Source organism: Saccopteryx bilineata, chromosome 3, assembly GCF_036850765.1.
Source record: "Saccopteryx bilineata isolate mSacBil1 chromosome 3, mSacBil1_pri_phased_curated, whole genome shotgun sequence".
Taxonomy (NCBI): domain Eukaryota; kingdom Metazoa; phylum Chordata; class Mammalia; order Chiroptera; family Emballonuridae; genus Saccopteryx; species Saccopteryx bilineata.
This window is the reverse complement of record NC_089492.1, coordinates 295,126,311-295,379,213: the sequence shown is the minus strand read 5'-3', so window position 1 is coordinate 295,379,213 and position 252,903 is coordinate 295,126,311. Positions and strand designations below refer to the sequence as shown.

At 45.1% G+C, this 252,903-nt stretch overlaps 7 protein-coding genes, 1 long non-coding RNA gene and 3 pseudogenes across 26 annotated transcripts; 6 read left to right on the top strand and 5 right to left on the bottom strand.

The window, feature by feature from the left end:
* Window positions 1-7,945: 7,945 nt before the first annotated feature.
* Window positions 7,946-22,811, bottom strand: LOC136331844 (zinc finger protein 583). 7 transcript variants are annotated; one of them, XM_066270916.1, is made up of 5 exons: window positions 22,673-22,811; window positions 20,660-20,760; window positions 13,360-13,486; window positions 12,225-12,323; window positions 7,946-9,600 (listed from the first exon to the last, which is right to left on the bottom strand). In XM_066270916.1, exons 2-5 carry the CDS (start codon window positions 20,666-20,668, stop codon window positions 8,123-8,125), a joined length of 1,713 nt encoding a protein of 570 aa, XP_066127013.1. In that variant the 5' UTR covers window positions 20,669-20,760; window positions 22,673-22,811; the 3' UTR covers window positions 7,946-8,122. The 7 variants fall into 7 exon arrangements, with proteins under 7 accessions (XP_066127013.1, XP_066127019.1, XP_066127016.1 ...); XM_066270922.1 differs by having other exon boundaries at window positions 12,225-12,320; window positions 13,397-13,486; XM_066270919.1 differs by having other exon boundaries at window positions 22,769-22,810.
* Window positions 22,812-39,464: 16,653 nt separating this feature from the next.
* ZNF582 (zinc finger protein 582) lies at window positions 39,465-50,931 on the top strand. 2 transcript variants are annotated; one of them, XM_066270923.1, is made up of 5 exons: window positions 39,465-39,507; window positions 41,445-41,533; window positions 42,865-42,991; window positions 43,249-43,344; window positions 47,409-50,931. In XM_066270923.1, exons 2-5 carry the CDS (start codon window positions 41,525-41,527, stop codon window positions 48,728-48,730), a joined length of 1,554 nt encoding a protein of 517 aa, XP_066127020.1. In that variant the 5' UTR covers window positions 39,465-39,507; window positions 41,445-41,524; the 3' UTR covers window positions 48,731-50,931. The 2 variants fall into 2 exon arrangements, with proteins under 2 accessions (XP_066127020.1, XP_066127021.1); XM_066270924.1 differs by lacking the exon at window positions 39,465-39,507 and having other exon boundaries at window positions 41,442-41,550.
* Window positions 45,604-46,351, bottom strand: LOC136328802 (solute carrier family 25 member 36 pseudogene; annotated as a pseudogene).
* A 6,658-nt stretch (window positions 50,932-57,589) lies between the features above and the next one.
* Window positions 57,590-57,958, bottom strand: LOC136330112 (protein S100-A4 pseudogene; annotated as a pseudogene).
* A 6,122-nt stretch (window positions 57,959-64,080) lies between these two features.
* LOC136330110 (zinc finger protein 28 homolog) lies at window positions 64,081-74,462 on the top strand (annotated as a pseudogene).
* Window positions 74,463-74,496: 34 nt separating this feature from the next.
* On the top strand, window positions 74,497-94,724 carry ZFP28 (ZFP28 zinc finger protein). 4 transcript variants are annotated; one of them, XM_066270906.1, is made up of 8 exons: window positions 75,034-75,080; window positions 75,991-76,076; window positions 76,220-76,414; window positions 83,276-83,402; window positions 83,524-83,619; window positions 85,364-85,518; window positions 86,661-86,772; window positions 91,231-94,724. In XM_066270906.1, the coding sequence occupies exons 3-8, from the start codon at window positions 76,388-76,390 to the stop codon at window positions 92,934-92,936; spliced, it is 2,223 nt and encodes a 740-aa protein (XP_066127003.1). In that variant the 5' UTR covers window positions 75,034-75,080; window positions 75,991-76,076; window positions 76,220-76,387; the 3' UTR covers window positions 92,937-94,724. The 4 variants fall into 4 exon arrangements, with proteins under 4 accessions (XP_066127000.1, XP_066126999.1, XP_066127003.1 ...); XM_066270907.1 differs by having other exon boundaries at window positions 75,039-75,074; XM_066270903.1 differs by lacking the exon at window positions 76,220-76,414 and having other exon boundaries at window positions 74,497-75,074.
* LOC136331852 (uncharacterized) lies at window positions 90,562-108,271 on the bottom strand. Its single transcript, XR_010730548.1, has 3 exons — window positions 108,053-108,271; window positions 99,285-99,417; window positions 90,562-90,839 (listed from the first exon to the last, which is right to left on the bottom strand). It is a non-coding gene; the product is annotated as an uncharacterized lncRNA (long non-coding RNA).
* Window positions 108,272-108,385: 114 nt separating this feature from the next.
* ZNF470 (zinc finger protein 470) lies at window positions 108,386-141,737 on the top strand. 6 transcript variants are annotated; one of them, XM_066270910.1, is made up of 7 exons: window positions 108,386-108,446; window positions 110,032-110,167; window positions 110,460-110,496; window positions 112,024-112,112; window positions 116,239-116,365; window positions 116,923-117,018; window positions 120,408-125,477. In XM_066270910.1, exons 4-7 carry the CDS (start codon window positions 112,053-112,055, stop codon window positions 122,306-122,308), a joined length of 2,184 nt encoding a protein of 727 aa, XP_066127007.1. In that variant the 5' UTR covers window positions 108,386-108,446; window positions 110,032-110,167; window positions 110,460-110,496; window positions 112,024-112,052; the 3' UTR covers window positions 122,309-125,477. The 6 variants fall into 6 exon arrangements, with proteins under 6 accessions (XP_066127007.1, XP_066127008.1, XP_066127006.1 ...); XM_066270911.1 differs by lacking the exon at window positions 110,460-110,496 and having other exon boundaries at window positions 116,944-117,018; XM_066270909.1 differs by lacking the exon at window positions 110,460-110,496.
* Window positions 141,738-153,573: 11,836 nt separating this feature from the next.
* Window positions 153,574-169,588, top strand: SMIM17 (small integral membrane protein 17). Its single transcript, XM_066270942.1, has 4 exons — window positions 153,574-153,638; window positions 161,445-161,698; window positions 163,356-163,429; window positions 167,920-169,588. The coding sequence occupies exons 2-4, from the start codon at window positions 161,536-161,538 to the stop codon at window positions 168,028-168,030; spliced, it is 348 nt and encodes a 115-aa protein (XP_066127039.1). The 5' UTR covers window positions 153,574-153,638; window positions 161,445-161,535; the 3' UTR covers window positions 168,031-169,588.
* A 2,271-nt stretch (window positions 169,589-171,859) lies between these two features.
* Window positions 171,860-177,860, top strand: LOC136331848 (zinc finger protein 835-like). 3 transcript variants are annotated; one of them, XM_066270934.1, is made up of 2 exons: window positions 171,860-171,934; window positions 176,732-177,860. In XM_066270934.1, the coding sequence occupies exon 2, from the start codon at window positions 176,778-176,780 to the stop codon at window positions 177,849-177,851; it is 1,074 nt and encodes a 357-aa protein (XP_066127031.1). In that variant the 5' UTR covers window positions 171,860-171,934; window positions 176,732-176,777; the 3' UTR covers window positions 177,852-177,860. The 3 variants fall into 3 exon arrangements, with proteins under 3 accessions (XP_066127031.1, XP_066127032.1, XP_066127030.1); XM_066270935.1 differs by lacking the exon at window positions 171,860-171,934 and adding an exon at window positions 174,597-174,942 and having other exon boundaries at window positions 176,738-177,860; XM_066270933.1 differs by lacking the exon at window positions 171,860-171,934 and adding an exon at window positions 174,597-174,942.
* A 4,698-nt stretch (window positions 177,861-182,558) lies between these two features.
* On the bottom strand, window positions 182,559-186,265 carry ZNF835 (zinc finger protein 835). 2 transcript variants are annotated; one of them, XM_066270926.1, is made up of 2 exons: window positions 185,880-186,265; window positions 182,559-184,099 (listed from the first exon to the last, which is right to left on the bottom strand). In XM_066270926.1, the coding sequence occupies exon 2, from the start codon at window positions 184,057-184,059 to the stop codon at window positions 182,566-182,568; it is 1,494 nt and encodes a 497-aa protein (XP_066127023.1). In that variant the 5' UTR covers window positions 184,060-184,099; window positions 185,880-186,265; the 3' UTR covers window positions 182,559-182,565. The 2 variants fall into 2 exon arrangements, with proteins under 2 accessions (XP_066127023.1, XP_066127022.1); XM_066270925.1 differs by having other exon boundaries at window positions 185,899-186,265.
* Between the last annotated feature and the right edge of the window lie 66,638 nt (window positions 186,266-252,903).

The following is a 252,903-nucleotide window of genomic DNA, read 5'->3' as shown; positions in this document are numbered from 1 at the left end:
GTGTGGTATGTATGAAGTGGTATCACGTTCTTATTTCCATGATGCTGGCATATATATATATATATATGTATATGTATATGTATATATATACATACACACACACATATATATATACACACACACACACACTATATATATATATATATAAATTTTATGTGGGTATTTTTCCATTTTGGTAGAAGGAAATTGGATAAGACTGAGTCTACCAGTATTCCATCTGCAAGTGTAGATTTTTAATTTTTTGAACGAATAGAAGTTCTTCCAGATCTAGCTGTGTATCACAGGGCAGTAGTCCAGAAGTGCAGGAAACTTGTTTTAGCCCAGCCGTTCTCAGACATGACTGTGAATTCTAATCACCTTGGGGGCCCACGATTCTAGAATTTGACCAGATTCTCTGGTGTTGCTGGGTGCTGCTGGTCCATGGCCCACATTTCCCTCCCAGATACACCTCTGTTCTGGAATAATTTTTGCTCTGGAATGCAAGAGAAACTTCCTCGCAGGACTCTCCCCATACTTAGGAGCATTTCACTGTAGATCTTGAGGCTTAGAATTTGATGTATCTCAACTTCATCCCAGGTGGAGCTTCCAGATCTGATTCTTATTGTTGCTTTTCCTTGGATTCAGAAAAGAAAGACACAGAGATATCTTGGTGCCACCGCTTATTTAAAGGCCCCTCACACATAGATTCGAATTGGCTGCCTCTGTGGGTCCACCGCTTTTCCATAGAGACCAGGAGAAGAGACGGGGAAAAGGAAGTTTCCTTAGAAGACAACTCTCCTTGTCGATGAGGTCGGTCCCTTGTGAAACAGCCTCATGTTCCTGTTGGCTGTGTCTCCACTTGACACCTTCTGTGAGGGAAGCTTTCTTTGGAAGTCTTTAAGAGGAACCCCTGAGGTCTGCTGGCATGACCAGCAGAGTGAGGCTCAACCATTCCTCGTCACTCAAACCCTGACTCCTTGAGATTAGGGTTCCCTTGTCCAGCATGCAGTCATCCTAGGATTATGGCTAAATCACTGTAACTATCAGCTCCTGAGTCTCCAATCCACTTGACCTGTGGAAATTGAGCTTAGCCTTACTACACGTCCTGAGGCAGCACCCCTAATAGAAGACAGCATTTCTGCAGCAAAAGATAGGAATCAAGCCCTCACGTCAGCTCATGTCTGGTCTTTTCTTTGTAGGAACTGATTCTCAACCTCCCTCCACACAACACCCCCACACACTCCATGGGATTTTGTGAACTGATCAACCCAAGCAATTCAATCCCCTGGACGAAGCTTGTCCACATGACTCAGGCTGGCTAGAGCACTCCTGTGATTGGTCCAGAGCAGGAACCTAGCCTACATGGGAACAAATATTTTCCCAGTAACTGGCATGGAGACTAAGAGAGAGATTGCCTCGCCTTGGCATTTTAAGTTGTTATAAATATATCAGATGTCTTTTGGGGGGGGCGGGGGAGGCTCTCAGCACTGAGTCCAGTTACAGGAGCTAATATGTCCCTTATCCTGAACAATTTGAATTGGTTTTTGTCAGCACCTGGATGCACTTGCTGATTCTCCATTGATCAGTTTTATACATTCTGAGTCTTATGAAATATAAAGATTCAACTCATCCACCGAGTGACATATATTAATTCCTGTTGCAGTTTATTTTGGAATGGAGGTAACTCATCTTTCTTTTTTTCTTTTCATATTTTTTCTAAAGTGAGAAACAGAGAAGCAGAGAGAAGCATGAGCCCAACTGGGATCCACCTGGCATGCCCACCAGGGGTGATGCTCTGCCCATCTGGAGCATTGCTGTGTGGCGGAGGCCATGTCAGCGCCATTGCCATCCTTAGCGCCTGGACCAACTTAGCTTCAATGGAGCCTTGGCCATGGGAGGGGAAGAGAGAGGGGGGGGGTGGGGAAAGGATGGGTGCTTTTCCTGTGTGCCCTGACCAGGAATCAAACCTGGGACTTCCACATGCCAGGCCGATGCTCTACCACTGAGCCAGCCAGCCAGGGCCTAACCCATCTTATTATTCTGTGGACTTCGGACCAAGCTGGTGAGCCCCTTCCTCGTGCAATGAGAATCCCATTGCCCCTTATCCCTGCTTCACTGTCTGGCTGGAAGCCTTTTACATGATGAAGTATTAGATAGATGATATACATAGAGACTACACTGACTTGCGTATCTGTTTTAAAGTTGGAAATAACATAGTGTTCGGTTATTACCACCATGTAATTATTATTCTCTGAAGGAATCCGAGCCCAGCAATGTGTAGAGACCACATTTCCTCCTCTACAGGTCCAAACATGATAATATCAGTACCTACTCAAACAAGACAATTTCTAATATTTCAGTCAAATGGATTTTCCCCTCATATTCTAGTTACTTTCCAAAATCAGGTGTTATTTTACGTGGGCCGGCTTGACACGAGGACCGTGATAGCCGATGTGGCTTCTCTATTTTTCCCAGAACCGGTCATCACCTTTCCTTCTTCCTCAGGACAAACTTGTGTCTTCACCATATTGGTAAAATCCTCAGCTTCCTACTCATTCTGTTTCATGTATCCCATTCCATTCTTCCTGAAGATTTTCTTCTCTGACTCCCTGGATTCCTAGCCCACTGGTAATCTGGTCAGATTGTTGCAGAGTGGTCCTCGCACTGATCCCCAACACCCATCTCCTGGTCGCAGCCACTGCTTATTGAAGCCTTTCCTGCCTATCTCTTCTGTCTGCAACCAAATTTTGCTCAAGCGAACCCTTCAATCATGGACAAGTGCAAATAAAAGGCAGTGAACCGCATATACAGAATATTGATATTTGACCTGATGAGTTCATTGCTTTCGGGTAGAATTCTAAGATTAATGTAAGTTTACATGCTCACTTGGAAGGAACTGTTCTTTTGTACCCTGTCATCTAATATTGCTCATGGGCAGGAAGACCAACACTAGCTTGATTGTTCTTTTTTTAGGAGACATGAACATTTTGGGGGAGCTTTTAGGATGGTCTCATCTTTAATATTCTAGTCTTAAAAGCAATATTTCTGGGTGTGTCTGTTTGATTCTATTGTAGTTGTAGTTTTTGTCAATTCAGCTGGCCTTACGTTTAGTGAGCTACTCCTTTGATTTTGAAAGTCTTAATCATGAATTTGCTACATGCCTCAGATTTTCCCTGATAATTTTTTTTCAGAAACTTTTATTAGGTGTTGGACCTTCTATACTTTTATGTCCCTTTGTGTCTCTCAATTTCTTTCTTTTTATGTACTTGGCAAGTTCCCTTAATTTTCTTTCAAGCCTTCTCTTAGGCTGATTATAGCATTATTTTTTCATTCTTAGGTGTTGTCCTATTTAAATGTACTTTTTTGTACATTTTTTTTACTGTAATTGTTTTAAAATGCAACATCTGTTCAAATCTCAGACTAAGATAAATTTCTGGTTTTATTATATAGCTTTTATTAACTAGCCACTCTGGGGTTAGTTCTGTCTCTTGGTCCTTATTACGCTTACAGTCTTTGTGTGTGTGTGTGTGTGTGTGTGTGTCTGTGTGTATTTTACCAAAGTTAGAAGCAGGGAGGCAGTCAGACAGACTCCCGCATGTATCCGACTGGGATCCACCCGGCATGCCCACCAGGGGGTGATGCTCTGTCCATCTGGTCTGTTGCTCTGTTGTAACCGGAGCCATTCTAGCGCCTGAGGCAGAGGCTATGGAGTCATCCTCAGCGCCCCGAGCCAACTTTGCTCCAATGGAGCCTTGGCTGTGGGAGGGGAAGAGAGAGATAAAGGAGAGGAGGAAGGGTGGAGAAGAAGATGGGCACTTCTCCTGTGTGCCCTGGCTGAGAATCAAACCCAGGACTTCCACACACTGGGCTGACACTCTTCCACTGAGCCAACCGGCCAGGGCCTACGCTTACAGCCTTCCTATGGTGATCCTCAGCCATCTGTTCACATTGAAGAAGATGGTTTGATTATCCTATGACTGGCAGTTGTTCAGATACTCCCACTGTCGACCTGTTTCCCCCCAATGGCAGGGGTCACCGGGGTCTCACTATGCAAGGCAAGGGCTGGAGAGTCCATGAGAGATTCTCCAAACTCCAAAAAGGTTTCTGCTCGGGCTAACAACTCTCATTCTGACTGCCCTAGTTCACTGGTAAGTCCATTCTGTTTTTTCAGTTAAGTTTTAAAAATTATATTACATTCCTGTTTAAAACTTCAGATATTCCTAATGCCAAAACTCCTCATGATCAGAATATACGATCAGAGTCCCCTCCCCAGAAGAAACACGTACCAGTTGGATGTGTCTGTTCAGAACTTTTTCTAAGCAATTACCTATTTATATAAAGGTAGCAGAAATGTATTTTTAAAATATAACACTATGTATTCTGAAATTTTTCATTTTTCTAATCAATGTCTTTTAGTCAAATCCATGTCAATATTCAGCCCATCCTTTTAAACTGCTGCTGGTATTTCTAGCCTTACATATTCTGTTCTTTTGATGGAAGTTTAAACAGTTTCTAGTGTCTTATGTTCTAAACATACTGCCTTCCAAAGGGGCTATAGTGGTTATTAAAACTTCATTGCCTCCAAAGTAGCAATGATAAGATACTCTTTCTCCACAACATTGACAATTTTTGATATTACATAATTTAAATTTGCATCTTAATACTAGCAAGGTTATGGGCCCTGGCTGGTTGGCTCAGCTGTAGAGCGTCGGCCTGGCATGCGGGGGACCCGAGTTCGATTCCCGGCCAGGGCACATAGGAGAAGCGCCCATTTGCTTTTCCACCCCCCCCCTCCTTCCTCTCTGTCTCTCTCTTCCCCTCCCTCAGCCAAGACTCCATTGGAGCAAAGATGGCCCGGGCGCTGGGGATGGCTCCTTGGCCTCTGCCCCAGGCGCTAGAGTGGCTCTGGTCGCAACAGAGCAACGTCCCGGAGGGCCAGAACATCGCCCCCTGGTGAGCAGAGCGTCGCCCCATGGTGGGTGTGCCGGGTGGATCCTGGTCGGGCACATGCAGGAGTCTGTCTGACTGTCTCTCCCCGTTTCCAGCTTCAGAAAAAAAAAAAAAATACTAGCAAGGTTAAATGGATTTATATGTACTGGCCATCAGTATTTCTCCGAATTTTCCATCCTTATCTGTTGTCATTTTTTAAAACTTTCTAATTGAATTTACTGGGGTGACATCGGTTCATAAAACACATAGGTTTCAGGTCTACAGTTCTTTCATACATCTCTGTATATTGTGATCGTCACTCAAGTCTCCTTCCATCACCATTTATCCCCTTTACCCTTTCCTACCTCCTCCTAAGCCCACTTTGCCCATTTTTATACTTTCTTATTTGGACTTTATTGATTTGTCAGTATTTTTACATCTCTCCCTTTGTATTACATTACAAATATGATCTACCTTTCCGTTGCCTCTCTTTTAACTTTGTTTAAAAACATGCTGACTTTTGATATCAACTTTATTCATCTTCTTTTATGGCTTAAGTTTTGTGTTTTTCAAAAGATGGGTCCAACACCAAAATCATAAACATACCCTAGTGTTATTTTCTTCTAGTACTTTTACACTTAGGATGTTACTGTACGGGAAATCATTTCTAGGTTGGTGTGAAGTAAGAGACCTATTCAGTGCACTTATAGAAGACAGGGTGGCAGGGGTGCTAACATAACTTTCACACAGAGAAGCGCCTGACATCCTGATGTTAGTGCTTGACGTCCTGTCATCGTGTCTCCTCAGTTCCCCCAGCCTCTACACAAGCCAGTTCGAAGCCTGACCCTCTCTGAGGATCCTTTGCAAATGGGTTCCCATTCCTGTATCCCCGACCATGCAGACATTTCAGGGAGCAGTTTCTTGTGCTACATTTCATGAATAAATCCTCCCTTTTACAAAATTTGACCCTTGCACCCACAGATGACCCTTGTTCTTTCTTCTCTTTTTTTTTTTGTATGTTACCTTTCATACCAGGATATGAAGGGGAGAGACATCTGTGTGCTGTTTGTCAACTGCCAAGAAAATCTTGGTTTGCCCAGTGAAAATTTGGATACTGCTTGCCTTTCACAAGGTTGTACAGTCTGTACTTCTGTGCTGGCATATAGAAGTATGTCCTTTCATAGGCTTTTGCAATGCATACTTTATTTGGTTTAGCTTGTATTTATTCTGATCCTAGTGAGATTCAGTACTTAGCACACGTTCATCTGTCCACAGTTGCCTCTTCCTACCCTGAACCCATTGAGGAGGAAGTGTCATGTTCTAAGCGATCGTAGGAGCACATCTGTTAAGGATATGAATTTTATGGGTTGATGATTTCCACCAATTCTGATGTAGAAACCTTTTGTTTACACCATCTTTGCCTATATAAATGCTTCTGGATCTCATGTCATGTTTAGGAAAGATTGTTATCTCTCCATGATTTTGTTAGTGTCCTCTAATCACTGTTTTACATTTGTGTAAAAGGATGAGCAGATTGTTTTGTTCAGAGAAGTCCATTTTACCAATTAAGCCACTGGCATGAAATGTCACCTTTATTATATTTTCTTTATATGTATGTCTGTATGAATGTGTATGTTTATGCTTACAGAAACCATCTTTCAAGCTTTAAATCCTTCTAAGAATTTTGTTAGGTAGGAGGAATCTGTAGATTCATCTGTGTAAAACTGAGTCTTCCCCTACAGAAGGATAAATGTCTGTTCAAGTCTTTCTTTCATCCTCTATTAACTTTCATCATTTTCTTTGTACCAGTAGTCATTCCTATATGAGTTAGTTCATGCACTGATTACATTCTCAACAGTCAGCAAGTAACATAAAGTGCAAAACAAGTCAGATAGAGGGAATAGTCTGAACTGTAGTGAACTAGAAAACACACGCCCATCTGAAGGTGTTCATGTTCCTTTTAAACTTGATGCATGCCAAATCAAACATGTTTGTGGGCAGCCAGTTTATAAGTATTGATCTATAGTTTTGATTTCTTTTCCCCTCTAGTTTTGGAATAACAGCTAGGATCTCAACGAATTTTTCTATTTTAAATGACATAAATGTAATACAATGCATTCACCTGGAATTAGGAGCAGGGGTCCAACCTTACACTTTCTTTTTTAGTCTTCTTTGGTTATTTCTCTTTTCAAGTTTTCTTTACATATATATATATGTGTGTGTGTGTGTGTGTGTGTATATATATATATATATATATTTGCCTTTGTTTAAATGTAAACGAAGAATACATCTCAGTCAATTCTACTTAACAACTCGATTTTTAAAATCTGGCTTCTTAGAACCATTGAATATGTAATGAGGTTAGTTTTTCTTACAAAGACCGTCATATCCCTATATGCTCATGCTGAACTATCAATAGAAGCCACCATCGAACTCTTTATTATCATGTACTCTTAACATCAATCCTGCTGTATAGATACCCTGGTCACCCATCTTTAGAACAGTGACCACTGTTCCTAATCAGAAATCTTTACAACCTCTTGAGTCTTGAGGGGCTGCCTTTGTTATTTCTCAGCTGATCACTGTTGAGATGATCGTGTAGTCTTTGTATACCACAGTATCTTTTTACTTATATTAACATTTACTAAGTGAACACTTTATGCTAGGCACTGTGCTGAGCACTTGACATACATTATCTCATTTAATGCTCACATTAACTTTTGAGGTAGTACCATTGCTGTTCCTATACTATAAATAAAACTGAAGCTTACAAAAGACAAAAGGTTTCTCTAAAATTAGTGGGCTAAAAAATTGGCAGAGGAAAGATTAGAAACAAATCTATTTGATGCTGGAATATAAATGCTTAATTATGGATAAGTCTCCAAAGAATGAGATGGATACGGGCATAAGATAGCGCTTTTGTAAGGTAGACTGGCAGGGGATACTAGGGGAGGGTCTATTTAGGCTATTTTAAAGAATGTGTGCTTTAACCTAAGCACGATGGGATGCCATTGAGGGGTTTGAATGAGAGGAGTGATATGATTAAAATTTTTAATACAGGTTTGTCTGCAGTGTGGACAACTAACTGACAAAGTCAGTGGAAAATACAAGCAACCAATTAGAAAGCTATTTCCCAGGGTCCATGTCAAGTAGATTCTTGTGCACTGGACAAGGATGATGCAGTGTAAATGATGAAAGGAGATCCCAGGCATATTTAGGAGATAAAACCTACAGGTCTTGGTAACTGATTGGATCTTGAGGGTAAAGGAGAAGAGAGACTCAAGAATGACCCCATAGTATGAATTCTCTCATGATGGGACAGGTGGGCACGCTGCCTGAAGGATTTCCTACAGTCCTTACATTCGTAGGGTCTCTCTCCAGTGTGGATTCTTTGATGCAGAGTAAGGGAACCACTGTAGCTGAAGGCCTTCCCACACACATGACATTCATAAGGCTTCTCTCCAGTATGAATGCGCTGGTGCTGGGCAAGGCCGGCATTCTGGCTGAATGTCTTCCTACATTCCTTACACACGTAAGGCTTTTCTCCGGTATGACTCCGCTGGTGTTGTGCCAGCGATGAGCTGTTGCTGAAGGCCTTCCCACATTTGATACACTCATAGGGTTTCTCCCCAGTATGCACCCGCTGGTGCTGATCGAGGTAGGCAATCTGGCTGAAGGCCTTCTGACACACTTTGCATTCATAAGGTTTCTCCCCAGTGTGAACTCTCTGGTGTTGAGCAAGGTGTGCGTACTGGCTGAAGGTCTTCCTACACTCCTTACATTCGTAAGGCCTCTCTCCCGTGTGAATTCTCTGATGGACGATGAGGTAACCACGATGGCTGAAGGCCTTCCCACACACGTGACAGACATAAGGTTTCTCTCCTGTGTGGATTCTCTGATGCTGGGCGAGAAATGAACCATTACTGAAGGCCTTTCCACATTCAACACATTCGAACGGTCTCTCTCCAGTGTGCACTCTCTGGTGTTGCGTCAGGTGTGCAATCTGGCTGAAGGCTTTCTTACATTCGTTACACTGATATGGTTTCTCTCCAGTATGAACTCTCTGGTGTTGCGCAAGGTGTGCATTCTGGCTGAAGGCCTTCCTGCATTCTTTACACTCGTAGGGCTTCTCCCCAGTATGGATTCGCTTATGTTGAGCTAAGTTGGCACTCTGGCTGAAGCTTTTCCCACATTCAACACAGGCATAGGGCTTCTCCCCCGTATGAATTCTCTGATGGAGAGTAAGGGATGAACTCTGGTTGAAGACTTTCTCACACTCATTACATTTCAAAAGTTTCTTTTCTACATACACCCTCTTACGTTTCCTTTCAAGGGATTGTTTTTGGTAACGTCTCTTTTGTGGCTCATGCTTATGTGCTCTTTCTCTGCTGGGGAAACTCTGTTTTATAGCAAAGATTGCATCCTGGTGGAAGGTTCCCCAAGATTTGGTATATTCATTCCTTGGATCTTCAGCGAGGATTTCTTTATGGGTGATGAGCAGTTGACTAGAATAGACCTTCTTACTTCCCAGTTTGCTCTTCCACCAGCTCACACTTTTAGAGTCTTCTCTCAGACTGGGGCAATTAGGGCTGTACCTAAGACGGCTTCTTCCCATTGTCACTGTTTTGGAGGATTCTTCATAAATCACTTGCTTTGATGAAAAGTTGCTGTTTTTATATGCATAATCCCAATCTAAAAGATAGTAAGAAAAAAAGAGTCTTTTGTGTTTAGGTAATACAGAGAAGGACTTGTAAAACAAAAATTAGTGAAAAAAATACATAAGAAATCTGAGGATTTAATAGCTGTTAAATGCAGTTTAAAAAGTATGATATTATAAAAAAAAACAACAAGAATTTTAAAAAGCTGATTAAAGATGTAAATTTAAAAAGATCTTCCTGAATATCCTTTTCTGTGAGATATATTCCCACCAAATGTCAATTTTTCAATTGATCCCTAAAGCTGAGAAGCCTTTCAGGTGTCCCCAAACTACGGCCCACGGGCCACAATGCGGCCCCCTGAGGCCATTTATCCGGCCCCCACTGCACTTCTGGAAGGGGCACCTCTTTCATTGGTGGTCAGTGAGAGGACCACTGTATTTGGCAGCCCTCCAATGGTCTGAGGGACAGTGAACTGGCCCCCTGTGTAAAAAGTTTGGAGACCCCAAGTAATTTTGTATCAAATTGCTTGATTTTATTAACCTGCCACTGCTTTCCCCTCTCCATTCCCAAATCGGATCACCTGTTCTGCTCAAGATTTCTCAATAGTTTCTCAGCACTTTTGAAATTCCTATCATTGGTTCACAAAACCAATGTTAGCACATGAACATAAATGTAAAACCTTTAATAACATTGTAGCACATCAAATCCAGGAAAATATAAAAGCATAACCACGATCAAGTATTGTTTATCCCAGGAATGCAAGGTTGGTTTAATAGGTGAAAATCAACGATCACTCCATCAAGAGATTGAAGATGAAAAATCATATGATCATTTCAACAGATGTAGAAAGAGTATTTTACTAAATTTATTTGTAAAAATTCTCAGCAAACCAGGAATAGAAAGGAACTTCTAAAACTGAGAAAGAGCCTTTACACAAACTAACATCAAACTTTCTGGTGAAAGACTGAATACCTGTCCCCTTAAGATTGAGAACAATGCAGGTGTATCTATCTGCTCTTACCAGTCTATTCAGCATTGTAAGGAGGCTCTAGCTATTGTAATAAATCAAGAAAAACAAGGCACAAGGATCAGAAAGGAAGAAATAAAACTGTATTGGCAGGTAATATGATTGTCTATGCAGAAAATGGTCAGAAACCTACAAAACAATGACTAAAATAACTACTAGATGAATCTAGCAAAGTTAAAAGCTATAAAGTTAATATAAAATCAATTTCCATTTTTGCATACAACAAACAAACAAGTGGAAGATGGAGTTCTTAAGAATTTTATTTATAATAGCACAAAAAATTAAGACTCATAAAAAGTTTGTTTTTAGATATTTAAGACCACTACACTGGATACAACAGAATATTGTGAACAGAAAGAAGACTAATAAATGATTAAATAAGCCATATTCATGAACTGGAAAGCTCAATGATGTTAGGATTTCAATTCCCTCCCGAATTGATGTACAGAGTCATCATAATCCCAATCAAAAATTTTAGGTAGAAATTCTCAACTTTGTTCTAAAATTTATATGGAAATGCAAATGATCTAAAACAGCCAAAGTGGTATTACAAATTGAACTCTCTGATATCAAAATTTACTATATAGCTACAGATATCAGACAGTATGTTACTGGTGAAAGGATGGACATACAGATCAATGGAACAGAACCAAGTTCAGAACTTAGACCCATGCATTTATGGTCAGCCAATTTTCAACAAAGGTACTACTAACAAGGCGATATAACAGGGATTGGAAAGTCTTTACAACAAAGGATACTGGAGCAACTGAATATCCAAAAGGGAGAAAAAATGAACCTCAATCTTTATTTCACACAAGGCACAAAAATCAGGTCAATGGATCGTACACCCAAATATAAAATATAAAATTCCTAGAAAGAAACATAAAAGAAAATGTTGATGACCTGGGAGTAAGCAAGAATTTCTTATATAGGGTGCAGAAGCACCAACCAAGACAAATTAATAAATGGACTTCATAAAAATGGAAAACTGTGGATATGGAAAAGACAGCAGTAAACACACACACACACACACACGCGCACGCACGCACAAAACATAAACCACAACTGGCATGCATACATATATCCCAACACACATAAATGACAAAGGACTTGGACTAAGGTAAACATCTATCCCTTACAACTAACTCAATAAGAAGAAAAACAACCCACTCAAACACGGGCAAAAAATTTGAACAAACACTTCACAGAAGATAAATGAATGGCCAAGAAGTTCATGGAAAGATGCTCAACATTATTAGTAAAAAATCATGAATCAAAAAATGAATCAATCCTTTAAGGGAGGTGAGTGACTGAAAAGGAAAAATAGAGGCATTGCTGCGTCCGGATTTTTTCAATGTGATGGAGTGACCCGGACAAAAGTAAAAAGTAAGAACAAGGAGACCCTATGACACCTGGACCCAAAGAACAGGACAGGTTCTCAGAGAAGACAGTGATGGGAGAGAAAATAAGTTGGGAAGCTCATGCTAAAGATGCCTCGGTGTTTGTCCAAGGCCTGTAGCCGTTAAGAAAAGCTACTCAGAAACCATCAGTTACAAGCTGGAACTCTCTCAGAATGGGAGAGCCTTCCTTTCTTGCAATGGCCTTGACCTCCCCAGTTCTCTCTCACTCACCAGAGCTTGTGCCCCCAGTCCTCGCCTTCTCCGCCAGCCACGGCTCTTTTCCTTGCTCCAGCAGTGAGATCACCTCTGGCTTAGACATAGAGACTCCTGCTTATGAGACATAAAGGAGGAATTATTAGCCAGGCCCTCAAATCAGATTGAGTAGCGTGATGATCAGGAGGTAGTGGGGGGGGGGCATTACAGAAGGGAGTCGTGGGAGCAGAAGTGTTCTGAAGAATGAGGAAGAGGAAGGTGCAGACATAGTTGAATGAAGCTGCCTGTTCTACAAATCCCAGCCTGTTTGGGGGGGGAGCACCAGGAAAGAGAAGTTCAGTAAAGTACCATAGTTCCCCACATATAAAATGCTCCCACATATAAGACGCACCTTAATTTTGGGGGCCCAAAATTTGAAAAAGAAATGTATGACATAAAGTTATTGAACTCAGGTTGTTTTCTTCATAAAATTCGTACAACTCCTCATCATTGACAAAACTCCCATCCGTTAGCTTGTCCTCATCTGTGTCTGAGGACAAATCAATGTCTTCAACAACGAGCACAAAAACAAGTGCGGGAAAAGCGGGAAATGCAAGTAAAAAGTCTACAACTGGCCCTGGCCAGTTGGCTCAGTGGTAGAGTGTCAGCCAGGCGTCTGGAAGTCTCAGGTTCAATTCCCAGCCAGGGCACACAGGAGAAGGGCCCATCTGCTTCTCCACCGTTCCCCCTTTCCTTCCTCTGTCTCTCTTCCCTTCCCACAGCCAAGGCTCCATTGGAGCAAAGTTGGCCCGGGTGCTGAGGATGGCTCCATGGCCTCCACCTCAGGTGCTAAAAAGAGCTCAGTTGCTGAGCAACAAAGAAGCGCCCCGGATGGGCAGAGCATCACCCCCTAGTGGGCATGCCGGGTGGATCCCTGTTGGGTACATGCAGGAGTTTGTCTGTTTGCCTCCCCGCTCCTACGTTCGGAAAAATACAAAATATTAAAAAAAAAAATCTACAACCCCTGTATAAGACGTGCCCGGTTTTTAGACCCCCAATTTTTTGTAAAATGGTGCATCTTATACATGGGGAAATACGGTAGGTCAGAGGCTTCCTACACATTATGCTGCAGAGCAGCCCAATGTGCAGATTTGGAATTATGGGGAGACCTCACCCAGGGAGACCAGGTTCCTGTAGTTCTCCAGCATCACCTTTCGGTACAGATTCCTCTGAGCAAGATTCAGCCATTCCCACTCCTCTTGAGAGAAATCTATGGCCACATCCCCAAATGTCACCACATCCTGAAATGACATAAACACACTTGTCCAACCAGTGTTCTTACCCTCCCATGGACGTAGTCTGAAGAGCTAAATCAGCTATGGTTTTGGAGAGAAAGACCATGTATAGTGCCATTTTCTGGAGGTATTTTACATTCTGAGCAACACAGGTCAAGTAATGGCTGGGTGACTCCCCTGTGCTTACTTTTTTTCTTTCTTTCTTTTTTTTCTTTCTTTTTTTCTTTTCTTTGAAGCTGGAAACGGGGAGAGACAGACAAACAGACTCCCGCATGCGCCCGACCGGGATCCACCCGGCACTCCCACCAGGGGTGACGCTCTGCCCACCAGGGGGCGACGCTCTGCCCCTCGAGGGCGTCGCCCTGCCGCGACCAGAGCCACTACAGCGCCTGGAGCAGAGGCCAAGGAGCCATCCCCAGCGCCCGGGCCATCCTCACTCCAATGGAGCCCTGGCTGCGGGAGGGGAAGAGAGAGTCAGAGAGGAAGGAGGGGAGTGGGTGGAGAAGCAAATGGGTGCCCCTCCTATGTGCCCTGGCCGGGAATCGAACCCGGGTCCCCCGCAAGCCAGGCCGACGCTCTACCGCTGAGCCAACCGGCCAGGACCTCCCCTGTGCTTACTTTTGATGTCGCCATGCTAAGTGTACTATTTCAGAGTTAGCCTCTGCTGACAGAGAAGATTTATAGCACAAGAGTGAGCATAACAGCACTCAACAATCAAGTGTAAAATAATACATTGTGCACACTAAATGCGAGAGTGTGTCTCAGTGTGGAAAATCAGGGTAGGTTGCAGCAGTGAAGAAGGACTTCGAGGAAGAGACAGGAATGTGAGTTAAGTCTTCCAAGATGTCGGTGGTCTAAACCTGCATTTTTCCAAACTCTATGGTGGAATATTCCAGATGTACCAGTAAGATGCGTATGTGTGTGTAAATATGTGTGTATGTGTGTGTAAATAATAGTAATACATATACATACACACATATGCACATCCTAATATATACATACACATCCTATCCTATTGATGTTTATAATACTAATTTTCTAAAATTAAGTGCTGTATTTTTTGCTCCATAAGACACACCTGACCATAAGACACACCTAGGGTTTTAAGGAGGAAAATAAGAAAAAAAATATTCTGAACCAAATGGTGTGTTAAAATATTTAATAAAATACCATATTTTTCACTCCATAAGACACACAGGCATTTACCCCTCCACTTTTAGGGGGGAAAAAGTGCATCTTATGGAGTGAAAAATACGGCACATATGTAAGAAAATAGTAAACAAGTTTTGTAGTGATTTTGAAAAAATATAATTAAAACAAATGTACACCATTTACACAGAAGAAGCAGGGTCCACAAAAGGTTATCTAACAGCTTTTGATGACTCCACTGAGTTTCAAAAACACCTGGAAACCTATCATGCTCCCTAAGAGACAAAATAATAGTAATTTTAAACACTGCTAATAAACTCAGTGACTATTTCCAGTGTGATCATGAAGTACATCAGAAATACCTACAGCTCTCAATGGAGGGAAACACCCAATTTCACATGTCCAATGTGCAAGAGAGTTTTTTGAATGTCACTAGATGGCTAGGTCTCAAATACTGCCACTGTATGTTGAATAAGGTTCTTATTCACAATGTGCGACAAGACCTAATCTGCTCCCTAAAAATTCAAAATGGGTATCCTTCCTAACGAGGTACATCTGCTCCGGGTTATCAGGGTTTGCTGTATAGTTTTGGACATGCTTCTTAGGTTTGGCATGTCACAGACCAAGGTCCCGTCTCAGCTGGGCTGATGGGCAGGTGGCACTCAATGGGACATACCTGGACAGGTGAACTGAGTGGTCAGATACTGAAATACCACCGCACAGGTTGGTGAACAGCTACCACACGGACCCTGCGGGCCACCATGCCAGATGTCCCCTCCATCCTGCAGTAGAGGGGGAGGCCTAGCATGCCAGCACCTTTGAGGACCCCAGATGGAGTGAGTTCTGGTGTATTCTTGGCCTTAGTGGTTGTCAAATAGCAACATCACTTCTCCCCTTCCTGTGACTCACAGAGTAATGCTCCTACTGACAATGTGTTTAAGTGCGTCACTGATTTCACACAAAAACCTTTCTCATCAAAAAAATTCATGTCCCTGACCAGTTGGCTCAGCGGTACAGCGTTGGCCTGCTGTGTAGAAGTCCCAGGTTCAATTCCCAGCTGAGGCACACAGGAGAAGCGCCCATCTGCTTCTCCATCCTCCCCTCTCTCCTTCCTCTCTATCTCTCTCCTTTCCTCCCACAGCCAAGGCTCCATTGGAGCAAAGGATGGCTCTGTAGCCTCTGCCTCAGGCGCTAGAGTGGCTCTGGTTGCAACAGAGCGACACCCCGGATGGGCTGAGCATCACCCCCTGGTGGGCATGCCAGGTGGATCCCGGTCAGGCACATGCAGGAGTCTGGACAGGGGCTAATGTTCCTTTTTATTTTTAATTTTTTAAAAAAATTGACTTGATAGAGAGAGAGGAAGGGAGGGAGAGAGAAAGAGAGAGACAGGAAAATCAACCTGTTCCTGTACGTGCCCTGACCGGGGATCAAACTAGCAACCTCTGTGCTTCCAGTCAATTCTCCAACCAACTGAGCTAACCGCCCAGGGCTTAAGTTCTTAAAGACATTTTTTAGCTGCACTAATGGATCCTAGGTTTCAATCATCTTATTCACATTTTTCACTTGGCCAATGAGACTTGGCTACCTTTCAAGTATTTTTATATTTGTTTTTATGTGGTAAAACAGAATTTTCATAAAATTTTGGCATCATAAAAAGAAACTTAGAAAATGATAGTCAGTATTTCTACCTTCAGTGAATTTTTTCCCTTTTTACACATGATTGTAGCCAAAAGGCCAAGAAGTTCCCCCTCCCTTTTTTTAAGTTAAAGAATTGGAAGTCCTCCACATCCCCACACCTACCTATCAGATAACCTTACCTCTTAGAAGTGGCCAAAATTTACAGTTAGTATATGTTTGTTTAAATGTTTCCTTATACAGATGTCTATCATTATCTATACATATTCATTGACTTATAACATCAGTCATGTTGGGTAGATAATATCACACAGTATAAGCATGCCCTATCTTAAGTACTAACCCGTTGATTATTTTCAGTTGTGTGAATCTTAATTTTTCACTCTGATGCTGCAATGTCTCTATTTTCTTTTCTTTTTTTTTTTTTTTTCTGAAGTTAGAAGTGAGGAGGCAGAGAGACAGACTCCTGCATGCGCCCAACCGGGATCCACCCAGCATGCCCACCAGGGGGTGATGCTCTGCCCATCTGGGGCGTTGCTCCGCTGCAATTGGAGCCATTCTAGCATCTGAGGTGGAGGCCATGGAGCCATCCTCAGCACCCGGGCCAACTTTGCTCCAGTGGAGCCTTGGCTGTGGGGGGGGGGGGAGATAGAGAGAAAGGAGAAGAGGAATGGTGGAGAAGCAGATGGGTGCTTCTCCTGTGTGCCCTGGCCAGGAATCAAACCCGGGACTTCCACATGCCAGGCTGATGCTCTACTGCTGAGCCAATCAACCGGGGCTCTAGTTTCTTAAAATAAATTTTTATATGTTTTCCTGCCCATTGAGACTAGGATATCCCCAAATTACATAAGCTCAGAAAAAAAATTAAATTACACTCTTTTAACCCAGCAAGAAGAGGAGCTAACGAAAACCCGGTCTGGCTGGGAATAAAGTACTGACCTGCAGTACTTTACTGCAGAGAAATATTAAATAGGGGTTCTTCAGGTAGAAGAAAGTTGAAAGCAAATGGAAGCATAGAAACAAAGGAAAAAATTAGGTGCCCAAAACAGAAACTATACACCATATATAACATCTACTGACAATAGTTTCTTGGGGTCAATTGCTATAGGGTCTTATCTTGTTCAGGAAGCAGTAAGAGAATTATAGAAGGAAGATTATAGGAGGAAGAAAGAGGATTATTACCTAATGAGTAAAAGATACATATTATCCTAGAGTGTTCATTAAAAGAATAATATATAGGCCTTGCCTATATATTATTTTCAGTTGTGTGAATCTTAATTTTTCACTCTGATGCTGCAATGTCTCTATTTTCTTTTTTTATTATTATTTTTTATTATTTTACTGGTTGGCTCAGTGGTAGAGCGTCGGCCCACTGTGTGGAAGTCCCGGGTTCGATTCCCGGCCAGGGCACACAGGAGAAGGACCCATCTGCTTCTCTACCCTTCCCCCTCTCCTTTCTCTCTATCTCTCTCTTCCCCTCCCACAGCCAAGGCTCCATTGGAGCAAAGTTGGCCCCGGGCCCTGAGGATGGCTTCATGTCCTCCCCCTAAGGGGCTAGAATGGCTCCTGCAGCAACGGAGCAACGCCCTAGATGGGCCAAGTATCGCCCCCTGGTGGGCATGCCGGGTGGATCCCAGTCGGGCATATGCGGGAATCTGTCTCTCTGCCTCCCCACTTCTCACTTTGGAAAAATACAAAACAAATAAAAATAAAAAACAAAAATAAAATGAGGCCCAGGGTAGTTACGGGCTAGATCACTTTATAGGTAGTGGTTTCATTTCCAAGTAAAACAGAAGCCAGTGAAGGTTCTGGGGGAAGGAATGAAATGATGTGCTCCGCCCCAGGGGGCACACCACCGTTCCCTACCACTCTCTTCAAATCGTCACTCACCTACTTTCATCTCTGCTCCTGACCCACCACATACCCTACATCTTCCCACAATGGCAGTGACAGGAATCTGTTGCTTCCCCCCGTTGGTCTCTATTTCCTCATGTATAAAATGAGATTTGGACAAGCTAACCCCCAATCTTCTTCCCGGCTTTATTATTTTATGAGCTTGGACCTGTGCTGTCCAATACACTAGTTCCTGACCACGTGTCGCTATTTAAATATAAATCAATTAGCATTATAAATTCAGTTCCTCAGTCACCCTGGTACAGACAAGTGCTCCACAGCCACGTGGGGCACATTTATTTTAAATGTATTTTTTAACGTTTCTTTATTGATTTTAGTGAGAGAGGAGAGAGGAGAGAGGAGAGAGACAGAGAGAGAGAGAGAGAGAGACAGGAAGATCGGTCTTTCCTATATGTGACTGGAAATTGAACCAGCAGCCTCTGTGCTTTGGGTGATGCTCTAACCAACCAAGCTATCCGGCCAGGACTACGTTTCTATCCTCAATCATTACAGGAAGTTCCACTGGACACTGCTGATTTCTGCTTCTGCCTCATCATCCTCTATACACCCAGTCTCTATATTTTCATCTAGTAGTGTGCATGGTTTTATTTTTCAGATACAACCTACACAAAGTGAGGAAAAAAAATTTTTTTCTAAATGAATAATCCATCCCTTCTCCGCATTATATAAATATAATAAACAAACCAGCCGGTACTAAATTCCATGCAAAAAAAAAGACAGAGTCTGTTTTAATTTACCACTTAGTCCAGTTAATATAGCACTTGGTACAGTTAAATCCTGAACAACTAACTATATGTCTAGTAAATGAGTTTTTTCTATTCTTATGTATACTTCCATTTGTTTCTAGACATTAAATACTGATCTTTCCATTTGTTCCTTCTGGCTCCCATGCCAGACTATTATTTACTGTTATAGATGGAGGTAGCCATTTTTAAATGTGGATTCAGGCCCTGGCCCGTGGCTCAGTGAATAGAGTGTCAGCCTAACATAGGGATGTCCTGGGTTCAATTCCCAGTCTGGACACACAGGAGAAGGGACCATCTACTTCTCCCCACCTCCCTCTCCTCCTTCTCTCCCTCTCCCCTTCCCACAGCCAGTGGCTTGATTGGTTCAAGCATGGCCCTAGGCACTGAGGATAGCTTGGTTAGTCCAAGCATCTCAGCCTCCGGTGCTAAAAATAGCTCAGTACTCAAGCATCGGCCCCAGACGGGGTTGCTTGGTGGATCCCAGTCAGGGTTCATGCAGGAGTCTGTCTCACTATCTTCCCTCCTCTCACTTAAGAAAATAAATAAATAAACAAATAAATGTGGACTCAAGTACTCCCTACTATTATTCTTTTACAAAAATGTTTCCTGCTATTTTTCCATTTTTATTCCACTAAACTTAACTGGATGACCTAGAATACACTAGCTATAGCCAGCTACTTACTGAGGATGTCCCTAAAGCAGGACCTCATTACTCCCATGAAGTTCAACTCCTCAAAGCCCACAGCACACCTGACCAGGCGGTGGTGCAGTGGATAGAGCATCAGACTGGGATGCAGAGGACCCAGGTTCAAAACTCAGAGGTTGCTGGCTTGAGTGTGGGCTCACCAGCTTGAGCGCGGGGTCCTGGCTTGAGCGTGGGATCATACACATGACCCCAAGGTCTCTGGCTTGAGCAAGGGGTCACTTGGTCTGCTGGAGACCCCAGTCAAGGCACTCAATGAACAACTAATGTGCCGCAATGAAGAATTGATGCTTCTCATCTCTCTCCCTTCCTGTCTGTCCCTATCTGTCCTTCTCTCTGTCCCTGTCACACACACACAAAACAAGCCCACAGCACACCTGAAAAAATCCCTGCCCTATCTGCCCCATGTGACACTACTACTCAAGACCCAACACATTCCATTCCTCAGGATCACCCTGAGCAAGAGACCTTGTCGCATACTATGACTAAGCTCTAAGCTGGTGGTCACATCTGAACACACATCCTGACCACCATGAATCAAGTCCCTACCACGGAGGCTCTTATATACCCCCCGGGAGTGCATGTTTGCCTCTTCAGAGATCCTAACCCATAGGAGTCGCTCAACGATTTCTTGAACGAAGACTAAAATGATAAGAAAAAGAGGAAGCTGCCCAACCTGTGGTGGCGCAGTGGATAGAGCGTCCACCTGGAACACTGAGGTCGCTGGTTCAAAACCCTGGGCTTGCCTGGTCAAGGCACATATGGGAGTTGATGCTTCCTGCTCCTCCCCCCCTACCCGCCTTCTCTCTCTCACCTCCTTCTCTCTAAAATGAATAAATAAAAATCTAAAAAAAATGCATTGGCTCACTGGGTTTTTTGGGAACCCCCTTTTTACTGGACTGGAGAACATGGGGACCAGGTCACCAATAGATGGGACTTTGTTTGGCTGGGGAGTTTCAGAAGAAAACCAAAACGTTCCCATAAAACCTCAATCAAGGCATTCTGGGGAAGGGGGAAGAAATGCTTCCTTACCTTGGACATGGCTTTAAAAATTTAAGAATTGATGGTGGCTCTCCTGTCCTCTTCCTTCAGGGCCCTCCGTGGTAGACAGGCAGTACCGGGAGAAAACAGAGCTGCAGAGGGAGACAGAAACCCTGCATCACCCGTCTAGAAACGCCCGTTTCCTTCTCCCCCACCACAGACCTAGGCTAGTGGTATCCCTGCATTGGTCATTCCTGTCTAAATTTACATACAATTCTTTTTCCCAGGTGTTTTTAGATCTCAGGAACCCCATTTGAACTTCCTGTGCATAAGCCCGCTCTTCCCTGATACTTATAAACAGGAACACTATCTACCCTTCAGAACAGCACTACCCAATAAGGATCCCCCCACACACACACCCTTCACACATGATGGCTCATCAGTGAAATTATTCAAGGCTTCACGGTACTAAGTAATTAAGCCCAACTGGAATCCAGGTCCAACTTTTTATTTATTTATTTATTTATTTTTTGTATTTTTCTGAAGTGAGAAGCAGGGAGGCAGAGAGACAGACTCCTGCATGCGCCTAACTGGGATCCACCCGGCATGTCCACCAGGGGGCAATGCTCTGCCCATCTGGGGCTTTGCTCCCTTGCAACCAGAGCTGTTCTAGTGCCTGAGGTGGAGGCCATGGAGCCATCCTCAGCGCTTGGGCCAACTTTGCTCCAATGGAGCCTTGGCTGTAGAAAGGGAAGAGAGAGACAGAGAGGAAGGAGAGGGGGAAGGGTGGAGAAGCAGATGGGCACTTCTCCTGTGTGTTCTGGCTGGGAATCAAACCCCGGGACTTCCACATGCCAGGCCGATGCTCTACCACTGAGCCAACCAGCCAGGGCCTCCAGGTCCAACTTTTAATCTTCCCACCAGATGATGATGATGTTGAAAGGAAACATGTCCCCACTCTTTCTACAAAGACTAGAGATCAGCTACAGAGTGGCGGTCTCAGAGAAAAAGCATCTTTACACTGAGTAGGAATCAGAGGGGTCATGTGGTCTGGAGGGCCCTGGGCCATGGAGTCAGGACAGGGTGCTTCTGGTCCTGGTTTGTGACAGGCGGCACCTGGGAACAGAGCTCTTGACTTTTCTGAGGAATTCCCCAGGGGAGACGTAAATGAGAGACTACCCATGAACAGTCACTGCAATTCCTTCACCTGTTCCTTCTTCTCTGACCCCACTGCGTGGAGAGTCAAGCAGCATCTTCAGTGATAAGGACCACTAGGTTGGGGGATGGAGATGCCCCCAACACCCCAAGCCCGAATCACGAGCTCCGCGACCTCCCTGGGGTTAGGGGACCACTCCGAACCTCAGGAAAATGGCACCTACTACACCCCAGGAGCTATTGGCGTCATCGGGAGATATAGATGATCCTTTGTGATCTACCCGTGGCAGGCATTCTGCCTTTTGTTTTCACAAACAGCACACAGTAGGTCTCCCTTTTTCTGTTCCAGAGGGACTTAGGGGAGAGTGATGTAGAGACCTTCTTCTGCACCAGAGAGGAGGGCCGAGGTCCAGCAGCCCGGTCTAAACGATGTCCAGGGCCCAAGGCTGGGGTGTCCTCCGTGTCTCCTCCTCCTCTCCTTCCCTGTCCCCACCGCTCCCTATGTCTTCTCTGCTTCCTGTGCATGTCTGCTCCCCACCCCCCCAGCACCGGCCCTCCTGCTGGCCCACCGGGGCCACGCTCCTCGCAGCGGGTCACTCAAGGCCACCTGGGGTCCACTGCCACGCTCACAGTGTCACTCTCAGTCCTAAGACCACACAATCAATCATAGCAGACTCACACGATCACACATGCATACACACATACATGCACACACATGCATATACACACATGCACACACATAGAGCTGCGCGGTGGCCCGCTCGCTGTCACAGCTATGGTCACACACACACACACAAAGTGACACGACCTCACACTGTCACACCCGCATGATGACTCCCAATTGGCTCCCACACGCGGTGATAGGTCCCTTCACCCGCCCGCCCGCCGGCCCCCGGACCTCCTCCTCACCGACTCCTCCCTCCGCGCCTCGGGCACAGACAGGGGGCTCAGCATCCCCCGGGGCCGGGGCGGGGACTCGATCCCAGGGCGGACCCGCGGACTCACAAAGGGGCCGAAGCGCTCGTGCGGGCGGGCTGCCGCCCGCCGCAGTGGCCACTGGGAAGTGTAGTCCAGCGTCGGGTACGGCGCAGAGCATGGTGGGACTGCTCGCCGGGTCCTCCATCACGCGGCACGCTAAGGCGGACCGAGGCCCGCCCAGGCCTAGGTGGATTGGTTCTACTGCGCAGGCGCATTTCGCTCGGGTTCCGCCCCACCCCCACCCCCCAAGTCCGGCGCGCGGCAGACGAGCCGTGATGCGCAAGCGCAGTGGGCGGAAACGGCAGCCTAGCCAGGACAAGCAAAGAGAAGAGTCCGCAGACGTACGAGTGGGAAAGATCTTGGGATGTCTCTTTCTTTTTCCTGTTTCTTCTCTCTCCTCAACTGTCTTTCTAAATCATTTATTTATTCAGCGCCTCCGTGTGCCGGGGACACAACTGTGAACCCGTAGCTGACGTTCTAATGCGGGAGACATTCAAGAGAAAAATAAATAAAAAGATACTAATGTATATATTCGGAAGTGATAGGGGTTATAAGAAAAAAACAAAACAGCCGAGTTTATAGATCATTCACTTCTTCCTTCTTTCAGTCATACTCTCTGGTTTCCAATGCACCCGTCTGAAAATATTTGATAAAACTCCTATCTTTCGTTCTAGCGCCGATTTATTCATGTCTCAGTTCTGCCAACTTTGGGTTGTACACTTCAGGGCTTCAACATGACGTTCCAACAAAGGCACCAATGACAAAAAGCATTACATGAGTTGGGAATTTTGATATTGAGAAAATAAAAAGAAAAAAGTAAAGTATTGTTGATAGTAACAAATCGTTGATATAAACAATAGGGTTACAAGCAGAAGGATCAAATAAGTGATCTATCCGTGTGAAAACCATAGAATTTATAGAAAGAATATCTGTGATGAAGCCATCTGTGCAAATACATCTTGGGTGCGTGTGTGTGGATGTGTGTTTACAAGTAGGAACAAAACTGCTACTATTTGCATTAAGACTCAATATGGGAAAAACTATTCGTATCTATGAATAGTTAAAGGAACACAATGCACAAAAATTGTTGGTTTTGTGTCCGACGAATTTCTGCTTATCTTTCCCCTTGCTTTTTCCAAACCACATAGACAAACCTTACGCAAGTTAAAGCATACTAGCAAACTGCCAGGTTTTTGCAGTCTTTTCCACATGTCACAAATGTTTGAAGAGTGAGTATCATTAGCCTGAAGATTTGTGGTAACATGTTTCATTTTCAGCCATTATCGCTTAAAGTTCTACAAAGCTTAGTAATAGTCACGAAGTGAATCAAAATTTACTTTGATTTTCATAAAAACACATTTGTCAATTTCAAATCAGCAGATGACTGCATATCAAAGTGTAATGTAATAATCCAATTACATCATTTTGAGCAGTTAAGATAAAATATGGACGGGACCCATTTATTTTGCTCTCAGTAGTCACAATGAAGATGCAATACTTTTATTTTTTTATGGCATAGTATGGAGCAATTTTAAGTCTATTATCTATTCTGAGTTAATTTTTATAAATAAGACTGAGGTCAAAGTCCTCTTTTTTGGGGGGGGGTGGCGTTGTTGGAGGCGTATGAATGGCTCCAGCACTGTTTGTTGAAAGACTATTCTTCCATTAAATTGCTTTAGTACCTTTGTCAAAAGTCATTTCAGATACCTGACAAGAACTTGTATCCAGAATATGTAAAAGACACTTAAAAGTGACTAATAAAAACAAAATAACAATTTCAAAAATGGCATTTTAATAGAAATTTCTCCAAAGACAAATTAAAAGACACTCAACATCATTAGTCCTAAATTATGACTATACCAGATACCAGTATTTCCTCATTTAAAATTCTAACCTAGGCCCTGGCCAATTGGATCAGCGGTAGAGCGTCGGCCCAGCGTGTGTGGAAGTCCTGGCCAGGACACACACAAGAAACACCCATTTGCTTCTCCATCCTTCCCCCTCTCCTTTCTCTCTCTTTCTTCCCCTTCCTCAGCCAAGGCTCCATTGGAGCAAGTTGGCCCGGGCACTGAGGATGGCTTCATGGCCTCTGCCTCAGGTGCTAGAATGGCTCCAGCCGCAAAGGAGCAACGCCACAGATTGGCAGAACATCGCCCCCTAGTGGACATGCCGGGTGGATCCGTGTAGGGCCAGTGCAAGAGTCTGTCTCTCTGCTTCCCTGCTTCTCACTTCAGAAAAATACAAAAAAAATAAAATTCTAACCTAAAAAAAAAAAAAAGATTCTAGCCTCGACTTTTCCCCTAAAATGATACAGTGCTCCCTCGTCTATCACGGGGGTTAGGTTCCAGAACCCCTCGCAATAGGTGAAATCCATGAAGTTGCAACCTTATATTTATTTTATTATTTATATATTTTAAGGCTTTATAAACCCTCCCCACACTCTTATAAACCTTCCCCACGCTGTTATTAACCTTTCCTACACTTTTTTTTTTTTGTATTTTTCTGAAGCTGGAAACGGGGAGGCAGTCAGACAGACTCCCGCATGCGCCCAACCGGGATCCACCGGGCATGCCCACCAGGGGGCGACACTCTGCTGTTGTTGTGGTTTGGGGGCACAGAGAGAGAGATCAGCAGACGGAATCATTAAGGACTAGCAAAGGACCACCGCTCGCTCAAGCAAATGGCCCTGAGTTCATGCAGTGTCCTAATTTTATTCACAAGACTTCAAAAAGCTTGTTTACTGAGAAATTGGCATAACATCAAGAGTAACCTTTTTTTTTTTCTTTCTATTCTGAAGCTGGAAATGGGGAGAGACAGTCAGACAGACTCCCGCATGCTCCTGACCGGGATCCACCCGGCACGCCCACCAAGGGCGACACTCTGCCCCTCCTGGGCGTCGCTCTGTTGCGACCAGAGCCACTCTAGCGCCTGGGGCAGAAGCCAAGGAGCCATCCCCAGTGCCCGGGCTATCTTTGCTCCAATGGAGCCTCGGCTGCGGGAGGGGAAGAGAGAGACAGAGAGGAAGGAGAGGGGGAGGAGTGGAGAAGCAGATGGGCGCTTCTCCTGTATGCCATGGCCGGGAATTGAAACCAGGACTTCTGCACGCCAGGCCAATGCTCTACCACTGAGCCAACCGGCCAGGGCTCAAGAGTAACTTTTACTTAAAGATACATAGAGTACACCTGCAAGATAGCTTAGTAACAACATAATATCAGAAGGCATTAATTGCTATTGCTTCTATGGATCCCACAACATTCCTCTCCTTATCTTAAGGGATAACCTTGGAAGGTACTGAAATCTTATGAGAATGTTTTACTGAGAAAAGCCCAGCAACTGCCTTCAGTCACATAGACCTGTTTCAGTGACCCACCTTCAAGTCACAAAACAATTTTCTTGGCAAAACATTCTTTTCTTGTTGGCTGTGTTCCCATCCAAGGCCATGCAGTGGGTTATTCCACTACATTTCCCCCTTTTTGTTTATGCTGAATGTTATGAAGCACCACAGAAAACACAGCCTTCTGTCATTCATCCCTTATTTCTCTTGCTTTGATTTGTCGACAGACTACATATAAAAGAAAACATAGAATTAATATTATTATAAAAAGTCCTACAGTGGATTCCCAAAATTCTTTAATATATTCAATAGGATTTAATTGCAATAAATTATCCATTAATCCCTTCAATATAGTTTGACATGTTAGAATTTCTAATTTTCTTTGAAAAGCTTCATGAATATGTCTTTGTAATTTAATGATTTTTTTAGTTACATTATCATGATTTAACAAATGTTTTTTAACATTTTCTTAATGGAAATAAGTATGATTTTAGGAAATAGGGGTAACACAAAAAGTAGTTACATTCTAATCACATCTTAGCTTAATTTGTCTTTGCAGGCTAACAATTTGATCTCTTAACACAATCATAGTCTGTTCTAAATCATTAACTTTAGTATTAATGTTACTATTTATACGTTATTGAGAAGTTCACAGTTGTTCAGAATCTTCATGCCATTTTTGCACAAAGTCCACAGTCTGTCTACTTTGATGTAATGTAACTCCAGATACAGCAGCCGCAGTGGTTACAGCTATTAGTTCCATAATGATGGCGATGATCAGTCCAACCAGTCTCTTGGTTCGCTTCAAGGACTTAATAAGATGTTGTAACAGCATCATGAAAGGGGAACCCTGCTACATCCGATGCATCTGTACTGGAATCTAGACTCCTGTTCAAGTTCTTAAAATGTAAAGACTTTGACTATTTTATTAAAAAGAATAGAAGAGTTAATACATGTACAAAAAGCACACTTATTGCAAGTTATTAAATAATTTTCAGCTGTCTATTTGGTTTCACCTATAACAAATATATAAAGCAATTTAACACAAGCAGATATGAAATGTGTTTCATTTTTCTTAAAGATTAACATAATATAATTAGAAGGATAATTTCTCCAGAGTTTTCCTTTCTACACTGACATATGTTTAAGTGCCATGGCTACTTTCCACAAATGATATTGTATAGGACCAAATTTTATATGAGGAGCTTGAGGTGACATCCTTCCTCTATGCTATATGATAGTATGATTACTTTGATTACCAGCTGTAATTAAACCATTGTTCTTATGCCACCTTAAATCAGCACCCTGCCCTTTAACTTGGGCAGAGCTATGAGGGATTTAATCTATAACGTTTTATGTACAGATGTATTACTTTTAAATCTATATCCTTGTAACAAACGTTGTTTTTTGTTTGTTTGTTTTCATCTCCTTTACTGTTATCTTTGACAATAGAAAGCCAAGCTTGAGCTTCTATGTTTAAACAATGTGGCTCATGTCCTATACATATAGGTAATTCCTTAACTCCTGTTGTATGATTTTCTAATTTTACGCCTTCTTTTGAAGGTGCTAAGAGACCTCTATCATTCAAAGGTCCTAGAAGCCAATTAGAGTCATTAACAAAAATAGGAAAGGCACTATTTTCCTAATGAATAGCTCTACTTAATGGAGGATTAGGAACATATGCCTAATAACTAAAATTTTCAGCTTTACTTACCGGAATTGTTACCAAAGCAATCATTGCTTAAAAACAGGTTAGTAGCATTTTTTTTTTCTAGTAGCTTATAGCATATTTTTACCATTAAAGGTCAGCTTTTTAAGTTGAACCCAACTTGGTATTTTAGCCTTTTCAATACCAAGCACTAGTACCTTTAAGATTCTTCTTTTGAAATTCATTTCTTCCATCTCAGCAATGGGTGGATATGGAAAGAATCTATTGTTCTTATTCATGTTGTTAGTTTAATTCTGCGAGCAGGACTCCAAAGGACTTCACCGGATTCTGCAATGACACAAGCAAACCCTCTTCCCCAATGTTGCACTACACTAGGTACCTATTGATCTAACTCACTTTTATAATGCATTGGTTGCTTTAATTTTAGAACTGTTATTTTTTGTCCAATGTCTGTAGCAGTCAAATTATCTTCTCCTGTATTTAGGAAATTTAAAGTAAATAAAGCTTTGAGTAACATAATTCTAGGGAATAATCTTTCTTCTCCCCCCTTTTGTTTAAGTAACATATTTTTCAGAGTGCAACTACTGTGTTCAATAATTGCTTGTTCTTGTGGATTATATGGAATTCTAGTAGTATGTTTAATATTCTAAAATGCTAAGAATTGTTGAAATTTAGTAGATGTATAGGCAGGACTATTGTGTTTTAATTGCTTTAGGAATGTCTATAACATTAAAAGCTTTAATAGGATGTTGAATGACACAATCAGCCTTTTCTTTAGGCAAAGGTGTGGCCTATCGAAAGGATGAATAAATATTAATAAAACCATACATAAGATAGTTTTTTAAAAGAAGAAATATGAGCAATATCTATTTGCTGCAGGTTATTACTGTGTTGCTCTCTAGAATTCATTCCTCTGGTAATGGAGGAGCATTTATAATACTATACTGAGGACAGTTTCTAACAATATTCCGAGCTTCTCACCAGGTTATTTTAAATTTTTGCATTAAATCTTTTTTATTTGTATGAGTCTTTGTATAAAACTTAGTAGCTATTTTTATTGATCTAATGAGTAATTGATCAACTTCATTATCTATAGTAGACATAGGTCCTGGTAAAGCTGTATGAGAACAAATGTGAGTTATATAGATAGGCAAATTTCATTCCTACAATAAAAGTTGTAACTCTTGAAACAATTTGTGCAATCTAGAATTATTATTTGAAATATGAACAGTTTCTATAAGTTTAATTGTATGTTCTACATATTGTGAATCAGTAACAATATTAATAGGACAGGATGTTTGAATTTTGTCTTTAACTACAATCAAACTACACTGATTTAAGGTTTCAGAAGCATTTTTAAGGATGACTGAAAGTTCAGCATTATTTTTATAAGCTATTAATATGTCATTTATATAATGGATTATTAAAGATTGAGGATATTTTTAACAAATTTTTTCTAAAGGTTGATTTACATCATGTTGATACAGTATCTGACTATTCAACATTGCTTATTTAAGTAATATAAACTTAGTAAGAATAGTTAGTTATGCTTATTGTTATAGACACAACAGCTAGCATTGCTAGAAACAGAGTCAATGATTTTTTTGAAGTCTTAGTCTTAATTTAAAAAAATTTTTTGCCTCCTAGGTAAGTTTATTTAATTGTCAAGTTTCCCTTTTTTCTATTTTCAAATTATGCCGAGGCTTCAATTTTCTGGAAGGTATCTACTAGTCCCGTATCTGTGGAGATAAGAGTAAATCCTCACCCCTACATTTTGTCTACATTGCTGTTGTGAATTAGAAAACTGTCTATTTAAAAAGTTTATCTTGTGTAATATTAATAAGAGGGTTAGCATTAGCATTTTGATTAGCTTGAATACAAGCTTCATTTTCCTAAGTTATAAATTGTAACTCTTTTGCTTTTGAAAGAACAGCCCAAGCTAACATCTCTAAATTTTTTGAAATAAAACATTCAGAGTCTATGAAGGAGGATAGCAGTTCCTGCGTATAAAGACAGTTAGTTTTATACTGGGAGCAAGCCATTTTTAACTCTTTAAGAGCTTTGACAGAAATTTGGTCATAGTGAGTATAAAAAACTCCTTATCAGAAATTTTAGACTGTAATTTATTTATTTATTTTTTAAAATAATTTTATTTTTTTAATGGGGCGACATCAATAAATCAGGATACATATATTCAAAGATAACAAGTCTAGGTTATCTTGTTGTTCAATTATGTTGCATATCCATCACCAAAAGTCAGATTGTCCTCTGTCATCTTCAATGTAGTTTTCTTTGTGCCCCTCCCCCTCCCCCTTTCCCTCTCCCTTTCCCCCTTCCCCCCGTAACCACCACACTCTTATCAATGTCTCTTAGTTTCACTTTTATGTCCCACCTACCTATGGAATAATGCAGTTCCTGGTTTTTTCTGATTTACTTATTTCACTTCGTATAATGTTATCAAGATCCCACCATTTTGCTGTAAATGATCCGATGTCATCATTTCTTATGGCTGAGTAGTATTCCATAGTGTATATGTGCCACATCTTCTTTATCCAGTCATCTATTAATGGGCTTTTTGGTTGTTTCCATGTCCTGGCCACTGTGAACAATGCTGCAATGAACATGGGGCTGCATGTGTCTTTACGTATCAATGTTTCTGAGTTTTTGGGGTATATACCTAGTAGAGGGATTGCTGGGTCATAAGGTAGTTCTATTTTCAGTTTTTTGAGGAACCACCATACTTTCTTCCATAATGGTTGAACTACTTTACATTCCCACCAGCAGTGTATGAGGGTTCCTTTTTCTCCACAGCCCCTCCAACATTTGCTATTACCTGTCTTGTTAATAATAGCTAATCTAACAGGTGTGAGGTGGTATCTCATTGCAGTTTTGATTTGCATTTCTCTAATAACTAAAGAAGATGAGCATCTTTTCATATATCTGTTGGCCATTTGTACTTCTTCCTGGGAGAAGTTAGACTGTAATTTAAAAAGTTGCTCTTTTAATTAATTATAAGATAAGTGTTTTCCTTTATCAGAGGCTAAATGACCCTTGTTATTTTCCTATTGTAAAAGAAATTTTAGAGCTTTGTTAGGGACTTCTCCTAAGCCATGCAGTTTAGTGACTACTGCCTAAGTGGGCTAAAAAGAAAACTAATGTTGCTTAGTAATAAGAGATGCATCAGCTTCTATATCTAAATTCTTTTGTATTGTTCAGTCTATTATAGGGCATCAGAGGAACTAAATTCCCACTTTCCTCGGTGCCTCCTTTTTCAGGATGCTGCCTCACAAGCAGCCAACTGTCTGAAGCAGCTTGTGATAAATTCTTAAAATGACTTAATTTTACTTAATTCCTTAGTTTTACAAATTTGAGTATATTTTACACATTAACAAGACAATTTTCAATACAGAAACACAAGTATAACATAACTTTAATTAATCCTAATATTTGAATTCTTATTTGATTTCAAACTTTGAATATACCTTATAATGTATTAATCAAATTAGCAAGTCTTAAGGATCCATATTCTATTTAATTTAAATTTAAATGAGTGCTCCTTATAATTTCTCATTTTAAAGCAAAAAATATATGGATGAAACTTTTTTCAATATAAAAGAAAGCCAGCATTTTTAATCTTTGTATGTAAACAGAACTCAGGCCTTAAAAATCACATTTTAGACAACATCAAACAAAAACTAAACAGAAATTAGAATCAGACAAACCAGACCAGACAAACCAAAGAAAACCCGGGATTTCAGAGCACAGTCAGACTAGAAAGATGCCTGCCTGATTTTAATCGGGGCATTTTCTGACAGAGGGACTGACGATGGATGAGACTAAACAAAATTTCCCCAAGAAAATTCTCTTGGCAGCTGCTGGGATATTTTCTATAGTCAGATCCAACACATGTCCCCCGTCTCAGTTTCCAGGCAAAGAATAAGAAAGAAACAAAATGATAGCTCAGAGGATTGTAGCTAAAACACCAAAGAAAATTAGTATTTATTTATTTTATTATTACAAAGACTAGAGAATTCTAAGGACTTCATGATTCTTCTATATGTCCTAATTCTAATTGAATTTGTACCAACTGATGTAAAGCTTTAAGCTTTTCTTCCTTGTCTCCAACTCTATGAATTTGCATCCAGGCTTTAAGACAAGCGATCTAATCTGAGCTATAACAGCATCAGTATAACCAGTTTGTTGTCCCACAGCTGCATAAGCGCCAACGCCGATGAGCATTTCAAAAGTAGCTCCTGGGGGATTATTTCTGGCGTTCATGTGAGATATTTGAAGAGCCTCCTCTCTCCACCAAGATTTTAATTGTAAATATTGTCCTGGTTCCAAAACCGTACTAGCAAGTAAATCCCAATCCAAAGGAATGATTAAATGATTATTACAATGGGAATAGATAAGACCTTGAACATGTGAGGACTGAGGTCCATTCGTAGCAACAGATTGTTTGACTAACTTTAAGAAAGTAAATTCAGTTTGGTCAAATTGGATATTATGCCCTCCCCCAGGATCTGAAGCATTAAGAGGAAAAGGCTGTCGAATAATTGGAAACATAGATGCAGAAAAATTACTAGAATTAGATTCTAAATCATCATGATGCATAAGCACCTGTTGCATTTCAGAGATTTCAGGGAATTGAAAAATCCTTCCCCTGCCAGTACCAATTAATTTTTTACCTTGAATTGGAGGAGCCGTAGGCTCACATATATCTTGCTTTTGAACAGGATAAGCAGTATACTGATTTCCATTCTCCTGTTGTTCCAGTGTAAATTGTAGTTTACTTAATAAATGTTTTAGACAGGCAACATCATCCATAGGGGCTTCCTCATTTTTTAAGAAAGAGGGATGAAAGCCTGTGGATGGCTGAATTTCATTATCAGTAACTTCAGAAGCAGAGACAGTATTGTCCAAGTCATTATTCTGTTCATTCTGTGCTGAATCAAATTCTTCAGGCTTATTAAAAATAAGCTCACTCAAGTCTTTAACAGAATCTCCATCTGATTGCAAAGGTCCAAGGGCTGTAGCAATAAGATTATAAGCAGCCCACATTTCAGCATCAAGTGGATCTCCGTGCTGATGAACACAGCGTAAAGATTTTCCTACTTGTTGCCAAACATTCAAATTCAATTGATTACAATGTTCAGGAGTATACCAATAACAGTGTTTCTGAATAGCATTTAAAAGACGTAACAAAACCTTGTCTTTTATCTGAGTCCCAGACCCTTTTTTTTTTTTTTTTTTTTTAGTTTTATTTTTTTTTTTTTTTTTATTTTTCCGAAGCTGGAAATGGGGAGAGACAGTCAGACAGACTCCCGCATGCGCCCGACCGGGATCCACCCGGCACGCCCACCAGGGGCGACGCTCTGCCCACCAGGGGGCGATGCTCTGCCCCTCCGGGGCGTCGCTCTGCCGCGACCAGAGCCACTCTAGCGCCTGGGGCAGAGGCCAAGGAGCCATCCCCAGCGCCCGGGCCATCTTTGCTCCAATGGAGCCTTGGCTGCGGGAGGGGAAGAGAGAGACAGAGAGGAAGGAGGGGGGGGGCTGGAGAAGCAGATGGGCGCTTCTCCTGTGTGCCCTGGCCGGGAATCAAACCCGGGTCCCCCGCACGCCAGGCCAATGCTCTACCACTGAGCCAACCGGCCAGGGCCTGAGTCCCAGACCCTTTTAAAAGGGATGTCGAAACCTGTACATAATTGTCACGTAATGAATGGGAATTTCCCATGACTTTGCTAGTTACCCGAAAGTATCGTGTACACAGCACGTCCAACTTACCCTTTCGGGGTTCCATCTGTTCCCAACCTCTTCTTAAGGCCCCAAGGTAGGCGCCAAATGTTGTTGTGGTTCGGGGCGCAGAAAGAGAGATCAGCAGACGGAATCATCAAGGATTAGCAAAGGACCACTGCTCGCTCAATCAAATGGCCCTGAGTTCATGCAGTGTCCTAATTTTATTCACAAGACTTCAAAAAGCTTTTTACTGAGAAATTGGCATAACATCAAGAGTAACTTTTACTTAAAGATACATAAAGTGCACCTGCAAGATAGCTTAGTAACAACATAATATCAGAAGGCATTAATTGCTATTGCTTCTATGGATCCCACAACATTCCTCTCCTTATCTTAAGGGATAACCTTGGAAGGTACTGAAATCTTATGAGAATGTTTTACTGAGAAAAGCCCAGCAACTGCCTTCAGTCACATAGACCTGTTTCAGTGACCCACCTTCAAGTCACAAAACAATTTTCTTGGCAAAACATTCTTTTCTTGTTGGCTGTGTTCCCATCCAAGGCCATGCAGTGGGTTATTCCACTACACTCTGCCCATCTGGGGCATTGCTCCGCTTGTAACCAGAGCCGTTCCAGCACCCGAGGCAGAGGCCATGGAGCCATCCTCAGCGCCCGGGGCCAACCCCACTCCAATGGAGCCCTGGCTGCAGGAGGGGAAGACAGAGACAGAGAGGAAGGAGAGGGGGAGGGGCAGAGAAGCAGATGGGCGCCTCTCCTGTGTGCCCTGGCCGGGAATCGAACCCAGGACTCCTGCATACCAGGCCGACACTCTATCACTGAGCCAACTGGCCAGGGCCACCTTTCCTGCACTCTTATAAACACTTCCTATGCTCTTAAACCCTTTCTACACTCTTAAACCTATGCAATTTTAACAACATATAAAATTCTATATAGGTACTCACCAGGGAATATACAACTTGAATGATGATTTTTTTTTTTTCTGAAGCTGGAAACGGGGAGAGACAGTCAGACTCCCACATGCACCCGACCGGGATCCACCCGGCACGCCCACCAGGGGCGACGCTCTGCCCACCAGGGGGCGATGCTCTGCCCCTCCGGGGCGTCGCTCTGCCGGAACCAGAGCCACTCTAGCGCCTGGGGCAGAGGCCAAGGAGCCATCCCCAGCGCTCAGGCCATCTTTGCTCCAATGGAGCCTTGGCTGCGGGAGGGGAAGAGAGACAGAGAGGAAGGAGGGGGTGGAGAAGCAAATGGGCGCTTCTCCTATGTGCCCTGGCCGGGAATCGAACCCGGGTCCCCTGCACTCCAGGTCGACGCTCTATCGCTGAGCCAACCGGCCAGGGCCGAATGATGATTTTTTAATTACCGTATTTTTCACTCCATAAGATGCACTTTTCCCCCCAAAGTGGAGGGGGAAATGCCTGTGCATTTTATGGAGCGAATATTCATTTTTTTTAGCTGGTGTGGGTTCCCGAACAACTAGAAGAGTATTTGAACATTAAAGTCTCTTCTCATTTGTTAATAACAGTGGTCATGGTTGTTAATATTGCTCTTGTTAATACTGTTTATATAGTTGAAATATTATTGTAGTATATTTTATTAAATATCTTAACACAACATTTGGTTCAGAATTTTTTTTTCTTATTTTCTTCCTTAAAACCCTAGGTGCGCCCTGGCTGGTTGGTTCAGTGGTAGAGCGTAGGCCTGGCATGCAGGAGTCCCGGGTTCGATTCCCGGCCAGGGCACACAGGAGAGGCACCCATCTGCTTCTCCACCGCTCCCCTTCTCCTTCCTCTCTGTCTCTCTCTTCCCCTCCCGCAGCCAAGGCTCCATTGGAGCAAAGTTGGCCCAGGTGCTGAGGATGGCTCCATGGCCTCTGCCTCAGGCGCTAGAATGGCTCTGGTTGCAACAGAGCAATGCCCCAGATGGGCAGAGCATCACCCCCTGGGCGCATGCGGGAGTCTGTCTGACTGCTTCCCCGTTTCCAACTTCAGAAAAATAAAAAACAAAACAAAAATAAAACTCTAGGTGCATCTTATGGTCACATGTGTCTCATGGAGCAAAAAATAAGGGTTTCTTTTATTGTTTTCAATTTTTTAGGCTAGAAAATGCTTATTTTATCACAAAAAATTAAAATAATATATAAAAATACCTATATACTGCAAAATCCCACAATATAGCGGAAAATCCATGATACAGTGAGACCCACGCAAGGTGAACCATGATATAGCGAGGGACGACTGTACCCCATGTTTCTACTTGAATGTCTAACAGACATTTCAATCTATCATATTCCAAACCAAACACCCAATCTTACCTCCACAAATGTATATATTTTCTCCAGGTCTTCCTATCTCAGTAACTACTGTTTCTGTTCTTTCTTCCAAATATTCAGTTCAGCATCCCCTGGAGTTATCCTTGATGACTGTTCTTTCTCATGCTATTCCACCCAACAAATCAGCAAATCCTCAGTTCCATCTTTAAAATATATAGAGGCCCTAGTCAGATGGCTCAGCAGTAGAGCGTTGGCCTGGCGTGTGGAAATCCAGGGTTTGCTTCCCAGCCAGGGCACACAGGAGAGGTGCCCATCTGCTTCTCCACTCTTCCCCCCTCTCCTTTCTATCTGTCTCTTCCCCTCCCACAGCCAAGGCTCCACTGGAGCAAAGTTGGCCCAGGCGCTGAGGATGGCTCCATGGCCTCTGCCTCAGATGCTAGAATGGCTCCTGTTGAAACAGAGCAATGCCCCAGATGGGCAGAGTATCACCCCCTAGTGGGCATACCGGCTGGATCCCGGCTGGGCACATGTGGGAGTCTGCCTCTCTGCCTTCCTGCTTCTCACTTCTGAAAAAAAAAATTTTTTAACTATATATAGAATTGAACCCCTTCTCACCTGCAGCTCGGCTACTATCCTGTTCCTTCCTATATTAGGCCTGAGGTGGACATTAAGTGGAAGAGGAAGATGACTCTCAGAGCCACTGTCCCTTCTGGGAAACGTAGCCTAGCCCCACAGGTCAGAACAAGCTGAGAAGACAGCCCAGTTTATGGGCCTAAGATATGAGTCTTGTCTGGTCATACTGGCTGGCCACAAACATCCTGTCCTTACTCTTAGACCTCAGGTTACTTGCCTTCATATTCATTATAGTTTTGTATTCCAGCTTAAATCTATTCTCAGTTAGGTCATGGAGATGCCAAATGATCTGTCTACAGGACTGACAGGAAGCCCTGATGTTAATTTAACCTCCTATAATCATTTCTTGAAAACATGTGGCCCAGCACAATCCTGGAGTGGCATGGTGACCTGCTGTGAGCACCATCTACCCTGACACCCCCAGGTCTTCACCCAGAGTCCAGTCTCTCCGTTTGGCTGTTTCCATGGGGACTCATGGCTTCTGTGACATCATGTCTTCTGTCTCTGAAGTACTTTCTCCAACATTCCACTTTGTTCATCCACCACTCAGAAAGCAGAAGCAGCATTACCTCCACAAATTGCAGTCACCTCAGTTTCCCAAACTGTCTTGTGTCAACTAAGCAAAGAGCAGTGCTCTACGTCTTGGTTCCTCCTCTCTGCTTTGAGCTATTGAATATGCCTTCTAAGAGAAAGAGTTGCCTGACCTGTGGTGGTGCAGTGGATAACGCGTCGACCTGGAAATGTTGAGGTTGCCGGTTCGAAACCCTGGGCTTGCCTGGTCAAGGCACATATGGGAGTTGATGCTTCCAGCTCCTCCACCCTTCTCTCTCTGTCTCTCTCTCTCCTTCTCTCTCTCCTCTCTAAAAATGAATAAAGAAAAAAAGAGAAAAAGAGTTGCCATTGCAGGATATTCTTTATTTCCCTTCTCTCAGAGATCACCTTGCACTACCAGTCATATGGAAAAAAACAAACAGGTTTCTTACCCATTATTTAGCCTTTTGTTTAGAGCGGGACAACAAATTTAGCACAATGACACCATCCTAGTTGGGGAATTCTCCCTGCAGATTCTTTTAAGCACGTCCTTGTTTGGCACAAGAAGATAACTGTTACATCCCAGGAGACAGACCACAGCAAACCCAAAGTGAATTTTATAAGTTTTATTGCAAACCTGTGCAGGGACTGCAGGCAACCCACGCAAGGGAACACTGCAGTCCCGAGCTTCTGAAATGGCTCCTTTTTATAGGGTGGCTATCTAGGCTGAGCAAGCAAGCAACGTTTACAAGGGCGGGAGAGGTGCGATTAGCTGACCTTGTTCTTGGCTAAGTCTCTAGGGTAGGGGCTTCCTTGATCTGGGTACATAGAGTTCAGTGGAAAATATTGCTACATTTCTAATGGTTGTTTATCTTTTTTCCTCCAGCCATGTACTGGATGTACTCAGTTTTCATGGCTGGTGGCCTGCACCGCTTGTCCTAAGATGTCACAATAACCCCATCACTTGTCTGTTTCCAAGGGGGGCATTCTGGACATGGCTCCACAACACACTGCACCACTTGGACAGGAAAGGTTTCTTCATGCAGACAGAGTCCAGGCGTAACAGGGCTTGACCAGCCCCTAGGACAGGGGTCCCCCTGATCACAGGGCTCCCCATGCTTACACACACGGTACTTGGAACTGTGGTGGCAATAGATCACTTGGCTGTCACCCCATAACAGGAAACCCGGTGACGTCTCGTTTAAAACATTTCCGGCAATTTTGCATTCCCATTCACAATTATTTCAACGTAGACATGATGTTTAAAGTGGGTTATCAGATGAGCTCTTAGGCTTTTCCTCTGTCCACAGCTCCTGGTACAAGGTCTGCTCCACGGACATGGCTATTTAATAGCAATCATCCTCCTTTAGGGAGGACAGTCCTTTTTCAAGTTCAATCCTCCCTCAAAAAGCATCCTCCTACATGTCTTCCTTTTTGATATTTGAAGACTAACCTGTAAAAGCCCGTAATCGATTGAGTCGATCCATTGCGTGCGATATGACGTCTTTGTATCTAAAGGGGTACCTTTTTCTTACAATTATTATTAAAAATGAATAGGCATGTAAGCATAATGACAATGTAAAATATTACACGTTTTTATTATGCATTGTTCATATTATAGAGTATTCTTGTTGCAATGAATAAAATGTTTCTTTAATTTACGAAATTGGTTTTTTTTTTTCTTTTTTTTTACAGGGACAGAGAGAGAGTCAGAGAGGGGGGATAGGCAGGAACAGAGAAAGAAGAGAAGCCTCAATCATCAGTTTTTCATTGTGATACCTTAGGTGTTCATTGATTGCTTTCTCATATGTGCCTTGACCGCGGGCCTTCAGCAGACCGAGTAACCCCTTGCTTGAGCCAGTAACCTTGAGTCCAGGCTGGTGAGCTTTGCTCAAACCAGATGAGCCCACGCTCAAGCTGGCAACCTCCGGGTCTCGAACCTGGGTCTTTCCGCATCCCAGTCCACTGTGCCACCGCCTGGTCAAGCACGACACTGTTTTCTTCCATTTATTTTTGTCCTGCTTTTCATTGTAAAAAAAAGTCGGTCACCTTATTAACAGACAATTTTTACGACAAACATCCTTGTACTCCATCAAACACAGCGTTGAACCGTCCCAATCAACGACTGGATCAGAATCAAACACGATACAGAATACAATTTTCCAAGAATCACCGCACACGGAGCCACGGCCACGCCCACAACCGCTATCAGAGAGATGATCCCGCACAAACAGCACACGCCTCACATAAACATAGACCCGCACACAGTAACGTGCCTTCGGCTCCCCTGACAGCGCACATGCACGCACGCACGCACGTACATTCAGATCCCGCCCACAAGAAACAACGCGTATCCGAGTGACGGCTCGGCTAGAGCCTTTATACCTCGAGACTACGCTTCCCAGCAGACACGGCGGCGCCCAGCCAATCGCGATGCAGCATCGGCGCGGATTGGTGCGCCTGCGCCATCTTCCGGCTCCAGGCGGCGAGTCCACCGCTACCGAGGCAGAAGCTTACTAGGGGCGGCTGGGGTCGCCGCCGCGGTGGCACCTGGACCCAAGGAGGCGGCAGGTGAGGAACTCCGGAGCTCTCCGGTCACTTCGGCACCTGTGCGGGAACGGGCGCCGCGGCTAGGACGGCCGCGGGGCCTGGGTAAAATTGGAACGTCTCGCCCATAGGGTCGGTCGGCTGTTTCCCGTCCCTGTTCTGGACTACGTTACCCATCGGCCCTCGCGGCGGGCGCCCGCTGGCCCCTCCTGATGTCAAGGTGCTTAAGCCGGGTCCACCGACGTGAAAATGTTTGCGGGTCTTTGCATTCATTCTTACGCGTGCCCTTTATTTTTATTTTTTAATTCAGGGCGAACTCTTCTCTGTGAGATTCACAAAAGACTTGGAAGACCCCAAAAGATTTAGAAGCAGAGACTTATGCTTAGGAACGTTTTCTGTGGTTTTGTTCAGAATGTGTATCTATAGTTGGGAAAGGGTTGAGGCCATCCTGGGCCACTCTTGTAATAAAATATTACAGGTGATACTAAAACAGTGGTCATCGAAAGAAAAAATCCTTTGACACGGTAAACAGGGACTTTCATAATAGTATGGTGACCAACTTTTTTCAACAAGAAGGACAAAAATAAATGGAAGAAAACAGTATCGTAATAAAAGAAACATTTTGTTCATTGCAACAGTAATACAATAGAATGTGATCAATGCATAATAAAAATGTGATATTTTATATTGTCATAAATGCTATTCATGTTTAATAATTGTAAGAAAAACATCCTCATTTACATACAAAGACATCACATCACACGCAATGGATTGACTCTGCATCAATCGAATACGGACATTTACAGAATAGTCTTTCAATATCAAAAAAGAGGACACTTTTCGAGGGAGGACGGAACTTAGAAAAGGACTGTCCTCCCTAAAGGAGCACGCTTGGTCACCTTAATAATATCTGACTTACACATTACTTAACAGTTAAGTATATTAAGAAAAAAAATTCAATATTTGTCACATGTTGGGCACTCTCCGAAACTTCTTTATACACAGCTCTAGAGGTGGTTAAATGACATGACCCTTAACACTTGGCCCTTTTCTATTCCAGTGATTTTTCGGAGGTCTTTGTTTGTTTTGGTCATTTTGTTTTTGTTTTTATTTTGCCCATGTGTCTGTAGGTGGGTGGGTTTGACTTCTTTCGCTGGATGTTGTGGTGCTGCACAGAGGATCCTGTTGTGAATACCATTCATTTTCAGTTGGCCTCAGTCATCTGGCTGGACCCAAGTGGATTTGACCACTTGTGGTCTACTTGTCTACTTGTGGGCTGTTACACACATTTCGGTTCTATTCTCCAGCAAGTATTATTGTGCGCGCAGCTTTGCACACTTAGGTGTCTTCGGGGACCTGTTTATGTGCCAATGATAGAGCACGGTTCCTACCTGTTCCATATACTGTGTGCCCTGCAACCACATACCTTCTGTTGACTCAAGGCACGGTCCACAGAGTAGTGTCTACTGGGCCCTAAGCAGGACCGTGGGGCTCTTTGTGATTTTGGAAGTTGGGGATAGTTCCAGGGAGCTTTCTGAAGATGTTACATTCTGGGCACAGGAAACAGGTCGATGGTCTGGTTTTGGGAAGACTTTATTCTTGGCTGTACTGATCTGAATCAGGCCGCCTCTCCATGCTTCCTCTGGACTGAGGACAGTCTTCCTTGTCCCTGGGACACTGTGGGGAACCAGGTCCAAGGTTCCTCACCTCAGATTGGCATCAGTGACACAGTGGAATTCTTGAGGTATACAAGGGAAATAGGAGAAAAAAGGCCCACGGGCTCCATGTGTCCTTGCAGCAGCCAAAGCTAGGTTTCTTGCAGTTGGGCGAGGGCCACAGTTTGTCCCACTTTCTCTAATTCATTGATAGGTGGGGGCTCATGCTATGGGGACTTGTAACCCTGGCGTTCTAGGGGCTGTGAGGCAAACCTGGTCACTCATGTGTGCTGTTTCCTCCGCCAGCTCTGCTGTCTTGGGACCCTGCCCTTCCCCAAGAGAGGAGCCAGAAGGAGGACCCATCAGCCCATGAAATTCTAAAAGTCATGTCCATCGTGAGTTTTAAAATCATGTAAATATTTTCTTTCCTTGTCCTGAGGCTTTCTTCCCATGCGGTCTCTATCCAAGGATCTGGTTCTCAGAACAGCCAGTTTCTAAAAGATAAAAGGACGGGGTAGCTAGTCCTCTGCCATTGCCCTCTTCTATCAAAAATTGTTAGTTTGGGCCCTGGCCAGCTGGCTCAGTGGTAGAGCATCGGCCCAGCGTGTGAAACTCCCAGGTTCAATTCTTGGTCCGGGCACACAAGAGAAGCACCCATCTGCTTCTCCACCCTTCCCCCTCTCCTTTCTCTCTATCTCTCTCTTTTCCTCCTGTAGCCAAGGCTCCATTGGAGCAAACTTGGCCTGGGCGCTGAGGATGGCTCTATGGCCTCCAATTCAGGTACTAGAAAGGCTCCCTTTGCAACGGAGCAGCACCCCGTTGATGGGCAGAGCATTGCCCCCTGGTGGGCATGCGGGATAGATCCTGGTCGAGCACATGCAGGAGTCTCTCTCTCTGCCTCCCCCATGTCTCACTTCGGAAAATTACAGTAGAAAAAAAATTGTTAGTTTGGATCTGTTTATTCCATAATAGGTCTCACATGGAGAATTTATCATAGTATATGCCAAGGACAGTAAGTCACAGTTGGGAAAACTCCATTTAGTTGCATTTTACTTTTCATCCTAGACCTATGTACTAGAGCTTTGGTTTGAAGTAAAAAGGCATGTTCAAGAGGCCCTGGCTGGTTGGCTCAGCAGTAGAGCATTGGCCCAGGGTGTGGAAGTCCTGGGGTCGATTCCCAGCCAGGGCACACAGGAGAAGCACCCATCTGCTTCTCTACCGCTCCCCCTCTCACTTCTCTCTCTTTGTCTCTCTCTATCTCTATCTTTATCTATTTCTCTCATTTCTTTCTATATCTCTCTTCTCCCCTCCCATAGCCAAGGCTTCACTGGAGCGAGTTGGGCTCAGGGGCTGAGGATGGCTCCATGGCCTCTGCCTCAGGCTATAATAAATGGTTCCCATTGAAACAGAGCAAGGGCCCCAGATGGACACAGCATCACCCTATAGTGGGCTTGCCAGGTGGATCCCTGTCAGGGTGCATGCGGGTGTCTATGTCTCCACCTCCCCTCCTCTCACTAAAATAAAATTAAAAAAAAAAAAAGAATGTTCAGGAGCATTTGATTCACACCCATGCTCTCCTGTCATCTGCTCACCTCAGCAGCCTCCTGCCCCAGCCGTCTTTCTCACCAGAACAACCACTCCTGCAAAGACCTCCTCCATCTCCTCTCCTCCCACCGAGAGACATTTCTGTGACGTGCACGTGTAACACACCTGTGTGTTGTTGCAGGGGTCAGACCTCTTCAGGGATGTGGCTGTAGTCTTCTCCCAGGAAGAATGGGAGTGGCTAGCGCCTGCTCAGAGGGATTTGTACAGAGATGTTATGTTGGAGACCTACAGCAACCTGCTCTCACTGGGTAAGGGCATCCGTCTTGTAGGTGGGAGGTCGCCCCGGGGCATAGATAGCTCTTCCTTTCTTGTCAGTTTCAGGGGACCCTTCTGAGTGGCTCAAGGGCAGCTCCCTGGGGTGAAGTGACATTGGCTCCAGCATGGCTTCTTCCCCTCTCCATTCCGGCCGTGGCCTTTCCATCCTCAATGACCAGGCCCTGGATCTGAATTCTAGGGGCTCTGTATCATAACCGGGTGTCTTGTTTTGTTTTGTTCTCACATCCAGACCTTACTATTTCCAAACCCGATGTGATCTCCTTCCTGGAGCAGGGCAAAGAGCCCTGGAGGGTGGCGGAGGCTGCCACCGGAGGCCTGTGCCCAGGTGAGCAAGGCGTGCGCGGGGAGAGGGAAGCCACCACAGGTCACCGCCCAGCTGGTCGGTGAGGAGGCAGCAAGGCCCTCTGAGGTAGAAAATGTTTCCTCCAAAGTCACCGAACTCGGAGGTCAGGTCCTAGTCATCATCTCTTGTGGCTCTTTATGCTTTTTCTAGATGTCAGACTTGGCCTTGGGCCTCATCCTTCTAGTTGACCTTCCATTTCCCAGGACCTCCTGTTACCATGCTAAATACCATCACTACTTGGGCTGTTCAGTATGGTGCCATGTGTATTTACTTATTTATTCTTTAATTGATTGATTTTAGAGAGAGCGAGGAAAGGTGGGAGGGGGGAGAGAGAGAGAAACAGAAACATTGATTTGTCGTTTGCATGCATTGGTTGACGCTCGGGTGTGCCCTGACCAGGGATCAAACCTGAAGCCTAGGCGTATCCGGATGATGCCCCAGCCATCAGAGCTACTTGGCCAGGACTGAATTGAAATTTAAACAAATTCCAATGAAATACATTTAAAACTTACGTTCCTCAGTTGCAGTGGCCATAATTCAAATGCGGAAGAACCAACTTTCTGGCCTCTGTATTGGACACAGCACATATCTAACATCTCCACCACAGCAGAAAGTCCCATCAGAGGGCTGAGGTGGTTACCATCACCTTCGTGTCTCCCGCACACTACAGGGGCTTGTATCCAGCCTCCTTCCCATCCTGGCCACCAGAGTGTTAACCAGGCACTTCAAACTTAACAAGTCCCACCCTGGCCGGTTGGCTCAGCAGTAGAGCATCAGCCCAGTGGGTGGAAGTCCCGGGTTTGATTCCTTGCCAGGGCACACAGGAGAAGCGTCCATCTGCTTCTCCACCCCTCCCCCTCTCCTTCCTCTCTTTCTCTTCCCCTCCTGTAGCCAAGGCTTCATTGGAGCAAAGTTGGCCCGGGCGCTGAGGATGGCTCCATGGCCTCCGCCTCAGGTGCTAGAATGGCTCTGGTTGAAACAGAGCAATGCCCCAGATGGGCAGAGCATCGCCCCCTGGTGGGCATGCCAGGTGGATCCTGGTCGGGTGCATGCAGGAGTCTGTCTCTCTGCCTCCCCGCTTCACACTAAGGAAAAATATTTTTAAAAATAATGTTAATAATTAGTAATGGCTTAATTTAGGTGCCTGAGTGCTCATGGGATGAACAGCGCTGTACTCTGATTGCCATAGTTCAACAAAACTCGACTGTGTCGAGTGTCTGATAGAAAAAGTGGCAGTTTGGGGAGAGGAGTATTTTTCTCAATTTTATTTTACCATTATACTTGACGTTCAGTAGTATTTTGTACAATATTAGTTTCAGGTGTACATCTTGGCAGTTGAAAGATCATACGCTTTGAGAGGAGTGCTTTTAGTGACATGTCCTCAGAGACAGCAAGGTTTTTACCACACGGCGAAAAGACCGAGGAACGTGTGATCACTTTAATTTCTAAAACCAAACTTCCATTTGGGCGTACTTCTGTGTTCCCAAACCGTGTTCCGTCTGCCGGGCTGAGTTTAACGTTCTGTGGGCTACTGCAGCCAAATGTTGGTAACCGTTGAATAATCAGTGACCAGTTCACTGGTGGCCATAGGCTGTGGCCAATTCCACAGGCTGTGTTTAGAATCTGCCTTACCAGAGTTGTCAGACCACAGCGAAGTCCATAACCATCCTCTTGAACATGTGAAAAATGACCCATATATTGTGCCCTTCTCACATCGTCTCATTCTTACAACTTCCTGTGAACACCCTCTGGTTGTGGCACAAGTTTTTGAGGATGACAGCATCCGTCCCACAAAACCTGATGCTTTTCCCACAGGCTCTTTCTCCTCTTCCAATCATAAAAGTAATCTTAGATTACAGCAGTTTTTTGTGGGGGGTTTTTTGTATTTTTTCTGAAGTTAGAAGCGGGGAGGCAGACAGACAGACTCCTGCACGCGCCTGACTGGGATCCATCCAGCATGCCCACCAGGGGGTGATGCTCTGCCCCTCTGGGCTGTTGCTCCATTGCAACCGGAGCCATTCTAGCACCTGAGGCAGAGGCCATGGAGCCATCCTCAGTGCCCGGGCCAACTTTGCTCCAATGGAGCCTTGGCTGCGGGAGGGGAAGAGAGAGACAGAGAGAAAGAAGAGGGGAAGGGTGAAGAAGCAGATGGGTGCTTCTCCTGTGTGCCCTGGTCGGGAATCAAACCTGGGACTTCCACACACCGGGCCAATGCTCTACCGCTGAGCCATCTGGCAAGGGCTATTCCAGCAGTTTTTGCTAAATACTTTTACAAATAACAATGAATCCTGGTCTCTGATACACCACCATGTGAAGCAGACATTGTCCTGTAAGGTCCTCTTGGGTATCTGTCTGATACTCTTTATGAACACTTTGAGGAGCACCCATTTGCTCCCTTCACCCCATGCCCCATAGTTCCTTGCTGGAACCATTTATCAGCCAAGTGGGCCGGTTGTTGTGGTTGCAATACAATGGGCTACCGCAGCCAAAACATGTACCAGGTGGAATCAGGATCAAATATGCTGTTCAGCTTTTCTTCTGGTTTGAATAAGCAGCAAAGGGTGTTGGTCTGGAAGAGGCCACCCCCATTAAATTGTGGTCTAATCCTCTAAACAAGGAACCTGGCCCTCCTTTTTCTAAGATGACCTTTAAGCAATGGGAGGGTCCAGGAGAGACAGGTTCAGATGACACCACCTCCAGCCATGGTGTTCAGCTAAAGTTCAGAGATAGAAAGTGCATGTCCACCCTCCCAGAAGCACACCCACGCCTTTCCCTTCTCCCTCTTCTTCCCCAATAAGCATGCATCTCCTGTGCTCTACGGGTCCCTGTGAGACTTGCCACCAGGGAAGCAGTGGGTGACAGCAACTTCTTCTGAGCGAATGTTCTGAACCTGTCTCCAGGGGCCCTTTTCTCTGACTTTCCAGTGTGCCAGAGTCACTGGCTCATTTCTGTCACTTTTACTTCCGCCTGTGTCCACACAGCCCAGCATGGCGCATTTCTTTTCTATAACATTTTTAGGGAACCAAATCAGTCCTGCCAGAATTCTCTCCTATTACTTCTTCTGTCCTAACCCTTCTTTGTTTTACTGTCCCCAACTTTCAACATACTCAAAAACTAAACAAGAAAGCATCACCAGACTGGATGGTAGTTGGGTTATTACAACTTCCTGTGTACATGTGAGCATGTGAGAATGGATCCTCATGCACCAGCATGGCCCCCAGCAAACAGATACACCAGTGTGTTCCTCTGGCCGAATGAGGATCCAGACACCATCACTATGAGGGTTTTTTTGGTTGTTTTTTTGTTTTGTTTTTGGGTTTTGTTTTGTTTTTTGTATTTTTCTGAAGTGAGAAGCAGGAAGGCAGAGAGATTCCTGCATGCGTCTGACCAGGATCCACCTGGCATTCCCACCAGGGAGCGATGCTTCTCCCATCTGGGGCATTGCTTCATTGCAACCGGAGCCATTCCAGCACCTGAGGTGGAGGCCATGGAGCTACCCTCAGCGCCCGGGCCAACATATGCTGCAATGGAGCCTTGGCTGCAGGAAGAAAAGAGAGAGACAGAAAGAAAGTAGAGGAGGAAGGGTAGAGAAGCAAATGGGCGCTTCTCCTGTGTGCCCTGGTCAGGAATCGAACCTGGGACTTCCACACGCGGGGCTGAGGCTGTACCGCTGAGCCAACTGGCCAGAGCCGCTCTCAGTTTTTAGAATCCAACTTATTGAGATGATAATCAATATTCAATAAAATGCATTAAACTGTAATATTTTGATGAGTATTGACAAATGTATGTACTTCCATACCACCATCACAGTCAAGATAGTGGGCCTGTCCAAGAACTACTCTTATAAGCTCTGATTACCTCTCTTATCTCATTCACAGTATCTCCTCTTTCTCTGTGGTATTTGTTCATTTTCTAATTGTTTAGCCACGTCCACGATTTATAGGTATTAACTTGGAGTCCAAACTTTCCAATTTTTACTATACAAGTTTCTTTTTCTGGAAAAAGCAAATAACAAACACTTTATTATTATTATTATTCTTTTCCAGTCTTGGAGTCCAGGTACGATACTAAGGTGTTATCTCCAAAGCGGCCCATTTGTGAAGTTCCGTTACCCCGGTGGGCAAAAACGGAAAGCCTCACAAGCTACAGTCTGGGGAGCTCAAGTTGCCAAGGTGATCAGGAATGCCAAAGCCAGTCTGACAGACCACAGGGGAATCCAGGCAGACCTTGGAGGCAAATGATAATCAGTCATGAAGAAATGCCCACTTTCAACCCACAGGCATCCCTTACTTTTTATCAGAAAATCCATCCTGAAGACACACCCTGTGGATATAACGCACGTAGAAGAGACTGCTGGCCCAGGGACTGCCTTCTGAACCCTCAAGGAATTCACACTAATGAGAAACCCTATAAATGTAAGCAGTGTGGGAAGCCCTTTAAGTATGGGTCCCGGCTAGTTCAACATGAGAACATTCATTCCGGCAAGAAACCCTACGAGTGTAAGGAATGCGGGAAGGCCTTCAATTCGGGCTCGAATTTCATACAACACCAGAGAATTCATACTGGCGAGAAACCTTACGAATGTAAGGACTGTGCCAAGGCCTTCAGCCGGAGCTCCCAATTGATCGAACACCAGCGAATTCACACCGGAGAGAAGCCCTACCAATGCAAGGCATGCGGGAAGGCATTCAACCGGATCTCACATCTCAGAGTGCACGATCGGATTCATACGGGCGAGAAGCCATATGCCTGTAAGGAATGTGGGAAGACCTTTAGCCATCGGTCGCAGCTGATCCAACACCAGACCGTTCACACCGGCAAGAAGCTCTACGAATGTCAAGACTGCGGGAAGTCCTTCAATCAGGGCTCAACCCTCATCCGACACCAGAGAATCCACACCGGTGAAAAGCCCTACGGATGTCAGGCCTGTGGGAAGGCGTTTCGGGTCAGCTCCCAACTGAAGCAGCACCAGAGAATTCACACCGGAGAGAAACCCTACCCATGCAAGGTGTGTGGCAGGGCTTTCAAGCGGGTGTCGCATCTCACCGTGCACGACAGGATCCATACGGGTGAGAAACCCTACAGATGTCAGGCCTGTGGCAAGGCCTTCAGCCACTGCTCTCAGCTGTTGCAACACCAGGTCACTCATACTGAAGGAAAGCCCTGTGACTCTAAGGAAGGTGGGAGGACCTTCACTCACGATCCAGGTACTGTTCTGCCTCAAAAAATGCAAAGTAGAGAAACCCAGGTGAACAGGATAAATGTGGAGAAGCCTTCCATCAGCGCTTATCCTTTGTTGATCCTCAGAGAATTTATGTTGGCAAGCAGTCATATGAACGGAGGTAATGGGGAGAGCCCGTTGGCTTAGGCTAATCCCGGCTTCCTTCTTGCTTCTTGTGGAAAGACTTGGAAGAATGTAATGCAAGTCCGAATGCCCTCATTCAGACCTGCCCTTTCTCCCCAGGTCATACATTTTACACCGAAGAAATATTTTGTGGATGGAAACTATGGAAACCATGATTGTCAAAGAAGGAAGGAAGGGTTGGAAAAACTTTGTCTCTTTTTTTTTTCTCCTCTTGTGGGAGAGACAGAGAGAGGGACAGACAGACAGGAAGGGAGAGATGAGAAACATCAATTCTTCATTGTGGTTCCTTAGTTGTTCATTGATTGATTTCTCATATGTGCCTTGACTGGAGGGCTACAGCAGACTGAGTGACCCCTTGCTCAAGCCAGTGACTTTGGGCTCAAGCTGGTGAGCCTTGCACAAACCAGATGAGCTTGCACTCAAGCTGGTGACCTTGGGGTCTCGAAACTGGGTCCTCCGCATGCCAGCCCGACGCTTTATCCACTGCACCACCGCCTGGTCAGGCTCAAACACATTCTTTTTTTTTTAAACTTTTTTTTTTTTTTTTAAGATTTCTTTTTTTTTTTTTTTTTTTTTTATTCATTTTAGAGAGGAGAGAGAAAGGGAGAGACAGAGACAGAGAGGGAGAGAGAGACAGAGAGAGAAGGTAGGGAGGAGCTGGAAGCATCAACTCCCATATGTCAAACACATTCTTGATTCACCTAACCACTGTACAATAATTTTAACACTAGCCAAAGGTTTTACTTTTTTTGAAAAGAAAAAATAAAAACACCAGCCACACAACTCTTAGGTTAACCAGGAAATAAATCACGCAGTTCCATAGATTGCAAATGACAAGGAGAGTGTTTACATTCCAACAGTTACAAGATGTGGCTAACGCTACTCAAAAGAGTTTTTATGGCCTTGAAATGTATGTGTGTCAGCAGGCGCTGATACTCAAATATACTAAACATACTATTCGAGAAGCCAGAAAAGAGAACATCAAACATTCAGATGATGCAAGGGCAAATGAAGACAGAACAGTGACGTAGATGGTCGTTACCTTACAGTCATTTCAGTTTTTATTTATTTCTGATCCAAGAGTAAACTAAATTTAGCAAATGGTTTCTTAATTTTCACATTTTTTGGTTGCTTGGGATTCTGTTTGATAACCACTGTCACAGACAGAACAGGGCTGGTTGCCTACCTAGGAGGCATAGTCAATTATGCCAACCCACTATGATGGTATCTTAGGATCTGAAGATGTCAGGTGGTCATTTTCAGCCTCGGTGGCAGCTCAGGGTGTGGCCTGTATGTTCCCATAGTGGTCAGTATGTTACAAGGAGCTGCCAGGCTTCGGGGAAAGCTTTTCCTCATTCAGGAGAGACAGATACTAGGAAGACTCCCTCCCTCTCCTCTCATGTTCTGCTTTTAAACATTTTCTTATGAGGACATGATGCCTGGAGCTGCTGCAGCCATCTTGGAACCAAGAGGAGAAAGCAAGTCGATCCAGAGCCCTGAGAGCTGAGCCATGAGACCCAATTCTGAAACTTTCTGATGCCTTGTTATGAGAGGAAAATAAACCTGTGTTCCTGAAGTTAATTTTATTAGGATACCTTGTCAACTTGCAGCCATAAGCGTCCTAAATTATAATATTTTGAACTTTGTTATGACTGGTAAATGTGGCCTGAAAATGAATACCTACTTTTTTTTTAATTTGACACTTCTTTATGGCTAAGTTCAAGATGGATTTTTGTATACGTCCCATAACATTGAAAACAAATAGATACTTTTTTTTGTATATAAAATTCTATTTAAGCCTGTGGGTTATAATGATAAAATTCTCCATGTGCTTTAATCATTTGGTATATCACATCAGAATTTCCTAAAATTGAATTTGACCAAGACCATGGGTTTCCAGAGATTTTTATTTTTTAATTTATGTTGTTTGAATATGACTTAAACCCTATTTATGACTCAGACCTTTTATCATTATATAAATCCTCTTGTGCCAGGATTGGCCTGCTGCCTGTTTTATAAATAAAGTTCTATTGGAACACAGCCATGCTCATTTATTTACACATTGTCTACAACTGGCAGAGCTGAATGGCTATGAAGAGGACTGACCACGAAGCCTGTGTTTGCCATCTGGCCCTGAAATTAAGTTTGCCAGTCATGACCTAGTATAATCTTCTTTGTGTCTTATGTTCATACTGTGTAATATTAATAATGATTTACCTATCTTTACCTGCTGTGTTTTTGCCCATCCATTTATTTTCAACGATCATTTTAGTTTTTTTTTTTTTTTTTCTGAAGCTGGAAACGGGGAGAGATAGACAGACTCCCTCATGCGCCCGACTGGGATCCACCCAGCACGCCCACCAGGGAGCGATGCTCTGCCCCTCCGGGGCGTCGCTCTGCCGCGACCAGAGCCACTCTAGCGCTTGGGGCAGAGGCCAAGGAGCCATCCCCAGCGCCCGGGCCATCTTTGCTCCAATGGAGCCTTGGCTGCAGGAGGGGAAGAGAGAGACAGAGAGGAAGGAGGGGGGGTGGAGAAGCAAATGGGCGCTTCTCCTATGTGCCCTGGCCAGGAATCGAACCCTGATCCCCCACACACCAGGCCAACGCTCTACCGCTGAGCCAACCGGCCGGGGCCAGTTATTTCTTTTAAAACATAATATAGCTGATTTTTTTTAACTTAAATTCTGGATTTTTTTTCTATAGGGAATTTCATGGGGTTTTTATGGGGAGTTTTTGTTTGTTTTTTGCATTTTTCTGAAGTGAGAAGCAGGGAGGCAGGCAGGCAGACAGAGTCCCACATGTGCCCAACCTGGATCCACCGGACATGCCCACCAGGGGGCGATGTTCTGGTGCAACAGGAGCCATTCTAGCACCTGAGGTGGAGGCCATGGAGCCATCCTCAGTGCCTGAGCCAATTTTGCTCCAATGGAGCCTTGGCTGGGGGAGGGAAAGAGAGAGAAAGAGAGGAAGGAGAGGGGGAAGCAGATGAGTACTTCTCCTGTGTGCCCTGGCCAGGAATCAAACCTGTAGCTTTCACACACCGGGCTGACACTCTACCACTAAGCCAACTGGCCAGGGCCGGGAATTTCATGGTTTTATTTAGTGTAATAATTCCACTTATTTTTATTTTACATTGTGCATACTATTTATATTATCTTGATCTTTTCCTTTATTTTGGCTGCTTATTCCCTTTTCCTCTTGCTAAACTGGAACTTTCCACTGGGCTTACGGTGGTGGTTATCTTCTCAATCTTAATCATCATCTGGTTCGAACGAAACCTCTAGTACACTTGCTCACCACAATTTATTTTCTTTGCCACCCTCCTCTAAGAAGAGAAACCACCCTTGTTTCCTTTTCCATCCCTTCACTGACCTAGTGAAACTTTTAGTCCAGAGCTTTTTGGTGTTAATTGCTCTCATTTATTTGATTCTCACATTACTTATTGCCAGACCCACTCATGATTTCTGTTTAAATAGACTGAGTAACACTTGTTGCTGGCCACCATTTCCTATCCCTGTTTTCCCATCTTGAGGAACAGTTTTATTTCAAATGCTATTTGGTTAGGCTATTTTATTGAGTATATTTATTTTAACAAACGGTTTATAGGCCCTGGCCAGTTGGCTCAGTGGTAGAACATTGGCCCTGCATGTGGATGTCCTGGGTTCGATTCCTGGTCAGGGCAGACAGGAGAGGTGACCATCTGCTTCCCCACTCCTCCGTATTCTCTCTCTCCTTCCCTCTCTCTCTTCCCTTCCCATGGCCATGGCTCAATTTGTTAAAGTAAGTTGGGCTCAAGTGCTGAGTATGGCTCCGTGGCCTTTGCCTTAGGCACTAAAACAATGGCTCCCTCGCTGAGCAATGGAGCAGTGGCCCCAGATGAGCAGAGCTTCACCCCATAGTGGGCTTGCTGGGTGGATCCTGGTTGGGGTGCATGAGGGAGTCTGTCTGTCTGCTTTCTCTCACTAAAATCTAATTTAAAAAGGAAAACCACAAATGGTATATAACCGGTTTTCTCGGAATTTTGTACCTTCACAAATTATGTTATTGGTTGGTAGAACATTCTTGGATTCTTTTCTAAATAATCTATAAATGTCTCTTCATTGAATTCTGGCCTTCTAGAAGAGGAACCCAAATTTGATCTGATTCTCTTAGGTTATATAGAAATAGATATCTATTTCCTGTTGCTGCTGTAACACATTATCAAAAACCCAGTAGCTTAAAACAGTACATATTTACTCTAGCCTGGTAGCTCAGTTGGTTAGAGTGTCATCCTGATGCAGCAAGGTTGTGGACTTGATCCCCAGTCAGGGTACATGCAAGAAGCAATGAGTGATACTTAATGAGAACAACAAAGTCTCTCTCTCTCTCCCTCTCTCTCCATATATATATCTTCTTCTGTCCCCTTCTCTCTAAAATCAATAAAATTAAAGGGATAAAAATAGCCACTTTGAGACAGCAATCAACTCATAAACTGCCTTAGGAAGTTCAGCCTGGAAGTAGACTCTATGTGTGTAATGAATGTAGAAAAGATTTTCAGTGGAAGAAATCCCCCTCCTCTTTTTCTTTTATTCAGTGAGCGGAGGGGAGGCAAAGACAGACTCCAGCCTGTGCCCTGACTGGGATCCACCCAGCAAGCCCACTAGGGGGTGACGCTCCGCCCATCTGCAGCATTGCTCCGTTGCTCAGTAACCAAGCTCTTCTTAGCACCTGAGGTGCAGGCCATGGAAACATCCTCAGTGCCCAGGGTCAACTCGCTCCAGTCAAGCCATGGCTGCTGGAGGAGAAAAGAGAGAGAGAGAACTGAGGGGTGGGGAGCAGATGGTTGCTTCTCCTGTGTGCCCTGACTGGGATCAAACTCGAAATATCCACTTGTTGGGCTGACGCTCTACCACTAAGCCAACCAGCCAGGGCCAAGAAATCTCTTCATAATTACCAGAAAATTCATCCTGGGTGAGAAATCTTACAAATATAAGCAATGTGGACAGGCTTTTCCATCATCATTCCTATCTTCCTAAACATCAGAGAAGTCAAACTAGGGAAAGACCCTATGAATGTGAATAATATGGAAAGAAAGGCCTTCAGTTCTGTTTCACTCTTAACAGCAGAGAATTCATAGTAGTGAGAAACCCTATGAATATAAGAATATGAGGGCAGGGGAGAGCTATTTGGCTCTTATAGTGTCCAATAAGAACTCATACTTGTGGAGCCTGAGGTGTGGTGGCACAGTGGATAAAGCATTGACTGGGAATGCTGAGGTCTCTGGTTCAAAACCTTGGCCTTTGCTCAGTTAAGGCACATACAATAGGCAATGAACAACTAAAGTAAGCCAACTATGAGTTGGTGTTTCTCACTCTACCCCCCCTTCTCTATAAAGTATTTAAAAATTTTAAAAATAACTCATGGCCCTGGCCGGTTGGCTCAGTGGTAGAGCGTCAACCTGGCATGCAGGAGTCCCAGGTTCGATTTCCGCCCAGGGCACACAGGAGAAGCGCCCATCTGCTTCTCCACCCTTCCCCCTCTCCTTCCTCTCTGTGTCTCTCTCTTCCCCTCCTGCAGCCAAGGCTCCATTGGAGCGAAGTTGGCCCAGGCGCTGAGGATGGCTCTGTGGCCTCTGCCTCAGGTGCTAAAATGGCTCTGGTTGCAACAGAGCAACGCCCCAGATGGGCAGAGCATCACCCCCTGGTGGGCATGCTGGGTGGATCCTGGTTGGGCGCATGCGGGAGTCTGTCTGACTGCCTCCCCGTTTCCAACTTCAGGAAAAAAAAAAAAAAAACTCATACTGGTGGAAAACCCTACCAACATACTGAACTTGGAAAAGTTTTTAGTCACTTACCAATAATCAGTATTAGAGAATTCATACAGGATACAATCCTAGGAATTTAAGGATGGTGGAACGCCCTTCAGAGGGATCATGTAAGTTAACATCAAAGAATCTATACAGGTGAGAAGCTGTATAAATGTAATGAATATGGGAAAGTCTGTGGTCATCTTTCATAGCTGCCTCTGCATCAGAGGATCCATACTGATGAGAGCCAGATCAACGTACTGAATGTGCAGAAGCTTTCAGTCACGTAACACTGGTTACTGTTCAACATCAGAAGATGCATACTGGTGAAAAGCCTCTCGCCCTGGCCAGTTGGCTCAGCAGTAGAGCCTCGGCCCGGTGTGTGGAAGTCCCAGGTTCAATTCCCGGTCAGGGCACACAGGAGAAGCACCCATCTGCTTCTCCACCCTTCCCCCTCTCCTTTCCCTCTATCTCTCCTCCTCCCACAACCAAGGCCACATTGGAGCAAAGTTGGACCGGGCACTGAGGGTGGCTCTATGGCCTCTGCCTCAGGGACTAGAATGGCTCTGGCTGCAATGGAGCAATGGCCCAAATGGGCAGAGTATCACTCCTTGGTGGGCATGCCGGGTGGATCCCGGTCGAGTGTATGTGAGAGTCTGTCTGAATGCCTCCCCACTTCTCACTTTGGAAAAATACAAAAGGAAAAAATATTGCTGAAAATGTGCTGAGAGCACAGTAATCACTGGTGTTGATGTTGTGAACCATCAAAGATAGCATGAAATCAATCAAAGAGAAATTTGAAGAACAGAGACCAAAAAGTAACACCTTTTATGACAGGGGCTGCAGAACAAATCAAGCATATCCTTGCCAATTTCAAAAACAAAAACTACCAGTTCTGTATTGGCGAAAATATGAATCCACATGGCAAGGTGGCCCTGCTAGATGACCAGAGGATGGTGTGACCCCATGTATGTTTCTTTTTTTTATTTATTTATTCATTTTAGAGGGGGGAAAGAGAGAGAGAGAGAGAAGGGGAGGGGGAGGAGCAGAAAGCATCAACTCCCATATGTGCCTTGACCAGACAAGCCCAGGATTTCGAACCAACAACCTCAGGGTTTCAGGTTGACGCTTTATCCACTGCGCCACCACAGGTCAGGCCTGTATGTTTCTTTTTAAGAATGGTTTAGAAAGCCTGGCCTGTGGTGGCGCAGTGGATAAAGCATTGACCTGGAATGCTGAGGTAACCAGTTTGAAGCCTATGGCTTACAGGGTCAAAGCAAGACATTCATTCATTCATTTACACATGTGAAACTCGAATCAAAAGTCCATACCCTTCGGCCCTGGCCGGTTGGCTCAGCGGTAGAGTGTTGGCCTGGCGTGCGGGGGACCCAGGTTCGATTCCCGACCAGGGCACATAGGAGAAGCGCCCATTTGCTTCTCCACCCCCCCTCCTTTCTCTCTGTCTCTCTCTTCCCCTCCCGCAGCCAAGGCTCCATTGGAGCAAAGATGGCCCGGGCGCTGAGGATGGCTCCTTGGCCGCTGCCCCAGGCGCTAGAGTGGCTCTGGTCGCGGCAGACCCCCTGGTGGGCAGAGCGTCGCCCCTGGTGGGCGTGCCGGGTGGATCCCGGTCGGGCGCATGCGGGAGTCTGTCTGACTGTCTCTCCCCGTTTCCAGCTTCAGAAAAAATAAAAAAATAAAATAAAATAAAGTCCATACCCTTCAAGTGGCTACTAGAAGTATTTTAATATTATTTCTTTTTTTCTTTTAATTTTTTTTTTCATTTTTCCGAAGCTGGAAACGGGGAGGCAGTCAGACAGACTCCCGCATGCACCCGACTGGGATCCACCTGGCATACCCACCAGGAGGCAATGTTCTGCCCCTCTGGGGTGTTGCTCTGTTGCATCCAGAGCCACTCTAGCGCCTGAGGCAGAGGCCACAGAGCCATCCCGAGTGCCCAGGCCATCTTTGCTCCAATGGAGCCTCAACTGTGGGAGGGGAAGAGAGAGACAGAGAGGAAGGAGAAGGGGAGGGGTGGAGAAGCAGATGGGCGCTTCTCCTGTGTGCTCCGGCCAGGAATCGAACCCAGGACTTCTGCACGCCAGGCCGACGCTCTACCCCTGAGCCAACCGGCCAGGGCCTAATATTATTTCTTATTAACATCAGAGTTTTAGGCCTTGGCTGGTTGGCTTAGTAGTAGAGCATCAACCCAGTGTGTGAAATTCCCAGATTCAATTCCCAGTCAGGGCACACAGGAGAAGTGCCCATCTGCTTCTCCAGCTCACCCCTTTTGCTTCTCCACCCTTCCCCCTCTCCTTTCTCTCTGTCTCTCTCCTCCCCTCCTGAAGCCATGGCTCGATTGCAGCAAGTTGGCACCCGGCACTAAGGATGGCTTCATGGCCTCTGCCTCAGCTGCTAAGAAAAGCTCAGTTTGTGGTTGGGCAGAGCATCACACCCTAGTGGGCTTGCCGGGTGGATCCTGTTCAGGTGCATGCAGGAGTCTGCTCTTTGCCTCCCCTCCTCTCACTGAATAAAAAAAAAAGAGTTTTTTTAATATGCATAATTAGTGTTAGAAATGATTGTTTTCTAGTGAAACAAGTGATGTTTAGGATATGTAGATTGGTTAAAAGAAAAGAAAAAAGAAAAACAGAAGAAAAAAAAGATGTGGATTGGTTAGAAATATTAATCAGGTCCTGTTTCTCTTTCATGAACATGGTCAGTGCTTCAAGTATCCCCAGTGGCCTACACTGTTCAGAAGATTGCCTACGCTTGGAATGTTTGCCTGGCCATATTTTAGGAAGTTTAAACAGGATCTGGCTGCTTGGCCCTAGTTAAGGGCATATAGTCAATAATATTGTAATTACTATGTATAGTGTCAGATGGGTACTAGACATATTGGGGTGACCACTTTGTAAGGTATATAAATGTCTAATCACTGATCTGATTAGACATGAAACCAACATGATAGTGTACATCAACTGTAATGACAAAATAAAAATGTATTTATTTATTTACTTACTTATTTTAATAACTTACTCATTTACTTACTTAGCACTTCCAAGAATTGTTACTGAACTTGCTCAGCTGTTCCCACTGCCCCCACGGTGGACCCCAGCTGGAAGGCCCCTACCGGCACCTGGGAAGACCTCATTTCTTCCTGGCTGCTTATCTGGGAAGCTCTTGAAGAACTTGTTGCACACCCCAGAGATGCAGGAGAAGACAGAACACTACTGGGAGTCCACCTCATGGTCTTTGTCACCGTCCAAGTTGCTTATTAGCTTCCAGAATGTGGCTTTGTCTGTCCCTTTCCCCAGAAAGCTGGGCAGCTCCCAGGTTAGCAACTCCTTTAGCTCTGACTTATTAAACTTGAACTTGTCACCTTCCTTTCCCAAGCACTTGTGGAAGGTGGATACCCTCACATCCAGGGCCATCTCCAGGGGGTACGCCATGGTATCCATCAGGATCAGTTCGACAGAGGAAGTGCTGAAGAGAGGGGGTTGGCGAGACAGGAAGAGTGAGGAAAACACAAAGATCTGCCCCATTCACACCCTGGCCAGGCCCTACCCATGGCCAGGACACAGGGAGAGTGGGAGACAGCCCTCCCTTCTAAGCCAATGTGGCACCTGCCAGGGCCCCCTGCAGCAGCCTAACCTGGAAATAAATGGGGGAGCCAAAGACCTAAAATAGGAGAGCCCCACTGGCCACTCAATGGGCCCTCAATTTCAAGATGAAATATTTATGGGCTTGAAATATTGTCAACTTAAGTTTAGTGAATAAATATTCTCTGGGCATCTGGTGGATCCTAAGTACCATATTCAGAAGTCCATAAAATAGGGCCCTCAATGAGGTGGGCACCCCCAATGTACACAGCTCAGCCTGAGTTTTGGGGAACTAGAGGAAGGGGCAGTCTGTGACTGGGGTGTGCAGGACATGAAGCAAGTATTTCTACCCAGCAGCTATGAAAAGGGATCCCTGGATGAGATTAAATTAAAATCAGTGGACTTTGCCTGACCAGTGGTGGCACAGTGGATAAAGTGTCAACCTGGAAACGCTGAGGTTGCCAGTTCAAAACCTGGGCTTGCCTGGTCAGGGCACATATGGGAGTTGATACTTCCAGCTCATCCCCCCTTCTCTCTCTCTCTCTCTCCCTTCTCTATAATGAATAAATAAAATCTTTAAAAAAATAAAATCAGTGGACTTTGAGGAAAGCAGATTGCCCTCCCTGTTGTGGGTTGGCCTCACCCAATCAGTTGATGGCCTGGATAGAACAAACATACCTGCCTCCCTAAGAAAGACAGACTCCTCCAGCAGATGGCCTTTGGACTTGAGCTGCAATGTTGGCTCTCCCTGGTTCTACAGCAGACCCACCTTCACTCCAGAATATCAGCTTTACTGTTCTCAATCTTGCTGGCCCACCCTGCAGATTTTGGACTTGCTAGCCTCCATAGTCATGTGTGCCTAGTCCTTATAATAAATTCCTGTGTCTATACATGCTACTGGTTCTGTTTTCCTGGAGAACCCTAATGTAAAAGGCCTGCCTATCTGTGTTTTCAGCCTGACTATGACTTGTGGGCAGGAACTCTATTTTATGGATTTCTGAATATGGGACTTAGGATCCACCAGATGCCCAGAAAATATTTATTCACTAAACTTAAGTTGACAATATTTCAAGCCCATAAATATTTCATCTTTCTGGAATGTTAGGTAGGACACCATCTACCTTGGACATCATTTCTGTAAGGATTTTATAGAAATTATTATGGTTTTAATTTTATTTTTACTTTTTTCCATTACAGTCGACATACAATATTATAACAGTTTCAAGTGCACAACATAATGGTTAAACATTTACATACTTTACAAAGTGATCTCCCAGGCCTGGCTTGGCTAGCTCAGTTGGTTAGAGCAGTGGTCCCCAACCCCCGGGCCACAGACCGGTACCAGTCCGTGGGCCATTTGGTACCGGTCCGCAGAGAAAGAATAAATAATTTGCATTATTTCCATTTTATTTATATTTAAGTCTGAATCATGTTTTATTTTTTATTATTTTGTATTTTTCTGAAGTTGGAAACGGGGAGGCAGTCAAACAGACTCCCGCATGCGCCCAACCGGGATCCACCCGGCATGCCCACCAAAGGGTGATACTCTGCCCATCTGGGGCGTTGCTCTGCTGCAACCAGAGCCATTCTAGCACCTGAGGCAGAGGCCATGGAGCCATCCTCAGCGCCCGGGCCAACTTTGCTCCAGTGGAGCCTAGGCTGCGGAAGGGGAAGAGAGAGACAGAGAGGAAGGAGAGGGGGAGGGGTGGAGAAGCAGATGGGCGCTTCTCCTGTGTGCCCTGGCCAGGAATTGAACCCGGGACTCCTGCACGCCAGGCTGACACTCTACCACTGAGCCAACTGGCCAGGGCCTTGATGTTTTATTTTTTAAAAATGACCAGATTCCCTCTGTTACATTTGTCTAAGACTCACTCTTGACGCTTGTCTCGGTCACATGATGCATTTATCCATCCCACCCTAAAAGCAGGTCCGTGAAAATATTTTCTGACATTAAACTGATCCGTGGCCCAAAAAAGGTTGGGGACCATTGGGTTAGAGAGTCATCCTGAGACAGCAATGTTATGAGTTCAATCCCCGGTCAGGGCACATATGGAAAGCAACCAATGAATGCATGACTAAGTGGAACAATAAATGAATGCTTCTCTCTCTCTCTCTCTCTCTCTCTCTCTCTCTCTCTCTCTTCCTTCCTTTGTCTCTCTAAAAATCATCAATAAATTAAAAAGAAAAGTGATTCCCTCTAATAAGACTAGTACCTACCTGGCACTATACATTATTACAATATAATTGACTATGTTCCCTATGCTGAACTTTAACATCCCTGTGGCTATTTTTATACCTGACAATTTGTGCTTCTTAATCCCTTCACCTTTTCCACCCAGGACTGCCAGCCACCCTCCCATCTGGCGACCACCTATTTGTTATTTGTATCTATGAAACTGTTTGTTTTGTTTATTTATTTTGTTCTTTAGTTTCCACATATAAGTGAAATCTAGGGTATTTTTCTTTATCTGACTGACTTATTTTACTTTGCACAGCACTCTCTAGGTCCATCCATGATGTCACAAATGGAATATTTTGTTCTTTTTTTACGACTTAATAGGGAATTATTGTTTTGTATAAAATGTGTTCTCTGGTTCTTGGGTTGGGGGGAGGCCTTATCTAAGATCCCAGTCTCGGCCATTTCTCTTCCAGGGTCTTAGTGTTCTCCAAGGTCTGCTCCTTAGAGTATTGTCTGAGGCAAGGCTGGTGCCCTTTCATTTAGCCTACTCTGACACCTGACACTAACTGCATGAGTCCGGGGAGCTGCCACCATCGGCAGACATCATCAGCATTTTTGTTTTTGTTTTGTATTTTTCTGAAGTGAGAAGAGGGGAGGCAGAGAGACTGGCTCCCGCATGCATCTGACTGGGATCCACCTGTCATGCCCATCAGGGGGTGATGCTCTGCCCATCTGGGATGTTGCTCTGTTGCTACGGGAGCCATTCTAGCACCTGAGGCAGAATATAAGGGTCCATCCTCAGCACCCGGGCCAACTTTGCTCCAATGGAGCCTTGGCTGCGGGAAGGGGACAGAGAGACAGAGAGGAAGGAGAGGGGGAAGGGTGGAAAAGCAGATGGGCGCTTCTCCTGTGTGCTCTGGCTAGGAATCGAACCTGGGACTTTCACACACCGGGTTGATACTCTGCTGCTGAGCCAGCCAGCCAGGTCTCCATGGGTTTCAATACAGTGAGCTCTTCATTTCTCATACATCCTGAACTTAAGGCTACATATTAAGTAATTTTTTTATTCATCTTTTCACTTTCACTGGCCCAGGAAAGGTGTCAGTTCTCAGGCCACATCTTAATGGGATCTGGCCATGTGTGCTTTTGAAGAAACTAGTTTTATAATAATGTGTAGGTTGGCATCACTATGATTAATCTCATTTTTATTTATTTTATTTATTTATTTTAAACAGATCCTGGGGGGGGTGTAATTTTTTTTTTTTTTTTTTTTTTACAAAGACAGAGAGTGTCAGAGAAGGGGATAGACAGGGATAGACAGACAGGAACGGAGAGATGAGAAGCATCAATCATTAGTTTTTTGTTGCGCATTGCAACACCTTAGTTGTTCATTGATTGCTTTCTCATATATACCTTGATCGCGGGCCTTCAGCAGACTGAGTAACCCCTTGCTTGAGCCAGCGACTTTGAGCTCAAGTCAGTGAGCTTTTGCTCAAACCAGATGAGCCTGTGCTCAAGCTGGCAACCTCGGGGTCTCAAACCTGGGTATTCTGCATCTCAGTCCGATGCTGTATCCACTGCGCCACCGCCTGGTCAGGTTCATCGTTATTTGCCACCACCTAAGTATCTGTCATTCCTTGTCAACTACGTGGTAAGTGTTGATAAAGGGGTAAATGTGTATAAACACTAAGTTCATTTGGTCTCCAAGGCTGAGACTCCTATCTTACCTTTACATCCCTGTAACATACTCAAAGCATACCTGAATACCCTGCATAGTTCAGAAAACTCGAGACTAATGTATAGTGGAAAAGCTGAAAAGTGAGAGAGGATAAGGTTGGAGAAGTAGAAAATCACTGATTACATAAAGGGCTAATGGAGTTTGCATTTTTCTTATTTGTAACGGGAAATCAAAGAAAGATTTAAAGCAGCAGAGTTATATCTGCAAGTGGCACCTAATTTTGGATTAAGAAAGATTAAAGAAACCAAGAAACATACATATATACATATATATATATACATATATATATATATGTTTGACAAAAGAAAAAGGGATATGAGCTGGGTAAAGATTTTTGCAAAATGAGTTATTTGGAGAGTCAAGTCGAAGAGAAGATATCTGGAAAGGCCCTACTAAGTAGTAACATTTCAGCTACCCCCCAGGGCCTGGAGAGCTAGAGAGCTGGAGAGCTAAGAAGCACAAGTGAAGAGGCATCCTTTGAAAATGGCTGAGCCACTTCCTAGAAAGGACCCCCGCATCAGGTCCTCCCACACTCACCTGAGAATGGGCTTCTCATCATCTCAGTCTTCCTCTCCCAAGACTCCTTCCCCAGCTTCAATAAGGAGATCATATATGGCTTAGAGATGCAAAGTCCTGCACGAAAACAAACAAACAAACATAAAAATGAGCCACGTTTAACCCTGGCCAGTTAGCTCAGTGGTAGAGCATCAGCCTGGCATGTGGAAGTCCCAGGTTCAATTTCCAGCCAGAGCACACAGGAGAAGTGCCCATCTGCTTCTCCACCCTCTCTCTTTTCTCTCTATCTCTCTCTTCCCCTCCTGCAGCAAGGCTCCATTGGAGCAAAGTTGGCCCAGGCACTGAGGACGGCTCCATGGCCTCCGCCTCAGACACTAGAATGGCTCCTGTAGCAATGGAGCAACACCCCAGATGGGCAAAACATCGCCCCCTGGTGGGCATGCCAAGTGGATCCCGGCCTGGCGCATGTAGGACTTTGTCTCTCTGCCTCCCTGCTTCTCACTTCAGAAAGAAAAAAACCACACATAAAGATGGTTCACAGGGATACTATATTCTGAGTATGAAAAGATAACTCTGGGATTTCACCTATACCCCAAAGGATATTACAAAGCATAAGATATCTGTTGCCGTTGGGAATTGTAGAGATTTTTGTACATATGTCGGGATAATATTGCTGAAATGATATTTATATTTTAAAATATTTAAGCTGTTATACAAATAAATTAGAAGAAAACAGAAGGTAACTTGGATTACAGTCTGTTGTTAATAAAGATACAAGATGTTATTTTCGCCTGACCTGTGGTGGCGCAGTGGATAAAGTGTCGACCTGGAACGCTGAGGTCGCCGGTTCAAAACCCTGGGCTTGCCTGGTCAAGGCACATATGGGAGTTGATGCTTCCTGCTCCTCCCCCTGTTCTCTCTCTATCTCTCCCTCTCTCTCTCTCCCCTCTCTCTCTAATAAAAATGAATAAATAAATAAAAAAAAATCATTCAAGATGTTATTTTCCTTGCAGACTACTCCACTACCCTATGTTTAATATTCTTAATCATCTATTTCATGTTAACTCTGTGATCTTTCAGTGTCTGTGACCTTCTTGTATATTTTTCAGTTGACATGCTTCTAATAATACATTTTGTGAGATTCATTATTTTTGAATCACCTTTTCCACAGTAACTATTTCCTTTGATTTAGTCCATGAAAGGAAATGTTTGCTTTTTTGATGTCTTGCAGATTGGGAATCTAGGTATGAGACACATAATGATCTCTAAAGACATTCATGTGTGATGACGTGTCAGTGGAGAGCATTACAGCTATGGACTTGAGTGTTTCATTTTTGGAGAAAATTGGAAAGGCAAAGGTTTTCTTGAGAAGCAGATGGTAAATCCAGAGTCACTTCTCAGTCAAGAAACCTGGGCTTGTAAAGAAACCCTTACAAATGATCAGAAATAATTCAAAGCTGGGAAATTGGTCATGTAGATGATGTAGGAGAGAATGTTTATAATCACAAGTCTGATAATAAAAGCTTTTCCAAAAATTCCATGGTAAGAAAACACAAGAGAACCTATAGAGGAAAGACACTTTTCAAATGTAATGAATGTGAAAAATCCTTCCCCTAGAAGGAGAGTAAGTCATCCCTTACTCTCCATCAGAGAATTTATACCAATGAAAAAGCCCTATAAATGTAAGGAATGTGGGAAAGCATCCCACCAGAGTCAACACCTTGCTCAACATCACTGAGTACATCAGGGAGAGAAACTCTTTGAGGGTAAAGAATGTAGGAAAGCCTTTAGCCAAAATGTACACCTTATTCAACTCAAAGAATTCATATTGGAGAAAAACCATGTGAATATAAGGAACGTAGACAAGCCTTCAGCCAGCCTGCACACCTTGCTCAGTATTAGAGAACCCATACCGGGGAGAAGCCCTATGCATGTAAGGAATGTGGCAAGGCCTTCAGCGATGGCTTATCCTTTGCCCAACTTCAAAGATGTCACACTGGCAAAAGACCCTATGAATGTGCTGAATGTGGGAAAACCTTCAGGCAGAACACAACTCTTATTCATCACTGGAGGTACTACCACACTGGAGAGAAACCCTTTGAGTGTGTCCACTGTGGAAAAGCCTTCAGTGACCACATAGGACTTAATCAACACAGGAGAATTCACACTGGAGACACCCTACAAATGTAATGTGTGTGGGAAAACCTTCAGCTACTGCTCATTTCTTATTGTACATCAGAGAATTCACACAGGAGAGAAACTTTATGAATGTGATGTCTGTGATAGAAAGCCTTTAGCCATCATGCCTCACTCACTCAGCATCAAAGAGTCCATTCTAGAGAGAAACCATATGAATGTAAGGAGTGCAAGAGAGGTTGTAGGCAGAGTATACACCTGGCTAGCCATTTGAGGATTCATACTGGTGAAAAACCCTATGAGTGTAAGGAATGTGGGAAAGCTGTCAGCCAGACTACCTGCTGTGGGAGACAGGCTGTAAGCTGGCAAAGTCCTTATAGCCTAAGGTTTAGTTTTAAGACTAAGCCTTTCCCACCTTTTTTAATACTAAGATCTTTTCAACATCCTTCTAATACTAAGATCTTCTCAAAACTAAGCTTTTCCCCATACCCTAGACTGTTGCATGATGGGGGGGTGCTCTCTTATGAGAAATTCCATTTATTCCTCAGATAAGTGGCTTTGCATCAGAGACTTCCTTATGTGTATATTGGCTTAAAGGCTTTCATTTTCTACACTATAAAATAAAGCAGATCAGGGGCTCTCGCTCAGTTCCTGCCATTAGCAGTGCAGAGGCCTCCCGATCCCATCTTCCTTTCTTAATTTCACATCATTCTCTCTCAAGACCTGGAATTACTAGCTGCACTGGTTCATGGCAACCCGCCTCACTCAACATCAGAGAATTCATACTGGAGAGAAGCCTTATGAGTGTAGGGAATGTGGAAAAGTTTTCGACCACCTTGCACAACGTTATAGAACTCATACAGCAGAGAAACCCTATGAGTGTAAGGAATGTGGGAAAGCCTTCGTCCAGACTACCAGCCTCACTCAGCATCAGGGAATTTATACTGGAGAGAAGCTCTATAAATGTACTGAATGCAATAAAGCTTTTAGTGATAGTTCATCCTCTGCTCAGCCTCAGAGACTATATACCAGCCACAGGCCCTATAAGCATGCTGAATGTGAGAAGTAATTTAGGACAAAATCATTCCTTATTTGTCATCAAAGATGTCACACTGGTGAGAAACCTAACGAGTGTAGGGCATGTGGCAAAGCCTTCAGCCATTGTTAGTCACTTACTGTTTATCAGAGAGTTCATTTTGGAGAAAAACCATACACATGTGAGAAATATAGGAAAACATTTAGCCAGGTACTGGTCCACAGAGAAAGAATAAATAACTTACATTATTTCTGTTTTATTTATATGTAAGTCTGAATGATGTTTTTTTTTTTTAAAGGACCAGATTCCCTCTGTTACATCCGTCTAAGACTCACTCTTGACACTTGTCTCGGTCACGTGATACATTTATCCTTCCCACCCTAAAGGCCAGTCCGTGAAAATATTTTCTGACATTAAACCGGTCCATGGCCCAAAAAAGGTTGGGGACCACTGCTGTAGGGGATAAAATGCAGATTTTACTTTATTTCCTGTTGGAGAACTGATTGTCAGATACCATTTAAATAATCCTTTCTCTGAATCCATTCCTCCAAGTTGACATATCAAAAATATCACTTTGCAACAGACTAAATTCATGGGTAAGTGATCTTTATACAAAAACTCCAGATGCGTACCCAGTTACCATTCTACATGAATTTCAGAAACCGATCAATGTAAAAAATATCCTTCAAGGACTGTGACTGCAATTGAGTGAATGTACAGGCATCTGTACAATATTGAAACTTCCATCTAAAATCCTGTGTAGATCTCCATTTATTCAGTTTCTTTTCTTTTTCAATAGAGGAAAATAATTTCCCTTCTCTCTATAACCATGAGTAAATTCATCTATAATTTCATTTTCTTTTGGGGATGACATTACAGTTGAATTGGCCTTATGACAAAATTGAAATATTTCAAATATTGTTTTTCTATACTCTACAACAGCTTACTTATTGGTTTCTTGAAAATTAAGAATTAATCTATGGGCCCTGGTCAGTTAGCTCAGTCGGTTAGAGCATCATCCCAAAATGTCAAGGCTGAGACTTTGATCCTGGGTCAGGACACATACAGGAAGCAACCAATGAATGAACAACTAAATGGAACAACAAACGAATGCTTCTCTCTCTATTTCCCTCTCTCTCTAGAATAAATCAGTACATTAAAAAAAAAAGAATCTAGGCCCTGGCCGGTTTGCTCAGTAGTAGAGCGTCGGCCTGGCGTGCAGAAGTTCCGGGTTCGATTCCCGGCCAGGGCACACAGGAGAAACACCCATCTGCTTTTCCACCTCTCCCCCTCTCCTTCCTCTCTGTCTCTCTCTTCCCCTCCTGCAGCCAAGGCTCCACTGAAGCAAAGATGGCCCGGGCACTGGGGATGGCTCCTCGGCCTCTGCCCCAGGCGCTAGAGTGGCTCTGGATGCAACAGAGCTATGCCCCGGAGGGGCAGAGCATCGCCCCCTGGTGGGCAGAGCGTCGCCCCCTGGTGGGCATGTCGGGTGGATCCCGGTCAGGCGCATGCGGGAGTCTGTCTGACTGTCTCTCCCCGTTTCCGGCTTCAGAAAAATACAGAAAAAAATAAATTAATTAAAAAAAAAAAAAGAATCTATGAACCGACATGAATTTAAATAGGGCTAGACTATTCAAGCTTTATATTTACTTTTAAATATTAGTAATATTGATTTATCTATTTAGCCTGGAACAAGTAGCATCTTATATCATTTATAGCAAATTCTAATTCATTGGTTCTAGTCTTATCCAGAGCTGCAGACAACCTATAACATTGTATGCATCAGGGTCATTGCTAGTGCTGGCCTGATACATGTTCTTTGCAGATTGTATTCCACCAGTAATTTGTTTTCCTTTTAAAATTAGATTGTTATTTTTTTGTCAATCAAAAAGTCTAACCAATTGATTGAGTATTTGAGTGGGTTTTATTCAAAAGATCTCCAGAGAGTCTGGATTTTATTAAAGCTTGATTAGTGGGCAAAATAAAGCCAAGGATGTTAGGCTTCTAATCTTATATTTTGCCAGGAAAGCATTCATTGATAGCAACAATTAGCTGTGGTATAGATTGCTGTCACCTTAAACCAGTAGAAAGAGGATAAGATGGGGCCGTCCAAGGAGTGTATAGGATGCCTGTTCATAACAGAATTGGGTAACATAATGCAAGATAAAAAGTGATTCATATCTTTAAATTTTGCTTTAAGGAGTGAACTACAATACCAACCATTTTTGTTATATAGTTGACTTTCCCTTGTAACACTGTATCTGTGATTGCTAAATACCAGGTGCCAAACTGGCTGAAGGAGAAGCCAGTTTGTGCATTTAAATTCACAGTTTTGATAGGGTTCTTAAATAAAATGTTGGACATTAATTAGGAACAGATTGCATTGTGATTATTGGAATTCAGGATTTGTGAGAGAATTTGGGGATTTTATAACTCTAAACCCCAACAAACTTTAAGAAACTGTTGGGAAGATAAAATATATTATGCTCACTTTGTTAAAGATGGTGCTGCCCATGTGGAAGCCCGTCACCCAGGTGATGATATTAGTTGCCCTTCTTGCTTGGGATGGGCGTGATTATATAAATGTGTGTTGGGTGAGGGCTTTCACACCAAAAGGTTTTATTTATTTATTTATTTATTTATTTATTTATTTTTACACCAAAAGGTTTTAAAAGGAAGAGAGATCACGTTGTTCTGGAGAGTGATTATGTTCTAGGAGGAGAGCAGAGTAAGGCCACATGGAGGAGAGGAGAAGCAGCAAAGATGGAGGAATGCTGAAGGAGAAGCCAGTTTGTGCAGAGTTTGTGTAGAGAGAAGGAGATGAGGAACAGAGATGAATAAAGCTAGTGAGCTAGAAACCTTTGATTCTAGGAAACTCAGATAAGTCAGTGGCTTTGTGAGCACTGAATGAGTGGGTTTTGGAGCCCAGTGTGTGTTTTTACTTGCCTTCCGGGTGCAAGCTAAGACTAAAGGTAATGGCCCACCAGTTTTTGGCTCTGTTGTTTCATTACCATCTGTTCGAATCAAATGCGAACCTGCACTGGCCAGGCGGTTGTGATGGTGGCCATGCTACTGGCCTTACAGAAACCATACTATAAGGCCAGGAGCCGCCATCGTGGCCATTCACATGCAGGTTCCCATTGGATTTGGGCAGACGATAAAGAAATGGCGGAGTCAGAGGATGGGGGGCCATCCTATTTATTGGTGTCTCACCAAGACAGGCAAACCACAAAAGAAGACAAGGGAAAAGCAGAAAACCAGCTCTTCCCATGAAGGGCAAGGGATCAGGGGAGCCCCTGCAATTGTGATAGCAGGAACTGTGTGTCCAAGCTCCTGGTCTGTCCCACTTTATAGTGTAGAAAACCAAAATCCCTTAATCCAATATACAAACAAGGAAGTCTCCGATACAAAGTCACTTACCCAAGGCATAATTGGATTCCTCATGAGAGTGCACCACCCAGATCATACAATCAGTCAAGGATGTGGGGAAAGCTTAGTCCCAAAACCAAACCTCAGGCTACAACAACCTGGCCTGCTTATAGCCTGTCCCCCACACCCATTATAAGTCACAAGCGAGCAAACATATATATCATGTTTACAAACTTATTTGACCAACACATACCCACTAAGTCTTCATTGCCTGAGATAGTTATGGATGAAGGTTAAACAATTACCCATTTAGCCAATGAATATTATGGTTTCATTGATTTAAAAAAAAAAAGAAAAACAATTTTTTTTTCACATTCTGAGTAGTTCATTTTGATGAAGTCAGATTAATCACTACTACCTTTCAGATAGGTTCATAAAAATGTAACCCAAGAAAGAGTTAAACTCTTCAGTTGAGACTTCCCCCTAACTTTTTACGTTTATGGTAAGTGATGAGTAAATATTCTTTATAGTAAAAGACAAAGTTTATTATATTCATTTCCATTCACAGAACTATGTTTGGCAACCTTTTTTTCCCACCCTGAACCGGAAAAAAAGCAGAGTTGAATGGAAATATTTGAGATTTAGAACAATTACATTCTAAATTTTTATTCAGATAAGTGTAAAGCCAGGAGGCAGGGCCAGAGCCACTATCACAGCAGCCTTCTGGTCCATGCAGGTTCGCATTGGATTCGGACAGTCGGTAAAGAAACCATGGAGCCAAAAACTGGTGGGCCATAGTCTTTAATCTAGCTTGCACCCGGCGGGCAAGTAAAAATACACACTGGGCTCCAAAACCCAGTCACATTCAGTGCTCACAAAGCTACTGATTTATCCGAGTTTCCTAGAATCAAAGGTTTCTAGCTCACCAGACTTATTCACCTCTGTTCCCCATCTCCTTTCCTTATCCCAGATACAAACTCTACACAAACTGGCATCTCACTCAGCACTCCACCATCTTGGCTGCTTCTCCTGGCCTCCTCCACATGGCCTCCTCCTGCTGCTGGCTCTACTCTCTCTGCTCTCTCATGCTAACCTCAGGAACCAAGCGACAAACTCCCGCTCCGTTCCTATTTTATAGTGTAGAAATCCAAACCCTTAATCCAATATACATAATAGGGAAGTCTCTAATACAAAGTCACTTCTCTGAGGCCTGATTGGATTGTACCACCCCACATCAAAAAGGGTAGGAAAGGCTTAATCCCAAAACCAAGCCTCAGGGTACAACAATTCAACCTGCCTTTAGCCCACAGAGACAAACATTAATATCATCTGGGCAACGGCCTCCACGTGGGCGGCGTCATCTTTAACAAAGTGAGCATAATACATTTTATCTGCCCAACAATAAGGAAGTTAACTATTCTCAGTTTAGTAAGATTTTTTCCCTTAAATTACAGATGTGTATTGGATTTTATCAAATACTCTTCCTTTATGGAGATGATTGGAGGATTTTTTTTCACTTTTTGTTTATAAAAGTGACTTTCACTACCATATTTCCCACCGTTGCACTCCTATGACTGTGGTAAGGTGTCAAAGAACTGTAAAACTTAGTATTGGCAATGCCATTTTAGAGGAAAAGTCAGGCTTTCTGTCCTGTTCTTTCTTTGGAAAATGAAGGGAGAAGGATATGGAAGTTTCCTGACTTACAAGGATGACTGGGTCATTAAGTTTTAGCTCTCTGAAAGGATTAAGGTTATTTGAAGAACTACCTTTCCCTTTCAATAAGAGACAAAATTTACATATTACCCTACACTGATTTTAACTCTCCCTCCCTTCCTGAAATCTTGAGATTAACATATACCTCTGGCAAAGGAGGGGAGATAGACACTAAAAAGTTTATAAATGTCTTTGATGTGAAAAGCGACATTACTATTGTATTACCTTGAAAGTTTTAATGTTTTTTATAGATCCCCTAGACAAATGTTACAAGTTTGTTAATGATTGTGTCATGCTGTCATGCTCCCCCCAACCAGTATGTGGTCAAGGGTATATAACTAGCCTCAGAGATATATTTGACATTGCATGATTTGGGTCAGCTATACCCCGTGTTAGTCATATGCAGCCAGCTTAATAAATCTCCTCCTAAAAATTCATTTGGACTTGGTTTCTCTATGAACTCGCGGGAGTAAGGTACGGTATTTTATAACATGACATATTCTTGTAAATGAATAAAACTAAGGTGACTGCCTGACCAGGCAGTGGTGCAGTGGATAGAGCGTCGGACTGAAATATTGAAGACCCAGGTTTGAGACTGCGAGGTCGCCAGCTTGAGTACAGGCTCATCTGGTTTGAGCAAAGCTCACCAGCTTGGGCCCAAGGTCACTGGCTAGAGCAAGGGGTTACTCGGTCTACTATAGCCCATGGTCAAGGCACATATGAGAAAGCAATCAATGAACAACTAAGGTGTTGCAACAAAAAACTGATAATTGATGCTTCTCATCTCTCTCCCTTCCCGTCTGTCTGTCCCTATCTATCCCTCTCTCTGACTCTCTCTGTCTCTGTAAAAAATAAAATAAAAAAAGTTAAAAAAAAAACTAAGGTGACCAATCATCCTTCTTTAGGGAGGACAGTCCTTCTTTTGTAAGTTCCATCCTCCCTCAAAAAGTATTCTCTTACATGTCTTCCTTTTTGATATTGGAAGACTAATCTGTAAATATTCGTATTTGATCGATGCAGAGTTGATCCATTTCATGTGATGTGAAATATTAATATTTGTATCTCAATGAGTATTTTTTCTTACAATTATTATTAAAAATTAATAAGCATGTAAGCATAATGACAATATAAAATATTACAAATGTTATTATTCATTGATCATGTTATAGTGTATTATTGTTGCAATGAATAAAATGTTTCTTTTATTTACAATATTGTTTTCTTCAATTTATTTTTGTCCTTTTTATTGTAAAAAAAAGTTGGTTACCTTAATAAAACATCAGCTAACTCCAGATTATGCAGGGGACTTTAAAAGGTCACAAGCGGTTGGTATTTATACCTGGGAGCCTGGGTAGCCCTCTGAGCAGATGATCTATGAATGACACAAAGGAGCCACCAGGATGGAAAAAGTTTGGGGCACATGAATGTTATTGCTTTTTTAAATCCAGGTAATATGGAGAGTTGCAAAGAAATATAAAATTCATAATCCAACCACTAGTGACATTTTGGTCAACGTATTTGTATCCAGAGCTATTATTTCTATAAAAGTGAAATGATACTATGTTACTTTACAATTTTTAAAAAAATTTTAGCATTATGGGTAACTGTTGGTCAAATAAGTTTGTTAATATGGTATATATGTTTGCTCCCTTATAGTTTGCATTGGGTATGTGTGTGGGGGGACAGGCTGTAAGCAGGCAGGGTCATTATAGCCTGAGGCTTAGTTTTAAGACTAAGCCTTTCTCACCCTTTTAATACTAAGATCTTTTCAAAACTAAGCTTTTCCCCACACCCTTGACTGTTGCATGACATGGGGTGGTACACTCCCATGAGGAATCCCCCATTATACCTCAGATAAGTGACTTTGTATCAGAGACTTCCTTGTTTGTATATTGGATTAAAGCTTTTGATTTCTACACTGTAAAATGGGGCAGAGGAGCCCATGCTGGAGGAGAGCAGAGAAAGACCATGTGGAAGAGAGGAGAAGCAGCCAAGATGGCATAGTGCTGAAAAAGAAGCCAGTTGTGTAGAGTTTGTGCAGAGAGAAGGAGATAGGGAACAGAGGTGAATAAAGCTGGTGAAGTAGAAACCTTTGATTCTAGGAAACTCGGATAAGTCAGTGGCTTTGAGAGCCCTGAATGGAAAGGGAAGTGTTTTCCCACTGTGTGTATTTCTTTTTTTTTTTTTTTGTATTTTTCTGAAGTTGGAAATGGGGAGGCAGTCAGACAGACTCCTACATGCGCCCGACCGGGATCCACCTGGCACGCCCACCAGGGGGCGATGCTCTGCCCATTTGGGGCATCGTTCTGTTGCAACCAGAGCCATTCTAGTGCCTGAGGCAGAGGCCATGAAGCCATCCTCAGCGCCAGGGCCTACTTTGCTCCAATGGAGCCTTGGCTGCGGGAGGGGAAGAGAGAGACAGAGAAGAAGGAGAGGGGGAGGAGTGGAGAAGCAGACGGGCACTTCTCCTGTGTGCCCTGGCCGAGAATCGAACCTGGGACTCCTGCACGCCAGGCTGATGCTCTACCACTGAGCCAACCGGCCAGGACTTGTGTGTATTTCTTGCCCAACGGGTGCAAGCTAGGATTAAAGCTAATGGCCCACCAGTACTTGTCTCTGTTGTTTCATTACGTCTGTCCGAATCAAATGGGAACCTGCATGGGCCAGGTGGCTGTGATGGTGACCGTGGCTACTGCCCATACAGTAACATTAGATGAAAGTAATTCTACATTATTATTAAAAAAATAAAATAAAAGAGTGCTCGGACCCAAGTCTGCAAGTTACAGGACCACTGCCTTCGGAGGATGGGTGTGGCTGTGGGGAAGCTGGAGGATGAGGGGAGAAGAGACCCACGCAGGGTCAAAGGTGCGCTTCGGGCACACAAAGGCTCACACACACACACACACACACACATCCCATCAGAGTCACGCTCCCAGCCTTGGCATGGCCCAGTATTACTGTCCGCCAGTCTGTGGACGTTGACACCCAAACTGTTGCAGGAAGCGACCCAATGGAGGATAGACACTCAGATAACTTTATTAGAGGAAAAGAAATTTATTAAAAGCCAGCAGAGCACACGGAGCTAGTAGCTCCAAAGACACATGCTCTCCAAAGTTGATTTCCTTACAGGTGATATACCTTCTACAGAATACAGGTTTTCATGCAAGGTGGGTGCAGAGGGCTCATGATCCCTTTGTCTAGAGGTATATGTCACTCTCATGACTCCAGGGTGAGTTTAGGTGGGTTCAGAGGATTAGTGTTGGAATTTTTAAGGCATGTAAATAGTGTCTCTTGAAGGCTTTTAAGAACAGAAAAGGGGAAGGGGTTTTCAAATAAGTTCTATCTTTTTTGCTCTGTGTAGCAAGTGGCTCCAGGCACCCTTTCAGAGAACTATAAGAAGTAGTTAATCTATGACTAGCTGCCTCAGTTGTCCTTGCAGGCTCCTCTTCCTGGCATTCTTCTTGTTTCATCCTCAGGGAGGAGGGGTAGGGGGCCTGACTTTTCCTCTCTTCCAAGGGTAGACCCACCTGAGGACTACCCTACCTGCCCAGCCCAGCCACCCGTTCTATGTCCCTACGGCCCCGCCCCCTGCCACTAGCCCCGCCCTACCACTAGCCCCGCCCCTGTCTTTAGCTACGACCCTGCCATTAGCCACGCCCCATCCTAGCTCCAACCCTGGCGCCGACTCCCAGAAGCCCATGGGTTCTAGCTGGCTGTTCTATCGCTCGTGGTGGCCTGTGCTCCCCGGTCAGGCCGGGATCGGCCGGCCCCCCTACCCTGCGTCGCTTGTGTATGGCTCCCCGCATGTGTCGCTCACAGACGCAGCGTGAACCCAAAGCGGCCCTGCCCGTCGCCGGCCTCACTCCGCCGGACGCCTTCGCTAAGACTGTAGGACTACGTTTCCCAGAGGATGCCTGCGGCGAAGGACACGCCCACTTCCGGCGGCGCGTTGCCGGCTCTCGGGCGCCCTGCGCGGCGGGGGGCTTGTCGCCCGGCGTCCGAACGGGGTTGGGGACCCGTGTTGTTGGGGGCGGGGAGGGCGCGTGCTCCCGCGGGGACATGCCGGGGGCCGCGAGGGCGGCCAGGAGCGCGGGAGCCCGCGAACTGGGGTGCACGGCGCGGCGAGGCGCCCCCCGTACCAAGCCCGGGCCAAACCGAGGCCGGACAGGGACGACCCCCGCCGTTCAGGGCCGCCGGGGCCGGGGAAGGCCGCGCTCAGGGAATGGGCTCACCGGCCAGGGCCAGCGACGGACGGTGACCCCAGCGGCCAAAAACAGAGGTGCGGGTGAGTGACAGGTGGCCTGACGGAGGGCCGGGGTTCGGGGACACCTTCATCCCCTCAGGGTGGGGGGACCCCAAGCTCTGCACGTGGAACGAGAGTCCGAGCATCACGCGACGGGGCCGGGAGGGACCCGGACTGGTCCAGAGTCCCCCTCTCGGACACCCCCATTTCCCTCCGCTTGGCCGCCCCAGGCGGACTAAAGGCCACCAGCTGGCCTCATCCAGCTGCTGCCCGAGGATTGGGGGCTCTACCGGCGGAACATTTAAAAAAAAACACCAAAACTTAAAGAGTTTAAATAGTTACTGATTGGAGAGCGAGAGAAGGCAGAGAAACGTCGATTTGTTGCACTTATTTATGCATTCATTGGTTGACTTTGTGTGTGTGTGTATGTGTATGTGTGAGTGTGACAGATGAAAGGACAGACAGGAAGGGAGAGATATGAGACGCATCAATTCTTTGTTGCAGCTCCTTAGTTCATTGATTGCTTTCTCATATGTGCCTTGACCAGCGGCGGCGGCTACAGCAGAGCGAGTGACCCCTTGCTTTAGCAATCAACCTTGGGCTTCAAGCCAGCGACCCTTGGGCTCAAGTCAGCGACCATGGGGTCATGCCCATGATCTCACATTCAAGCTGGTGAGCCCTCGCTCAAGTCGTCAACCTTGGGGGCCTGGAACCTGGGACCTCTGTGTCCCAGTCCCAAGCTCTATCCACTGCACCACCATCTGGTCAGGGCATTGATTGATTTTTTATGTCCCCCCTAGCCCCTTGGTATATTGGGATGATGCTCTAACCAACTGAACTGCCCCGCCCCGGCCAGAAACCGTTTCTGACCAAGGTGGATGGAAGACTCAGCAGAAAGGTGACTCAGGATGTAGTGTAGACCTGGTCCCTACTTCCTTTTCCCCATCCCCAGCTCTGCCCACCGGGGACACCGCCCATCTGTGCAGGAAGCAGAAGCAGGAGGCAGTAGGGATGGGAAATGAACCTCACACGTCCCAGGTGAGTTAACATTTCCTGTCTCCTCTCTGAAATGCAGCCTTGCATTTTCAGGGTTGGGTCATGTTTATTTTCTTTTAAAATGTTTCAGGTTATTTTTTTAATTTTATGATTCAATTACAGTTAACCTATCATATTACTTTCAGGTGTGTCGCATAGTGGTTAGACATTGACATAACTCACGAAGTCATCCCCCCAATATTTCAAGTATCGCCTAGCACCATGCATAGCTGTGTGGAACGAAAAAAAATTTTTTTAATAAATCAAGATGTGTCCACGAACTGAACCTGACAAGCTCAGGGAAACTCAACACCATGGCCTTGCAAACTTGGGGAACAACGGTAAACAGAGGATGGTCTAAATCAGTGGTAGTCAACCTGGTCCCTACCACCCACTAGTAGGCGTTCCAGCTTTCATGATAGGTGGTAGCAAAGCAATCAAAGCATAAATAAAAAGATAGATTTAATTATAGTAAGTTGTTTTATAAAGATTTATTCTGCCAAACAGCGAAAATCGGACATAAAGTACTTGGTAAGTAATTATTATTATATGCTTTAACTTACTGTAACTCTGCTTTATAAATTTTATAAAGTAAAGTTACTTCCCTACTTTATAAATCACCATTACTGTGGAACCAGTGGGCGGTTAGAAAATTTTACTACTAACAGAGATACAAAAGTGGGCCGTAGGTATAAAAAGGTTGACTACCCTCGGTCTAAATCAAACTTTTCTAACTAAAAGCAGTTCATGGTGGGTAGTCATGTGCTAGGGAAGAACTTTCTCTAAACAAAGGTCAATGCTTGCTTTTACTCAAGCCTGTCTGCTGTGTATGATCTATGATACCTTTTTTTTTTTTTTTTCATTTTTCTGAAGCTGGAAACAGGGAGAGACAGTCAGACAGACTCCCGCATGCGCCCGACCGGGATCCACCCGGCACGCCCACCAGGGGCGAAGCTCTGCCCACCAGGGGGTGATGCTCTGCCCATCCTGGGCATCGCCATGCTGCGACCAGAGCCACTCTAGCACCTGGGGCAGAGGCCACAGAGCCATCCCCAGCGCCCGGGCCATCTTTTTGCTCCAATGGAGCCTTGGCTGCGGGAGGGGAAGAGAGAGACAGAGAGGGAAAGTGCGGCGGAGGGGTGGAGAAGCAAATGGGCGCTTCTCCTGTGTGCCCTGGCGGGGAATCGAACCCGGGTCCTCCGCACGCTAGGCCGACGCTCTACCGCTGAGCCAACCGGCCAGGGCTTGATCTATGATACTTTTGCATCTATGATAATGTATCTGATACCTGCTTTTGGAATGTAAGGGGTCAGACATCCCACCGGAGCAGAAGCCAATAGACCCCCTCATTGTTATTGTGATGTGAACCATTCACTGTTAACTTCTCATTCCTGTCTGTCAAAGAAATTTCTGCATAGCCACTTGCTTTTTCCCAATCCCAGAGATTTCCCCACTTTGCCTTCTCCTGCCTCCCTGATCTATCACCAATCAATTTCATGCAAGCCCCCTCCCGAAAATAAGTGGGGAAGCCACCATTTTCCGGAGCACTTTCTCAGTCCGTGAGGCTCTGCTTCCCGGCGATTGTCGACAGTTTGGCTCAGAGAAATGCACGAGAAATTCTTACAGGTTTGGAGGTTGTTTTCTGTTGACAGTTGTTACAGTAGTTTTGACTATATTTCCTATGCTGTATTTTACATCCCCATGACTGTTTAGTAACTACCGATGTGTACTTAGCAATGCCTTCACCTTTTTTACCCATTCCCCAATTTCCTCTTCCCATCTGGCAATCATCAATGTGATCTCTGTGTGTAGGAGTCTGTTTCTGTTTGTTCGGGTGTTTTCTTTAGATTCCACTTATAAGTGAAATCGTATGGTATTTGTCATTCTCATTCTGACTTATTTAACTTAGCATAGTACCCTCCAGGTCCATATGTGTTGTCGCAAACGGCAAGATTTCATTCATTCTTTTCTGTGGCCAAGTAATACTTTATTGTTTATAGTAAGGTGACCAATGTTTTTCTACAATGAAAAGGAGGACAAAAATAAATTGAAGTAAACAATATCATAAAGAAAAGAAACATTTTATTCATTGGAACAATAATACATGATCCTATAGTTAATAGGATCAATACTTAATAAAAACAGTTATAATATTTTACATTGTCATTATGCTTACATGCCTATTAATTTTTAATAATAATTATAAGAACAAAGTACTCATTTAGATACAAATACGTCACATCACATGCAATGGATCAATTCCACATCAATTGAATACGGACATTTACAGATGAGACTTCCAATATCCAAAAGGAGGACGTGTAGGACACTTTTCGAGAGAGGATGGAACTTACAAAAGAAGGACCTTCCTCCCTAAAAGAGGATGATTGGTCACCTTATTTATAATATATATACCACAGCTCTTTAATTCACTTGTTTATTCTATTGATTTTTAGAGAGAGAAAAGGAGAGAGAAATATCACCTTGTTCCACTTATTTATGCACTCATTGGTTGGTTCCTATATGTGCCCTGGCTAGGGATCAAACTTCTATAACCTTAATTTATTGGAATGACGTTCTAACCAACTGAGCTACCTAGCCAGGGCCCTGCTCACCTCTTGATGGTCACTTGGGTTTCTTCCATATTTGGGCTATCCTAAATAACGCTGCAGTGAACATGAGGGTACTAAACGTTTTCAGTTTGAGACCTGTTCTAGGAGCGGGTTCCCATCTCCTCCCATTCTGGTGAGTGATGGGCTGTGTGGACCCCTTTCTCTCTGCTTCCTTCTTTATGGGCCAAGTGACTCAGTCCCCACCCTGTGCCCCTTTGTTCGAAGAACTCTGAGGAAGCAGAAAGGTACTCGTTGATGCAAAACAGGACCGCTCTTTGTGCTGTGTCTGGTTTGTTTGGTGCCCACTTTGTGCCGGCCCTGGGAGAAACAGATGGCTGAGCCCCATCCCCTTATTGCTAGTAATCCACAGCCTGTGGTGGATAAGGTACAAGCAAACAGGCTCTGGACTGCAAGTGCTTGGCCTGGCTCTGTGAGATGGGCTGGAAGGAGCTCTTGACTTCTACCCATGGGACTAAGTTAGGGAGTGTTTACTATGAGATGACTTTTTTATATATTTTTTTTTCTGAAGTTAATAGAAGTGGGGAGGCAGTCAGACAGACTCCCGCATGCGCCTGACCGGGATTTACCCAGCATGCCCACCAGGGGGCAATGCTTTGCCCATCTGGGCTGTTGCTCCGCTGCAACCAGAACCATTCTAGCGCCTAAGGTGGAGGCCATGAAGCCATTTTCATTTCCCGGGCCAGCTTTGCTCCAGTGGAGCCTTGGCTGTGGGAGGGGAAGAGAGAGATAGAGAGAAAGGAGAGGGGGAAGGGTGGAGAAGCAGATGGGCGTTTCTCCTGTGTGCCCTGTCCAGGAATCAAACCCGGGACTTCCACACTCCAGGCTGATGTTCTACCACTGAGCCAACCAGCCAGGGCACAGAGGAAACTTTTAATAGAGGCAAGTCACAAGCTGGTCACAGGTGTGGACCGTGGAGCTGGGCTGCTCGAGTTTGGATACTATCTCCAGCCTGTAACCACTGTATAACCTTAAGGCAGCTTCAGTGACTGCATCTCTTCATCTGTGAAAATAAGGGCAGCAGCAGTATCCACTTCCTGGTTCTTATAAGAGTTAAGTTGATGATAGGTAAGGTGTCTGGTACATGGTAAAAACTCAGTGATTTTTTTTTTTTTTTTTTTTTTGGATTTTTCTTAAGTTGGAAATGGAGAGGCAGTCAGACAGACTCCCACATGCACCCGACTGGGATCCACCTGGCATGCCCACCAGGGGGCAATGCTCTGCTCATCTGGGGCATCGCTGTGTTGCAACTAGAGCCATTCAGGTGCCTGAGGCAGAGGCCACAGAGCCATCCTCAGTGCCTGGGCCAACTTTGCTCCAGTGGAGCCTTGGCTGCGGGAGGGGAAGAGAGAAACAGAGAGGAAGGAGAGGGGGAGGGGTGGAGAAGCAGATGGGCGCTACTCCTGTGTGCCCTGGCTGGGAATCGAACCCGGGACTCCTGCACACCAGGCTGACACTCTACCACTGAGCCAACTGGCCAGGGCTAAAAACTCAGTAATTTTTAGCTGTATCTCATGTTATTGTGATTGCTGTAGAAATTTATAGGCATGCCCCTTATGTGACAATTTTCACCCAACGACATGTAATGTAGAACATGATGGGCAAGCTGCCTATGGGATGCATCTGGCCCCCCACTTCTTTTTGTATGTACAGCTCATGAGCTGTAAATGCTTTCTCTTTTTTTTAGTGCTTGAAAATCATTAAAAAGCTCTGGCCAGTTGGCTCAGTGTATAGAGTGTCAGCCTGGCATTTGGATATCCCAGGTTCAAGTCCCGGTCAAGGCACATTAAAGAAGCGACCATCTGCTTCTCTCTGCCTCCCTCTCCTCTTTCTGTCTTCCCCTACTGTAGCCAATGACTAGATTGGTTCAAGCGTTGGCCTCAAGCACTGAGAATAGCTTGGTTGATTCGAACATCGGACCCAGATGGTGGTTGCTGGGTGGATCCTGATCCAGGCACATGCAGGAATTTGTCTATCTCCCCTCCTTTTTCTTAAGAAAGATAGAAAAAATCATTGAAAGAAGAAGAATATTTTATGATGTAAAAATTACTTTACCTCAACGTTTTGGAGCCCAGCCCATTGCTTCCTCTGTGGCTGCATCTGTAAAATGGGCACAGCAATAGTATCAACTGTTGAGGATGTGGGATGAAATACCTTGCATATCAGTATCTGTAATTGTGTTTGGAATATCATAAGGGCTGTGAGCTATGATTGTTACTATTCACAGTTAAAGATATTAAAAAGCACAAGGCATTGGTTGTGTGTGTGGTCTGACACAATGAGAAGGGTGCACGCACACACGCTGTGAGGGTGGGGTTCGAGGGCAGAGAGGAGCCCTTTGCTGTTATAGAAAAAAATCAGATTCACAAGAACTGTGTTTCCAAGTCTAAGAAAATGTCTGAACTTAGGTTCTTTGATTTAGGAGCCCCGAGACAAAGTCTGAGCAACGTTACTGTCAGGATACTGTAAAGATTTTTAAAGCATATTGTCATTGGTAAAGAATGTTTGAAGAACAGTAAATATCTGAAAAGGAAATGCAAGACTTGCCAACTGAGGAACAGTTAGAATTGTAAGACTATAATCTGTAAGAACCCATCTTCTATAATCACGTAGAAATAGCATGCATCTGAGCCCGTCTTTGAACATAATTTTCAGTAGGTGCATTAAAATGTTTTTTTGTTGTTATTACTAAACCACTTTGTTGAGATACGATTGACCTATAAAAAGCTGCATATTTTTAAAGTGTATAAATAACTTAGTGCATTTGAGGATAAGTGTGCACCTCTGAAATTGTCACCACCATCAGCACCGTGAACTTACCCATCACTTCCCATAGCTTTCTCCTACCCGTTATTACTGTTGTTGGTAGTGAGAATATTTAACATAAGCTCTACCCTTTTAGCATGTTTTAAGTGTCCAGCATGCTATATTGTTAGCTCTAAGCACTGTGTTGTGTCGTAAATCTCTAAAACTTACTGCTTTGTACCTGTAAGCCTGTACTCTATGACCATTACCTCTCCCGGGCCCTCTCAGCCACATTCATCCTCTCTTCTGTGAGTTGGACGATTTTTATATTTTATTTCCAACATTTAAGTAAGATTGTGCAGTATTTCTTTTTTTTTTATTTTTTTTGTATTTTTCCGAAGTGAGAAGCGGGAGAGGCAGACTTTTGCATGCGCCCTACCTGGATCCACCCAGCATGCCCACCAAGGGGCGATACTCTGCCCATCTGGGGCTTTGCTCCAGTGGAGCCTTGGCTGTGGGAGGGGAAGAGATAGACACAGAGGGGGAGGGGTGTAGAAGCAGATGGGTGCTTCTCCTGTGTTCCCTGGCTGGTAATCGAACCCAGGACTTCCACATGCCAGGCCGACGCTCCAGTATTTTTTTTCTGACTAGCCTGTTTTATTTAGCGTGCACATTGAAAATTCAGAGTTCTGATTGCTTGAAGATTTCCACTGCTGTGCCTTGCACGGTTTTCAAATTGGAAGGCATTTAGCAAATCGCTGATGTGGCGTGTGGGTCATAACAGAGGAACGCTCTCGCCTGTTACTCCTACCGTGGGTCTTCAGCCCGGCGGCCACCTACTTCCCCTTGCAAAATTGCTGTTGTGATCCCTCCTGCCTTTGTTCTAGACCAGCTCACTCAGGTAAGCAGAGAAGTACCTACGTCTCTTGTACACAGCTCCCTGCACCGTTCCTGGCTCTTTCCTGCAAATACTATATAACCATAGGTGGTTGTTTGTTTAGTTTGTTTTGCTTCAGTGAACACTCAATATCTAGTGAAGACGGAGACAAATAGGGAGCCCAGGAGGCCCAGGAGGGGATTAGTTGTGGCGTGTGTGTTTTCAGGATCATGCCCAGGTTTTATCTCCCTACGCTTGTGCTGCTGGACCAAGTCCCCTCGAAGTGTCCCCATGTTGAAAATGCTCTGGAACCGATTGTGCGTGGAACAGTTCACCTTCGTTAGTGACTGTTTTTGAACTGATGTCAAAACTTGTGCTTTTACTTACACAGATTGGTCAGGTCCCCAAGGTCAGGGGCTGTCTCTGTTTTTTTTCCTTTCCCTGGAGTTTATGACACAGATCACCAGATACTATTCTTTACATGTATATTCTCTTGCTCAACATGGAGAGCAGGTCATTTTTACATCCCTCTGTCGATTTGTGAGGGCTTCTGTGACAAAATGCCACTGACTGGGGGAAACTCAACGGCAGAGATTTCTTTTCTCAAAGTTCAAGATCGCAGTGGCAGCAGGCTTGGTTTCTCCTGAAGTTGTGTGTGGATGTCGCCCCTGTCTTGCTGCCTCCTGTCCCTCTGCTCCCTCATTCCTGATGCTTCCTCCTCTTCTTGTAAGGACACCAGTCAGCTTGGATGAGGGCCCAATCTTATGACTTCATTTAACTGTTGATCACTTCTGTGAAGGCCCTTTCTACAAATGCAGTCACCTTCGGAGGTACTGGAGGTCGGCACTTGAATATATGAACGTGGCGGTCACAGTTTAGTCCATAGCAGCCACCCGGTCATGAGGGGCCTGTGTAGTGGTTTGAACAGGAACGTGGTGTTGTCCTTGCAGAGCTTGGTGGCGTTTGGGGATGTGGCTGTGGACTTCTCCCGGGAGGAGTGGGAGCAGCTGACCTGCGTGCAGAGGAACCTGTACAGAGACGTGATGCTGGAGAACTACAGGAACCTGGTGTCACTGGGTGAGGGTGTCCCCCGCCCTGCCCCGTGTCTGCTGCCCTAACTTGGAAGAGGCACGCCTTTAGCACGGGTCCATCACGGACCCACAGCGTGACCACCTCCTGTTTCTTCTTACGTGCTCAGGACTTTGTTTCTCGAAGCCCGACATGATCTCCTCGTTGGAACAAAGGAAAGAACCCTTTATGGCCACGAGAAAGCGGATAAGAGGCCATTGTCTGGGTGAGTCGGGGAGGACACTGCCCAGTCCCATCTCAGCAACCTCTCACATGCAGGGTCATCTTGGGGTCTTCCCAAGCTCTGTGCCTGGAGGGCAAATTCAGTCCTTTTTTTTTTAATTTTAATTTTTAGTGAGAAGTGGGGAGGCAGACAGATGGACTCCCACATGCGCCCAACCAGGATCCACCAGGCATGCCCACCAGGGGGCAATGCTCTGCCCATCTGGGGCGTTGCTCATTTGCAACCAGAGCCATTCTAGTGCCTGAGGCGGAGGCCATGGAGCTGTCCTCAGCATCTGGGCCAACTCTGCTCCAATGGAGCCTTGGCTGCAGGAGGGGAAGAGAGAGACAGAGAGGAAGGGGAAGGGAGGAGAAGCAGATGGGCGCTTTTCCTGTGTGCCCTGATCAGAAATCGAACCTGGGACTTCTATACGCCGGGCCGATGCTCTACCGCTGAGCCAATTGTCCAGGGCCATCATCTCCATTCTTTAAAAAATCTTTGGCTGACCCTGATGTCATTTTTTACTTATCTTATTTCTTTTTGCGTAAATGACTTTGATTTAGGGACTTTTTTAAACCAGTTTTTGCTGAGTGTCAGCCTTGAGTGTGGCCACCCGGGACTGGTTGGTGAGATGGGTTAAAAAACTCACCATCTCCTCGGGAGACAGCACATGGCTGTACGTGACATAAGTGAAGTAAAACTGCTACCCCATGTGATACATGCAGACAAAGCCTTAAGAGGAAGAAGAAATTCATTCTAGTTTCAGCCCAGGGCGATGAGGTCGCAGCTGTTAGCAGAAACATGAGAAGTAGGTTAGGAGGCGAGTTTGGGTTCGGCCATGACTAATTTGGGGTTCACTTGGACGGCCTGATACAGACAGGCCTTGTGCAGGTGGGTGATTGATTGCTCACGGAAGAAAAGAAGACTGATTCTGATTTGATGGCATCCTCTCACAGATATTACGATGCTCTGTATACCCCTGGGAGATACAGAGATTTCCTCCACAGCGTTATTTCTGTAACAACAGGCTAATCAACTAAGGCAGGGCGTCAAATTACAGACCGCTGTTGAGGTTACTGTAATAGGTTATTTATTGATTTTGGTGAGAGAAGAGAAGGAGAGACAGGAATATCTTTTCCTGTATGTGCCCTGACCAGGGATCGAACCGGCAGCCAGCCTCTGTGCTTTGGTAAGATGCTCTAACGATTAGAGTCTAACCAACTGAGCCATCCGGCTGGGGGGCAGGGCGCACACTTTTAATCACAATGGCTCATGTGAGTCACTATGTGGCACGGGAGAACTTAGCATGGTGTTTTCGTGAACATTTTCCCTTAATCACATTTTTATTAGCATGATAATAAAAAAGGAGGCAGACCAAGCTCGAAAGACATTTTTGCTGGATAAAATGAAGAATCAAAGTGAGCTTTGCTTATACTAAATAAGCTTAAATAAGGGTTCTATACCATTTTCTTCGGTAGCCTCTCCCCCTCTTTCTCCGTATTCGCCTTATGGGATCTCAGAGGGAAGTCTTTGGGAGCTCTCTCCTCCGGTCTTCCTTTGTTTCTTCAGTCTTCTGCGAAAAGCAGGATGTGCACTGGTGGTTAAATGTCAGGTGGGGTGAGTCCGGAAGAAGCTTTCAAAATGATCTGCTCTTCTGAGAGTTTTGGTCCTCCTGCTTACACTTGGGAAGCTTTCTCCATACCAATGACATAATGAAAGCGACATTGACTGTCTCGATGTCTCTCAGACTGGCCGGAGACCAAGAAGTCACCTGCAGAGGCGGACGCCTATGAAGACCCGTTGTCCCAGGCCTGGCTGCTGGAGAGACTCACCAGCTGCCGGCTGCAGTGCGCTGTGCTGGGGCAGCCCTGGGGCTATGAGACTCTGTTTGAGAGGCAGCAGGTGAGTCAGGCCCACTGGGCCTGGAGGGGTGGGGGGACATGTTTGTGGGTCACTTGGCATGAAGGTGGGGTTTGCAGAATTTGCAGCTGGGCATGGCAGAGGCAGAGGAGAGGATTCCCGGGCATAGCGTCCATATTTGCATGGCACAGAGCGGGCAGACGTCGGGCTGCAGGAAGACCGTGGCCAGCATGAAGAAACTCTTGGAGAAAGAGACCATGCCTACAGTTCGTGTGGCAGGAGTTCCCCTGCGAATGCAGGGCCTCCTGCAAACAGACTAGACCAGGTATCCCCAAACTGCGAGCCGTATGCAGCCCTCTGAGGCCATTTATCTGGTCCCCTGCCGCACTTCTGGAAAGGGCACCTCTTTCACTGGTGGTCAGTGAGAGGAGCACTGTATGTGGTGGCCCTCCAACGGTCTGAGGGACAGTGAACTGGCCCCCTGTGTAAAAAGTTTGGGAACCCTGGACTAGACCTTGGAAAGAGTAGGCAGTCATGATTCACATAAGAAAAGCAGGGAAAACTCATTTGTAAGGAGTCAAACATTTGACGTGTAAAGAATAGGAGGAAACATCAAGCCAAGCTGTCAACAGCTTCTTTTTTTTTTTTTTTTTTTTAAATTTTATTTTTTTAGTGAGAAGAGGGGAGGCACAGACAGACTACTGCATGCTCTGTGTCTGGGATCTACCCGGCAAGCCCACTAGGGGGCGATGCTCTGCCCATCTGGGGCCTTGGTCAATTGCTCGGCAACCAAGCTATTTTAGCACCTGAGGTAAGGCCATGGAGCCATCCTCAGCATCTGGGGCCAACTTGCTCTAATCGAGCCATGGCTGCAGGAGGGAGGAAAAGAAAAAAGTGAGAGGAGGGAGGGGGGAGAAGCAGATGGGCACTTTTCCTGTGTGTCCTGACCGAGAAAGAAACGTGGGACTTCCACATGCCGGGCCAACACTACCACTGAGGTAACTGGCCTTTTTTTTTCATAAAGGACTTCATATGAGAGGAAAGCCCTGCAGACTTACCGAATAATGCATATTGAGTATTAGGGAAGCCTTCAGTTGGCATTAGAAAATTCACAGCCTACCCCACCAGAGCCATTGCAGGTTCATAAGTAGGTTTGGTCAAAACATGCGTTTGTGCCATTTCAGGGCTTGGTGACCATCACGAATATGGCTATCGACTTCTCCCAGCAGTTAGACCCTGATCGGAGGCGGTTCTGTAAGAATGTGACATGGGAGAACCATGATCTGGAAGTAGTGGGTAAGGCTGTCCCTCTCCCAGCCTGAATTTATCTTTCCTCAGTTTTGGATTGTGTGTGTCTGGTGGATCTTCTGAAGTGTTGGGCTGAATTTTTGCTCCTGATTTCTTTTTTTCTTTTTTTTTTTTGTTCTTAAGTGAGAAGTGCAGAGGCAGAGACAGACTCCTGCATGCACCTGACTGGGATCCACCCAGTGTGCCCACCAGGGGGTGATGCTCTGCCCATCTGGGGCTGTTGGCCGGTTGCTCAGCCACCAAGTTATATTAGTGCCTAAAGCGAGGCCATGGAGCCATCCTCAGCACCTGGGGCCAACTTGCTCCAACTGAGCCATGGCCGTAGGAGCGGCAGAGAAATAGAAGGGAAAAGGGGAAGGGTAGAGAAGCTGATGGGTGCTTCTCCTGTGTGCCCTGACCAGGAATCAAACTGGGGATGTCCATACAGTGAGCCAACACTCCACCACTGAGACACCTGGACAGGGCCTCCTGACTTCTAAGATAAGAGTTTGCCGTATGTAGAGTTGAAAGTCAGTGTCGTCATTATGCTTGAAGCACTCTCTCTGCTGTCTGTCGGGTACTTCTCACTTTATTTCCTGCTTCTTCCTGTGATAACATTTTTCTCTCAAAGTCGAGGACCTGATTCTCAAGAAGGCCGAGGGCCTGAGCAGACCCGTCTTTTCCAATATGCAGGATGCTGTGTTTCCAGGCCCGATTGGGTTCTTTGTCGGACCAAGGGAAGGAGCCCTGGCTGGTGAGGAGAGAGCTGACGGGAGGCCTCTTCTCGGGAGCGCCGGGAGGCCGGGCTGCGAAGGCCGCCACAGCGTAGCTAAGGCCTTCCGAGAGGCCGAGTTCTTACTGGTGTCCCGGAGAAAACTTGGCCAGGTCATATTGGGCTGGAGAGAGAATTTAGAATCTGCCCTTGGAAGATTATTCTCTTCTTCCCTCCTCCTCCTCACCTTGGGTGGTGACTCACACTCAGTAGCGCTCCCCCAGCTCCTGGCCAGTCGAACATGTATCAGCCACCCACTTCCTTAAGTGACCTTTTTCTGACCCAATGTGCTTTTGAAAGGCTGTCTTAGAAAGGTTCATTTTTCCATGGTCAACCGCCCACTCCCTTCACTGTGCGTCCATTCCTGTGGGAACTACACATTGGCCTCTCTGTTTGGCATTGGCCAGTGGTGGTAGAGAGAGGCCATTTGCACACGTGACTCAAACCATGACTCTGATAAGACATACTCGTGAGTTACTTGCATAAGGTAGAATTTTCAGAAGTTCCAATTTGACGTTGCAGAAGCAGAGGACAGGACCCCAGTTGTGTCCTTGTTGTAGTCGGACAAGGTGGGTGGAGGTTGGACGGCAAGAAGGGGTCTGTGGAGGAGGGTCTCTTCCTCATTTGATGTACAAGGGAGGGAGAGGGATTTCTTTGAAAAATAACTGTTTGGAGAAATGGCAGTCCTATCACCTGTCTGGATGACCGTTTACAAGGTAACTTTGACCCCTTTCAACACATGATAACCATATATTTTTAACATAGTAAGAATTATAGTGTCTATGCAGTCCCACATACAGATGTTTTTCACATGCTGTCCATGTTGCATGTATTTAATTAGGTTACTTCACATTTGTCAGTATGAAAAACATACAACAGGGATCTATCTGTATGTAAGTGAAAACTGTACATTTTGGGATTGTATCCCTGGACTAGATCATTCTTTATTATTTTAAAGGCTGCATTACAATGTATAGATATACCATAATTCACTTAACTAACTATTGAGGACATTGAACATTTACCGTATTTTTCGCTCCATAAGATGCACCTGACCATTAGACGTGCCCAGGGTTTTAAGCAGGAAAATAAGAAAAAAAATATTCTGAACCAAATGGTGTATTAAAATATTTAATAAAATATACCACAATAATATGTCAACCATGTAAACTCAACAGCAGAATTAACCCATTGTTATTAACAAATGAGAAGAGATTTTAATGTTCAAATACTCTTCTAGTTGTCTGGGAACCCGCAGCAGCTAAAAAGAAAAAATGAACATTTGCTCCACAAGACACACGGGCATTTCCCCCTCCACTTTGGGGAAAAAAGTGCATATTCTGGAGCGAAAAATGCAGTAGGTCTCTCCCAGTTTTTACATATAATAAAAATGGTCCAGTTTGTAGATCCCTTTGCATGATGAAAATGTACATATTTTGTAAAGTTTCAGGGATATAGTGTTATAGCATTGGTGAATAATATATTAGAAATCTGTAGACATCCTCACCAATAATAGTATTTGGTTGGTTTTCTTAAAGCTTTTTACCAAGCTGTTAAGTAAAAATTGAGTTTTATTTAATAATTATTTTCCAGAAACTTGTAAGGTGAGAATGTGTGCATTTAAGTCCAGTTAGTGTTCATGTTCTGTTACTGTTGTCTTTATACTCATCACCCACATTTCTCTTTGGTCCCTTTTGATGTCTTTATATAGTATGAATGTAAGTCCTGTTTTGTGAAGGTGATTTCACTTTTTCTTGATTTTGTGTGGCTTGTGAGTTTGCATGATGTTTCTTGCTATACAGTAGTTTAAACCGGTGGTACCTTCATTAATAGAAGCATTTACTCTGTTAACTTTCTTCACTCATAGTTTTTCTTTTCTTTCTTTCTTTTTTTTTTTTACAAGGACAGAGAGAGGGATAGATAGGGACAGACAGATAGGAATGGAGAGAGATGAGAAGCATCAATCATCAGTTTTTCGTTGCGACACCTTAGTTCATTGATTGCTTTCTCATATGTGCCTTGACCGCGGGCCTTCAGCAGACCGAATAACCCCTTGCTTGAGCCAGTGACCTTGGGTCCAAGACCTTGGGTGAGCTTTTTGCTCAAACCAGATGATCCCGCACTCAAGCTGGCAACTTTGGGGTCTCGAAGCTGGGTCCTTCTGCATCCCAGTCCAACGCTCTATCCACTGCACCACCGCTTGGTCAGGCTAGTTTTTCTTTTTATAAATAGATCCATTATTTCCATTTGGACCATGTAACAAATTTGTTTGGTCTTGTTTCTGTTACTTCTTTCCTGCTCTCTTTTGATGTCTTTCCATTTACTTAGGACTTCTTAATTTTATTCAGCAGTGTTCTGTGGTTTTAAGCATCAATCTTGTACCTCCTTCGGTAAATTTATTCCTAATTTCTTCTTGTAATGGAATTGTTTTCATAATTTCCTTTCAAGTTGTTCATTCTTAGTGTATACAAAGAGCAGTGATTTTGTGTGTGGCTCTTGTACCTTGTGATTTTGATGAATTACCTTATTGGCTCTGATACTTTGCTTGTGAGTTCTTTAGGATTTTCTATTAGATGCGAGCCTATCATCTGCAAATGTGGATGCCTTTTGTTTCTATTTCTAATTATCTGCCTGGAACTTTCAGACCAGTGTTGAATAGGATTAGCAAAAGCAGGCATCCTAGTCTGGGGTTGATCCGTGTTTATTTGTCATTTTTAAAAAGACTTTCTCCTTTTCCTTTTTCTTTTTTTACCATCATCTTTTTCCAGATATTGTCTCTCCCCAATACCAGTTTCATCTATATATACTTATTAAATATAACTATATGTGCAGTTTTTGTTATATGCTGATTTAGAAAAAGGATTTCCAACATACTCACTTCTCCTTATAAGCTTAAATTCTGAGATAAGATGTGTACTTTTTCAGTACTATATCTGAACATAATTATACCTAATATTTAAGACTCATCATTATTATAAAAACAGTATCTTCAAAATGGGAAGCTACATTGCAAGACCTTATGATTAATAAATGGCCAGGAAAGAAGTGACGATTTTGTCAAGCAGATAAACAAATGTAAAAATGATTTTATGGGACTACTAAGTTTTGGCCATCAATTGGCAATACAGCTTTTGTTTGAAATTACTCAGATAAAATAGGGTTTACAGAAGCACAATTTTCTGGTAGGATCGGAATAACCAGGCTTTCAGATGCGCCCGATGGAGGTTGTAGAGAACAGCCTGTTTTGTGCTTTGGCACGCTTCTTGGAACAACTTGTGATGACTGCTGTGGCATCCAAAGCAGGCTGGACAGAGAGAGAGAGAGAGAAGTTAAAATCTGTGAATGTCATAGTGTATTTTTTAGGTGGTATGATTGCAGAACATTTTTTTTCAACCGTGTACTCTTCTGATATGTAACCAATTCCATATTCCATATATATATAGATAGATAGATATAGATATATATATATATTTTTTCCCCTACTCACGTCTTCCAAGGTTCCAGTATAAATTCAATCCAGGGTCTATTTTACATACATCATAGGCTGCATGTTTTAGTGACGTAGCTTTGAGAAATGAATAATTTATATGGTTGAACTCACCCTTTTTAGTGAATTCATTAACAATTTTTCTTCTAGCCTATTTTTTTTTCTAGTACACAATAAAGGAAATATTTGTTCTCTTGCTATGTTTCAGGCAAACAATCTGTCCATGAGACCCAGGAATTATTTCCAAAGCAGGATTTATTTCCCGAAGTGGTAACAGACAGAACGTTAAGCGCTCATCTAGAGTGTTCCGCTTTCAGAGGACATGGGGATTCTGAGGGGGTGTGTGGAAAGAAGCTGGTAAGTCAGGTGACGACACGATTCAGGCAAGAGAGAGTCACCCCTAACAAAACCCTCTCTAAGGAAAGGGAGCACACGCATCACAGATCTGCAAGATGCTTCCCTTTGGATGACTCAGAAGAGAGAGTCCATAACCATGACTTGGTTCAGAAGAGTTTCCCTCAGAACACAGTGGTCATAAAACATACAGTAATCTACGCAGGGAGAAAACTTTTCAAATGTCACGAATGTAAGAAAACTTTCACCCAGAGCTCCTCTCTTACCGTTCATCAGAGAATCCACACTGGGGAGAAGCCCTATAAATGTCACGAGTGTGGCAAGGCCTTCAGCGATGGCTCCTCCTTTGCCCGACATCAAAGATGTCATACGGGCAAGAAGCCGTACGAGTGTGCTGACTGTGGGAAAGCCTTCATCCAGAACACCTCTCTTATTCGTCACTGGAGGTACTACCACACCGGGGTGAAACCCTTTGAGTGCGTCCACTGTGGGAAAGCCTTCAGTGATCACATAGGGCTCAATCAGCACAGGAGGATTCACACAGGAGAGAAGCCCTACAAGTGCGACGTATGTGACAAGTCCTTTCGCTACGGCTCCTCCCTTACCGTTCACCAAAGGATCCACACGGGGGAGAAACCCTACGCGTGCAACGTTTGTCGAAAAGCCTTCAGCCACCACGCGTCCCTGACTCAGCATCAACGAGTGCATTCCGGAGAGAAGCCTTTTAAGTGCCGAGAATGTGGGAAAGCCTTTCGGCAGAATATCCACCTCGCCAGCCATCTGAGGATCCACACCGGGGAGAAACCCTTTGAATGTGGGCAGTGTGGAAAATCCTTCAGCATCAGTTCCCAGCTCGCCACCCACCAGAGAATTCATACCGGAGAGAAGCCCTACGAGTGTGAGGTGTGTCGTAAAGCCTTCACCCAGAAGGCGCACCTGGTACAGCATCAGAAAACTCATACGGGGGAGAAACCCTACGAGTGTAAGGAATGTGGGAAAGCCTTCAGCCAGACCACCCACCTCATTCAACATCAGCGAGTGCACACCGGAGAGAGACCCTACAAATGTGTCGAGTGTGGGAAGGCCTTTGGAGATAACTCGTCCTGCACTCAGCATCAGAGGCTGCACACAGGCCAGAGGCCTTACGACTGCATGGAGTGCGGAAAGGCGTTTAAGACAAAGTCATCCCTGATCTGTCACCGCAGAAGTCACACCGGGGAGAAGCCTTACGCATGCGGTGCCTGTGGCAAGGCCTTCAGCCACCGTCAGTCCCTGAGCGTCCACCAGAGAATTCATTCTGGAAAGAAACCGTATGAATGCAAGGAATGCAGGAAGACCTTCGTCCAAATTGGGCACCTGAATCAGCATAAGAGAGTCCACACTGGGGAGAGGTCCTGCAACTATAAGAGAAACAGAAAGGTCCTGAGGCAGAGCACACACTTTGTGCATCCACGAGTTCACACTGGAGAGTCCTCAGCACGCCCCTCTCTGCCTCCCACATCAGGTGGGGATCTGTTCCCCAAATATCTCTGGAGTTCGAGCTCACTTCCATCACTGTAGTTTCAACAGCACTATTTCAGCTAGACTGCTCCGAACGTTTAAAAGGTGGTCTCTCTGCTCTTCTTTTTTTTTTTCTACAGGTTTGTTTTTCATGTAGCAGTCAGGTTGATTTAGGTCTGCCAGTAATTGGTTCACTTATCACGTAAAAACTTGCACTGAGATCCTTGAAACTGCTTGGTTCATGCCTAAGTTGCTCTTAAAACAGTGCCTAGTCCGTACTCAGCATTGAGTAATTTCAGCTCTCTTTAAAACATTATTTTGGGACATGGAAGCATTACCATAGTTAGCTCCAAATAAAAATGAGAGAAACCATGTGAATTTGACGATTGTAAAAAAGTCTTCAGTCATAACGCGTTCCTCATTCAACATCAAACAGTGTGGGAGACCAGGAGAAACCAGATTTTAGATCGGCAACAGGAGTTTAGGGGGTCAAGGCAAGGTTGCCGGTGTTGGTTTAAAACTTGATTTTATCATGTTGAGTTAGTGTTGTGGTTTTCCACACTAACTGAAGAAATGTAAGTAAGGTGAACTTGCTGGTAAGACAATTCAACCTTACTCTGCATCAGACAGCAGTCTTAGAAAGTTTGTAGACAATATGGAGGAGTAGGCCACCTTGGAGCAACCAGAAAAATGCAAGCTATATGTGCATAAAACTGCAGACACGCTACTCAAAAATTAGAAAATGTGGCAATAAATGAGCGATTTACAGTTACTTTGACTCACAAATAAATGCTGTTAAACTTAGAAGGACCCATTAACCTGAGGTACATTGGTCAAGAGTAGGGGTCAACAAACTGACTCCCAGCCAGAGTCTCACTGCCTTTTTTCATATGGCCCATGATCAAAAACATTTTTTAATGTTTAAATGGTTTAACAAGTGAAGAGAGTAATAGCGTGTGACAACATGAATATTTGAAATTTACGTTTCGGCATCTGTAAATAAAGTTTTATTGGCGCACAGCCAGACTCCATGTTTTACATATTGCCTATGGCTTGCACCACCTCAAATACTTACTGTCCTTTTAGAGAAAAAGTGTGCCTACCCTTGCTCCAGCGCAGAGAAGTAATACACAAAAGATTCTAATTATTTGTTCGAGAATACAACTCTCATATTAAACTGTCGAGTGAGTTATAGAGATGAAAGGAAACTATTAAACCATATTGAACAACAGAAAATATGCCCATAAAAAAACATTTCTAGATGAAATAACTGATACCATTAAAATATTTGTAAATTATTTTATCACAACAGAGTCCTTATAGGATATGTTTGAGAGATTTTTTTTTAAAAAAATTACATGAGGAAAAATAATTTAGCAAGCATTGCTGGACATTTTTAACATGTTTCTTTGCATTTGAGATTTTGGTATATAAAATGATTTTTTTTATTTGGGGGGGAAATAATGTTTTCACAGTTCATTATTTACTATTTTAAAAAAGGCACATTTACACCTTCCAGGGAAATAGAATACAGTTGGATTTACTAAGTAGGACATGGAGTTCTAGAACATAAGGAAAAGAGTAAGTTGGCCTACATAAAGATTTAAAACTGCAGCATGGTGAAAGGCACCAAAAGAGGTAAAGATAATGGACAGAAAATATATGTAACTGATTTAGTAACAAAGCGCTATTACACATTCAAAGCAGTGGGGGGGAAATTTGACAGTGCCTATCTATCAACAGGCCTGTCACAGTTGAGACATCAGATGAACCAAGAAAATTTGTGAAGTTCTTAACCTCACTAACCAGAAAATTACAAATTGAGACAAATTTTTATTGCTTTTCAGATGGATCAAAATGTGGAAAATATCCAGTACTGGTGTCAGTGTGGGCAGACGGGCACTTGACCGTCATTAGTTGTGTAAATTTGTCTTGTGTCTTTTTGGAAGGCACTGTGACATGACCTGTCAATGTTAGGAATGTGTGTTTCTCTTGGAAGAGTAAGTCTAGATCTAGGAATTCTATCCTACTGGAATAAATAGATAGGTGTGAGTGGTGTTTCTTGCAGCGTTGTTTTAATTATGACAAAGAGGGTTTCAGAGTCCTGCCAAGCAGCTCGATTAAGCTGTGAATATTCAGTACTGTATTAGTTCAGTCAGTAGAAAGAAGTGAAGCTCATTGGAGTGCTTCAGTGGAGAGTGCTCCATCCATACTATACTGTATTTAATGAAATATGCGATTTGTAGAACCTTATGTGTGAAATAATTTTTGTAGTCATAGAGCCAAAATTAATATTGAATATGTATATATCTTTGCATGTATATATATACCTGCGTGTTTGTGTAATGTTTTTCAGTATATATACGTTGAAATCTGTTTTTGTCTTTAACACACACTTCCTAGTGTTGGCATTTTCACTTTTATTCATTCTATATTGTTCTGCCAGTCACATGGCTCCAATGAAGCAAGTCAGAATTTTCATTCTTTGTTTTGATTTGGAGACACAGGGACAGGAGCACGGTCAATATTCAGCTTTACGGAGGGTCCGAGTGGATGTTTTATTTCAGTCGTTACTCGTTTTGATTGATTTGGGCCCCTTATTGTACCTGCTGTTAACTGTATAGGCTATATCACTCCTGGACTGGAAGTGGTTGTAATGGAATATCCTTTGGCAACAGCCTACCAATGTCTGCCTCTCAGTCCATCACTGATCCATTAAAACAATTTCTGCCTTCTCGCTTCCTAGTTTTGTTCTGTTCTTTAACTCTTTGAGGCACCTAGTATTCTTCCAATATTTTACTTCTAACTCTGAGTGAGAGTCATCACCTTTCAACCAAAGAAAGCTAGCCTGTATAGGAATTGGTACTAGAAGAGTGACTGTCCGGCTATAGAGCATTGTTACTGAATGAGGTAGGTCAAAAGCAAACCTACAGGCCCATTTTGTGCTAGGAAAGGGTGTTCATATACAGTAGTGTTATCAGCCCATTTTGTATTAGGGACTGGACAATTCTTTCCAAGAACTGATGAGTGAAGGCTAGCTCCTAAAGTCATTTGTGATGCTTATTTTATTATTATTGTTATTATTTTAATCTTTCTGAAGTGAGAAGTGGTGAGGCAGAGAGACAGACTCCCACATGCACCCGACCAGGATCCACTCGGCCTGCCCACCAGGGAATGATGCCCTGCCCAGCTAGGGTGTTGCTCCGCTGCAGCTGGAGCCAGTCTAGCACCTGAGGCGGAGGCCACAGAGCCATCCTCAGTGCCCGGGCCCACTTTGCTCCATTGGAGCCTTTGCTGCAGGAGGGGAAGAGAGAGATAGAGAGGAAGAGGGGGAAGGATGGAGAAGCAGATGAGCCCTCCTCCTGTGTGCCCTGGCCAGGAATTGAACCCGGGACGTCACACACCTGGCCAATGCTCTACCGCTGAGCCAACCAGCCAGGGCTGTGATGCTTCTTTATAATGAAATTGGATGATTACAGGTAAAAGCCCTCTTCAAATTCTGACCTTAAATAATACAGTGAAATCAGGGCCTTTTTAATTAGTGCATTAGGAATCATCTTACTGCTTCTAACCATGGGGCTGCAATCGATGGAGGCCAGATGCAACAGAAGGTCCAGTTAGTTGCTCAGCTGTGGTGCTTGACTGAATTCCCAACCCTGTCACTTCTCTTAAGTGAAACTCTAGTCTTGGAAAAGATTTGAATCATGTTATTGGAATGGAGCTGTCACAAAGAGATCATGCATCTTTGAAAACTTTGATTATCAAGCCTTAAGAAACTTCCCAACTAATTCTACTTTCCATGCCTTCATTGTGACAGAAAATTTTTGAGTTTGCTCTTCTAATCCCACCATTATTGCTTTGTTGGCTAACCAAAATCTGAATTTAATGGTGTATAGTTTGAAATAAAGATAAGGAATAGATTAATCTCATTCATAAATACTATCCTTTACTAATTTTGCTATAAAAAATCTAGGGAATGCTTTTGGAAGTGTACTTAGATGGTTAGAATTATTTATAGTTTGCATAATTTATAAGGACAAGAGTATATTATGCTAGATGGACTCATTCATGTACATGCCCCTGACTTTTTTTTTTTTTTGCAGAGACTCCTGTCTGGGCCTAGTAGCCTTTCCTGTTATATTCTTTTTTTTTTTTTTCCTTTTATAAAAATTTACTTTAGAGATAGAGGAAGAGAACAAGACATCGATTTATTGTTCTGCTTATTTTTGCATTCATTGGTTGATTCTTACATGTGCCCTGACTGGGGATTGAACCCACAACCTTAGCATGTCAGGACAATACTCTAACTCCCATCCATCATCTAATTTCTAAGAAGGTTTTTCCTCACTTTTCTTAAAGTCTTCATTGGAATAATCCTTTATATTTGTATAATAAGTATTGGACAAACTCCCAAGCATTCAAGCTAATGCTAAAAGAACTAAGGAGTGGTCTCAGCTTCTATCTATCTCAAGGGAGACAGAGTTTGGAGACTGAGTTCAACTAAGTTCAACTTTTGTTCAACTGAAACAAAAGGAACATGCAGTCTTTCTACAATGTATGAATTACAACATCTATTATGCAATAAAAGTATTAGATATATGAAAAAACACCAGATTTAAAAGAAAAAGCAGCTGAGATCAATCCCGAGACAACCCAGATATTGGCATTAGCAAACCAGAATCTTAAATCCACTATTATAATTATTCTAAAGGATATAAAGGAAAGTGTGGAATTAATGAGTGAGCATATTGGGATTTCAGCCAATGTTTAAAAACATTTTGGAAATAGGATTTCCAAAAATGAGAAATACAATACTTGGATGAAAAAATAATGAATTGGAGGTGGCAGAGGGGTCGGAGTTTAATATAGGTACATTAAAATACAGAGAAGAAAGGATTTAGAGAAAATAGTGCCTCAGTGACTTACGTAATAATACCAAAATGTCAACAAATATAATTAGAATTTTTAAAAGTGATGAAATAGAAAATCTATTTGAATAATGTTCAGTAGTTCCCCAAATATGGATGGTGAGAGACACATATTTCCACATTCAAGAATGTAAAAAAGCCTGGCCAGGCGGTGGTGCAGTGGATAGAACGTCTGACTGGGTTGCAGAGGACCCAGGTTCGAGACCCCGAGGTCGCCAGCTTGAGCGCGGGCTCATCTGGTTTGAGCAAAAGCCCATCAACTTGAACCCAAGGTCGCTGGCTCCAGGAAGGGGTCCAGGGGTTGTCAAACTTTTTATAAAAACTGCCCACTTTTGCAGTGCTGGTCAACCTTGTCTCTACCGTGCAACCAAACAGCGCCGCGATTGGCCCATCATGAAAGCTGGAATGCTCACTAGTGGGTGGTAGGGACCAGGTCTACCAGCACTGCAAAAGTGGGCGGTTTTTATAAAAAGTTTGAAGGCCCACAGTCAAGGCACATATGAGAAAGCAATCAATGAACAACTAAGGTGTTGCAACGTGCAATGAAAAACTAATGATTGATGCTTCTCATCTCTCTCCGTTCCTGTCTGTCCCTGTCTACCCCTCTCTCTGACTTACTCTCTGTCTCTGTAACAAAAAACAAACAAAAAAAGAATGTAAAAAATCCCAAACAGAATAACTACAAAGGAAACCACACCAGGCCACATCATGATACATTTGTTGAAACTCAAAGATAAAAACAAAACCTGTAAAGTAGTGAAATAAAATGACACATTATAGGCAGGAACAATGATATGAATAACGACTAGCTTTTAATCAGAAACACAGGTCAGAGGACAATGGGGTGACACTTTTTTTAAGTGCTGGGAATGAAAAAAAATGTTTCAATCTAGAATTTTATAGCCAGAGAAAATATCTTAAAAAAAAATGGACATGAGATAGACTTACATAAACAAAAGCCATGAATTTCTTGCTAGCAAATCTACACAATCAGAAATGCTAAAGAATTTTCTTAGGCTTGAGGTGAATACTTGGTGACACCCTGGAGCACCAGAGGTGGTAAATATGTGGGTGAAAAATTTAAAACCTAGCATTCTCAATTCTTACAAACTGTTTAAAACGTGATTGTTATAGTCAAAATTATCACATTGTATTGAGTTTATAGTGCATATAAATGTACTATGTATATATATCATAAGTGATAGGTATGTAAGTAGAACTATCTGCAGATTTCTTACACTTAATGAGAAAGAGCACAGTATTAACTTCAAGTACACTGAGAAGATAAGGATGTATACTATAATTCCTTGAACAACCACTTTACATATACTAAAGGTGACATAAATTAAAATATACTAAGTGCAGAGAAATGTAGGTAAAAGACAAAGTGAAGTTCTAAAAAATATTCAGTTCAAAAAAGTCTGAAAAGGACAACAAAGGCAGCTAAAACAGGCAATTAAAAAAGAAAATAGTGCCTGACCTGCAGTGGTGCAGTAGATAAAGCATTGACCTGGAACACTGAGGTTGCTGGTTTGAAACTGTAGGCTTGCCTGGTCTCAAGGCATGAATGGGACTTGAAGCTTTCTGCTCCTCCCCCTTCTCTCTCTCTCTCTCTCTGAAAAAAACAAAAACAAAAACATAGCAAAATGGTTAACTTAAATCCAACCATATCCGTAATTACATTAAATATAAGTGGACTAAATACTCCAATTAATTTAGAAATTGTTGAAATGGATTTTAAGGAATAAGAAATACTAAAAATTAAATCCTGGCCGTTGGCTCAGTGAATAGAGCATGGACTTGGCATGCGATGTCCCAGGTTTGATCTGCAGTCAGGGAAGACAGGAGAAGTGACCATCTGCTTCTCACCTTCTCTTTTCTCCTCTCGCAGCCAGTGGCTCAGTTGGTTCAAGTGTCTGCCCTGGGCGCCAAGGATAGCTTAGTTGATTCGAGCATCAGCCCCAAATGGGGGTTACCAGGTGGTTCCTGGTAAGGGAGCATGGGGGAGTCTATCTCCTCACACTTAAAAAAAACCAAACACGTAACAGTAGATGATCAAACACTACATGAGTGAAATTATGGTAAAAATGAAGTTTTTTGGCTGGTTGGCTCTGGTACAGCGTCGGCCTGGCGTGCAGAAGTCCGGGGTTCAGTTCCTGGCCAGGGCACACAGGAGAAGCGCCCATCTGCTCCACCCCTCCCCCTCTCCTTCCTCTCTGTCTCTCTCTTCCCCTCCCGCAGCCAAGGCTCCACTGGAGCAAAGATGGCCCGGGAGCTGGGGATGGCTCCGTGGCCTCTGCCTCAGGCACTAGAGTGGCTCTGGTTGCAACAGAGCAATGCTCCGGATGGGCAGAGCATTGCCCCCTGGTGGGCATGCCGGGTGGATCCCGGTCGGGCACATGCGGGAGTCTGTCTGACTGCCTCCCCGTTTCCAGCTTCAGAAAAATACAAAAAAAAAACAACCCACAAAAATGAAGTTTTTAATATGTTTACCATGAAATTAGAAAGTATGTAATCCAAGTATGTAAAGGAGTTCAAGAGCCATTGGATATACACAGACAAGAAGAGAAAATCAGTGAAATGTAAAAGGCAGACAATGAACAGAACTTGAAGCTCTGTTTTTGAAAAGGTTTATCAAATATCAAGCTGTTGATTAGAGTAAGAGAGAGATTGTTTTAACGAGCTGAACCACCAAAGGTATAAAACAGATAAATGCAGAGTTGAAAAATAACAAGTTTAGAGAGAATAGAGAGTTAAACAACCAAATATATATCTAAATGAAGGGGATAAATTCTTTGAAAAATATAAAAGTGCATAGGAAATGCAGAGTAAATCAAGGCATGGGTTCAGAAACCACTCATTGTAGGAGAATACTGTTCAGGCTTTAAAGATGAGCTCTACCAGAATGCTAATAAATGTTTCATTCCTGTCTTACAGAAGTTATTCCAAAAAATAAGAGAAAAGTAACCTGTAGCCCAGTTTATTTTGTAAGGTTCATATAACCTTGATTTCACAATAATCCAAGGACAATATATGATAATGACAAGGCCCATTTCACTTAGCAAGATACATGCTTACATTTTAAATAAAGTATGGTCTAACTGTATTCACTAGTCTCTTTAAAAAATTTACAATGTGGCCCTGCCGGGTTGGCTCAGCAGTAGAGCGTCAGCCTGCTGTGTCGAAGTCCTGGGTTTGATTCCTGGTCAGGGCACACAGGAGAAGCACCCATCTGCTTCTCCACCCTTCCCCTCTCTTTCCTCTCTATCTCTCTCTTCCCCTCCCACAGCCAAGGCTCCATTGGAGCAAAGTTGGCCTGGGCACTGAGGATGGCTCCATGGCCTCCACCTCAGGCACTAGAATGGCTCCAGTTGCAACAGAGCAATGCCCCAGATGGGCAGAGCATTGCACCCTGATGGGCATGCGGGGTGGATCCCAGTCGGGTGCATGCAGGAGTCTGTCTCTCTGCCTTCCTGCTTCTCATTTCAGAAAAATAAAAATATAATTACAATATTAATAAAATAAAAAATTGATGTTATGATCAAATACAGTAGTGCTTTTTCACAAAAGACAAGGCTTCAGTAGATGAGCGGATAAAAAAAGCTGTGGTATATTTACACAATGCAATACTCTGTGGCCATAAACAAAGAAAAGAAAAAGAAGGAAATCTTACCTTTTGGAGCAGCATGGATGGACCGGAGATTATTGGGCTAAGTGAAATAAGCCAGTCAGAGAAAGACAAGTATCATGTGATCTCACTAATATATGGAATCTCATGAGTACAGTAAACTGAAGTATAAAATAGAGACAGAGGCATGGACACAGAGAACAGATAGACAATTTGTATATATAGTTATATGTATATATATATTTATGTATATAACATAGACACCACAGTGGTGATAGCCAGAGGGAAAGGGGTGTGGGGGTAGGTGGAGGTGGGAAAAGTGGAGGGAAATGGGGACAAAAGAGACTGCTTGGGCTGATGACTGCATGATGCGATGTGCAAAGGATGTTTATTGAGTTGCACACCTGAACGTGTGCCCCAATTAATTCAATTAAAAATAAATTAATTTGACTGACCAGGCGGTGGCACAGTGGAAAGAGCATCGGACTGGGATGCAGAGGACCCAGGTTCGAGACCCCAAGGTCACCAGCTTGAGCGCGGGCTCATCTGGTTTGAGGAAAAGCCCACCAGCTTGAACCCAAGGTTGCTGGCCCCAGCAAGGGGCTACTCGGTCTGCTGAAGGCCCACGGTCAAGGCACATATGAGAAAGCAATCAATGAACAACTAAGGTGTTGCAACGCACAATGAAAAACTAATAATTGATGCTTCTCATCTCTCTCCGTTCCTGTCTGTCCCTGTCTATCCCTGTCTCTGACTCTCTGTCTCTGTAAAAAAAAATAATAATTTTTTTGAAAGCAAGGATGTCCTAATGTCAGAAAATCTATCAGTCGTTCACATTAATAGAAGAAAAAAATCATGTGGTTACCTTAATGTAGAAAAGCACCCCTTAAACTAACAAGAAAACTTGATACTTAATAGTACAATACAATGCATTATGTAAGTACTAAATGGTACTTCATGCTTTCACTTTGATGGGAAGAATAAGGCAGGTACATCTAGTGTTGTTACTCTCTGATATAGTACTGGAGTTCCAGCCATCTTCTGGAAAGAAAAGGAATAAAATGTAGTGATCAGGAAGAGAATAGATATTACTGTCATTGGTAGAGATGGTATGCACATTTGTCTATAAAAACAAATTACAACCCTGTAAGATGGTTCACAAGATTGACAGTCAACTTATAATCAATATTTTGTTTCTCCCACTGTGCCATCTTTGATTTTAATTGAGAATTTTATATTCTGGTTTTTTTTGTTTGTCCCTCTTAGATGTTTTGTTCCTCTGGCTTCCATCAGAATTTTAACTTTGACTTTCTGTATATTGAAAATAATATGCCTAGGTTTGTGTGTATGTGTATGTGTTTGTCTTGCTTGGTATTCTCTGTGCTTCCTCAATCTGTTGTCTATTGTCTGTCATTAACCTTGGAAACTTCTCAGCCATTAATACTTTAATATTCTTCTTTCTTTTTCTGGTATTCCAGTTATGCATATGTGTTACTGCACAATTCTCAGATATTAGGAGGCATGTTCTTTTCCTCTTTTTATTTCACTTGGGAAGTTTCTATTGACATATCTTCAAACTCACTCATTTTTTCCTCACCTGTGTCCAGTCTGTTAATGAGCTCATCAAAGGCATTGTTTATTTCTGTCATAGTACTTTAAATGTCTAGCATATTTTGATTTTTTAAATTTTTTATTTATTTTTGTGTATGTGTGTGACAGAGACAGAGATAGGGACAGACAGGAAGGGAGAGAGATGAGAAGCATCAATTCTTTGTTGCGGCACCTTAGTTGTTCATTGATTGCTTTCTCTTATCTGCCTTAACGAGGGTACTACAGCTGAGCTAGTGACCCCTTTATCAAGCCAGCGAACTTTGGCTTCAAGTCAGCAACCTCAGGGTTTTGAACCTGGGTCCTCTGCATCCCAGTTCAATGCTCTACCCACTGCACCACCACCTTGGTCAGGCTAGCATATTTTGAATTTTGAAAGTTTCCATCTCTACTTGTATTATTCATCTGTTCTTGCATGTTGTCTACTTTTCCCTTTAGTGGCCTTGATATATTATTAATCACAGTTATTTTAAATTCCTGGTATGAAAATATTAAAATCTCTGCCATATCGGAGTCTGATTCTGATGCTTGCCTTGTCTATTCATACTGTGGTTTTTCTTGGCCATGCCTTGCAATTTTGTTGATAGTTGGCCAAAACATACTAGGTAATAGAAAATAAGATAATTAGCATTTTATTGTGAAGTTTTATGTTAATCTGGCTAGACACTGTGCTGTGTTTAACGTTTTCTTTTCTTTTTTTGTGTGTGTATTTTTCTAAAGTTAGAAGTGGGTAGGTAGTCAGACAGACTCCCCGCATGCACCCTACCGGGATCCACCTGGCATACCCAGTAGGGGGTGATGCTCTGCCCATCTGGGGTGTTGCTCCATTGCAACCAGAGCCACTCTAGCACCTGAGGTGGAGGCCATGGAGCCATCCTCAGTGCCCAGGCCAACTTTGCGCCAATGGAGCCTTGGCTGTGGGAGGGGAAGAGAGAGACAGAGAGAAAGGAGAGGGAGAAGGGTGGAGAAGCAGATGGGCACTACTCCTGTGTGCCCTGGCCAAGAATCAAACTCGGAACTTCCACACACCCAGCTGACACTCTACTGCTGATCCAACCGGCCAGGGCCCTAAGAACTCCTTCTTTTCTTTTCTTTTATTTATTTATTTTTTACAGAGACAGTGAGTCAGAGAGAGGGATAGACAGGGACAGACAGACAAGAACGGAGAGCCTGACCAGGCGGTGGCGCAGTGGATAGAGCGTTGGACTGGGATGCGGAGGACCCAGGTTCGAGACCCCGAGCTCACCAGATTAAGTGCGGGCTCATCTGGTTTGAGCAAGAGCTCACCAGCTTGGACCCAGGGTCTCTGGATGGAGCGAGGGGAGGGGGAGGGTTGCTCAGTCTGCTGTAGCCCCACAGTCAAGGCACATATGAGAAAGCAATCAATGAACAACTAAAGTGTTGCAACGAAAGACTGATGATTGATGCTTCTCATCTCTCTCCATTCCTGTCTGTCTGTCTCTATCTGACTCTCTCTCTGTCTCTGTAAAAAAATAAAAATAAATAAATAAATAAATTAAAAAAAAAAAAAAAAAGAACGGAGAGAGATGAGAAGCATCAATCATTAGTTTTTCATTGCGCGTTGCAACACCTTAGTTGTTCATTGATTGCTTTCTCATATGTGCCTTGACCGGGGGCCTTCAGCAGACCGAGTAACCCCTTGCTGGAGCCAGTGACTTTGGGTTCAAGCTGGTGGGCTTTTGCTCAAACCAGATGAGCCCGCACTCAAGCTGGCAACCTCAGAGTTTCAAACCTGGGTCCTTCTGCATCCCAGTCCGATGCTCTGTCCACTGTGCCACCGCCTGGTCAGGCAAGAACTGCTTCTTTTTTCTTTTTTGTATTTTTTTAAATTTGGAAACAGGGAGGCAGTCAGACAGACTCCTGCATGCGCCCGGCCAGGATCCACCCGGCACGCCCACCAGGGCGCGATGCTCTGCCCACCTGGGGCGTCGCTCTGTTACAGCCAGAGCCATTCTAGCACCTGAGACAGAGGCCACAGAGCCATCCTCAGTGCCCGGGCCAACTTTGCTCCAATGGAGCCTTGGCTGCAGGAGGGGAAGAGAGAGACAGAGAGGAAGGAGAGGGGGAGGGGTGGAGAAGCAGATGGGCGCTTCTCCTGTGTGCCCTGGCCGGGAATCGAACCCAGGACTCCTGCACGCCAGGCCAATGCTGTACCACTGAGCAAACTGGCCAGGGCCTAAGAACTCCTTCTTAAATGAAGTTGTGTTTGTGTGCATCTTGCTGCTTGTTGTAATCTGCTGTTATACTAAAGCCCAGTTGGTATGATAGTCAAGTATTGGGAAAGGGAAGGATTCTATAACCTTGTTACTAAATTTCAGTTTTTCCTTGGACTTGGTTTTTAGTCCTTGGTCTGTGACCTTTAGAAGTGCTTCTTTAGCCCTTATTAACACAGGATGGCAAGAGGGGCTGGAGCTACCCAGTTGGCCCTCCTCCGGGTCCAAAAAGGTTCTAATATGTGGTTTTTCTTGGAGTGCAGGACTTTGTTATGGAAAACACTCACAGCCTTTGTCAAAATGTTTACTTTTCGGCCCTGGCTGGTTGGCTCATGTGGGAGTTGTCTGACTGCCTCCATGCTCTAACTTGGGGAAAAAATACAAAAAAAAAATGTTTACTTTTCCCCTCCCCCTGCCCCAAATAAGAAGGTTCTTCCCTCAACACATATAACTTGATTTAGAACTTGGTAGAGTTCCTGGATGTAAAATTCATGCCTATGTGGGAGCTTCTAGGAGTCTTTCACTCCCAAGTTATTCCACAGGAAACCTCTAACAATTTGCCAAAATTACCCATTAATTTGTTCCAGTTTATAGCTCCAGCAGCATCTGCTTAAGGTAAGTTGATATTTGGTATGATTTTTCTGTATTCCCCTAACTCCAGATTTTTGGGTGGTGATTTCCTTTGTATATTTTCAATTCCCTGATAGATTTTATTTTAACTTTTATGATTTTCACTTTGTTGAATGTTTTTATGTTTGTGAAGATGTGAGTGAAGGTCTCCAAGCCCTTTATAATATGTTAGTTCTAAAACCGAAAGTATCAGTATTGTTTTTATCCAACTCCAATAATGGCCGACAAGTGTTATAAATACTAATAGTTCATTTTTAGTTCCTTAGCAACGACAGATTCACAGCTAGAATTAGCCATGAAGTCTGAAGGACACTGGATCCTGGAAAGCCAGAGTCCAGATGTGGCTTTGAGTGATTGGTTGTGTCTGAGAGAGATCCTTAATTTTTAGGTGATATGTATGTGGTGGCTCAGTCTCTAGCTGTGTCACAATGAGACTGCTAAATTAAGTAATTTTTTATATCATTTTTTTTCTTCATTGGGAAGCAGAGAGGCAGAGAGACAGGCTCCCAAATGCTCCACTACTGGGATCCATGGGCAAGCCCCATGTGGGGCCTTGCTCTGGCTATCTGGGGCTATTGCTCCATTGCTTGGCAACCAAGCTATTTTGGAGCCTCAGGCAAGGCCATGGAGCCATCCTCAGCACCGGGGCCAACTTTGCTCCAATGGAGCCTTGGCTGCAGGTGGTAAAGAGATAGAAAGGAGAGGGGGAATGGTGGAGAAGCAGATCGGTGTTTGTCTTGTGTGCCCTGGCTGGGAATCAAACCCGGGACATCCACATGCCAGGCTGGCACTCTACCACTGAACCAACTGTCCAGAGCCAGCAGAGATAGGATCTTGAAGAACAAGAACAAATTGATAGAATCTTTTAAGGCATCTGCTTTATTGAAGACAACAAGACCAACAAAAACTTGAGAAGGGCCTATATCAGACATAGAGAAACTTCTAATAATCTGGATTGAATACCAGGTACAGAAGTGTACCCTCTCAGCACCATGATGATCATGGCCAAAGCAATATGTTTGTTTTGCGACTTTGAAAGAAGAGGCTGGACCCAACTACAATGTTGAATTTACTGCTAGCTCTGGATGATTTAAACAATTCAAGAACCGTTATTTATTACATAATGTGAAAGTGAATTGTGAAGCCTGCACGTGCTTACATATAAAGGCAGCTGAAGAATTTTTGGAAACTCGAGATAAGCTGACTGTGGAGAAAAATTACTTGCCAGAACAAATATTCAATATAGATGAAACTTCACTATTCTAGAAACGAATGCCTGAAAGGCATTTGACTATATCTTTATGTTTTGATGTGTTTAGATATACAAATATTTAGCATGCTGCTATGATTGCCTGCAATATTCAGTGGTGTAACGTGGTGTACAGTTTAGTAGCATAGGAGCACTAAGCCATACCAGGTGTGTAGTAGGCTATATACCATCTACCATATTTTTGCTCCTAAAGATGCATAGAAAATAAGAAGATCTTATTTTCAGGGGATGTCTTATTTTTCCATGAACCTTAAGAATTCACGCTTAATTGTTGAACAAAAAAAATCAACATGTATTAATACTGTAGTCATGTCGTCACAAACATCACCATAACCGGCCAAACTTTGAATTCCATCCAGAATTTCTCGTTACTCTATTTCTATGTACAACCGTCTACCCGTGTTTCCCCAAAAAGAAGACAGGGTCTTATATTAATTTTTGCTCTTAAAGATGTGCTAGGTCTTATTTTCACAGGAGGCCTTATAATTTCTAAGCTGAAAGAAATTGGAGTAGGTCTTATTTTCGGGAGATGTCTTATTTTCGAGGAAACACGGTTGGTTGGTTTGTGTAAGTGCCTCTCTGATGTTCATACATGAGTATATAGGGTCATTTCTCAGAAGGCTCCCCCCTTGTTAAGCGATACAGGACTAGATGCCCGGTGCTTGTCCAGTTGGTGAGATTACAACTCTGAACAAGACTGAGAAGCTCCTTCCAACAAGCAGGGCCAAAACGGGCACGGGGAGTAGATTTATCAGAGAGGAAGAATTCCAGAAGTCACAAATCACAACAGGCGACACTGAGACCACGCCCCAAAGGCCCCACCCCCAGCCCCGCCTTACTAAGCCCCGCCCCTGTCCCGGGCTTGCCGGGCGCCCTACCCTGGGTGGTGAGAGCTCACGCTCAGTTTTCCGAGCCTGCGCACTGGTAGCCTGGCCACGGTTCCTAGGCTTCGCACTCCGCGGGCGTCATGGAGGCGGCTTGTCCTTTTGGGACCCAGAGTCGGGGCGGAGAGGCCTCTGGGCGGCTCGGTTTCAGACCGGGAGGCACCTTGAGAAGATGGAACGTAGCGCTCACTAGATCAGGAAGGGCACCGTACTCGGGCGGATTGATGGTGGGAGTGGGAATGGGTGGGACTACATTGTCCAGGGGGCCTTGCGGCGCGGAGACGCGCCCACTTCCGGCGGCGCGGCCTTGAAGCATGGGCGTGAGGGAGCGAGTCCGGCGGGCTCTTAAGGAGAAAGCGGGGAGGGGCGGGGAGCGTAGCCGGCGATGGTGCGTGGCGCGTGCGGGGGTGACGGGGCGTGTGTGCGGGTGTGGGATGTGATGGTATGGAGGGCGGTGGCCCGTGTCTCTGCCTCCGGTGAGTGGCAGCGGGCGGTGCAATGAGGGGTGGACGCAGTGGCCAGGAAGAGACCACCCACCCGCCTGAGACCCAGCGTGGGCCCCTTGGAAGCCGGTGGGGGCCACACTCGGGGGCTCGGACGGTGCTGCCCCACTTGGCGGGGCCGGGCCTCGGGACACGGCCGCGGGACCCGAGCTAGTGCCGAAGGAAGAGTGATAGGTGACTGGGAGGAGTGGACCCCCAAGGAGCTGAACTCAGGGAGGGATCTTTTCTTTTTCATTTTTTTGTATTTTTCTGAAGTGAGAAACGGGGAGGTAGGTAGACTCCTGCATGCGCCCTCCGGGGATCCACCCCTGCATGCTCACCAGGGGTCAATCTTCTACCCATCTGGGGCGTTGCTCTGTTGCTTAGCAACTGAGCTCTTGTTAGCGCCTGAGGCGAAACTTTGGAGCCCTCCTCAGCGCAGGGGCCAACTTTGCTCCAATGGAGCCTTGGCTGTGGGAAGGCAAGAGAGAGATAGAGAGAAAGGAGAGGGGGTCAGGGTAGAAAAGCAAATGGGCACTTATGTGTGCCCTGGGCAGAAATGGAACCCAGGACTTTCACATGCTGGGCAGACGCTTTAACACTGAGACAACTGTCCAGGGCCCAGGAAGGGATCTTGACTTGCCTGGTGGTGGCGGCATGTGCCCGGACACTCCTGGGAGACAGCGCAGCCTCTCGGGGAGCGCTGCTGCTCTTCACAGAGGACCCCAGTGTGGATACGTCTCATCCCACATGTCACAATGGGGCAGGACCCGGGAGGCCAGCCTCATCTTGATGGCTTTAGTCAACTTCTGGTTCCTCCTCTTCTCAGTTCTCTGTCCCAACCCCACACCAGCGAGTGTAGGCAGGGGTGGGGGGTGGGGGAGGTGGAAGTGCTGCTCAGTGGTCACCTCTGTTAGAACCAACACAAGGTGGCATGTCAACTGTCACTGAAAGAGTGACAGAAGAACAAGTGCCAGCCCCAGCCGCGGCACAGTGAGGAAAGCATCCTTGCCGTGCGCGTGCGTGGAGGTGGCGGGATTGATTCCCCGTCAGGGCGCGAGAGCCACGCGGTGAGCGCACAACTAAGTGGGCCGGCAAGTTGAAGCGTCTCTCTTTTCTCCATCTCTCTCTCTCTCTCTCTCTCTCTCCCCCTCCCTTCTTTCCCCCCCCCTGAAATCAATGAAAATCTCTTTCTCTTTCCCCTCTCCCTTTTCTCCCCCCTTGAAATCAATGAAAATCTCTCTCTCTCTCTCTCTCTCTCTCACTCCCTTCTCTCTCCCCTTCAAATCAATCTCTCTCTCAAATCAATAGAAAAAGTGGTTTGAAAGCGCTGCTCATAGCCACATTGTCTGCTTCTTCCACTGCATGCTGTCATGGTAGCTAATGGTTACTGCAGTGTGAGTCAGACACAGTTCGGAGACTTTTTGGTGGAGTGTCAACCCCAAACCTCAGAATATTGTGACATGGAAACTGCCTGTCTCCTTCTCACAGATGAGGACTCGGAAACATAGAGAGGACAAGTAATCACTAGGAAGAGGAGCCCAGGATTCAGATCTAGGACACGCTGACTCCACAGTCCCACTCCATGCTGGCTCTCATGTAATAATCCCCATCACAGGAGCTTCAGGTAGGTTTTCTTTTTCAATTTTTAATTTTAATTTATTTATTTGAGACAAACAGGGAGAGAGAGGCAGCAACATCTAGCTGCTCCTGTATGTGCCCTGACCAGGAATCAAACCAGCAACCTCCATGCTCCGGGCCAGTGCTCCAACCAACAGAGCTATCCAGCCAGGGCTTAATAATTTTTAATGATTTTTAGAAAGAGAGGCAGGAAGAGAGAGGGGAGGGAGAAGGGAAGCATTTTTGGTTGCTTCCCGTGTGTGCCCTGACCAGGGATCAAACCTGCGATCTTGTTTCAGGAGGATGCTTTTAACCAACTAACCAGCCTGGGCCAAGGTAGGTTTTTTTTTTAACCACTTTTGACTGTTGACAAAACTGACTCTGAGAAGATAAATAATCTCAAGATTTCATATACAAAAAAACCTCCACAGAGCATTTTTTTTCCTTAAATTTTCTGACCCAATTTCTCTTTATGTAAAGTGGAGCTGATACTATTATGTACTTTATAGTACTGTTAAAAAGATGAAATAAGCCCATTCCTCCATACTTGTGTGCTCCCTGCCACATAGTAAGTGCTCAATAAATGTTCACATTTATCATTGTGATAATGTTTTCAGAAAGCAGTGAAGTTTAGAGGAAAGAAACTAGAACTCTTCCTAATAGAGGAGAGTTGGCTGGGGGTGGGGTTAGGGTGAGGGATTTTTTTTTTTTTAATGAAGTGGGTTTTTAAAAAAAAAATTATTTTGATTACAGCAAGAGAGTAGGGGAGGGTGGAAAGAGAGACAGGAACATCAAGCTGTTCCGGTAAGTGCCCTGACTGGGAATCGAACCGGCAACCTCTGTGCCTTGGGACCATGCTCTAACCAATAGAGCTATCTGGCTGGGACAATAGGAGGGGCTTTTTAAAAATTATTGTCACAAAGCAAAATGTGAACCCAGGTCTGCTGACAGGTTTTGATTTGACGATCTGAAAGTCATGTTGACTCTCTGGGGAAGAGGGCTTTTTCCACATGTCACAGACACTATACGAATCCTAGCTACTTATTAGACGGGATGCATTTTCTCTTATATTCTGGTGTGTGCTTGAGCAAATAGTTTGGGTGATAGAGTCAGACAGACCTAGGCTGGTGACTGGCCTCCATTATTTACAAGCTGTGTAACTTGTGCAGAAGACTTCACTTCCCAGAGATTTATTTTTTTTTTGTATTTTTTCTGAAGTGAAAAGTAGGGAGGCAGACTCCCACATGTGCCTGACCAGAATACACCTGGCATGCCCACCAGGGGGCGATGCTCTGCCCATCTGGGCTGTTGCTCCGCTGCAACTGGAGCCTGAGGTGGTGCTATGAGCCGTCCTCAATGCCCAGGCCAGCTTTGCTCCAATGGAGCCTTGGCTGCAGGAGGGGAAGAGAGAGACAGAGAGAAAGGAGAGGGGGTAGGGTGGAGAAGCAGATGGGTGCTTCTCCTGTGTGCCCCGCCCTGGAATCGAACCCGGGACTTCCGCACACCTGGCCAATGTTCTACTGCTGATTCAACTGGCTAGGGCCCCCAGGGATTTCATGTGTGAAATGTGATAGTATTTCTTATTTTCTTTAAGATTGTGGAAGCTGAATCAGTATTAACGCATGCAACCTACCATATACATCTCTGTTAATGAACGGGTGGCCCTGAGAGATGGAGAGGTGCTCAGCCTGAACCCTCAGGGCAGAGCCCCAGCTGTGAATTACAGGTCTCCCATCCAGTGTCTGGACCCAGTGGCCGTTCAAGGGGAGTAAGAGTGAAAACAGAGGGACCCGAAGGGAACAGTCTCTAGACTCTGATTCTTAGAGTTGCTCAGTCTCTCACTGCTCCCTTCTCCTCTCTCAGCTCTGCCCTCTCAGGGTACAGCCTTTACAATGAGGAGCCAGGAAGAGGAGGAGGCGATGGGAATTGAACTCCTTAGAACCATGTCCCCGGTGAGTTAGCATACCTTCTTTCCTCACAATACAGTCTTGCTTTTCAGGATTTTGGTAACGCTTGTTTCCATCTGAAAATTGTCTGCCTAATAAATAGTTCCACCCCTTGGGCCTGGTGTATTTTCTCCTTTTTTGATGAGTGATGAGGTCACAGGGACAGACTTTCAACAGCTCAGTGTCACCTCAGAGCTTCCTCCTTCCTCTTTCTATTTGTTTTTTCTTCATTCAAGAAATGACCCACCTGAGCCCTTCTCTTGGACTCAGTCCTTTTGTAAGTATCTGACTGCACAGAAATACAGTCCTTGGAGGAAGTTTGAGAGCCACAGTCTGCCTAGTTCTTAAGTCCCCATCCTGGTTCTCAGGGAGCTTGCAATCTGTTGGAGAAATGAAAAGGCAGCAAACATTTATTTATATGACATGATTAATACTGCATGTGGAGGGAAGACTTCCTGTGGAGCAGTGGGAAAGGGTCATTAATAGCCCATCAAAGCACCTTTGGGTGCATTAGAGAAAGGTGCCCCTGCCTGACCAGGCAGTGGCGCAGAGGATAGAGCGTCAGACTGGGACGCAGAGGACCCAGGTTTGAAACCGCAAGGTCGCCAGCTTGAGTGCGGGCTCATCTGGTTTGAGCAAGGCTCACCAGCTTGAGCCCAAGGTCGCTGGCTTGAGCAAGGGGTCACTTGCTCTGCTGTAGCTCCCCCCCACCCCGTCAAGGCACATATGAGAAAGCAGTCAATGAACAACTAAGGTGTTGCAATGAAGACTTGATGCTTCTCATTCTCTCTCCCTTCCTGTCTGTCTGTCCCTCTGTCCCTCTCTCTGTCTCTCTCTGTCTTGGTCACAAAGAAAAAGAAACAGGTGCCCCTTCCTCTGTACTGGTGAAGCTCTGTGACAGGCCACAGTCTAGTGAGAGAAAATTGACTTTACTGTAGCTCCATTTTGCCTCCTTGGGGAGGAGGTTGGGAGGACATGGATCACACAGTAAGTGCTTCCTGAAGGAAATGGAGGAAAGACAACTCAGAACAGTGAAATGGTTTTTAGGTTATATCAAAAACACAACAAGCAGCTTATATCAAGGCCAATTTTTTTTTTACCCAATAAAATACCAAAAAATTAGAAATAGAACTTGTTTTTTAGAGCCCGTGGTTAGGAAATTCAGCCTATGTAACACAACACATGTTGTTTTACATGTGCTTACCTCATATGATCTCTCCTGATACTGCTCAGCAGATCATCAAAAAACAACTTACTAAATGTGCTCCTTCTCTCTCTATCTCTTTCTTTTTTTTTTTTTTTTTTTCTTGAGAGAGACAGACGGGAAGGGAGATAGTTGAGAAGCATCAATTCTTTATTGCAGCTCCTTAGTCTCCTTAGTTGTTCATTGATTGTTTTCTCATGTACCTGAACTGGGGGGCTACAGCAGAGCAAGTGACCCCTGGAAGCCAGCAACCTTGGGCTTCAAGGCAGTGAGTGACCTTTGGGCTCAAGCCAGAGACCATGGGATCAGGTCTAAGATCCCGTGCTCAAGCCGGTGACCCCATGCTCAAGCTGGATGGTCCCGTGCTCAAGCCAGCAACCCTGCACTCAAAACGACAACCTCAGAGTTTCGAACCTGGGTCCTCAGTGTCCCAGGCTATGCTCTATCCACTGCGCCACCACGTAGTCAAGCTAGACCAGGCACGGCCAACATACAGCCCGCAGGCCAGATCCGGCCCCATAATGAGTTTATGCAGCCCGCGATTAAATTTTTAATATTCTCCACTACTTTAAAATCTCAGCTACTCAGAAGTGGAAGCGTCTTTGATTATTGGAAATTGAGATATTTAAGAAGATAGTGATACACGGAAAAGAATTCTGCATGTGACTAATCTAGGGTTAACTTCTAATAATTGGTTGAATGGATTCGTGATACTTCTTTATTTTTTAAAAAAATTCCATTATAAAGATTTACAACTTGTGTACTCGTCTGTACTTGATATGAACTGTTTGATGTTTAGCAGCGATGTGAAACCCACATTTTTTTAGGTGGAGTTTGCCAGTGCGCACCCAGGTCAAACAATTCGTTATTTTTGTGGTCAAGTGTGCTGAATCAAGTGGCATTGAAGCATAGACAGTAGCTGCAGTTGATAACTGAAAACGTGTCCAGGCTGTTTGTAAAACGAAATAATTGTTTTATTTGCGCTATAACCCCCTTCAAGCTCATTCTATTAATTAAATATTGTTTCAGTTGATTGCGATACAGTTTGGATATTTATATAGTATGTAATTATATTTTTATTAAAATAATATTGTATATTTAAATTTTTTTTCACTCACATTTATTCATAAAAAAATTACATAATAAAATTTGTTAAACGAATCGTTTTTGTATTTAAAATATTTTAATTTTAGTATTTCATCCAGCCCGTGAAAAAAGTTTTTCTAATCTGGCCCCGGGGGCAAAAACTGTTGAGCTAGACATTTCTCTTCTAATTCAAATATATTTTTATTTGGAAGTAAAAGAATGTTGCCAGGCATTTTTTCCTTTCATTTTTTTTTTTTTTTTTTTTTTTTTAAGGTTTTCTTTTTTTTTTTTTTTTTAGAGGCAGAGATAGACAGGGACAGACAGACAGGAACAGAGAGAGATGAGAAGCATCAATCATCAGTTTCTCGTTGCGCCTTGCGACTTCTTAGTTGTTCATTGATTGCTTTCTCACACGTGCCTTGACCACGGGCCTTCAGCAGACCGAGTAACCCCCTGCTGGAGCCAGCGACCTTGGGTCCAAGCTGGCGAGCTCTTTGCTCAAGCCAGATGAGCCCGCGTGCGACCTCTGGGGTCTCGAACCTGGGTACTTCCGCATCCCAGTCCGACGCTCTATCCACTGCGCCACCGCCTGGTCAGGCTCCTTTCATTTTTTTAAACACACCTCTTAACATCTTCAGAACACTAAAATTGGCCCTGGCCGGTTGCTTGGTGGATAGAGCGTCCGCCCTGCATATGGACATCCTGGGTTCAATTTTTGGTCAGGGCACCCAGGAGAAGCCACCATCTGCTTCTCCTCCTCCCTCTCCCTCTTCTCTCTCTCTTCCCTTCCCTCAGCCAGTGGCTCAGTTGATTCGAGCATGGCCCCAGGCGCTGGGGATAGCTCGGTTGGTCCAAGGGAGTCAGCTCTAGGCACTAAAAATGGCTTTGTTGATTTGAGCATTGGCCACAGATAGGGGTTGCCAGGTGGATCCCGGTCGGAGTGCATGAAGGAGTCTGCCTCACTATTTCCCTTCCTCTCACCTAAAAAAAAAAGGAACCCCAAGATTTCTTAGTGGATTGGAAGCATGTTCATCAAGTCTGCATCCTTCACACGTTCCCTTGTAGTCCCAGAACTCAGGCTCTTTAATTTCTCCATGTAGAAAGGTTATATAACTACTAACATAGATAAAATAATTTAATACTTGATGATATTATTTTGAATGCAGTCAACTTTTCTTTTTTTTAATTAATTTTTTTTTAGTGAGAAGCAGGGAGGCAGAGAGACAGACTTGCGCATTTGCTCAACCGGGATCCACCCAGCATGCGCACCAGGGTGCCCATCTGGGGCAATGTTCTCTTGTTCAGCAAACGAGCTCTTTTTAGCACCTGAGGCAGAGGCCACAAAGCCATCCTCAGTGCCCAAGGCCAACTCGCTCCAACCAATAGAACCATCGCTATGGGAGGTGGGATTGGAGAGAGAGAAGGGGGGAGGGGGTGAAGAAGCAGATGGTCACTTCTCCTTCTCCTTTGTGCCCTGACTGGGAATTGATTACAGGACATCCACATGCCAGGCTGATGCTCTACCACTGATTCAACTGGCCAAGGCCCACAGTCAAGTTTTTAAATAAATGCTTTTAAATTTCATAGAATTGTAAGTGCTCTAACAGCAGAGAGTATCTTTCATATTTTGTCATTTTCCCTAATATGTACAATATAACTAGGCAAAAACGATTTCCAGTAACTAGCACACAGCTGGATCAGTTAGACCCCCAGTACAGTTACTAATGTACATAGTTGAGTTTTCCCCAAAAGGAGAACAGTATAGTAATCCTTTACCCTAGAGCCAGCTGCGTGGGGACACGAACACTGACTGAGCAAGAGTATACACTTGTGTCGTTTCAGAATTTAGTGACTTTCACAGATGTGGCCATAGACTTTTCCCAAGATGAGTGGGAATGGCTGGATCTTGCTCAAAGAACTTTGTACAAGAAAGTGATGTTGGAGAACTACCAGAACCTGGTGTCTGTGGGTAAGAGGATCAGCCTTCTTCACCTCCCCATGGGATTTCTTTTCACCTCAGTCATCTCTCATACCTTTCTATTTACTTTTTATAAAGTGAGAGGTGGGAAGGCAGAGATAGACTCCCCCATGCACCCTGACTGGCAAGCCCCCTACCGGACAATGCTCTGCCCATCTGGGGCTGCTGCTCTGTTGCTCAGCAACTGAGCTATTTTAGTGCTTGAGGCAAGGCCACACAGAGCCATCCTCAGTGCCTGGGGCCAACTTGTTTAAACTGTTTGAGCCATGGCTACGGGAAGGGAAGAGAAAGAGAGAGAGGAAAGAGACAGAAGGCAGAGGGTGGAGAAGCAGATGGATCACTTCTCCTGTGTGCCCTGACTGGGAATTAAACCCAGGACTTCCACACACCAAGCGGACCCTCTACCACTGAACCAACCGGCCAGGGCCGCTCATACATTTATCAGCATTTTTCTACAATATCCGTCTTCTCTCAATACCATTTGGACTGGGGCATAGTTCTGGAATAGCTAGACCATAGCCAATTTTTTTATCTTTTCTTATATACAGGTCTTTCCCTTTCTAAACCAGATGTGATCTCCTTACTGGAGCAAGATAGAGAGCCCTGGACGATGAATGGAGAGATGCCAGGAGGCCTGTGCCCAGGTAGGTGCAGGATTACTAGTGCTGGGAAAACCATCCTCAAAATGTTTCTTCTAAGACTTGTTGGAAAACACTTCTCAAAATCCCTTCCACTTTCTAACATCTTATTTTAACTCCCATTTTTATTTATTTCTGGAGTTGTTTTTTTTTTTAATCGTTTTCTCTTTTTTAAAACTAACCCCCATTGTTTAAATGCATCTTCTGTTCCTCACTGGTGTGATGTACCACTTGTACCTTTCCTGATTTCCCACAAATCCCAATCTGTTTCCTTTTTTTCTTTCTCTTTTTTTTGAAGAGAGAGTGTTAGGAAGGGAGAGAGAGCGTGAAAAGCATTAATTCGTAGTTGCTTTCAATTTGGTGCCTTGACTGGGGCTGAGTCAGTATCCCCTTGCTCAAGCCAGCAGCCTTGGGTTTTTTATAACATGTGACAGAGACAGATAAGGACAGACAAATGGGAAGGGAGAGATGAGAAGCATCAATTCTTTGTTGCAGTACCTTAGTTGTTCATTAATTGCTTTCTCATATGTGCCTTGACTGGGGGCTATAGCAGACCAAGCGACCACTTGCTCAAACCAGATGAATCCATGCCCTAGCTGACGACCTTGGAGTCTCGAACCTGGGTCCTCTGTGTCCCAGATTGACGCTCTATCCACTGCACCACCGCCTGGTCAGGCTCAAGCTGGCGAGCTTTGGGATCATGTGGACGATCCCCCACTCAAGCCAGGAACTCCATGCGGATGAACCCATGCTCATAGCCAACTACCCTGTGGCTTTGACCAGCAACCTTAGCATTCTGTGTCCATGCTTTATTCACTGTGCCACCACTCATCAGGCAAAACATTTCCTGTTTTGAAAATATGTGTTTATTGGGTTTACAAGTATAGTTCTGTTGTTTTTCTTCTTTGTTGTTATTTCTTCTTCTTTTGTTGTTTATATGTGGTTTTTTCCTCTTTCACACTATCCCAGCCTTTGAATTGTAAAGTGTTTTAGGCCCCAAGTTGTTACTTTCATGTCTGTATGTATTTTTAAATCTGTATTTTAAAATTCACCGACTTGAGACCCCTAATATCATCTTTGATATTCGTATGAAAGATGAGTAAGTTACTCATTAATGTTACCTCCTGTCTCTTGATCATCTTTCACTTTTATTATAGTCATTGGGATTTTGGGCCCAGTTTATTTTTCTTCAAACTTTTTTTTCTTTTATTTACAGAGACAGAGAGAGAGTCAGAGAGAGGGATCGACAGGGACAGACAGACAGGAACGGAGAGATGAGAAGCATTAGTTTTTCATTGTGACATCTTAGTTGTCTATTGATTGCTTTCTCATATGTGCCTTGACTGCGGGCCTTCAGCTGACTTGTTCAAGCCAGCGACCTTGGGCTCAAGCTGATGAGCTGTGCTTAAACCAGATGAGCCCTCGCTCAAGCTGGCGACCTCGGGGTCTCTAACCTGGGTCTTCTGCATCCCAGTCCGACACTCTATCCACTGCGCCACCGCCTGGTCAGGCTCTTCAAACTTAACTATTTATTTTTCCCTGCCTGGCTTGAAAGCTATTTTTCTGGTCTAGAGAAAACTAGTTAACAGCTTGTAGATATACAGTGCAGGGAAATGAGCCTCATGTGAGAGGGTTCCAGTTTGTTCTGTGGCTGGAGTGTGACCCTTTCCTGTTTTCAGTTCTCATATTTCCAAGAAGAGAACTGTTGGTAGGTCACTAATAATCCTAGTGATGTATGTTCATAAATAATGTGAAAAATGAATTAAGAATCAAAGTGAAGCCTGGCCTGTGGTGGCACAGTGGATGGGTTGTTGACCTGGAGTGCTTAGGTCGTTGGTTTGAAACCCTGGGCTTACCTGGTCAAGGCCCATACAACAAGCAACCAGTGAACAACTAAAGTGAAGCAACTAGCCCTGGCTGGTTCGGCAGGTTGGTTAGCATTGTCCAGGTACATAGGGGTTGCCAGTTTGATCCCAGTTCAGGGCACAAACAGGAACAGGTTAATGCTTTATTCACTGTGCCACCACCCATCTCTGTCACCCTTCCTCTCTGTCAAAATCAATAAATAAAATTTAAAGGAAAATAAAAGGAATAAAAAATATAAAGTGAAGCAACTATAACTTGATTCATCTTGCTCCCCCCACTCCCTTCTCTCTCTGTAAAATCAAGTCAATATTAAAATATTTTAAAAAGAAACAAAGAACAATTTGGCCCTGGCCAGTTGGCTTAGCCATAGAGTGTCAGCCCGGCATGTGGAAGTCCCGGGTTCGATTTCCGGCCAGGACACACAGGAGAAGCGACTATCTACTTCTCCACCCCTCCCCCTCTCCTTCCTCTCTGTCTCTCTCTTCCTCTCTCACAGCCATGGGTTGGTTAGAGCAAGTTGGCCTGGGCACTGAAGATGGCTCCATGGCCTCCACCTCAGTCACTAAAATAGCTCTGTTGCGGAGAAGTGAGGCAACAGCCCTAGCTGGGCATAGCCTCACCACATAGGAGGCTTGCTGGGTGGATCCTGGTGTGGCTGCAGGCAGAAATCTCTGCCCAATTCTCTGCCTTCCTGCTTCTCACTTAAGAAAAAAAAAAATCAAATTTAAGATATTAGAAAAAGAGCAAAATAAATCTCAAGGGAAACCTAAATAAGTTATATATTATTATACTGCTAGAACAAAAAGTATGAGTAAATGAATTAGAAAACAGATATGAAATTAAGTCAATAGGTGTTTCTTTAGAATATCAATAAAACATAAACTGTCAAGATTGAGAGAAAACACAAGAAGAGAAAGAAATAATGATAAATAACCAACAATGCAAAAGTACTTAAAAGAATCATATGGATCTATTTTCCTCAACTCTCTCTATAAATAAATTGAAAAATTAGATTAAACAAGTAATATTTTAAGAAATGAGAATTTCAACAGACCAATTACAACTGAAGAAATATAGAAAGTTATCTAAGAACTGACTTCCCCAAGAAAAGCAGCTACTGCAAATAGTTGCACAAATAAATTCTATGAAACCTTTAAGGAAAAATATCAACATTGGTTAAAATATTTTGTGACAGAGAATTAAAAAGAACTTGGAAAAGAATGTGTTAATAAAGACAGCATAACATTTGATACCAAAATCTTACTAAAACAGCATCCAAAAAGGAAATCACAGACAAATCTCAATTGTGACTGTTCACATAAAATCTTACAAGTCATTTTGAAATAATATACCATAGCCAAGGAGGCTTTATTCTAGAAATGTTTTTCATTGCCTAACTTCATCTAAGAACTTTCAAAAAAAATTAACCTCTGTGGGCTTTAGTAACTGTTTGATTCAGCTCATTTTATTTGGGAAGCTTCCATTCTAACATTAAATAAAGGAGACATTTGCTTTTTAATGTCTTTCAGACTTGGAATACGTGTGGATGACGAAAGGATTATCTCCAAACCAGGACATTTATGAAGGAAAATTATCCCAGGTAATGATAACAGAAAGGCTTACAAGCTATGATAACCATCCATGTTCCACTTTAGGGGATAAGTATAAAGGTGAGGACCTCTTTGAAAGGGAGCTGGTAAGTCAGAAGCCACATTTTAGGCAAGAGACAATCAGTCACACAGATGCATTTATTGAGAAGAGAGACCACTCTAACAAATTGAGGACAGTTCTTCGTCTGAATACATTATCTTACATGAAACACATATTTCCCACGGAAGAGAGAATAGACAATTTTGACACAGACAAGGGAAACGTAAAAACCCATTCATTGGTCAGAAAACACAAGCAAGTCCACAGAGAAAAGAAACTTCTGAAATGTCAAGACTGTGAGAAAACTTTCAGCAAAATCTCCACCCTTACTCTTCATCAAAGAATTCATACTGGAGAGAAACCCTACGAGTGTATGGAGTGCGGAAAAAGCTTCAGCCAGAGTGCGCACCTCGCTCAACATCAGAGAATCCACACAGGAGAAAAACCCTTCGCATGTCCTGAATGTGGGAAAGCCTTCACTCAGAATGCTCATCTTATTCAACATCAGAGAGTTCATACCGGAGAAAAGCCATATCAGTGTAAGCAGTGCACGAAAGCCTTCAGTCAGCTTGCACACCTTGCTCAGCACCAGAGGGTGCACACGGGAGAGAAGCCCTATGAATGCACTGAGTGTGGCAAGGCCTTCAGTGATTGTTCATCCCTGGCCCACCATCGAAGAATTCACAGTGGAAAGAGACCTTATGAATGTGTCGACTGTGGGAAAAGCTTCAGGCAGAATGCTTCTCTTCTACGTCATCGGAGATACTTTCACACTGGGGAGAGACCCTTTGACTGCATCGATTGTGGAAAGGCCTTCACAGATCACATAGGACTCATTCAGCATAAAAGAATCCATACCGGAGAGAGACCTTACCGATGTAGTATGTGTGGGAAGGCCTTCAGCCACGGTTCATCCCTGACCGTGCATCAGAGAATTCACACGGGAGAAAAACCCTATGAGTGTGCACTCTGTGAGAAAGCCTTCAGCCACCGCGGCTCTCTTACTCTCCATCAAAGAGTTCATACTGGAGAGAAGCCCTACGAATGTAAGGAGTGTGGGAAGGCGTTTCGGCAGAGCACACACCTCGCTCACCATCAGAGGGTACACACAGGAGAGAAGCCTTATGCATGTAAGGACTGCAGCAAGGCCTTCAGCCAGAATGCACACCTTGTACAGCATCAGAAAATACACACTGGGGAGAAGCCCTATGCATGTATCGAATGCGGAAAGGCCTTCAGTCAAATTGCACACCTTGTTCAGCACCAGAGGGTCCACACCGGCGAGAAGCCTTATGAATGTGTCGAATGTGGGAAGGCCTTCAGTGACGGTTCCTATCTTGTTCAACATCAGAGACTCCACACGGGAAAAAGACCTTACGAGTGCCTCGAATGTGGGAAGGCATTCAGACAGAGGGCATCCCTGATTTGTCATCAGAGGTGTCACACAGGAGAGAGACCTTACGAGTGTACTGTCTGTGGGAAAGCCTTCAGCCATCGTAAGTCCCTGACTCTGCATCAGAGAATTCACACTGGGGAGAAACCGTACGAGTGTCAGGAGTGCAGTAAGGCCTTCAGCCAGATCGCGCATCTTACACTCCATCGGAGAATCCATACTGGGGAAAGGCCCTATGAGTGCAAGGAGTGTGGGAAAGCCTTCAGGCAGGGGGTGCACCTTGCACACCATCAGCGAATTCATACTGGAAAGTCATGCTCAGTTCTTCCCTCCTCCTCACCTCCATACCACCAAGTCCTCGAGGTTCCATCTTCTAAATACCCCTAGAATCCATCCACTTGTTCCCAGTCTACATCCCATTATCACACCTTCCGAGATTTGTGCGGTAGCATCAGAGCCATGTCCCCTCCTGCTCCCCTCAACTGCATAATTTTAGCACGGTAGCCAGCTTCAGCTCTTAAAAATAAAATTCTATTTTCATGTTACATACATTTTAAAGACTAGATTCAATGATCCATTTAAAGGGCTTATTAGCACATAATCCTAGGCATGTCATTAGTGCCCTGAAGGTAGAGGTTACCTTACAGCTGCAAATAAAATGAACCCACTGGTCGGATTAAGAAACCTGCAGATTGTAGAGCAGACAGAGGACTTGACTCTGTATGGATGAAGGAAGAACACATTCAGAACTGAAAGATTCTGTGATAACACCAGTAACATGGTGGCTTCCCTCTGTGTGAAGGGAGTCAAGGCCAATCAGAACAAAAGCATTTGGTTGAATGTAGGACTAGGCAGGACACAGTATTAAGAACAAACTCAAAACAAGCTAGAAAATGCACATAGACTCATAGCCGTGAAATAAACTGAAAGGAGCAGTTTAACACTTTGACCTGCAGAAATGCTCCACGACAAAATCCTGGGATATTTCTGTTGTTCCGGAGCGTAGGATAAATACAGTAGAAAGTTGCTCATCTTGTTCTATGACACTGAAGACTGAAACTCAAACAGAGAAACATATATACTACAATTAGCTTAGAAATGTATACATTAAAACAAACATTTTTTAAAGCTAGATGTGTCTCTATAGAAAGACTCAGGCAAAGATGTTTCTCCCATGTTAAGTATGTAAATTCACTGATGGTCCAATAAAAATTTCAATATATTTTTAAGTTGAGAAGCCAATCAATAGTCAGTTAACATGAATTGAGCACTTATGTGCCAGCATTTTAGGTGCTGTGAGGATACAGCAGGGTGCAGAATGTGCAATGAATTTTGGTCCTCACAGATCAGTTGGGGGAAGACACAAAAAATTGATACACATACTATGTGGTATGTGATGTGCCATGGTGAGAACTCATCTAAAGAAGGAGCTAGAGAATTCTAGGAAGAATGCCTTCCTACCCCCTCAGAACACATGAGAGGAGGGAGAGGAGAGGGAAGAACCAGAGGCACAACCATCAGTTACAAAGGGGATGATGAGGATAGTCACGATACTCCCAAGGTTGATAGTTAGGCTCTGAATGTTGCAGGAAGAGAAAACTGACTGTTTAGCAAGAATCATTTGAGTTGTATTCACAGTTTAGCAATAGTGAGTCAGAGGCTGGTGGAGAGTTCGTTTCTTTGTTTTGTTTTTTCCTGGTTGATTTGTAGAGAGACAGATTGAGGAAGGGGGAATTGAAGCATCCGTGTGTTGTTCCACTTAGCTGTGCATTCTGTGATCGCTGCCCGTGTCTGCCCTGACCAGGGATGAAACCCCTGCGGCCTGGGTTTCAGGTGATGCTCTAACCGACTGAGCTAACTGGCCAGGGCCGGAGGGTATTTTTGTTTCTTTTTTTTTAAACAGCCTCATTGAGATATAATTCATATACCGTTATAGTTCACCCATTTGAAGTATACGAGTCAATGACTATGTTCAGAGTTGTGCAATGGTCACCAGTTAATTTTAGGACATTTTCATAACCCACAAAGAAATCCTCTGTCCTCTGGTGTAGTTCCTCTGAACCCTGGAGTAGTTCTCTTACTTGGAGCACCAGAGCTCTTAGGTTCCGTTGTGACTGCTGCCGGTGGCAGTACAGAGGGCTGGGCGTGTGAGAAGAGCTCTTACCTAAAAGACGTAGCTTTTAAAATTTTATTTATTTATCTATTTATCTATTTATTTATTTATTTATTTATTTGTATTTTTCCAAAGTGATAAGCAGGGAGGCAGAAAGACAGACTCCCACATGTGCCCGACTGGGATCCACCCGGCACGCCCACCAGGGGACGATGCTTTGCCCATCTGAGGCGTTGTTCTGTTGCAACCAGAGCCATTCTAGTGCCTGAGATGGAGGCCATGGAGCCATCCTCAGTGCCTGGGCCACCTTTGCTCCAATGGAGCCTTGGCTGCAGGAGGAGAAGAGAGAGATAGCAAGGAAGGAGAGGGGGAAGGGTAGAGAAGCAGATGGGCGCTTCTCCTGTGTGCCCTGGCTGGAAATCAAACCCGGGACTTCTACACGCCAGGCCAACACTCTACCACTGAGCCAACTGGCCAGGGCCAATAGAAGACACAGCTTTTAGAAAGTGAAGCTTTGGAATTCCCTCTTCATCATAAAGCTAGGAGATAGGCGGGCTTATCCAGAATGTGTGGAGGCTTCGGACTCTCCTTATATATATGTGATAAAAAGGATTCTCCATTGCAGTGGGAGAAATGGAGTGATTAAATGGCAGTGGGACACTTATCTTTCTGGAGAGACATAGATCTACCCCGGCACATTAATGGAGCTCTGAAAGATTAAAGATGTAAACTTCATATAGAAAGGTACAAGACAAACTTAGAATATTTTTATAATCTTGGCTTGAGGCAGACCTTCTTAAGTACTGCACATAGCCCAGGAGCTAGTTTTTATGTGATAAACATCAGAGTCAAAGTTAATAGACAAATGAGAGGCTGAAAGAAAATGTTCGCAACAAATCAAGAATAATCCCGATATTCAAAGTGCCGTTACAAATCAGCAATAGTAACATCTGCAACTCCATAAAAAATGGACAGAGCTAACAGCCAGTTCAAAGAAGAGGAAATAAAAATACTAATAAAAATTATCCAGTATCACTAATATTAAGAAAAATGCAAAATCAAGTGATGACATAACTACTTTTTCTCAATAGATTGATTTTAAATCACAAAAGAGGGGTAATACTCAGTTTTGGTGAATGTGTGAGAAGACAATTCTATTGTCAGTTACATAAGTTGCTGTATGTATGTACTATTTGAATCAATATTCCTCTGAAACCAAAGTGTACAAAGATAGGTAAATATATAATGGCATAAAAAAATTTTTTTTTTTGGTGGCCCGTACAGGGAACGAACCCTAAAAAAATGTTTTAAGTGGTAAACTATTAGGGTAAATGGTAAGTTAATTGTTGTGTATCCATTCAATAGGACTATGCAGTTGAAAAAAAGAAATATAAATGTGTGTATAGGCATAGAAAGATAACTTCTATACTAAATTAATTTTTTCAGACCTGTATTCTATAATTGTGATATGAAAAATAAAACCTAAATTATATATATTTCTGTTTTTCTCTGCCTGTTTTTTCTTGCCTCCTCCTTTTGACTACACCATCTCTTCTTTTCCTTGGAGTAACTGGCCATCCCTGCCATGTGATTCTGATGGGCCTGGTTGATCAGATTCTCTGGATTTTGAAATGCAGTTGAATTTATGTAGTCCAGTGCAACACTCTCAAGGGGGTGATGCTGTTGTTCTTGTGTTTTTTGATTTTGTGCTTTCTAAGGTTGTAATCCCTCAAGCCACCCATTATCGTTACAATACCTCATTTCTGACTCATACTGCTCATTTTCTAGCAATTAAACAAACTTAACCGATACAGAATTGGGTGTGAAGATTGGATAATAGGCAATAGGACCTTCAGAAAATTTGAGATGATAAAGATCAGTTTGGGGATGAAACGGGGCAAGTGAGACTCCTGTTTCTTTTGTAGCCTAGGAAAATAGTAACTAGTGATGTTGGCACTGGGCAAACAACCAAGTAAATTATTCTTAGTTGGAGTCATCTGAGAGGAAGAGAGGTCTAGGGTTCTGGATAAAGACGCTTTTAAGAAGAGGAATGCGCCTGACCAGGCGTTGGCACATTGGATAGGGCATCGGACTGGGATGTGGAGGACCCAGGTTCGAGACCCTGGGGTCGCCAGCTTGAGCACAGGCTCATCTGGTTTGAGTAAGGCTCACTATCTTGAGCCCAAGGTTGCTGGTTTGAGCAAGGGGTCACTCGGTCTGCTGTAGCCCCCCAGTCAAGGCACATATGAAATAGCAATCAATGAACAACTAAGGAGCTGTAATGAAGAATTGATGTTTCCCATCTCTCTCCCTTCCTGTCTGTCTATCCGTCCCTATCTGTCCTACCTCTTGGACTCTATCACAAAAGAAAAGGAGGGGGGAATGCTAGTCCAAAGAGTCTATCTGATGCTGGTATTGAACTGCTCTGGGTGATTTAAAACTCAGTTCATGAACTTCTAGTATCAAGGCAAAAAATTTTGACTAAGGGTTTTTTATACCTGTTGTTGAAAGATGTCTTAAACTGTCTGAAGTCATAATGTTATGATTGCTCAAAACCAAATTGAGAGACTCCTTTTATGGGTTGCTAAAGTGGGATGCTGTTTAAATTCCATATTTAATTATAGAGTGGTTGCTATAGGCTAAATTGTATCCCCCCCCAAAAAATATTTCCTGTGTTGAAGCCCTATGCCACAATGTGACTGTGCTTAGAAATAGCGCCTTTAAGAAAGAAATTAAGGTTAAATGAGGTAATATGGGTAGGTCCCTAATCTGACAGGATGGTATCCTTATAAGAAAAAAGAGACATCAGAGCTACTGAAAGAAGTTGTGGTAAGAACTAAGAAATGTTTCTGGCGTTTTACCCAGAAGGACTGACCTTGATAAGGAAGTAAGACATTGGAGCCATGTGATGAGTTGGAATTAAGTTTTTAGATCACAGAGAGGAACACTTCCACCACCCACTCCAAACATGGCCTTTATACCAAGTGTCTGTGTTCCTTGTATCCAAGGAGCTTGGAACTCAAAAGTGCTTGTACCTCATGGAATGTTCTGGAATACTTCTTATAAAGGCAATTGGTGGTCATCTGTGGGCCGCTGTTCTTGCCACTAAACATGATGAATATGGTACCCAAAGGAGACAGTGATTTAAAAATTGGGACTGGCACCATTGAGGATTTCTTGTTTTGTTTTGTTTTCTTGGAGTTCATAAAATCAATATGTAAACATCAGTTGACACTAGTATTTTAAAAATCTGAGTATTTCCTTCTTTGAACAAAAATGTAGATAGCCTAAAATTGTCACTTCAATGAGTAGAACAAGAAGAACAAGGGTACTGAGCCCTGGCCACTAGCTCCATTGGTTAGAGTGTCATCTCAATAAGCCAATGTTGAGGGTTTGATCTCTGGTCAGGGCACATACAAGAATCCACGAATGCATAAATAAGTGGAACAACAAATCAATATCTTTCCTTCTCTTTCTAGAAATCAATAGATTAAAAAAAATTTTAAACAAGGGTATTGAGAACAAGGCAAAGATGAAGTAACAAAGGAATCTTGATCCAAAATATCTAAGGATCTCCTTCCAAAAAAAGAACCCCACAACTTTAAAATGGCAAGACTAGAATTGAATATACATTTCCCCAAAGAGAACATACAAATGGCCAATAGATACATGAAAAGATGTTCATTCAACATCGTTACTCATCAGGGACTTGCAAAGTAAAGCTACAATGAGCTATCACCTCACCTTACATCTGTCAGAATGGCTATCATCCAAAAAAGAGAGAGAGAGAGAGAGAGAGAGAGAGAGAGAAACAGAACAAAGTATTAGGATGTGAAGAAATGGGAACCTTTGTGCACTGCTGGTGGGAATGTAAAATAATGCATCCACTATGGGAACCATTTTGGTTTCCAAAAATATTTAAAATAGAAATGCCATATGATCTGGCAATTTCTTTCCTAGGTATTGATCCAAGAGAACTGAAGTCAGTATCTCAAATAGGTATTTCCACTTGCTTGTTCACTTCACCATTATTCGTAATAGCCAAGATGTGAAAGCAACTATAAATGTCCACTGAGGGATGAATGGATAAAGAAAATACGGTGTCGGCCCTGGCCGGTTGGCTCAGCGGTAGAGCGTCGGCCTGGTGTGCGGGAGACCCGGGTTCGATTCCCGGCCAGGGCACATAGGAGAAGCGCCCATTTGCTTCTCCACCCCCACCCCCTCCTTCCTCTCTGTCTCTCTCTTCCCCTCCCGCAGCCAAGGCTCCATTGGAGCAAAGATGGCCCAGGCGCTGGGGATGGCTCCTTGGCCTCTGCCCCAGGCACTAGAATGGCTCTGGTCGCGGCAGAGCGATGCCCCGGAGGGGCAGAGCATCGCCCCCTGGTGGGCAGAGCGTCGCCCCTGGTGGGCGTGCCGGGTGGATCCTGGTCGGGCGCATGCGGGAGTCTGTCTGACTGTCTCTCCCCGTTTCCAGCTTCAGGAAAAAAAAAAAAGAAAAAGAAAATACGGTGTCCATATACAACAGACTATACTTTTCAGCCTTAAAAAAAAAAGCAACTTCTGACACATGCAACAACACGGCTGAACCTTGAGTACATTATACTAAATGAAATAAGCCAGACGTATTAGAAAGTTAAATTCTGCATTTATATGAGGAATCCAGTCATATACATAGGAGCACAGAGTAGAATTGTGGTTGCCAGGGTCTGGGGAGAGTGGAAAGTGGGGAGTTATTTGTTCAACAGGTTTAGTTTCAGTTCTGCAAGATGAAGAAATGCTAGAAATCTTCAATGCAAGAGTGTGCCTGTCGTTAACACTACTGTATTGTATGTACACTTAACAATTTGTTAGGAGGGTAGAATAGCTCCAAACTGGAAATATCCCAGATGTGGTACCTGGAAATATCCCAGATGTGGTACCCAAACTGCAGTACATCCCTACCATAAAATAATTCTTGGCAATAAAGTAACAAACTATTCATACAAACAGCATCTTGGATGCATCGCCATAGAATTATGCTCAATGAGAAAAAAAATGACTGTTGTATAACATTTTTTAAATGACAAAATTATGGAAAACAAAAGTAATGATAGGGGTTGAGGAAGGATGGTTGGTGTCTGTAGGAAGAGCCTCCTAGTAGTGCTGAAACTGTTCTGTACCTTGGCAGTGTGTACATTAACTCCATTTGTGGTACTGCAAGATGTCATTTGGGAGAACTATTAATAAAGGGCATGGGGGAATCTCTCTGTATGGTTTCAATATTATTTGTTACACTTGCATGTGAATACATTTATCTCAAAATAATTTTTTTTTTAATTGAGACGCAACCAGATCGGTATCCACCCAGCAAGCCCCCTACAGGGCGGTGCTCTGCCCATCTGGGGCCATGCTCCCTACCGACCTATTTTTAGCACGTGAGGGGAGGCCACAGAGCCATCCTCAGCACCCCTGGCCAACTCTCTCGCACCAATCCAAATAGAGCCATGGCTAGGGGAGGGGAAGAAAGAGGGAGAGAGAGAGAGAGATGGAGGGTGGGGAGGGGTGGAGAAGCAGATGGTAGGTTTTCCTGTGTGCCCTGACCAGGAATTGAACCAGGGATATCCACATGATGCTCTACCACTGAGCCAACCATCCAGGGCCTCAAAATAAAATATTTAATTAAAGAAATCATAATCACCACCAATGCCGCGGCTGTTTGCATTTTTGTGGTCACTCATTCAGCAAATGCTTTTGTACTTGGCTTGGTGGTTTAGATGTAAGAGGGCCCCAGCCTGGAAGTCTCGTTCCCACCCCCGCTCTCTCCTGTGACCTCTCTCTTCTTGTGTCACTGTCCTCATCCGGAAAGTAGCTTTTCATTGAAACACATCAAGTACAGTAGCTGGCCTATAGGAAACTTATGTCGGCCCTGGCTGGTTGGCTCAGTGGAAGAGCATCGCCTGGAGTGTGGAAGTCTCGGGTTCGATTCCCAGCCAGGGCACACAGGAGAAGTGCCCATTTGCTTCTCCACTCTTCCCCCTCTCTTTCCTCTCTTTTCTCCTCCCGCAGCCAGGGCTCCATTGGAGCAAAGTTGGCCCCGGGGCTGAGAATGGCTCCATGGCCTCCGCCTCAGGCGCTAGAATGGCTCTGGTTGCAGAGGAGCAACGCCCTAGATGGGCAGAGCATCGCTTCCTGGTGGGCATGCTGGGTGGATCCCGGTCAGGTGCACACGGGAGTCTGTCTGACTGCCTCCCCGCTTCTAACTTCGGAAAAATACAAAAAAAATAAAAATGAAAAAGAAACTCATGTTACCCAACGTGAATACTTTTCTTTGCCATGACCATCTGCTTCCTTGCATCTCTTCTGGATGCCTTACACATTTTCTACATACATGGATGACTATCAGGTTTGCGACGCTTACCCAAGACCCCTGGCTGGAGTGCAGAAGAATGTCTACAGAGTGGCTTCAGCTTGATTTCCCAGCCTCCATCCACAGCCCCCTCCTTTTCTGGAATTTTTCCTCCCCTCTCTCCTCCTCTCTCCTACCCTCCCTCGCTCCCCTACATTCTCACTCTTCCGCCTCTTCCCACCCTTTTCCTCTCCCTTCTAGGTCTTTCCTCCTCCTTAAATCCCTCTTCCTTCTACCCAGTCCCTCCCTTCTCTCAGCCACCCTCCTCCCCTCCCCATCTTCCCTCCTTTCCTCATCCTCCCTCTAAGGCGACCAACTTTTTTACAATGTAAAGGAGGACAAAAATAAATGGAAGAAAAAAAGAAAGATTGTATTTATTGCAACAATATTACACTATAGTATGATCAGGGCATGATAAAAACATTTGTCATATTTTATATTGTAATTATGCTTACATGCCTATTTTTATAACTAAGAAAAAAGTACTCATTTAGATACAAAGACGTCACATCACACGCAATGGATCGACTCCGCATCCATCCAATACAGACATTTACAGATGAGTCTTCCAATATTAAAAAGGAGGACAGGTAGGAGTACACTTTTCCAGGGAGGATGGAACTTATAAAAAAAGAACTATGGATTGGTCACTTTACTTTGGACCACGGGGGGGGGGGTGTCTGGGAGACGACACAGGCACGCCTTCTGTGTCAATCAGTGCGGCTGCGCGCAGCGGGGAAGCTCCCCCACCCAGGAGATGTCGGTGCGTGGGGCTCTGGGAAATGTAGCTGGCTCGTCTGCGCAGGCGCAGTGCGGCGGGCGGGGGGCCTTGTGTTGCCTTAGGGTCATTGTCCGGACCCAGCCGCGCGGTGAGTCAGGCTCCGGGCAGGGTGGGAGGGGTGGGGAGGGGAGGGGAGAGTTGGGGGGCGGGAGTAGAGGGGGAGGGGGCCCAGGAAGGGGCGTGTGGGCTCCTGGGAGGAGAGAAACGCTGTTGCTGACTTGATGGAATGGGACTGGGGTGAAGATGATGCCTGTGAGTGTGTGTGCGTGCATGTGTGTGTGCGTGTGTGCCTTTATCTCTGTCCATGGCCTCTCTGTAAGGGTGCCGTCCAGGTGTCTACCTGTGTCCAGTCTTTTCCTTTGTACCTGTCGGTCTCTGGGTGTGGGTGTGGGAGCGCGTCTCTCCTGACCTGTCCGCGTCTTCACCTGCCTCTGTGTGTCCACCTGTGTCTCTTTCTCAGGACATTGCTGAGTATTTGTAAGTGTCCGTGTGGGGGTGCGCCCTCCAGAAAGCGTGTGTGAGAGACTGCACGCCCGGACAGGTGAGCCTGTGCTGGCTACCTGTCTTCTTGCCTGGGATCCCCCTCTCCTTCCTGCCCCTGCCCCTGTCCCTGTCTCTGCCCCTCAGAGACCCCCCACCCCCACCCCCACTCCTATTCCATCCTGACCAGGGTTGATTTGTTCAGGAAGTGTGTGTGTATTGGGTGCTCAGGGGACTGTTCTGGGCATTTTATAGGCCTCCCTTCCCAGTCACTCTTGAAGTACAGACCCTCGGAATCCCCATATTACAGATGGGGAAACTGAGGCGCAGAGACTTGAAGTGAATCACCTTCCAACTCGACACCCAGCCCCCACACTTAACTGCCCCACAGTTGGGGAAATCCTTGTTTTCCTTTGTGGCTCATCTAATACAAAATTGCAGGACCGCCCCCCAACGCAGCTGCCGAGAGGATTTCCCCTTAGAAACAGTGGAGGGAAGGAAATGTCAGAAAGCTTGGACATAGGAGGAGCCCCTGGCTGTGGGCATGTCACTTTCAGGACCATTGTGCCTTCATGGCCTCCTTTTAAATAAAATAAAAATTATAGTTGTGATTTCATTGCAATAAGGACAGATAAAATCCAGCTGGATTAGATTCGTTTTCCCTATAATCTTAAAAGATACAAAATATTTTCAATGACTTCGTCAGGTGTCAGGGGCTCTGGGCACACCATGCTTCCTGGATTAATTGGCTGTGGTCGCTTACACGTCTGGCAAAAGGGGCCTGTTGATCTCACAGTGCAGGGGTAAGAGTCAGAAACCGCAAGTCCAGAAAGAATACACTTGTAAAAAGTCTGTTTAAAAAATCAGGAAGTCACTGTACCCAGAGACATACTCAAAGGAATACAAAGGGGGGGGAAAATTAACAACACCCCCTTCCGCCCCACGGTGCCTTCTCCAGAGACTGGGAAACATTGCTGAGAAGCCCAGCCACCCACGGATATGTCTAATTCTGCACCCTGAAAGGGACCTTGGATTTTAGACTGGACCCCTGGTCATCTATCCTCCCATTCTCTTAATGATGGGTACTGATGTTGTCTCCAGGGTTTTTGCATTGGTTGGTGTTTTTGCTTCTAGGAGTGAAATATGTATAGGAGGGAAAAAAAGGCTATCAGCATAAATAATTTCATTTAGCTTCTCTTCCTTCTTAAACTCTAAGGAACCCCAGAACTTACTTAGGTCTAAAACTCCCTATCTCCAGCCTTGAAGTTAATTTTGCCAAATTGCCAAGGAGTCAGGGGTGGGTCGTTTATCCTAGAATGTTTAGAAATGTTTTTGTTAGGCATGTGAAACATTTATCACTACTGTGATATCATCCTCAGAGCTTATGGTCTTAGTGTGTGAAAAATATCTTTTTCTCTAAATGGATCCTGTAGATAAACATTGGAACAAGACAGTAAGATTTAACGAGCTTATTAACAAGATGAATGCATATGTTTTATTGCTTTTGTACCATGTTTCGCTGAGCCCCCCCACCCCCGCCTTCCCATACCCCAATCAGTATGTGATTTTGTCTTTAAAAGCTGGCCCTAACTGTGTTTGGGGCCACACGATTTAAATGACTTCGGTCTCTGTGCGGTTGCTGGTTTTAAAATAAAGACTAATTATTTCGGCTACTTAATTGTGTGACAAAAGGTCTCTTTCTCCCTGTTCCTATACAACAGGAGCAATGGGCAGGCAGAGAGTCCTGGGACCAGGGTTGCTTGGTGCCAGGTTGGTCCACTAACAGCTCAGTTTCCTGAAAGGTTGCAGAGCTCTGTATGGGAGGCCCCAGCTTGGTGCCCTTTGCCAGCACTAGAAGTTGGCTTGTTTATTCTGTTTATTCAATGTGTGAGTGCCTCCCATGTGCCAAAAATTGTCCTGGATACCAGAGACCATCCCGAAAGACCCTCTCAGTTCTGCACCCGAGAGCCCCCCGAGCAGCTACGTCCCACTCTTAGGGCCCCACTTGACTAACAACAGCAGTGATAGTAACACCTGATGTGGACTCCTACTGTGTGCCACATGGCTCCCACTGTGCGCTGCACAGCTCCCGGCTCTGTACATACCTCTGTCCTTTGAGCCTCACAGTAACCCCACAAGATCTGGGGGAGCCCCAGAAGGTAGTGTGGTGTTGGGGTGTTTGGGGCCAGCACTCAGACCCAGGGAAAGGGCAGAGGGTCCTGTTCTTCCCTTCCGACTCTGGACTGGCATTGTGTGCATGCGTGTGCGTGTTGGGGGGGGGCGTGTTGGTATGTGGATGTGACGTGTGCACTTGAGAGACAGCAAGCACATGGACCTGAACGTGCTTGGCCCAGCTCCCATCCCAGTTCATGTCTTCTTGGCCTCGGTTTCCTCATCTATGAAATGGGGTTGGGTGGAAATAGCGCCTGACTCATAGGGTGTGAGGAGGCTTGAATCAGAGATGTTTGTTGAGTGCCTCTCATGCCATATGCACAGATACGTTCATATGCACACGTGTGTGTGTGTGTGTGTGTGTGTGTGTCCCTGTCTGCCTGTCTCCTAGTGGGTGTGTCTCTCTGTCCCATCTACACTGTGGGGAGGGCCTTGCCCTGGTCACTCACTGTGCCTTTCTCTTTCTCTCCTATGTGGACAGCCTGCCTGTCCCCCTTGGTCATTCCCCAATCACCGTGGGCAGTGGACGGATGGCCACCCAGCCACTGACCGACGAGGCCCTGGTGAGTCACATCATCACCCTTTTATATTTCCTTCCTAAGGGTCAGGCTTCCGGACAGGGATGACCCTTGGCCCGCCCACGCCCCCCTCAGGGCCCAGTCCCTCAGTTCGGCCTCCTAGGCATTGTGTCCAGTCTGAGGAGGGAGGGTACTGCGTTGACACTGGCATCTGTCAACCATGGGGGACAGGGCAGCTCAGGAGTGACACGTCCTACCCTGGAGACTCTCAGGAGACACAATTGGGCACCTGGGGAAGTTCTGGGTTAAGCACGTTCCATCAGGTGTGACAAAGGTCCCTGCAGTGGCCCTGGACAGCACCGTGCTAAACAAGTGGCCTTCAAAATTGGGGGGTCGGCACTGAACGTCCAGGGAGCGGGAGGAGAGCACTCATGTGGAGAGGGACTCGTGTGTGTCCCCCGCTCTCGCCCTGATGTTTCATGATGTTTTAGTGGGTGGCTCTGTGTGGTAGTTTTCTTTTCTTTCTTTTTTTTTTTTTACAGAGACAGAGTCAGAGAGAGGGATAGACAGGGACAGACAGACAGGAACGGAGAGAGATGAGAAGTATCAATCATCAGTTTTTCTTTGCGACACCTTAGTTGTTCATTGATTGCTTTCTCATATGTGCCTTGACCGCGGGCCTTCAGCAGACCGAGTAACCCCTTCCTCGAGCCAGTGGTATTTTTCTCTAAACGTCCTTTTATGCAAGAAATATTTCTCGATAAAAAATATGTACACAACTGGACCTAAATTTTTCCCTTGCATTTTGTATGATTTCCTTAGGGGTGATTCCTTGCAAAGGAAGGTTAAGGTGGGTATTTTTAAGGCCTTTCAGAAGTCTTCGTAGTTCTGGGTTGGATCAGTTTATACTCCCCCCCCCCAAGCCTCGGCCTTGCTCAAGGTGTTTATCCTGTTCATAGGATATAAATGACAAATCGTACACACCTTCGGCATGGTAGGTGACAGCTGATGTCACGTGACCTCTTTCTGAGTAGCATTGTTGGTATTATTAGCGAGGTGTGATTGTTTTATTTATTTATATATTTGTATTTTTCTGAAGTGAGAAGCAGGGAGGTAGAGAGACAGACTCCCACATGTGCAGATGGGGGCTTCTCCTGTGTGCCCTGGCTGGGAATCGAACCTGGGACTTCCACACACTGGGCCGACGCTCTACTGCTGAGCTAACCAGGCACGGCCTTTCATTACACCAGCAATGACCCTGTTTCCAAATAAGGTCTTACTCCAAGGTGCTGAGACTTAGGACTTCAATACAGTAATTGAACCCAGAATTCATCCGGTAACATGACTTAGAATCATCCCTGGCACAGAGCGACTGCATAGTGAGTGACGGGTAATGTTACTGCTGTGATGGATGACACGGAGCCACGTTCATTTCATTCACAGGGTCAGAGCGTCAATGTCCTCAGGGACCAGTCTTCCATTTAAGCCTCAGACCTTGACCCACCTCCCCCCAGCCCTGTCCACAGTCTCCCCCTAGGACCCAAACACAGCCCACACCTGCCCGGACACCCCTAGGGCTGCCATTGTACACGCACCTAGAGAACTTGGTTCACTTCCATGGTTGTATTGACTCGATGGTGGGTCCATTATGTGCGTCTCCATCTGCCTCTTTCATGAGGAGCTAGTTCTAGAACCTTCCGTGTCCGTGTCCCAGCAGCTAGCCCGGTGCCCGGAGCTCTGCAGGGGCTCAGTAAACTCATCAAATGACTGAATTCCACCGAGGTATCTGCCCCTGTGGGCTCCTAATGTGCATGTCAGTTCACTGGGTTATGGTGATTTTTAAAAAATTTATTTTAGAGACAGGAGAGGGAGAAAAAGGCATCGATTTATTGTTGCACTTATGTATGCATTCACCGGTTGATTCTTGTATGTGCCCTCACCAGGGATCGAACCCTCAATCTGGGTGGGTTGGGACAGTGCTCTAACCAACTGCTCTTCCCAATGAGGGCGGGTTAGGGTCATTTTGCCTTTGAGTCCTTCCTTCCATTCCTCAGCTCTCTGGCCTTCCGCTTGGAACATTCCCGTGTTTCCTTTGTCCATCCAGGGACCATATCGGTATCCTTAGCTGCCCAGAACACCGAGCGGTCAGGCCCTTCACAGCCCTGCACCTTGTCAGAACCACTTCAGATACCTCTGTGCAAACCTTTCCTGATCCCCTTGGCCCTCTGACCGCTCCGCTCGAGCTCTGTGAGGCGGGCCCCGCGGTGAGCGGCTGTGGGTTTCCTCTCACAGGAGTCCATGAAGTTCGGGAACGTGGCGGTGGACTTCTCCCAGGAGGAGTGGCGGCAGCTGGAGCCCACCCAGAAGGACCTGTACAGGGACGTCACGCTGGAGAACTACAGGAACCTGGTCTCGCTGGGTAATGGGACAGCTTCCCTGAGCTATTCCCCCTCTGCCTGTCACTTCAGGATGACAAAAGAAATAGACAAGGTTGACTGATGTCACTGGGTAGAAAATTCAGGTGACTCTACTCAAAGCTAAAATTAAAGTTGGTCGATGATGAAATGGGAGTTGTGTTTACCACATGTATAACAGCCAGAGGATTATATTGTTCAGCAATGGAGCCATTTTTTTAGTGCCTGAAACAGAGTCCATGGAGCCATCCTCAGTGCTGGAGGCCAACTCACTCGAGCCAATCGAGCTATGGCTGCAGGAGGGGAAGACAGAGAAATAGAAAAGGGGGAGAGGAAGAGGAGCAGATTGTCACTTCTCCTGTGTGCCCTGACCAGGAATCGAACCCAGGACATCCACATGCTGGGCCCATGCTCTACCACTGAGCCAATGTGACAACTCTTTTGGAAGACAGTTTGGCATTATCAACCAAATATATATATTTTTTGACAGAGACAGAGAGAGGGACAGATAGGGACAGGCAGACAGAGAGATGAGAAGCATCAATTCTTCGTTGCGGCACCTTAGTTGTTCATTGATTGCTTCTCATATGTGTTGACGGGGGGTGGGGGCTACAGCAGAGTGAGTTACCCCTTGCTCAAGCCAGCGACCTTGGGCTCAACTCAAGCTGGCGACCTCAGGGTTTCAAACCTGGGTCCTCCATGTCCCAGTCTGAGGCTCTATCCACTGAGCCACCGCCTGGTCTGGCTCCAGAACTATTTTCATTGTCCTCAAATGACAATCTGTCCTGACAAAACAACAGCTCCCCCCCACCCTGCAGCTCCTAGCACCTGCCCTACTTTCTGTCTCTTATGAATCTGATGGTTCTAGATGCCTCCTGTGAGTGGAAGGGGTCCTTCTGTGTCTGACTTAACCTTGCTAAGTCTTTTTGATGAGCCTTCCTTTCTTATGATTTGGGAGTGGAGTTTCTGAAAGCGCAGGTTTCACATCAGATGCGTGAGGTTTGCGGTATCCATCAGGGCTGCCCAGTAGGCCTGTGATTATTGCTCGGCAGAGCTCAGAGGGGGGTAGGTCCAGTATGGGGGCGTCCATGTCAGAGGCATCTGCATAGAGAAGAGACCGCAGAGAGAGCTCCCTTGCATGAGGGGAGGGGTCTCAAACTCAGGGGTCCTGAGACAAGTGGCGGCTTAAATGCGGAAGGGGAGCAGGTGCTGACCACTCTCCTGCCTTTGAGGAAGGTGAGTTCCATGTAGCTGGATTCTTTTTTTTTCATGAGATTTTTGTGTAAGATTTCACGGTTTTTATTTGTTGATTCATCGATTGTTTGACTGATTGATATTAGAGACAGAAGGAGAGAAACGGTGATCTGTGGTTCCACCCGTTTCTGCCTTCGTTGGTCTTGTATGTGCCCTCACGGGGGATGGAACCCACAACCTTGGAACTAACCTACTGACCTACCTACCCGGCCAGGGTGTCTCCCAGTTTTTATTTAAATGCTGGTGACGAAGCCATAAGGTCCAGGATGCAGAGCCTGAACTCAGGAGAGCCCCAAAGACTTGAAATAGAAATGGAGAAATTCGCGGGACAGGGGGAGGGGATTTGAGCCAGACAGGTGAGCAGAGGTGGGGGTCCGGAGCCAGGTGCAGTAACCCCTCACTGCGTGTGCTGGACCCTTTGATCTGCTCCTTCCAGCCCCCAAGCGTGCCTCCCTCCCCTCTCTCTCCATGTGCCCAACCCCCAGCTCTGAGCGCCCCTGGCCGCCTCAGCACCCACTCCGCTCACCTCCCTACACCACGCGGTGTCAGCTCCTCACGGCTTCCCCAGGACAGGCTGTCCCTTGCCCTGGGCCTGTGCCTTGTCCTATCTTCCAAACTTCCTCACTCCCGGCCTTGTTCACAAGATGCCTTTCCTCTTCTCTTTCCCACCTCCCCTTCAGACTTGGGGACAAGAACCGACCTGAAAGAATCCGACCCACAGGACGACGTTTCCGAAGACAGACCATCGGTGGGGGTAGTGGTGGAAGGACCCACGAGGGATGGTGCCCCAGGGACACAGGGTGATGGGGTGGGGCAGCCACCAGGGAGCGCAGGGACCGGTCTGGGGCACTTGGACATTTCCCAGGCGTTGTTAGCCCCTGAATGTCGCGAATCGGAGGCCTTCGTCCACAGAAGTGACACGCCGGCCCCAACTAGATCCGAAGGATGGAGAGAAGCGGGGGCCCACACGTTGTTGGCCAGGTGCGGGAAGGGCGTAGGGACTTCAGGCCTTAGCTCTCCCCTCTCCAAAAAGCACACGGATAAGACACTGCACGCGTGCAGCGAGTGCGGCAAGGCGTTCAGCCGCAGCTCGACCCTGGTAAAGCACCAGCGCATCCACAGCGGGGTGAAACCCTTCGCATGCACCGCGTGTGGGAAGCAGTTTATCGAGCGCTCGTCCCTGACTGTCCACCAGCGTGTGCACACCGGGGAGAAGCCGTACACGTGCGGGGACTGCGGCCGGGCTTTCAGCCAGCGCATGAACCTGACCGCGCACCAGCGGACGCACACCGGCGAGAGGCCCTATGCGTGCCCTGCGTGCGGAAAGACCTTCCGGAAGACCTCGTCCCTGGCCCAGCACCAGAGGGTCCACACCGGCGAGAGGCCGTATGCGTGCGGGGACTGCGGCAAGGCCTTCAGCCAGCGCATGCACCTTGTCGTGCACCGGCGGACGCACACTGGCGAGAGGCCCTACGCGTGCGCCACGTGCGGGAAAGCCTTCAGCCAGAACATGCACCTGACCGAGCACCGGCGGACGCACACCGGCGAGAAGCCCTACGCATGCGGGGAGTGCGGCAAGGCCTTCAACAAGAGCTCGTCGCTGACACTGCACCGGAGGAACCACACGGGCGAGCGGCCCTACACGTGCGGCCGGTGCGGCAAGGCTTTCAGCCAGAGCGCCTACCTGATCCAGCACCAGCGTTTCCACATCGGGGTGAAACCCTTCGAGTGCAGTGCGTGCGGCAAGGCCTTCAGCAAGAACTCCTCGCTTACGCAGCACCGGCGCCTGCACACTGGGGAGAAGCCCTACGCGTGCCCCGTCTGCCAGAAGCACTTCGCGGGGCGCTCCTCCCTGCTGGTGCACCAGGCAGGCCACACCGGCGAGAAGCCCTACGCCTGCGGCCAGTGCGGCAAGGCCTTCGGCCAGAGCGCGTACCTCATCGAGCACCAGCGCATCCACACCGGCGAGAGGCCCTACCGCTGCAGCCAGTGCGGGAAGCAGTTTATCAAGAACTCCTCGCTGACCGTCCACAGGCGGATCCACACGGGCGAGAAGCCTTACGCGTGCGGCGAGTGTGGGAAGACCTTCAGCCGGAACACCAACCTCACGCGGCACCTGAGAATCCATACCTAGCGTGAAGGGGGTGGGGGGCGTGGACCTCAGAATCCACAGCAGGCAAGCAGGCAGGCAGGCAGCTCGATCATGCGCACGCGCGCTCGCGCACACACACACACACTCACACTCAGCCGTGCCAGAATTCGAGCGCGTGCTGTCAAGAGAAGTGCTGGCCAGACGCGTCTTAGAAATTGGGACGCTGGGGACAGGCCCCCACTGTGCACACGCTCTCCTTCCGTAGCATCCGCGCGTGGCCACAGTGGAAAGCAAGCCCCTACAGGTCTCGTGTCTGGGAACGTGGCCACGTTCACTGTGGCTCCAGACTGACCTCATAGCGTATTGTCCTATGAGCTTGGACAAAGCATGGAGTGTCTCTGGGTCTGTTTCCCAGTGACAAAGTGGAGGGAGCGGTTGGTAGGCCCCATAAGGGAACGTGGGGATATTTTCATTTCGTCACACACATCTGGATCTAGTCCAGAGTCAGGTTGTCACCATCTGTGGGTTTCCTCCTTTCCCGACCACACATAACCCCCATAGTTTCTCTACAACCCCAAGTTAATAAATGGTAGCAGTTCCCAAGTTGTTCACGAAGTGGGGAAAACTTTATTTTATTTTTTTCAGCATTAGGCAGTAATGGTCGTCCCTTCCGATGCCCAAGTGTCTCTCTGGTTCTGTTAACATTTTTTAAAATAAAACTTGCCATGAAGAGAGACCAACGTCGTTTTAAATAGTTGTCAGGTGCTAGAGATACAGGTATCGGCTGGACTGTCAAAATGAGGGCCAAGGCTGGTGCACAGGGTGTGGGAGATGGCGGTGGGCGCCACCAGCACTGCAGGAACCCCGCAAGCCTGCCCCTTCCCCTCCCCAGCCCTGGGTTCCCCGCTTGGGAATGGTCAGGCCAGAAGGCTGGGCCCAGACCCTCAGCCTCAGAGCTGGGGAGACAGGCCCCTCAGGCAGAAACACAGCAACGTGGCAGGACACCTCCCCCCACCCCCACCCCGGCAAGGCAGAGTTGCTTTCGAGTTACAGGGGAACAATCCTCTCTCAGATAACAGACACCCCTCCTCCCCTTGCTGGCTGGAATTCTTCTGAAAATACAGTGCCTTCTTCAGTCAGGCCGGGCATTATCCAATCTACGCCTCATCCATAACCTTGGTCATATCTGACTTACGATTTTATTATTGATAGTAGTAGCGATCTATTATTAATAATAAACAGCAATAGTAGATATAGAAACGGTGTTCTATTAGCAGTACAAAATTACAAAATATATTTATTAATAAATGGGTAATTTACTAATACCAGCAGTACTTCTCAGAGCACTATTATCCCAGGTTTTCCCCTGAGGACACCAAGGCTACCAGCTCTTAACACTTTGCACGAGGACACCCCGCAGACCAGTGAGTCTGGTTGGCAGGCGGCCGGGGGGACTCAGCAGCGGCTGCGTGGGGGTCCCCGGGGAGGGTGTGTTCTGCGCCTGTGCAGCCTGGGGCTGCAGCAGCCACTCCCCACCCCTGCGCTCTGGCTGGTGGGTGGGGACAAATGTAGAGGGAGGAGCTTATGAGGAGGGGCGGGGTTTTAGGAAATGAGTGGGCGGGGTCTTAGGGAAGAGGGAGGGGACAAGAGAGGGGAAGAGGAGTCGGAAGAAGATGAGGGGTTCCAGAAGGTAGGGAAGTGGAGGCACCCCCAGCGGGACTGATAAGGTCAATCAGAAGGTGATGGATGCGAACAGGTTAGGAGCAGGAAAGACTCTGGCTCTGGTCCGCCCTGGGTTCGAACCCCAGCGTCGTCCTCAGACCACTGCGGTCATTTTCTGAGCTGCGGTTTCCTCATCGAGAAGAAGCAGATCGTGAGGAAGGAAACCGACCCCCAATCGCGTCCTGGAGGTTTCGTGAGCTCCTTCTCAGGAGGTTCCTATAACAACAGGAGATGAAACCCGCTAAAGCAGTGTGGTCCCCAGAACTTTCTGCAGGGATGGAATGCTCAGTGTCTGTCTGGTGGCTGGCCACTTGCTGCAAGGGGCAGTTGAGCACCCGACATGTGGCCAGTGAGGCTATGGAACGGAATGTTTACCTGTGTTTCATTTTAATTCATTAAAATTTTCAGTTACATCAGGCTGCTGGCTACTGCATTGGACCGTGCAGCTCTAACGCCTTAGCTATCTTCACTACTATATATCTATAGTATCTTTACTACTATATATAAATAATATATATACACTAAGCACAGAACACGCTCTCCCTGAGACCCACAAGTATATATATATACACATATATATTTATATATACACATATATATTCAATATACACTTACTGCAATATATATGCAGTATATATATACTTATATACTTACTAATATATATACATATATATATACTTCTATATATATGCAGTACTGAAGATTCTTTTGTATATTATAAATGCGTTGGGAGTTCTTGCAAGCTCACAGCGACAACAATAACAGTAATGGTACTTACTGGGTGGTTTTTAAGCCCCAGGGGCTGTCCTAAGTACACGATGTGGCTTAGCCCTTCGAGTCCCCGCCACGTGTCTATGAGCTTGGTTGTCCCTCTCGCTGAACATAACAGCTTGGACTGTCATTTACCAGCACGCACAATGTGCCTCACCTCTTGACAGATACTCAACTCCCATTTCATGTATTTTAAACTGCAGGAGGATAGGCTTAGTAGTGATACGTTTGGGAAAGGCCACAGGGTCGTGAAGACCGGGGTACTCAGGCAGTAGCTTTCAGGAGGAGGACCGCCACATCCAAATTGGTCTGGGCCACTCCCCCCTCAAGAAGCCTTCTGAAAGAATCCCTCTGCACCTCAGTTTCCCCATCTGTACAATAGGGACGAGAAGAGTAGGTACCTTCTAGTGTTGTGAAGAACAAATCGAGTAACATGGGGAAGCATTTAGAACGGTGTTTAGCTCCTAGGATGTTTCACCATTCTAATCATCTTATCTTCAGTTCCTCAGATTGACAGGAGGTTTAACTGCAGCCGTGCTTCGTGCCCGTGATCAGAACATGTTTTCCTGGGGTTGTGGGTCTTTCATGAGCAGGGAGAAATATTAGCAGGAAATGATACTTATCCATCTCACCGCACACCACACGGGCACGCACACGCACACCCACACCCACACCCACACCCACACACACCAGCAGTACCAGGAGGCTCAATAGACTTTCCATCTCCTTCCTCAGGGATGTTCATTGGCCCAATAAACAGTCCCTAAGGCATGAAATTTCATAGGGGGGATTTTGCTTTGGCCCAAGTCTCTTTAAAGAGCTACCTAGAGGGACTGGGTATTAATAGGCGATCACCTGACTTCCAGAGAGGCAGAAAGAAGGGGGCGGAGGCAGCAGGTGTGAGGTTGGCATTCTTTCCCTGCTGAACTCAGTGCGGCACAGGGAAGTGGATGTGACAGGTGTGTGTGCACAAGGGGGAGGAGGGAAGTAGATCAAGAAGGAACCTGAGTTGTTTTCTTTTCTTTCCTGCTTAGTGGTGGGGAGAGGCTGTTTTAAGAAATAAGAAAGTTGACCCCTGCCGGATGGCTCAGGAGACAGAGGGTCGCTGAGGTCTTGGGTTCGACCCCTGGTCAGGGCACATACCAGAAGCAACAAATGAGTGCACAACTAAATGGAACAACTCTATGGAACAAGTTGATGCTTGTGTGTGTGTGTCTCAAAGCAATGAACATTTTTTAAAAAGAAAGAAAAGGAATAAGATAATGAATGCCTAATACATGATTACCTAGAATTTCTACATCCTCTGGTAAGCGTGAATTTCAATACACAAGAGGCTTCAAGTGAACAACAGTGAGTCCATTTACTTTTTTAAAATTTCAATTTAGAGAGAGGAGAGAGAGAAGCAGGGATGAGGAGTGGGAAGCATCAACGCATCATAGTTGCTTCTCTTATGTGTCTTGACCACATCAGCCCGGGATTTGGAACTGGCGGCCTCAGCATTCTGTGCCAAAGCTTTATGCACTGCACCACCACAGGTCAGGCACAGCGAATCCATTTTTTTTTTCAACTAATTTCTGAGCATCTCCTCTGTGCCAGGTGTTGTTCCAGGTGTTGGGAATCCAGCAGTGAGCCACCCAGAGCCCCTAGTCTTGCAGAGCCTCCGCTGCTGATTTCTGAGCGAGATCAGAGGTAATAACATACAAATAACAAGGGAGGGTGCTTCTTCGGCTTTGGCAGTTGGGGAGGACTTCTCTAAGAAGGAAACATTGGAACAAACCCCATTAGCAAAGAGAAGGCAGCTGTCTGGATGTGGGGGGACAGGACATTGTCCTCTCAATCTCGGGCTCGCTGGAGCCTTGCTTGGAAGAGAGGAGAAGTTGGCAACACCCAAGGATCCATCCTTAGAAGTTTGGCTACATAGATTAGGACTCCTATGGGTGAAATAATGAGAAGGAAGAGCTGAAAATACCAATATGGAAGATGCTTTGAGTTACAGCATTAAGTGGAAAAAAAAAATCACAACAGTATATTGTATACTCTTGTTAGTGTTTTTTAAAAAGTATATTTTGTGGTCCTGGCCAGTTGGCTCAGCAGGAGAACATTGGCCTGGCATGTGGAAGTCCCGGGTTCGATTCCTGGCCAGGGCACACAGGAGAAGCGCCCATCTGCTTCTCCACCCTTCCCCCTCTCCTTCCTCTCTGTCTCTCTTCCCCTCCCGCAGCCAAGGCTCCACTGGAGCAAAGTTGGCCGAGGGTGCTGAGGACAGCTCCATGGCCTCTGTCTCCAGTGCTAGAATGGCTCTGGTTGCAGCAGAGCAACGCCCCAGATGGGCAGAGCATCACCTCCTGGTGGACATGCTGGGTGGAACTCAGTCAGGCACATGCAGGAGCCTGTCTCTCTGCCTCTCCACTTCCCTCACTTCAGAAAAATACAAAAAAAAGAAAGTATATCTAGCCTTGGCCAGGTAGCTCAGTAGGTTAGAACGTTGTCTGAATCTGCCAAGGTTATGGGTTTGATCCCTGGTCAGGGCACATACAAGAATCAATCAATGAGTGCCCATATAACACATCAACGATTCTCTCTCCTCTCTTTCTGTCCTCCTCTATCTCTCTCTAATCAATAAAATACAATGAAAAGTATATCTATAGCTACCCTTTTATATGTAACTATATAAATATATGTATATACATACTAGTAGAAGAAATACTTTGTTGAAATGCTTCTGCATCAGAAGGGGGCCCGCTGTGGGCCAGGCACTGGGAACCGGGTTGAGCAGGACCATTCATGTCTCACCTCTCAGAGGGAGACTTCCCGTCTTCAATTCCCTTTTTTTACAATTATTATCTTATTTCACTTTTTGACAGTTCATAAGTGAACACTTTTTTGGTCAAAAGTCAAAATATGTCAATATAACAAGCTTTCCTGCCCGCCACCCTGTTCAACCCCAGTCTCTGCTCTAGAGGAGACGAACTGTCACTCTTGGGGTCCTCTGGGAGCATTTTTTCTTTTCACTTACATGTGTATGTGTGCCTGTAGCAAGAGATGTGATTTGTGTGTGCATATATGGGAATGCATCGACTCTGAACCCCACATTTTTATCCACAGAATGAGCCCAGCTAATATTATCTACCCTATAATTACAATGCCAAATGTGTGTCAGCCTCTTACTGTGAGATATGCACTATTGTTATTGAATAAGTTGTGATAATTAAATCAATACATCATATTTAATTGATGCTAACATGAACTTTTTGTTTTCTTTATTTGTTTTGTTTCACTTTGTTTTGTTTTTTACATTCCAACATCTCGGACATTGAAATATGTTTTTAAAATTGTCAATATCTTTGGATTTCTTTCAGTGTTTTCTTCTTTAAGATTTTATTTATTGGTCCTAGCCAGTTGGCTCAGCGGTAGAGCATCGGCCCAGTGTGTGGAAGTCCTGGTTTGATTCCGGTCAGGGCACATGGGAGAAGTGCCCATCTGCTTCTCCACCCTTCCCCCATCTCTCTCTCTCTCTCTCTCTCTCTCTCTCTCTCTCCCTCTCTCTCTCTCTCCCTCTCTCTTCCCCTTCCTCAGCTATAGCTCGAATGACTCAAGCAAAAAGTTGGCCTCAGGTGCTGAGGATGACTCCATGGCCTCAGCTTCAGGTGCTAAAATAGCTCGGTTGCTGAGTAACAGAGCTGTGGCCCAGCCAGACAGAGCATCACCTGATAGGGGGCTTGCAGATGGATCCTGGTTGGGGTGCATACAGGAGTCTGTCTCTGCCTCCTCACCTCTTACTTAATTTTTAAAAATTATTAATTTTATAGAATTAACATATGTGTAAGCAACATTGCCACATTTGTGTTATGCCATAGTCAGGAAGGAAAAGTAGTTTGTACCCTAAGATAAACTAATTACAAGGCCACCTTTATAGTTCTGGTCCCCAAATGACAAAACATTAAGCACTTCTTGTACGCCTGTAACCCTTAGCAAAAAAAAAAAAAAAAATCCTTGTCCTTTACTTTTGCCATGCTGCAATTTGAACTTGTGTCACAAACTTTCCAGCTGTGATAATCATTTATTAAAGTTATTGGTGTTTCATTTTGAACAAACAGATGCAACTTTGATAAACTTGGGAATCTATGTGCTTTTGCTTTTATTTTATTTTTATTTTTTAAGTGAGAGGAGGGGAGATAGTGAAACAATCTCACACACCCCAACTGGGATCCACATGGCGACTCCCTTCTGGGGCCGATGCTCAAATCAGGCCGAGCTATTCTTAGCACCTGAGGCTGATGCTTGGACCAATCCCCAGTGCCTGGGGCCAACTCTTGAACCAATCGAACCACTAGCTGCAGGAAGCGAAGAGGGAGAGAAGGGGGAGAAAAAGGGGGATAGTAGCAAATGGTCGCTTCTCCTGTGTGCCCTGACCAGGGATGAAACCCAGGATGTCTATACACCAGGATGATGCTCTATCCACTAAGCAAGCCGGCCAGTGCCTATATGCCTTTTCTTTTAAAGATCTGTTGCGTTTTGAACGTGGCAAGTCTTTACACACACAGCTATGCATCCATGGAAAATATTTAACATTGATTTATGTGTTGCTGGGTTTTTCTGTAAATGATGTCATACTCCATCAGTGGTTTTGCAAATTGCCTTTTTCAATGCAATCGTATTTCTTTGAGACCTTTGAGCATCATTCAACTGTGGACAAGGCCCACCGGGGGTGAGGAAGACAGACGCAGAGACCCGACTCCGGAGACCAGGTTCAGTATCGCAGATCTGCTTTATTCAGGAAATGAGCTAGCTTATATACACAGGTTCAGCCTATTGGGTGTTACAGCGTGTCCTTCACAGCCAATGGCTGAAAAGGTCAGGGAGCTGCTTGGTTGGCGCTGAGTTACTTCCTTACAGCCGGCGAGCTCCCTCCTGGGTGTGCCTAGGAGGGTTTCAGGTGCTGGAGTGTTCTCACAGCATTGCATCAGCCACAGCTGCTAGGAATGCGCTCTGCGCTCTACCTACATTCAACAAAGATCTATTTTGTTCCAAATGAAGACGATAACATTACCCAACTATTGTGAAGACGCTGCAGCCTGTCAATAAATGTCACATGATTTATAAAGATTCTGTCTTTAGAAAGTTAGCCCTGTTAATCAGGTGACAGAGAAGCGCGGTGGGGCGGGGTTGAGAGGAGCAGACATGGTAGCTCTCTGGCCTTCTAAGATTTCACCTCGAACTCTCCAAGTGACTGGACGAGGTTTTTCCACTTCAATTCTTCTCCTTTTCTTCTGCAGAATTAACAGAAGAATTTTGAGTAGTAATAAAACAAATGTTTTTTTGGTGACGGATTGCCCTGGGTTAAAAAAAAATCCTGACGGTTTTATTTACAAGCTGAATCCATGCTTCTCCCAAAGGGTCTGAGGCTTTCAAAGGATCCCTTTTTGTAAATAATGTAAATGTCTTCTAGTTGTGGGAAGGGCCACAATAACTAGGTGCATCCACACAGGGGGATTGATTCTCTATAGTTGTTTTTTTTTTTTTTTAAGTGAAGTATATTCTTCTCCTTGGAGGGTGATTCTTATTACTGGACTCCTCACTTGGTGCCACCGCTGATGACCCGGAGGAGGGAAGAATCACCTGACCATGGAGGGGGTCTTCTGGCACAGTCTTGCCCAACGATCGTGGGTGACTCAACTGGGCAGGCTGTGGGCAGCACCGAGCCAACTGGTGGGCTTCATTCAGCTCATTCCCTTTGTTTTAATTGAATGAATTGCCCACATGAAGACATGAGCATGTTTTACATGTACAAGCTGCACCTTTTAGTCACTTAACCCTTCAGAAAAAAAATACTCTCGACTGTCTGATAGGTGCCCAAAATAGTTCTAAAGCTGGAGGCTCAAGGGTGTATTAGAAACACATAGTCTCCACCATCATGGAGGCTAACTTACAGAATACAAGGCAGACACTAATCAAGGGAAAAAAAATTTAATGCAGTGAGTTTCCATTTCTTGAGAGAATTTGAAATATCAAAACCCACTGGGCCAACAACTTCAGGAAAGTACAGAAAAGTAGGTAAGAGCTAGCTTTCAGTGGATCTGGCTTAAATCAGGGCCTCGAAGCTCTCTGCCCTTAAAGAAGTGCAGAAGTTATCCACTTCAGGGAACGGGATATGCCTCAGGTGTCTCTTGCAATATCCAGCACATAGTGGGTGTTTTATGACTCTGTCTCTTGTGTGATGGGGATAGCTGTAGGTTCCCTGGAGACCAGATTTTTGGAAAGAACAAACATATCCATTCATTCATTCAGCAATTCCAGAGTGGCTGGATTTTATTCCAGGGGCCCATTCCTGAAGACCTTGCACAATTCTACACTTGCACAGTGTAAGGCCAACCCTAACAGGAGGTGATTGGCGTGTCTCTTCACAAGCTAAAGTGATATTAAAATAACAAACACAGTGTACAATGTACACAATTAATCATATTAGAAAGGATGCATTTTAAGAAAATTTTAAATTGCAAGGCTTTTTATCATTTCAATAAAATGTCACTCAAATATCACGATTTCAAATGTTCCTAATTCCAGTTAGCATAAAATATAGCCCTTCTGTATATTTATAAATATGTAATAATATCCTTGTGACCTCATCTCACAATTTAACAATTAGAAATTTGCCACTAACTCACATATAGCTATATAACACTTCCCCATTTTCTCCAACCCAAGGTAAACATTATCCTGAATCCTGGCATAGCTGTCTTTTGTTTTCCATTGGTTGGCATACATTTTTTTCTCACAGAAATGTTTTAGAAACTTTGTATTAAGGCAGTGGCTGGTTAGCTCAGTGGTAGAGCATCGACCCGGCCTGTGGATGTCCTGGGTTCGATTCCAAGCCAGGCACACAGGAGAAGCGCCCATCTGCTTCTCCACCCTTCCCCTTCTCCTTCCTCTCTATCTCTTTCTTCCCCTCGCGCAGCCAGGGCTCGATTGGAGCAAGTTGGGTCCTGGGCGCTGAGGATGGCTCTGGTTGCAATGGAGTAAGGGCCCCAGAGGGGCAGAGCATCGGCCCTAGTGGGATTGCCGGGTGGATCCCAGTCAAGGCGCATGCAGGAGTCTTTCTCTGCCTCCCTGTCCTCTCACTAAATAAAAATAAATAAATAAATAAATAAATAAATAATTTTTAAAAAGAGAAAGAAAGAAAAGAAGGAACTCAGTGTTAATATTTTCAGTCAGGTTGCAGCCAGGCCCTGACACCCTAAGAACCAAAGCTGCCTCCTGAAAGTGACTGTGTAGTTTTGTTTTGTTTTTGTTTTTTGTATTTTTCTGAAGTGAGAAGCACGGAGACAGACAGACATTCTCCCGCATGTGCCCAATGGGGATCCACCCGGCAAGCCCACCAGGGGGCGATGTTCTGCCCCTCTGGGGTCCTTGCTCCTTTGCAACTGGAGCCGTCCTCAGTGCCCGGGGCCAACTTGCTCCAATCGAGCCATGACTGTGTAAGGGGAAGAGAGAGATAGAGGAAGGAGAAGGGGAAGGGTGGAGAAGCAGATGGGCGCTTCTCCTGTGTGCCTAACCAGGAATCGAACCCAGGACCCCCACATGCCAGGCTGACGCTCTACCACTGAGCCAACCGGCCAGAACCGACTGTGTAGTTTTTGCCCTTCCCTGCTTTCATCCCATCCTGCCACAGTACAGAGAGTTTTGTTTCCAGGCAACAGAGGGGATTTTCCCAGGCAGATGGGTTATTTGAAGAAGTTAGAGGTAGAGCTAGCTTAGCTCTACAATCTGCCTAAAGATTCGGCATCATGGACAGGTTCCCTGATGGGGTTCAGCGCCACGGCCAGGTCTCTGGGGAAAGGGGTTCAGCACCATGGACTGGTCCTTCCGACGTGAGCTCAGTAACATACCGTCCAGTCCATCTGGAGGGTTTCAGCACCGCCAACAGTACCCGGGAGCCCACTTTCCTGAGGGTCTCCGCTGGACGCCTGTGCTCTTTTGAAGCCCACTTCCAAACCCTCTCCCCAGAGTCTCCGAACATTGGCATCTCAGAAATCCAGACAACTTTGGCATTAAATCTTAGAAACACCGGCATCGAATACTTCACATGCACCAAAGGGAATTCTGCATTATCTCCATGTACACACAAACAATCTTGATTCTATTATTAACGAGTTTGGGTGCTTGTCTCCTGATGTGAAAGAATTCAGACCAGAGACAGTGATAAACACAAAGGCAGATTTATTTCGATTCTTCAGAAGGCAAGAACACTGAGGTAGGGTTTCAGGTTCTGAGCACTAAATGTGGGCTTAGGGGTTTTTATGACTCGAGGACATGGAAGGTGCTGGGGTTCGCCAATCGGGGAGGAAGTGAGTAGGCTTCTCCTTTTTGGGATGTCCGGATACATGCCAGAGAAGCAAAGCATTTTGAGATTGTACAGCACTTATTATGGGATGCAGGAAAGAAGTTTCCCAAGCCAGGTGTTGAGTTTGTCTCTGGCTTAACTTTAGTTCTGAAAAAGAAACTTAAGAGAAGTCAGGTTAGTTCCTGGACAATTGTTTTGTAGCTACCTATAGTTCCAGCAGGGCTTGACTTGATGGAACAATCTTTGGGAACAATTTATTCTACCTGTTTCCATTCTACCCGTTGTACCCAGGACACCTAGCTGCTCAGGCTCCAAGTGCAGAAGTCTTTCTTAAGTCCTCCTTCCCTCTCACCTCTCACGCCCCATGCAGCAGAGTCCTCTCAGCTCCATCGCCCAAGTACTTTCCGATTGGTCCGCTGCTCTCCATCCCTCTGCCAACCACCTGATCCTGGCCACCATCATTCTTACGTGGTTTATTCCAACAGCCTCCTAGAGGGTCTTCCTGTTGTACCTGGTGCCTATTCTCAAGCACTTTCTGCAGAGTAGTATCCGTGATGCCTTTATTTATTTTTTATTAAATTAATTAATATATTTATTTGTATTTTTCTGAAGTGAGAAGCGGGGAGGCAGTGAGATAGACTCCCGCATGCGCCCGACCGGTATCCACCTGGCATGCCCACCAGGGGGCGATGCTCTGCCCCTCTGGGGCATTGCTCCATTGCAATTGGAGCCATTCTAGCGCCTGAGGCAGAGGCCATGGAGCCATCCTCAGCGCCCGGGGCCAACTTTGCTCCAATGGAGCCCTGGCTGCAGGAGAGGAAGAGAGAGACAGAGGGAAAGGAGAAGGGGGAAGGGTGGTGAAGCCGATGGGTGCTTCTCCTGTGTGCCCTGACTGGGAATTGAACCCAGGACTTCCACATGCCAGTCCCATGCTCTACCACTGAGCCAACCGGCCAGGGCCTGTGATGCCTTTAAAAAGTAAATTGGGGGCCTGACCAGGCGGTGGCGCAGTAGATATCGCGTTGGACTGGGATGCGGAAGGACCCAGGTTCGAGACCCCAGGGTTGCCAGCTTGAGCAAAAAGCTCACTAGCATTGACCCAAGGTCACTGGCTCGAGCGGGGGGTTATTCAGTCTGCTGAAGGCCTGCGGTCATGGCGCATATGAGAAAGCAATCAATGAACAACTACGGTGTCGCAACGAAAAACTGATGATTGATGCTTCTCGTCTCTCCGTTCCTGTCTGTCTGTCCCTATCTATCCCTCTATCTGACTCTCTCTGTCCCTGTAAAAAAAAAAAAAAAAAAAATTAAAAAAAAAAAAAAAAGTAAATTGGGTTATATCACACCCTTCCTCCCATGCGCGAGTATCCCAGCACACCTGCAATAACATTCTAAGATGTTACTGCGGCTTTCAGGACCCTGGGTGCCTCTCTGGTCATGTATCTTCCATCACTCCCTTTCGTGCCTGAACACTCTGGATACACAGGTCAGGAGAAAATACTACCTGCTCCAGATAAATAGGCAAAGGGTCAATATTCAGAATCTATGAAGAAAATCTTTAAATCGAGAAGTAACTGCTACACGAACAAATGGAATAATGCAGGGAGCGTATACACAGGCATGTCACGGAAGAGAAGAGAAGCCAAGTCAAGACACATGTAAGTATGCTCCGCCTCCTCACCAGCAGGCAGGGAAATGACAATACGATTATATAGAAAGAGACCTTTCCCCCTTCATCTATGTCTTTGTCAAAAATTTAAATTAAAATTTTTTTATAACTTACTTATTTTTTTAAAGATTTTATTTATTCATTTTAGAGAGGGGAGAAGAGAGAGAGAGAGAGAGAAGGAGGGGAAGAACAGGAAGCATCACTCCCATATGTGCCTTGACCAGGCAAGCCCGGGATTTTGAACCGACGACGTCAGTGTTCCAGGTGGACGCTTCATCCACTGCGCCACCACAGATCAGGCCAAAAAATTTAAATTTTGAAGTAGCCTCTAAGAGAGCAATTTGGAGGCAACTGCTGCATTGTCAAGGTGAATAATAACGACAATAAGAGCAGCGATTCGTTATTAAACAGTATATAGGCATTATTTATTTATTTATTTATTACCTTCACAGCCACCCTGCGAGGCAGCAAGCCTACTATTTCCTCTGAACAGAAAGAGAAACTGAGGCACGGAGATGCTCAGTGACACACCTAACAACACAGTAGTGGCAAAGGGCCAAGCCAGCCTCTGACCCCGGGGTCCCTGGGCTGCCACACCCCGGCTCCAGTTCCTTCTTCCTTCCCCAGCCCCCACGGTCCGCAACTACAGACCCTCGGGGCCCCGTGCGGAGTGGTTGCCTGAGCGAACGCGGACACACTTCCTTGTGCCTCGGCAGGGGACGGCCGACTCGGCCCACCGTGGCGAGCGCCACACCTCCCACACCACCCCCACCGCCCGGCTGGCGCGTTATCCCTGTCGCCTCTCCGCCCCCCTTTCCATGCCCCCCTCCCTGCGGGCGCAGGCTCCCCCGGGGCCGGAAGAGGAGGGGAGAAGGTGGCCCATCCACCCGGACTCCCCCCTCTCCGCCCCCACCCCTGCCTCCCACCCAGAGCCTCCGCGTCTGCGCAGCCACGACCGCTGCGGCGCCAGCTCTGCAGTGCCGGGAAAGGGTCTAGTTGGAGACTGTGAGTACTTCTAGGGACCCCGCGGGCAGAAGGGGGCGGGGAAATGGGGCTGGGGGCGCGGGCGGGCGGGCGCGGGAATTTCAATGGGAGCGCGCGTGTGTGCCCGGGGTGAGGGGCCACGGGGCGCTCCAGGGAGGCGGCTCCGAGGAGGGGTCTCCACCAGCCCAGCCTGTGGGAGATGGCTGGGTTGGGTCCGTTTCTCGGCCAGGCGCGGTCTGTTTCGGCCTCGGCTGGAAGAGTGGGGGTCGGTGGGGGGTGGGCAGGATGACCCTGCGCTGATGTCCCTGCATCTGTGTCTGCGCGCGCTCTGGTCTCGCTGGGGCTCCATGTCCGTGTGAGCTCGCGCGCGTGTGCCCCGTGCGTGTCTGGGCACCTGTGTACCCCCCTCTCAGACAGACAGGCTTCGCCCCCCCCCCCCCCCCCCCCCGGCTCTTGAGCAAAGGCCTTCTCCGTTTGTTCCGTAGAGGCGTAACCCTGTCGGCCGCGGAGAACTAGGGCGTGCGGGACATTAGCAAAAGGACGCGGAGCGCCGCGCGTGCCCGACATCCCAGAGCACCCAGGAATCGGGGCCGCGGGGCTGCATGACCATTACTGTGCTTGGTGGTGGTGGTCGTCGTCGTTGTTACTGCATGTCCGTCCTTTCTGCGCGGGAGGACTTCTTTGCCGTCTCACTGGGCAACACTGAAGCTGTGGGTGTGAACTCCCTCGCGTACCAGCCCCCCCCCCCCGTCACGCCCCCAGCTTTCTCCGTTCCCTGCCCTCCTCCCCTCTCTCTCCCCAGGGCCCAAGCAGATAGATCCAGCTTCTTCTGACCTAGACCCGGTGAGGCTCTTGTCTTTTCCCTCGGTCACGCCTCTCACCTGCATTTCCTGAGCTTAACCACATGATGGATTCTGTCTCATATTGAAAATAAAACAAAAACAGCAAACAAAACAGCACTCCTGCCATCAAGGGGCGCTCTCACCCCTTTCCATCAAAGGCCAATTTATTTATTTTTTTCTCGGAAACTGTTAAGTCTGGAGCCTCCTCTCCGACCTCTTCCCCCTCCCCAACCTACAGTGACATCGCCAGTTGGGGACCCAGGGCCCCACCCAGCCCCACCACTTGGCTCAGAAAGTGTCTTCCTTTTCAACATTTGACATAATCATCGGCATTTTAAAATACAAAAGAATGGCTGGCTGTGGGCTGCTTATCTTTGTGGTTAGAGTGCCCACCTGGATAAGCTAAAGTTGTGGGTTTAATCCTTGGTCAGGGCACATACAAGAAAAACAAACAAACTAACAAAAAACCAAAACAATGAATGCAGAAGTAAGTGGAACAACAACACATCGATGTTCGTTTTTCTCTCTCTAAAAATAATTAATTAATTAAAAATAAATATAATAAGATGCAGAAGATGGCATCCAAAAACACAGATTGTCAGTGTTCTTGTAAGAAATCAGAATGGTCACAATGGGCTTGCAGTTTCACTCAGCCAACACTGGCCATCACGCTGAATAATAGGACAGCTTCTTCAGACCAGGCTCCCAATCTCTCCTTTGCTGCAATCCCCACTGTTCCCTATAGCCTCTCCCCATATCGGGCATCCGTTGCTACTAGCCCACTTTTTCCTTACAACAGGGAAATGTTTTTTGTGTTCGCAGTCAGGACTTTACAAAAGACCACACCATGGTGTTGATTGATTCTGCAGAACCGGGTCCAAACAACACGACCAAATTCATGGCATGGGTAATTCAAAAAGCCAGAGTTTATTCACACACACACACACACACACACGGACACAGAAATGTGCGGCGGACCACAGGTGAAGTTTTCTGCCCTTTAGACAAATTTGTATTTTAATTTAGTGTTCTGCACTCATGGCGTCTATAAAATACACAGAGAGATGGGTGTGGAGTGTGCTGCTCAATCCAAGTGGAGCTCAGTGAGTTTGTACAAGGTCTTCACCCCTGAGACCACCACTGACATCAATATATAAAACACCTTCACCCCTCACCCCCCGCCAAAGTTCCCCGGTTGTTAACAGTTTTTACCATGAAGATAAGTAGCGTTCACTCTGAATGGAAGCAGTTTTTGTACAAAGAATATGGCTGATGGCAACATTCCAGGACAGTGTTTGTCTGGACATATGTTTTTGTTTCTCTTGGAGCATGTAGGTAAGAGTGGAATTGCAGGGTGCTGGGGTGCCTGCACGTTCGGTTTTAGAAGATGTCGCTAAAAAATCATTTTCTAAAGGGATTGAACCTATATAGGCACCCGCCACTTTGCACATGTGTTAGCCCGTTGATGCGCTGTCAATGACCTCAGAGGGAGACTTGGTTATAGATGGCAATCCAGCATCACTTTAAAAATTAGTATCGAGGGTAACCATGAAAATAAACGCAGGGGAAGTAAGACAATATCCTTATATCCTAGCTGAAGAGGGAGAGAAAGAAAGGGAGGGAGGGAGATCAAAAGGATATTAGAGCCCTGGGCAGTTGGCTCTGTGGTAGAGTGTTGGCCCAGCGTGTGGATGTCCTGGGTTCGATTCCCCGCTAGGACACACAGGAGAAGCAACCATCTGCTTCTCCACCCTTCTCCCTCCTCCTTCTCTTTCTCTCTCTCTTCTCCTCCTGCAGCCATGGCGGACTGGGTTTGAGCAAGTTGGCTCCCAGGCGGAGGGTGAGGCTGTGGCCTCGCCTCAATCGCCAAAGTAGCTCTGTTGAGGCCCCAGATGAGCAGAGCATTGCCCGGTGGGAAGCATGCCAGGTGGATCCCGGTGGGGACGCATGTGGGAGCCTGTCTGTCTGCATCCCTGCCTCTCAGTTAAAAAAAAAAAAGAAAAGCATATTAGCACTAAATCGAGAATCAGGCTACTGAAACCACCTCACACTTGTCAGAATGGCTGTCATCAATAAACCCACAAACAACAATTGTTGCTGAGAATGTGGGAGAAAAGGGAAACTTGTGAACTGTTGGTGGAAACGCAGACTGGTGGAGCCATTGTGGAAAACAGTATGAGGTTCCTCAAAACATTGAAAATAGATCTGCCTTATGACCCAGGGATTTCACTTCTGGGTATGTACCCAAGAGAAATGAAAGCGAGATCTCAAAAAGAAATATTTTGCACACTCATGTTCATAGCAGCATTGTTCACAGTGGCCAAATGTGGAAGCAACTCAAGTGTCCATTGACTGGTGAATGGATAAGCCAAGGATGTGATCTACACCTACTGTGAAATCTTTTAAAAAGAAAGGGAATTCTGACACAGGCTACAACATAAATGAACCTTGAGGACATTATGCTCAGTACAATCAACCAGACACAGAAAGTCAGATACTCTATGATTTCAGTTATGAGAGGTTCCCAATGGTTAAATTCAGAAATGAGTGGTTAAATTCAGAAAGACCAAGAGTCCAGTGGTGGGTGTTGGGGGCTGCAAGCAGAGGGGCGAGAAGGGGAAGTTATTATTGAATGGAGACAGAGTTTCTATTTCATAAGATAGAAAAGAGTTGTGGCAATGGATGGCGGTGTTGGTTGCACTACAATGTGAATGCACTTAATACTACTGAACCAGTGCTCTTCAAAGTGGTTAAGATGGTACATCTTTTATTATGTGTATTTTAACTCAATATAAATACTAAAGAGGAAAGAAGCCAAGGTCGCTGGTTTGAGCCCAAGGTCGCAAGCTTGAGCAAGGGGTCACTGGCTCTGCGGTAGCCCCTTGTCAAGGCGCATATGAGAAGCAATCAATGAACAACTAAGGTGCTGCAACAAAGAATTGATGCTTCTCATCTCTCTCCCTTCCTATCAGTCTGTCCCTCTCTGTCCCTCTCTCTGTCTCTGTCTCTGTCACACACACACACATAAAAAAAAAGAGAGAGAGAAAAGAAGGAGAAAGGACAACTTTCTCTCCCTGGCACTCAACGTTATCTACCCCTGGGTGTCTCCAGAACCACCCCTGGGCTGTCCTAGGGGTGGACGAGTGCAGGGACCATGACAGTGAAGGCTTCCAGGCCAAGGAAGGAGCCTGGCCTCCACCCATATGGGGAGCATTGGAAGCGTCCTGACCAGAGGTGGGGGGTCTCAAGGAGGATGAAGCTGGTGGGGTGGGGAAGTACGGTTTAGGGAGCAGGGCCAGTGTGGTCGAGGGTGGAGTGGACCAAGGGGACAGACTAGCACCAGGCAGGGTCAGCATATTCTGAGGCCAGAGCAGGTGGACTGAGCGATTGGTTGGGTATGGGATGAGGAAGGGACAGGTCATCAACAACAGAGCCTGCAGAGACTGGGGGAAGGGGTACCGGGATGCTGAGGACCCTTCAGGAGCAGGGAGAGACTCAGGAAGCAAAGTGTGCTGGGGGGTGCGGGAAGCAGGCAGGGGTGTCTGAGGAAATGGTTTAAATTTGGGTTTCTGGGGTCTGTGAGACACCCTTCTCCAGAAGGAAGACCTCAATGATTGGTCATGTAGAACAGTGGTCCCCAACCTGTTTTGGGCCACGGACCGGTTTAATGTCAGAAAATATTTTTACAGACCGGCCTTTAGGGTGGGACAGATAAATGTATCACGTGACTGAGACAAGTGTCAAGAGCGAGTCTTAGATGGATGTAACAGAGGGAATCTGGTCATTTTTTAAAAATAAAACATCGTTCAGACTTAAATATAAATAAAACGGAAATAATGTAAGTTATTTATTCTTTCTCTGTGGACTGGTAGGTACCTAATGGCCCATGGACCGGTACTGGTCCGTGGCCCGGGGGTTGGGGACCACTGATGTAGAAGAAAAGAAGACATTCTGCACCATCTAATAACGGTTAGTTTCTATGATGAAAATGTTACACTGGCCTCGGGCATGGCCAGCTGGCTCAATGGTAGAGTGTCAGCTCGGCGTGTGGAAGTCCCAGGTTCGATTCCTGATCAGGGCACACAGGAGAAGGGCCCATCTGCTTTACCTCCCCTCCCCCTCTCCTTTCTCTCTGTCTCTCTCTTCCCTTCCCGCAGCCAAGGCTCCATTGGAGCAAAGTTGGCCAGGGCGCTGAGGACGGTTACATGGCCTCTGCCTCAGGCACTAGAATGGCTCTGGTGGCAACAGAGTAATTCCCCAGATGGCAGAGCATCACCCCCTGGTGGGCATGCCGGGTGAATTCCAGTTCTCTGCGCATGCTGGAGTCTGACTGCCACGTGCTTCTCACTTCAGAAAAAAAAAAAGTTACACAGTCTTCACAGGGGCAGCAATCACTGTTTACCTGTTGGCTCTGACCCCCTCATCTATATCTTTTCTTTTCTAATTATTTAGAAAGCATGGGTTAATAGCATTATATAAATTTCAGATGTACAACATTAGAATGGGGTATCTTTGTCCTCCATCATGTGCTGACCATCTGAAGTCCTGTCTCTTTCTGTTACTCTCATCCTTGAAGTTATCTGCACCCCCGTGTTCATTGCAACACTCTTTATAATAACCAAGACATGGCCTGACCAGGCGGTGGCGCAGTGGATAGAGCATCGGACTGGGATGCAGAGGACCCAGGTGCGAGACCCCGAGGTCACCAGCTTGAGTGTGGGCTCATTTGGTTTGAGCAAAAGCTCACCAGCTTGGACCCAAGGTCGCTGGCTTGAGCAAGGGGTTACTCGGTCTGCTGAAGGCCCGCGGTCAAGGCACATATGAGAAAGCAATCAATGAACAACTAAGGTGTCGCAACAAAAAACTAATGATTGATGCTTCTCATCTCTCCATTCCTGTCTGTCTGTCCCTGTCTATCCTTCTCTTTGACTCTCTGTCTCTGTAAAAAAAGAACAACAACAAAAACAAGACATGGAAACAACCCATGATCATTGCTTGATTCTTGTATGTGCACTGACCAGGGATGGAACCTGCATCCTTGATGTATCGGGATGATGCTCTTTCCAACTAAGCTACCCAGTCAAGGCATTATCTATTTCTTTTTATCTTACTGCAGGAATATTTCTTGTGTGTGTGTGTGTGTGAGTGTGTGTGTGTGTGTGTGTGACAGAGATAGAGAGATAGAGAGAGAGGAACAGATAAGGACAGACAGACAGGAAGGGATAGAGATGAGAAGCATCAATTCTTTGTTGTGGTTCCTTAGTTGTTCATTGATTGCTTTCTCATATGTGCCTTGACAAGGGGGTACAGCAGAGCCAGTGACCTGTTGCTCAAGCTGGCAACCTTGGGCTCAAGCCAGTGACTTTGGGCTCAAGCTGGTGAGCCTTCCTCAAACCAGATGAGCCCATGCTCAACCTGGCAACCTTGGGGTTTTGAACCTGGGTCCTCCGTGTCCCAGTTCAACTCTCTGTCCACTGCTCCACAGCCTGGTTCAGCAGCAGTTTCCTTTGAAGCAGATTTCAGACCTGGTCTCACAGGCATTTTTGATTGTTGAGTTGCTAACTTCCCTTTGAATCTAGAGTTTCTGCCTTGTGCGCATGTAAGTGTGTGTGTGTGTGTGTGTGTGTGTGTTTAATTTTTCATTGATTTGATAGAGAGAGAGAAAGAGAGGGAGGAAGGCAAAGAAAGAGAGAGAGAGAGAGAAGCATCAACTCATTGTTCCCCTTTACTGTTCCATTTGGTTGTGCACTCACTGATTGCTTCCTGTACATGCCCTAACTGGGGCTGAAATCCATGACCTTGGCACACAGGGATGATGCTCTATCCACTGAGTCATATGGCCAGGGCTGCCTTGTAGTTCTTAAATGTGATCTAACAATTTCTACTTGTATAAACCTAAGCAAGAAGAATACACTTCAGCCTGACCTGTGATGGCGCAGTGGGATAAAGCGTCAACCTGGAAGTGCTGAGGTTGCCGGTTTGAAACCCTGGGTTTGCCTGGTCAAGGCACATATGGGAGTTGATGCTTCCAGCTCCTCCCCCCTTCTCTCTCTCTCTCCTCTCTCTCTCTTTCTCTCTGTCTCTCTCCTCTCTAAAATGAATAAATAAAAAAATTTAAAAAAGAATACACTTAGACCTGTGGTGGTGCAGTGAATAAAGCGTCGACCTGGAAATGCTGAGGTCGTCAGTATGAAACCCTGGGCTTGCCTGGTCAAGGCACATATGGGAGTTGATGCTTCCAGTTTCTCCCCCTTCTTTCTCGCTGTTTTTCTCTCTCCCTCTCTCTCTCCTCTCTAAAAAAAAAAAAAAAAGAATACACTTACAAGAGCTTTTTATTGTTACACCAAAATAATTTTTAAAAAGTTACTATTACCGAGGGCAGGCTGTGGGTTACATAACACAAGGTCAGCAACACATACCATTTCCTAGAACAAGAACACAGAGCCAGAGTTTTTACAGTCTCAGGATAAAAGGTTTCATAATTATAAGTTATAGTTTAGACAGCTTCTTGCAAACAGCCTCCTAACTTTTGAGTTGGCAAGCTATAGAATGAGAACATTGAAGAATAGGTAGTTTTAAATTAGATCTTTAACTTGAACCTGGCAAATGCTTCTTCTTCTTCTTCTTTTTTATCATAACAAAGAAGATAGTTAAGGCTGCAGGAGGCTGGCGGGAAGGTGGGTTCTTCTCTCTTCAGCCAGAGCGTTTTGGTATGTGACTGTCTCCTAAAAGCTGGCTCTATGCTCTGGGACATAGCATGAGTGCGTGTGTGTGTACCTGCACACACACGTGTGTGTGTGTTGCTTTATTTGTATCCAGAGCACTCATCACCATTTGACATGCTATCCCTTACTAGAACGTAAGCCCCAGGAGAGCTTAGAAATAGTGCCTGGCACCAAGAAATAGTGCCCAGCACACAACAGCACCCTGTAAATATTTTTGATGTTTGAATGGCTAATTTGTTGAATGACTAAATGTCTGTCAGTCCTCAGGTTCTGAATCCTGTGCCTGGAGAACCGGACGGGACCCTGGGACAGAAGGAGAATATCACTTTGGAAGTGTCACCCCCTGGAGACATGCAGAGTCTCAGGCCAGAGCATCTCCAGGGGCTGCTGGAGCCCGACAGGACCCAGATGCTGCTGCCTCAGGAGAGCGGGGCCTGGGAGAAGTGTGACACCTTCGATGAGGACTGGGTGGGGGTAGAAGTTGAAGCACCCATCTATAACAGTGACGAGAAGGGTGAGGGGGCAGGGTCCCCTTGGGAGGTGGTGAGAAAGGTCGTGGCAGAACCAGGGAAAGACAAGACGTTCATTGCTTCACTCACTCATTGAACACGTTTTTAGGCAGCCCTGTGTGAGTCAGCTTGTGCTACGTAACAAGTCAGCCCAAAACATAGTGGCCTCTGGGTACCACTGGTTGACTGAGCAAAGAACACCTTACTCGCATGCCCGGCTGGTTTGAGGGTACTGACTTCAGGCTGCACATGTTTCCAGCAGGCTGGCCCAGGCTTATTCTCAGGGGGTGGTTACCATGGGCAACAGAAAGAAACTCCAATCCATAAGCACTTTGAAAGCCTCTAGTGGCAACCCAGTTGCTCACGGGCCAGTGGTCAAAATAAGCCCCCTGGTCAACCTCTGCAAGAGTGAGGGAGGAGGCCACCCAAGGGTGTGGATGCAGGGAAGCAAGATGACCCTAGTGGAGTTCAGATTTCAGTGGAGAAAACAGACCATAAACAAGTTATTATATAAAAAGGAATGTTGTGACATGGCCAGGGAAGGTGACAAGAGCATGAGAAGAACTCAGTTTTCCCAAGAGCGAGGGGAAAAGCCGTGAGGACAGCCAGAGCCACACAGCAGTGACACTGTTGGTGAGCAGAGTAGAGACAGGCCAGTTATGGGACAACTGGTAGACCCAGGCAAGGAGTTGGTTTATTTGAGTATTAGGGTGAAGACTTTGAAAAGGAGAAAGACAGGACCTGCTTTGCATTTCCCAAAGATTCCTCTAACCCAGTGGTTCCTTCGGCTGGAAGCGAAGGGGTGAGGGGGAGGGACAATGTCACACCCCACATCCCCTCCCCCGACACTTGGCAAGGTCAGGAAACCATTTGGATTATCATCGCTGGGAGATGCAACTGCCATCTAGTGGTTGAGGCCAGCCACGCGGCTAAACATTCGCGAGCTACCGCACAGCCATAGCAAGGGGACTTGTGCAGCCCAAAATGTCAGGAGCGGGGTTGAGCAGCCCTGCTGTCCAGCACATATGAGAATAAATCGTAGGATGAGGAAGTCCAGGTCTAGGAGAGAGGTGGCCTAGCTGGTGGTGGTGGACATGGGGGGGGGGGGAGGAGAACTTGCTCCAATCAAGCCATGGCTGCAGGAGAAAGAAGAGAGAGAGAGAGGCGAGAAGGGGAGGAGTGGAGAAGCAGATGAGCACTTCATCTGTGTGCCCTGACTGGGAATCGAACCCAAGACATCCACACTGTGGGCCAATGCTTTACCACTGAGCCAACTGGCCAGAGCTTCTCTGGCTCTTTGTACAGGCCCTTTACTGCATTTGGTCAGAGACCTGTTAAGGAAGGGACTATCTTACCCATTTGACAGGGGAAGGAACAGAGACTCAGGTGGCAGAGCACACCAGGTGACCCACTGTAAGCCTTCCAAGTATTTAGGGACAGGATTAGGATCGGACTTCGGGTCGCTAATTCTCTCTGCCCCAGCTGAACTACATGGGTGTGTGTGTGTGTGTGTGTGTGTGTGTGTGTGTGTGTACACAGTAGGATATTAGCAGAAAAGGGATAGGATGTCAGATGGGAAAAGCAAGCAGAGCCCCACCCCCAGCAGCTGGACTGGTCACTCACACATGGCTCCTTTCTCCCCCATTTCTCCCACCCCACCAGACCTGTCTTCTGAAGAGTCCGGGCTTCCCCAAGAGTGGAATTCAGTGGAAGAAGATGAGTCAGAGGAATCCCAGGTACGTTGGGGTTCCTTTGTCTCAAATGCCCTGCCCTGCAGATTTCAGTGATTTGCCACAATCCTTTCCTGCAATTTCTCTGCTCCACAAAAGTTTCTTCAGGGATGTGAGTACCAAGAGGTCACCCATGGGAAACAGGACACATTTCTATGGTAGTCAGACATGGCATAGAGGGTTTCTATGTGGTGTGTATAACTCCAATCATGCATAACCTCAACCCTTCACTCATAAATTCATCATAATTTAACTATTTATTCATCTGTTGCTACATCAGCCATCCAAACTTTCATTTGTCTACTCACCCATAAATCCATTTACCCATCTGTCCATTCATCATCCATGCATCCATCCATCCATCCATGCATCCATCCATCCATCCTCCCATCCATACACCCAGCCACCCAGCCACGCATCCTCCCATCCATCCATCCATCCATCCATCCATCCATCCATCCATCCACGCTATCTGTCTATCCACTTATCCATCCTTCCATTCATTGACCTTCCCATCCACTCACCTTCCCATTTATCCATTTATCCACCGAACATCCACCAACCACTCAACTGTCCTCATTCATTCACCCAATATTTCATTCACTTGCTCATTCACATACCCATTCCACCCATCCATGTATCTAGTTATCTATGTACTTACTCACTCACCCATTTATCCATATGCAGTCAGGCAATCCATCAATCCACCCATTCACCTACCCATTTACTTATCCTCCCACCTATTTATCCATCTACTAACTGTTGGCCATGATAATGATTTAGATACTATTCATCCACCCATATGCCTACTCATCCATCCATCCATCCATCCACCCACCCACCCACCTATCTATCCACCCACCCACCCACCTATCTATCCATCCACCCACCCACCCATCCATCAAACCACTTAATGAGTTTTAATCCAAATACTACAAGTCCACCCAAGCTGAACTATCAAGCACATTCTCTTCATTTAAAGAAAACATTATCTTGGTGTGAGGGGTGCATAAGACATAACTAAGTGAAATAATAACTGTGAAATAATAACTCTGGTTCTGTTACAGAAATATTTATCTTATACATCAGAAAAGTTACATAACCAATCTGAGCAGCACATGAGGGTCCCATCTCCCAATCACATGTCCAAAGTCCAGCTCAGACTGGTTTGAACCAGAAAGAGGCTTATTGGCTCGCAGCGGGGGTGGGTCAGAGGAGACGGAGGCAAACCCTGAGAAGGTAGAAATAAGCGCGCTTTACAGTGTGATAACCCCAAGGAAGAAGGCGTTAATTCTGTGGCCAGGAGGCTTATTCTAGAAAATCCCAGAAGGCAAGAGACAACAGCCTTTGGTTTGGGGGTGAGTAAGAATGTCCCAGGAAAAGCAGCAGAACAGACAGTGTACACAAACGCATGGTGGCATGGCATGGCAAGACCCAGGGGCAAACACTGGCGTTAAGGGGAGAGCAGAGGGAGGTGTGGGTGGAAACTTGGCCTGGAGGACATCATTCCTTCCTTCCACAACTTTTCAGTGGGCACCTACTGTGTGCCAGGCAGTGCCCAAGGCACCGAGGGTACCACAGTGAATAGGATAGAAATGGCTCCTGCCTTCATGGGGTTCCAGTCACTGAGGTAAACAGACAACAAGCAAAAGAAGTTGCTGAACTATACATTACGCCAGATGGCAATAAGTGTCAATGTTTGGGAGTACAGGGTGGGGTCAGGGGGTGTTAAGAAGGGTAACCAGGGAAGTCCTCGCCAAGAGGGAGGTATTGGTGTAAAGACAGGAAGGAGGTGAGGAGTGAGGCAGACAGATTTCCAGGGGGAAGAGTTTTGAGGCAGAGGGGCACAACACGTGCGAAGGCCCTGAGGCAGAAGCTTGCCTGGCTTCTGTGAGGGACAGCAAAGGTGATCAGTACATCTAAGGAGGGGCGGAGGAGTATTGGAGATGAGGTCACAGAGGTGAAGGGGGCAGGGGAGGCACAGGGTTTGTCAACCAAAGCAAGAATTTGGCTTCTACATGGTAAAGGTTGAAGCCGTAGGAGTGCTGTGAAGAAAAGGGGGACACGTTCTCACTTCCAGGTTAACAGGACTTCGTTCACTGCCAAGTTCCATGCCAAGGAGGTTGGGTGATTTTTGTGGGCAGTGGGGAGCCCCTGAAGGGATTAGAGGGTCACAGTGGTCATTCTGGTAGTCTATGTGAAAGGAAGTGGGTGGATGAGGCAGAGGAAGAGGTGTAGGGGCCGCTCACGGATCTCCATGTAGGAAAAACACTGAGTGGAAATGACACAGGTGAGAACTGCCGCTTCCCTGGTACAAGTTGGAAGCGATTCTAAGCGCTTCTCTTTATTAACTTATTCACTGATGTGGCGCTCATTCATTCATTATTAACTCCTGAGAACCATGAGGTAGTTACGATGGTTTTCTGCCCTTTAAGATGAAGAAACCAAAGCAAGGGGAGGTGCCTAGAGGCCTGTGACATCATTCATTCATTCATTCATTCACTCACTTTTTAAAATTATTATTATTATTATTTAGGTGAAAGGAGGAGAGATAGCGAGGAAGACTTTTGCATGCACTCCACCTGGGATCCACCCTGCAGCCCCATCTGGGGCCAATGCTTGAGGGCAGAGCTATTTTTCGTGCCTGTGGCTGTTATGCTCCAACCTAGCTATCCTTAGCACCCCAGTCCGATGCTTGAACCAATCAAGCCACTGGTTGCAAGAGGGGAAAAGGAAGAGAAGGGGGCGAGGGAGGAAGGAGAAGCAGAGATGGTCGCTTCTCCTGTGTGCCCTGACAGGGAATCAAACCCAGGATGTCCATATGCCAAGCTGAAGCTCTATCCACTGAGCCACTAGTCAGGGCCCACTCATTCATTTTTTAGAATTGATTGATTGACTTTAGAGAGAGGGGAAGGGAAAGAGAAACATCAATTTGTTCCACTTATTCATGCATTCACTTGTTGATTCTTGTATGTGCCCTGACCAGGGATTGAACCCGCAACCTTGGCGTATTGGACAGTGCTCTACTCCGTCATGGCTCGTTCAACCTGTCTTTCACCTCTTTTATGGGATTTTATTTTTTTTGGATGTTCACTACTCACCATCTCTCCAGATTACTCATTACATCACATCTATCCACAAAACGTCTCTGACATCTTAATAGCAATTTGCAATAAACACATTGTTAATTCAGAGAATCGCCACCATGAGCCATTTTGTCTTCCCATCTTCATTGCGGTATGTCTTTCCATCCATTCATTCATTGGGCAAATATTTACAGAGCTCATACTCTGTGCCAGGCACTGTTCCAGGCACCAGGAGACAGCCTTTAGCACACCAAAAGTCTTTGCCCTCACGGGGCATTGGGGAAAGAAAAAGCCAGGTATGGGAGGTGGGTAGGGCCAGCATCTCTGGCGGAAGGTATTGCGGTGTGCTGTTCTAACAGAGAGGTGAGGAAAGGGGCTTCTGAAGAGGTGATGGAAACAAAGAGGGGGTGGATGTGGGGAAGAAAGTCTTACGGACTTTGGGAGAGAAAGCATTTGAGGCAGAAGAAACCATACAGGTTGGGAAATCAGCATGTTTGCATGCAAGGAATGACCTCAGCTTTGGAATGTCCTGTCTGGCTGGCCCAGTGATCAGAAGCTGAGGTGGAGGAAGTGTCAACATCAGAAACAAGACGATAATGGCTTTGCCCAGGGTGATGGTGGAGGGGATGGGAGGGACTTAGGGATACCTGGGTCAGGTGACGTCACAAGCCGGTGCGACTTGTGACTTTGCAGGTCTCAAGTGGGAATGGCGGAGGATTAGAAAATATACACAGAGAGAAAAAGGTTGGAATTGGGAGGACTCATTGCCGAGCTGCTGGCTTGCAAGAGCGAGCCTGCACCCCCAAAACACTTTATTTATAGTGCAGAGAGCAAAGCCATTTGCAAAACAAAGAGAGCTCAGGTACAAAGTCACACATTTCTGAGGCAAACCAAGAATTCTCCCAAGTGCAGAAAAAACCACCACGCATAACATCTTAACTTCACAAAACAAAAGGTAAGAAGAAAACTGCCTCCAGTCTCTTTGGGGGACATGGGGGATGGGAGTAGAAACCATCAGCATTATAGCTAACACGGAGGTGCGGGGAAAAGCCTGACCTCGTCAGCTCACTGCCAGTCCCCTACATCTCTGTCCCTCCAAAATCTAAAAACTGTCTCTGGCAGCCTGCTTTCCCACAAGGTCCCGTTTAAGATTAGCACGTTAGATGTCTGAGGGGAGATGCACACACACACTCACTCACATTCAGGGTCCTTAGAGTCTCTAGATGGTATTTAAAAACGGTAAGACATTATATATCCCTTTGAAATTCTCATCCCATGTACTGTTACCGCCTCCTCTTCCGGGTCGTAGCGATCCTACATATGGTGATCCCATTTTCCCCGCAGATAACCATGGTGGCCTCTCCCTTTCCATATTTATTCTTTTTTTCCCCCTCCCTCCTTCTGTTTCAGGGCTTCATGGAATGGCCAAAAGGCCCACAACAAACGACCTTAATCCTGATCATGTGTGTGCTTTTTCTGTTCCTGGTGTTAACAGGGATGCCTGTGGTGTTCTTCGTTTAAACTCGTTTTCCAAAGAGACGCCCTGCGTCCTGGTAGTAGGGAAGCGTCCTGGTTCAACACCAGGAATGGGTATTGAATCTTAATTATCAATGCCTTTTACACATCCATCAAGATGATTTGTTTTTTAAGTTATTGAACCTTCTAGTGTGAGGTGTTATGTAACTGTATTTCGTTCAACTGAAGACATCATGGACTGTAGAACGTTTGATTTCCTACACCCCTGAGAGAGCAAGAAATGCTATTTCGTTGGAAGACTCCGCCGACTGTATAAACGAGTGATTGATGAAATCTGGTCGATTTCTGAATATCAGATGATTTTTGTTTTCCTAGGATGGCAGGGCTGTTTCTTGATATTTTCTGTAGGATCGGAGCTTTGTTGCGTTATGGGTATCACAGCTGAGCTGGCATCACATAAGGACCAGGATTACCTTTGCTCATTCCCTGTGTTTTTGAACAGTTTCTGTAGTTTGAGACATATCAATCAAGGAATCAGGTCCTAGAGCTAACTAGGGGGCATTTCAGCTAATCCTTGGATGGTTTTCTCAGTTTCTTCCTGTTATCAATTTATTCATTCTTTATTATTATTATCTTTTTACTAATTTTGATGACTTAGTGGTCCTTTATGCCACAGAATAGTCTTTATTCCACTGATGTTTTCAGATTAGCAGCTCAATTATGTGTACTACTTTATAATTAAACAAAATCTTATCTTTGGTTCGATCCCCTTTCAACATCTGTTTACGATTGATGCATCGTTATGAGATTTGGGCAACGTTTTTCGAGTTTATTGTTCTGAAGAACCAGCCTTAGGATTTATGTGTCCATTATTTCTGTGCTTTAAATTTGTATCGGGTTTATCTTTCTATTCCTTGTCTCTTTTTGATTACTTCATTCATTTGTATTTTTTTTAATGACATGCTATAATAGTATAGTTAGTTATACAAATGTACTGCTAATTATAGCCTTGGTCACATCGTGAAGTTCAGTCATTTGTGTCCTTGTTCATGTTGTCTAAATATTAGATTATCGTGTTTCCAACAAGTGCTTTTTGGAAAGAACTCAGTAATAGTGTTTATTTGAAACTGCTTTTGTTTTCTTGATGGACTGCACTGTGAACAGAGAATGTGGCCTATCCTATATCTGCTTCCCAAACCTTTTAAAAAGCTTGGATGATGGCCTAGTAGACCACGTCCAATGTCTGTATGCATCTCGTGGACATTTAAGAGGAATATGTGTTTTCTGTTTGTAGAATTGAAAACTCTCCGTGTCTGTTAATTAACTCAATCTTATGAATTATGTTGTTCAGAGTCAGGTGTTATATCATTTTGGCCTGCCCCATCTGTCAGAAACCAATAAGGTTATGTGAAAATATGTTAGTACAATTACGTTTGTCAATACATTTTTGTAATCTTTGCTTTATGTATGCATAAACTCTGTAATTTGATGCATATTGTAAACACAGCATTTTTATCTCTTTGCCAAACAAAAAAAGATATGTGCACACCATACGCAGTGCCAGCATTCAGTAGGAGCTCAATAAATAGTAGTGAAAACTTGATTCTGAATCCTTTGTCAAAAATAAACAAATCGTCTTTAACCAATTTAACCCTATGCCTTACATTCTTCTATCTTGTCTGATAGTGGTTGACATTCTTAGCCTGATTTTTTAAAATTCCTCCGTGAGGGGAGATAGTGAGGTAGATTCCCGCATGCACCCTAACCGGGAATGCAACCCGGAAAGTCCATATGCTGGGCCGACGCGCTATCCACTGAGCAACTGGCCAAGACTATGTCGTCTTGTTTTAACAAGACTTTGTTTTGCTGGCCTCTCCTGAGTCTGCTGGTAGAATTCGGGAGAAGTATCGGATCCTCTCTCCTCATCCCTCTCTTGGACTGATTGCATTGAACAAGCCACGGCTGGAAAGGAATACGAAGGTCCACTGTTACATTCTTTAGGATTTTATTGGATGCAAAGAGAGAAACTCAACTCAGATGAGCTTAAGCAAAGAGATGAATTATTCATTCATGTTGTACCAAAGTTTGGGCTGAAATAGGCTTCATTATGATTAATAGCAGGTTCCCAGGGCCTTCCCCCCCCCCCCGGATGCCCCCACTAGACGTGCTCCCTCTTTGGGGTGACCTCCCTCTCCTGCCTGCACATGGCTGGGGTATGGCTCTCATCACCCCTGTCCTCACCTCTTCCACGTGGCAAAGGAGGGAGCTCGAGACACATCCTACAAAAGCCAAACTGAAGAAAAGCTTGCAAGGCATGACAAAGAAATAACTTTATTAAATATAGAAATTGATCAATTGTTTCAACAAAATCATTAAGAAAAGGCCAGCTACCCCACAAAAGATATTGTTCACAAAAAAAAGAAAATCACTCTAAAATATTTTACACCTATCATATCTAAAAAAACAAAAAACAAAAAAGAAACAAAACTAGCCCATGAACAGGGATATGGGAACTCTCATACACTGTATGAGTGCATTTTGGATGGGAATTTGGCCATTTCTAGTGAAGTTAAGTTTATGTGTACACTAAGACTCAGCATTCTACTTTTCTTTCTTTTTTATTCAGTGAGAGGAGGGGAGGCAGAGACAGATGCCCACATGCACCCCAACTGGGATCCACCCGGCATGCCCACCAAGGGATGATGTTCTGCCCATCTGGGGCATTGCTCCATTGCAACCAGAGCCATTCTAGCTCCTGAGGCAGAGGTCATGGAGCCGTCCTCAGCATTCAGGCCAAGTTTACTCCAATGGAGCCTTGGCCCCTAGAGAGAGACAGAGAGGAAGGAGAGTGGGGAAGGGTGGAGAAGCAGATGGGAGCTTCTCCTGTGTGCCCTGACGGAATCAAACCCGGGACTTCCACACTCTGGGTCAATGCTTTACCACTGAGCCATGCAGCCAAGGCCCAGAAGTCTTGAAATAAGGGTTAAGAGGAGGAGGCAGGCACAGTATGGACGGCAGCGAGGCAAGATGAAAATGGAGGGGGGTGCACGTGGAGACCATCCTGGGGGCTCCAATGAGCTCAAATAGTGCCGCAATCCCAATAAAATTCGTGGACTATTGAAAGTAATTATAATGTTGGCCCTGGCCAGTTAGTTCAGTTAGTTAAGAGCATCGTCAGGAAATGACAAGGTTGTGGGTCAGATCCCTGGTTAGGGCACACACACAAGAAGCAATCAATGAATGCATGATTGAGTAGAACAACAGATGAATGAATGCTCCCCTTGTCGCTCCTCTCTCTTTCCCATCCTCTCTGTCTCTTAAAGAAAAAAAAAGAAAAGAGGCCCTGGCCGATTGGCTCAGTGGTAGAGTGCCAGCCCGGCTTGTGGAAGTCTTGAGTTTTTGGTACTTGTTAGCATAGGCTGTTAATTGTGTGTTTATTCTGTATTTTTACAGTCTGCCGCTGAATTGGAATCTAGGAAATCAGACAAGTGTAAATCACAGCACACAAATTGAAGTTGAAAAATAAAAAAGAGGGATATGTGGGGAAACAGGCTGCAAGCTGATGGTTATTGCAATTTAGATTTGGGGGGGACAAAGTTGTGGGGGACTGGCAGTAAGCTGACAAGGTCCTCGCAGTTTAAGGCTTAAGTTGCTAAAGGCTAGGCTCTTCCCCACACCTCCATGTTAGCTGTGACTGGAGCTAACTACTGTCCCATTTCCCTTGTCACTCAAAGAGACTGGAAGCAGTTTTCTTTTTTCCCTTTGTTTTGTGAAGCTAAGATGTTATGCATGGTGGGGTGGGGGGTTCTGCACTTGGGAGAATTCTTGGGTTGCCTCAGGAATGTGACTTTGTATCTGAGCTCTCTTTGTTTTGCAAATGGCTTTGCTCTCTGCATTATCAATAAAGTGTTTTGGGGTGCCTGCTCCCTCTTGCAGACCATCAGTCTTGGTAAGGAGACCTCTCAATACCATCCTTTTTCTTTCTGTGTTTATTTTCTAATCCTCCACCATTCCCACCCAGAGACCTGCCAAATTACAAGTTGCGCTGGTTCATGACACAAGCCAGCGACGATGGGGTCCTGTCTATGATCCCACACTCAAGGTGGTGAGTCCGCATTCAAATCAGGGACTTTGGGGTTTTGAACCTGGGTCCTCAGCATCCCAGGCCAACACTCTATCCACTGCACCTCTGCCTGGTCAGGCACCATACTCTATTCCTAATAGTAAATTTTTTACACCATTTTCGACTACTTATCAAATCAAAATTATTCACGCCCAATAAAAGTTACGTAGGTCAACTGTCCATCTTTGGACCAGTTTCCAATCAAAGCCATCCATGCCTGAAGTCTATAGGTAGATAGATTTCTCTATTTTATTTACATTTTCTGGAATGTTCTGTATGAGAATTGCTTCATCAGTTATTTGGGAGGTTTGGCAAAAACATGCTGCTGTCCCTCCGTTTCTCTCTTTCTCCGTGGTCTGGTTTATTTCCTCCCCTTACCCACCCCTTTCCAGCCGTTTTCCATCTTCAGCTTTCTTGCTAGTCTATCCCTCCTTTTCTCACCACGTGGCAGAGCCGAGAGTATCTGTGCGTGGAGTCTGGGAGCCCATCCCCCAATGCATGGCGACCCCCACACCCAAATACACCCGGGGTCAGGCTCCTACACGCCCCTGCGACCCCCTCCCCCGTCTGCCGCCTTTTCTCTCTCGTCTCCCATCCTCTCTGGATTCCTGGTCCTCACACCCGTCACCTTCCCGTGATTCTGAAATCTCTTCCGTCCACGGACCACATGCTCTTAAGCTGACCTCCCTCCGTGGTGGCTCTGGGGGGGAGGGGGTGGCTGGAACCTCCGCGTTCAATCGCAGGTGCCTTTGTCCATTTCACCGCGGGGACGGGAGGGGGTGGTGGGGTCCTTGTCCAAGAGCTCCGGGACCCACACGGTCCGAGTGAGGGACCTCCCCCACTCTGTACGCGAATCCTACTTACACCCGCCCCCCATCTCTGCGGGTCTCTCCTTCGCAGGGGCGACATTCCGTCTCAGTCTCACATCCATTCAGAAGCCGGGTCTGAGTGCTCCCCAATTTTTCCTGGTTCTCCCCTCTCTCATTGTTTTGGCAGCCCGTATGCTTTCTTCCATTGCTGTTTATCCCTACGATTTATTCCACATTTACCCCGTGTCTCCGGCTGTGGGTCCCTCCCTCCCTTCCTCCCTTCCTCTCTCTCTCTCTCTTCACTGCTCTCCCCTCCAGCTGTGTCTGTCCCTATGGCTTTCTCCATTTCCCTCTATTGCCCCCATTCCCCACCATGTCTCTGATGGTCTCCCCCCCTCCTCCGGGGCGGTCCCTCGGTCTGAGCACCCTTCTCCCCATCACCCTGCTTCTCTCTCCCCCGCCATCCATTATAGTCCTCCCCATCGCTTCCCCAGGCTTCCCTCACTCCTCCTTCTTCAGGACCGGTGCCTGACGTCACTCCATTGTGGGAACAGCTGGGCTTATGATTGGAATATCCACCCCTCCTCTCTCCCAGTACCAGGGCAGAGAGGCCCAGAAGGTACAAGCAACGGGGACAGATGACCAGTGTATCTGTCCCTTTCCTCTCCAGCCATTGAGAATGCGTGGGATGGTCTCCTTCTTGTCCATCTCTCTTTCTCTCTCTCTCTCTCTCTCTCTCTCTCTCTCTCTCTCTCTCTCACACACACACACACACACACACACACACACACGCACGCGCGCACTAGGTAGGCTTTTGCTTCGCACCCTCAGAGAATATAGATGGCTCACAGAAATTAGGGAATATTTCAAAATGAATAGGAAGTGGTCAAATAGCCCCTAATTTTTTGTAAGCGGTATAATATAGGGCCAGGTTTTAAAAATACCCTGTTCCCCGAAAATAAGACCTAGTGCAATTTTTTTCAACTTTAGAAATATAAGGCCTCCCCCTGAAACTAAGACCTAGTGCGTCTTTAGGAGCAAAACTTAATGTAATACCCTGTCTTATTTTGGGGGAAACATGGGTAGATGGTTGTACATGGAAATAGAGTCACAAGAAATTCTTAATGGAATTCAGAGTTTGGCCGGTTATGCTGATGTTTGTGATGACATGACTACAGTCTATGAATACATGTTGATTTTTTTGGTTCAACCATAAATGTGAATTCTTGTTCATGAAAAAATAAGAGATCCCCTGAAAATAAGACCTAGCGCGTCTTTAGGAACAAAAAGTAACAAGACATGGTCTTATTTTCGGGGAAACACGGTGTTTTGTGTGTGTGTGTGTGTGTGTGTGTGTGTGTGTAACACATCCTCCATAGAAGCATCACCAAGAAGTAACAGGTCCCAGCCTCGCAAAGGCAATCCAGAATGATGACTGTTTTTCTCTTAAACATCACATCTGCAGAGGTCAACTTTTCCCCCCCAGGAGATTACTGAAGGCCCTTATAGTGCTCTTGTTCTGCAAGCTCTACACAGGCCCCGCCCAAGCCCCACCTCCGCCCCCACTTACGCAGACGCACCGCCTGCTAAAAGTTAATTTCGCTAACCCAGGGCCTTCTGGGAGTTGTAGTTTTTGGAGCCAGGCACGGGCCGTACGCTCAAAGTGCGCACGCGGGCCTTTCCGACCTCGCGCTTAGTGCCCCTCCGCGGTGCCGTCTTTCTTGACTTGGGGCGCCTCCGTGACCGTGCCTCGGCGAGACGAAGCGAGTCACCGGAGGTCGGCGCAGGCCTGGTGTGGCCAGAGACCGAGGAGAACCTGACCCACCCCCACCAGGCTGGCGACAGCTGCCCCCAGGCCTTCAGAGCTGGTCCCGCGGCACGAGGACGAGGGTTTGTGATGTGCGCATGCGCACGTGGACGTGTCCATGTATCTGTGGGGTCCCTCACGTTCGTGATTCCAGCGGCGTGTGCACGGGTTGCCCTGTGTTCGCCCTGGCGTGACTCCAGGACTTCGTGCCCGTGCAGGTGTGTAACTCGTTCGTGACACTCAGCCTGGGCGTGTGAGTCTGTCCCCACCTGTTCCTGTATTTGCACGTGCCGGACACTGGTGGCGTGTGCAGCAGGGAGCGTGTGTCTTTGCAGGCGGAGACCTCTACACGTCTATGACTTTGGCCCGTGGGCGTGCCTGGGTGTGCAGCAGTGCAGGATAGCTCAATGCCTGTGCCTGGGTGTGCCTGAGTGTGACTCTGCATGTAGAGGGCCGTGTGTGTCCTCTTGTGTGTGTAGCTGCGTGTGCATGAGTAAGGGTGGCCAAGTGCGCTCGGGGCCACGCGGGTGTACAAGACTGCCTGCCTCCTGTGTGTGCGGAGGACTGTATACCACAGCATAGGGGTGACTGTGTAAGGGTGTGTGAGTGCCAGGGTGGAGTTGGGGGTGCTGTAATTGTGCCCTTGAGGTGTGATTGTGTGCAACTGCGTGTGTGTCTGTGTGCGACATGATGTATGTCCGCCTTGAGTGTCTGTGTCTCCCCTTCAGTTACCTGTTTGTGTGTGTGATCTTCCTGGGTAAATACCTCTGAATTCACACACAACCTCTGTCTGTCTGTTTCTCTCTCTCTCTCTCTCTCTCTCTCACACACACACACACACACACACACACACACTGAACACTCCGCACTTTAGCTCTGTCTGCCTGTATCCGCCCCATTTCTTTGTCTCACAGATGCCAAAGGGACCCACTGAGGTATGGTGGCCAAAGCAGGATTCACAACCTGAGTGACATGGATAGGACCTGATGCTCCCAAGACCATGAAGGGGGTAGCAGTACCCTCTCTGGGAACCTAGCTGGGCTGATATGGGCCTGAAGGCTGACTGTGGGGGTGGCAGCCGGACCAGGTCTCTCTCTGCTTACAAGTCATTTGCTGAGTTGCACCTGTGCTGGAGGAAGACCATTCAGGGCCCCTGGAATAGACAGTGCGAAGGCCGTGGGGAAGGAGCGTGCCTGGTGTATTTGTGCCACAGGGGACAGACCTGTGGTTGGAGCAGTGCATGCCCAGGGCAGGCTAGGGTGTTGTAGAGGAGTGTGTGGCGTGGACTAACTCTTCTCCAAAAAATGGAACTGTCCCTGTAGCTGTAAGTCAGCTTGGGCTGCTGTAACAAAATATCATGGACTAAGTAGCTTAAACAATAGATATTTGTTACAGTTGTGGAGGCTGGAAGTACAAAGATCAGGGTTATAGCAGCGTCTGGTGGGGACTCTTTTCCTGCCTTGTAGGCAGTCACCTTTTCACTGGGTCCTCACAAGGTGGAAACAGTCATGTCTGGTCTATTCCTCTTCTCATGAGGACACTAATCCCATGGTGGGGGCCCCACCCTCATGATCTCATCTAACCCTAATCACCTCCCTAAAGCCCACCTCAAACACCCGTCACGTCGGGAGTTGGACTTGTACACGTGAACTTGAGAAGGGGTACATTTTGGTCCTAGTACAAAGCTGTATTTTTAAGAGCTGAAAGATTCATGCTTTTGCAGGATCTTTTAAAATTGTTTTTAGTTCCATTAAGGCCACAGAAACTACTTGGCAATGTCTATGAACATTTTAGGTTGTCGCACCTGGGTGGTGGGGGCAGACCTACTGACATACAGTGTGTAGACACCAGGGATGCAGCTCTACCTCCTCCAAGGCACAGGCCCGTCTCAGGTTGGAATGATCTGTGATCCAATGGGTCACCTGTACAGAGGTTGAGATCCAGCACTTGGCTCTTCCCAGCATAGGACAAATGACAACCCTATTTGGTTTTGTTCTTTTATTCCAGATCCAGTACAGGAACGTGAAATAAAGGCTGTAGCTTGAGAGCAGGGATGGACGGACCCCTGGCCACTGCTGCCTCCCAGGGCTCTGAGTTGGGAGAAGCCTGGATACACCAGGGTCACTTCAAGGACCGGGAGGACCACCAGGAGAGCTGTTTGAAGCCAGAGAGCCATGAAAACGACCCTGCCGGGGACAGTGACAGTGCCACGGATGGGGGTGACACTGGTGGAATCCTGGGAACCAGACCAAACCCTCCTGTTACCCAGGCCTCGCGCCGGCCCCGGAGGCAGGGCGTACGGGGAAAGAACCCGAAGCAGGCCGCGGGTGCCGAGGGCCCCAGGAAGCCTTGGAAGTGTGAGGACTGCGGCAAAGCCTTCTGCAACCGTTCGACGTTAACCCTGCACCACAGGACGCACACTGGGGAGAAGCCGTTTGTGTGCCCCGAGTGCAGCAAGGCCTTCAGCCAGAGCGCGTCGCTGGTGGAGCACTGGCGCCTCCACACCGGCGAGAAGCCGTTCGCGTGCGCACAGTGTGGCAAGGCCTTCACGCAGCGGGGGCAATTGAGGCAGCACCAGCGTGTACACACGGGTGAGCGGCCCTACGTGTGCCAGGACTGTGGCCGTGCCTTCAGCCATCGCGCCAACCTGGTGCAGCACAGCCTGGTGCACACAGGCGCCAGGCCCTACAAGTGCCGGGGGTGCGGGGCCACCTTTGGCCACGCGTCCTCCCTTCTGGAGCATGAGAGGATCCACACTGGTGAGAAGCCCTTCCGCTGTGGGGACTGCGGGAAGGGCTTCAGCCAGGGCTCAGCGCTCACCCTGCACCGGCGCATGCACACTGGGGAGCGGCCCTACATGTGCCCAGAGTGTGGCAAGGCCTTCCGCCACCGTGCGTACCTGATCCGGCACCACATCGTGCACACTGGGGAGCGGCCCTACGAGTGCAGTGGATGCGGCAAAGCCTTCAGCTTCTCCTCTGCCCTCATCCGGCATCAAAGGACGCACTCTGACAAGAAGGCCCACAGCACGCAGCCTGTAGACAGGGACACCCCTGCCCAGCTGCCACACCTGACTGGACACCTGCACTCACCCAGGAAAGAGAAACCTTTCCTTCCAGTGTGTTAAGCCCTTGCCTTAGGCTTAAATGGGCATTCTGGATCTCTGGAACCTGGTTGCTTTCTGGGAGCTGATGCCAATCTGTGGTGAGGCTTCATCTTGTTCCTCACTGGCAAAGAGGACCTGTTGATGACAAAATTGGAACATACCCTCGCCCTCAATTTAGTAATTTGATTGAATTTTGCCACTTAGGGCCAGTTAATATATCCTAGTAAAACATGAGAGGCTTACACCACTGCTTGGCTGATATAAATGCCTCTCAGCTGCAGTAAGTCCCGAGGAAGAAATGTTCAAAAGAAAATTTAACAGTAAAATAAGTCATATATAATCGCTCTTGTGGGGTGAGCCTCTCCTCTGGACTCATGGTGTCTCACCAAACTTTCAGGAACCAACTGAGGAGCCTCAGCAGACCTGGAAAACACATATCCTCAGCCCCACAAGAGAACAGGGTCTGGCCCTTGCCAGATTCCTGTGAGCACGTCCTTTCATCGCACTTCAGGGAAGACTTTCCTTGTTGGATTCCAGAGTCTCTCAGCCACTGAATGGCCTTTTACGTCAGTATTCCAAAATTTTTTAAGTAAAAAGAGCATGATAAAGAAGATTTGCAGGAGTTCCAGGGTATGATCCTCCTTTTTTATTTTTTAATTGACCTTTAAGTGTTTGATAGGCATGCTCTACAATGCCTTGGCCCAGAGGATTGTAAGGAGTACCTGTCCTCAGGTCAATTCCAAAAGTCTGACAAAATGTAGTAAATGTTTTTCCTACATATGTAGGCACATTGTCACTAACTTATTAGTGACAAGCATGGCTTCTGCATCTTTTAAAACATTTTTATCTATTAACAGGCAATCTAGGGAGCACTTAAGGCTGAAAAAGTCCAGTGTGACTTTTGTTATCTTCCCATTGTAAAAAAGAGCTTTGTTGGGGGGATCTACTTTGCCCTAAGCCTCGCAGCTCAGTGACTGCTTCATGAGTGAGTCAGGAAGAAAAGCAATGTTGCTCAGCAATAACGAATTCATCAGTTCCTGTATCTAAGAGACCTGAATTTATACACTTAGTATTGTTAATTTATTTCAGGGCATCAGAGGAGCCAAATCCCTGATCTCCTCGGGGTCCCTTTTGCAGGATGTGGCCTGACAAGCAGAATTAGCAATTTTAATACGATTCTTCTAACTGCCTGACGCAGCCTGAGACAAATTCTTGAAATGACTTATCAGGGCCCTGCTTAATTTTGCTCAATTCCTTTGTTTCACAGACCTGAGTATAGTTTTACATAGAAACAAGACCATTTACAGCACAGAGACACAAATATAACACATAAGTCTGATTAATCCTAACACCTGAGTTGCTATTTGGCTCTCAACTCCTAAGACAAACACAGAGCACACTTCACAAAACACGCACGAAATTAGCAAATCTTTAGGATCTAAATCCCATTCTAATTTACTATTTTATTTTATTATTTTTTATTTTTCCAAAGTTAGAAGTAGGGAGGCAGTCAGACAGACTCCTGCATGTGCCCAACCGGGATCCACCCGGCATGCCCACCAGGGGCAATGCTCTGCCCATCTAAGTTGTTGCTCTATTGTGGCCTGGAGCCATTCTAGTGATTGAGGCGGAGGCCATGGAGCCATCCTTAGTGCCCGGCCAACTTTACTCCCATGGAGCCTTGGCTGTGGGAGAGGAAGAGACAGAAAAGAGAGGGGGCAGGGTAGAGAAGCAGATGGGCGCTTCTCCTGTGTGCCCTGCCTGGGAATCAAACCCGGAACTCCCACACGCCAGGCTGATGCTCTACCAGTGAGCCAAGCAGCCAGGGCCCATTCTATTTAAATTTAAATGTGCGCTGCTTTTTAAATTGTTTCCAATTTTAAAACAAAAAAGCAGGGGTGAAACTATTTTATTTTTTAGTTCAATATTAGAGCCGGCATTTCCAATTTTTGCATGCAAGAACTTAATTCAGGCCTTTAAAAAATATCACATTTTAAATAACATCAGACAAAAACTAAACAGAAACTAGAATCAGACAAATCAGAGAGAAACCCGGGGTTTCAGAGCACAGCCAGAACAGAAAGATGCCTGCATTTTCTGACAGAGACACTGGAGGATGGAACTAGCAAAGTTTCCCTGAGAAAATAGACTCTAAGCATCTGCATGGGAGGTTTTGTAGTCAGATCCACAGGGGATCCTCTGCCTAATTTCCAAGCAAAGAATAGGAAAGAAACAAAGTGATAGTTCAGAGGATTGTAGCTAAAACTTTAAAGAAAATCAGACAATAACAGGAAAAGCTGTAACTTTTCTAATACCCAAGTGTTCTATCCCTTCTTAAATTTCATAGTTGCTCTAAACAGCAGCTCAGGTTGACCATGCTAAGACTCCTCCTCTACCTCAATTTTAGCTGAGCAGCAGACTAAGCAGCTGGAGAGAAATAGAAGCATCCACATTGTCCCACATTCCTGTCCCCTAGCCCAGTGGTTGGTGAATCACGGCTCGCGAGCCACGTGTGGCTCTTCCACAAAATACCCCATGTGGGCGCTACCTCAAGAAGGAATGTCCTTCCTATATAGTTTAAAAGTCTGGCTCTCAAAAGAAATTTTAGCCTGACCTGTGGTGGCACAGTGGATAAAGCGTCGACCTCGAAATGCTGAGGTTGCCTGTTCAAAATGGTCAAGGCACATATGGGAGTTGATGCTTCCAGCTCCTCCCCCCTGTCTCCCTCTCTCCTCTCTAAAATGAATATAAATAAAATAAAAATTAAAAAAATAAAAAAAAATTTCAATCGTTGCACTGTTGATATTTGGCTGTTGGCTGATGAGATTGCTGACCACTGCCCTAGCCACAGAGTACGGCACCAACTGCCAGAGAGAATGACACTTTCATTCCTCCTGCTGTAGTCTCCTCACTCCATCCTTTTCAGAACTTTATGTACTTGCTCCCCTGTAGCAGAGCTAACTTTTCCCTCCTCCAGGAACCAGGGCACACATCTTGAACATAACACAAAAAGCTTCCTAGCTGCATAACTATTCTTACAAAAAGGTGCCTTTCTTTTGACCCTAACTGTCCCATAATTCATTACTCCTGACTGCACTTTCCCCCTTCTACATACTCATTGTGCACACTCGGGATCCTCTCACTTGCCTTCTTCAGTTTCATCTTCCCACACTCACATTGGGTGCCATCTGTCACAAATTAGTGCAACTTGTAATTTTGTAGGTCTCGAGTGGGGACAGCGGAGGATTAGAAAATAAACACGGAAAGGGATGGGATTGGGAGGACTCACTGCCAAGCTGATGGCTTGAAAGAGCGCCCTCACCCCCCAAACACTTTATTTATAGTGCAGAGAGCAAAGCCATTTGCAAAACAGAGCTCAGATACAAAGTCACATTTCTGAGGCAAACCAAGAATTCTCCCAAGTGCAGTAAAAACCTCCACCATGCATAACATCTTAACTTCACCAAAAAAACAAAACACAAAAACCCCAAAAAAGGGTAAAAAGAAAACTGCCTCTAATCTTTTTGAGGGACACGGGGGACAGGACAAGTAGAAACCATCAGTGTCACAACTAAAGTGGAGGTGTGGGGAAAGGCATAGCCTTTAGCAACTTAAACAAGAGGTTTGAGGGGAAGAGCTTAGCTTTTTGGCTTGTCTTAAACTAGGAGGAGTTGTGTCAGCTGGCAGTCTCCACAACCTACATGCGCAAAGGCATGAGTTGAACGAGTTTGAATCAGGAGGAGGAGAGACAGAATGTGGTCCATGACCCTGAGGGGTTGCAGGGCTGGTACGAAGGATGCTCGCCTATTCAATTACCTGACCTACTCATTTATATTTCTTGAGGACCTACTGTGCGCTGAGACCTGGGATGGCAGATGTCTGGGGTACAGGAAAGAACCAGCTGTGTTGTTCCCCAACCCCGAATGACACCAGGGCTTGTGCTGCAATGTACTATTCATTCAGGTCATCTATCACTTCTTGAGGACCTATTGTATGCCAAAGCCTGTGTCCAGGAGATGCTAGAGATTAAAAAAAAGGCATACTCTCTCAGCCTGACCAAGTGGTGGCATGGGGGATAAAGCGTCGGACTGGGACGCAGAGGACCAAAGATCGAAACCCCAAGGTCGCCACTGTGAGCGTGGGCTCATCTAGTTTGAGCAAGGCTCACCAGCTTGAGCCCAAGGTCACTGGCTCAGCTGTAGCCCCCTGGTCAAGGCCCATATGAGAAAGCAATCTTTGAACAACTAAGGCGCCGCAGCAAAGGATAGATGCTTCTCTCTCCCTTCCTGTCTGTCTGTCCCTCTCTCCGTCTCTGTTACATAAAAAAAAAGCAAAACAAAAAAATAATGGGCATACTCTCTCCTCCCAGGCCCTCACTGAAGGGGCTGGGCCTTTGATTAATTCACTGAACAAATAAATACCTGCTCAATCATGAAATCAACCAGTACTCCCAGAAACCCACAGATGCCTTTGGGTCTGCTGTGGTGGGTCAAATTTACAATTTTAAACCAGAGGCGGTGGGGAGGAGGGAGTCAGGGCATCCAGCAGATGCAAGGTGCAGACCCAGCCCTTGGACACCCTTCCTGGGTGACCTTGGGCAAATCACAGAGCTTTTCTGAGCTTGTGTTTCCTCACAGACAGTACTGAGATGATAGGGTATCTCCCCACTAGTGACATGAGGTTGGAGATGGAAAGCCCTCAGCACAGGACCTGGTACAGGAGGCCCCGTGAAACCCTAGCTCTTGTTCTGCTGGTCCCCAAAGATTTCTGCAGGTTCACTACTGCTAACAGGCTTCTGCTCCCCGGGGCAGGAGTGTCCCAGTCCAGGCTGCACGCTGTGGGCCTTCTTGTCGGAGTGCGTCCTCTGGTGCTGGATGAGGGTGGAGGAGCGACGGAAGGCCTTGCCGCAGCTGCCACAATCGTAGGGCCGCTCCCCGGTGTGCACCATGTGGTGCTGGATCAGGTGATCACGGTGGCGGAAGGCCTTGCCGCACTCCGGGCACGCGTAGGGCCGCTCCCCAGTGTGCGTGCGCCGGTGCAGGGTGAGTGCCGCGTCCTGGCTGAAGCCCTTGCCACAGTCCCCACAACGGAAGGGCTTCTCGCCGGTGTGGAGCCTCTCATGCTCCAGGACGGAGGACACGTGACCGAAGGTAGCCCCACACTCCTGACACTTGTAGGGCCTGGCACCTGTGTGCAGCAGGTGGTGTTGCGCCAGGTGCGACTGGTGGCTGAAGGTGCGACCACAGTCCCCGCACACATAGGGTCGCTCGCCTGTGTGCACGCGCTGGTGCTGGTTCAGTTGGGAGACCTGCGTGAAGGCCTTGCCGCACTGCGCGCAGGCAAATGGCTTCTCGCCGGTGTGGATGCGCTGGTGCCCTGCCAGCGAGGCGCTCTGGCTGAAGGACAGGCCGCACTCGGGGCATGTATAGGGCTTCTCACCCGTGTGCACGCGCCGGTGCTGCACCAGGGACCACCGGTGGCTGAAGGCGCGGCCACAGTCCCCGCAAGCATGGGGCCGCTCGCCCGTGTGTGTGCGCCGGTGCTGCCGCAGGTGCGCTGCCTGCATGAAGGCCTTGGCACACTGGCTGCAGACGTAGGGTCGCTCGGCCGTGTGCGTGCGCTGGTGACTGAGCAGCGAAGAAGAGAGGCGGAAGGTCTTGGGGCACTGCCCGCACGCGAACGGCTTCTCCCCGGTATGCACGCGCTGGTGCTCCTGCAGAGCCGTGCGGCCCCGGAAGGCCTGGGTACACTGGTCGCAGGCAAAGGGCCGTTCACCTGTGTGCACGCGCCGGTGCTGCACCAGGAGCACGGGGCGTGTGAAGGCCTTCCCGCAGTCAGGACACACGTGCGGCCGCTCGCCTGTGTGCGTGCGCCGGTGAGCTGCCAGGTAGGAGCCCTGGCTGAAGGCCTTGCCGCAGTCCTCACACTTCCAAGGCTTCCCGGGGCCCCCAGCGTCCGCGGCCTGCTTCGGGTTCTTTCCCCGTACGCCCTGCCTCCAGGGCTGGCGTGAGGCCTGGGTAACGAGAGGGTTTGGTCTGGTTCCCAGGATTCCACCAGTGTCACCCCCATCCGTGGCACTGTCACTGTCCCTGGCAGGGTCTTTCTCATGGCTCTCTGGCTTCAAACAGCTCTCCTGGTGTTCCTCCCGGTCCTTGAAGTGACCCTGGTGTATCCAGGCTTCTCCCAATTCAGAGCCCTGGGAGGCAGCAGTGGCCAGGGGTCCGTCCATCCCTGCTCTCAAGCTACAGCCTTTATTTCACGTTCCTGTACTGGATTTGGAAGAAATAAGAGAACAAAACCAAGGAAGGTTGTCATTTTCCTGTGCCGAGAAAAGCCCAGTGCTGAATCTCAACCTCTGTACGGGTGACCGGTTGGATCATATAACTCCAGCCTGAGACGGGCCTGTGCCTTGGAGTTGGTAGAGCCACATCCCTGGTGGCTACACACTGTATATCAGTAGGTCTGCCCCCCACCACCTAGGTGCAACAACCTAAAATGTCCGTAGATGTTGCCAAGTAGCTTCTGTGGGAACACCACCCCTGGTTCAGAATCACTGACTTAATGGAACTGAAAGCAATTTTAAGAGTCTGCAAAAGCATGAATCCTTCAGCTCTTAAAAATACAGCTTTGTACTAGGACCAAAATGTACCCCTTCTCAAGTTCTCAAGTGTACAAGTCCAACCCCCTACGTGATGAGTGTTTAGAGGTGGGCTTTAGGGAAGTGATTAGGGTTAGATGAGGTCATGAGGGTGGGGCCCCCAACCACGGGATTAGTGGCCTCATGAGAAGAGGAATAGACCAGACATGACTGTTTCCACCCTGTGAAGACGCAGTGAAAAGGTGACTGCCTACAAGGCAGGAAAAGAGTCCCCACCAGACGCTGCTATAACCCTGATCTTTGTACTTCCAGCCTCCACAACTGTAACAAATATCTATTGTTTAAGCTACTTAGTCCATGATATTTTGTTACAGCAGCCCAAGCTGACTTACAGCTACAGGGACAGTTCCATTTTTTGGAGAAGAGTTAGTCCACGCCACACTCCTCTACAACACCCTACCCTGCCCTGGGCATGCACTGCTCCAACCACAGGTCTGTCCCCTGTGGCACAAATACACCAGGCACGCTCCTTCCCCACGGCCTTCGCACTGTCTATTCCAGGGGCCCTGAATGGTCTTCCTCCAGCACAGGTGCAACTCAGCAAATGACTTGTAAGCAGAGAGAGACCTGGTCCGGCTGCCACCCCCACAGTCAGCCTTCAGGCCCATATCAGCCCAGCTAGGTTCCCAGAGAGGGTACTGCTACCCCCTTCATGGTCTTGGGAGCATCAGGTCCTATCCATGTCACTCAGGTTGTGAATCCTGCTTTGGCCACCATACCTCAGTGGGTCCTTTTGGCATCTGTGAGACAAAGAAATGGGGCGGATACAGGCAGACAGAGCTAAAATGCAGAGTGTTCAGTGTGTGTGTATGTGAGAGACAGAGAGACAGAGAGAGGTTGTGTGTGAATTCAGGGGTGTTTACCCAGGAAGACCACACACACAAACAGGTAACTGAAGGGGAGACACAAACACTCAAGGCGGACATACATCATGTCGCACACAGACACACACGCAGTTGCACACAATCACACCTCAAGGGCACAATTACAGCACCCCCAACTCCACCCTGGCACTCACACACCCTTACACAGTCACCCCTATGCTGTGGTACACAGTCCTCCGCACACACAGGACGCAGGTAGTCTTGTACACCCGCGTGGCCCCGAGCGCACTTGGCCACCCTTACTCATGCACACGCAGCTACACACACAAGAGGACACACACGGCCCTCTACATGCAGAGTCACACTCAGGCACACCCAGGCACAAGCACTGAGCTATCCTGCACAGCTGCACACCCAGACACGCCCACAGGCCAAAGTCACACACGTGTGGAGGTCCCCGCCTGCATAGACACACGCTCGCTGATGCACATGCCACCAGTGTCCGGCATGTGCAAATACAGGAACACGTGCAGACAGTCTCATACGCCCAGGATGAGTGTCACTCACCTGCGAAAGAGTTACACACCTGCGCGGGCACGAAGTTCTGGAGTCACGCTAGGGCGAACACACGGTGACACGTGCACACAGCGCTGGAATCACGGACGGGCGGGGACCTCGCAGACACACGGACACGTCCACGTGCGCACATCACAAACTCTGGTCCTCGCGCCGCGGGACCAGCTCCGAAGGCCTAGGGGCAGCTGCCGCCCATCCCGATGGGTTTGGGTTACGTTCTCCTTGGTCTCCGGCCACACCACCCGCGCGGACCTCCGGTGACCCGCTTCGTCTCGCCGAGGCGTGGTCACAGAAGCACCACAGGTCAAGAAAGATGGCGCCGCGGAGGAGCACCAGGAGCCAGGTCGGAGCGTTCACGGGTGCGCACTGGAAGCCCACGTCCGGCGCCAGGCTCCATAAACTACAATTCCCAGAAGGCTCTGCGCCGCATCCCCGCCCCGACGCGGGGCCGCATCGCCTGGGTTAATGAAACTACAACTTTCAGTAGGCGGTGCGTCTGCGCAAGTGGGGGCCGGGGCGGGGCTTGGGCGTGTCCAATTTAGAGCCCCGCCCATCACATCAGGTTGGCAGCATGGTGGGCGGGACCAATTCTATAAAGGCTGGTCTCCTCTTTGCCCAGGAAAGGCCTGAGCCTGCAGGTTTAGAAAAACAGAGTCTGAAGACCAGAGAAGCTAAGTCATTACCCCAGGACACACAGCACAAAAGGGGTGGGAGTTGGAGTTTAGAACCCACATTTCACCAGGATGTCATGGAAGTCCTTTGTCTCAGGGTTTGTTATGGTTCCTGTCCAGAGCAAAGCAGATGACAAGTCCACTGAGATGAGCACAAGATTGTTATAGTTACTATGAACACGGGCCAGGGAAACCGTTATTTTTAACTGCTTCCCTGTCCGAACGCTGTTAGCTTTCATAATAAATGCTTTCCTCATTCGTTAGAAAAACGAGCACAGATCGCTTTCAGAGGATGTGGAGGAGAGAAACATGTGAACACAGAATGGGAAGATGGGAATGTATTTCACCTACATCAGTGCGCCACCAATTGGGAGAAGACACCATGTTATTTTACGTACCCTCAAGGCTTCTCATTCAATGATCACACCTGCTTTCTTCTCACGTCACATTTTAATTTTGTACATAGACCTCAATCAAGGGCATGTGTGTTTCCCTTCATCCTCCCGAAAGCTCTGGCGTAACTGTGGAAAGAAGGTGCCCAGTGTCCCTCCAAGCGGGGGGTGAGGGGGTGGGGGGTGTTCGCAGACCAGTGCTCCTCCCAGCAGGTCCCACAAGTGTAAGAATAAAGAATAAAGCTTGTGGTTTGAACCCACGGAAGTCTTTCTGGCTTAGTTTTATATTTGATTATTTAAAAAATATATCTCTTACATACCTAGTTCTTATAAACCGTGTTGGGGGCTCAGAAGACTGCAGCATTTTATTTCTCACAAAAATTAGAAGATATTTATATCTTCATATTCATTTTCAAATATCCCCTAATTTTTGTGAGCTGTCTACTTTAGAGAGAAAGTAATGGAGATATATCGATTTATTGTGCCACTTATTTATGCATTTATTGGTTGATTCTCATATGTGCTCTGATTGGGCGGATTGATTTTACAATGGCCTCGCAACCTTAGCGTGTCCAATCAGTGCTCCAACTGAGCTACCCAGCCAAGGTGTAGCATTTTTGAGCACTAGAAAGCTTCTCCCCACCCCCACCCTTGGAAATAAAAATCAGGAACCATTCAAATACAGGGATTAGACGTCCATCCACAAACCAAGGTATAGTGAAATAACCCATTGCATGGCCTTGTTTGGGAACACAACCAACAAGAAAAGAATGTTTTGCCAAGAAAATTGTTTTGTGACTTGAAGGCGGGTCACTGAAACAGGTCTATGTGACTGAAGGCAGTTGCTGGGCTTTTCTCAGTAAAACATTCTCATAAGATTTCTGTACTTTCCAAGGTTATCCCTTAAGATAAGGAGAGGAGGCCCTCTCCTTATCTTAAGGGAGGCTCAGTGGTAGAGCGTCGGCCTCGTGTGCAGAAGTCCCAGGTTCGATTCCCGGCCATGGCACACAGGAGAGGCGCCCATTTGCTTCTCCACTCCTCCCCCTCTCCTTCCTCTCTGTCTCTCTCTTCCCCTCCTGCAGCCGAGGCTCCATTGGAGCAAAGATGGCCCAGGTGCTGGGGATGGCTCCTTGGCCTCTGCCCCAGGCACTAGAGTGGCTCTGGTCTCAACAGAGCTACGCCCCGGAGGGGCAGAGCATCGCCCCCTGGTGGGCAGAGCGTCGCCCCCTGGTGGGCATGCCGGGTGGATCCCGGTCGGGCGCATGCAGGAGTCTGTCTGACTGTCTCTCCCCGTTTCCAGCTTCAGAGAAAGAAAAGAAAAAAAAAAAAAAGATAAGGAGAGGAATGTTATGGGATCCATAGAAGCAATAGCAATTAATGCCTTCTGATATTATGTTATTACTAAGGTATCTTGCAGGTGCACTCCATGTATCTTTAAGTAAAAGTTACACTTGATGTTATGCCAATTTCTCAGTAAACAAGCTTTTGAAGTCTTGTGAATAAAATTAGGACACAGCATGAACTCAGGGCCATTTGCCTGAGCGAGCGGTAGTTTTTGCTAGTCCTTGATGATTTCGTCTGCTGATCTCTCTCTCTGCGCCCCCGACTCACAAAAACACCAAGGAGACTGGCCTGGAACAGACCTTTCCCTCCCAACCCTCAGAAGGCACCGATCAACTGACACTTCCGTTTCAGACTTCAGGCCTCCAGGACTGTGACACAATCCATCTCTGTTGTCTAAGCCGCCCAGTACATGGTACAGGGAAGGCCGAGCAAACTGTTTCAGTGACCATAAACAAGAAGCATGTTTTTTTTTATTTAAAAAAAATTTATTAGTTGGGGTCTGGGTTTGGCTGGGTCCTTCTGGGTTCCACTGGGTCCATGCACACATCGGTGGTCGCTGTAAGCCCGCTGGGCCTGGGTCATCTGAGAATCCTCCAACAGTAAGGTGACCAATTGTCCTCCATCAGAGAAGACAGTCCTCTTTTGTAAGTTCAGTCCTCCCTTGAAAAGTGTCCTCCTACATGTCCTCCTTTTTGATATTGGAAGACTCATCTGTAAATGTCCGTATTCGATCGATGCAGAGTCAATCCATTGCATGTGATGTAACGTATTTGTATCTAAATGAGTACTTTTCTTACAATTATTATTAAAAATTAATAGGCATGTAAGAATAATTACAATATAAAATATGACAAACCTTTTTATTCTGTATTGATCATAGTATAGTGTATTATTGTTGCAATGAAAAACTGTTTCTTTTATTTACGATATTGTTTTCTTCAATTTATTTTTGTCCTCCCTGGTCACCTTACCAACAGGCCCACCTGCGCTCTCTCCTGGGGCTGCCAGGTGGGGTTCAGCGAGAGTTCGTGGAAACCTCAAAGCCTCTCAAGTCCTAGGCTCAGCGTGGCAAATTTTCCACATTCACAGCATTCCACTGACATTCAAGGACAGCCCAGATACAAGGAGTGGTACAACATGCACATTGCAAAGGGGGTGGATAGACTCAAGGAGGGGTGGGAAATTAGGGTCGTGTCTTGCAACCGATTAGACAGACTTAAATGTGCTGAGTCACATACCGTCTGGGCTCACACACACTGGTGTGATTGCACCCACTCCTCTATAAGAAATGTGCAAAGATCTTCCAGCTGCTCCTCAAGACAGGAGGTCATTCCCAAACCTTGCTTATAAGGGTCAGCTCCTTTCAGGTACAAATAGATCCCACTCTGCATAGACATGTAGTTTTTTTTTTTTTTTTTTTTTTTAATATTTTAATTGAATTTAATGGGGTGACATTGGTACATAAAATTATACAGGTTTCATGTGCACAGTTCTATCATCCATCACCTGTATATCGCATGGTGTGCTCAGCACCCCAAGGCAAGTCTCCCTCCACCACCATCTAACCCCTCTCCCCTCCTCCACCTCCTGCAATCCCCACACTGGTGTCTGTGTCTGTAAATTTTGTCCTTGGCTTCATCCCTTAAATTTTTTCAACCAGCCATATATGTATGTATTTATATCTATCTGTCTATCCATCTGTCAGAGACTGAGCTTTATTTTACAGAATCAGCTCACATGACTGCAGGAACTGTATGTAGGTCTACCGTCTGCAGGGCTGGCAGGCAAGAGCTGATGTTGCAGCCTTCTCCTCCTCCTCCTCCTCCTCCTCCTCCTCCTCTTCCTCCTCCTTCTCTTCTTTCTTCTTTCTTCTTCTTCTCCTCCTCCTTCTTCTTCTCCTTCTTCTTCTTCATCCTTCTTCTTCTTCTTCTTCCTTCTTCATTCTTCTTTCTTCTTCTCCTCCTCCTCCTCCTCCTTCTTCTTCTTTTGAGGGAGAGATAGACAGGAAGGGAGAGAGAGATGAGAAGTACCAATTCTTTTTGTGTGTGTGTGACAGAGAGAGGGACAGATAGGGACAGACAGACAGGAAGGGAGAGAGATGAGAAGCATCGATTCTTTGTTGCAGCTCCTAAGCCATTTATTGATTGCTTTCTCATATGTGCCTTGACCAGAGGTGTGTGTATGTGGGGGGGGGGCTCCAGCAGAGCCAGTGACCCGTTGCTCAAGCCAGCGACCTTGGGCTCAAGCCAGCCACCATAGAGTCATGTCTATGATGCCACGCTTAAGCTGCTGACCCCATGCTAGAGCCAGATGAGCCCACGCTCAACCCAAAGACCTCGGGGGTTCCAACCTGGGTCCTCAGCGTCTCAGGCCCATGCTGTATCTACTGCGCCACTGCCTGGTCAGGCTGATGCTGCAGTCTTTTTTTTAAATTCATTTATTCATTTTTAGAGAAGAGGAGAAAGAGAGAGAGAGAGAGAGAGAGAGAAGGGGGAAGGAGCAGGAAGCATCAACTCCCATATGCGCCTTGACCGGGCAAGCCTAGGGTTTTGAAACGGCGACCTCAGCATTCCAGGTTGATGCTCTAATCACTGTGTCACCACAGTCAGGCCTGATGCTGCAGTCTTGAGACAGAATTTCTTCTTCTTCAAGGAAGCCTCTGGGGTTTTTTTGCTCTTAAAACCTTCAACTGATTGGACGAGGCCCACCTGCATTACTGAGGGTGAGCTTTACTTAGGAGTAAACAGACTGTTGACGTTCACACCTACAAAAAAATCTCGTCACAGCGACACCCTGAATCAGCGTGTGATTCAACCACTGGGTGCATGCAGGAGTCTCTCTCTCTGCCACCCCTCTTCTCATTGAATTAAAAAAAACACACACACAAAGAAAACTAAAAAAGGAACAAACCACAAGGGGTGCAGTACAGAGCCTCGACTCCTGAAATGACAGCAGGTTAGAGCCAGGTCACACTGGCCCCTTTATATGGGCCATGTTTCTCTCTCCTACACACACTTCTGGGCATCTCAAACTCCAGTGACAATGGAGCTAGCCAGGTCATGGAAATGAATGAAGTGGGAAGTCTTCTGTATCAGAGAGTAGATCTCGGGTAATTATGTAAGTGACATGTCATCACCTTTGCCATATTCTGTTGGGTAAAAGTAGGGTGCTCTGAGGGTAACATGTGAAGACTCCAGACCAGATCTCTGCAAGTCCAAGATGGCCTATTTTTCTTCTGGAATAGTTAGTTGCCTCTTCTTCTGGTGAAGTCCTTGACTTGCATTGAATCAGACCTCAGATAAAAAATGGCCAGGGACTTTTAATATTTTTAAATTTATTAACTTTTAGAGAGAGGAAGAAAGAGAGAGAGAGAGAGAAATATCTATCTGTTCCTATATGTGCCCTGACCAGGGACTGAACCAGCAACCTCTGTACTTCAGGATGATGCTCTAACTACTTGGGTATCTAGCCAGGGCAAGAGCCCCTTGTATTTTTCCTGGCCAGTTGACTCAGCAGTAGAGCGCTGTGTATGGAAGTCCTGGGTTCAATTCCTGGCCAGGGCACATAGGAGAAGGGCCCATCTGCTTTTCCACTCTTCCCCTTCTCCTTTCTCTCTGTCTCTCTCTTCCCCTCCTGCCATCAAGGCTCCACTGGAGCAAAGTTGGCCTGGGTGCTGAGGACGGCTCCATGGCCTCTGCCTCAGGTGCTAGAATGGCTCCGGTTGCAATGGAGCAATGCCCCAGATAGGCAGAACATTGCCCCCTAGTGGGCATGCCGGGTGGATCCCAGTCAGGCGCATGCAGGAAGGAGTCTGTCTCTCTGCCTCCCCGCTTCTCACTCCAGAAAAATTTAAAAAAAAAATAAAAAAATAAAGGACAAGCGCAAAGACATACCTGTAGGCAACGGACCTAGATTACACCCAGAAAAGTGTAAAAGCATGTGGGGGTGGGGGAGATAATTCATTAGTAGGCAAAGAATGGTGTGGAGTTTTTTTGTTTGTTTGTTTTTTGGCTTATCAAATAGGCAAATTCTTTTGTTGATTAAGTGATAAATGTCCAAATGCTGGTAAAGTTTGTCAAGTGCTTATTTATCTCAAGCATGGCCAAGGCATTTCTTTGCCACAACAAACTCTGCTCAACTGATCCTGTTGGTTCAGAACGACACTTCAGGTGCAGTGAACTTGGAGAGAGGGTAAATGATGAGCAACCGTCACTCACTCAGGAGGGAGGAGGACTTGTCACTTATTTCACTCCCCTGGCGACTCTCTGCTGGGGGGCTACAAATGGCACGGCCTCCCTCCAGAACCAAATTTAGGAAGATTTCTCAAGAGCCACAAGACCTGCTTATCATATCTCATCTCGTCATACCCGTGTCGGGGAAAACCATCCTAGAAAACAAGGACACTACAATGCTTTCTACTCTGTTATTCAAATCTTCACGTCATGGGGTCATTTAGAAAATAAGTGAGAGAAACAGACCTTATGTGACATGCATATGCAAAAACCCTTCCACAGAGAAAAACTGTACAGAGAAGACTGAAGTCTGTCTGTGTTTTGGTGTGTAACTCTGGTTTACAGCTCCATCGTTTATTAACGATCACTAAGAGAACTTTAAAAAGTAAATGAAAACAGGGTAAGAATGCTTACTAGGTACTAGGCACTGTGGGACTCTTTTGCAGTTCCACCAGGAGATGCTATGGCCTCATTTCCTAAAAACCAAGGTTTAATCAACTTCTAAAAATGGGCTGAGATTTGGTCTTTATGTCAGCCTGGCCCACACTCGCCCTCCTCTGCCAGGGACCCTCCTGCCTATGAACATATAACTACTCCTGGGCTTGGTTGAATTCAAGTGTCTGAGACTATTAGAAAGTTTATCACCCTCTTTCCTTCTTAAAATTTTAATATTCTTATTTGCTTAGTGAGGAAAAGAAACCTAATAAAACGATGTTCAAGTTAGGGTTCTAACAAACTACTTTCCAGGCCTGACTTCAGTTCTGATTTAAGAAGTGTGGGGGAAAACTGAGGAATTAAGCTGTTCCCTAGAGAAAGCTACTTTCAGACCTTGCCAGTGTTTCCAAGGCCTTGAAGACACACATACCTTTTGGCCCAGAAATTCCACTGCTGGGAATTACCCCTTAGGGTGCATGACCATGGGGCAAAGACGTAAGAGCAAGCTGATAAGGAAAACACTAAGGCCCAAGGTAGAGCAGGAAGTGTAACTATAGCAGCAACTTACACAAAAGAGATAAATTACCAACAACCTCGGTTTCCAACCCAAGAAGGCTAAATGAGAAAACATCTACTGGAGAGATGAAACTGAGGTGTCTATGTATGGATATGGGAAGATGGTCACGATACATTAGGAAAAAAACACCCTTCAAAAAGGTGTTAATAGTAGGATACTATTTCATAAAAACATTTTTATTTTTTTTTTTAATTTTTTATTTATTCATTTTAGACAGGAGAGGGAGAGACAGAGAGAGAGGAGAGACAGAGAGAGAGAAGGGGGGAGGAGCTGGAAGCATCAACTCCCATATGTGCCTTGACCAGGCAAGCCCAGGGTTTCGAACCGGCAACCTCAGCATTTCCAGGTCGACGCTTTACCCACTGCGCCACCACAGGTCAGGCCAACATCTTTATCTTATTTACAAATCTATACAGAAGGGATCATGGACCATTTTAGACCCCTTTTCGCAGCAAATATATCTAGAAGAGGGAATCTATAAACATTCAAAGAAAAAAACATGTTCTTTTCTCATCTTCAAGGAATATGTGTGACTTGTATCATCACAAAAAGAGCTTAAAAACACAAGTGTTTCTAAAGAAAACAAAAACCTGACCCTAAGAGCAGTGCCCACACTGTCCAATAGGTCAGGAATGGGGTGAGTGGAGCAAGGAGCCCCCCAGGAAAGCAGCCCGTCAGGCAGCAAGCCGGAAGTCCAAGTTAACAGAGTGGGGGTCCACCTCGCAGGCAGCTCAGGTGTGTCAAGTGGGGAGGCTATCTCTTCCATATGTTCCAGACAGTCCCAGGGTGACAGGCAGAGTTAACTAATTACCCCTGTGGTCACTGCTGCCATTTGTGGCATGAAAGAACCATCAGGATGGAGTTATTTGAGGCTGATGATTCCTGACTTGTTCTAGTTAAGGCTCCCGGGGAGGGGGCCTGCAGCCCTGGCCTAGGAGTGTCCCTCTCCGGGAGTGTCCATCACCTCTTTTCTTTTCTTTTTCCTGAAGTTAAGCGGGGAGGCAGAGAGATAGACTTCCGCATGCGCCTGACTGGGATCCACCCGGCATGTCCACTGGAGGGTGATGCTCTGCCCCTCTGGGCTGTTGCTCCATTGCAATCAGAGCCATTCTAGCACCTGAGGCAGAGGCCATGGAGCCATCCTCAGCACCTGGACCAACTTTGCTCCAATGGAGCCTTGGCTGCAGGAGGGGAAGAGAGAGATAGAGAGGAAGGAGAGGGGGAAGGGTGGAGAAGCAGATGGGTGCTTCTCCTGTGTGCCCTGGTCAGGAATCAAACCCAGGACTTCCACAGGCCAGCTGATGGTCTATCAGTGAGCCAATTGGTTGTAGATTTTTTACTTGCATTTCCCACTTTTTCATGCGGATGAGGAGTTGTATGAATTTTATGATGAATAAAACTTGAGTTCAATAACTTAATGTAATACCTTTTTTTTTCCAAATTCCAGGCCCCCAAATTAATGTGCATCTTATACGTGGCAGTGTCTTATACATGGGGAAATACAGTAAGTCTCCAGAGTTGAGAATTTCCATTGACAGAAAATTCAGAGAGGAATAAGCTCATGGACACCAGAGAAAGTGAACAGATTTAGAACAGGGGACATTCTGTAGGACAACTGACCCAGTTTCTTCCAGTGTGATCACACAAAGCTTTAAGGAAATAGGAAAATGAGTATTAGGATGATGATTACCAGGGTTCGGAGGAGGAAATGGCAGGGGAGTTACTGTCTAACATGGTAAAGAGTTTTAGTTTTGCAAGATAAAAAAAAGTGACTATACTTTAACACTACTGAAATGTACTATACACTTAAAAGTGTTTGAGATGATAAATGATAGTATGCATTTTTACCACAATTTAAAATAAAATTTCTTTTAAAATGAGTGCCGCTAAACTTACAAAAATTACACCTGCCTATTAAGAAAGTACCAAAACAGTTAAACATATTAGAAACTGGGTGAAGAGAGGAGGAAGGTGTTAACTACATTATGGTTGGGATCACACAAGGCATTGCAAATATTGAGAGGAGATTGCTTTAGATTAAGAGAGCTTCAAGAGATCAGACTACAAAATGCAATCAGGGGACCATGTCTGGATTCAGATTCAAACAAGCCAACTGCAAAAAACCATCACAAAGATGATTAGGGAAATCTGATTATAGCCTGAGTGAAACCCTTTGATTGAGGTAATTGAATATTCTTCTTTTTAAGTAGACGTATTAAAGCTTAAGAAAATAAAGATAAGGCAAGTGAAAGAAAAGAAAGAAAACATATTCAGCAGAACAGGGGTCGGGAAACTTTTTGGCTGAGAGAGCCATGAACACCACATATTTTAAAATGTAATTTCGTGAGAGCCATACAACGACCCGTGTATGTTACACATTATCCAATAAAAATTTGGTGTTGTCCTGGAGGACAGCTGTGATGGGCTCCAGCCACCCGCAACCATGAACATGAGCTGTAGGAAATGAATGGATTGTAATACATGAGAATGTTTTATATTTTTAACGTTATTATTTTTTTATTAAAGATTTGTCTGTGAGCCAGATGCAGCCATCAAAAGAGCCACATCTGGCTTGCGAGCCATAGGTTCTCGACCCCTGGGGTAGAATGTAGACTTAGCAAGAGAGGTGAAGGGAGAAATAAAATACATGACTGAGATTAATAAAGGCTGGCAGAAGCTATGACCCTGTGGACAGAAGCAGAATTCACAGGAGAGGGGTGAGGTAGAAATCACTCTGAAGAGTAGGCTTTCCTGGAGGTTAAAGGAAAAAAAATGAAGGAGGCTGTAGAAAGTTAAAAGTGTTCAGGAGGATCGAGACAAGATGGCGATGGAGTAGGCGGACGTACCAACTTCCACCTCCCAGAACCAAAGTGGATTACAAACTAATTTTTTAAGAACTATCATCTGGAAAAACCAACTTGGACTAAACTAAGAGGACTCTTCACCCAAGGAACACTGAAGAAGCCACACCGAGATTGGTGGAAACATGGAGAAGGCTGCCCAACTCTCTGGAGCAAACGGCAGCCGGGAGAGACTCGCATGGCGGGAAGTGAGTTTAGCAGAGAGGGGAGGGTCCTGAGTCCCAGGAACAAAGCCCCAGCCCGCAGGCCCAGAGCCTAGAAGAGGTGTATGGACAGTATTTAGCTGGAAACAGGACAAGATACTGTTTGTGAGAAAGAGACTGATTCCTCAGACCCAGGATTCTTCTTAAAGGGACCGCGCAGAACACCTCTCTCACAACCACTCTCCCCCTGGGGCTCCAGGGGATGGGGAGAGAGGACAGGACCGAAGTAGCAGGAAGAGAGTGTACTCTAGGAGGCACAGGGAGAAACATTTTGGGAGACAGCCACCCTAACCCCTGGGACGAGTCACTCCCCAAATCTGAAGTGAATATTTCCCCTGGAAACAGCAATACCAGCAAAGGGAAGCAGGACACCAGCCAAACAAGCTCTCCTGCGGCACTCAGAGCAGAGTCGCTTAGGAGGGAGCTTTCGGGGCTAGAGTAGTGAGTCTTAGGGTCTGAGCTGCAGTGCCTCCACCCACACAGCTGAGGGCTCACCCGAGGGCAGGCGGTGGTGGGATGCGGAAGCGAGGTTCTGTTGGCAAGGGCAGAAGCCAGGTGGATACCACTGGGCCCAGGTGTGAGCTCAGTCTTGCCTGGCTGGGGAGGAGGGGGCATGCAAAAGTGATCAAGCCCAGCTGCGGGCCACCTGTAATTCAGCCTGCGGGAGAAGGGCAGAAACCCCGGAAGAGGTGGAGACCGGCCCTTGAGCAAGGGTGCAGGAGCACAGCCTTGCCCCGCCTACGGAACTGAGGCTTGTGGCCTGACTTGGGAGCCAGCTCCTCCGATGAGGGTGGAACCAAAAGCCCAGAACAGGCAGAGTCTGGCTACTGAGCGTGGGCATGCAGTCCCACCTGGCCTGTGGAGCCAAGGCTTGCAGCCGTCCCATGAGTGGGCTCCTCCTGCAAGGGCGAGGCGGAAGCCCGGAAACAGGCGGAGACCCACAGCTGAGCAAAGGTGCTCGCCACTGCCCTCAGGGCCGAGCATAACGCCGCCCATGGGGGCAGGGTGAAGGCCAAGGCCACCAAGGCTTGTACACCCCAGCACGTGATCACAGCCACTCCGTGAAGAAAAGGCAGAAACCACAGCAACAGCCCCAGTGGTCAGGCACCGGCAACACCCATACCCAAACGCCCTAGGCAGCAACAGCAGAGGGGGTGGTGGGCCTGCAGACAGACCATACCTAGTGAACAGAGGTCAAACCCAGTGGACTCTAGGGGCCAAGACCTTCTTTTACACAGATAAGATGAGAAGGCAGAGAAATGCAACACAAATGAATCAAGAGAAATCCCTAGAAAAGGACCTGAATGAATCAGATATAACCAAATTACCAGAAACAGAGTTTAAAATAACGATTGTTAGGATGCTCAAAGATATTAGAACAACAATAGATGGTCATTACAGACACCTAAATAAAGAGATAGCAAATATAAAAAAGGACATTGAAATAATAAAAAAAAATCAGTCAGAAATGACAAATACAATATTAGAAATGAAGAACACAATGGAAGGAATTAAAAGCAGGATGGATGAAGCAGAGAATTGAATCAGCAAGTTAGAGGACATGATAAATAAAGGCACGGAAGCAGAGCAGAAAAAAGAAAAGAGACTCAAAAAGTCTGAGGAAACTCTAAGAGAACTCTGTGACAACATGAAGAGAAATAACATCTGCATCATAGGGGTTCCTGAAGAAGAAGAGAAAGAACAAGGGATAGAGACTTTGTTTAAGCATATCATAGCTGAAAACTTCCCTCAATTAAGGCAGGAAAACATCTTACATGTTCAGGAAGCACAGAGAACTCCATTAAAAAGAAACCCCCCCAACAAAAGAAAAAAAAAGAAACCCAAAGAAATCAACACCAAGACACATCATAATTAAAATACCAAAGCTAAATGATAAAGAGAAAATATTAAAAGCAGCTAGAGAAAAAAAGACTATCACCTACAAAGGAGCCCTCATAAGGATGACTTCTTACTTCTCAACAGAAACACTTGAGGCCAGAAGGGAATGGCAAGAAATATTCAAAGTAATGCAGAACAAGAGCCTACAACCAAGACTACTTTATCCAGCAAGGCTATTGTTTAAAATTGAAGGAGAAATAAAAAGCTTTCCAGACAAAAACAAAAAACAAAAACTCAAGGAATTCACTACAACCAAACCAAGGCTGCAAGAAATGCTAAGGGGCCTTTTGTAAACAGATCAAAGGAGAAAAAGAATATAGCAAAAGAGGAATACACTTTTAAAGAATAAAATGGCAATAAATAATTACATATCAATAATAACCTTAAATGTAAATGGATTAAATGATCCGATCAAAAGACATAGGGTAGCTGCATGGATAAGAAAACAGGACCTGCCTGACCTGTGATGGCACAGTGGATAAAGCGTCGACCTGGAATGCTGAGATCGCCAGTTCAAAACCCTGGGCTTGCCTAGACAAGGTACATATGGGAGTTTATGCTTCCTGCTCCTCCTCCCTTTCTCTCTCTCTCTCTCTCTCTCTCTCTCTCCTCTAAAACAAATAAATAAATAAAAATAAAAATAAAAAAAACAGGACCCATACATATGCTGTCTACAAGAGACACACCTTAAAACAAAAGATGCACATAGACTGAAGATAAATGGATGAAAAAAAATATTTCATGCAAATGGAAATTAAAAAAAAGCTGGGGTAGCAATACTTATATCAGACAAAATGGACTTTAAAACAAAGACTACAGTAAGAGATAAAGAAGGTCACTACATAATGATAAAGGGAGCAATCCAACAAGAAGATATAACCATTATAAATATCTACACCCCTAATATAGGAGCACCTAAATATATAAAGCAGAGTTTGATGGATTTAAAGGGTGAGATCAACAGCAATACTATAATAGTAGGGGATTTCAATATCCCACTAACATCACTAGATAGATCCTCAAGAAAGAAAATTAACAAAGAAACAGCAGACGTAAAGGACACACTAGATCAACTCAATTTAATAGATATCTTCAGAACCTTTCACCCCAAAGTAGCAGAATATACATTCTTTTCAAGTGTTCATGGTACATTCTCTAGGATAGACCACATGTTAGGGCACAAAGGCGGTCTCAACAAATTTAAGAAGATTGAAATCATATCTAGCACTTTCTCTGATCACATTAGCATGAAACTAGAAATCAACCACAAGAGAAAACCTGAAAAATACTCAAACACTTGGAAACTAAATAGCATGTTATTAAATAACGAATGGGTAAACAATGAGATCAAAGAGGAAATTAAAAAATTCCTAGAAATGAACGATAATGAGCATACATCAACTCAAAATTTATGGGACACAGCAAAAGTAGTCTTGAGAGGGAAGTTCATAGCATTACAGGCATACCTCAAGAAGCTAGAAAAAGCTCAAATAAACAACTTGACCCTACATCTAAAAGAACTAGAAAAAGAACAGCAAGTAAAGCCCAGAGCTAGTAGAAGGAACGAAATAATAAAGATCAGAGCAGAAATAAATGACATAGAGGCTAAAGAAACAATACAGAGGATCAATAAAACCAGGAGCTGGTTCTTTGAAAAGGTAAACAAGATTGATGTACCTTTAACCAGACTCACCAAGAAAAAAAGAGAGAAGACTCAAATAAATAAAATTAGAAACGAGAGTGGAGAAATAACAACTAACACAACAGAAATACAAAATATTGTAAGAAAATACTATGAAGAACTGTATGCCAAAAAACTAGACAACCTAGATGGAATGGAAAAATTCCTTGAAATATATAATCTTCCAAAAATTAATCTGGAAGAATCAGAAAACCTAAACAGACCAATTACAACAAATGAGATTGAAACAGTTATCAAAAAACTCCCCAAAATGAAAAGTCCTGGGTCTGATGGCTTCACAAGTGAATTCTACCAAATATTCAGAGAAGAACTAACTCCTATTCTTCTCAAGCTATTTCAAAAAATTCAAGAGGAAGGAAGACTTCCAAGCTCCTTTTATGAGGCGAGCATAATTCTGATTCCAAAACCAGGCAAAGACAACACAAAGAAAGAAAATTATAGGCCAATAGCCCTGATGAATTTAGATGCTAAAATCCTCAACAAAATATTAGCAAACTGGATCCAGCAATATATGAAGAAAATCATACACCAGGATCAAGTGGGATTTATTCTTGGGAGGCAAGGCTGGTACAATATTTGCAAATCAATCAATGTGATTCATCACATAAACAAAAGGAAGGAGAAAAACCACATGATAATTTCAATAGATGCAGAAAAAGCATTTGATAAAATCCAGCACTCATTCATGATCAAAACTCTCACCTAAGTGGGAATACAGGGAACATACCTCAACATGATAAAGGCCATCTATGACAAACCCACAGCCAACATCATACTCAATGGGCAAAAATTAAAAGCAATCCCCTTAAGATCAGGAACAAGGCAGGGGTGTCCCCTTTCACCACTCTTATTCAACATAGTTCTGGAAGTCCTAGCCACAGCAATCAGACAAGAAAAAGAAATAAAAGGCATCCAAATTGGAAAAGAAGACGTAAAACTATGATTATTTGTAGATGATATGATATTGTATATAGAAAACCCTAAAGTCGAAGTCAAAATATTACTAGACCTGATAAATGAATTCGGCAAGGTGGCAGGATATAAAATTAATACTCAGAAATCAGAGGCATTTTTATACACTAACAATGAACTGTCAGAAACAGAAATTAAGGAATCAATCCCCTTTACCATTGCAATGAAAAAAATAAAGTACCTAGGAATAAATTTAACCAGGGAGATTAAAGACTTGTACTCGGAAAATTATAAAACATTGATAAAAGAAATCAGGGAAGATACAAACAAGTGGAAATATATACCGTGCTCATGGTTAGGAAGAATAAACATCATTAAAATGTCTATATTACCCAAAGCAATTTATAAATTCAATGCAATACCGATTAAAATACCAATGACTTACTTCAAAGATATAGAACACATATTCCAAAAATTTATATGGAACCAAAAGAGAACACTAATAGCCTCAACAATCTTCAAAAGGAAGAATAAAATGGGAAGTTTCACATTTCTGGATATCAAGTTATACTATAAGGCCATTGTACTCAAAACAGCCTGGTACTGGCATAAGAACAGGCATATAGATCAATGGAACAGAACTGAGAACCCAGAAATAAACCCACAACTTTATGGACAACTGATATTTGACAAAGGAGGTAAGAGCATACATTGGAGTAAAGACAGCCTCTTCAACAAATGGTGTTGGGAAAATTGGACAGCTACCTGCAAAAAAATGAAACTAGACCACCAACTTACACCATTCACAAAAATCAACTCAAAATGAATAAAAGACTTAAACTTAAGCTGTGAAATGATAAGCATCTTAGAAGAAAACATAGGCAGTAAGCTCTCTGACATTTATTGCAGCAATATATTTGCTGATTTGTCTCCACAGGCAAGTGAAATAAAAGACAGGATAAACAAATGGGACTATATCAAACTAAAAAGCTTCTGCACAGCTAAAGACAATAAGAACAGAATAAAAAGACAAACTACACAATGGGAGAATATATTTGACAATGCATCTGATAAGGGGTTAATAACCAAAATTTATAAAGAACTTGTAAAACTTAATACCAGGAAGACAAACAATCCAAACCAAAAATGGGCAAAAGAAATGAATAGACACTTCTCCAAAGAGGACATACAGATGGCCAATAGGCATATGAAAAAATGCTCAACATCACTAATCACTAGAGAAATGCAAATTAAAACCACAATGAGATATCACCATATACCAGTCAGAATGGCACTCATCAACAAAACAACACAGAATAAGTGCTCGCGAGGATGTGGAGAAAAGGGAACCCTCCTGCACTGCTGGTGAGAATGCAGACTGGTGCAGCCACTGTGGAAAACAGTATGGAGATTCCTCAAAAAATTAAAAATCGAGCTGCCTTTTGACCCAGCTATCCCACTGTTAGGAATATACCCCAAGAACACTGTATGAAAAGAAGAAATGCACCCCCATGTTTATGGCATCATTGTCCACAGTAGCAAAGATCTGGAAACAGGCCAAGTGTCCATCAGAGGACGAGTGGATTAAAAAGTTTTGGTACATATATACTATGGAATACTACTCAGCCATAAGAAATGATGACATCGGATCATTTACAACAACATGGATAAACCTTGATAACATTATACTGAGCGAAATAAGTAAATCAGAAAAAACTAAGAACTATATGATTCCATACATAGATGGGACATAAAAATGAGACTCAGAGACATGGACAAGAGTGTGGAGGTTACGGGGTGGGGGGGAGGGGAGGGAGGGGGTTGGGGGAGGGGAGGGGCACAAAGAAAACCAGTTAGAAGGTGACGAAAGACAATTGGACTTTGGGTGATGGGAACGAAGCATAAGCAAATGTCAAAATAACCTAGAGCTGTTTTCTCTGAACATATGTGCCCTGATTTATCAATATCACCCCATTAAAATTAATAAAAAAAATAATTTGTTTCAGGGCTAATTCAGGCAGTTAGAAGAATAGTATAAGGATGCTAATTCTGCTTCTCAGGCCACATCCTGGAAAATGGGCCCCAAGAAAATTGGCGATTTGGCTCCTCTGATTTTGCCAGTTGGATTTTAAAAAAATCGGTCAGGAATGCGGGGGTCCAGCCCCGGGGGGAATCCAGGGGTCCCACGGGAAGAGACGGCATCGGCGTGAATCGAGTGAGAGAGCCGAATTCTTTTCTTTCTCTTTATTCTCTAGTTAGCATTTACTGCCAGGCATCTCCGCCAAATGCTAGTACAGCTCCTTTTATATACACACACACCAAGTTACAATTACATGGTATTAATCATTGCTTCTGTTTCACTATGTTTACATGTTTCCAGATAACAGTTAATTTATATCTATAAATTACAAATCAGGTGGCAAATCATTCAAAGTACAACTACAAAATAACTTGAATAGCGATAACAACATTGGTAAAAGCTTTTAAAGGATTAGTACTAACTAATAACAACTTTACTGTTGTTGTGAGTCAAGGGGTAGAGAGAGATTAACAGATGAAATCATTAAGGATTAGCAAAGGACTACCGCTTGCTCAGGCAAATGGCCTTGAGTTTATGCAGTGTCCTAACTTTTCTCACAAGATAACAAAAGGCTTGCCCATTAAGAAATTGACATAACATTAAGAGTAACTTTTACTTAAAGATATATAGAGTGCACTGGCAAGATAGCTTAGTAGCAACATAATTTCAGAAGACATTTATTGCTATTGCTTCTGTGGATTCCCCCACATTCCTCTCATTATCTGAAGAAAGAATCTTGGGAAGTATACAAACCTCATGAGAGTGTCTCGCTGAGAAAGCCCAGCAACTGCCTTCAATCATAACACAAGTCTCTTAGCAAAACATTCTTTTCTTGCTGACTGCATTGCCATCCCAGGCCACGCAACGGGCCATTCCATTACTCCTTTCCTAAGATTCTATTGTTTAGTCAAATTTTATTTATTTACTATATTCACACACTAGTTAAATTCTAACTATATTCTTTTTAGAGTGTACCACTATCTGCAGATCAAATAAGCAAGAAGAAAGGAATGTTTCTCTACTCTATCACATGAAAAGGCTAGGGAGGAAAAATGTTGAATTAAGTGAAGGCCAAAAGGTGCTCTGTGCACAGCCCCTGCCTCCTACCCATTCACAAGTCACAATCTATTCTTTCTAACATGATTAATAAGAAGAAATTCTCCTACAAACTTAACCCTTTACGAGGGATATCATAGCCAGCCTCTTATGTTTACGAGCCCAGTTCAAGGGGCTTACAGGCTTTTCTGTGGAACTCACACCCTCTGTCTCATTCCCAAAGAAATTACTACGAATCTACAGGGAAAGCACGGTACTATTATCCCTGTGCCATAAATAATAGCACACACCCAGAAAGGGGGTGATATAAGGCCAGATTAATTCAAAAAGTCAAAGGGGGAAGTATCATTGTGCCTTTCCTTTGCGGTGACTTTGTCAACCCGCAGCCATTGGTCTTCACTGCGGTGAATTTGTCAACCAGCAGTCGTTGGTCTTCTCTGCTGTGACTTTGTCAATCAGCAGTTTTTGATCTTCTTCTGCTGTGACCTTGTCAGCCAGCAGTTGTGGGTCTTCTCCTGCTGTGACCTTGTCAGCCAGCAGTTGTTGATCGGCTCCCAACACAGGAACGCCCTGAAATGGAACTAACAATACAAGGACATAAATTTAAAGGACTTTTAGATACTGCAGCTGGTGTATCTGTTATTACTAAGCTACATTGGCCTCCTTCCTGGCCCACTCATGCAGCAGTCACAGAATTACAAGTTATAGGGCAGAGTAAATCCCCTCAACAAAGTTCTAGTTTTTTACATTGGGAAGATTAAGAAGGTCATTCTGGATTTTTTTCAGCCTTATGCGCTCCCTGGATGGCCAGTTAATTTGTGGGGTAGAGACGTTTTGAAAAATACAGGAGTCGGCCTGACCTGCAGTGGCACAGTGGGTAAAAGCATCGACCTGGAACACTGAGGTTGCAGGTTCGAAACCCCGGGCTTCCCTGGTCAAGGCACATATGGGAGTTGATGCTTTCTGCTCCTCCCTCTCTTCTCTCTCTGTCTCTCTCCTCTCTCTAAAATGAATAAATAAAATCTTAAAAAAAAAAAAAAGAAAAATACGGGAGCATTGTTTGTGAGTCCTAATGGTTTAGTCAGTACTCAGATGCTTGATCGGGGATTTTTGACAACTAAGGGACTAGGGAAAGAACAGCGAGGAATTCTCACCCCTATAGAAATGGCACCCAATACCAGAAGGCGTGGATTAGGATATCAAAATTTAGCATAGGGGCCTTGGTAGCTCCTGCTACCCCAATAATGCATTGTGCAGAACCAATTACTTGGAAATCAGATAATCCTGTGTGGGTAGACCAATGGCCCCTTTCTCAGGAGAAACTTAAAGCAGTTGCTAGATTGATACAAGAGCAGCTACAGCTTGGGCACATTGAACCATCTAATAGCCCATGGAATACACTTCCATATTTTGATCTTGTCGCCTCCTTGATTATCAAGGGGCATAGGCAACCCTTATAGCTTATAGGTTTTGAGCCTCAAAATTATTGTTGTTCCTTTTTTCAAAGGATCAACAACAATGGCTCTGGGAAACTTCCACTAAATGGCAAATCACTTTTGCAAATCAATGGACAACTTTATACTGAAACAGTCAACTTAAAATCAGCTCAAAGACTAGAATTATATGCCATTATCATGGCTTTTCAGCATTTGCCATAATCCTCCTTTAATCTATATACAGACAGCAAATATTTACTCATGGTTGTCTCCACTGTAAAGACTGCTGTCTTAGGGACAAACTGCGGATGAACTATTTCAGCAGTTCCTCCTTCTTCAAAGACTTGTATGTCAACATAGAGCTCCATGTTTTATAGGACATACTCAAGCTCACTCCATGCTCCCTGGAGCTTTAACACAAGGGAATGCCCTTGTTGATCAAGCTACCCAAAAGAAAATTATTTGGAGCAACCATGACAGATCGAGCAATTCCGTCTCATACTATTCATCACCAGAACGCTGCAGCCCTGTGTAAACAGCTTCAACTTTCTCAGGAAGCAGCACGGCAGATTGGGAAATCCTGTCCAAGGTGTCCTATACTACAATCTGTCCCTTCATTTGGAGTTAACCCTCAAGGACTCCTACCAGGACAACTTTGGCAAATGGAGGTTACTCATATACCTTCATTTGGCAAACAGCCCTATGTCCACGTTACAGTGGATACTTATTCTGGATTTATATACATAGTAACCTCTGCCAGAACAGGAGAGGCTGCTAAGCAGGTTATAGCTTATTGTCTGTATGCATTTTTCTATTATTGGATTTCCTAAACTGGTTAAAACTGACAATGCTCCTGCATATTTAGCAAAAGCATTTACTATATTTTGTCAAACCTTTCAAATTATGGGTATTTTTTACAATCTTTAAAGTCAAGGTATTATTAAAGCATACCCAGCAAATATTTTAAGGTCAATTTAAAAAAATTTAAAAAGGGGGAGTCATATCCTGGAACTCCTATGGGTCTACCATATCATGCTTTTTACTTAAAATTTTTTAAATTTCTTTTGAATGTTGATGAACAGGAGACACCAAATCTTCTTCTCCTGCAAACTTCTACCTTCTTTTATTTGATCCAGCAAATAACACTGTTTTGTCTTTTTCCAAATAGCTCCAGATATATGGAAAATGTTTATATAGGCAAATGGGGATCCTCAAACACCTCAGCGAGATCTTCTGAGCATGGCCTTTAAGGTACCAAGAGGCAGAAAAAGCCCAATAGAGATCAGGTGAAATACCAGCTTTTAGGATATGCCCTTAAAGGCTCCATCCAACGCCCCAAAGAAGTCTCATAGGAATCCATCTGGGTCCTGCTTCAATAGTGAAAAGGAAGGTCATTGAGCTAAAGCCTGCCAGGCTTACATGCCTTTGCTGTGAGGAAAAAGGGACACTGGAAGGTAGGCTTCCCCCTCGCTCCTCTAAGGGAGGGTTCAGTCTCTTCCAGCCCTGCTCCAGCCACCTGTGACCTAACCTTGCCCAGAGTGCTGGGGTTTGCCACTGAAGGCTGAAGGTGCCCAGGGCCGTCGGTCCCATCTACAACACTGTGGACGAGCCTAGGGTATTTATTCCAAGAAGCAGGTAAACTGATCTCATTTGCACAAGGGCCACTTAACTATGTCTTGCCTAAATAGTCAGGTTTTTTATTCTTCCCTCAAAGATCTCTGGTGTGGGTGTTGATAGTCCTATTTTCTGCTGCTTTGTTTAATATATACTGTTTCCTTTATTCCTCCTACCTCAATGCCCCACTCATATTTCAGGCTGGGACCTACTCCTAATTTAGAGCTCTCTCTCCCCCTTTTGCCAACTTCTATTGTGAATTTACCTTTGCCACCCAGCTTAGTGTATCCCAAGGTTCTCTTTACCACGCCACAGTTGCAGAGCTCCAGGGAAAAGCAACCTGGTCTCATCTCTCCAGGCAGAGAACAGAAGCTCCATCTCCACACATGCTGCAGATAGCTTTTCCAGTCTACCTGAATCATTACCAGCTAGAAGCAGTGGTCATTGGGACTTGGATGTGAGCTGCAAAGTATAGAATTATGACAACAATTCCAGTGCCATGTGGACTTTTCCTGGATGTGGACTTTTTCTGGACTCCTGCTCCTTGATAGCTCCTAATGGACTGAACTGGGGTTGGGTTGCATTTATCAGGGATTTGGAATGGTGTTGGTGCCAACTTGGACTTGGTGAACATGTTAAGGACACTACTATTATGGATTCTTGTTGTATTGGCCAAGAGTTTGCTTAAAGGCTTTAATCACTGTAAAAAAAATTATATATATATATATATATATATATATATATATATATATATATATATATATATATAACTGGATAAAGAAGATGTGACACATATACACTATGGTATACTACTCAGCCATAAGAAATGATGACATCGGATCATCTACAACAAAATGGTGGGATCTTGATAACATTATATGGAGTGAAATAAGTAAATCAGAAAAAAACAAGAACTGCATGATTCCATACATTGGTGGGACATAAAAATGAAACTAAGAGACATGGACAAGAGTGTGGTGGTTCTGGGGGGAGGAGGGAAGGAGGGTGAGGGGAAGGGGCACAAAGAAAACTAGATAGAAGGTGACGGAGGACAATCTGACTTTGGGTGATGGGTATGCAACATAATTGAATGACAAGATAACCTGGACATGTTTTCTTTGAATATATGTACCCTGATTTATTGATGTCACCCCATTAAAATTAATAAAAATTTATGTATTAAAAAAAATTTAAAAATATATTTTAAAAAAAGTGTTCAGGAAAGTCTGAAAGCTTTTGGAAAAGGCCTAGGAGCCAACTTGAAGGGATTCCCCCAATGGCCAGAAGTGGGACGTGAACAACAAAATAACAGACAGTACTGAGTTATAGTCAATAGAATAAAATAAATAACAATGAATCGATACCAATATCAATAAACAGGGAGGACACCTCTTAGTCTTGGCAGAAATCTAATTACCAAATGTAGAAGGAATGCCACAAATGAAATGATCATCATTACAAAGATGGCTTTGAGAATTAGCTGTCCCATCTTCTCCAGCTAGGCCTTCTTCTCTATCAACAAACCTTTCCTTGCTCCCAAAGGCAAACAAACAAAGCAAACCAAAAAAAAAAAAAAAAAATCACCATTGCAACAGAGTAATAAGGGCATAGGCATTACACCCTTACTAGAAGCTAGAATTTACTGGGTGAAAGTTTTGCAGAGAAAATGGGTATCTGCATGGTCTTAAAGTTTCTCCTTCAAGATATTTATTAATTACCAAGAGAAATAAGTAGTAACTTTACAGCACAGAAACACAGCAGACACCACTTTAAATCACAAGGCATTGAGGATAATTAGCAGCATAAATAAAGCACATCAACAACATGTCCCCTCATGGCAGAGTTGGCAGGGTCAGAAACCAATTTACAGTGCGTTGGAGACAGTTAACCAGGGTGAGAGAATATGTCAGCCCATGGGGATTGCTTGGTCAAGCACCTTGGAAATGAAAAAGAGGGACTGGGAAGTGACCATTCATTTGGCTAGTATAGGTTCTGACCAGTCCTGTTTGCTCATAATTTCTTGGGTTTGGAGCCACCCACTGTAGGTTAACCTTAAAAATGGCTGGATGAGCCCTGGCCAATTGGCTCAGCTGTAGAGTGTCGGCCCGGCATGTGGAAGTCCTGGGTTCGATTCCCAGCCAGGGCACACAGGAGAGGTGCCCATCTGCTTCTCCACCCTTCCCCCTCTCCTTCCTCTCTCTCTCTTCCCCTCCCGCAGCCAAGGCTCCATTGGAGCAAAGTTGGCCGGGGAGCTGAGGATGGCTCCATGGCCTCAGCCTCAGGCACTAGAATGTCTCTGGTTGCAACATAGCAATGCCCCAGCTGGGCAGAGCATAGCCTTCTAGTGGGCATGCTGCGTGGATCCTGCTCAGGCACATGTGGGAGCCTGTCTGCCTCCCTGCTTCTCACTTCAGAAAAATACAAAAAATAAATTAATTAATTAAATGGTGCGATGAGGAAAAGCAAGGCAGTGAACAGCAATAGCAGCAACCCACCCTTCCAGGCAAGGAATCAGGTCTCAGACTCCAGGTCCACATGGTTACCATGTGTCTTTGTGTTTGACTACCACTCAAGTTGGGGATGGAAAAGCTTTCGACATTATAGCAATCCACTATGAAAGAGATTTTTAGTGCCATGGAGGGCTCCTATCTTTAAAGAGTAAAGTATGCCCAGCAAAGGATTAGGATTTTAGATGGAAGCTGGTCATGCTGATGATGCCAGAGTCCGAAAAAAGCAAAACTATTGCTTTCAAATGGGAATTTTAAAAGGGAGGTGTCCCAGAAGAGCCCAAGCTCTACGTCCATCAGGCGTCCCTGATTTGACTTCCCCGTGCAGTGGGACACTCCTGCTTTTTAGCAGGGCTGGCAGCCTCTTCGAGACTACTCTTGAGGTGGCTATGAGGATGCCACTGTTAAATGCCACCGGAGGAAAGACAAGACCGACACACAAATTAATTGCAATAATCACACAGGCAATTTATTACTCACAAATCCTTTTGGCGTGCCTGGGTACAGCTTAAGGGGCCCCATCGACGTGCTCCTCTCGGCTGGCTTTGGTCAGAGTGCAGAGTGGTGTGGAGACAGTCCACATCAACGTTGGAGTCTGGGCGACTACTGCAGCACGGGGCCCCTCAGCTTTAGTACCCTTTCTGGCCAACACCTTCTAACAGGTGTCAATCTACAGGATTATCACCTCAAACCACCTTTTTGAGAGTTCCTTGCAGAGAACCCCCTTTATGTCAATCTACTGAAATGTTTACATTAAACCACTTTTTAAGATGTTCTTATTTTCATTAATTTACAAAGTTAATGTAAATAACACCAAGCCACTTCTTATCTAGGTATAACTTCACACACATACTAACTGGGTTCTGCTTGTAAGTCAGAGTCTGTTTATCACATTACAGAGTTATGGCACTATGCCACTATATTAATTCCTATCAAATTGGCATAACTTTACTTAATTTTAATAATTATTTTTAATATCCTTTTAATTACTTTTATATATCATTCATATTGTTATATTTCTATATATTTAATTACTATAACCTTATATTATTACAACAGGAGGAAAAAGGAAAATGTAATAAACCCCAATCCCTCAAACAGATAAGCACACACACACACACACACACACAAACACATGACTCGTAACAGCGTTATAATCTACGAGAAAAGTGCTTAGCAAAAATATACTTCCCTGAATTGGTGTCTCATTGCTTCTTGGCCTTTTGGCTAAGATCAAGTGTAAATCCGTGCCTCAAAAAAGTCATCATTGAACCCTAAATCGGGAGAGAAATGGCTCCCAGCAAGCACTTCACCCTGAGAAAGTTTTTCGGATCCTCTGATACTGTAAGTGCCCAATACTGGAGCTACTAACGAGAGGCAGTGGTCAGTAGAGCAACTATACCTCTTTCAGAGAGGATATGGCAGGAATAAAAAAAAGAGAAGGCTGGGTTGGGCATAAAGATATAAAGCCGAGTGTTTTCAACAGCTGCTGGTCCACAGGCAGGCACTCGGTCCACCAGAAATTGTGTGCTGATCCACAAAAGAGTTAATCACCCTGATGTTGTATGAAGATGCTAGATTCTATAATCACTGGATCTATAACCTTCATACAACATCAGGATGGTTAACTCTTTCCTAGACTGGTGCAATTTCTAACAGATTGGCACTGGTCCACAGACCGCACTTGAAAAACACTGATATAAAGTATCTCATGGAATCTCAAGAAAAAAAATTTAAAAAATAAATAAATAAAAAACACTAACCCTGACAACTTGGGAGTTTCAAGTTTGCATTATCTATAAAATGGAATACTGTAAATATCCTCACTAGGTACTACACAATAACCCTTAAGAGATCAAAAGAATAACATATATGGGCAGTGTTCTGTAAGTTATGAGGTACTGTATAAATATGTTACCAATTACATCAGCTGTGTGGATGAATCCATACAGGTGCACCTTGAGTTTCTTTTTACCATGCCCTGTGCTGATACATCCAAGGTGGGGATAATATTGTATGTAAACACCCTATAAAAACTCAAGCAAGAAACACTGCCTGTCTGGAGCCCATCTGCTGGTCACAAGTTTTTTTTGTCAGGGAGTCAAAATCCAGCTTCTCTATTCTGTGAATGCCACCAAACAAGGGTGAAATCTATCAGTGCATTTCCTACGCAACAAAAAATATTCTGCGCAAGGTTTCGGGGCCTGTGTAACTGCTGATGCGTGTGTTGAACTTCCTTTTTCAAAAAAGCTGTGCATTCTTTCTTGTAACCATTCCCTGTATTTGGACCACATGAGAATGGAATTTTTCAAGTTGTTCACCAAGTGTGAGGGCTGATGGAAGGGAGTTCTCACATTGAGAGGACTCAGAGGTTTTTCTCTCTCCAGGATGAGGTCAGAGGTGTTGAGAACGTTCCCTGAAGGTTTTTCAACGGCACCTGCGCTCACCGGGTTTCTCTTGCAAATGGACAAATGGAGTTGATAGAGTTGAGTGAGCTGGAAGGGTCGGCTGAAACATCTCCCACACAGCTGACACTGGAACCGCTGCTCCTGAGCGTGAACCCGATAGCGCTGAAGGAGATGCGAGCTCTGGTGGAAGGTTCTGCTGCAGTGACAACACTCCTGGGCTCTCTCTCCAGCATAGTCATGTTTCCGCTGATAGCGGATTACGGATTACGACAGCTTGCTGCGGGGCCACCTAGGAGGGAGGGCATGTGCCGCCTCATGGGCCCGGAGGTGCTGAGGAAGATGTACATGCTGGACAAAGGCTTTGCCACACCGGAGGCTTTCATAGTACTCCTCCTGACAGTGGGTCCTCACATGGCCACAGACTCTCGCACACTGGACAAAAGACTTTTCAGGGGACTTGTCACCAGAATGAGTCCCTGGACGACTGGGGAGGTATGACATGAGGTAGAGGACTTCTCCACGCTGCTTCCCAGAGGATTTCTTCCCAGTATGGATCTGCTCATGACTCTTACGGGCCATTAGGGTACTAGCAGTTCTTTTGTCAAATACACATCGGTTAAGCCCGGTCTCTTGGAGAAAATGTTTGTTGACCACCGGTGGGGGCCTGGTGTAACCAGGAACAGCAGATTCCTGGGGAGCCATTCCTAGAGGACCCTCAGATTGTTTCTTAAGATTTAAACTTGTATCAAATTTATCGTTGTCATGGCTTCTTTTCTGAGCAAGGGTCTTGGGCTCATTCACTATTACCGGGCTCAAAGGTTTCTCTTCGCTGACCTGGTATGCATCCAATGGATCATCAAGAGAAGACTGTCCGCCCTGGCCGGTCGGCCTAGCGTGCGGAGGACCCGGGTTCGATTCCCGGCCAGGGCACACAGGAGACGCGCCAATTTGCTTCTCCACCCCTCCGCCGCGCTTTCCTCTCTGTCAATCTTTTCCCCTCCCGCAGCCAAGGCTCCATTGGAGCAAGGATGGCCCAGGCGCTGGGGATGGCTCTGTGGCCTCTGCCTCAGGCGCTAGAGTGGTTCTGGTCACGGCATGGCGACGCCCAGGATGGGCAGAGCATCGTCCCCTGGTGGGCAGAGCGTCGCCCCTGGTGGGCGTGCCGGGTGGATCCCGGTCAGGCGCATGCGGGAGTCTGTCTGACTGTCTCTCCCTGTTTCCAGCTTCGGAAAAATGAAAAAAAAAAAAAAAAAAGAGAAGACTGTCCTCTGTGTCCGGAAGTGACTTTACAGGCAGGCTTTGCCCTGGAAGGGGTCTATTGTTTCGCTAAAATGTTTGGATTTTCTTTCTGGGAAAGCAAGAAGATGGTCCAAAGCTGGTGCTTTATAAAGGCAACTCCCTGGGCGGGAAAGAAACTAAAGCCAAGGAAATCAAGCATAAGACAGCGGCTCAGAAGGGACAATAACAAGCACAGGGACACTCACATACGTGAATGCAGCACAGAGGAAACAGCAGAGTGAGGAAAAAACATGTGAGGATGCATCAGGAGAAGAGGGGAACTGGACCCACCAGAGTGGATTCGACTTTCAGGAATGGTCTTTGAAAAAGCCCTGACTTATTCCTCTGGTCCTTCACCTGCTGTGTGACCAGCATTTCAGGTTGTTCTGCCAGGTCCGCATTCAGAGAATAGCACCCACCTGAGCCCTCTACGGCCACAAGCTCCAGCCTCCATCAGCTATAGCTGCTCAGACTTCAGCAGCCGCCCTCCTGGTCTCTCTGCTGGTCTTTCTCCAGCTCGTTTTCCATAGAAGACCCCAAAGGGATCTTTCTAGAACACAGTTGACCGACAGAATGCCCTGTGGTCATGGAAATGGTCTCTATTTCTGCTGTCCCATATAGTAAGTAGCCACTGGCCACATGTTGCAAATGAGCGACACTTGAAATGTGGCTGGTGCGAGTGAGGAACTAAGTTTTATCATTTTGATGAGTGTAAGTTTAAGCAGCCACCGTGGCTAGTGGCTGCCACCCTGGACAGCACAGCTCTGAGGTGTCTCTAATATTACCTCCTTCCCTGGCTCTGAAACTTCAAATACCTGTTCACATCTCACTTGGAACAAAATCCACTTTCCTTCAAATATCCCTGCAGGGGCTGGCCCATGTCTGTCTCTGTGACCTCACCTCCGATCCCCTCCACTTCCCTCAAACCATATTGCTCTTCTTCCTGTTTCTGGAACACGCAAGCTCATTCCAACCTCAGGACCTTTGTATCTTCTGTTCCCTCTGCCTTAAACACTCTTCCTCAAACTACTATCTGGTTCCCTTTTGTCCCTCGGTCTTATAATGCTTCTCCCTGCCACGCCTCCCACTGGTTCTGGGTTTCCAAAACTTCTATCATTTGCATACATACCACCTGCTATGGTCAGAATGTTGGTGTCCACCCCGCCCCAAATTCATATGTTGAACTCTTAATCCCCTGTGTGATAGTGTTAGGACCTGGAGCCTTTGGGAGATGCTTAAGTTATGAAGGTGGAGCCTTTATGAATGGGACCAGTGCTCTCATAAAAGAAGCTTCAGAGAGCTCCCTAGCCCCTTCTCCCCTGTGAGGATACACTGCGAAGTCTGTGACCTGGAAGATGCCCAATTACAACTGATCTTGGACTTCCGGACTCTAAAACTGTGAGAAATAAATTTCTGTTGTTTAGAAGTCAGTGGTGTTGTTATAACACACCAAACGGACTGAGACAGCATCCTATCATTTCTACTTGTTTATTGTCTGTTTCCCCCCACTGGACTGTAACACCCATGAGAATAGGAATTCTCATCCACCTCATAACCCTAGCACCACCTAGCACATTGTGAGTTCACTGACAAATTAATAAATGATCCTCGCATTTCAGCCCTATCTATGCATCATGTATAGCAGTATTTAGTATTTATTTAATAGTTTTCTTTAGATCACCTCTCTTCTGACCTGAATTACACTTACTTTAAATGGAAACTTTATATCAACCTTATAAATGGAAACTACTGTCATCAGCAAAACCAAACAGATGAAAACCATAAGTGACACAACAACAGATGCAATGGAAAGTAAGATTACTGAGTTCCTGCTAGCTTTGGTTGCCCGTCTAAAGCTCCGGGCTTGGTGTCAGCTCTCTCTTTGCTAAAATGGAAGATAAACAAGATACAGAAACAAGTTAGCACCAAAGTGACACTTTTCCTGATACATCACGAGGACTGACTGAAAGATTATTTCATGCTGTCCATGTACCACCTGATATAATCTCCAATAGAACCCACTATATTCATATTCCACATTTAGGAAGACAAGGCCCTGGGTAATAGTAAGATCTCCATTAACCCCAAACGTTCAGTGATACAAGAAGACAAGGGCTCCCCAAAAGGCAGAAATGGCTCCAGGTCATTGCGTGAGGGCTGGAAAAATAACATGGACTTATTCCATCTATGTTGAGTCAGAAATATGGTAATTGGGAGAAGAGTTATGTTGGAAAAGGCGCTCTATTGTGCCTTCTTTCTGACCAATAAAAGTCATGGTCAAGTTACCCACCCTGGTGCCAGGTTTACCATGAGGCACTTCTGTGTCCCCACGTGGGTCTCTGACTCCCCAGGGCAAGGGCATCAGCCTGTCAGCAGAATGTTATCTGGTTTTGATTGTTTTGTTTTTCAGGAGACCTTGGGCCCCCCCCAAAAGCCACCAAAAGGAGAGTCCTGGCACTGGCAACTGAAATGTTTAGCTTGTGGGGAGAGGTAAACCACCTTGCCTGTGGATATGAAGAGAGACTGGTGACCTCTGACTCGTACACTTCAAGGCCTGGAGAAGTCTTCGGAGCTCCTAGAATTCCCAGCAATTCCTTCATCCATTCAGAAAACATCACTATGAGCCCTCCTATGGTGCACACCCCTTGGGCAGCACAGCCAAGTTTGAGGGAGCAGATTCTAGAGTCGAATCCCAGCTCTCCCACTTTATAGCTATGTAGCTTTAGACAACTAATTCAACTCTTCTATGACTCGGTTTCCTCATCTGTAAAATGGCAATAATGATAACAATAACAAATGTAGTTCTCCCTCAAAAGTCTAGTATAAGGATTAAAGGAATGAAGACTATAAAGTTTTTAGACTAGTGCCTAAGACATATTACTTGCTCCAAAAGTGTTAGCTATATCCTGAGTAACAATGAATTTGATGCTAAAATATCCTCTCTGGGCATGGGCCACATAGCTTATTTAGTTGCAGCATTACTCTGACATGCCATGGTTGTAGGTTCAATCCCCAGTCAGGGCACAGACAAGAATCAACCAGTGAATGCATAAACAAGTAGAACAACAAAACCAATGCCTCTTTCTTTCTCTCTATCTCATCCTCTCTCTCTGTCGGGAGCCGATCAACAACTGCTGGCTGACAAGGTCACAGCAGAAGAAGATCAAAAACTGCTGACTGACAAAGTCACAGCAGAGAAGACCAATGGCTGCGGGGTGACAAAGTCACTGCAGTGAAGACCAATGGCTGCGGGGTGACAAAGTCACTGCAAAGGAAAGGCACAACGATGCTTCCCCCTTTGACTTTTTGAATTAATCTGGCCTTATATCCCCCCTTTTCTGGGTGTGTGCTATTATTTATGGCACAGGGATAATAGTACCATGCTTTCCCTGTAGATTCGTAGTAATTTCTTTGGAAATGAGACAGAGAGTGTGAGTTCCACAGAAAAGCCTGTAAGCCCCTTGAACTGGGCTCATAGACATAAGAGGCTGGTTATGATATCCCTCGTAAAGGGTTAAGTCTGTAGGAGAATTCCTTCTTAATCATGTTAGAAAGAATAGATTGTGGCGATCAGAAGATGGCAGCGGAGTAGGCGGATGCACAGACGCCCAGCTCTCAACACCAAACTGGAATACAAATCAATTTAGAAAAAATCAGCATGAAAAACCAACACTGAAATGCAAGAACAGCTCTCAAAAACCAAGGAGCAAAGAGGAAGCCACAATAATCCTGGTAAGGAGTGCCTGAATCTCCTCTGCTTACAGGAACAGAAGGAGGGGGGGTGAGGCTGAGAACCCAGAGAGGATTTCACAGAGGAAAAAGAGCAGAAACTACTGCTCACAGCCACTTACCTGGCGACCAGGGAGCAAGGTGGGTTGAAAAGACCACCTTATCTCCCAAGTGGAAAAGACAGGGAGAGGGACAGACTGTGAGGGGCTAAGTACGCAAGAAACGAAATAAAAAAGCTGACTCATTCGTGCTGGAGGCGGCCATAGCTGGGGGAGGGTCTGAACCTTTCACAAAACAGAGCTGAAGTGCTTCCGGATCAGAGATCTCCGGACATCTATCCAGCTCCAATCAGCACAACAAGACACAGCTGAAAACAAGAAGTGGGGAGGAGGGGCAGTAACTCAGGTCTCCATGGAGATCTGAGATACACCTCCCCCTACTGAAGCTGAGAAAAAACCCTGCCCCCAGTGAGATTAGTTGGTGGAAGAGACCTTCAGCGTCTCAGGATACACCCACAGCATTCCTGGATACAGTTTCAAGGAAGCCCCCTGCTGAGATCAGTTAACAAGACTATCACCTGTTAAGAAAACAAACAAATCAAGACTTCAAAGCTGCCCAAATCCGAAAGTGGATTACAAATAATAGCTGATACCAACCCACGAAGATCTAAAAATAACACAACTGAAAACTGGAGGCAGACAACACCAAGCCTAGACTCAATCAACTCTACAAATAAAAAAATAAAAAAAATAAAAAAAAGAAGATGAGAAAACAAAGGAGTGCAATCCAAATGAAACCACAAGAGACACCTTCAAGAGATGAACTGAGTGATATGGAAATAATCAAACTTCCAGATGCGGAGTTCAAAATAATGATTGTAAGGATGCTTAGGGATCTTAGAACAACAATGGAGGGGCAGTTTGAAAACCTAAATAAAGAAATAGCAAGTATAAAAAAGAATCAGTTGGAGACGACAAATACAATATCAGAAATAAAGACCACAATGGAAGGAATTAAAAACAGGATAGATAGAGCAGAGGATCGAATCAGTGAGTTAGAAGACAACTGGAATGAAGGCATGAAAGCAGAGAAGAAAAGAGAAAAAAGACTCAAAAAGTCAGAGGAAACTCTTAGAGAGCTCTGTGACAACATGAAGAGAAATAACATCCGCATCATAGGGGTTCCTGAAGAAGAAGAAAAAGAACAAGGGATAGAGACTTTGTTCAATCATATCATAGCTGAAAACTTCCCTAAATTAATGCAAGAGAAACTCTCACAAATCCAAGAAGCACAGAGGACTCCATTAAAGAGAAACCCAAAGAAACCTACACCAAGACACATCATAATTAAAATACCAAAGCTAAGCAATAAAGAGAAAATATTAAAAGCTGCAAGAGAAAAAAAAGTTATCACCTACAAAGGAGCCCCCATAAGGATGACATCTGACTTCTCAACAGAAACACTTGAGGCCAGAAGGGAATGGCAAGAAATATTCAAAGTAATGCAGAACAAGAACCTACAACCAAGACTACTTTATCCAGCAAGGCTATCGTTTAAAATTGAAGGAGAAATAAAAAGCTTCCCAGACAAAAAACAACTCAAGGAATTCATTACAACCAAACCAATGCTGCAGGAAATATTAAGGGGCCTGGTGTAAACAGATAAAGTGGGAAAAGAATACAGAAAAAAAAAAGAAAAAGGAATACACCTTTAAAGAAGAAAATGGCAATAAACAACTACATATCAATAATAACCTTAAATGTAAATAGATTAAATGATCCAATCAAAAGACATAGGGTAGCTGCGTGGATAAGAAAACAGGACCCGTACATATGTTGTCTACAAGAGACACACCTTAGAACAAAAGACACACACAGATTGAAGGTAAAAGGATGGAAAAAAAATGTTTCATGCAAATGGAAATGAAAAAAAAGCTGGGGTAGCAATACTTATATCAGACAAATTGGACTTTAAAACAAAGGATATAGTAAGAGATAAAGAAGGCCACTACATAATGATAAAGGGAGTAATCCAACAGGAAGATATAACTATTATAAATATCTATGCACCTAATATAGGAGCACCCAAATATATAAAACAGACTTTGATGGATTTAAAGGGCGAGATCAACAGCAATACTATAATAGTAGGGGATTTTAATACCCCACTAACATCACTAGATAGATCCTCAAGAAAGAAAATTAACAAAGAAACAACAGACTTATTGGAAACACTAGATCAACTCGATTTAATAGATATCTTCAGAACCTTTCACCCTAAAGCAGCAGAATATACATTCTTTTCAAGTGCTCATGGTACATTCTCTAGGATAGACCACATGTTAGGGCACAAAAGTGCTCTCAACAAATTTAAGAAGACTGAAATCATATCAAGCACTTTCTCCGATCACAACGGCATGAAACTAGAAATGAATCACAGCAGAAAAGCTCAAAAATTCTCAAACACATGGAAACTAAATAGCAGGTTGTTAAATAATGAATGGATTAAGAATGAGATCAAAGAAGAAATAAAGAAATTCCTAGAAACGAATGACAATGAGCATACAACAACTCAAAATTTATGGGACACAGCGAAAGCAGTGCTGAGAGGGAAGTTCATAGCACTACAGGCACACTTTCAGAAGCTAGAAAAAGCTCAAATAAACAACTTAACCCTGCATCTAAAAGAATTAGAAAAAGAACAGCAAGTAAAGCCCAAATGTAGTAGAAGGAAGGAAATAATAAAGATCAGAGCAGAAATAAATGACATAGAGGCTAAAGAAACAATACAGAGGATCAATGAAACTAGTAGCTGGTTCTTTGAAAAGGTAAACAAGATTGATGAACCTTTAAGTAGACTCACCAAGAAAAAGAGAGAGAGGACTCAAATAAATAAAATTAGAAATGAGAGAGGAGAAATAACAACTGACACAACAGAAATACAAAATATTGTAAGAAAATACTATGAAGAACTGTATGCCAAAAAACTAGACAACCTAGATGAAATGGACAAATTCCTTGAAACATACAATCTTCCAAAAATCAATCTGGAAGAATCAGAAAACTTAAACAGACCGATTACACCAAAGGAGATCGAAACAGTTATCAAAAAACTCCCAACAAAGAAAAGTCCGGGGCCCGATGGCTTCACAACGGAATTCTACCAAATATTCAAAGAAGAACTAACTCCTATCCTTCTCAAACTATTTCAAAAAATTCAAGAGGAAGGAAGACTTCCAAGCTCCTTTTATGAGGCGAGCATAATTCTGATTCCAAAACCAGGCAAAGACAACACAAAGAAAGAAAATTATAGGCCAATATCTCTGATGAATATAGATGCTAAAATCCTCAACAAAATATTAGCAAACCGGATCCAACAATATATGGAAAAAATCATACACCATGATCAAGTGGGATTTATTCTGGGGAGGCAAGGCTGGTACAATATTCGTAAATCAATCAATGTGATTCATCACATAAACAAAAAGAAAGAGAAAAACCATATGATAATTTCAATAGATGCAGAAAAAGCATTTGATAAAATCCAGCACCCATTCATGATCAAAACTCTCAGCAAAGTGGGAATACAGGGAACATACCTCAACATGATAAAAGCCATCTATGAGAAACCCACAGCCAACATCATACTCAATGGGCAAAAATTAAAAGCAATACCCTTAAGATCAGGAACAAGGCAGGGGTGCCCCCTTTCACCACTCTTATTTAACATAGTCCTGGAAGTCCTAGCCACAGCAATCAGACAAGAAGAAGAAATAAAAGGCATTCAAGTTGGAAAAGAAGAAGTAAAACTATCATTATTTGCAGATGATATGATATTGTATATAGAAAACCCTAAAGTCTCAGTCAAAAAACTACTGGACCTGATAAATAAATTCAGCAAAGTGGCAGGATATAAAATCAATACTCAGAAATCAGAAGCATTTTTATACACCAACAATGAACAGTCAGAAAGAGAAATTAAGGAAACAATCCCCTTCACAATTACAACCAAAAAAATAAAGTACCTAGGAGTAAACTTAACCAAGGAGACTAAAGACTTGTACTCGGAAAATTACAAAACATTGATAAAAGAAATCAAGGAAGATACAAACAAGTGGAAGCATATACCGTGCTCATGGTTAGGAAGAATAAACATCATTAAAATGTCTATATTACCCAAAGCAATTTATAAATTCAATGCAATACCAATTAAAATACCAATGACATACTTCAAAGATATAGAACACATATTCCAAAAATTTATATGGAACCAAAAAAGGACACGAATAGCCTCAGCAATCTTAAAAAAGAAGAATAAAGTGGGAGGTATCACACTTCCTGATATCAAGTTATACTACAAGGCCATTGTACTCAAAACAGCCTGGTACTGGCATAAGAACAGGCATATAGATCAATGGAACAGAACAGAGAACCCAGAAATAAACCCACAGTTTTATGGACAACTGATATTTGACAAAGGAGGTAAGGAAATACAATGGAGCAAAGACAGCCTCTTTAACAAATGGTGTTGGGAAAATTGGACAGCTACCTGCAAAAAAATGAAACTAGATCACCAGCTTACACCACTCACAAAAATAAACTCAAAATGGATAAAAGACTTGAATGTAGGCCGTGAAACCATAAGCATCTTAGAAGAAAACATAGGCAGTAAGCTCTCCGACATCTCTCGGAGCAATATATTTGCTGATTTATCTCCACGGGGAAGTGAAATAAAAGACAGGATAAACAAATGGGACTATATCAAACTAAAAAGCTTTTGCACAGCTAAAGACAACAAGAACAGAATAAAAAGACAAACTACACAATGGGAGAACATATTTGACAATACGTCTGATAAGGGGTTAATAACCAAAATTTATAAAGAACTTGCAAAACTCAACACCAGGAAGACAAACAACCCAATCCAAAAATGGGCAAAAGAGATGAATAGACACTTCTCCAAAGAGGACATACAGATGGCCAATAGGCATATGAAAAAATGCTCAACATCACTAATCATTAGAGAAATGCAAATTAAAACCACAATGAGATATCACCTTACACCAGTCAGAATGGCGCTTATCAACAAAACAACACAGAATAAGTGCTGGCAAGGATGTGGAGAAAAGGGAACCCTCCTGCACTGCTGGTGGGAATGCAGACTGGTGCAGCCACTGTGGAAAACAGTATGGAGATTCCTCAAAAAACTGAAAATCGAACTGCCTTTTGACCCAGCTATCCCACTTTTAGGAATATACCCCAAGGACACCATAGAAGGGCTCGAAAAGGAGAAATGCACCCGCATGTTTGTGGCAGCATTGTTCACAATAGCGAAGATCTGGAAACAGCCCAAGTGTCCATCAGAGGACGAGTGGATTAAAAAACTTTGGTACATATATACTATGGAATACTACTCAGCCATAAGAAATGATGACATCGGATCATTTACAATAACATGGATGGACCTTGATAACATTATACGGAGTGAAATAAGTAAATCAGAAAAAAAAAACTAAGATGAATCCATACATAGAAGGGACATAAAAATGAGACTCAGAGACATGAACAAGAATGTGATGGCAACAGGGGCGGGGGGTTGGGGGAGGGGGGATGGGGTGAAGAAGGAGAGAGGGGTTAGGGGAGGGGAGGGGCATAAAGAAAACCAGATAGAAGGTGACAGAAGACAATCTAACTTTGCGGGAGGGGTATACAGCACAATCAAATGTCAAAATAATCTAGAGATATTTTCTCTCAACAAATGTACCCTGATTTATCAATGTCACTGCATTAAATTTAATAAAAAAAAAAAAAAAAAGAAAGTTAACTGAAAAAAAAAAAAAGAATAGATTGTGACTTGTGAATGGGTAGGAGGCAGTGGCTGTGCACAGAGCACCTTTCAGCCTTCACTTAATTCAACATTTTTCCTCCCTAGCCTTTTCATGTGATAGAGTAAAGAAACATTCCTTTCTTCTTGCTTATTTGATCTGCAGATAGTGGTATATTCTGAGAAGAATAGAGTTAGAACTTAACTAGTGTTTAAATATAATAAATAAGTAATATTTGACTAGACAATAGTATCTTAGGTAAGGTATAGTAGAATGGCCCATTGTGTGGCCTAGGATGAGAGCGCAGTCAGCAAGAAAAGAATGTTTTACTAAGAGAATTGTCTTTTGACTAAAGGCAATTGCTAGGCTTTCTCAATGAGATGTTCTCATGAGATTTATATGCTTTCCAAAATTTTTTGATAATGAGAAAAATGTAGGGGAATCCATAGAAGTAATAACAATTAATGTCTTATGTTGCTACTAGGCTATCTTGCAAGTGCACTCTGTATATCTTTGGGTGAAAGCTTTTCTTAATGTTATGTCAATTTCTTTATAGGCAAGCCTTTTAGAATCTTGTGAGAAAAAGTAGGACACTGCTTAAACTCAAAGCCATTTACCTGAGCAAGCGGTGGTCCATTGTTAGTCCTTAATGATTTCGTCTGCTAATCTCTCTCTGCCCCTTAACTCACAACAGCAGTAAAGTTAGTTAACTATTAGTACTAATACCTTAAAAGCTTTTACCGATGTTGTTATCACTATTCAAGTTATTTTGTACTTTGAATGATTTGCTACCTGGTTTGTAATTTATAGAAATAAATTAACTGTTATCCGGAAACATGTAAACATAGTGAAACAGAAGCAATGATTAACACCATGTAATTGTAACTCAGTGTGTGTGTATAAAAAGGGAGCTATACTAGCATTTGGGAGAGATGCCTGGCAGTAAATGCTAACTAGAGAATAAAGAGAAAGAAAAGAATTCGGCTCTCTCACTCGATTTCGCCGACGCTGTCTCCTCCTGTGGGACCCCTGGATCCCCCCCGGGGCTGGACCCCGGCACCTCTCCCCCTCTCACTCCAAAATCAATAAATAAGGCTGGATAACTTAGCTGGTTAGAGTATCGTTCCAATATGCCAAGGTTTCGGGTTCAATCCCTAGTCAGAGCACACTCAAGAATCAACCAATGAATACTTTAATAAGCAGAACAACAAATCAATATTTCCTCTCTTTCTCCCACTTTCTCTCTCTCAAACCAATCAATAACTTTTTAAAATCAATTAAAAAAAAACATTGTCTCTGATCTGGATTAAGACTTAGTGACATGGTGAACCGCTGTAACTCATGGGAGAACAGAACAGGGTTGAGAACTAATGCTTAGTGGGCAGAAACCAAGCGCCATGGAGAAGGCAGACTTACCCAAGGAGACCAGGTTCCTGCAATTCTCCAGCATCACCTCCCGATAAAGGGTTCTCTGAGCAGCACTAAGGGAACTTAATTCCTCCAGGCTGAACTCCACAATCACAACCTGGAAAGTCACCAACTCCTACAACAACAAAAACCAACTATAAATGCTCAAAATCCAGGAATCATCCCAGGGAAGGAGAAAGCACCCAGTGACAGGCAACTGAACAGGAAGCTGACATTCAGATCAGCAGAAAGTTTCTAGCCCAAGTGTTCTAATCTGGAGGTTTCCGGGACCCGGCAATGAACCTCTGTCTTGCAGTCAGAGAGAAGGGTGGACACTTCCGAGACAGGTCCTGCAGCTGGTCTCTACAAGTTTGGGTTGGTGGAATAAATACCTCAGCCTCAGGAATTAGAGAGAGCTGGGTTGAAATCCTGGCTCTGCTTCTTTCTCAGGAGCTTTGTGAGTGTGGGTTTGGTTAAGCCTCAGTGACTCCTCCGTAAAACATAAAGAGCTCATAAATATGAAGAGATATTCGGTATTATTAATAAACAGAGAAAGGCAAATCAAAACGACAAAAGTACCATTTTATATCCATTCAACTGACAAAAATCAAGAAGTCTGATAATAGCAGATGTTACCTAGAATGTGGACCCCTGAGACCTCTTATAAGATGCAAAGGGAAATTTAAATTGGTAAACCACTTTGGACCCAGAAATTCTCTTCCTACACATATTGGCTCATGTGTACGTAGACACAGATAAGTTTATAACAGTGCTATTTAACCTGTAAATTTCCATTTACAGTGGAAGAGATATATTTTGGTATAGTCACACAACAGAATAATATTCCAGCAATAAGAACAAATTAACTACAGTTCCACACAATAATCTGAGTAACCTAAGGTTGAATTTAAAAAGCTGATACAGTCGTCCCTCGCCATATTGTTGACTTTTCATGGTCTCTCTGTATCGCGAATTTTTAAATTGTATATATCTAATTTTGTATCATGGATTTTTCACTATATTGCGAGACCTTACAGTATATAGGTATTTTTATATATTTATTATTTTAATTACTTTTGTGGTAAAATAAGCATTTTCTAGCCCAAAAAATTAAAAACAAAAATATATTTAAAATATTAATTAAAACATATTAAAAGACTATTAAATCTTCATCATTCAAATCGTAGTATATTCCCTGGTGAGTACCCATATAGAATTTTATATGTTGTTAAAATTACATAGGTTTAAGAGTGTAGAAAGGATTTAAGAGCATAGGAAGTATTTATAAGAGCGTGGGAAAGGTTAATAACAGTGTGGGAAAGGTTAATAATAGTGTAGGAAAGGTTTACAAGAGTGCGGGGAGGGTTTATAAAGCCTTAAAATATATATAATAATAAAATAAATATAAGGTCGCTACTTCACGGATTTTCGCCTATTGTGGGGGGGGGGGTTCTGGAACCCAACCCTCATGATAGTGAGGGACCATGTACTAGAGCCTCACCAGGTGGTGGCGCAGTCAATAGAGCATTGACCTGGAAATCTGAGGTCCCACGTTCAAAATTCCAAGGTCACTGGCTTGAGCACAGGCTCATCCAATTTGAGCACAGGCTCACCAGCTTGAGTGTGAGGTCACCAGCTCGAGTGTGGGATCATCAGCATGACCCCATGGTCACTGGCTTGAGCCCAAAGGTTGCTGGCTTGAGCCCAAGGTCACTGGCTTGAGCCCAAGGTCACTTGCTCTGCTGGAGCCCCCTGGTCAAGGCACATATGAGAAAGCAATCAATGAACAACTAAAGTGCCTCAACTATAAGCTGATGCTTCTCATTCCTCTCCCTTCCTATCTGTCTCCCTCCCTTCTTCCCTCCTTCTCCCTCTCACTTAAAAGAAAATGCAGATATTAGAACACTACCTACTATGATATTCATTGTTTGTGTTTCCAGGGAAATACTTTGCAAATTAGTGAATGTCTGATTTAAACTAAAGGTAACGCACTGGCTGTGCAGCTCAGACACAAGGTTTATTTAGCTCACATGGGTATTTTAATCTTTTTAAAAAAATTCATATGGCCCTGGCTGGTTAGCTCAGTCAGTCAAGAACATCATCCTGAAACAAGGTTGCAGGTTCGATCCCTGGTCAGGGCACACACGGGAAGCAACCAAAAAAACCCAGACAACTGAGTGGAACAATAAATGCTTTCTTTTTCCCTCCCCTCTTCCTCCATTCCTTTCTACATCTCTCTAAAATATCAATAAAAATTCAGCCCTGGACAGATAGCTCAGCTGGTTGGAGCGTCGTCCGGATGGACACTGCAGGAACAGCGGCCGCTCTCAGGAGTGTATCTTCTAGAACAATGTTTCTCTACTTTCTTTCCCCCTTTATCTCTCCATCAGGAAGCCTTCTTAGACAACTTTTTTCTTCACTGCCACTGCCTCCACCAGGAGTTATTTCTGGTTCTAAAGGAAAATCAATGTACTGTATTCATTTCATTAATTGTCCTTGAAGTTTCAAAATGTGATTGAACAAGAAGAACATTAAGGAGTAAATTTTTGAAAAAAGGAAAACCTTACAACAGTATCATGTCCCCCCTTGTAGGCACCCTTTCTTTTCATATGTAAAAAAAAGTGTAACAATAGTGCAAACCTCGAGGGCTGACTTGAATTAGCCAACAGTAAAGATAAAATAGGATGCTAAACAAATGAGGTAAATTAATTTAAGAGGTAGAAAAAGAAAAAAAAATGTAAAGATCTAGTATGTGGGAGAGTGATAAATAGAACAAAGAAAAATAACACTGCAGCCTGACCAGGCGGTGGCGCAGTGGATAGAGCGTAGGACTGGGATGCGGAGGACCCAGGTTTGAGACCCCGAGGCCGCCAGCTTGAGTGTGGGCTTATCCGGTTTGAGCAAAAGCTCACTAGCTTGGACCCAAGGTCACTGGCTTGAGCAAGGGGTTACTCGGTCTGCTGAAGGCCCGCCCGCGGTCAAGGCACATATGAGAAAGCAATCAATGAACAACTAAGGTGTCACAATGCTCAACAAAATCCTAATGATTGATGCTTCTCATCTCTCCGTTTCTGTCTGTCCCTGTCTATCCCTCTCTCTGACTCTCTCTCTGTCTCTGTAAAAAAGAAAAAGAAAAAAGAAAAATAACACTGCAGAGGGAGAAATACAAGAGTCAGAAGAAAATTTTACTAACGGTAGCCCAGGAAAGAAATAGTTATGTGATATTTACATGAAAACTTAAAAGAAAATGAGAATGTGGTTCAGTTGAATAGGGAAGGTTTGGAAGTCAGCGAGGTGAGATCCTCATATGGCAGAACCAAGTCTGAAGAGGGCCTGACTTACTCAGAGTCCAGCAGGTGGCAAATGGTCAAATATACTTGTGTCCTCTTTGATGTTTTTTGATGTTCTTCTCTTCCACTAGGACAGAGTCCTGAGCAGAGGTACTTAGAAGAGAGAAAGAAATGACCACAGAGTTGAGCTGTCTGGAAGCACCCACAGACAAGAGGAACCCCTACGCTCCCACAGTATCCCATCCTGCAGGGCCGGTAAGTGGCAGTCCTGGACTTCCTATGAGGGAAGAACCACAGGAATCATTTCTAAGCTTCAATGCAGCAAGTTCTTAAAAAGGTCTCGCGTCTTTTCCCACCTTGATACCCTCCGATGGTGCCCCATGCCTTCCAAAGAAAAAAAAGCAAGTTCCCTCTCTATCCATGGTGCCCAATCTCACTTCACACTCAGGATCGCCAGGGAACATGTTTTTCAGCTGTAAAATGTATTTGAGCTTCTAAAGCTTCTTGTAAATATTAGGCACATCATCGGTGCAAAAAACAAAGACAGCTCTTTTTAAGCTTTTACTATCTCTTTTTAACTATCTGATCTAGGGTTACAGTCACTGTCTTCCGAACAGAAACCTGAGCCTTGAAGGCCTTCCTTACCTGTGTTGTCAGAAAGGGGCTGTTTCATCTGCTGTTTCCTTCTCATACCCTAGAGCAGTGGTTCTCAAACTTTTTGAAGTCGGGGCACATTTAAAATCCTACAAATAATTGTAGGTGCACTATATACAAATTTCTGAGAAATGTGTTATAATAAGTCAAATATATATATATATATATATATATATATATATATATATATATATATATATATATAAAGTCCAAGCATGCTTTTACGGTAATTAAATGAAATAAATACAACAAAATTAAATTTATTCTGACATTAAAAAACATTTTTATGTTACATTTTTTGAATTACACTGTTTAGAATTCATTAAAAAGAGGGGTTAAAAAATTTAAAAAGGGGCCCTGGCCGGTTGGCTCAGCGGTAGAGTGTCGGCCTGGCGTGCAGGGGACCCGGGTTCGATTCCCGGCCAGGGCACATAGGAGAAGCGCCCATTTGCTTCTCCACCTCTCCCTTCTTCCACTCTGTCTCTCTCTTCCCCTCCCGCAGCCAAGGCTCCATTGGAGCAAAGATGGCCCGGGCGCTGGGGTTGGCTCCTTGGCCTCTGCCCCAGGTGCTAGAGTGGCTCTGATCGCGGCAGAACGACGCCCAGGAGGGGCAGAGCATCACCCCCTGGTGGGAGCATCGCCCCCTGGTGGGCACAGCATTGCCCCTGGTGGGCGTGCCGGGTGGATCCCAGTCGGGCGCATGCGGGAGTCTGTGTGACTGTCTCTCCACGTTTCCAGCTTCAGAAAAAAAAAAAATTTAAAAAGGCCTGACCAGGTGGTGGCACAGTGGATAGAGCATCGGACTGGGATGCCGAGGACTCAGGTTCAGGACCCCGAGCTCACCAGCTTGAGCACGGGCTCATCTGGTTTGAGCAAAGCTCACCAGCTTGGACCCAAGGTTGCTGGCTCGAGCAAGGGGTTACTCAGTCTGCTGTAGCCCCACAGTCAAGGCACATATGAGAGAGCAATCAATGAACAACTAAGGTGTCGCAACGAAAAACTGATGATTGATGCTCCTCATCTCTCTCCGTTCCTGTCTGTCCCTATCTATCCCTCTCTCTGACTCTCTCTTTGTCCCTGTAAAAAAAATAAAAAAATAAATTTAAAAAGACAAAAATGTTATATACACACACACACACACACACACACACACACACACACACATTCTTAGTAAGATTTAGTAAATTCGACAGGTCCTGGTGCGAATGTGTTAAGTTTTTGCATTCTTATGTTTATGAAAAACATGAGCCTGATATGTCCTAGCAATTTCTTCAATGTTTGGGCATATATTTGAAAGGCAAATTCTCATTTCCTCATCAATACATTGAAGAATTCCTCTCTTTTTACTCTTAACTGTGTTGAGTGCAGAAAACCCCCACCATACATATCATCTTAACTTTACACCAAACAAAGGATAGAAGAAACTTGCCTCCAGTCTTTCCAGGGAACATGGTGGGGGGTAGTGTAAACAATCCAGCACCACAGCTTAACAGCCTTTTGCAACCTAATCAGGCAAGTGAGATGGGGGGTTGGGCAGACTGTCAGCTTACAACCCATTCCCCACACCTCTGTCCGCCAAAAATCTAATCTCCAAAAACCCTGTTGGTTTTTTGGTCCCCAACAGGCACATATTTCTCTGGAATACCATAGGGTGCACCTGGAAATCTTCTAGGGTGTTGGAATTCATGGGAGTCCGAAAGACCAGAGTAACAGGCTTTATTGAAAGGAAGAAAGGAACCCTGCCGGGCACTTCTCCTGGGGAGAAGAGCACCGAAACAGACTCTGAGGCAAAAATTTATTAACGTGGGGGAGAGCTTTGAGCAAGTGTGTAATGAGTCAGCAATTCTGGTATGCTCCCTTCTGCAGTCCTACAATTTCGGCTTCCTAGAACGCTTCTCCTTGGGGTGGTCGACCAGCTTCCTAGAACTGTTCTGCTTCAGGGGCGATAGTAAGTAAGCAAGAGTGGGGTTAGATAGACAAGCGGCACAGCAAAAGGGCAGTTGGAAGTTCTGGTGAATTCATGTATCTATCATTTCTCAACTCTGTGGTATGATAAAAGAAAAAAAAATGTGAGGGGAAGAAAAGAGTATGAAGTTCAGAAAGGAGGTTTGTCTCGGACTAGCCATCTTCTGGAGCTACTTCCTGCTGTTATCCCTATTGGAGCCTCCTTTGTGAACCTCTCCCTGGGGCAGGGTTGGAGTAGGGGTGTTTTTATAGGGTTCCAGATTTTTTGTTTTGCGAGGGCAGGTTTCAGGGTTGGTGTGTAGGGTTAGGTAGGTTTTTCAAATTTTCTGACTGGTGAAGGTCTGCATGCAGTTCTGTAAGAAACTAGTGAACAAACGTAAGATGTAGGGTTCAAAAGTTAGAAAAATAGGAAAGTGTGTGAACCAATGAAAGGCAATAGTCAAGACACCCAGTTCATGTGAAACCACTGATTCCATGTTTACGAATTCGCTGGGCTTCAGAGAGAGAGAGAAGTGGGAATAAGACAGGGAAGTGGCTAGTCTCCCTGCCCCTAGACTTACTCCTGTAGAGATTCCTAAAGTAACAAGAAGAGGGATTACCTGTACAGCTCGTTTGGTCCTTAGATTGATGGGTAGTGTACTAGGAACTGGAAGAGGCTTATGGGGTGCAATTAGGTTGATATTTGGGGTGAGATAGATTAGGGTACAGGTTTTTGTCCAGTTAGTCAGGAGACATATATAGGTGTAGGTCCCACACAAGTAAAAAGCTCCTGATTGGGTGAGGCATGCTGAGAGGTGAATAGAAAATGGAAGGACAAGGGGTCGGTTTCGTTTCTCTGTTTCTGAGCTCCAGATGGTCAGGGTGGAGGAAAGAGTTGCTCTTAGCAGCAGTGGGAGTTGTCAGGATCACGGTGTGTGGACCTGTCCACATGAAAGTCAGTCCTTGGGTGATGTAATGCTGGAAGCGCCTCTTGACAGTCTTTGAACAATTTGCTTAGTAACTTGTAAATCCTGCAAGTACTTAGGGAAAGGGTGGTTACATTTCTATACTTTGTAGTTAAAGTCCTAGTAACCACTGCTTCTAGCTGGAATCAGCAGCAGGTCACAGCCTAAAATAGGCATGGGGCATTGAGACAAGAGGAATAAAGGAGATATTATACATTAAATAAAGTAACAAAATTAGACTGTCAATACCCACAGTAGAGATCTTCGAGGGATAAATAAAACTCAAATATTCAAGCAAGGCACAGTAGATGGCCCTTGTGTCTACAAGAAATGAGATTAGTTTATCTGCTACTTGGAAGAAATACCTTAGGCTTGTGAATGATGTCCTTTGGCCTTCAGTGGCAATTCCCAGCATGCTGGGCAAGGTCAGGTCACAGGTAGCTGAGCAGGGCTAGAAGAGACTGAACCCTCCCTCTATGGAGCAAGGGGGCAGCTTACCTTCTCGTATCCCTCTTTCCACAGCACAGACGTGTCAACTGGTGGGGCTGGGAAGCCTGGCAGGCTTCAGTTCAATGACCTTCCTTTCCACTCTGGAGCAGGGCCCTGATGGAATTCTATGAAGCTCTTTAGGGCGCTGGAGTCTTTAAGAGTGTATGCCAAAAACTGGTACTTCCTGACTTTTGGGGGGCCTTATTTGCCTTTCTGTCACTTCCTTGGCCATTATAAGCCTTAAAAGCCATGCTTAAAAGATCTCACTGAGGGGCTTGACTAAGAGAGCAAAATTGGGAATCTAGTGTTTATAGAAGCCTATTTAGACTGAGGAAAGAAAAGATTTGATCTGCAGTGGTAGGTGGTTGGAGACTGGTAGTGGTAGGTAGGTGTGGAGGGTCTGAGTTCAATCTAGGGTGAGACCTCAGGTGGTGGGGGTTAAGGCAATGCCTAGATAGGCTACGGACTAGGAGTGAAGTTGAGCCTTAGCAGAGAAGACGCGATATCCCTTCATGGTGAGGAAGTTAAGAAGGGTGGATGTGTGTCTCCTTGAGGGATACAGGGTGGGGTTGCAGAGGAGTAGCTTATCTACATATTGTAAGAGAGTACTAGTTTTGAGATTGCATGCTGCTAAATCCTGGGCTAGTGCCTGCCCAAACAGGTGTGGGCTGTTTTTTTTGTTTTTTGGTTTGTTTTTTTTTTGTATTTTTCTGAAGCTGGAAACGGGGAGAGACAGACAGACTCCCGCATGCGCCCGACCAGGATCCACCTGGCATGCCCACCAGGGGCGATGCTCTGCCCACCAGGGGGCGATGCTCTGCCCCTCTGGGGCATCGCTCTGCCGTGACCAGAGCCACTCTAGCGCCTGGGGCAGAGGCCAAGGAGCCACCCCCAGCGCCCGGGCCATCTTTGCTCCAATGGAGCCTTGGCTGCAGGAGGGGAAGAGAGAGGCAGAGAGGAAGGGGGGGTGGAGAAGCAAATGGGTGCTTCTCCTATGTGCCCTGGCCGGGAATCGAACCCGGGTCCCCCACACGCCAGGCCAACACTCTACCGCTGAGCAAACCGGCCAGGGCCAGGGCTGTTTTTGATCCCCTGGGGTAAGACAGTCCATGTAAATTGCTGGGCTGCATTAGTGTCCAGATCAGTCCAGGTGAATGCAAACAGAAAGTAAGAGTCAGGGTGTAGAGGAATGGTAAAGATGGCGTTTTTGAGGTTTAGAATTGTGAAGTGAGTGGTGTTTGAGGAAATGTGTGACAGTAACTTGTAGGGATTAGGGACTACTGGATGGAGGGGAACTACTGCCTCAGTGATTAGGTGTAAGTCTGGTACGAGGTGATAAGACCCTGAAGGTTTTTGAACAGGACGGATGGGAGTATTGCAGGGAGAGTCCGTGGGGATGAGTAAGCCTGGTTTAAGAGGCAGGTAATTATTGGTTTAAGGCCTTAGAAACAGACACAGTTAAGGAAGAGAGGACACAGACAGATGGACAGTGTGAACAGCTTAGATAAAAAGAAGGAAGGTCAGAATCTGCAAGAGGAGGAGGAGGACTGGTGGTGGTGCCATGTGGTCAGAGAAGTCAAAAAGATTTAGAGCTCTGAGGAGAGGGGAGAGGACGAGGGGGAGTAGAAGGCCAGTGGGGTAGGGGAATGGGTCAAAGAAGAAAAAGAGACAGAGCTGCCCATCTGTAACTAGTGAAGAGAGGGGACTTTCTGGAGGTAAGAGATTTGCAGAGGGACCAGAGAAGGGTCCTGAGAAAGGGGTGCCCTCGGCGGTCAGGCAGGAAGGAAGAGAGTTGGGAGTCCATGGAGAAGGAGAGATTAGGAGCAGAGGTTTTAGGTGAGCTTTCTTTGGCCAAAAATGGCCTGCGTGTAGAACAAGAGGCACAGAAATTAAGGACAGGAGAGAAGGAAGAAGAAAGGCCTGCACGTAAGGAATCTCTGATGCCCTTCCTGTCCGGTGGCAGAAATTGTCAAGATCTCTTAGGATATTGCAATGGTAGTAGAAAGCAACCTGGCTAGGCACCCAGACTTTCGAGGAAGTCTGTAAAAGCAGGCCACTCAGAGTAGAAACCTCCCAAACTGTGAACCTCAAAGAGTAAAGTGCATCCTGACGGAGTAAAGGAGTAGTCTCTGAGATTGGGGGAGTCTGGCTGGATGGTTTGGATTGAGAGGAGCCCACAGTAGAGGAGACTGGTGAGAGAAGGGGGCGTCCCTGCCTTCAGTCACAGTTCGAGAGGAGAAAATCTCCATAGAAAGAGAGTCTCAGACAAGAGGTCATCACCCCAAGGCTGAGATCCCAGGACGTAGGAGAGGAGCCTGGCTAGGTGCGCCTAGACTTTCATAGAAGTCCATAAAGGAGTAGAGGCAGACCACTCATAGATATGGGGTCCGAAGTCAAAACCGTCTGACCTGGAAGGGGTGTTTTTAGAGAGAAATTTGGAGGCCAACCGGGGAAGGGAGAGGGAGAAACTCCTTACCTTCTGGTCCAGCAGGGGTTCGGGACAGGGTTAGACTGCCCCCAACCAACCTACAATTACATGTCCAAACAGAATCAGGGAGTAAGCCCGGGATGAGCTGCCGTGCCCATTGCTTCCCTGGTTGTAAGTTTGGACAGCAAAGAGGGATAGTCCAGGCAACCGGTACCTTGTCCCGGGTTTCAGCACCAAATGTTGGAATCCATGGGAGTCCGAAAGACCAGAGTAACAGGCTTTATTGAAAGGAAGAAAGGAACCCTGCCGGGCACTTCTCCCGGGGAGAAGAGCACCGAAACAGACTCTAAGGCAAAAATTTATCAACGTGGGGGAGAGCTTTGAGCAAGTGTGTAATGAGTCAGCAATTCTGGTATGCTCCCTTCTGCAGACCTACAATTTCGACTTCCTGGAACACTTCTCCTTGGGGCAATCAACCAGCTTCCTAGAACTGTTCTGCTTCAGGGGCGACAGTAAGCAAGGGTGGGGTCAGATAGACAAGTGGCACAGCAAAAGGGCAGTTGGAAGTTCTGGTGAATTCATGTATCTATCATAGGGCACACCTGGAAATCTTCTAGGGCGCACCAGTGCACCCTGCTGCACATTTTGAGAACCACTGCCCTAGAGAGTTCGCACTCTCCTTTCCCTGGAATTCCAGCTCCATCAAGGGCTCTGAACTTTGGGCCAAGCTTTTCAAATCGGAAGAAAAAATAGAGAATATTGTCAATATTTCCTATGTCCATCAGAGGCACTGTAACGGTGTGATGAAAAGTGCAGATGCTGGAGTCTGCAGGAATACAAACTGCCAATTTCTTGAGGGCACGGGCAAGTTACTAAACCTCATTGAGCCTCTCCTTGGCTATAGAACAAGAGTCATACCCATATCAAGCACTCTTAAGAAAAGGAAATAAATTGCTATGTAGAAAACACGTAGGATAAAGCACAACATGTTCACTGTCAGCATCTTCAAAATTCTTTTAAGGAAGGCTAGTGCACAAAACTGGATTAATGATCATCCTTTATTTTAGGATATGACATCAGCATTGAGCCATGCGGGATTCTCGTGTTTATTTTAAATTTATTCTTTATATTTCTAACTATAAGGCATAGGAATTCACTACCCAACCCCAAAATGAGAACATTCCCAATTAACTCACATCTACCCATGGACTTTGTACTGTCCACACCCCAGCCCTCTCTCCAGAGATAGCTATGGTCTTGAATTCATATTGATTATTCCTTTGCTCTCTCTCAATTTCATATATACAGTGGTACCTTGAGATACGAACAGACCAACATACCAATTTTACGAGCTGTGACTTGATCCATATTTTTGTTCGAGATCCAAGCGAAATTCCGATACGAGTCGTGATTTGGAAAGCTGCTGCTAGCTGGCACATTGGCGCATGGGTCCAGTATCGGCAGTTTGATATACAAATTGACTGACTTACGAGCTCAGCTACAGAATGAATTAATTTTGTATCTCAAGGTACCACTGTATATATATTTAATATATATATTTTTATATTTATTTAAATATATATTTTACATATATTTAAGTATATATAAAATTTCATATATATATTTCATATATGTATATGACATACATATATACATATAGTTGTACAAATCTAATTCTACTTTTAATTAGTATCAATTTTTCTCAAAGGACAATAAGGAATAAACAGCATTCTTCTCTCATTACTGAAACACCCTTAGTTCCTATCTAGTAACTTGACTTTCCAAGAAACCAGTCAAATTTTAGCAAAGATAAAACTTCTAGGCCTTGTGTTTCCCACATTTTATTCTGTTTTTTTTGGGGGGCGGGGGTCTTGGTGTGTTGTTTTGTGTTGACACTAAAGTTTAGACTGGATAAGAAATGTAGGGGAAAGAGGACAATGCTGGAGACAGGGGCATTCTCAGAGAAATAATAAATATTAAAAGCAAAATCCAGGCCCCTGGCCGGTTGGCTCAGGGGTAGAGCCTCGGCCTGGCATGTGGATGTCCCGGGTTTGGTTTCCAGCCAGGGCACACAGGAGAAGTGCCCATCTGCTTCAGAGCCCTCCTCCTCTCTGTCTCTCTCTTCCTCTCCCACAGCCAAGGCTCCATTGGAGCAAAGTTGGCCCGGGCACTAAGGATGGCTCCATGGTCTCCACCTCAGGTGCTAGAATGGCTCCCGCTGCAACAGAGCAATGACCCAGAGGGGCCGAGCATCACCCCCTAGAGGGCATGCTGGGTGGATCCTGGTTGGGCACATGTGGGAGTCTGTCTGTCTGCCTCCCCACTTCTAACTTTGGAAAAATTTTAAAAAATAGCCTGACCAGGCAGTGGCACAGTGGATAGAGCATTGGACTGGGATGCGGAGGACCCAGGTTCGAGACCCCGAGGTCGCCAGCTTGAGCCCAGGCTCATCTGGTTTGAGCAAGGCTCACTGGCTTGAGCCCATGGTCACTCAGTCTGCTGTAGCTCCCCAGTCGAGGCACGAATGAGAAAGCAATCAATGAACAACAAAGGAGACTAAGGAGTTGCAACAAAGAACTGACACTTCTCATCTCTCTCCCTTCCAGTCTGTCCCCCAGAGACAGAGACTCTGTCTCTGTCACAAAAAATAATAATAATAATAATAATTTAAAAAAATAAAAATACCAAAATCCAAAACCAAAAATGTCTCCCAGGTTGCATGAGGCAGGTTAGGATGATAAAACTCATCCTTTAATTCATCTGACAAATTTTCATCCAGCTCCCATTATGTACAAGCCAGTCATACAGCAGATGCTCAATAAACGGAATTGGCTAGTTGCTTCCTTCCTCTCTCACCTGTCTTCCCACACATTTGCCACCAGAGTTCCAGCCTCCTTGCTCTTCTTGGGTTGTTTCGATCTCACCTACGTCTGAACATCCTGTGGCAGGGTGTTCAAAAACTGTTCCAGCACCAGGAGCTCGATCATCTGCTCCTTGGTGTGGGTCTCCAGCCGAAGCCACTGACAACACAGCTCCCGGATCTGCCCACAGCGTGGTGAGGTGCAGTCACAGACAGGGACTGAAAATGCCTCAGCTTTTCACGAGAAATTTTCAGAACCCCTGGCTTTCTTCTGAGAACGGAACCTGGATCGTGCATCCAAAAAAGCTGGGGATTCTTCAGGACATCCCAACCCTGTGTTGTGTGCGGCATCTTTACAGCTTCGTGGTCTTTTGCAGGATGGAGATACTCGAATAGGCGGGCTGTTCTGGAACACGCTGTGGCGGAAGATCTGCATCAGGTGAAGAAAGAATACAGCAACCTCAGAACCTGCAGAAATCACATAGAGAGACTTACAGATAGCCCGCATAGTGAGGACCAGACAGTGGGGTGGAAGTGATTTGAAGCAAATGGACTTAGCTCATTTCACACAAATATATATTCACAGAGATTTGCACAGCTACAGACATGCTGCCTCAGCCCCATATCCCCAGGTCTAGAGAAGCCACAGGCAAAGGCTAGAAATATTTCAAAAATGGCAGTAAAGGGAAAGGAGACTTGGATCCCAAACCACAATGAACTGAACTACTTTGATGAGCCCCAAAAGAATGCTATTTCAAAATATAAATATTTAAAACAACTAGGTATTATACAAAAGGAGGAGAGATCCTTACCACATGTACGTATATCCTACCAAGGACTGGATTCATATGCAAAACATAAGAAGTACTCATACAAGGCCCTGGCCAGTTGGCTCAGTGGTAGAGCGTCAGCCTGGCGTGCAGGAGTCCCAGGTTCAATTCCCGGCCAGGGCACACAGGAGAAGCGCCCATCTGCTTCTCCACCCCTCCCCCTTTCCTTCCTCTCTGTCTCTCTCTTCCCCTCCTGCAGCCAAGGCTCCATTGGAGCAAAGTTGGCCTGGGCGCTGGGGATGGCTCTATGGCAGGGGTCCCCAAACTTTTTACACAGGAGGCCAGTTCACTGTCCCTCAGACCGTTGGAGGGCCAGACTATAAAAAAAAACTATGAACAAATTCCTAAGCACACTGCACATATCTTATTTTAAAGTAAAAAAACAAAATGGGAACAAATACAATATTTAAAATAAAGAACAAGTAAATTTAAATCAACAAACTGACCAGTATTTCAATGGGAACTATGCTCCTCTCACTGACCACCAATGAAAGAGGTGCCCCTTCTGGAAGTGTGGTGGGGGCCGGATAGATGGCCTCAGGGGGCCGCATGTGGCCCGCGGGCCGTAGTTTGGGGACCCCTGCTCTATGGCCTCTGCCTCAGGCACTAGAATGGCTCTGGTGCCAAAAGAACAACGTCCCAGATGGTTAGAGCATCGCCCCCTGGTGGGCATGCTGGGTGGATCCCAGTCAGGCGCATGCGGGAGTCTGTCTGACTGCCTCCCCGTTTCCAACTTCAGAAAAATATATATAAAAAAAAAGTACTCATACAGGCTTGATCTGTGGTGGTGAAGTGGATAAAGCGTCGACTTGGAACACTGAAGTCACCATTCAAAACCTTGCACTTGCCTGGTCAAGACACATATGGGAGTTGATGCTTCCTGCTCCTCCCCCCTTTCTCTCTCTCTCTCTCTCTCTCTCTCTCTCTCTCTCCTCTCTCCTCTCTAAAATGAGTAAAAAAAAAATTTAAAAACTCAAACAATCATACAAATCAGTAAGAAAGCAAGCAGACAAAACAAAAATGTTAAAAAGATTTGAGGAGATATTGCACAAAGAAGATAGCTAAATGGTCAATAAACCTATGAAACAGGGCTCAACTTCATTAACTATTCAGAGAAATAAGAATTAAAATCCCAATGGGATATCACGACAGATCCTCCAGAATGCTCAAAAGGAAAAAAATTGAGCAGTAAGTGTTTGAAAGGAGACAGAGCCACAACAGAGTGGCATACACATGCTGTGGAACAATTGAGAACATGGGTGCATCCTACTGTTGCAAGAAACCAAGCTAAAAAAGAAAAGTCCACATGCAATGATTCCTTTTTATTCTTTTCTTCTTTTCCAAGTGGGGGGGGGGAGATAGAGAGACAGACTCCCCACATGCGCCTGACAGGGATCCATCCAGCATGCTCTGCCCATCTGGGGCCATGCTCAAAACCAAGCTATTTTTAGAACCTCAAGCAGATACTGGGGGCAGAGGGTGTCATTGCCATGTTCTCCAACCAACTGAACTATATGACTGCAGGGTTGGGAGGGACAGAGGTTGAAGCAGATAGTTCTTGTGTGCCCTGACCGGGAATTCAACCCAGGACATCCACACGCCAGGCCGACACTCTACTACTGAGATAACTGGCCAGGGTGATTCCATTTTTACAATGATCAAAAACAGGCAAATGAGTCTAAAGTACTAGATGTCAGAATAGTGGTTACGGTTGGAACTGAGGGCAGCAGTGGTAATGCCTGGGAGGAGACAGTATAAGGGACTTTCCAGAAAGCTGGTAATGTTCAATTTCTTAACCTACGAGCTCATGACATAAGACACTGTATGTTCAATTTGTGAAAACTGAGTTTTACACTTTATGATTTGCCACCTATTCTAATGTACATTTCACTAAAAAATTTAGCTGTTATAGTTGTGGAGAAACATCTAAATTACAGTAATGAGTAAAAAAAGTTAGACACAAATTTGTACATAGAATATATGCTTAACAAAATAAAGCACAGGAGAAGACACCGAAAAGTATCGAAACGCTGTCCCAGAGGTTTATGTATGAGCATTGAGCTTGTAAATGATTTTAATAGAGGATTTTGTACCCTCCCTCAGAACTATCTCCTAATTTCAAAAGTTCTTTACAGTGTACCTTCATTTCCTCTATAATCAGGAAAATAAAAAATACTTTATTCTATAAGAACTACATTCACTCTACAAAACCATAAATGAAATTGTCATGTGGATCAAATGTTTTTTTTTCTCCTCCCAATAAAACATACACCTGTTATTTCTATGACATAATTTAACCATTTTTGTTTGAAGGCATTTTTCTTCTTCATTATTATAAATCATAATGCAGTGAACATCACTGAAGCAAAGTTTGTTTTTGTCCACATATCTGATACGTCCCTTCTAGGAGAGATTCCTCAAAGTGAAATGATCTGAACAAAGGGTATAACTGACATATAGTATCAGTTTAAGGTGTACAACATGATTCATTATATGTATATATGCCCTCATTTTGAAAGATAATTTTACTAGATATATTATTGTACGTTGACACTTTTTCTCAGCAAATGATGATATTCCAGTCTTCTGGCTTCTATTGTTGAAATGTAAAAGTTAGCTCTGAGTCTAATTACTATTATTTTGTAGATTTTTTTTTTTCTGACTACTTTTAAGATTCTGTTTGCCTTTGGTATTCTATAATTTTACTATAGTATGTCTCATGATATTTATTGAACTCTTATGAAATTTATTGAGCTTTTCAAATATAAAGATTCTTTACTTCACTAATTCTTGAATATTCATTGGCAATATCTCTCTGAATATTGTCTTTTCCATTTTCTCTATTATCACTTTCCGGAGCTTTCATAGAATCATGCTTTCTTTTATGTTTCTATACTTCTCTTTATAATTTGCCAATTTTTATTTTTTCACATTGCACTCTGTTTAATTTATTCATATTATCTTCCAGTTCATTAATTCTTTCTCTAGCTATATATAATATATTAAATTTCAGTGGTTCCAATTTTCATTCCCAGAAGTTTTATTTGGTTCTTTTTCTAACAAGGCTAATAGTTTTTGGTAGTATTTTTTTCCTGAAAAACAATCCTTACAAATACAGTTTCATATTCTTTAAACTTACTAAGCTTATTTTGCATTCCATTCTAATAATTTCAATATCTGATGTCTGCAGATCTGGTTCTACTACGTGTGTGTGTGTGTGTGTGTGTGTGTGTGTTTCCTTTTATTTTTTAAGAGAGAGAGGGACATACAGGGACAGACAGACAGGAAGACAGAGAGACATGAGAAGCATCAACTCATAGTTGTGGCACTTTAGTTGTTCATTGATTTCATTGATTGCTTTCTAATATGTGCCTTGGTGGGTGGGGGCTCCAACTGACCCAGTGACCTCTTGCTCAAGCCAGCGACCATGGGGTCATGTCTATGATTCCATACTTAAGCCGGTGACTCCTTGCTCAAGCTGGTGAGCCCACACTCAAGTTGGATGAGCCCAAGCTCAAGCCAGCAACCTGAGGATTTCAAATCTGGGTCCTTAGCGTGCTAGGCCGATGCTCTATCCACTGCGCAACCACCTGATCAGGCTTTAACTTTTCTTAAACAGTATGAGAAATTTTCTTTCCAAAGGCTTCCACAAACTTCCTCTTCTAATCCAGTAGTGGGATTCAGCCGATTCACACTGGTTCAGAAGACCTGATACCTAACTTTTTTTGAGTTCGGCAAACCAGTTGTTAAAATGGAACTTGTCGCCCTGGCCGGTTGGCTCAGCGGTAGAGCGTCGGCCTAGCGTGCGGAGGACCCGGGTTCGATTCCTGGCCAGGGCACACAGGAGAAGCGCCCATTTGCTTCTCCACCCCTCCGCTGCGCTTTCCTCTCTGTCTCTCTCTTCCCCTCCCGCAGCCAAGGCTCCATTGGAGCAAAGATGGCCCGGCGCTGGGGATGGCTCTGTGGCCTCTGCCTCAGGCGCTAGAGTGGCTCTGGTCGCAACATGGTGACGCCCAGGATGGGCAGAGCATCGCCCCCTGGTGGGCAGAGCATCGCCCAGTGCCGGGTGGATCCCGGTCGGGCGCATGCGGGAGTCTGTCTGACTGTCTCTCCCTGTTTCCAGCTTCAGAAAAATGAAAGAAAAAAAGAAAAAAAAGAAAAAAAAATGGAACTTGTCATCAGGGTTCTAAGTGGGCGCCTGGGCAGCCACCCAATGTGGAAATCACAAATTTACATTCCTTACTATTTTAATGTTCATCTGAGCAACAGCATATTCTAAGCAGCCGTAGTCATGTTCGTTTGGTTCATAGGTGAAAAAAAAAAATGCAAGTGAAGACGCCAATCAAGAAGCAATATTAAAATATCTTAACTAAGAGTTTTATTGGTTCTTTTGGCCAGTATTATTTAATATTTTTCATTAATATTTTTAAATTATTATAACAATCTGGCTTTGTATACCTCTTTTATTGTTCTTTTTTAAAGTACTAAATGAAATAATAAACTACTTTTCTGTGTATCTTTTTTTTACTTGAAATGGTCAATAGGGTAGAGAATCAGTTGTTAAATTATTTGAGTCCCACCACTGTTCCAATATCAATATATAAGATTATATATCCACCCTGCAGATCAATAGGGCCAACTTCACTGGCACATGAAATACAATCACACAGGCTCTGTGCTCAGAAAACCCTCAGGCTTTAGTTCAATACTCTGCTGTTGCTGTCTTGAGATTTTCCATAGTTCATTGGCCAATTATAAATTGCTCCTACCCTTTTTCCACTGGGGTGTTTCTGTCTGTCCCTGATTGGTAAAGGTTCTGTATAAATAAAGGACATTCCTTGTCCTATTTGCTTTTTAAAAAAATTCCAGCCTGACGGTGGTGGTGCAGTGGTAGAGACTGATCTGGGACACTGAGGTCCCAGGTTCAAACCTGGAGGTTGCTGGCTTGAGGGCAGGCTCATCAGCTTGGGCGCGGGCTGCGGGCTTTGGTGTGGGATTATTGAAATTGCCCCATTGTTGCTGGCAAAGTAAAGGGGGACTGAGGTGGAGGACTACAAGAAAGGAACAGAGCTAGAGGAAAGGAAGCGATGCAGGGCCAGGACCAGAGGGGACGGACACCGCAAGAAGGGGTGGACCAGGTACAGGAGGAGGAACAGAGCTGAGGTAGTAAAGATAGGGCCAGGGGGAGGAAGAGAGAGAGGAGGAATGGGGCAGAGGTAGAGAAGGAGGAGCAGAGATAGGTAGGCGGAAGAGGGAACCACGGGCCCGGAGGCACTGGATGAGCACTAGACGTACGAGGTGACCCCTTCCTGTGTTATATACATGTGTCATCACTGTTGTCTACCTAACACGTAATATTTGTCACTGTAATTGGCAAAATCAATTAAAAAATATATTTTAAAGTAAGAAGTGAGTTTTTGAGAGAGCGGAAAAAGTCGGTGCTGGAAGAGAAGAGGTGGTGCCAGATGCGGGGGGACCCCAGAGAGCAGGAACCAGGAGAAGAGGAGGGGACAGGGCAGAGACCATGGAGAGGAGGGGGACCACTGTGAGGAGAGGGGGTCTGAAATGGGGGAGGGGCGGAATGAGGGGGTGGGGCCAGGGCAGAGGAGGGGACCGGGCAGAATGAAGATCAGCTCTGGAATCAGGACGTGGGATCCAGTGCCAGTGGGGGGACCATTGGCCTCCCGCCCGAGGAGCATGAGCAGTGGGGCCCATGAGGGACTGAGCAGGGCAGAAGGGAGGACAGGCCGCCCCTGCATGCTTTATCTAACCCCTCAACTCCCGGGTCACCTCAGCCCCACGTGGGACCCAGGGAGGCTGCTTAGCCCGTGTCGTCGTCCCCCACCCTCCTGCACGCCATGTTGTCCCCCGCAGGCAGTCCAGCGCCACTACACCACCCTGGGCTTCTCACGTCGCGAAGGCAGGCCAGCCTGCCCTCCAGCCCGCTCCTTGCCCTGGATTCCCTTCCTGCCCCATCCCAGTCTTGCACTTTGCCCGCGCTGCAGGCAAACAACCCCCCCCCCCCCCCCCCCGCCGCGCACGCCCCCGTCGCTCACCTCTTCTGCCCGCTGTCCTAGTCCCCCGGATGCCCCGCCTGACTGAGCGCCTCAGTCTCGGACTTCACGCCTCAGCCCGCGGCGCATGCGCCCTGTGGTTTAGACAAGCAGCACATGCGCCCTGACGGGCCGCGCCGGGTCTGAGCATGCGCTCTGTAGGTCGGGCCAGACGCAGGCCGGGAGCCCACTCGGCAAACCCGAGTGACTGGGTGTTCCAGGGCCCCTCGCCTCAAAATGCTTTCAAGTTTTTGAATACTGAATACATGTTGACGTTGTTTAAAAACCTGTTTTTCAATTACAGTTGGCATGAAATAGATACTAACTTTCAGGTATACACCGTAGTGATTTGGCGTTTCTCTACCTCACTAAGCGATTTCCTGGGAAGTCTAGTTAAAATTATTAGGTGAACAGTATTCATTGAGCCATCCTTTTCTCGCCAAGCACACATGCACGCCTTGGGAGTGTGTGTGTGCATCCGCGCGTGTGTGTGTGTGTGTTTACCGCCCACCAAATTTTATGCTGCCCAGTTAGTTCCCTTTGGCTTTATTTATATCTAAATGTTTTCATCGCCAATGCACACAGGTAATCACTGTAGTTAATTTTGTGTTTTTTTCAATTTTTTTACCCACATATAAGAATATACAGATATAACCAGGGTGTTCTTGGGTTACGACAGTCTTGACATACATTTCCAGTTTACACCACTCACTCTCACCCATAAAAACTTAAAAGAATTGAGAGGTCAGTGTTTCGGCTTATACATTAGCCTTGTACTTACGGGCTGAGCGAGTGAACTAGTTTGGTTGTGTGTGACGGAAGAAGATGCAGGAAAGGTGCAAGTGACCAAGGGAATTGGCCCCTTACCAGTGTGCAAGCCAACCACAGGAATAAAGATAGAAATTTTTTTTTAAACACTCTTTTTTTGGTCATTTTTTCTGTTACTACAGTACAGTATAACTATGTCCTTTTCCTTTTTCTGTGGCTTACCTGTGTTTTTATGTTCTACATTATGATTTTACAATGGTGTTAGGATAGGTAAGTGTGTGTTTAGGGCAAACAAGGGTGTGTTTCAACTTACACCAAAAAACGGGTTATGTGACTGTCGTAGGAACTGAGAATGCCCTGTATATGAATATTATACACATGTGCACAGCTATATGTGTGTGATTATCATTGATATATACTCTGTACCAATATCTACACTATAATATATATTCTGTAATGTACATTTATAAGTGAATATATTTTTAAATATAAAATAAGTGTTTTGTAAATATATAAAACTTTAAAGATGTGATGTAACCTATTCCACATTTATGTATACATTATGATATATAATGTAATGAAAAAATAATTACATAATGCATACATTGTTATACATATTCACTATTTAGATTTTTTTTATTGATTGATGTTAGAGAAAGAAGGAAGCATTGTTCGTTGTTATGATTATTTCTTATTTTAATTTTATTTTTTCTGCTTGGCCGGGCGGTGGTGTAGTAGATGGAGTGTTGGACTGGGATGCAGAGGACCCAGGTTTGAGACCCCGAGGTCGCGGGCTTGAGTGCGAGCTCATCTGGTTTGAGCAAAGGCTCACCAGCTTGGACCCAAGGTGGCTGGCTTGAGGGGGGGGGGGGTTGCTCGGTCTGCTGAAGGCCCACGGTCGGGCACGTGTGAGGGAGCAATCAATGAACAGCTGGGGTGTCGCAGCGAGAGGCTGATGATTGATGCTTCTCATCTCTCTCCGTTCCTGTCTGTCTGTCCCTATCTGTCCCTCTCTCTGACTCCCTCTCTGTCTCTGTGTAAAAAAAAAAAAAAAAATTTTTTTTCTTTTTTTTAGAGAGAGGCAGGGAGAGAGAGAGAGATGGGAACATCGAGCTGTTACTGTATGTGCCCTGACTGGGGATTGAACCAGCAACCTCTGTGCTTCAGGAAGATCCTCCAACTTACTGAGATATCTAGCCTGGGCTTAATTTTTTTATTGATTGGTTGACTTTTTATTGAGACAGAGAGAGGAAGAGAGAGAGAGGGGGGAGGGGGAAGGGAAGCATTTATTTGTTGTTCCACTTAGTTATGTACTCATTGGTTGCTTCCCACGTGTGCGCTGACTGGGGATCGAACCCACAACCTTGTCATTTCCAGCAGTATGCTCTAACTATTGGGTTTCATTTCTTTAACCCTGGTGGCATGAGTTTCATTTCAGGGCTTACGGCAGGTGACCACAAAGGAATGTCCGATGTCACAATTCCAAGAAGTCATGGACAGTTGAAACTGCAGACGGTTGAAAAGGTACAAACATTCGTAATTAGTGGAAAGCACCCCTGCGCCAGCGATAGCGGCAGCCAATCAGCAAATGCCCCGCCACCCTTCTTATCCCTAACCTAACCCTTAAAACGTGGCCTAAGACCGTAGCCGGGGCTGCTCTCATTTTTCGAGACAGCCTGGCAGGTTTTCTTTCTAATAAAGCCTGATTCTCTAAACCTTTCGGTTGCCAGTCTTCTTTTCAGTCTAACACTAACCAACTGAGCTAACCGTCAAGGACCAATTTTTATTTTCTTTATTTTAGAGAGAAAGGGAGAGAGAGAAACATCGATTTGTTGTTCCCCTTATTTATGCATTCATTGGTTGATTCTTGTTTGTGGCCTGACAGAGGATCAAACCCACAATTTTGGCGTATGGGGGCCAATGATCTAAACAACTGACCTACCGGATCAGGGTGCTATTATATATATATGTATAAATGTAATCAGAGGTGTATTTAATGGTGGGCACACCAGGCACGGGCCCTGGGCCCCGTCTTCTGAAGGGCCCACAAAAACCCAACTTTATACTTTTTTTCTAATGACACCAAGTTTAGTTCATATGTGCAATTTTAACGTTAATAGTACATAATATTTTTTTAATTTAAAAATACGCTTGGCCCTGGCCGGTTGGCTCAGCGGTAGAGCGTCAGCCTAGCGTGCGGAGGACCCGGGTTCGATTCCTGGCCAGGGCACACAGGAGAAGCGCCCATTTGCTTCTCCACCTCTCCGCCGCACCTTCCTTTCTGTCTCTCTCTTCCCCTCCCGCAGCCGAGGCTCCACTGGAGCAAAGATGGCTCAGGCGCTGGGGATGGCTCCTTGGCCTCTGCCCCAGGCGCTAGAGTGGCTCTGGTCGCAACAGAGCAATGCCCCGGAGGGGCAGAGCATCGCCCCCTGGTGGGCAGAGCGTCGCCCCCAGTGGGCGTGCCGGGTGGATCCTGGTCGGGCGCATGCGGGAGTCTGTCTGACTGTCTCTCCCGTTTCCGGCTTCAGAAAAATACAGAAAAAAAAATACGCTTAACATATATTTTTATTTTCCCTGTCTCTCTCTCTCTCTTTCTCTCTCTCTCTCTCTCTCTCTTTTTAAGGGGCCCAATATTTTCTTCTGTGCCTGGGGACTCAACCGACCTTAATCTGCCTCTGAATGTAATACAGTGTTTTACCTTTTCTTAACTATTCATATTCACATTTCCTCCCTTTTTTGTACAAAAGGTGGTACACTTTACACACTGTTCTGTGCCTTCATTTATTCTTACTTACCTTATTTACCAGTCTATCTCGGAGAGCTTTTCATATCACCCCAAAGAGAATTTGCTCACCGTTTTTTGCACAGTGGTGTGGATTCTGTTGTATGGTTGTGATCTAATTTATTTAACCAGTTCCAGACTCCTGAGAAGTTGAGTTGTTTTCAGTCCTTTGCTGCTACAGCGAGCACTGAGTTCATCACCTTAACCTTCAGCAATTCTGCTATGTAAATTGTTGCGATCAACCCACTGAGCTGGAATTGCTTAGGGTACAAGCATGTGTCATTTTGATAGAGATTTCTACATTGTCATCCATGGACATTGTGGCATCTTAGCATCCCACCAGCCAGTGTGAGCATGTGGGTGTTCCCACTGTTATATTATGCTTTAAGTTTTATAAAGTGAGGGTCGAGAACCAGTATCTCAGGATCTCAGGATCTCAGGGCAGTTCTAGTTTACATTTCTTTCTTTCTTATTTTGAGATAGAGGCAAAGAGAGAGAGACAGAAACATTGAACCACTCCTCTATGTTCTCTGACCAGGAATTGAACCGGCAACCTCCACGCTCTGGGACAACACTCCAACCAACCAACAAGCAATCCATCTGGCCAGGGCTTAATTTTTATTGATTTTTAGAGAGACAGAGCGGAGGGGGAAGGGAAACATTTGTTATTTTATTTTTAATTATTTTTTATTTATTCATTTTAGAGAAGAGAGACAGAGAGAGAGATTGAGATACAAAGAGAGAGAGATATGGGGGGGGGGCAGGAAGCATCAACTCCCATATGTGCTTTGACTGGGCAAGCCCAGGGTTTTGAACCAGTGACCTCAGCATTCCAATTCGATGCTTGATCCACTGCGCCACCATAGGTCAGGCTGGGAAACATTTGTTGTTCCACGCAGTCTTGCATTTTTTGGTTGCTTCCTGTATGTAACTTCAGTGGGGATTGAACTCACTACCTTGTTGTTTCTGGACAACGCATTCTCTTAACCGACTAAGCTAACCAGCCAGGGCCTACATTTCTCTTTTCATGAGCAAGATAGGGCATGTTTTCCTGTGTTTAGGAACCATTATACTTGACTAAAGCACATTCAGCCCTGGCCGGGTAACTCAGTTAGTTAGAGCATCACCCAGATACTCCAGGGTTAAAGGTTCACTCCCTGGTCAGGGCACATACAAGAATCGACCAATAAATGCATCAATAAGTGGAACAACAAATTGCTGTCTCTCTCTTTTTCTCATCAATAATCAATAAAAGAAAAAAGACTTTAAAGCACATTTACTGAGGGCTCAAGATATATGGGGATCATGTAATAATTGTTATGCATAACAATGAGGATGATAACGTAGGGTTAATATTTCTTGAACACTTGTGTGCCCTATGCCCATTCCTGTTCTAAGCCTCAACGCAGATGTTATGACCTCTCCCCAGAGCCTTTTTAGGTAGGTAGTATTATCATTACCATTTTACAGGTCCCAAAACAGAGGCATGAAATTGTAAAGTAGCTGAGTAAATGGAGGCTCCAAAACCAGGAAGCACAGAATGGGTACATGGTTTCAGAAGTTGGTGCGGATGGGGAATCCTTGGGTGTTGGCTGGATTTCGTCCTCATGTTCAACACATTTCCTGAATGGGGGCTCAGGCTCAGAGAAACGGCCTATAGCCACAGGCAGATGAGGTTGGAAGAAGACTCAAACTCAGGTCTGTCCCTGACCATCCAAGGGCTCAGCCCAGGTGAGGGAGAGAAGCCCTGGGTCATCAGAGGGTGGGACAGATTTCCCCCCCAGTGACTGAGAATGAGTCCTGGTCTGGCTGCAGTGTACAAATGTGGAAGCAGAGAGCCAGAGTCCAAGCATCCCTGAACTTATGAGTATGACCCAGTGGTGGGATTCAAATAATTTCACAACTGGTTCTCTGTGCTAGGGACTGTTTTAAGTATAAAAAAAAACCAAAATACCAAAAGGTAGTTTATTATTTCATGCATTTGATACTTCCACAGCTTCTGAAATGGGCGATAAGATAACCTTTGAAATCCATCTTTCTATTGGTTCATTGTGTCCTAGCTTCCTATGGGTTTCACGGTTCGGGGGGAAACGCCAGCACACTCATAATATCTCAGAGGGATTTTGGGTGTAACACAAAACTGAAACAAATGACAGCTTGTCACCCCTGGTTGTGTGGCACTTTTTCTCTTTATGTTCTATGCTTGTTTACTGAAGTAGCAAACACGAGGGAATGAAAATGTAGTACCATATTTCCCCATGTATAAGATGCTCCCATGTATAAGACACACCTTAATTTGGGGACCCGAATTTTGAAAATAAAATGTATTAGGTAAAGTTATTGAACTCTGGTTTTATTCATCATAAAATCCATACAACTCCTCATCACTGTCAAAACACCCGTCCATTAGCTTGTCCTCATCTGTGTCTGATGACGAATCACTGTCTTCAACAATGAGTGCAAAAACAAGCATGAAAAAGCGGGAATGCAAGTAAAAAAAAATCTACAACCACTGTATTATAAAGACACACCCAGGTTTTAGTCCCCAAATCTTTTCCCAAAAAGGTGTGTCTTATACATGGGGAAAGATGGTATTGCATCAAAGGTATAATGAGTTTATGAAATGAATAAATATTATAAGCATAGTTCTGTCAAAATTTTTACACCTCTGGAAGGAATGAACATGACAATGGGCACTTAGAATAAATACGCTGTTGTGCAGATGAACGTTAAAAAAGAGTAAGGGATATCAATTGGTGATTTCCACATTGGGTGGCTTGCCCAGGCGCCCACCTTAAAGAGAACCCTGATGACAAGTTCTTTTTAACCACCAGTTCACTGAACTCAACAAAAAATTAGGTATCGGTTCTGCCAAACCACTGTGAACTGACTGAATCCCACCGCTAAGTATGACATTATCTTGGCTATCAACAAACTGATTCTAAAGTTTATATGGAGAGAGAGGCAGAAGACTCAGAACAGCCAACACAATATTGAAGAGAAGAACAAAGTTGGAGGACCAATGCTCCCTGACATCATGACTTACTACACAATTCTTATTTGTCCATTATCTCTCTACAAGCCTAGAAAAATAAACCAAAAGGATACTAACTCCCTGGTGTCTGGGATTCAGCTGTAGCAATAATAGCAAAATTAACAGCCATTTATGGAAGAGGAACCAGGATGCATGCATTTCTTCCTTGAAACATGTCAACAATCCCATTTTATGAATAAGAAAACTGAGGTCTGGAAGTTTAAAATAATATGTCAAGGCAACATTGTTAGCCAGTATCAAAGCTGGTTATCCGATCCTGGAAAGTCTGGAGCCAGAGTCCAAGTACATACCTGACTGCTCCTCCAACTAATATGTATTGCAGGGATTGGGAACCTAGACTCGCGAGCCAGATGTGGCTCTTTTGATGGCTGCATCTGGCTCATAGACAAATCTTTAATAAAAAAAATAATGTTAAAAATATAAAACTTTCTCATGTATTACAATCCATTCATTTCCTACCGCTCATGTTCATGGTTGTGGGTGGCTGGAGCCAATCACAGCTGTCCTCCGGGACAACACCAAATTTTTATTGGATAATGCGGAACGTACACGGGTCGTTGTATGGCTCTCATGGAATTACATTTTAAAATATGTAGTGTTCATGGCTCCCTCAGCCAAAAAGTTCCCCGACCCCTGATGTATTGAGTACCTACTATCAGGCATTGATCTAGGTCCTGAAAATACAGTAGGGGGCAAACAGACATAAACCTCTGACTTTGTGGCATTTCCTTGCTAATGCAAAAAGAGAGACAAGGCTCTGGCCGGTTGGCTCAGTGGTAGAGCATCAGCCCGGCGTGTGGAGGTTTCAGGTTTGATTCCCAGCCAGGGCACACAGGAGAAGTGCCCATCTGCTTCTCCACCCCTCCCCCTCTCCTTCCTCTCTGTTTCTCTCTTCCCCTCCCGCAGCCAAGGCTCCATTGGAGCAAAGTTGGCCCAGGCACTGAGGATGGCTCTATGGCCTTTGCCTAGTTGCTAGAATGCCTAGTTGCTAGAATGGCTCCAGTTGCAATGAAGCAACTGCGCCAGATGGGCAGAACATTGCTCCCTGGTGGGCATGCCAGGTGGATCCTAGTCGGGTGCATGCAGGAGTCTGTCTGCTTCCCCACTTCTCACTTCAGAAAAATACAAAAAAAAAAAAAAAGGGGAGAGACAATAAAAAATAAGGTAAATAGTGAATCAGATGGTAGTACAATGGAGAAAAATTAAACAGAGGGTATGTTGTGGGTGGCGGGGGTGTTTGGGAGGGTTGCAATTTCAGAATGGCCAAGGAAATTTCTAAAACGATCCAAGAATAAGACATATTGACATCTGGAGGAGGAGTCCTCTGGGCAGAGGTAACAGCCAGTGCAAAGCCTCAGAGAGGGAAACATGTGTATGTGATATTTTTAAAAGAGGGTAGCGGCTGGAGCCCAAGGCAGAAAATAGTTGACTCTAGAAGGCCTTTTGGGGGTTCAGTCAGGGGATACAGAGGACCTGGGTGGAGATAGCATTCCTTCAGGTTCAGGCAAAACTCCCTGCTTAGAGAAGTCAGTGCCTCTCACCCAGAAGGATTCTGCCCAGTGGGAAGAAAGTCCTGTTCTCTCTCTCACATAATTGGATGGTAGTTGCAATTGGGACCCCATCCCCTGATTGTCTGAGGAAGTGGAGAGAGAAGAATCTGATCTCTAAGCTCACTGTGGCACCAGCTCCATCCTCCATAACACCCAAGCCCCAGAAGGACATCCCTTGCCGGGTGTGGGAGATAGGATTGGAGGTACAGTAGGTAGATTTTAATGCTCAGCGGTGCATGTCTGGAATTCTTAATCATGTCTGAATATGGGATCCCAATTTTAATTTTGCACTGTCACCCCCCCCAAAAAAATTACACAGCCAGTCCTGGATAGATATCATTATTTCTGTTTTGCAGGAAATAAAAGCACAGAGTACTTACACAATGGGAAGCTGGGATTCAAACCCCAACTCTGTTTGGTTCTAGGATGGGTGCTCTTAACCACTGGTCTAGGCAACACCTGACCTTAGGAGACATATCCACAAAGACAGCTCTAACCCTTCTCACTCCAGAAAACAAAGTAGACCACATTCCGTCTCTTCTTTTCCAAACTAAGAGGTGGGGGGAAGAGTTAGGTAGAATGGTTTCCCAAAGGTGTCTACATCCTACTCCCCAGAACTTACGAAAATGTTACCTTGCATGGGGGGGGGGGCACTTTTTCCTTTAAGATTTGGATTCCTTGTTTCCTTTTCTTGCCTGCTTGCCCTGTTGAGGATTGTAAGTAGCATGTTACATAGATGTGTATGAGAGTGGGAATTCTGTCTTGTTCCTGACCTTAGAG

Coding starts and splice junctions, on each gene's coding strand:
- LOC136331844 (XM_066270915.1), bottom strand. CDS start 13,498: ATGTCATTTCAGGATGTGGTGACATTTGGGGATGTGGCCATAGATTTC. Junction 12,324..13,359: donor CAGGAACCTGGTCTCCCTGG/GTGAGGTCTCCC, acceptor ATGTCTCATAAG/CAGGAGTCTCTATGTCTAAG. Junction 9,601..12,224: donor GACTGGGGGCACAAGCTCTG/GTGAGTGAGAGA, acceptor ACTATCTTTTAG/ATTGGGATTATGCATATAAA.
- ZNF582 (XM_066270923.1), top strand. Junction 42,992..43,248: donor CAGCAACCTGCTCTCACTGG/GTAAGGGCATCC, acceptor TCTCACATCCAG/ACCTTACTATTTCCAAACCC. Junction 43,345..47,408: donor CACCGGAGGCCTGTGCCCAG/GTGAGCAAGGCG, acceptor ATTCTTTTCCAG/TCTTGGAGTCCAGGTACGAT.
- ZFP28 (XM_066270902.1), top strand. CDS start 74,588: ATGGCTCCCCGCATGTGTCGCTCACAGACGCAGCGTGAACCCAAAGCG. Junction 83,403..83,523: donor CAGGAACCTGGTGTCACTGG/GTGAGGGTGTCC, acceptor TTACGTGCTCAG/GACTTTGTTTCTCGAAGCCC. Junction 83,620..85,363: donor GATAAGAGGCCATTGTCTGG/GTGAGTCGGGGA, acceptor GATGTCTCTCAG/ACTGGCCGGAGACCAAGAAG.
- ZNF470 (XM_066270909.1), top strand. CDS start 112,053: ATGAGGAGCCAGGAAGAGGAGGAGGCGATGGGAATTGAACTCCTTAGA. Junction 116,366..116,922: donor CCAGAACCTGGTGTCTGTGG/GTAAGAGGATCA, acceptor TCTTATATACAG/GTCTTTCCCTTTCTAAACCA. Junction 117,019..120,407: donor GCCAGGAGGCCTGTGCCCAG/GTAGGTGCAGGA, acceptor AATGTCTTTCAG/ACTTGGAATACGTGTGGATG.
- SMIM17 (XM_066270942.1), top strand. CDS start 161,536: ATGCAGAGTCTCAGGCCAGAGCATCTCCAGGGGCTGCTGGAGCCCGAC. Junction 161,699..163,355: donor CTATAACAGTGACGAGAAGG/GTGAGGGGGCAG, acceptor CCACCCCACCAG/ACCTGTCTTCTGAAGAGTCC. Junction 163,430..167,919: donor ATGAGTCAGAGGAATCCCAG/GTACGTTGGGGT, acceptor CTTCTGTTTCAG/GGCTTCATGGAATGGCCAAA.
- LOC136331848 (XM_066270934.1), top strand. CDS start 176,778: ATGGACGGACCCCTGGCCACTGCTGCCTCCCAGGGCTCTGAGTTGGGA.
- ZNF835 (XM_066270926.1), bottom strand. CDS start 184,059: ATGGACGGACCCCTGGCCACTGCTGCCTCCCAGGGCTCTGAATTGGGA.